Raw genomic sequence first — 288,358 nt, 5'->3', positions numbered from 1 at the left:
ACCCCCCAGCTCGACCCCTTATACGCACACATATTACACACACACCTCCACCCCTTCACCTACCCCGGCCCATTGTCTCTGGGGTTTAATTGGAGCGATGTTCTCCATTGTGAGCAGGCTCAATGGCAGTGGAGGGCTCCATTGTGGGGCTGAATGAGGGCAGGAGTGTTCATTAGGTGAGTCTCTGAATAAGGTCTTCTGGAGGTAGGGTACTGAGAGCCGGGGGCTGCCCGAGACCTCCGGGGTGGGTGAAACTGCATGCTCTTCTCTTCTCTCCTCTCTGTCCTCCCAGCTCCCCTGCTCCTCTCCTGTTGTCTCCTTTCCTCAACAGCCTGACGCTTGGCCCTGAAAGGCAGCGGCTGCGTTTGTTGGAAGGGCAGTCTTTGTCTGCGCCAGGAGGATGAATTCGTAAGAAGAGAAGAGAGACGGGGATCAAAGACGGACTACAGAAAAAGCAAGGACTCTGATGGAGGGAGAAAAAGAACCAATGAGCCTTGGCCTGAGAGAAGTTTCATCATTCCTCGGTCTGCATTTGGACCCCGTCCCTCACTGGTGGACCCAACCACAACACTTGATGAAACACTACTGTAAAAGTGATACTTCCTTGATGCCTGTTGGGAATATACTTTACACTTTACACAAGGTCAGCGCACTGGGCCACCCTGCAAATGCTATAAAAGCAGGCGGCTTGTGCAGAAACCTGGCAGTGAAGAGAAAAGATGACTGTCTGGGCTGTGATGTAAATGACAGGATATAGAACAGGGAGAATTTTTCTTCCCCAAAAATTGATACGGGTGCAAAATGAGCACTCATCACATAAGTGTCTGGTATTAATAAATATTAAAACTGAAGGAAAGGAAACAGGTGGGCATGTCTCACTGCTGAAATTGGCAACATTCACACTTGCCTAGCACACTGCCACATGCATGCTGCTGCTCTACAGACAAAACTATGTTGCAGATTACAGGGATTTACCACTCAGCCATATTTCTGTTTTTCTTATGTTCCCTTTATGGAGTGGGGTTGCTTGAAATGAAATTAAACTCATTCAAAATCTACTTAAAAAAGAACATTCTAATCAACTACATTCTAAGTGACCTTAAAATGTTCAATTTACCATAGAAAAGTACACACCATTTACTTTCGGTATGGCCATGAGGTTGACATGGAAACCTTTTAATGTAGAAATCCAATGCCAACATGTGCTGCGACTGTTACTTTTCTCTTTCCAGACTGCTGCGCTGAAACATTTAAGCTGCCACAGAGCTGACAGGTTTTGGCAGACCACCGTCAGCCAGTCCTCAAACCAGTGCCAGTGGCTGAGTGCTCTGTTGTGAGCGTGGCGTGCAGTCGGACGATGTCTGTGTGACAGACTCGACTTTCACACTGACCAGAGCCACTTCACCCGCTCCCTGCCCAGCCGCTGATGTCATCATGCCTCCGCCACACACACATGCATACACACAAACACATGCACGAAACGTCTCTGCTCTTCCACTCTCCCTTAGCCACTACCTTCCGCTGTTTACATTTCTCTTACTGCCCAAAAAACAATACCAGACATTTTGTTCGCCACATTGAATACACACACATTCACACACATATAAACACAGGCCCGAGCTCACGCTTAATGCTAATCTGACATCATCAGAGAGGTAGGGTTACACAGGCTTATGTGTAGACACAGAGCCAAGTCTTGGAACTGCTGTTATTGCTGCCACACACAAATACATATTTTCTGGTCCTTAACAAGGGTGCGTTCAGGTTTCTGAAACAGGATGGTTCATCTGTCTCTCAGCTCCACTCTGCAGCTCCCTGACTTCAAACAGACGCGCTTTCCTCTCTTCTTCTCCTCTGACAGTATTTATTTTTCTGTCTGACCAGCTCACATAAAGCCCTGCATGGGTAGTGTAGCGTCTGCCTGGGTTGTCACGAGTATCACTACGCTCTAGGTCCAGGCACACATCAACACTCAAACATGAATGCAGGTTCAAACGTACACATACTGCAGGTGTGAACACATATTCATTCACAGCAGCATGCTGGCTTGCACATTTGCCACCCACAGTGCTCTGGCCTATATGTGGTCACTTATAGGTGTTTGGCCTACGGTAATGTTTGTGATATTCATTTAAACTAGCAATGGCAAACTTGATCCACACTGAGAGGGCCTGTTGATGTGGGTCTGAATTTTGAGTCCCCAGTGACGGTCTCCTGTCCCTTCCTGTTTAGCCTGGGCGTCTGCCGCACATAAACACTCTGGGGCCTCCACTGCTCCAGGATATGTGGATGTATTGTGATGGAGGGGGGCAAGAGTCATGGTTTCAATCCCTCTGGAAAGCCACCTCAGAGAAGGCCAGTGTATAGACTGACTGGAGGGGACAACCTAAACTCACCCCAAAACTAAACCCTCCTTTTCCTCTGTGCTTAAAGATACCCTATGGAATTTCCTTATAAACAAACACAGTTACAGTATGTTTACATTCAGTGTTTCTCACCAAACACATTGTGTGCATCCTTGAGACACAAAGGATATTCTATATTTTATAGCTTTACTGCGCCATAGACCTCTATTGTTGACCAACAATGTTCCTTCATTACGATGAACATGGGCACTGTAGTTGATTTTTGAGTAAATCCTAAATTCTGCCATAAATATTCACAAGCTAACCAACTCTGAACCTGAAAATAGTCCCCAACAAATACAAAATGTTTTCCTGTTTGACTGACATTTGCTTAAATCTACAATGCCTAGCTATTTTTATTATTATTAGCTTTTTTATTTAAACAAAAGTATAAATCTGTGACAATGTGTCTTTTGTATATGATTGAATGGACTTGGGGCTAAGAGCCAAAGAGGTTTGGGAAGACATTGGAAATAGATTTTCACAGGATTTGTTAAAAACAATATTTCAAGAAATATATAAAATATTACCAGACATATTATTTAACAAATGTGTTGAATGCATTTTTCTCCTTTTTTGATAATTTTTAAACTTAACAGGTAGCAATTTTGTATGTGCATGTGCATTGTGCGTGCATGAGGGCACCACAGGTTGTCAGTCCCTCCAGGAATTCACGATGTCAAAAATTCACGCAAATTCAACCAATCACTGTGAATTCCGTGCGACTCGCAATTTCAATCACTGCAACTTAACCACAAATTTGACCAATAACCGGAGTTTCCCGTGACAAATCACAGCAGTCCCACGTGCCAGACTTTGCGTCAGTATGTGACTCTGAGAGCCACTGACCAAGCGGGAGTGAGAACGGGTAACACCTGTACATCGCCAAATTCATTTCCTTGTTTCTGATATGAAGACGAGACGTGTGCGACTCGAACATCTAACATTTACCAACAAAATGTACAGCGAAAGACAAAAAACATTTCAGACCGTCTTTACGAACATTTTTACCCTCTAAAGTCGCTGAAAGCTGCTGGTGTTTCAATCCTGTCGGCTCTCTGCAGCGGGCGGGGCCGCTCAGTTCCCCCCCGCGACTGACACGTGCGCGCACACGCGCACGCACACACACACACACACACACACACGGTGGATGCAGGAAAAAACTGGAGATGAGACGTACAGGATGACCTAAATTGAGGACAGCTACGCTCGTTATTGTAAGTGCAATGATAAGTTGCTTGATGGTGTTTTAAGCCCCCAATGTCGACTTCAAGGCAGCGCTGCGACCATCGACTTCAAGGCACCTAACCTTAACCCTAACCATTGCCTAATCCTAGTGCCTTCCAGGCAGCGCTGCCTTGAAGACGACGTTGGGGGCTTAAAACACCAAACACCTGATAAGTTAAATGCCAATAAGTAACGTTACTTTATCAAACCGTATGAATGTGTGTCCCAGGCCAGGATTAACTAACAATGTTAAGATCAACAAGCCACTGACAGATATGTTCAAATTTGATTAATTCAATAAATTATAATTTTTTGTCTTAAATCCACCAGCCATTTTCATATTATACCAACATTTGCAGCATCCTGCAGCATCCACTAACTTTTTAGTAAAGTTACTAGGAAAACTCAGCCCAGAGTAGTTTTATTCTCCCCGAAATGAGTTTCCTTTTTATTTTTAAAGAATTATACCAAAATAAAATTACAAAAAAAATACAAAAGACATTGCAACTTTTATCACAATTTTTTACAAAAGCTCCCGCAAAATCGGGCATTTTGGGACGCAACAATCTCAGAAAAAGTTGTAGTTTTAAAAGACTAGTGCACCTGTTTAAAACATGCCTGTTTAGAATGGGCTGATTGCGTAGCCTCCTGTATTGCTGCTTGTAGCTTTCTCCAGAACCACTGTACTCCGAAATAACTTGGGGGGACCCCAAAGCACTTAATATGCAACTAACTGTATACTACTGCCTTACTGTGTACTTGTAATTTAGAGGAAAACATTGTACTACTACATTTACCTGACAGCGAACATTGCAGATTCTACTCACAAAATATCACATAACAAAATATGATGCATTATTATTTCTTAAATTATCCAGCACGCTGATAAGGCTTCTCTTTTTAAGTAAACATTTGCAGCAAAACTTTTACTCTGTGGTAACAGGCGGTTTACCGTACGGCTAGTGAATGTGTGTGTTTTTTTGTGATTTGTTTCTTATAAAACTCAACCCACATGTTGCAGCGCAGTTCAATCAGGCGCAGTTCGGCTGCGGCTCGTGTAGAGATTCAACGTGTCCCCTAAACGGCCGGAGAGTGAGTCAGTCAGTCAGTCTGTGTCACTCTGTCTGTCCATCTATCTGTCTGTGTGCCTGATCGACCTGTCTCGCTCTAGACAGCTGAGAAGTCAAGACAGCCAAAATCACCATAAACCTGGGTGTTTTATTTTGAAATTTGTTTTATTTTGTAAACCATCCGGCACGACTGTGGCCTTCCTGTATGTGATTACTCCGGAGACGCCGAAACGATCGCTGCAGCGCGCAACGCCGGCACCGGATGGGAGAAAAATGTGCTCTGGTTTATTGGCATTTCTTTAAACCAATCACAATTGTCTTGGACGGTGCTAATCCCCAGACGGCGCCACGGCACCTCTGCAAAATAGCCTCGGGAAGGAACGTGTTTGGGTGGAACATGTGTACGTTCAAAAGTTGTTTTAGTCATGCAACAGAAAACTCAGATTGGACAGATAGTCTAGCTAGCTGTCTGGATTTAACCTGCAGAGATATGAGGAGCAGTTCACCATAGTACCTCATAAATCGACCAGAGTTTAAAATGTCAACACAAAGAAAGCGGAACATCCGGCCGATAAGAGTGAAATTTGGCGGAATTTCCGGCGGCAACGGAGCAATCCTGGGAGTGGAACATGGACATAGACTAGGTAGACAGCAATCAGTTTTAGACGGATGATCCGCTTTTTGGCATGACACCGTTAGCCGGTGAACCGCAATCAATGAGCCTTGTAGCATATAGCAACTCCTTGCCCCAACTGCTGTACTGCGCATGTGTGGGGACACAAAGGCTACGTTCAGACTGCAGGTAAAAGTGGCCTGAATCTGATTTTTTCAAATCAGATTCAGGCCACTTCCGTATGTGGTCCTGAATCAGACCCAGATCTGATCTTTTTCAATGCGGCCGCAGTGTGAACAACCAAGGCGGATTTGATGCAACTTTTACCTCAATAACCCTCTCTCTCCGCGGGGAGGGGCGGGGCTCCCGGTGCAGCTGTCAACTGGGGCGTTCGCGTCGCCAGGGCGGGGATCGGCTCACGTAAAAAAGGCGATGTCTGCAACCCACCTGAGCCGTCTTGAAACATGGACCAAGGAGTTTAACGCACACGCGAGTCAGAGGGTCGCCCCGTGGCACGATGAAAGTGAGGGCCGGCACGCGCCGGCTGGGGTGGGATCCCGGTCCCTTGGGGGCGGGCGCACCACCGGCGGAGGCCCGTAGCGGTCCTGACGTGCAAATCGATTGTCCGGTCACACAGACCTCTATAGTGACTTTGCAGCCATAACCCCACAAAAGGCCAAAATAGCCAATTTGGCTTTCTTTCTCTTCATTCTTCTCCTCCTGAGCAACTGCTCATTAATATTATGGCTGCCATTACACAAACATTTTGAAATAAAAGCGAAAATGCTTACTTCCGCCATAACCTCCCTAACTTCAGTGCAACAGCGTGCTGTGTCTAATGTCATTGTTATTGTTCTTTTGAGCATGCGGGTCATTTCAAAACCGCAAACAGTTCACACTGGAATCTGATATAGGCCATATTTGAAAAGGTAATGTGACCAGCCTAACAAAAAATCGTATCTGAGCAAAAAAATCAGAATTAGGCATTAAGACTTGCGGTGTGAACGTAGCCAAAGAGATTCCTGATTTATAGATAGATGAACAGAAAGAGCGACTTCCCTGTCATGCTCCGCCACCATCCTGACTCCTGCTCTGATCACAGGGACGGATTTGGTCAGAGATAATGAATTCAAGAGCACAAATCCAGTGTCGCCGCACCCAACTCCTTCTCATCTCTGACATGGAGGAGAACCACTCTGACACCATCTGCAGGGGACAGAGAGGGACCACACAGCCAGAGCTCAACCATTCATCAGTGTGAACATCTAGTTATGGTCTGAGAATGATAAGATGTTATGGTAAACTGTGCACTATGGGCTGTCTGTCCGCAGTATGATTGCGATTAAAGTCCCACTCTTACTGGACGTACCGCTGCAAAAGAGGAAGTGTCTTAGAATTTTATTGTTTGCCATTCTGTCAGGGTTTGAATCCAGCCACAAAAATATTATGTCCCAGTCGTCACTGTTCGCTCTTTGTGAAGTTTTAAATATTTACGGTCAGACAATCTATAAAACCAAAAAAGGTTGCCACAGGCACTTTAGTTCTACCACAGTGATTAAGTGATGCATGACAAGAGACTTCTATCATTAACTGCTGTGTATAGCAGTTATGTCACATGTTCTGCAAGGAACACAAGCTATGGTATGTGTGTGTGTGTGTGTGTGTGTGTGTGTGTGTGTGTGTGTGTGTGTGTGTGTGTGTGTGTGTGTGTGTGAATTCATGCACATTTGCTTTCATGTCAGCATGCTTTCATGTGTACGTGCTTGAATTACAGCTGAGGGAACTTGGCAACACTTGTCGCCTGTAGCACTGAGAATGTTTCACAGGCTGTTGCGTACAATTCTCCAGTTTGTTTGTTTGCTCTGCCTTGGTACCATAAAAGCTCAGGGACGGGCAATTGGCACCGCCCTGTTTACATGCCGAGGCTGCAACTCCAGAGAGATGAAGCAGAGTAGGTCTGGGGAACAAATGTTTCCCCACGCTACCTCACCGCAAAGGGGCGGGTCATAGAGAGTCGAGGGATCCCAGGCATCAGTGAGGGTCTGTTGCATGACAACATATCATCATTCATCTTTTCTCCTCCTCCTTAAGTCCATCTTCATTTTTTGGGAAGCTGAATCCTGACTTAAGCCACATCACATGGCCACCATACATTGTGACAAGAGAAGAAGTGAAAAAGACAGGGAGGCAAGGAAGGGGAAAATAAAAAGGAAAAGGATACTAAACACATCCCCCAGCAGTGAATATCCTGCCTGAAGGAGTGCCATCTGGGACTGAATGTTTAAAGGGAGAGAGGAGAACAGAGAGAGGAGAGCTTGGGTTGGGATCCGTAAGAGAGGGAAGGTGGGAGTCCAGCTGGGTCCCATTAGGGCTGGACCACATGTGCCTGCGGGGGGTGGGGGGGGTAGTAGCGGACCGAGGGGGCAGGAGGGAGCAAAGAGGGCAGCGGGGAGGAAGTGCTGAGAGCGATGGGCCTAGACCCTGTGAAGCTTTATTAGGCCTGTCGTCTGCTCTTCTCGACGGGGCTGCCCACACCCCTCTGCAACACCCGCCACCCTACCTTAGCCCCCTCCTCCCCACACTCCCCTGCCCTCGGGCACCGCCAGGGCAGAACAGTATAAAACTATGAGAAGGAGGGAGACAGGACTAGACCACCCAGACACATACACACACACCCATAATGGCTACCAGGAGGAGGCCCCAGCATGAGAGCTGCAGCTGGAAAGGGCGAGGGACATCCACACACATGCACATGCACACAAATAGAGTGACACAAAGTACACACACTGAAGTGGGGTACACGTACAACAGGGACCATTCAATCTTTCATTCAAATGTCAGACACATGTGCGGCAGTTCATTTCCTTAATTTTATCTGTTTTATTAAGACACAACCGTGACATTTGCATCTATATTAATGTTTGTGCACAAATATATTTCTGCCATGACCACCTGTGGCTCTTCCTCCCCTTGCGGTTGAGTTAGGTGTGTCCAAGGCTCCATGTGTGTGAGGGTGAGAGAGAGAAAGAGAAAGAGAGAGAGAGACAGAGAGAGAGAGAGACAGAGAGAGAGAGAGAGTGAGAGAGACAAAGAGAGAAAGAGAGTGAGAGAGCAAGAGAGCGAGAGAAAGAGTGACGAGGACAGTCAAGAGATTGTTCTCATGCATAATCTGTGCATGCCTTTATTTGTGTATGTGCTTACACTTCACAGTGCTGGCATATCTGACATGCCTGCAGGCTCATTTGCCTTTTGCCTTACTACCACCCATCCCTCCATTGCCCCCCGGGGGACGGGTGAGAAAAGCCCGCCTAGAATCTGAGCCCTTCCTGAAATGCTGACCAGCACAGTGAATGGATGTGTCTGCTTTGTTGGAGTAATAATGACCATCCTACATGGTAGCAGACGGATAATGAGCCTTATGACGGAGAGCTGTCGGTCTGGTATGTTAGCATTAGCATACTGAGTTCAAAGTGTCTGAGTGCTGGAGGAAATCTCAGGTTTGACTGTATGTGTATGGGATCAGAGAACCTGATGGTGCCTCATAGTGGCGGTGCTTCACAGCTCCTCTTATTGTTATGAATTACTCATACTTGATACATTAGAACGTTAGAAAGATATATAATTTTTTTCAAATAAAATTAATTACGACTTATAATAGTTACAAAATTGTAACAAAATCCAACAAAAGCTTTTCCAGTGTGCGCTAAATGTAAAAATATATTTAAAAATATATTTCTTCTGTCAGGAAAATGCCAGATTGGCAAGGTATTGAAACTTTTATATTAGATGGATAAAAAGCTAAATAAAAAAGGGTCAAAAGGTGTTTGAAAAAACAAAACCAAAATAAATAGATAGGTGAGCTTTTTTCACCTGAATATAGTTTGTTGTGTTAAAAAAGGATTCCAAAGTTTTCATTCAGAACTAATTATTAAACTGCAATTTCCACTCCAACATAAAGATTTACTGAGGAAACTCCTCTGCCAAGGTAAGTGTAAGAGGTGTGTGTTACTATATTTTACCCTATCAAACTGCTTTGCCAGGACTTGTCTCTCTTCTCTCAACCCCCCTCTCATTCAGGTCAGGACCCCACAGCCAAGGTTTAATACTTCAGCTATTCAATCATTAAGGCGTTTTATACAGCCTGTCCCCGGACTTCTCTCGCTTGTAAAAAAAATAATATTTGTCTTTCCAACTGCACTGTGGGCCACAAAGTCCTCATTCCTTAATACCATATTTCTTGTCTTCTGTTTTCTTCTATTGGTGCATGTTGGTCTACTGTTAGCATGCTCCTTTATACTTTTGTGTTTTTATCATGATCAAAGGGCAGAAAAACTTGTCTTGTAATCCTAACAAAGGCTTTAAATAGAGAACAAGGAGAGTTCTTATGGTCTCCTTTTATGTTGGTCAGTTGCCTTGAAGTAGTGCTTTCAAAAGTTAACCAAAATGATTTGCTTATTTTGTACTTCACATGTCACAAACTCATAAGTTCCTTTTGAACACAGCATAAGGTGTCACATGCACATACAATTAGGTATCTAGTGTTCCTGTCAACTAGAGGTGTGAATCTTCACTGATCTCCCGATTACGATTATCACGTCAGCGATTCGATATCTCGATGCATCACGATGCGTCAAATCCATTTTTACTATTAGAGCCATATAGGATATTTAATTCATAGCTTTTCAAGCTTCAAAAACAAAACATTCTGCAGTGCTCTAATACTAAATAAATTGGATACATAAAACTACAGCACTGAGCACATGGCACTTCCTGAATGTGCAAAACATAACAGAATATGTAAACAGAAAGGTTGTTAGGCATACATTAAATTGTAAACAGAAATAATCGATTATGGCCTGGTCGATTATCGATGCAGCATCGTCCATGTCCACGATTCGATGCATCGATTATTTGATTCATTTCAACACCTCTACTGTCAACCCACAAACTGTGAAATAAGACAACACAGTACATTTTTGTGGGCAGATTAAATCAGAAAACATTGAATCCAACAAGCCATTTAGATTTGGCTCCCCTTCCTATGTCACATGGAGGCTCATTAAAATGCACCGCCCTTCTTCTGAGTATCTCCATCCATGGCTTGAGAACTACCTTTGCAAAGGTGCGCCATATTTTTCTCGCAAGCCAATCAGAGACTGGCCTTTTCAGGTGGTGATGGTGGTGGGAAATTGCTGCGCTAACACGCAGCAATTTCAGACAGAGGGTGAAGACTAGTATATTTAGACAGACCGTATGAGAAAAATAATGTGTTGTTAAACATTAAAGCATGTAAACGTGTTCTAGTAGAAACCCAAAATACAAGTATGAAACTAAAAAAGGGCACGATAAGTCTCCTTTAAGTATACAATAACAGATTCAGAACTAAAGCGAAGATGTGAAAGCCCGGTAAGCGTGAGGTAAGGCAACCCTAAAAAGTTAAGAAGTTAAATTACACTAAGAAGTTAAGTTTAAGTTGTATTATTTAAAGGGGCGCTATGCAGTTTTGGCCATTTCTTTGCTGTTTTCTCGCTTTTTGCTCACAGGTTTCTCTATAGAGCTCCCCCTACAGCTTCGGAATAGATACTTGGCAGCTCCTATGTTTACTTGTGTCTGCCTCCTCACTCGGTCAGTCTGACGTTTCCTCTTTCTCTGTTCCTCCGACAATGCTTTCCTAGCTTTCTGCTTCTTTTTTGCCGGCTCAGCCATGACGATAGTGTGAAAAACTCCATCGCTACCTTGTTAGCCGGTTCCTGAATGGGCGTATGTGTGCTGTGCCGTGAAGCAATTTGTTACATCACGAGACCAGATATCACGTGATCCTTCCTGACGCTGAGGCCGGCCGAAAGTTGTAAGGGTGCTTTATCCGCTCATAGGCGCTAGGGGTGAGAGAGACGACCACCATTCAACCCAAAAAAAGTGATATAACCATTCCAATGACTCCGACGCTGTTCAGTTAAGGTAAATTAAGCTAAACAAACTGCATAGTTCCCCTTTAACATAATTATGGTCACTGATTGACAACTACTCTTCAACAATAAATGCAACTTACATCATAAACCTCTCCTCCAGGTCTGCTCTGCCGCATCTTTAACTAAAGGGAAATGTTTGTTTTTTTTTCCTTGTAGGGATGCACCATATGCTCGGCCACTGAAATTATTCGGTCGAAAATAGCAAAATAAAGTACTTTTGTGTTTGGCCGAATAAGTGAAAGGGCCGAATAAATTTTACCGAACAATTGCGTTTTTAATGACGCGGTTCAAATAGGAACCCGTGTAGAGTGAGAGGCGTGCACGCTTTATAAATGCAGCAAACATGTTGGCAGTGTGGAAGCACTGTCAAAACTGTCCAAAAAAGCGTCAGTATTAACAACAGTTGAAGCCACCGTGCCTTGAGAAGCTTGTCTTATTGTCCACTGTTAACTCACTATACATTTCTTTGCTATCTCTTTTTCCTCTCACTTTTCCCTCACACAGCAGCACTCGTAGCCTACTTTACTCTCAATGCCCGCTCCACACGCTGACATGCGTCACCCAGGCAACGCACCTTGCCATTCTTGCGCTAACTTACTCTACTCTCGTAACGAGGAACGGACTTTCAGGTGAGAAAGCAGAGAAGCTACTTTGTTTATAAAGAAGAACCTGCCACTTTTCCTGAAGTAGGCTTTGTTGCGGCTCCTTCCACTTTGTGCCACTCTTTTCAATGCACTTTTTGTTGTAGGCAGAGAGAGTATCATTCCATTTAAATTTCAGCAGACAGTTATAGCCTGATATAGTCTATTCAAGGAGAGGGGCTCAAAGATGGCCAAACATTTTTATTTTACTTATTTATTTATTTTAAGTTATATTGTGCTTGAATGTTAAAAAATGTTCAGTGTTAAATAAATATTTTTTTAACATATAAATTGTAGTTTTGTAATTGATTTTCTCTTTGAAAAGCAAGACAAAATAGCAAAAAGCAGATTTTGACATAGAATTTATGCAATGATGAAAAATTTGGCAAAATAAATGGAAAAAACGCGTTCGCTTATTCCGTTTTTCATTTTGTGTGTTGGTGTAATAGACAGCATGTCTGTCATTGAAGCAGCAGTGAATGGAGACTCCTGTAGAGACTCCTGTAGTCCCGAGAGTTTGACCTGCCCTAACAGAACCTATAGCTGACATTAACACAGGGATAGAGAGAAAGGGGCCTCCTAGCGCAGATAATCGCTGCTTTGAGCAAGACGCCGCGGAGTAGAACGACCCCACTGCTAAAGCCTTGTTATTTTTTTTGTTACTCACACCTGTGTAAATACAGTGTGTATTCTTTGCAATGTAGTGACGCTTAATATGACAAACTGGTTACAAGCAGTTAAATAAAAGTCACTCACTGTTAAGACATGAGAATTTTTTTTAACTTAAATGTTTTAAGAATGTATTATCATATTAAATTAGGACATTTAGACAATCTTATTTCATTCCAAATGCTTTCATCAATTAATTTTATTTGGTAGGTTTTGTTACTTCCTTGCTTTCTTATGCATGTTCCTAACATACCAGATAATCCCTAAATAAACAGAATTTCCCAAAAAACAAACTAGCTTTTCTTCAGCTGCCTCTGAGTATTTATGCACGACACCAAATCATTAGGCACAAGTGTATGTGTAATGCCGCCTCATTAGCTAATCACAGCAGAGACTCAGACATGTGAGGAGAGACGTCTCATTAGGCAGAGGAGGACATGGTAAGATGAGGGAAGAGCCATCTTGGGGATTATCTTAAACTGGTGTGCAGTTATGTCTCTCTCTCCATGCTGCAATACAAACTCGAGCTCAATGAGTGATCAGGATCCTCATTTATAAAAGTCTCTCGTGCGCAAATTTGCTCAAGGTCAAAGTTCTGATTTATAAGTGATTTACAAAAGCGCTAATGTCTAAATCAGTGGTTTGCATTGATTATTTTTCCAACACTTATACAGAAAGCTGTTGACCTTGCTTTAAATTGATTTACCACAAGTAAAACCAGCTCAAAATCACTGGCAATCACAGCAATGCCACATCATGTTTGTGCGTTTTCATTCATGTGTTAATGAGTTTGAATAGTACTGAAGAATATAGGACACCGTTATGGTTATACAAGTCTGGGAGGACGGAAAAGCAGGGACAGGGTGATGAAGTATGTCAGGGTTCGGCTTTGTTATGGGTATGTATTTGAGAGGGCTAGTGCACATTAGCAACCAATGTTTTATCCACTTGTGTGCCAAAGTATAAAAGTAGTCGCATAATGGAGGGGCTCAAGTGTTTGTATCCGTTTTTTAGATATTACATGAGTCATAACAGTTTTTATAAGAGTTGCTTATTTTTTTATTTTAAATAAAAAAGTTTTTATTTCGGCTCCCATGTTAACAGATTAGAGCTTGCACACTGCCTGCGTGACACGCACGTCTCAGGCGCGTCTTAGGCGCCGAAAACACGTGCATGCTAGGAATAGGACCGACACCTATTTTTCGCGCGACATGCAAGTGTGTTTGAAGCGTTTCCATTCAAAATAGAATAGGAAAAGATGTTTATATGTCATTTTGACACAAATACATTTAATAAATGACATTTTGATGTTTGAAAGTCTCTTGGTTTTGACATAAATGCAGATATAAATGTAATTTAAAAAATAATAATAAATAATTATCGATTTTCAAATATTGCACCCATCAATACAGAATGAAATATTCTGTAGCTTATTTTGCCGTCAATACTGCCGACGTCTTTGCTGTAATGAAATTAGTATATATTTATGTTTAACATGAAGTATACTACTGCTTAAGTGCAGTAAATCAATGGGAAACATACATGTGTAGAGACAAGGCTAGCAGCAGCAGCGCCGCATCAGACACATTTCTGGTGTGCAAAGACAGAAAACGCCACGCAACTGACACGCAACAGAAACGCCACGCTCATGCCACGCAGCCAGTGTGTAGCAGGCATAAGCCTGCATTCACACTGCCGGCGTCGGCCGCCAGACGGTGCAGCAAAAACGCATGTCTGCCTATTCATTTTGAATGGGGGTAGTGCGTTTAGGCTACAGTGCACAGTAAACAACACCTCAACGCTGACGGTTTCCTGCAACAACAAAGCACAGTTGCTCTGTCTCTTTTCTTTATCTCTTTCTCTGTAAAATGAAGCTGCCTTCAAGTGCGGTCGGAAACGTCAAGATCTATAAACGAGCTGACGGAAAAACGTAATTGTGAAATATGAAGTCTACTTGCGCTATATTGGGGGGTTAAAGAACACAACAGGACATCACACAAACCATTTCAGCAACAATCCCAACGCCGCACCACCCTGTGGCAAATCGCCGGATCGCTGTTTCCTGGTCTGAATGTGTACTCAACAGTATTGATCATTTAGACTGGGAGAACAGAGTTACAGCTCATTGCGAGAAATGTAAATGTTATGCAAAATATTTGTGCTGTGTACGGTAGTGTCATCATCTGTGGGTGCTATAATGATGAGGAAATCTATAAGAAACAGCACATCTTGCTATTTTCTATTAAACATTAACTCATGTCCCCAGATCTTTGCTTTTATCACCCAGCTTTGAAAGCACTAAATTCCCTTTGTCTGACTTTTCTCTTCTGTCATTCCCTCTATCCTCCTCCATATACCCACCCTCCCTTCTTCTGACCTCCTCTCGCTATCCCTCTTTTTACCCCCTTTACCTCAACTCATTTATTTCTCACTTTCAACTCCATCCCTGTTACTCTTCTCCTCTGTCCCATTCTCCAACTTCCAGCTGTCTCTTCTCACTCAACTCACATAAGGTCATGTAGAACTCACTGCACACACGTTACACAAACACATCCAACCATGATATAAAGTGTTATATTTCACACCTTATCAGATTTTGATATTGCAAACAACAGTACAGTAATATGCAGCTACTGCAGAAAAAGATGGCTGGCTGCCTCTTATCAGCTATTTACAGTGCCAGTAAACATAAATGATTGACACCATTTCCACCTTCACAACCATCACCATCATCACTATCAGTCATCAAAACCCATCGCTATATCAAACAGTGGGAAGGTGTCAAACAGGGAGGTCCGAGCTGAGTGTCGGTGACAAAACAGCGCCCACTGCAGCTGGTTAGGATGCACTTTCTTCCATTTGAAGGGTACTATTTTGTTCCTCTACTCCATCCTGCTGCCTTTAAATTATACACTTTAAGGTTGTCTGATAGTATGTTCATTATATGAATCTCTGCAGGTGTCATAGCAATGTGCCCACCTGTCTCCATTCCCTCTGAGGGACAATACTTCTGGGTGGAGGACAGGAATGAGGAGTATCTGAGGAGGATCTGTGGCTGTGGAGTCATCTATCCAGTCACCAGGGGCCGAAATTACCTTCACCCTACATTTTCCGTTTTGGCGAGTAAATCTCAGAGGGCTATCCGCCACATGGCGAGTAAATGTTTGTACCAAAATAGTTCTGTTTTTCAGTCTTCATTTTGGCGAAGGTGCAGCTACTTTCTTCTGTTGCTCTGCTGTCTGCATGTCGGAGCTTCGCAGGGGGCGGCCGACACACGCACACACACAAACACTGGCGCACACACCAGACGCCAGCCACCACGTCACTTCTGTTTACTGATAGCTATTGTTTACCTCAGGCTAATTAATTAGCTAGTACATTTTTGGCAGCCAGCCTTCCAAAAGATTGAACAATGAAATGAAATGTTAACCAATCATTAACCATTGACCAACAAGCAGGAAACAGAGTCTCAGTTCCCCCCGTCCGGAAGGCTCTGACACATTTACCCCACTCTGTGTCCGCGGACAGCTGTAGGCTTGTACCGGTTAATGCTCTGTGCCTTGTCTGACACATGCAGCCACTTTCCTGAAACTGCTTGCGAGACTGACAAGTCCACAGCAGCCCGTGGCGTTTATGTCCGAGCCTGTCTCCACCGCCTCCACCGCCTCCACCTGCAGGTTGTCAACTGTGTGTCTGCCTGGTATGATCTCGGCCGGCCGATTTAACTCGCTGGTCCTGATCAATATAGTTTCCTGTGTCACGTAGCTCTAACAAGCAGAAAAAAGAGGAGCTTAAAACGCAACTTACTGATTCAAAGTTAGGACTAGCAAGTGAATTAGCAGTTAAGAAATAGATGGTATAGCCTATTTACATTTTTATCATGCAAAAGACGTGTTTTTAAACTTTATATTTTTTTTATTAATATTAGTTTCTGATAATATTAGGCTAATCGGTCAAAAATCCTATTGTCGGTTAACGGTTAAACGGTTAATCATTAACATCGATCCCTACCAGCAGGACTTGCAACCCCAACCATCAAGTTACAAAAGAAACTGCAATTGAATATTTTGGCCGGTAAAAAATATGCTTGGCCGGTGGATTTTTTTCCTCTACCCGCCAACTCGGCCGGTGAATCTAAAAGTTAATGTCGGACACTGCCAGTCACACCAGAATGTCACATCCATCTGTTTGTCTGTCCGTCCTATATAATGCTTTAGACAAAATGGGCACATTCAACTTAAGAGATCCACAGAAATTTGTCCAAAACTAGCAGCACTTTTTTTCTCAGTTCAAATATTATGCTATGAGTTTTTATGATTCAAGGTTATACAGCATTCATTTTATGATGGCGCTAACTGCTGCGTAAAGCACAGTGACAGCAGACAGTGACAGAGAGAGACCATGACAAAGGAAGCAAAGGTGTAAGAGTAGTCAGGTGAAAAAAACATGCAAGTAAAACAAACTTTTACCCTTTAGACTGAATTTTGGCATTTCTTTTCCTCTAGGTGAACACATCATTATCAATAAAAACTGGAAACCTGAGCCATGAGATGGGCAAATAAAAAGAGAAACAAAAAGACGGACAAAGAGTGAGAGGGGAAGACAGACAGCTACAGAGGGGGTTGATGTTTGTGAAGGGGAACATGAAGTGGCAGACAGAGTATTCAGTGTCAGGGTTGGGTTAGGTTTCCAGCTTCAGCGTTGTCAACACTTTCACTCCTTTCGCTTGGCTCTGCGTTGCTCTGCGCCCCACCACGCATTGGGCAGGATGGGGTTTGCCCTCAGAACAGGAGCTGGCGTCGACCCCTGTGCCAAAACCACTCTGACTTTACAACTCTTGGAACCTGCGAACATGACACCGGCGCTCGGTGGAAAACAGCATGCAGGACCAATTCCGTCACGGCCCAGGCCATCTGAAATGAATGTTCTCGCCCCACATCGCTTGATCTTGTTGATCCATCCCTTTACTCGTGCCAGGTTTAGATTTCCCCCCTCACAAACACATTTTGTCACACATGAGCCCTCTGGATCAAAGCCTAATAAATTTACAATGCTTCTCTTTTGACTGTGTTTAACTTATGTAGTCTGACTTACCATGTGTGCACGTGACAGAAATATCCGCTTGAGAGACAGCACGAGAAGTAAAAGACTCAGAAGATCAAGGATTAAGGGGTGTGGCCAGCATAAGAGAAAGAGCTGGCTGTGAAGATATGAAAGAATATTTCTGAGAGTAATACTGAAGGAGCGAGAACATATGTGCTTGCTAAATGTTGTTGTGGGAAACCAATAGGAGTGAAGTAACAGTGTAAGAAGGGATACGGTCTGTGGCTGCTAGTGTTTAGGTTTAGCAGCATCTGATGACAGCTAGCTGTTCTTGAATGAGGCTTCAAGCTACCCACACTGCTGCTACAGCCTGAATAAGAATTACCAAAGCATCAAATGAACGCTGCAGGAACACTGTATCTTACAGCATGACTGACAACTGACTGGATGGATAATGAAAAATATTTGCCGCCACAGCAAAAGAAAGAAAAAAAATCACAAAGAACATTGGTAGTTACTGGATGTTACTGGACTGAACTTTAGTTCTATGAGTACGAGAACTGCAAGGAGAGGAAGAGGGCCAATGATTTGCAAAGTTTAGAAAAAAATAGTGCAGGACCTGCCGATGCACATTCAACCCGTGTTGGACCAGTTCATATAAGACAGCCGTGACTATGTCACTGTTAGTGGAGTGATTTCCCAAAAAAGCTCTCTGCTTGCTGCGTTTTTCTTAGCAAGAGCCTTTATGAAGTGAAACACTTAAGCTTTCAATGCTTAATGCCTTTTTTATTAAGCCTGGATATTTTATGGTCAAGAGGAATGAGTTATATTGGCTAAATGCAGTCTGTTGTTTTAGGGCCCGTGCGGCTACTCGATTAGAGTAGTCATTTTGGTCTACACCTCATTCTGCAGCCCATAAAGTGCAAAACCTCAGAGAATGTGCATGTGTAAGCTCTGCATGGAATAACAATGACACAAGAATAGAAGCAGTAGTCTGAGGGAAAGAAAACTGATTGAAAAATAAGAATAGAAAAAAAGGATCAAACAGCCTAGAGGGAAATATGAGATGCTTTTGATTGTTCCCACAGTTGGATACTTAGCATACAGAACTCCTTTCTCTTTCTGACTTTCTTACATGCACACAGAGCTATTAACACACACAGTTCGCCGATCATGCTGACCACCCAGCCAGTGCCCCCTGGCCCCCACCTCTCACCTCGCTTAGGGACGCTATAGCTGAGAAAAACTACACCATTCACTTCCTTCCTCCCCTCCCTCCCCTCCTCCGCTTTTCCTACCTCCCTCGCTCAGTACTCCCATTCATGTTGTAACAACTCATAAAGGAAGGAGACTTTGACCCCCTCAATAAAAAGTTCCCAATCTCTTTCGTTCATCTGCTGTGTGTCGGAGGGTTGGGCAAGTTCAGACCAACTCTACTGGAGAGGACGGCTGTGTACTGACTACCTGTTCAAAGTTCCATTATAATTGTCCAAGTTGCTCAAATTGGTTTTAATAAAATAAAATATTGAATTGTATTATAACACTTTGCAAATGCTTGGGACTTATTTTAAATGCCATGGTCTGTCCTTTTCCAGCAAAGAAAACCAATCAAAGTTGGGCTCACGCTAACCTTTTAAAGTGGTTGCCAGCTTGGCAACCAGGCATCAGCTTTTGGTTGCCAAAATTGACAATACGGTTGCCATGTTTTAAACTGCCTATATTTGGAGCAATTTATTTCTTATGTAACTATACTATATAATGAGAGAATGGCTTGTAATATAATTTCCCATCCCTCTCATATAGGGGTGCAACGGATCACAAAACTCACGGATTGGATCACGATTTTGAGTCACAGATCGGATCAGCACAAAAAAGCATTTAAATTTAAATGATTATTAAACATGTAATAATAACTTTTAACAGTAATTACTTTTTTTCACCAGTAAATTGCTGTCAAAAGACAAAAACAGATGAGAAAAGGGTATTTTACAATAACTTTGAATGCACCACGAGGTTTACCAGTTTACCAGTGAGCGCAACATTTAGTCCCGTCTGTTTAGATTTTCCGATAACAGCAGTGACCAGTAGGGGTGCAAGATATATCGACTCAATATCGTTATCGCAGTAACATGTTGCGCAATATTATAACTAGGGGTGCAAGATATATTGACTCAATATCGTTATCGCAATATATCGAAAGTGATAAGTATGCAATATTTTGTTTATTTTGTGGAGCGCTGCGTCTTGTCCATTGGCTGTGTGGCTTAGCGGTGTTCGATTTAGAGCCCGCTTGAAACGCTATAATGATCATGTTTCATTGGCCAGTTACCGTGCCACTTGCACATGTTAGTGCACATCAGTACATGGGTCCACTACGTGGCAAACCCTATGTAGTAGTACTACGTGTGTGCATATTCCGACAGAGTGACAGTGTAAGTGAAGAAAGAGAGACAACAAAACGAAACGAATCAGAGAATAGAATGAAAAGTTGTATCTTGTTCTCTTTATTTTGTACTGTACAACCAGTAAAACATTTCCTGTTCTCTTTATTTATATATTTTGTACTGTACAACCAGTTAAACATTTCCTGTTCTCTTTATTTATATATTTTATACTGTACAACCAGTAAAAACATTCTTTTCTCTTTATTTATATATTTTATACTATACACCCAGTAAAATATGTCCTCCATCCATCCATCCATCCATCTTCATCCGCTTATCCGGGGTCGGGTCGCGGGGGTAGCAGCTCCAGCAGGGGACCCCAAACTTCCCTTTCCGGGCCACATTAACCAGCTCCGACTGGGGGATCCCGAGCGTTCCCAGGCCAGGTTAGAGATATAATCCCTCCACCTAGTCCTGGGTCTCCCCCGAGGCCTCCTCCCAGCTGGGCGTGCCTGGAACACCTCCCTAGGGGAGGCGCCCAGGGGCATCCTTACCAGATGCCCGAACCACCTCAACTGGCTCCTTTCGGCGCAAAGGAGCAGCGGCTCTACTCCGAGCTCCTCACGGATAACTGAGCTTCTCACCCTATCTCTAAGGGAGACGCCAGCTACCCTCCTGAGAAACCCATTTCGGCCGCTTGTACCCTGGATCTTGTTCTTTCGGTCATGACCCAGCCTTCATGACCATAGGTGAGGGTAGGAACAAAAAACTGACCGGTAGATTGAGAGCTTTGCCTTCTGGCTCAGCTCTCTTTTACGTCTAGCGGTGCGATAAATTGAATGTAATACCGCACCTGCTGTGCCGATTCTCTGACCAATCTCCCGCTCCATTGTCCCCTCACTCGCGAACAAGACCCCAAGGTACTTGAACTCCTTCACTTGGGGTAAGGACTCGGTTTCCTGCTGAGAACCATGGCCTCCGATTTAGAGGTGCTGATCCTCATCCCAGCCGCTTCACACTCGGCTGCGAACCGATCCAGTGAGTGCTGAAGGTCTGCAGGCCGATGATGCCATCAGGACCACATCATCTGCAAAAAGCAGCGATGAGATCCCCAGCCCACCGAACTGCAACCCCTCTCCACCCCGACTACGCCTCGATATCCTGTCCATAAATACTACAAACAGGATTGGTGACAAAGCGCAGCCCTGGCAGAGGCCAACTCTCACCTGAAACGAGTCCGACTTACTGCCGAGAACCCGGACACAGCTCTCGCTTTGGTCGTACAGAGATTGGATGGCCCTGAGAAGGGACCCCCTCACCCCGTACTCCCGCAGCACCTCCCACAGTATCTCGCGGGGCACCTGGTCATACGCCTTCTCCAGATCCACAAAACACATGTAGACTGGTTGGGCATACTCCCAGGCTCCCTCCAGGATCCTTGCGAGAGTAAAGATCTGGTCCGTTGTTCCACGACCAGGGCGGAATCCGCATTGTTCCTCTTCAACCTGAGATTCGACTATCGACCGAACCCTCCTTTCCAGCACCTTGGAGTAGACTTTACCGGGAGGCTGAGAAGTGTGATACCCCCTGTAATTGGCACACACCCTCTGGTCCCCCCTTTTTTAAAAGGGAACCACCACCCCGGGTCTGCCACTACTTAGGCACCGTCCCAGACTTCTACGCAATGTTGAAGGCGTGTCAACCAAGACAACCCCTCCACACCCAGAGCTTTAAGCATTTCTGGACGGATCTCATCAATTCCTGGGGCTTTGCCACTGTGGAGTTGTTTAACTACCTCAGCAACCTCCACCAGGGAAATTGATGCCAATCCCCCCCCTCATCCTCCAGCTCTGCCTCTACCATAGAGGCGTATTAGTCGGTTAGGAGTTCCTCAAAGTGCTCCTTCCACCGCCCTATTACCTCCTCAGTTGAGGTCAACAGCGTCCCATCCTTACTGTACACAGCTTGGATGGTTCCCCGCTTCCCCCCTCCTGAGGTGGCGAGCGGTTTTCAGAAGTACCTTGGTGCCGACCGAAAGTCCTTCTCCATGTCTTCTCGAACTTCTCCCACACACGCTGCTTTGCCTCTTTCACGGCAGAGGCTGCAGCCCTTCGAGCCCTCCGGTACCTTGCAACTGCCTCCGGAGTCGTCTGGGATAACATATCCCGGAAAGACGGCTTCCCTGACCACCGGTGTCCACCACGGTGTTCGTGGGTTACCGCCCCTTGAGGCACCTAAGACCCTAAGACCACAGCTCCTCACCGCAGCTTCAGCAATGGAAACTTTGAACATTGTCCACTCGGGTTCAATGCCCCCAGCCTCCACAAGGGATGCACGAAAAGCTCCGCGGAGGTGTGAGTTGAAAGTCTGTCGGACAGGGGCCTCCTCAGGCGTTCCCAATTTACCCGCACTACCCGTTTGGGCTTACCAGGTCTGTCAGAGTCTTCCCCCCACCCCTGACCCAACTCACCACCAGATGGTGATCGGTTGACAGCTCCGCCCCTCTCTTCACCCGAGTGTCCAAAACATACGGCCTCAGATCAGATGAAACGATTATAAAATCGATCATTGACCTTTGGCTCTGGTACCAAGTACACTTATGAGCATCCCTATGTTCGAACATGGTGTTCGTTATAGACAATCCATGACTAGCACAGAAGTACAACAACAAACAACCACTCTGGTTTAGATCAGGGAGGCCGTTCCTCCCAGTCACGCCTCTCCATGTGTCTCCATCATTACCCACGTGCCCGTTGAAGTCCCCCAGCAGAACTATGGAGTCCCCGACTGGCTCCTTCCCCCACAGAGAGGTGACATTCCACGTCCCCAGAGCCAGCCTCTGCTGCCCGGGTCTGGTCCGTCGAGGCCCCTGACCTTCACTGCCACCCATGTGGCAGCGCACCCGACCCCAGCGGTTCCTCCCACAGGTGGTGGGCCCATGGGATGGAGAGATGTCCGCCACGTAGCTTTTGTCGGGCTGTGCCCGGCCGGGCTCCCTGGCAAGCCCGGCCACCAGACGCTCGCTGACGAGCCCTCCATCTGGGCCTGGCTCCAGACGGGGGCCCCGGGCTTCCTCCGGGCAGGGTCACTTCATCCCTTCCTCGATTTTTCATAGGATTTTTGAACCATTCTTTGTCTGGCCCCTCACCTGAGACCACTTTGCCTTGGGAGACCCTACCAGGAGCACAAAGCTCCAGACAACACAGCCCTCAACACTGTTCATAGGGACACACAAACCTCTCCACCACGATAAGGTGATGGTTCCCGGAGAAGTAAAATATGTCCTGTTCTCTTTATTTATTTTATACTATACAACCAGTAAAACATGTCCTGTTCTGTAGACACGTTGTACCAGTCCAATATGATAATATTGAAATAAACCGTGTGTTGTAAGAACACTTGTTTAATTTGTTATGAATGTATTTTGATGTGTTTTCCCGTAACTTTTGTAATTTTACTCATAGCTTTAGCGGCAGACAGTTGTACGTCCTGCTGTTGGAATCGTCTACAGTGAAATACAGCGTCAGCATTTTAACCGCGTTTAATCCAGTTACTACTGTAGCTAATGCTAGGCTAACATTACCTGCTGCCAAGTGTAACGTGTTATTAATGTTTACTAGCGTCACATGCAGCGATGTTTCTGTTGCCTGTAACGTCTGTTTCGGAGCATCCGAGAGCAGCGCAGACATTTAAGTGGCCCCGTAATGAGGCGCCGAAATCCACGTTGCTATTCAGTCCGGTAGATACAGGGCACCAGTGCCATATTAGCACCGGATTTTAACATGCACCGTTAACGTGAACAGAAAATTGCGTTGCCTGTATCTTTTCACAGCAAACGCGCATGTGGAAAGCGGTTGCACAACAGCTGAAATGTTGTGTTGCGCACAAACGTAGTGTTTAAACTTTACAAAGACAACCAATTAAATATTGACTTCTTTTTTGTTTTCATGTTAAAAAAACACAAATATTGAACAGGTGGTTGCCAAAGGGTGCAACCATAGACAGTATATAAAATGGACCAACAGATCCCATTACTCTGGACGGAGACCAGTAAAGGATATTAGAAGCACTTTTCCAGTGAGCGCTGAGCGTTACTGCGTAACCTCCAACTGAGAGAGACGACGTAAATGTGACGTGAGCAACCTATCTGAAAGTTGGAAGTCTTCTGGTAGCTGTGCCAAGAGAAATCTCAATCATTCCCAATCTTGCAGAGACGGAGAGCGTAGGTATATGTAAGGAGATAACATGGACACAGGCTAATTATTGCTAACTAAAATTCTAGTTAACATTAGTAATTAAACTTAAACAGCTAATGTGAGTCGAAACTGCCTGCTAGCTTCTCCTGTACTGTACGGTAACCGTGCGACTGTAAGTCACGTGGTTATGACACAATCGTTAGCCTATTTTTACAAAAACGTCTACTACGGAACCATAACGTGAGATACAAGGTAATGGAGCCTTTTATACATTGTCGTGTTTCTTTAGAAATAAACAATGGACAAATAAAGTCTTTAAACGCTTCAGATGTAAAGTTATTCGCTGTCAAAGTGGCGCCAAAATGAATGGCAGTCAATGGAATGCTAACAGGAGGTGATGGCTTATTAGCATCAAAATGGCGCCATAGGAGCTACGTGTTCCGAGGAGAAGTTTACCCCCTTGGGAGCTACGCGTAGCGGGGAGAGGCTTACCCCCTTGGGTGCAACCAGACGCCACGAAATGGTTGCCAATTGACTCAATCTATTTGCAATCGGGCACCTGTTACTGTCGAGCCATGAAGTAAGGTTAAAAAGGAGGAAAAGATGAAAACACCATAATCCTTACAAACCAAAATTGTCATATGACAATCGTTACTCTTAAATTACTAAGAAAGCAATAAGTCATTTAATGTCATGTGTGTGTCTTATGTGTCAATAAGACACAGTATCTAATTGCTTTGACACAGTAATTGTAAAAGTACAAATATCTTTAATTGCTTGGTAAACAAAATGGGTTATACTTTTCTAATGGACTGTATTAAACACAGAAACATTTATCAACATGCAATAATTATCAATTATTGTGTAAATCCTTACCTGCAATATTACAACACACTAATTTAACCTTAATTATGGCCCGAGCGCAGGCAGCGGCGAAGGCCCTATTGAAACTGAAGGAATTATTATTTTCTGCAAATGAATTGCCTTTTTGAGGGGCTTAACATATTCAAAGACTCACCAAAATTGGCGGTCGCATCAAGTCTGGTGAAAATGTACATATTTTAAGTGTTTCGGGAATCGGCGCCCAAAAATAGCTCGCTAGCGCCCCCTAAAAAAAAAAAAAAAAATTGAGCCCCTGCAGTACGTTTATTATAGACTCACGAAAGTTGGTACACATATGTAACATGTCAAGATGTACAAAAAACGTCATTGGAGCCATACCCTAAACCCAACAGGAAGTCCGCCATTTTGAATTGAAAGTTTGAAATTAGTGCAATTTTGACCATTTCCACATGTCGTACTTTAACAAACGCCTAGAGATTTCATCCGATCAACTTCAAATTCGGTCTGTGCCATCTAAAGACGTTAAAGATGAAAAGTTGAGAGTTCCTTCTTCATTGCTGATGGTTTGGCCCGTCCCCTATGCTTAAGCCACGCCCCCCTTTCATAACTGGTGACCCATTTAAGGTAGAGTCTTGTGTGAGGTATCATTGAACTCAGCAGAGAGTTTGTATTTTAATGGTGACGGTTTGACCCGCCCCCTATGATGTAGCCACGCCCCCTTTTTATGATTTATGACCCATTTGATGTAGAACCTTGTGTGAGGTATCATTGAACTCAGCAGAGACTTCCTTATTCATTGGTGATGGTTTTGCCCGCCCCCCCCTATGCTTAAGCCACGCCCCCTTTCATAATTGGTGACCCGTTTAAGGTAGAGTCTTGTGTGAGGTATCCATGAACTCAGCAGGGAGTTCCCTTTTATTTGGTGACGATTTGCAGTGTCTGAGTGCCACGCAAATGCACGGTCGCAAGGAGCAGCGTCCGCCAGTAACCCCGACGCGCACAGAGGCGCGAGGGCCCGTCCATCGCTGCTTGCAGCTTTAATTTAATTTGGTATTGTCACAATGTTAAAATAATTAGTAACAAAATAAACTTTGGATTCATTTAGTAACAAGGAAATTCTCAAATTGTAGTGCAACATATAAACTTTATCACTAACCATGATAGATTCTGCATCATGCCGTTTAGTCTGTTGATGTACACTTACTCTCAACTCAAAATACCTCTGCTTTGACATTCAAACTGGATGTTTTTCAATTGTGGTATTGGATGAGGCAGTGTGTTTTCAGTTTATGTCATTGTGGTGTGGTGATGAGATTTCATTCTTCAGCCTACAGTAAATGAAGTTCCAAACCCCAAAGTGCCAGCCATCGGCTGCATGTGAACAGAGAAGATTTGATGAAGCACATCCAACTTCAGCCACAACCCTGTTCTAAATTTTCCCTGTACAGTACCATCAGACATGGGGGGGGAGCAACCACACACAACACAATTATTTAAGGGTAATAAACACCCATCTGCACATTAAAATAAAGTACTATAACGGTCAATGTTGCTGATCTGGAAAATGAGGCCTGAGTGCCTGTACTAGCTCCAATTTGTGTCCAAGTGTGCACACACCTGACAGACACTCTATTAGAGATGCACCGATTGACCGGCTGGCGACCTGAAGTGGCCGATTTTCACGTGATCAGCCATGACTGGTGACTGGCCGGTCAGTCTGACATTTGCCGATTTTATGCCGGTCAAATACTGTAAATAAATAACATTGTAAAGGCTACCATACACAGTGCATATGAATTATATATAGGCTAGCAAATAATAACAATAAACCCACTATTAATTACATTATCTTAATGCAGTGTAACTACTGTAGCATGTAAATAATGCACATAAAATACAAATGTGAGCAAGGGCGTTCAACAATCGCCATTATATTGAATCAACAGCCACGTGCAACCTAGCTGGCAGGTGAAGAACACAACAAAATCACCAGCTAACAATGAACTGACAACATAAGTTATACAACTTACAGTTCTCAAGGACGCACACACGCGATGCACTAGCCACTGGCTAGTTATCCCTCGGACAGCGAGTCTCTTTTTCCTTTTTCTCACTTTTCTGCCAGGAGGCGCGCGTGTCCGCTCACGGTGTGATGTTCTACGCAAAATGTAAAATGTTCTATTAAAGGAAAGATAGAAAATAAATATTTGTGTGTGTTGTAAAGTGGTTAGAAAAAAATGAAATCGGAATCGGCTAAAATCGGTATCGGCAGGTCAAACTCAATGAAAAATCGGAATCGGCCTAGAAAATTGGAATCGGTGCATCTCTACACTCAATACATCAGCATGTTTTGTAAAAACTAAATCTTTTTCTGTATTTTCAGTATTAACTCTTTAAAGGTGCTGTAGGTAGGATTGCGAAGATCCAGGACTTAACCAAAAAATTTGAACATCGACAACTTCTCAGTCCCTCCCCCCTTTCTGCTAAAGCCCAAAACAGTATCCTAAGCCCCTCCCCCCACAAGGGAGAATGAATGTGTGTGCATGAGTGATTGACATGCAGTTAGACCCCCCCCTGGCCCTGATTGGTGCATCTGAACAGGGAGCGGTGGACTTTTGCAAATCGCACTACAGGCTGTAGGTGGTGCCAGAGGAGCCGGATTGTTTTTCTTGTTCTACTCAAATATAGGGTCAGTTTCAGCAAATATGACAGAAAGTTAGTTTTATAAGTCTTACCTACAGCACCTTTAACCAGTAGCTACACACACAGAGCTCTGAGGACCACGTGCCACAGACAATGTGCATCCATGTGACCAGCGAGTTTCCACATGATCAACTGTTTGGTTAATGGCAACAAATCAACTTCCCCATTTTAAAAAGGCAAGTAACTGAGTGAAATTCGGATCATCATCCAGGCTGTTAAAAACACCTGACCAACAGCAGTAACACACTAGTTTATATATGTGTATCAGTGATGCTGCTGCGGCCCTCATTTATCAACCTAACGTAGAAACCAGCGCAGATATGAGCGCAGAAATCATCTTACGACAGTCTTCACGTGTGATTCATGAAACGTTCGTATCACATCAATTGGAGCTAAGAATGGTCGTACATTGATAAATGTAGCGGCTGGAAACAGTCGTAATATAAATATCACGTCCCAATATATTCTCGGTTTTGAGGCCTCGCCCCTACAATTTACGACATGGCGAGACGTAATCCGGCTGAGAAGCGGAACTTTTCAGAGGTGGAGCTTGAAACCCTGATATCTCTGGTTCATTTGCGTGCGTCAACGTGTATACTATTTGGCAGCCTGAAAACTGTTATTAAAGGCTGTAGAAAGAATGCGGAATGGAAAGAGATCACTAATGTGGTCAACAGTGTTGCCGTAGTAAATCAGACTCCAGCTAAAGTTTATTTAATTTATACATCCTTGACATATGTATGCTATAGTCCTAATAGTAATATACAGGCTTATATTGCAATCTCTTAGGCCTACACGTAGGTGTACCTATATTTAAATAAACACACAGTAGTGGAGTTTATGCAGTGTTTTTTATTTTACTCGTGTTTTTTTCATGAGTCAGAGCCAGGCAACCGTGAGCTGTGAGGGAGGACACCACGCGCTGTGTCCTCCGCCCCCCATGCTGGACCACCAGCCCGACCCTGTCTCCTGACAGCAGAGGGGCTGGAAAAACAAGCCGAAATATGTCAGTCAATGGCAGAAATAAATCGTTCACTTGTGGCCATTAACGACACTTTAAAGAGAAACGAAAACTTGAAGAATAAATAAAAATGTTGTGCGTCGTCATGTTTCCTGCATTGAATACCATTGCCAAACATAACACTATACCTTTTAAAAGCGAGGAACAATATCCTGTCTCCTTCGTACAGGTGGGTCTGTGCTGGACACTGGTCTCTGGGCACCCTGTTTTCCTCCACGATATTGTGCAGTACCCCACAGGCTAAAACTATGTTGCAGACTTTTTCTGGCGTGTATAGTAGTGTCCCCCCTGCTGATGCAAGACAGAGCCATCTGCCCTTAATCAATCCGATGGAGCGCTCCACCGTGGCCCGTGTGCGTAGTTGTACCGGGGCATAGAGGTCTTCTAAAAGAGCCAGATCAGCCATTGCCGATAAGTGATCAACTGAAGACTTCTCCTTCTCCTGTTAAACTGATTATATGCTGCACCGCAAGTCCACACTGACTCGAAAACTTGCATACACGAGTTTAAACTTGTCGTGAGATTTGATCGTAGCCTCCTCTCACATCCATATTGATAAATGCCGACCTTTGCGTGGAAATGACCGTACGCCGGTTTTACGCTTGTTTTCTATCATACGTTCGTATCGTAAATGAGGGCCACTGTGTTTTACCTGTGAGTGATCAACTTGAATATCAGAGATCTGTGTACAGGTGCGCAAGAATACTAGCGGTGAACGATTAATCGAACTCGCAATTTGAAAGAATTAGCTAATCGTGATACCGCGATTAATCAAATGTGCAATATTTAGTTGAATGTTTGGTTTAAAAAAAATTTTTATTCCTCTTTTTATTATTATATTTACTGTTATTTCATAAGATACATGCTGGAATAACGTTACATATCACAGATTCAATGATCCATGCTTATTAAAAGAAAAACACTTATTGCTTGCAATACTTATCTATGTTTTCATACTTGCATAAGCATATATAGAGCAGTTTTGATGGTGTCTAATGTTATAATGCTCCATGACATGTTTTATCTGTTACACAGTGAATATTGAACTTTAGCTCAACTTATTTAAAGCAATCGCAATATCTGGCAGAAAAATCACGATAAAATGTTGCCCCAAATCGTTCAGCCCTGAAGGATACAGAATCAAAAACTTTGGCGTGCACTAACGAGCCGCTCTCAGCTGTTGTGTTCACTGTTGCTAGGTGAACACAAACACGAAGCAGGAGAAGTTCAGTGAGTATCCAGTGTGTTATGGATACCAAATATTAAGGGAAAAGAATTAGCTTTCTTTTAGCTATTGAAGGCATTTGATGACCAGTCATTATAAATATTGTAATAATATCAAATAGTTTCCATATTTCATATATTGGATGGAAATGGGAGCGTCATTAGTTGAGAACTAATAACTTGAGAACAACTTCAACACTTTAAAAAGCATTTTATTTTGTAATTACCTGTCATTTAAATGGTCCAACAAAGAGTTATCTCTGGCCCAAAAAACATGCATGAACAGAGTCAGCCAGACAGGACAAGTCAGGCAGTGATTTAGTAAAGGCAGCCAGAGCCATATGTGGGAGCAGTAGCAGGGGAACCAAACAGAGGTCAGAGGTCAGATGGGATTTGGGTTTCCGGCTTCTAGACCCCAGTGGAGCTCAAACATATTTCCCTCGCCTCAGAAAACCATCATCTCTGCCTGGATCTGTTCTGCTCTGTGTCCTCTACCACTAACACACCTGTGTTTCTCTGTTTTTATTTAAATATGATCCAGAGCAGCTACTGCACCATTTGTTTCAGTAACACTGCCTAAATGCAGCTCACTGCCCAGCCAGAGGAATTGTTTGTAATAAGGATGAGACGAGGACACATTATTTAGCTGTAGTTGAGGTTATTGTTCCTCTTCTTGTTTTCGCTGCCGTTGTCTCTGCTTGATAATTATATTACAGGGCAACAGTTTACAAAAATGAAATGGTAATTCAATTTCAATTTCGGTCTCTCCACTACTGCCAAACTTCATAAGCATGTAAAATGTGACATTGTGTGCAGTGGCAAAATTGTATTTCTGTGCAAAGACGCTGCCACGAAAATGTGTTTTTCATGTAGGCCTATGTTATTGCATATGTGCGTTTTTCATGCATGTCATTGTTTGCATTACTCATGTCTGTCTGTACACATGTGTTTTTGTGTATCCTATGTGTTGTAAGTGTGTGTGTGTGTGTGTGTGTGTGTGTGTGTGTGTGTGTGTGTGTGTGTGTGTGTGTGTGTGTGCGTGTGTTTATGTGGGGGCAACTCCCACTGCTGCACTCTTTATAAACACATCAGTTGGGCTGACAGTGCACAGCAGGAGGGAGAGAGAGCCTTGAGACAGCCTGGGACAGAGGCCTCATAAAAAATCACTTCTAATTTATTTCCCTGCAAATTGGAAAGTGCACGCTCACACCTGACTAAATCATCACACGTCAACTGGAGACGGCCCCCCACTGCAAGCTGACGAAACCTGATCCCAGTTTTGTAGCGCAGGCCCAAACCACGCCTGGCAGAGAAAACACAGTGTCACACCGCATAAATAGACACTCCTTAATGGCTTTTGCAGATGTGCTGCTCCCGATAGCCTTTCGAAAGCCCTATCCCAAACCCACCCTCCCTCCCTCCCTTCCTCCCTCCCACGCGCTCGATCTGGCCCCAGCTAACCAGCAGAGCATTATCGAATTTTTTATTTCAACCCGTTTTTTGTGGTCTGTGTGGCCTCCACATGCCCTCTTGCTCTTTTCCCATCAACACACCCTCTTCTTTCCACCCCTTTTGCTCTTCTTTCAGTCATTTCCCCAATTTTATTTCCACCCCACTTCTTGATCTGTTTTTCCCCTCTCGTCTCATCCATCAACAAGGCATGAGCTTAGCAAACCTTGGAAACACCACCTTTCCTCACTTTCTTTCCTTCTCTCTCTCTCTCTCGCTGTCCATTTCTCATTATATGCTCCCCAATAGCTCTCTCTCTCTCTATATCATCATCTTATCCAAGGTGGATCACCTTTTTCTGAAGTGAAACACACAGAGCATTAAACATGGCAAGCAGGGGTAGCCAGTTGGACTAAAAGACACCAACAAAAGGCGTGTGTGTGTGTGTGTGTGTGTGTGTGTGTGTGTGTGTGTGTGTGTGTGTGTGTGTAAGACATAACTTTCCGCATGAAGCAAGTGCTACTGAGGCCACCACAACACAACAGAGAGGCAAAGGAGGTCTAAAGAGTAAAGAAAACACTTTCTAGACTACATACAAAAAAAACACACTAACAAGTTGGAAAATCTGACATGCCAAAAAAGAGAAGATGTGATAATTGGGTTTGAATGTTGTGTGGGAATGATGTCATGCTGCCACTTATCGTTAGATGCCTCCAATTAGGGCTAAAACGATTCCTTGCCCGAGTAATTCAATTTCTAAAAATCCTTGATGCAAATTGTTTTTACATCAAGGTTCGGTTTCCTTTCACACAAAGAAAACCAAAAGTGTACCAAAATGCCTCACTACCAGCGCTTATTGGTCAGATGTGTCTGGGGCCGGAGCAAGAAAGTAAATACAGGATGAAGGTCCTGTGTTTTGGACTAGTTTATAGTTCTTGCATCCTGATGGTCAAACCAGCTCATTTCAAATAAATATTATTTCCAGACATTGGCCATTTTCGAAATCATTTACTGCATACTACAGACAAATGCAGTATGCAGTACCTACTAGGCCTGCACGATAAATCGTTATAAAATCGCGATCTCAATTCACCCTGTTCACAATTTAATTTTTAAGTGACTTTGATTTAAAAAAAATCTTTTTTGGGCATTTTCGACCTTTATTTTGGTAGGACAGCTCTCACAAAGTTCAGGGCTTCACCCTCAGCCAATGACAAAGCACCTTTTAGTCACGTGTTTCACTCGTTGAGCGAGCGCAGTAGTTATATATACCAAATGAAATAAACCAAATGGATATTGATGAAAACCCAGGTACTAGTGACGAGAATCAGCCAACCACTCAAACTGAACTTGTTCGAACTGTGGAAGTATTTTGGATTCAAGCAAGACGACGAGAGTCAGTCTGAGGTGATTTGCAAGGCATGTTTTGCCCTTGGTGCAGCACCGCACGGTAACACCACAAATCTTTACAAGCACCTCAAACGTCACCACAATGTGCAATATGATGAAGCCGTACAAGGCAAGAGGTCTGAAAGACGTTTCAATTAGTCTATTTACAGCCATGTTCAGGGCCATATTAAGCGCAGTGCGTTAAACTTCTATTTTTGGTAACCCACTTGAATGGCCAGTTGAACGTTAATTCTATAAAAGGCAAGCAGTTGAAGAGTGTGCTAAGAAACCATTCTGTTTTTGATACTGTACTTAAATTGGCAATTGACAAACTCCATTTCTCTAGAGACTGAAGCTGTAGCTGCAGCATGTTGATTGACATGTTTTAATTATGTAAAGACATGTTCAAGGAGTTCATATAGAGCCTGTATCAGGGCCATATTTAGTTCAATGTGTTATATGTCACTATTTTTGGTAGCCTACAGTACTTAAATGGCCAGTATGTACTTTATTTTCTTCATTCATTGAAGCGCAGTGTGCTATAGGTGCCACAAAAAAAAAATCTATGTTTGGTACTGCCAATTTGTTTTGTTTTGTCATGGTTCATGTGTGCAATAAACATTACACTTCATGAGAAATCGTGGCAGAGAATCGTGATAGCAATTCTAAGCTAAAAAATCGTGATTCATATTTTTCCCCGAATCATGCAGGCCTAGTACCTACTGCATTTAGTTCGGTTGAATCATACTAGAGTTTGTTTGCCCCGCTGGTGTGTAGGGACGGGTCTCGAGACCCGGTTCTATTAGGACCCGGTTCCAAATTTCGCAAAACCCGAAAATTAATAAGGTCCCAGCTTATCGATACTGCTATCAAAACTAGTGGATCATATAGCGTTATGTCTAAAGATAGATAAGTGTGTGAACTGGAAAACTGATTGACGAGCACAGTGTGTGCATAAAGACCATACTGTAGGTAAAGCCTAGCCTCCCCACCGCAAAACATAGTCGGACTGGCTACCGAGAGCAACATTCTTTGGGCCGCATAAAGCCGTTTTACAGTAGCCGCAGCCGAGCTCACGCATGCACGTGTGACGTCAAAAATGACGTAGATCTCGCTGCCGCACCAGGATTCTGAGTGCGTGACCAGAGGGCGCGACAAAGCGGAAACAGGAAGCATGAACGAGCTCGAGAGTAACCGGATGCCAGGACTCTCAGAGTGACTGCAAGTCTCTCTTGTAAACTTACTGGGTTAAGAGGAGTTCTTTTATGGTGAATAAAAGGTTTGATCCGACAAAGTAGGTCATCGAATCAAATCGAAGCATTGATGTCAATGCTGCTGCCAGTTCGGCCATTGTTTACCTTTTTCTTCTTCTTCTAGTCCGTAGAAATAGCAAAGTCGGTAGCCTTTCCTCATTAACGCCACCTCTGTTTAGGAGAAGACTGCAACTAGTGTTGCGACCACCACGCGCGAGTATAAATACTTACGGCGCTCCCATGACGTCACATTTGCACGCGCCAGGTTGGGAACGGCTAGTGTACTGAACGTTTTAATCAGCTTGTTAACCCTATGAGCCCGAGCTTGTCGTATACAACAAAAAACTGCATCTAAGATTGATACACTTTATGTCCATAATTAATTAATTTTCATATGTTTATCGCCGCTAACTTTGATGCCAACCGCCATCTTGTTTCGTTTCCCATGATGCTCTGGGAGACCATTCTGACTAATCAAAAGCTTGTTTACGTTTTGTCAACCAATGGAAGGCTAGAATCACCCGAGGGCAGAATAGTTAGATATGACCATAAGTTCAAAAATACCTCAGAGGGTTAAAACAAAAACAGTCACGGACTCACAGTTTGTGCAATAAAAGCAATAATAGTTCTGTTAAGATTAAGAATTTGTCGTCTCGTCTTTTCACCAAATAACAGAAAAGAATCGATAATGGTATTGATAAAGACTCGCATTTTTAAGTGGTCTCGAAAATGGTATCAATATCAATAAAAATGAATGATCCCCATCCCTACTGCTGTGGTTCATTTGGGCAGGTGAGAACGCTGCAATCGCACTCGGATGCCCACCAAAAGCGGACCAAACAAGCGTACCGAGACCTGCTTGATGACGTGGTCTCAGAACACTTTTAATCGAACTCTGGAGCGGTCCGTTTGTGGTAGGAACGTGATCCGACCTCGAACCGCACCAACTATATAAACTCCACAAGTCTGAGATAATGTCTCCCGTCCGGTGCGCTAAGCAATCTGCGATGCGGCAGAACATGCAAACTGCAGCAGCTTGCAGGGTTTCTCTCACAGAAATAGACAGCAGTAAAGCTCACCATCCGTCACTCACATCTCCATGGTCAAACCAGCCAAATTCAACCGAACTAAATGAGGCAGGTGTGAAAGGCCCCTAAAACGCAGTGGACTGAGTTTAGACTAGAATGCTGGTGGCTTTTGAGTTTGTATCTCAAGGTAGCTACCATGAAAGTTCTCCTCTATAAAGTGAAATTATTACAACCTGCTAACTGAAATTCCCATTCAACTTAAACTCAGGCTTGTTTACCGGTACTTAAAATAACTGACCCTAGACAACATTGTTAAAAGGAAAATATTAACGTTATACATAAAGATAGATAGATATACACACACTATTTCACTGTATTTGAAACTAGAGAATCCTCTTCACTCAAAGCAATGAAAAGGGATGAAATGTTTAACTTACAGTTCTGTTTCTGTCCTGAAGAGACGACTTGTGTAGTAGAGTAGCAGGTGACAGCAGGCTTAAATCTTCGTTAGAGGCACCCAAGGGCTTTTCTGGTCACAAATGGCGCTATCTAACATCTCATCAGTCCAACAGGTGTCTTCATCAGAGGACCAACACAGCTTTCCTGGTCACCGTGGGGCCCATCAGAACTTGAAAACTGTGTTGGGTCCAAGCTCACACTCATTCTTGGGTCACTTTTTTAGTAGCCACACAAGCTAATTTCTAGAAACTATTGTTAGCAGCCTAGCTAAGCGGTTAGCATCGTTACTTTGGCTAACATAGCGGCTAACAGCTAAGCATTTTTTAGTAACTCACAGACTTTAAAAATACGCACAGACGCACTAACATACAGCCTAATTAAGTGAAATTATGTAGGTAAAATAGTGTTGGGGTCTTAACACACTGCCAATAGTTTATCTTGGTTTTTTGACTTCATCCTGTTTTCTCTCACGCTCGCTCCTTCCCTCCGCGCTCTGCGTCTGTGAATGACCAATCCAATGAAAATAGTTGAAACTAAAAGTGAATTCTGTGTTATGTGATATGTGTGTGATATTTTAGTTAAGCCTAACTATTAGCCTTCAATATTATTTTGAACTGAACTATTACTTATTCAATTTTATTCAGGCCTATAGCATAATATCACAAATTTGCCACATGGGGCTTTACAATCCATACAACATACTGTATGACACCCTCTATCTTTAGACCCTTTATGATTAAGTCCCTTTCTTAACTATTCATCTTACTTTATTCTATATAAAATTACTTTTAGTTTTAGTGTCTCACATAGCTATTTTACTTGAATGGAATGCTATGATTTATCTGAGTTATTAGCTTGATTTATTGTGTAATCTTGCAATTTCCCCTTGCATATGTTCACATAAAGACAGTTGATGGAAACATCCAGCTAAATCACACTTTATTTTGCTAAAAATACAGAAATTGCCTCAAAACTTGCAAAACTATTTAATGGAAACATAATAACAGTTTTTTTTTTGGCAGAGCTCAAAGCAAATCTAACATTAACAAAAACAAGCAGAAACTGACATCTAGCTTCTCCTCCAGAAAACATACAGCCACAGTTTTTGCTGACTCATCAGAGTATGCATAGCTCAACAGGACTGACCGATCAGTCATGCGTGTGTATTCCAAACACTGTTTTGACCTTCATTTTCCCACCACAAATACTGTTCCCCTTCATTATCTAATGAAGACTGTGCCTGAGGAGTCACAAACCAAACACAACAACAATTCCCAACATGCCATGTAAAAACAAAGCGTGGAAAGAGCGAGACAGATGAACCGTGTCATGTGCACTCCCACAAAAGTTCACAAGTAAATATGAGCCTGTTAAATGGTGCAAGGACTTACCAATGTGCATATACACACCATGTTCGGACCAACACATAGGTCTCCCCACAACATAAATTCAACATAAAAATGAGGAACTATAAACAGAGGCAGACAAACGAACAGCGGGATAACATACTCTTGTGTTTTGGAAAGAGTTTCTGTCTCTGCTGAAGTGGTTACTGTGAGGCCTGCTTGTTGGTCTTTGCTGATGTGGCTGGCTTGCGTTTGTAGTGCTTCTGTCTGTGTTTTATTGCAGGTATACAGGACAGAGTGGTCAGATGTTCAGGTCACTCAGAAACTGTTTAAAAACTCACCCCAAGGCCTCAAGGTTAGGAGCAGAGGGCAGCATGGGCTAGAAGGACAGGACAGAGGCACGCTTTTGTTTTTACAATGTCGTCCTGCTGTCCTTGTGTTTCGTTTTTTCTGTGTCCCTCCTTTCTCTCTCACCCTCCAATTTTGGGGTCTGTGTCATTTCACATTCTGTGACATGAAGGGCGGGTCTTGGCATGGCCATAGTGGGATTCGTAATATCGCTGCCAGGAATGGCCACTACTGCCAATGGTGATAAATCTTATGAATAATCCTACCGTATGTTGTTTGAAAATGAGTTTCCTTAATGCAGCAATATGTGGTTGTATAATAATTTGTGTTTGTGTAATTGTTGAGTTTAAAATTGCTAATGCGTGTGGGAAAAGATGCCGACCAGTACTGCCATCGGAGCGCCTTATCCATTAGTTGGGTAGGAAACTGTGTTTGATGATGATTTCTAATTTGGTGCTTTGTATTTTTTATTTGTCTAAAGCGTTTAGTCATATTTAGTTTCCTCTGTAAAAATGAAGTAGCTTCTAAGTTCAGTAGGCTTAGGTTAGCAAGTATCGTATAGTGATTTTACAGGGCAGTGTAATGAATGTGTTTTCAGTTTTCTCTTCCCTATAGCTAATAACTGCTGTATTTGTGCTGGAATATTACTGGATTTCTTTTTTAATTGAACAATATCTGATCTGGTAACTATTTCCACCAGTGGAAGCCACACTTTATTTTACTGTTATTCTATAAACTAAAAAAACATAAAACTGATAGATAATAAAGACCCCCCCACCTCCACTAGCATTTGAAGTTGTGTGGGCTTCATTTAGGTTAAGATTTGAGATGGCTGGGGTGAATTAGCCTAAATGTTCAGTTGCATGCACATCTTACAGTAAGGCTGCAGTAACCAATTTTCTAAGTCAAACTTGAACATCCTATTGAATTCCTCTTACCCACCAACTGTCATTTGTAAGTGAAATATTCACTGCCTTTGGTGCTGATTTGGTAGAACAATTCTTCAGAGAAATATATGTTTTTTTGGCTTGCAACATGTTCTGAAGTAGCTGCCCTAGGCCATAGACAGTTTGACATCCTTTTAAACACATGAATAATATGCTAAAAATCTCCATCTGTCTACTCATCTCTCACATGCTCCTCTCTTGCTGTCAGGGATGAGTAACACAATCTCAGCTGTCTTTGTGACCAGATGTTCAACTCTGTATAACCCATGGCTGCATAATCCAGGCAGATCCCAGCCTGAGTCCCTGCTCGGCTCACTCTACATTGGCACTGTCACATCCTCATTCAGGTAAAGTCAATACACTTTTAAATCAAATCTCCTTTTAAATAAAGTTCCAAATAGAGCTTTCATCCAATTGTTTTATCCAATGTTGGATGTTCAGTTTGTGATATAGATCATATTATGCACTGCAGACCCGACCCTGTTAAAGGCCTTCACACCCATGGTGCACCCACACAGGTGTTTTCAATGATTTTGCCCGATTAAACTCTGGGGCCTTAAAAGTAATAATTCATATTTAGTAGAGATTTAAACCCATTATTTCAAATCCCACCTATAGGAGGAGACAATAATAAGTAATAGCAAGTTATGTTGGGAATAGAGCAACACTGATAGTTGTGAATAGGCCTTTTTCATTCTGAACATTTTGACATGTCACAGTAACAAAAGCAGAGCTGTGAATAATCAAATTAATGATGGCTGAATTCCATTTTGCAGCTTCAGTTTTAGGGTCCTGGTATATTGTATTTGGCTCACTGGCATCGCTTCCCGGGACACTTGGATAGAACAGAGCCATGGTTAATGTGCTTTTCTTGTTATGAGAAGTCACAATGTCTGCTGCAAATAATAATAATAATAATAATAATAATACATTTTATTTATATAGTGCTTTTCATGGTACTCAAAGACACTTTACAGTAAAATACAGCACATTTATCACATTAAAAACAGATAAGCAATAAAACCAACACATAAAACAAGCATATTAGATGCAGTTAAAAACAATAGAACCAGTAACTATCAGGTGAGAAATGTAAGACTATTGTATGTGGAAAGCTAATCTGAAGAGGTGTGTTTTGTAGAGCTGCAAAGATTAATCGATTAATCGATTAGTTGTCAACTCTTAAATTAATCGCCAACTATTTTGATCGGTTTTAGTCATTTTTAAAATTCTTTGATTCCAGCTTCTTAAATGTGAATAATTTCTAGTTTCCTCTCTCCTCTGTGACAGTAAACTGAATATCTTTGAGTTGTGGACAAAACATTTGACATTTGAGGACGTCATCTTGGCTTTTGGGAAACACTGATCCACATTTTTCACCATTTTCTGACATTTTATAGACCAAACAACTATTCGAATAATCGAGAAAATAATCAACAGATTAATTGACTATGAAAATAATCATTAGTTGCAGCCCTAGTGTTTCGATTAGTGTTTTGAATGTAAGGCCTTTTTACTGTGATGTGACAATAAAAAAAAGCACAGTAATCAAAATGCCTTTATTGTGTGGAATAGACACTTGCATGGGGAGTTGTGGCTGTAACACACATAGCCACAAATCCCCATGCAAACATTTGCTACATTAAGCCATAGTTATGGTATGCTTATTTGACTAAAACCTTCTGTTGCAAAAGGAACTTTAAGTAAAGATTGCGGTATGAATGAACTGAGGTTTATTTGTGATGGTATTTTAGTAGACATATTCTCATATCTATTTAGCAATACACTGGGTCTTAATCACTGCAGCAACTATAGCAGACAACTGTGCATACATTTGGTGCTAGCATGGCTTTAACATACAACACAGTGTACAGGGTTAGCTGGTTGGCCTATCCAGTGCAGCTGTATTTAATAAAGCACTAATAGAAAGTCCCAAATCTGAGATGTTGCAAGTACATTTTTATTCACAGCAAATGTTTTGTCTCGTTATAGCAGGAAAAGCACAAGTGTAACCAATAACATTGGCTTTGTTCGATTGTGGTGGACCAGTAATCCATTCCAGTAAGCCAGCAGGTACAGTGCTGGGGCCCTGACTGTATATCCCTTGGGATTGATCCAAAATTTCTAAAATGTAGGTTGTTTCACTGGTGTCGCATGTTCAGTTTGCCAAAAAGAAATAGACTTGGCAAAATATTTTAATGGTGACCAGTAACTGTATTAACTGAACATGCCCGATATGACACAATACGCCTTTTTACTGCAGAGGTCATACGCATTGAAAACAAGAAGCATGTGAAGAAACATTAATCTCACTTGTTTTGTACATCAAATAAAATCTGTAGTGATGTACTGTACGTATGGACAGCCCCAAACCCCCTCTCCACTTTTCCCTCAACTGGAATTGATGTAGATCCCCAGAGTAGTGACCCAGCAACTTACAGACCAATTCCCTGTCCTCTCATATCATGATGTGTGCACAGAGGCCACTGGCCCTGCCAGGGCAGGGCAGGTGAAGCCCTGAACTCCCATTACATAATGGCAGAGGAAGTCATCCGTCAGTGTAGTGGAGTGGGGTTGCACTCAACTATGTCCCATTTTTTTCTCAGTGGGAGCTGCAGCTTCCAGCGTGTGAGGGTGACAACACAGTGAGCCTGAAGTGTTTGTGTAAGCCTAAATCAGTTTGAGAGTGGAAACAATCAAGAGAGCTCAGCTGTGTGTGTGTGTGTGTGTGTGTGTGTGTGTGTGTGTGTGTGTGTGTGTGTGTGTGTGTGTGTGTGTCCCTCCCTAATGATTTATTGTGACAAATGATCAGCCATAAACAAACAACAAGCAAGCCACCCGTCTGCCCACACAAACAAACAAACAGAGGAGACAGACAAACAGGCCATCAGGCAGAGTGACGGCCATGTTTATGATAATCAATCACAGTGCATGCTTATTTAGTTGTGATCAACGATCAAGGGTGTAATGTTGTGTGTCTGCATATTAGTGCCTGCACGCATGTCGGCACGTCCACCTGTGTTCACGATTGTGTGTGAACGTGTTTTTGGTATGACTTTGTGTGCATGTGTATGCAGTTGCCTGTGTGTGTGTGCGTGTGTGTGTGTGTGCGTGTGTGTGTGTGTGTGTGTGTGTGTGTGTGTGTGTGTGTGTGTGTGTGTGTGTGTGTGTGTGTATGTGTGTGTGTGTGCATGCGTGATGTAACCCAAGCCAGAGCAGCACAACACAGCAGCATGTTCAAAGGCCCATTTGTATTATTACAGCTTGTCCAGCTGCTCAGGACAGACAAACAATACTTAGAGCTCTGAGCTGCAAAACACAGACCTCCCACCCCATCGCAGAAACCCCTGTGGCCCGGCCCGGCCCAGCATCATGGCTCAGAAATGGACAAACAAACGCCTACAAATAGACAAACTGCCGACATGAGGGGAAGTTTTGTCCTGAAATGATGAATCCAAATTCAAATCATCATCAAAAGGAGCTTGTTTCCTTTTTTTGTTGTTCTTCCACTAACATCTGGGACATTTCTACTGAATCTTGACCAAATTCTGCTCCCTATTTCACAATCAGCCTCCCTAACTCATAAATCATATTTGTTATAGTTGAATGAATAAGGGAGTTTTCATGATGTTTTGTTTTGCAAGTTGATAATGTTCATTTATTTAAAACAGATATGGTATACTTGTGTCAACATTTGTATAGTGAGTGGCAGTAGCCCCCTCCCAGCCCCATTCTCTCCCCATGAACAGTTTGGAAGGTGCCTATACATTTCTACACCACACTGTAATGAGTAACGCTAGCTCCTGTCAAAATATTGAGTCTCCATTCCACATTTGCTTTTCAAATCTCACATACTGCACTGAGCAATGATCCTAAAAACAAAATATTGCTCAATATACACAGCGATCTACTTAGAAAGCTGATGAAAATGAATGCCTGTATTTCCAGTGCAGACTTTTTGCCGGCAATATTTCTTCTTGGTGTGTACTCAGTCTGCACTCTGTTGCCCTCTGAACAGCGCTCTCCTCTGGAGATCTCCCCAAATGGATCTGATCGTGGCGATTAAGATCAGAGTAAGCTAACACTCTCGCTCCCTCACACCTCTTGCTCTCTCACCTCCTCTACCACTCTATATTCTCTCCTTTACATAGAAATTGCTCTTCACCTCAACTTGTGCCATTCGTCCTCCCCTCCATTCTCGTCACTCCTTCTCCATTCCTCATCTATCCTGCTCTCCTCCTCCTCCTCCTCCTCTCTCTCTGTGCTCCTGCTCCCTTCTCCCTCTCTGAATCAGGGTCCCTGTGTGCCTGTATGTAACATCAGTAAAGCTGTCAGGCAGCCCAGCCAAGGTAAACAGCCCAGCACTAGGTTCAGGGGTGATGGGGGCCGAGATGTTTTTCCTCAGGAACCCAGGGACCCCTGGAGGCTTCTGGCTGGGGCCAGGGAGGGGCCGAGGGGGGAAGACGATCCCGTCAGTTGCCCCCCACAAGAACACACACCAGACGGTTTCCATTTTTTTCTCTCTCTATCTCCATCTTCTCCCTTTTGTCTCCTTACTCCTCATCACACTCTCTCTCTTTCTGCATTTGTGTACACAAAGCTCTTCAACAGCATCTCCTTGACACATGTACAATCATTCATCAGCACTCTCACACACTCCTACTCACATACATACACATTTATATATATATATATATATATATAGTATGCAGTATATGGGAGATCATAAATATCATTTTATTTCCTATTTTTGAAGGTAGACTTGGAATGGGATTTTGGCCTGGCGTGCTTCTGAAGCAATTCAGAAAATCAAGTATGTCACTTGAAGCGAAAAGGAAGGAAAAAGAAGAGAAGGAAGGAGGAGGAATGTCTAGAGAAGAGAGCAAGACAAGAAGGGAGAGAAAGAGATATAGAGGAGAGAGGGAGTTAAAAGATGAATAAGGAAAGGAAAGGTAGGAGATAGAGGGAGTAATATCCCTCACCCAGGCGTGACCCCTCTCAGCCCCAGTGAGCTGCTCCCTCTGAGGGAGGCAGACGGCCCGGAGAGGGAGAGCAAGACGGGGTACATCCAGAGGTTGCAAATCAGAGGCAGCACTCAAAACACAGCAACTGGGAGCAAGAGAGACAGAAAGAGGGGAGCAAAAAGAGACAGAGAATGCTGGGAATTGATGAAGGGTGGGAGAAGAGTCTAAAAATGAGGTCTAAAAAAAGAGTGAAGAAGGATTTAATGAAGACAGCAAAGAAGTCAGAGAAGAAATGACGGAGGCAGAGGGAAAAATTGTTGAATGAAGACGGGAGCCAGTCAAGCCAAGAAAAGCATGTAGAATTGAATTAGGGGAGGGAGAGCCACCAAGCAAACCAACAGCAGAGGAAAGCAGGGGTGCAAGGAGGAAGAGGAGGACCATTACCCTTCGTACATCAGCCGTTACATCCCTTGGCGGCTGTCAGGGTGGAAAAAAAGAGAGGAAACATCACAGAGTGGGTGGAAGGATTAGGATAATTGGAGAGGAGTAAGAAAGGGAGAGCAGATTCAGCGGAAAGAGAGGTTAAGACCAGACTTTATTTGCAAATACTGTTTGTTTTAACCTTCTTGGAGTAGCAGGTGGGTGGAGTCGGGAGCACTGCCGGGGGATGAGGGGGACTCAGGGCCCAGAGTCCCTGGAACATGCCAGGGATTAGAGATATTTATTATGTCAGAACTGTTGAGCTATGACAGAGTGCCCACATTTTGTAATGGTGGGTGGTGTTTGTCATGTAATCAATGTTAGAAAGTCACCTCAGTATTCCCTTTCTCAAACATAATAATTCACATGACATCATCAGAGTTGTGTGGTCTAAATATTTTTTAATGGTATGACTTATTTACTCTTTCTTTTTTGGCCCATGACTGATTACCAGCCCGGTATTTCTCTTAGTTGGACCAGATGGGAAGAAAAAACTCTTGTTAAATGGGAACTTTACTTTGAAGGACACTTTGCTAGGAATTTCCTGATCACTCATGAAATAAAGACGAGGGAGTGCGGGAGAGCCTCCATTCAAGAGCACAGCAATTGTATCATTTTATCAATGTCCAGCAGACACTGATACTTAACGAAGTGCTTGAAAGCTAAACTGGTTGACATTCCAGTCTACAGACTGAGCATCAACAATCCGTCCTGTCGTAATTTCCATTTGATGCTCGCAAAGCCTCACAAAACCTCTCTCAGGCAATTTTATTTTCCCTCGCATATCTACCTGCAACTTGAGTTCTCTTCCTCCACGTCTTCGCTTCTTCCTGTTCCTGTTTCCCAGCAGCCATTAGTCATCCTGTTGCTGCTCCTCATCAATCCCACACAGCCACAATGGTCTGTGACAGCAGCACTGGCTGGCCCAGGACAAGCATGCCACCCTGATCCCCTGACTTCACGTATAGGCCATCTGGCCAGAGATGTGTCTAATACTTTGGTTTATTACCAAAAACTTGCAAAATGAATGGCATAACCATCCAGCCTCAGCTGTACTTTGTATTTATTGATAAACAGCTCATGTTAGCATATGCTAAAATGCTAAACTATGACGCCAAATATGGCCACATTACCTCCTAAACGTCAGCATTTTAGCATGGTTATTGTGAGCATGTTAGCAGCCTCACAGAGCCACTAGTGTGGCTAGTGTTGTTATTGTATCATTAGGCGTTATTCACCAAACGTTCTTAAGAACAAATTGGGTCTTAAACCCCACTTATGCAGTTTTCATGAAAATTCTGGCATTCACCAATGTTTTCTTATTTGGGATTTGTTCTTAGGTAAGAACAGAATCTACGCACACTCATGAGCACTCTTACGCACAATTGAGAGCTGACATGTTAGCGCTAAATAAGTAGTTATACCGTTGTCGTCCGTTCTAATTTAAAATGTAATATTTCTCTCTTTCACTAATTATTTTCAATATATGTTTGTTTGTTTTAATAAATACACACTACACTTCATTTGTAAAGCACTTTGGAATTGCCATTGTGTATGAATTGTGCTATGCCTATATAAATAAACTTGTAAAGTAACTTGAACTTGAACTGGTCTTGCTTTGCCTTCTATTCACATCAATTTTCTTAATTATGTTAACGGGGAACCTTGCCATCCAATAATAAGTGATTGATCACGCCATTTATATCCCCAAAGTATGCATATTTCTGCAGACTAGGACTACACCACACAATGGCGTATTTATTTATTTTTGCCTCAGATTTCAGATCAAACCATTTTTTATTTCATCAGTTCTGCGCCCTCCCCGGATACAGCGTTCACTGCATGAGTAATCACATTCCATGCATCGGTTTTATTTGCTGCTTTGTATCCACTGCTGACGCTACTAAATATGATGACTCATTTTTCGCTAACTTCTTCTAGCAGTACCTGCGCTTCAAAATTACTAAAGTTTTTCTTTCTTTTGGAGTCCAGGCCAGCGCCGTCTTTACCACGTCTTTTCAACATTTCTCTAAGTGTGCACACGGCTCTGCTATCTCATGCCCTTTTATGGGAATTAACGGGGCGTTTAACGTATGCTAAATAGGAGCATCGGGCACGAGCTTTCGATTTACAAAGACATTGGGATTCATCATTCTAAGAACACAGCTGCGAACAATTCTGCTGTTTGAGAACACGTCATGAATCAGAGGAAGACTTTTCTGAGGAACTTTCTTAAGAACAAATTTGAGAAAAAAAACGTAGGAAGATATTTGTGAATGAGGCCCATGGTATTTAGTGGCCGCATGAAACTGCAGGTTTTTTGATCACGTTCCCTTATGGATGTTGCCGTTCACAGTATTGCATTGTTTCAACAACCTATATTAGCTCAGCGGCAAGTGCTTATTACCGCTGTTTTCTCTTGTGGTGTTGAATGATATCTAAAACTCCAATAGCTTTGTTTCACAGTTCATACTGTATGTGTACCAAGAGGTTTTCTGCTGTTGGTTAACCTTTCGTTTTTAGTGAAGGTTTTGAATTATTTTGCCAGACCACAAACCAACCATGAAGTTGTCATTCTAAGCATTGCTTTGACCTTGATTCGGAGTTTATGTTAAGTTAAATTATCGCATTTGAAAACATTACAGTGGCATTGCAAAATAGTGGTGTTGGTACAGAAGACTGTTTGTGTTGGCGGAATATAGTGTTCCCATACTTTGTGTCTACTTAAACATGTAATCATTTTTGCGCCATAATATAGTTGATTAAAGATGTATGGGACTGACCCAAATTAGGTTGAAACTCAGCAGAACAAAACTCAACATATTGACTTCAGATTGGTATTGGAAAACTTTGAATAAATATAGCCAATTTCTTTTCCATTTTGTTGCTGCCAGGTAGAATGATCAAACACACACACCAATACATCAACTAGAAAGTGCAGATTGGCGTTTTACAGCTGCAGATGGCCAGTGAACAGGGAAGGGCCTCCTTCACTCACGCTGCCAAACTCGCTTTGGTGAAAATGACAATTTTATCAATTCTAGATTTCAGTGATGTCATATACAGAACTGCCTCAAACTCTCTCCTGAAGAAACTGGATGTAGTCTACCACAGTGCCATACGTTTTGTGACCAGAGCCCCTTATAACACCCACCATTGCAACCTCTATGCTTTAATTGGCTGGCCCTCGTTACACACCCGACGCCTAACTCACTGGTATCAATTCATGTACAAATCCTTGCCAGTGGTCTGGTGCACTGGTCACTATAGCTTTACCCACCTGCAGCCTTCGCTCAAACAGTTACATCTCCTTGGTCACTCCAAAAGCCCACACCTCCTTTGGCTGCCACTCCTTCCAGTTCTCAGCTGCAAATGATTGGAATGAACTACAAAAAACCCTGAAACTCAAAACCCTTATCCCACTAACTGCCTTCAAAGTCTGTCTGTGCTCCTTTCCGATCACTGTACGTGCTAACTGCTCCCCGTCTTTCATCCACTGTTTTTGCACACCCTTACTCCTTTATCTCTGTCGTGCCCAATTGCATAGTTGCACAGATGCACATCTTCACCTGCACTGCACTATCATATCTGTTTACGCTAGTTTGCACTATTCACCTGCCCTTGTATGCTCAACCGTTATTTCTTCCCACCTTTGTTGTCACACAATTTTTGAACATCTATTGACCTACTTCCCTATCTAGACCGCAATCTGCACTAACTGTACATTGACTATACTGACTCTATACTACATTTCAGCATTTATATAGTCTGTCTATTCTTGTATACTGTGTTATCACTGATCTTCATCACCACCTACACCACACTTTGCACTAATTGCATATTGTCTCTTCTCTACATTCAGCATTTATATAGATTGATTACTGCTTACTGTGTTATTACTGATCTACATCACTTAATAGACCGCAACTTGCACTAACTGTAGATTGACTCTTGATTTATCTAGACTGTCTATTCATAAACATTGTGTTATAACTGATCTACCTCACTAACTAGACCACTAGACTAACTGTTTACTGACTCTTTACACCATCAACTCTTTACACCATCTCAGCAGTGATATAGACTCTCTGTTCATGTATATTGCATATCCATCAACTTACTTGCACCTCACTACGTGCCGCCATTTGTAATTGCCCACTTATTCTGCACTTTATGTAGCATATTGTATTCTGTGTTCTTGTACTGTATTGAATGTGAAACAATTTGTTGTCTTGCACACCTACGCTTGTCTTGGCCAGGTCGCCGTTGCAAATGAGAACCTGTTCTCAACGGCCTACCTGGTTAAATAAAGGTTAAATAAAAATAAAATAAAAAATATACAACAAGCTTGCTCATCGTCCACACACTCACTCGCTTCCACTATTATAAATGAGTGGACTTGTAGTGTGAGCTGTCGATCCTGTGGTTCACTGTGCGAACTCATTAGAGGGAGTGACGAGCTAGAGAGCAGCAGCACCATTAAACGCTAATGTCAAATGGAATAAAAAGTGCAGAATCTGTCACAAATACAATATTCACACTACAATTTTCTTGGTGGCACTCCCTGAAATATAGCATATCTGTATAACTCTGCTTTCCTCTCTCTCTCACACACACACAAACACACACACACACACACACACACACACACACACACACTTGATCAGCTTAGATCTGCTACATCTAACTGCCACTTAACCTCACTTTCTCTACTTACCCATCTGCTCGCCCCTTCAGCTTCCAATCCATCATCCAGCCGCGCCTCTAGCCCTTTGAAATGACTCTACTAGTCATGAACAACAATAACCTCCCCCCATCCAAATGCACACGCACACACACACACACACAGACACACACGCATACACATACATACATGATCAGATGCCCCTTTACCTCTACTCAGAGTGCAATCTCAGGCTACTTCACCCCAGCATCAGCCTCTCGCTGTGGAGGCAATTGTTTCTCTGCTCTGCTTTCCTTTCTTTATGTGTGACATTTCTCCTCTATAAGGAGCCTCAGAGTGGCCTTATCATCTTTGGCCTTTTCATTCACCTTGCCTTTGAACCTGGGCGTTATGTGCACTCGCACATAGACACACACACAAATGTAATCACAGATGTAAAAACGTGCATGTTGTATTTTCATTCGAACTCTATTATGTTTTGTCTACCTGCACATTTGCATGGTCACACTTTAACTACATAAAAGCTGAGCAAGTCACACTTGAACTGATATAAAGAAAGTTTCTGATTTAAACCCTCCTGACACATTGACTTTTGTACATCATGTGTGCGCATACTGTATCTATACAATATGAGCGTGTATATGCTCAGACCATCAGCATGGTGCTCTGCATTGTCTTTCATTGCACATGGAGAGAGTAAATGATATGTCTTTTGTGCACCAATATCAGCCATACAGAGAATAAATATAAGAAGATAGTAATACCATAGTATGTCCGTCATCTCTCTTTATCCATCCCTGTTTTTCCATCCGTCCCTTGACTCATCCTGTACACTCTGCCTCTCCAGTGAAGTGGCTGCTTGCAGGATGTGATGCTGCTGACTCTTTAACTGCTGTTGTGGCCCCTCAGGGCTCTTATGTTCTGAAGAATCATATGGGCCTATATTGTGTGCAATTGTACAGGCACTTTTGGTCAATAACTTGCAGAGAAAAAGGCGGCCATCTTGAAGACTGACGATCTTCATATTCCAGCACTAACCAAGTTTGAGAAATGATTATACAATGTCAAGCCAAACAATTGTTTTTGTTTCATGAAGCACCTTATATTTGAATGGACATTTAAAAAAAAAAATGTTGCAGTAACAATTAGAGGATGACATGAAAGTCATTAGCCAATGTTTGTTATCCTTTAACACGTCATTTTAAAGCATAGGACCACATTCACTTGGTCTATATGGAAAATCATGTATACAAGCACCAAAATTATACTTCTCATAAATCTCTCAGAAAATATTCATAAAGAAACAAAGTTGCAGTGTGATTTGCACTATCACTTGACAGAAGGTCCTGAGCCTACATACTTTCCTTTGTGTACACATGTGCTTTCCTCTGGGTATACTGTGTGTGCAGTGCGCATGCCTGTGGTCTGCAGAGCTGCCTGTGTTGCAGCCTAGTCCAGTCTGCAGCTCAGATCAACGTTGGTGGTGGGGTGTCGGCTGCCCCGGAGGAGGAGAAAGTGAGGTGTATGGGGGGTTGAGAGGGGACCCTGCTGAGGGGTTAGAGAGGAGAGATGGTAAAGATAGAAATGGACAGCACGGACACAATGTCTAATGGCAGTTCCAGCTGAGAAAACAAAAATACCCAAAGAACACTAAAACCTGAGGGGTGAAAAGTATGCGGGTCTGGCGAGAGGTCAGATTCCCCACCGTATCTAATTCAATTTTACAAACTGTAAGAAAACACGCTGCTGCTGCTCTCCAGGGACTGGGGACATGTGCTGTAAATATGTCCATTTTTACACTTTATAATGGAACTTTTTCTTTAAATTAATCAAAAAGAAGGTGCCATTGATGTCTGATGTGTTTTGCTTATTTGGCAAGTTTATTAAAGTGCTCATATTATGCTTTTTGGCTTTTTCCCTTTCCTTTATTTTGTTATATATCTTTTTTGTGCATGTAATCAGTTTACAAAGTGAAGAAAGCCCAAAGTCCACCCCAAAGGGAGTTACCATCTTCCAGAGAAAACACTGTTCACAAACTGCTCCAAACAGCTCTATTGTAGTCCAGCCTTTACTTCCCTGACGAACGTGCGTCACTTTGTAACACACGTTATAATGCTCGCGTAGGCTAGCTGCTAGCGTGGCACGCCCTCATACTCTGCTTCTGACTAGCTTGTAGCGCTTACCTAGATACTGCGCATGTGTGTCTCCCAACAAAGATGGAACAGAAGTGAGATGCCTCACTCTGTAGCTAAAACAGAGAGCTCAACACACAGTGAAAAGAGGAGCTGCAGCAATCTACAGTAAAACAAAAATATGGTGTTTTTTGAAAATGAAACCATGTAAACCTGTTCTGATATAACCTCTAAATACAATTATGAACCTGAAAATGAGCATAATATGAGCACTTTAATGCATATTTTTGAATTAAGAAAGATAGAAATATCTTTTTAATGACAATACATAGTAGCTTAGGACTCAAAGATGGAAAATATGGTTTTTAAAGATGATACTATTATTTCAGTAACATACTTCTCTAGGGTAGTACAAAGATTGGATGTTCACACAGGGAGCTCACAGACCAAGCAGATAACCAGAAAGGAAGCTAAATATCATATCAGAAAATAATTTAGCTGCAAGTGGATAAAATAAGTGACATGTTTTTTTTTTGTTTGTTTGTTTGTTTTGTTTTTTCTTACAAAAATCTAAAAAAAAAAATCTAAAACTAAATCTGATCAGGTCAACATTTTACTTTGCATTAGATGTTTTATTAAAAAAGGCAGCTCATCCAGAATGAGGGTAAACTTGCTAATATTCCGCCTGCTTTTAATGGTGGGTTAGCGACACAGTATCTTGCCCTGAATGCAGCCCTGTTTCAAAAGGCCACAACAGGCTCCAGAGAGCTGCATGCAGTCTTGCTGGTGGTCTGCTCGGGCCTGGTAAAGACATTAGTGAAGCATTCTGGGAGAACGGGGAGTCCCATAGACAGCGCTCACTTCTCTAAATAAACATTAGTCTTAAAAAGTTTGGCCCCACGACCTCAGCCTGATCGCATTTCACTCTGGATGGTAAACGTCAATTTTATCGCGAGGTTTTTCCCTATACTTTTCAAAAACACACTTTCACGCTGAAAAGGATTAGATAAACAAAGTTTCATTTTCACCTTGAGGCTGCCGTGTCCTTGGTATTTCTTATATCACACCCTGAGCTAACTTGTTTAACTTTTTTTGATTTACCTCACCTTTTGAAGTAGGCTATAATCATTACACTGTTAAAAACCATTAGGAGGATACCGATGCATATGACAGTTAAGAGAGCAGACACATTGAAATTCGTGTTGTTTCTTAGTGATTGCACTGAAACGCCTTATGTGTGCAACATTTGTGTTTCCAACAAAATTAAGTAAAATGCAACATTTGTCCTCGGATTATTCTTGGTAGGCCTATATTAATTAGACAAATTATGCTCAAATGTCTTAATTAGAAGAAAGTGTGCAATAGCCTATACTGTTTATTTTAAGATTTTTTTTGTAATGATTAGTTGACACAGAAAGCTAATAGCAATACTGAGATTCAATGACTAATCCAAAAAGGCATGTAAACGCCTTTTTTTGTTTGGCCCGTGGGAAGAAAATTTAACAATAGAAGAAAAAGACACGGGAAAGACGTTTAAATCCTAAATCAGTAATCATGGGGTATAATAAATGGGTCGGGCCGCTGCCATCAGTCGCAGTGAGTCCTAGCTGTGAGTTTAATGCAATTGGCATCAAAGGTCAAATGGAAGAAGAAGCCAGTAAAAACGCCCGCATGACACAGCTGATTGTGTGTGCGAGCGACCAGCAGCAGCTGCGCCTCTCTATCAAAGCGATAAAAGTGCTGCACACTCGCCTTTCCTCTCGTGCGACCCAGTAAAGCCCAACCGAGGAGAGGAGTTGATGGAGAAGGCTCATGTTGCCCAAAATGAGGCCCGAGGAACACCAGAGGACGTTGAAAGGCACACAGGGTCCCCATTGAGAGAAAAAAAAAAAGGTTTCATTTAATGCATTAGGCTACATGGTTTCAATAGTCCCTGTTGATTTTACCTCACACCAGTGCTGGAGTTAAGGGGAACAAGAGGGCAGCTCTCCCCCACATGAGACCACCTGAGAGGGAGGGGAGGGTCACAAAAATTGATGATTAACTGTTAATTTTAGCAAAATGTCTACTTCTGCAGTTGATATAGGAGAAGCCCTAAAGCTAGAACAAAAAAAAAAGTGCCATTGTGCCAGGTGATGAACCTGATGGCAGCTGAGATGAAGAAAAAATATATATATATAGTTTCTCATATTCTCTGTACTCCCCTGCTAAGGTCGCACGCTTTATTGTTGTTTCAGGATCTCATCAGTTTGAAACGTCTCTGCACTCCAGTCTGTCTGTTAACTTCCTATCTCCTGGCATTTGTTCACGGTTAATGGATCAAGACATGCCTCGTGTGTGTGTGTGTGTGTGTATACTTTTGTAGCCTATTATGCCTTTTGTTTAATCCTGGCACCTGCGCGTAATTTGCTGTCTCATCTTAATCCTCTCGTGCAATTTGTGTGCACACTCACAGAGTTACAACGTGCATGGTAATGTTGTCATTGTCATGTAAAGCAGATGCAGCTACGACTGTATCCATAGCTATATGGCGGTTGTGTCTCAAGTAAAAACAGGGAGAGTTCTTTGTATTCACTAATAGCCTACATGTCAGCAACGTGTTCCAGCAGCTTTAATTTGAACACTGCCCCAACAGTTTCATAATACATTCATCTAAAATGTTTTAGGGGGGAAATCTGATAAAAAAAAAAAACTTAAAACAACAAATGGGAAACCAAGATTGTAGAAGGCACCAGACTTTACAGTAAACACACACCTCACTCTTCTAAAACAGGCCTGAATGACAGGTATCACCTGCTATCATGTTCTGGTGATCTTTGCAGGCTAATATCTGCAGTCATTAATACCCCTGCCCCGTGTGTGTGTGTATATGTGTGTGTGTGTGTGTGTGTGTGTGTGTGTGTGTGTGTGTGTGTGTGTGTGTGTGTGTGTGTGTGTGTGTCCCTTCCCCTTTTTTCTCCTGCAGCAGGTGTTCGTTTAGTGTGTCAGAGTCGGCGGGGCGAAGATCTTCCAAAGTTAATATTGTGTTTCCAGAGATGATGGCGAGTTCACTGTCCTCGCTTTATTTACACATTCTAAATTAATTAAGCGAAAGATTCCTCTGTCTGTTGCAAAAACAAGGAGGCTGCAGGGAGACTGGGAGCAGTTAGAGGAGGCTGTGATTTATAGCGGCGGTGCAGCTATAGCCGCGGCTCGCCTCTCCTCCAGGCCGGGGAGCCGCGGACCGGGCCAACATTCCTCTGTTGGTGGGGGGGGGGGGGGGCTCGTCTGCCGCGCGCACACATAGTTGGTATAGGGATAAAGTATAGTCCTATTTGTTTAATCGAAAAGTAAGAAAGCTACGCTTAGGCTCGAAAGGTTGCTGGTTTATGAGGGGAGAGCGTACGGGCTGTCCCCAATAACTGTCTCCAAAGTGTGTGTGTGTGTGTGTGTGTGTGTGTGTGTGTGTGTGTGTGTGTGTGTGTGTGTGTGTGTGTGTGTGTGTGTGTGTGTGTGTGTGTGTGTGTGTGTGTGTGTGTGTGTGTGTGGTGTTAAAAAGTAAAATGTGAGTGGTTTGTTTTCATTATTAGTACACTCCTTAATTTGAAGGCCAGCTACAGCAGTATCCAATTGAACAGCGATGCCTGGTGTGTCTCTGTTCTGGGGGTCCTTTATTTTGTGCAGCAAAGTTAGGAGACTCGGATGAAACTAGTCGAATTTCAAAATCTAAAAACTGCTTTTGTCCCTTTTAAGTGATGAACAGAAATATACAAGCAATAACAATGTTGTACAGCTCTTTTGTCAGTAGCACCACCTGCTATTTCCGCGTGTCTTGATTTTCTGGCAACATCTTGTTTTTGCATAATAGAGCAGTCCTTTAAAAGGCAGATTTAATTATTAGGGGGCTACGACTAGTTTCAGGGGGACTAAACCTCCAAAAGATCTTCAATAGGTCTGTGTCCATGTTTATTCCCACTAATGATGCAGACCTTCACACAATACCGTTATAAATTAAATTAAATGAAAGCATAGGCCAGTGTGTATTTTATAGGTAGGCTACATCTAAGCCTTCTTATTATATTTTATTATATTAGCTACAGTTGGCGAAGAATGGCTTTCAACAGTTTCAATTGACGAGCGTAACCTTGAGGACTGACATCTCTATTAAACACACACACACACACACACACACACACACACACACACACACGGTTTCCTCGTGCTGTCAGCACAGCCTGTGTCCTCGTGTCCTTCAAGACGCAGCAATGCAATATGCATCGATCAGGGACATAACATTATTGGCAAGGCTGAGGAAGATTTAAGCAAAACGATTTCATGTAATCCCCTGCTGTCGCGCGCTGTTTAACATGAAACTCTAATGAAAATTTGATGATGATGATGATGATGATGATGATGATGATGATGATGATGATGATGATGATGATGATAATGAAGATAATAGCGTAATAATTCGGTCTGTAGGCATACTAATCATTTCACTTTCCCCGCGTATCCTAGAAGGAGCAAATATTTTGAAGAAGAGATGAATCTAAATTTCTGTTGACATCTAAGTCTATAAATAAATTATAACAGCACGAAATGCTTATACGCACAATAGGGCATATGGGAGCGGTTAGACAAAGATGAGAATTGCCTTGAAATGTATTAAATGTGTTTTGGTGACTGTTGAGTCATTTGGCTGTCACTTCACATATCACTCACCCCTTATTTCGTTTGAGAAAACGTCACGAAAAATGACGGATGTCGTGGTGCCTAAATAAAGACGCACTGAAACTGTGGGTGGTCCTTAAATGACAACCCGCAAGAGAAACGAGGATGTTTCCACGTTTCCTTGCGGGTATTAATGTGTCAATGGCGATGAGATCCAATTAGGACTTACTGTACATGAAAAATGAAAAGGCGCCTGGGCCCATGGATGTCTAATGTGTTCAGTGTTTGTGGTGGTTTGAGGAAGAGCAAGTTCTATTCTGGTCACAGGCCTGTAATCTTAGGAGATGGACAGTGTTGGTGCGCATTCGAGCTGAAATCCGTAGAAATAAAATGAGTTCAGTCTCAAATCGTCCATTTTCAAAGCCTGGGCCTTCTTTATGGCAGATCTAGAGTGCGTGTGTGCGTGTGCGTGCGTGTGTGTGCGCGTGTGTGCGTGCGTGTGTGTGTGTGTGTGTGTGTGTGTGTGTGTGTGTGTGTGTGTGTGTGCGCGCGCGCGTCCCTTACGCTTTGTGTCCCGTGATTTTTATTGGCCTAGTTTTCGTTCCTACCGTTATTTAAATGGTTTTTAACCACCTCTGCAAACGCTTCATGTGGATTTTAATGGACTGATGCGGTGCGTAATGACTCCCTGTCAGAGCGAGTGTGCACAGAAAACTCCAATAGCCTGCTAATGTTTTTTTTTTTCACCTCATTTACTCTGCAAATTATATATGCAGCGATATCAATTAACATCACGGATACACATTAAAAACAAAAAAAAATCCCCAATCCTTCTACGATATATTATCAATTGTCCAATTTGCACCTATAGATGGGGAGAGAGAGAAAAGGGAAGAAAATAAAGGCTGGGTCTGGATAAAGAAAGTATGTGTTGGTTTTTGTTTCAAAGACTTTCAGTGAGCTCTGCTGAGGGAAAACATAGGAGTCAGCCCTCCCACCCTTCATCCTTAATAATCATCTGTCAAAACACCCACAAACTAATTTAACCATTTGCACACAGATTTGGTAAATAAAAGAGGCTTAACACCCCCTTCTGTCTGGAAACATGTGCTCCAACAACTCTGAAAAAGACCAATAGGCCTGTTTTCTGTAGCCGGACGAGTCCCACTGCTTCTTTTCTATGTATTCCGAGACAACACGGATGACATGAAAGCGGAGCAAACCGAGGGCCTTTAGAGAAGATTGCTTTTCATGGGTCTAAATGTGTGTGGCGGGTCTCACAGGGGACCGCTCGCTGGGCGCACATTCACTCCCTTGGGCCAGGGGTCCACACTGACAACATCAACAAACGGCCAAAAAGCCGCATTATGGTGGATTAGCAGCCTGATGAAAAATGCTGCTACAAATTAGCAACGAAAGCCCAAAAGACCGTGGGTATATCCTTGTTCACTTTCAATTACAGACCGCCGAGGCACGCTAACGTCCCCATTCATTTAGGGCCTTTGTAACTTGCTAGAAAATGGTCCTTTACAAGCGAGCAAGAGCCACACAAGAGGAATACTTGCCCACTGTTGCGTGCTATTCACGACTGTTATATACATCAAGTCGCGTTTGAAATATTTTAACTGAAATGTGTGCGTTTGTCACACCTAAAACGAGTCTTAATCAACTGCATTACTAAGAGACTGGTCTATTTAGTCTGATCACCTTGTTGTCATTGGTGAGTGTCTACACATGAATTCATTAGGCTATATTTAGAAACTGAATGAGTAGAACCAGAATACATATTAAAATGTTACCTTGATGAGCAAATAGTTAGGCCTATAGCCTAAAAATGGAATATTAAAATCTTCTTTTGCTGTTTTTAAACACATAATAATAGCCTAATAAAAGTAAACAACTAAATTTAAAACCAGAAGAAAGAAAAACGTTGGACTTTCATTTGTAAGTTACATTTTTGTGTGTGCAAAAGCAGCATGCATACATTTAATTTAATTAAACTCGCTTGCTGCTGTTTAGTTTATTTTATAGACCCTTCTTTTGGGAACTCTGACGCTTCAGCTTTCCATACAATAAAAACATTAACGATTTGTTGATTTTTTTTTTTTTTCAAATTCACAAACATTTATTATTCTTGTCATTACAACAACAAAAAATGACCTATGAACATTTAGGTGTCTCTGGCTATTGGCAACACATGACATACTGTATGTTTTTACAGAGGAAATTGTGAAATAGATAGAACAACAATTAAAAGGTTGAGAGAGGTAATGCGCTCTTTTATACCAAAACCACATAGCATAGCTACGTGTCCACCAAGAACATGAAATGATATTGTCACAATTCACCATGTAGAGGAGCCTCAGGGGAGGAGGGAGTGATAGTGGGAAATAGTTATTTTTGTGTCACAAACCCCCCTTTGTCTCCATGTGCTTTCTAAGTAAAACCTGAGTTTGCCGTCTCTGTCAGCCTATGTCAACAACAACAGTGCCATTTTCTGACGATGCACAAAATAAAAACAATACAAAATCATAATAAAATTTGTAATTTATATTTTAAAAAGTCGGAAAACATCCCCGTAGCCATGGGTGACACATTTTAACTTAAGTAAAGTAAGGATATTTTTCTCCCATTGACAAATGGAGGCCACATGCCAGATTGCAGGCCAGCATTGTTTTTAAAAGATCCTTCTCAGAGTTTCTCTTGCTTTTGTCTCTCAATATTATACACATATTTACAAACCATAAATAAACATTTGTCTCCTCTTACATTGTTAGGGAGTAGGGAGAGCCAAAACACTCTTATTTCACCAAGAATGCACAGCCTACCTTCACATAGGACGACAACGCCACAATTGGCATTTTAATAAAAGATTTTCATTCTTGCCTTCTTTCTTTTCTTTTTTTTTTTTTAGAAAGGACAAGTGTTTATATTCGGGGTTTTGCTGGAAAAAGTCTGTCCCTGTTGCCCGGGTTGTAATATTCTGTCCTGTGATAGGTTCATATGATTGGAAGCAGAGGCCAGTGCTGGGGTCAATATTGCCAGGATCTGAGCCTGGCTGCCCGGCTGCGCGCTGTAGGAAGAAGCGGTTGAGTTGGCCGCACCAATGATATTGTCAATGGAGAACGAAGGCCGACTCGGGGTGCTGGAGTCCGTCTTGAGAGGCGGCAGAGACTGGCTTAGTTGAGGGTAAAAAGGCTTTCTTAAATCGGCCCCTAAAAGGGAGGGAAGGTGGTGCGGCGCAGGGAATATGGAGGCTGATGAGGGCAAGGTGCAGGGGGCGTTAGGGAATGGGAATGAACCACCTGTGTGGTGTGGGTGATACGGGTTGTGGGCTGCGTGGAAGTTCTGTAGCTGAAGTCCATAGTTGTATCCATACGGGCCGTATCCAAACCCGGGTAGAAAGCCACCAGACTCCCTGAGGATTTCATTAGTTTGGTGCCTCTTGAAGCGCTTCCTCCTGCGCAAGAAGCTGCCGTTGTCGAACATGTCTGCGGAATCCGGGTCGAGGGTCCAGTAGTTGCCCTTTCCGGGGTTGCCAGGCTCTCGTGGGATTTTCACGAAGCAGTCGTTTAAGGAAAGATTGTGGCGAATGGAGTTTTGCCACGCGGGGAATTTCTCCCGGTAGTAAGGGAATCTGTTGCTGATGAACTCGCAGATCTCACTGAGAGTGAGACGTTTCTTGGGGCTCTGCAGGATGGACATGGTGATCAGAGCGATGTAAGAGTACGGTGGCTTCACAAGAGCATTTTTTCTGGATTTCTCCCCGATCCCGGTCCCGACCTCTGCGGTGGATCCCATCTGGTCTGACGGGCAGTCGGAGCTGCTGAGCCCGGGAGAGGAAACCCTCTCGGCCGCGTTCTGGGAGTAATTATCGTCCGAGTCATTGTCCAAGTTAAAGTCGTGGTGAATGTACTTCCCATCCTTTCCAACGGCTATGTCACCCCCAACCACATCGATGTCCACATCTTCGGACAATGCAGAGCTGTCGGACATATCCGTCCCTAAAGTCATCCTCGGAGACGCCGCTTCTCTTCCCCCTCTCTCCCAGAGTTCCTCCTCCTCTAGTCCGGTAAGGCTACTGAGCGAGAGCTGGCACACACTCTCCCTCTCCCCCTTACAACCACACCAGACTTTTGCTGCAGCTTTATCTCCAACTACTGAAAGCACACATAGCTAGAATCTATTGAAAAGATAAATAACTATTTGACCTGTGGATTTGGCGAGTCCTGGTCGTCCGAGGCGGGTCAAGCAGGGCCGTGCGAGGTTCTCATCGAGCAGAAAACGTCTGGTTTCCAGGCGTTAAAAAAAACAGTCAAAGATGATCAGATCTTGCACCAGTCTGGACTTGTGTTTTCTTGAGATGCGATTGTTTCTGTCTGTGGTCAGTTTATGCTGTAGCTCATTTAAAAAGCTACTTTTGGCTATCCAAGTATCTTTCCAAAATATCTTTTTACGCTCAGGGTTGGGTAGGTATCCAGCCAGACTGTCACACTATCCTCCTCGGCTCTCAAAAGGTATTTATAGAAGCACGCTGGTCACGTGGTATTTGAGTCACTGTTACCAGGAACTGGACGAAATTGCAAGTCAATTTGGATCTGCTCTTTATTCTTAAAAACATTTCGTTAAAAACAAAAACAAAGAACTAACGACAACGTGTAATAGCTTTTATGAGGGTAATACCAGTTGTTCCTATATACATATCAACTTATTTTAATAATTAAAGATTTTCATTTAGCTATTAGTTGGAGTTCTCCATCATTATATGGTTTATCAATAGGCCTACTATATTTACAATGTATTAGGGAAAAATTAATATGGATTAAAAAATGTTGAAAACTACGAAATGTCTTATTAAATTATTCAATATTGCGATTTAATTTCTGAACGGTTAAATGGAATTAAATGGACAGTGTTTGCAGTGTAAGGCGAGAGGAGTAAGATGTGTTGCGATGATGATTAGAATATTTATAAAATAGTCTACAAACACAAGCAAAGCGCATCTATTAATAATTAGACAATCATCTAAATGCTTTTTTTTAAAACAAAACAAATCTCCCATGTGCTTATAATATGGTTAAAAGTAGCTAAGTTATACAAATGTCTGAAAAATATTAAAGCTCAGAATGGTCATCAAAGAAAAAGATAATGAGTGTGGTGGAAGGGCAAATCTTAAAAGTAAATCGTGTAACGTGCCAATAGGCCTACATGTAAAAGTCCACATGCAAATCGTCAATGGTACATTCGTCTATATTTTATTATTATATATATTATATATATATATATATATATATATATATATATATATATATATATATATATTATGTATTTTTATTATTAGTCAATTGGATTTCCGTTCCTTTTCAAAGGCAATTTGTTAAGAAATGGCAGGCTACATAATAATAATAATAATGCGTCCATAATCTGTCAAATAAAAATACATTTTATAATAAATATTAGGATGTCACTATAGGCCTATTACCACTCTGTTCATTTGACATTCTAATTATTATTTTACATGTTTCGTCTGACCTGAGACTTTTGATCTGTTACATCAGTTTGTATTGACGGTGTTAAATAAACAGCTTATACAAACGGAGCTCTTTATTCTGTCCCCTCATAAATTGGCTGATTTAGGCCGTATTGAATTCCCCCTCAAAGGTTTTGGCCAGTCGCCTAATTCCCTCATCACTTCTCACGGGTTTTGTGTTTTCCTTGTCAAGAAGTCACAACACTACCCATCTGCATTTTCTGCATAATTCACGCAGGAGGTATGCTACACAGTGGCACAGTCAGCTGCAACCTGCTCCAATTCGTCTTCGTCAGGAGTGAAAGGCCAGCAGCAGATGACAATGTGTAATGTGTCTGTAATGTGTGCAGGGCTGACATTCCAGTTTATTACGCTGCAGAAACACCCAGTTCTTGTAATGCATTTATATCAGCACCCCATTCATCTTAGAGGACAAACAACAGATTGTCATATTTTTTTCTTTTTCTTCTTTATCAGGTAACAACTCATCTCGACTACAATATATCTGTATTGTTTGTTTGCTTTTGTAAGTCTGCATTCATGTTCTTTATTGAAAGAAAAGACAGTACCACTGAGGAATCAAGTGCAGGTCAAGCAATACCATCTACAGTTCGCCCTGACCGAGCCGTGGGTCCTCTCGTCTGACCTGCCCGTCACAAGCCTTTTAAAATCTGAAATAGACGCACTGAGACCTGCGTGGCAGCTGCCCACACATTACGTTCTCCACGCCTCATAAGCAGCCCTATATTATATATATATATATATATATATATATATATATATATATATATATATATATATATATATATATATATATATATATATTTATTTTATTTTAATTGGATTCGCCGGTTTTGGAGCCATGGGATGAAAACACTGTCCACATTTTATTTATTTATTTATTTATTTATTTATTTGACCTCTCACACTGTCTTCCACAACCCGTGACTGTCATATGTTTGTGTCTATAGACGTGTTGATTTATAGCTTACTGTATTGGAAAGATCTAATATCAATAAATAAAAGATTACAAAAATATATACACGTTTTGTGTAAGAAAGTGTAAACGTATAGGCCTGTTTTCATCTACAGCTCCTTTTATTATTACATAGCTTCCACAGCGTACCTGCTCATATTTAATTTTGTTATGACATTTGGCTGAAAATGCATTATTTGATCGATTTTATCGAATTAGTTCGGTTACATTTAATACAACACGTGCGCTGTTTATTTCAGGTTCTTCAAGTTCCCAAAGGTTCGGTGGGGTTGTGGTTCTTATGATCCGAATGGAGAGGTTTCTCATCATTACAGTTTGTGGGGTTGAAGCGCCCTCTGCTGTTGCCAAAGTCATACCAATTACATTCTAACACTGTCGGCTGTCGAGAGGACAGTAAACGCCAGTGTTGTGTGCTATAAACATAATACAACTGAAGGCTGTTGAGATCTGAGCCTATTTTGAGAGAGGGGCAACTTAAGTTCAAAGTCACGTCAACTAGCAGTTATTTGTTAATGCATGCAGCAGCCCCATGTGATACGGAAATATTGTCTTATTAAAAAAAAAAAAAAACAGAGTACAAAGTAGGATTAATTGTGTGTATTCATGTAGCCTATATTACAATACTTGAGGATATTTGCATTTGGCTGTCAGACAGATTTTGAGATCAGCATTATTACAACATGAGGTTTAATGAAACACACTGTCCAATAAGGGTCTACTTGACTTCAAGTGGTTGAGGAAGTACTCAGATTCTTTACTTAAGTAAAAGTACTAATACCACACTGTACAAATATACTCTGTTACAAGTAAAAGCCTGTATTCACAATGTTGCTTGAGTAGAAATACGTATATAATCAGGAAAATGTACTTAAAGTATTAAAAGTAAAAGTATCCTCAACACAGACAAATGTCCCCTGTGACTGATATCAGATATATTATATCATTAGAATATTAATACTCATGCATTAATGTAAAAGCAGGATTTTACTGTTTGGTGGAGCTCATTTTGATGTATTTTATATCGGACTGCAGCTAATGATTATTTTCATTATAGCTTCATTTGCTGATTAGTTTCTCCATTAATTGATTGATTGTTCAGTTTGTAATGGTTTCATAATGGTATGTTAAATTATTCAAAGGGAACGCAGCAAATCCTCACATTTTTGCGAAGCAACAATTATCAAAATAGATACATTAAAATAATTGGTTTTCTGTCAATCAACTAATTGATTGTTTCAGCTGTACTTGTATAAACTGTTGGATAGTTTTATTTATTACAAAACATCATATTTTATAAACTCATTATGTGTTTTTTGTGTAAAACTCTTAATTTGTAAGTCTAACTAAACCTGGCAAATATTGTAGTGGAGTATAAAGTACAATATTTCCCTGGGAAATATGTAGTGGAGTAGAAGTAGAAAGTGGCATGAAAAAACAAGACTCAAGTACAAGTAGGCTACCTCAAATTTGTACTGCTTGAGTAAATGTACTTAGTTACATTCCACCACTGAAGGAAGCAGACTGAACTGTGATAATGAATTAACAGTGTCACATTTCAGATCTAGCGACTCATTTACTAGGCTATAGTAAATAACATCATCTGAAACTGAAATCTGAAAGGCAACAAGTGACAACTGGAGCACAATGTTCAAAAACTCCTGATATATGTGAAGCCAAGAATGGATATATAACCTACACAGGAGCTGCTGTATGCATGCTTGGTGTCTTTCAGATATGACATGACAGAGAGATATTTCCAACACAGTGAGTTTTGTTGCATGAACATGTTCAGCTGTTCAGAAATGTAAATACTAATGTACAGTTGTGAAGCCAGCCCCTCATAATTCTTGGCGACTGCATTGTCATTAAAAGACAAAAAGAAATTCTGCATGAGAAAGCTGATGTAGAGCCAACGTTTTATCAGCTTCTTAATGATATCTCAAATACTGTGCAAACTGCCTCTTTGTATCAATGTTGAATAGTCAGAAACGCTTTCATCAGTGCACTTGATTGTAAATAGCATTTGGGACACAGGGAATTATTATCTGCTTACTTTAGCAGTGGTTTCATTGTTGACTGTTGGGCAGATAAATCATAATAAACAAAGAAATCCTTGATGAGGAGGGAGGACGATCCCACAGGCTGAACAGCTGGCTTTTGCTTCCACCTAGTGGTGGAAACGTTGAACCTGTTTGATTCCTTCCGTTCCAACTGTTTGTTCATTCAGAACTGAACAAACAGTTGTTGTGTTACACTCAAGTAATGAGGTTATGAGCAGGCCTGCTCTTTGAATTTTGACTATGCTGACAAAGTGCTTTGAAATATCAGTAATGCTCCCAGGGCATGTAATATGTGGATGTAGATGATCAAAGGTAATGGGGCTTGCTGTTAGGAATTTAAGATGCTGTCCTATTCATCAAACCAATCAATCAGTCTAGTTTGTACTTACAAGTTCTACCTGCTTCATCCCATAATGTTTGATCATGTGCATGGTCAGATTGACCCACCAGGTGGCCCTGAGAACAACTATGTGCTGGGTTTACTGCAACAGGAGGAACAGTATAGCTGCAGACTCTATAGAAGTTTGAATATATTACAATCCTAATATTGGTACTGATTGTAATATGGGCCGCCACAGAAATTGTATACATCCGCCCCTTTGATGCATCAATAGTTTGAGTGCAGTTTAGATGCACTGTCTCATGGCCTCAATATCAGACCAGGAAGTAACACACAGACAAATGAATATAGCCATAATTGATAGCTTTAAGTATCCATACCCTAAGCAAAAACAAACGCAGAGCTTTTTTATTATTATTGATTGAATAAATATATATTGTTTTGTATCTCTATGTTTCCATTCTGAAAATTGTCCCAGTTGACTACAAAAGACTTTTCTGTCACCAACACCAACTATTCCACTTTATTTCTACATTTCTATATGACCTTAGATGATTTTGGAAGCACTTTTTTCCAAATTCTGATAAATTGGTTATATTTTAAAATAATTAAAATGCAAATTAAAATCGGAATAACAACTAGTTGTTGATATTGTTGATGATAAGGAGTGAACAATGATTTGATTTGTTATTTTTCAAATACTGAAAAAGGAATAAAAAAGGGGTATATCGTCCATGTGCATCCACACCCTTGAATCAAAAAAATATTGTTTGTAACATAAAACTGACAGATACAAATCCATTTCACAGCTAACAATAAAGCATTTTCATTAAAATTATCATTATAATTAAATGGTATTAAAGATAAAGGACTTAATTATGAGAAAAAACAACCTGCAAGTGAGATTGTGATAAAGATTATTTCTCTAGAGATGTTGAAGATGCAGAGACTCTTTTCAGTTCTGTTTTGACCATACGGCCTGTATGTAGCTGAATAAATAAGAACATGTGCTTTATTAGCACACTTTGAGTGGTCATGACTAGTTCAGTCAATGCATTTGTTTAATTATTCCTATAAGCGTGCTTTCCTGTGATCTGTATTTCATTTTTTAAACAACTTAATTCATTATGTGATGATGAGGACTAATCTGTTTCTTGTTAATCTAATTGTTTATTTATTCATTGTGTCTAATGTGTAGCCTACTACATTTGTTCTTATTGTTTTTACCATTTAGGCTTTTAAATTAAATAAAATCAATGCTGCAAATTGTATGTTTACTTGGTGGAAGATAAAGAATATTTTCTAAAAAAGGAAATGTAAACATGGCTCAAGTCTTACTTTTTGAAGCATTTTTTAGCCGGTTTTGTATTGAATATAAAAAGTAATAGCGTAACAATAATATATGATACAATATTTTTGTTAATGAAGACACTCATGTTATCCTTTTGACTGTAATTAATAAAAAACGGTGTCACTGATTGATAGATATCATACGTACATGTAACCTGCAGTTACAGTAAAGCCATATAAGGTAAACTCCAATGTTTTTCACTCACAAAGAGAATTATCGAGAATAAAGACCACATTTATTTTTTACTGTAAAAATGAATTTATTTCAGGCGACCTGTCGTCAGCAATGATAACACTTTTTTAATAAAGTTTTTATACATCAACAAACTATTTACATGAAAAACTGCCGACTTTAATTCAAATATACTAACAAACACGTGTAAAAGCTAACTCTAAAACACAGTAAATATGAATTAAATGTGGCACAGTAAAATACATTAAACAGTCGTGGAATGTGTCAAACGGATCTAAATGGCTTTTAAAATAGGAATGTTTTATCATGAGGCTCGGTCATTTTGTGTGTGGCTCATCTTTGTCTGATCCTGGCAAATATAAATCGCCGAAATCCTTACAGGAACTTATAAATTCATCGTTTAATAAGTGACATAATTAGGCCACTTACGACATTTTGAAATAGAGGCCTTATAATCGGCTCTAATATCCCAATAATAGTATTTTATGTTATTATACCAGACCTTCATCTATTATGGACTCATTGAGGGCATATTCATCTAATATGGGACTATTTAGTGGCCTATAATTACTTAGGATATTTTTTTGCAAATAATGCCTCACATATACCGCTCTAATCCTGACGCAAAGTTGGCTTGTCTCATGTAGGTGTTGTTGTAGGAGTTCATTGGACTGGAGAGGCCCAGCAGCTGCTCCGTGTGCTCGGCGCAAGAGCCCGGGCGTAAGGCCGGCAGGGACAACCGGTTGCCAGAGCAGTACACTTGAGAGTTCCCCGGAGAGAAACCGGACTGGGTCATGGTGGGCAGGTTTGGAGGAGAGGCCGAGGAGGAGGAGTACGGGTACCCGGCGGCTAGGTTGGATGAGAGGTTTCCGCTGTTTCTGCTCAGCATGTTCGCCGAGGGGTTGCCAGTCTGGGTCTGGAAGCACGCAGACGGGTCGGTGCCGGTGACCGAGCAGTTGGAGGTCATGGAGCCCAGGTCACCTCCTCCCAGGCCCAGGCCCAAACCAAGCGCCTGGGAGTTGAGGTCTCCCCCCTGGCCGCTCTGCACTGTCTGCTGGTTGATGATGTTGTCGATGCTGAACATGCGCGACTGTCCTTGACCGGCCCCGGCGGAGGTCTGGTAGTGATGCAGCATGGCCGGATGCGGGGATGTGGCAGTCAGCTGGGAGCCATACCCGGACCCTATCCCAGCGTACAGGGTGTTCGGGTACGAGGGCCTGCCCATTGGGGTTGGGGTGAACGCGCTGGAGCTTTGCATGTAGCCGGGGTAGGTGCTCACATCTGTGCGCTTGAATCTTTTCCTCCTCCTCAGAAAGCTCCCGTTGTCAAACATGTCCTCAGCGGCGGGGTCTAAAGTCCAGTAGTTGCCTTTACCCGGTCTGCCGGGCTCCCGGGGGATCTTGACAAAACAGTCGTTGAGGGTGAGGTTGTGGCGGATGGAGTTTTGCCACTTCTTCGAGTTCTCCCTGTAGAAAGGAAAACGCTCCATGATGAACTTATAAATGCCCCCCAGGGTGAGCTTTCTCTCGGGAGAGTTGGCAATGGCCATGGCGATGAGAGCGATGTAGCTGTAGGGAGGTTTCCCCCTCTGGACGGGCCTCTTCCTCCGGCGGCTCCCGGTGGGCAGGTGCTCCTCAGTCTGCCCCAGAGCGGCTCCATCCTCCGTGTTTGGACTTGTTCCCCGGGGCTCAGACTTGATCAAAACATTGTCCTTTGACCGGGCCTGCAGCATCAGAGGCGGCGGAGCCAGCGGCGAGTCCAGGCTCACACTCGGAGACATGACTTGTATAGGACTTGCCTCGGCAGGCGAGTGCTGCGTCTCAGCGGTCATGTTGCACATGCCAGAAAAGTAAGAATAATTTGCCAGATTCATAAAAAAAACTATCTGATGGTCTTCTTTTTGTTGAAATTATCAGCTGCGGAAAATGCCCGTGAAAGAAACAAGTTAGGTGCGTAGTTTAGCCTACTGATCTCCTGCTCTGGCCAAAAATAGCCCCTGTCCTCTCCCTGGTGTTTGGGGTGGTGTGTGTCAGTCCAGGTGAGAGGAAGGCGTTGACAGTTTTATAAAGCGAGGCAGGAATGACGCCACTGGCTCGCCAGTGACGATGGAGGCAGGAGGACAAAACCCAAAAGAACAGTTTAATATTCCTCTGACTCTGATGTAAGATCTCACAGTTATGGAGTTTGAGGTATGTTTTCATGTTACACTGTTAGGATAATTAGTGTTCTAGATGGCAGTTTTCAAAAAAGGATTTTAGGATTTAGTTAAGCTACTAAAAAATACTTTATTTTGAAAAGGCCTTTTGCCAGCTCAATGTCCATGGTAAGATATATGGCCCAGTTAGGTAGCCTAGATCATATAACTTAGTGATATGTCAAACACCACATATTATTAGTGTTTGAGGCACTAACCGAGATTTACTGATGACCCCTTCTATCTCTCTGTGTCCACTGTTCTCTAGCTGCTTTCACTGACAGCTCTGTGTATATCCAGGGCAGAAACAACACTCACAGAGCTGCTCTGTGCTACTCCAAACCCAACAGCCAATCCACCAATTGAAAAATAATAACAAGCCACTGAAAACAAGCAATTGAGCTATCAAAGCTTTTGGGGAAGAAAAGTAAATATCCCCTTATTTCATTTTCATTTTTGGAGAGTGATAATCAAACAGTCCCCCGGCCAGAGAGAAGAAGTGTTATCTTATGGACCTTTAAGTAAAAACACAGTTCATGCACACAACACCCTTTAAACACAAGCATGTGATGGTGCTTCTAATTGATTATTTAGGCAAATAGAGGGTTGACGTTAATTACAAAAGGGAAGATACACAGGGAGGTGACCTGCTGCCATCACTTATAACAGCATAGGGAGAGGTGCTGCAAACTGTTGTGAATGATACCATGTCTGGAATGTGCCCAGCAAAGCAGACAGATCATGTCATCATGCTACATGCATGTTTAATAAACTGGGTGGGGGATGTACAGATGGGAAACAAATTAAAGGTACACCTGAGTGGCATTAGGGGGTCACTGAATTGTTGATAAGTATACAAATTATGTGAATTATATAGCAATGGCCTTCACAATCGCCATATCTCAACTTAATTAAACACTTTTGGGAGAGTTTGGACCAGATAGTTCAACAGTGTTTCCACCACCATCAACAAAACACTGAAAAATCTTTTGGAAGAATGGTTATAATATTAGTCAAACAACTTTATGATGGTTTTTCCTTTAACTTGTAACCCATTTGTACTGATGACCTTTACAATACTTAAGACAACATGGCTAATTGTCCTTCTAACATTCCTGATATAAACAAATATGATGGTGGCAATAATCCCACCAAAGTCATTAATCATAACCACCCACTGCATTACTGGATGCCTGCTTCCTTGTCACCCTAGACCCACCAACACAAAGTAGCTGGCAAACCGTCCCCCCCCCCACAGATGATAGGACCCCTCCCGACCCAGCCGCAGCTCAGACAACACTAAGCCCAGCTAGCTACTCACAGCCAGTGGCTAACAGCTTCAGACAGGCGTGGGAGCGGGGCTGTATCCAAGCAGGATCTGCCCCCAGAGCTGCCAGGTCAGGCAGGACAAACAGGGGCTCAGGCCAGGAAACGGGCCCTCTGCCTCGGGGCCTGCGGCCTCTTGCTAATCCCCTCTCCTCCTAAACCCACTCCACCACCCCACCAGAGCCTCCCTATACCTCTCTGCATCTGTACACTCCCTATACACTTGTCACAGACACTGTACATCCTAGTACCAATATGTTTTTTTTTATACAGTAACACCTTGCTTCAGCTCCACCGTGTATTACAATAATTTCAAAATGGCTGATATTGTCATCATCATTGACCATGATGATGCTGCTGACCTGCGACATTGGCAACAACATTAAGACCTATACATTAAAAGGAAATAGGATTGAAAATGCCATATTTCTGCTATTTCACTGATGGGTCTAGTTTGGTATCCTCTCATGCAACAGCTAAGAGAAAGCCTTACAATGCACTTTCTTTTTAATGGTGGATAAACAACAGCGTGGTTACAGGCAGTCCAGTGATAAGAATTGTATCTTAGAGTATTGTGGTTCCAAACAATTAGGTTTTATTTGCCTATCTTGGAGGCAGTGGTTCCTGTTTTGTAATTGTAGCCCGAATCATACTGTTAACCTGACCATAGAATCCAGAATATCAATATCATTTAAGACAATGCCCAAAACAAGTTAGCCTAAATATGCTGTTTTGGCATATTAGAATGGATAACATTTAACAATTTGTAGATTTTTGTTGTTGTTGCTCTATACACCCAAACACGAATATGCACTGTTTATAAAGATATCCTATAAAGAAATCCTGCTGATACCTTGATTTATATTTTGGAGAAAGAAATTGACATTTACAAGTTATAGTCCTCGTTCTGTCGGCCAAGGACTGAGGCAGCCTTCCATCATTCAGAAAATGCTTTGGTTTTGTAATGCACAAGTTTCTTGCTTCACTCCAAAAAGGCACATTTTGAAACACATCCGATACTTAAACGTCGGTTGGACCAAAGTGGCCCGGCTGTTTGAACTGAATCCATCAAGTATTTGGTGTAATCCAAATGTTATGTATTGGGAGCTCTCCCCTTTTTTGGAGGGATTGGTTGGAAAAGGCAATTGTCACACTGGGGGATCTGTATCTCGGTGGCATACTGAAATCCACTGAGGATGTGGTACAGCAATTTGGAATTCCTAAGTCTCAATTTTTAAGATATTTGCAACTTCGCCATCTGTTAGTGGGGATTTTTGGATCCAGGTTTTCAGCCCGAATGCACCAGAATGTTTAGATAAGGCGTTGTTGAAATATGGAAAATGTCATAAGGCTTCTGGGTATTATTCTATGCTTATGCAGAACCTGGGGGCTGGAGCCTGGTCAGCCCTCAAAAAGACATGGGAAAGGGATCTGAGTATTACACTGGATGATGAGGAGTGGGACAGCATTTGGAGGATTATTAAAACTATGTCACGCGATATGAGTGTGCGCCTCATGCAGTTCATGACTATACATCGCTTCTATTGGATTCCTTCCAGATTGTTTAGACTTGGTTTGAAAGACACACCAAATTGTTGGAAATGTGAGACAGAGGATGGCCAATTACTTCATGTCCTATGGTCCTGTGATAAGGTCCAGGAATTTTGGACTGGGGTACATGATAACCTATGTCAGACTGCAGGGACCCAGGTTTCATTTAGCTCTAGACTATTTGTTCTAAGAGATGGATTAATCTTAAACAGAATAGATAGGCACATAAGAAGCTGGGTCCAAACTAGTTTAATGATAGTCAGACAGATTCTTTTAAAGTGCTCATATTACGCTAATTTTCAGGTTCATAATTGTATTTTCAAAAAACACCATATTTTTGTTGTACTGTACATTGCTGCAGCTCCTCTTTTCACCCTGTGTGTTGAGCTCTCTGTTTTAGCTACCAAGTGAAGGATCTCACTTCTGTTCAATCTTTGTTGGGAGACGCACATGCGCAGTAGCTAGGTAAGGACAACTAGCCATTAGGAAGCAGAGTATGAGGGAGTGCCATGCTAGCAGCTAGGCGAGCATTATAACGTGTGTTACAAAGTGACGAACGTTTGTCACAGAAGTAAAGGCTGGACTACAATAGAGCTGTTTGGAGCAGTTTGTGAACAGTGTTTTCTGTTGTAGATGGTAAGTCCATTTGGGGTGGACTTTGGGCTTTTTCACTTTGTAAAACCTATAACATGCACAAAAAATATATATAACACAATAAAGGAAAGGGAAAAAGCCAAAAGCATAATATGAGCACTTTAAGAGGATAGAGGAATGAATGGGTGCCATCAATTCAAGTGGGCCTGTAAGATGGCTAGGGTGGCGGCGTTTGAAAAGATGTCACACAAACGGTTTGCCAGATTGGATGTCTATATTAGAAAATGGGGAAAGTATTTGAGCTTTCTGGAAGGCTCCTAAGAAGCTTTGTGCTTGGGAGAGACGTGTATGATGGGCTCATGGTGTTGTCACTTATACATATGTAATTTAACATATGTTGTCATTTATACATAAGGTTTATATTATTGTCTATTATTTTGTTATTATTTTGTTGTATGGTTTTGGTTATGGTGTCATTTTGTTTTCTTGGGTTTCTTTGGGTGTGTGGTGATGACGAAGGGTGGGGGGGATATGTTCATATTGCAAATTGTATGTTTTGTGTGTGTTTAAATAAAAATAAAAATTGTTAATCTTAAAAAATAAAAAGGCACATTTTATCCTTATTATACATATTTAAACTTAGCAATTAGCCCAGGCTTGCTTTCACACCAGCCATTTAAAAAAAAGAAATTGGTAACCCAAACAACAAACTTATAGTATTTCTAAGTTATTAGTAAGTTAGAACTGTGTTTTGTAAAGCCAAGGCAGGTTTCCTCTTTCACTTTGAAATAAACATTTTCACTTCTATGAGAGATTTAAACCCATTACTGCAGTGTTGTAAATGTGTATGTGTCAAAATGTCCCTGAAAGCATTAAACAAAGACCAAACAACTGTTGTGTTTGTGACAGAGGCTAATCAAAGAATGTGTGTGTGTTTCCATAATGCAGAATGAGTTGAATACAGGTGTATTTGAAGTCACAATTGTAGGGATGAGCGGTCCCCAATTTCCAGTTAGCTGTACACCAAAAGTTTCTGGTGGTCTCGGATGGTATTTGGTCTGGAGGTTCTCTTCCTCTTTTTGATGAAATCCAGAGAAATATGGAGGGACAGGTCACAGGCAGAGTTGCTGAGTAAACACTTGGTATCCATTCATTCGCAAAGTGGCTCCAGGGGATGGGGAGGAGGGGGGGCATGAGAAAAAGAGGGGGAATAAAAGAGTGAGAGACAAAAAGAGGGAGACAGAAAGAGAGAGTGAGAGAGAGAGAGAGAGAGAGAGAGAGAGAGAGAGAGAGAGAGAGAGAGAGATAAACAGATGAGAGAGTGCAACCTTTTTCTTGCTCAAGCTCATCAAGTACGGGCCAGGGCTCCTGAAAATGCAGGGATTACCAGGGTACTGGGGCTGTACTGGCCTGGGCCGCATCTGCTCACTCCTGCACTGCACGCTACAATGCCCTGCTAAAGCACTGCAAATGGTTCACACACACACACACACACACACACACACACACACACACACACACACACACACACACACACACAGCCAGTCATGCTTGCTGTGTGGTGCTCATCTGTCATTCGCAAAAATTCACATAGATGCTTAACACATGAAAGTTATGAAGTTATATATCAAACACATACAGTATCTTTAATTTAATTGTGTGTGTTAAAAGTGTGTATCTTTGCCTGAGTTTAATAGTAGGCTATCTTTTACATTTAGAGGAACAGGCTCCACAAAATACAATTTCTCCTGTAATTGCACATTTATTGGGGAGCATAGCCTACACCTTTGACCTGTAATGATGTGATTGAAGATACACTGCATTATCTTCAAGTTTCTGCCTGAATAAACACCACACTGCCCCCAAGACACATATAGGAAATCCGCCAGCCTCCAGCACTGCAGCTCAGGGATGCTGCAAGGTTTATTCACAAGAGTAAACACCGAGCTGAGGTCAAATTCTGTGAAGATAAGCACTGCAATTAAACAATTAGGAAGTGAGCGACACATGGATGAGGTGGAAAACTAAGGCTTTGTCATTTGATGGAGTCTGCAGTGTTGCTTTGAGAGCATGCTTTTTATCATTACAAAACTGCAGATTATGGTAAAATCATTTGTCAGTTAAGTTCAAAGATACAGCCAAGAGACTGTTACCTTAGACAGAGAGCAGGGGGAAACAGCTAGCCTGGCTCTGTCCAAAGGATTTAAAAATAAAATCTGCCTACTAGCACCTCTAAATCTCACTAATTTAAAGGTCCCATATTATGCGATGCACATTGTCAGGTTTATACTTGTATTTTGGTTTTCTGCTAGAACATGTTTACATGCTTTAAAGGTCCAATATGTAATATATTTAAGGAAACATGCTAAGTTGAAATACAATCTTTTCTGACAACAATGCTAAAGTCAGTATTTTCTCCTTTTGAAATAATTTCCGTTCCATGACGGAATGTCTGTGTCTGTGTTTTGGCCTGTGCGTTGGTATCAACTGTACAGTTTGACAGCCAGTCCGGGTTGCCAGATATACCTCTGAAAACGTAAACCCAATGTGCTACAGCTATAACGTTAGTACAGCCATGAAAGCAGCAAACAAACAAATGGGATCAACGGAGATAGACTACCGACCTAAAAAACCCTGGCATGTTTCTAACTGTTACGTGACCAGATACGTAACAAACCCCGGGTAAATATTGGAGATGTATTTGAAAGATGGAGAAAGCTTAGAGCCCAAGGACGCAGAGTTGGCTAATTTCCTTCTGAACAGGTAAGCATTAGCTTGAGGCTAATTTATCACAGCTACTAGGGACGAGTATTTTATGTCATTTCAACATTCTTATACTCACATTGAATTATATAGAGTACCCAAGTTAGTTACTCTCAAAAACAATTGAGACACAGCCAGTAAAGTGATCCCAACTGGTCCTGGCTAACACCGCCTAACTGCTAGCTAACATTACCGGAGGACCAGGCAAGTGGGCCACGGCTGTTTACAACGTGTAGCCTGTTCAGCGGCCGTAGCCAACAACTGTGAGTTATTTTAAGTAAAGAAAGGGGCTGTCAATTGGGAAGAGAGGACCGTGAGTTTGCAGTGTGTTAAGCGATTGTTGCCGTAATTCTAAGCCAATAAAGGTGTTCAGTCGGGTGGTGAGGTCAGCAAGGTAGCTAACGTTAGTGTTATTTTTTAGCGGTTCCTACAGTAATTCTAAGGCGAAAAGATGTGTCTGTCAGTTGGGTAACGTACAGAGCTCTGCTTGAGCACAGGCTTTTATGACTGTCAACATAGCCAGCATCTAACGTTAGCTACTCCGCTGTGCTGTGAAGTAAGTGTCTAGCAACATTGCTGTGGATGCTGCGGTCTCAGACTGGCAACCAACGTGAACTTCGAGTCTGGGGAGGAGGGGGATGGGGAGACGACTCTCTCCAGTATTTTGAATTTGTACTGCAGTAACTATTTTAAACACTAGCTGTCAGTATTACATATTGCACCTTTAATGTTAAAAAAAAACATTATTTTTCTCAAACTGTCTGTCTGAATAAACCTGTATTTGTCCTCCTTCTGAAATGTTTTAGCAACTGTTTATTTAAGAAACCCTCTCGAAAAAGCCCAGTCTGCTCTGATTGGTCAGCGTTTCCTGCAGTTTTAGATGTTAACCCCTTTTTCCAATCCTTATGCTTTGATAAGCTAACTATCTCCTTACCCCAGCTTCATATTGAATGGACAGACATGAATGAAGAAAAGTCCATCTTCTCATCTAACTTTGTGTCATTCTTCTATCCAAGCAAATTCAAATATTTTAACTTTTCATCAAACTCACATGGGTATATGTGACGCAAATTTACGCAGCCGGTGTGAACACAATATTACACACTCATTTAACATAATTGATAAGTGTTGATTTCAGTGAGAATAGTTGTTCAGTATAGTTTATTCATGTCAAGCTTCTGTACCTATCATTAAGACATATCCAACGTGATACACCCAAAGTGTTTGATTTGTAGATTTTAAAGGGACAAAATGACCAGCAGAGCCGCCTCAATAGTGTGAAGGTAAGAAGTAAACACTGTCATAATGCTCCACTGCTTACCATGGTTAGCCAACAGAGAGAAGCTTAACTACTTAATACTTGGAGACCCTGGCTGACTGGTTAGGTCCTTCCTTAGCTTCTTTCTACAACAAGGGCCACCAAGGCAAGCGCAAACAGTGGAAATCACACACCCGTCTGCTCAGGAGAGCTGAGGTAGCCAATACTAAGGTTCTTAAATTCAATTCTTGAATGCTGACTAAATTAATACATACAGTATATCCCACAAGCAAAAGCACTATAATCTGATTTAGTGTGTTAGCAGTATGTGACTTCAGATGTCTAACTGAATGCTGCAAATACAGACTTTGGCGAAATTGGTTTTACTGTATGAGGCACTGTGTATTTGAAGCATTCCTGGAAGCCTATGTGGACCAGACTGGCAGACTGAGTAGTGATGAGTAACAGCTTACTGCAAAGGGAAGACGGGCTGGTGTGTGGGCTGCATGGGTGGGTTGTCTCTGTGTGTGTAATCATGTGTACATACATGTGTTAGGAGAGCTGACAACAACTTTCCTTTCACTTCATTCAGAATATGAATTAAGCTGTTTCATCTTGCATTTGTATTGCCCTAAAAATGTCTTCAAGTAGCAAAGCAGAGTATCAGTGAGGTCACAGTGACACACACAAACCCTTCATTAGACGTCAGAGTTTCGGAGCAGAGAGAACGGCAAAAAAGGTGGGCTTAGAAAAGAGACAAGGACTTTCATTCAGTGACTCCATGCGTCCTCATGGTGCTGTCTTTCAACGTGCACTTCTCACTCTTTTAGCTCCTCAGCCTGGATCTTGTCCTTAACTCAGAAGAAAAGTAACAGAAAAAATACTTTACCACTAAAACTTTTATATTATTTAATCACTAGTTTTACTGATTTAATCCAAAAGAGTCCATAGACTGCACTTATCACCATAATCAACACCTCCACCTCAGAAGCAGCTATTGGTCCTGGCATTGCTTGGTGGTGAGAGATGGACAGCCAGCATGCAGACACACAGCCTCAAGGCTTTATTACACTCAGAGAGAGAACGAGAGACACAGAGAGAGAGAGAGAGAGAGAGAGAGAGAGAGAGAGAGAGAGAGAGAGAGAGCAATGATAAGACCCGGCCTTTAAACAGACTGAAAAAGTAGGACAGACACACACACACACACACACACACACACACACACACAAATACAGGCACGTATTTGTGAGGTATTTGTTTTAGTGCCAAGCCCAAATGTTCAACCTTTATCGTTAAAATTAATTAAAGCAGAAAGGTCAGAATAAAACTAGTTTCAATACCTGGATGTAATCCAGAACGCACACTTTATACAAATATAATTCAACTACTGTTTAAAAATAATATCTAAATAATATCTAAAATACTATTATGTAATAGCTACTACTATATGATACAGAGTGAAATTCCCATAAAGCCAATATTTAACTCACTGCAAAATTGCCTACATTTTTTAAGTTTTGGATGACCTCTTACAAGCCAACAGTTTTCTTTCTCTCTCTACCCCTGATGGTTTATCCATCCATGTCTGTGGATGTGAATTAGTACAGAAGTTGCTGGCCAGTGTTTACCGCCCAGTCCCACACCCACTCTCCTCACATTGTCCTTCCTGTTGTCCAAGACCAGCTCAAGACAGGTGGGATCAACACCCATTATGTTCTCTAAGACTTGTGCGCACAAAACAACCAGTAAACTGCAGGTAAGAGAACTTGCTAAGCAGGCAGACACACACACACACACACACACGGGATGAAGAAGCACACATGCAAGCAGATCCACGCGTTATAATCAGCAAATAGCAACAACAAATAAAACAAGATTTAAGTTTGCATGTTCTCTTGTGTGACTATGTGGATTACCTCTGGGTGCTCCAGTGTAATGTGTTTCACAGATAATGCAACTTAGGTGAACTAGATGCATCTCTGTTATCCCTGTGATGGTCTGGTTACATGTTCAGTGTTTACACAGCCGTCCAGTGTTGGCTGGGATTGGCTACACCCACCTAATGACACAGACAAGGGAATAAATGGTAAACAATACAAATAGATAAATATATATATATATATATATATATATATATATATATATATATATATATATATATATATATATATATATATATATAGATTTTCAGTCATTGCACAAAAGGGAGACATAATCTTTGTAATCGGTACAGACTGAAAGTATATTTAACTTGAAAGGATTGTCACTGAATGTGTGTTTACACTGACAGCGAATGCAGACCCTTACACCCATCTAGTGGTTACTAAAACAACTGTAGTTTTTGAAGTCCCCTGCTGCCAATGTCAATGCAGATGCTGCATTCTTTCTCCAGCAGATGATTTACATTGGTGCCCCTGAAGAGTCTGTACACAATAATATGAACACCTGTACAAATTAATGCAATAATCCAGTATACATCAATCAGCCCCTCTCTGTTGTAGTCTCAGCAAAAATGACAATATCTCTAATAAAATCTTTGTCCCTCGTTTACCCTAATGAGAAAAATATTAACGAAGATATTATTTAAAAAAAAATAATTATAAGTGATTAAGTAACATAGTATGGGGTGTATGTAAACACCACTGTTGTTTTTTTTGAAGGAAGCAGGTTAACTGCCAGATCCACATTATAATAGTATAATTTAGTACATTGACTGTACACACTCCACTACAGCCGATGTCACCATACACTTGCTTTGCAATGCGCCACAAATGTACAAAAAAAAGAGGAGGAAGAAGAGCGGGGAAAAAAGAACGATAACGAAAACAGAAAGAGAGGGAGAAAGGATAAGAATCACAAGGACGGCAAAGATACAGGGTTGGTGAGTAGAATCAAAGCCGGTCTACCTTATTAGAAATTCTTTGGTAGAATATATGACTCTATATAACAACTATATATAACTCATGTACAGTAGGTGACGGTATGTACCTAAAGTTGTTTGCAATCCGCTATTAATCAAGAGAAGAAAGAAATATATATAAGAAGCGGAACAAACGTAAATCTTCTTGTTTCTGCCGGTTTACAAAACTGGTGCACAGGCGGTTTACTTCAAAACATCATGGCGTCGAAAAGAACAACAACAGTGCCAAGTAGTTTTAAAACTGCTTCCACCGACGCTAAAAGGTAGTTCTCGTCGTATTGTTTCCTTTCTTTTAAGCGAGTAATTGTCATGTAATTCGCACATGTGTGGCCAGTTAAATTTTAGGAGAATTTAATGTAGAAAAGACCCAGTCAGGCTAAACTGTTTTAGTTAACGCTAACACCCTACAGTTATATTCTTCTATTTACCAGAAACTTCACCTTTTCACACCGCTGGACCAGGCATATGGCTAATAAGTAGGCTATACAAGCTAATAGATGTACACGTCTTTATGTTCTTGTGAATTGTAACAATAAAGTGACATAGCTACTGTAAGCTAACATTATACGTTAGCTTAGCTGGTTTTGCTCGCTTTCTAAATTAAAAGTCAACTTTTATTTTGTAATTTGTGCTCTCATTTTTTTTTTACACTTATTAAATTTGCTACTAAAACTGCTACTTTGTTTTATAGCTCGAAAAGTGGGGGCAATGCTAATAAAGCGACCATCAGTGGAACTGGGAAGAAAAGTGTTAAATGTAAGTATTCGCATATGTTCACCTAAGTTAATAGACCTTTTTCACGGCAGACATGTTGACATGTCATAGTAGGAAAAGCCCAAGTGTATTCAAAACCATTAATGACGGCTGCATTCCACTCAGGAGAGGCCCTGGTATTGTGCATGCTGACTCACTGATAGCTTACTGGGACACTTGATGGAATTGAGCCATCGTTAAGGTTATCAATTTCAAATCAAAATGTCTGCTGAAAAAGGTCCATTAACGTTCAAACAAACGAGTAACGAGTTCATGCTGCCACTTATCAGACAACATGACTTATATAGCTTAGTTGGGCTCATGTCACCAATTCCCATAAAGTCTAAAGTATCTTCAAAAGTTCCTCTACAAGGATTACCTTATAGTGACACTCCAACCTAAAATCAGCTTGAATTATGTTGATTAGAATATCCCATTGATGAGAAGTCACAGCAGAGAACATACAACTTTGAAACCATTTCTGTATCAATCGTTTTCTGTCCACCATATCAATACGTTCCAAAATTGCTTAACTAAGTTCACTAAGCTTAATCAATTTATTCATTTTTCATTGATAATGTCTTTTCATCAATCTTTAGCAAGTGGGACTGTTGTCAAGTCTCGCTATATGCAGTCTGCTGAGAAATCATCTCTTTCAAAGGTAGTGCTATTCTTTTTTTGTTAACGTTTTTATTTCAGTTTTCGTGTAACGTGTGATTGACTCATGGTAATCCAACTGTTAGGTATTTTTACTTAGGATATGGATCTAAACTGCCAATGTTCTGTGGCATTTTTAAATGATTAGTTAAATTCTGCCTCCCTTGTCTCTATGTTGTCTGCCTGTCGTCACACTTTTGATGTTACCCATTTGTATCTCATTGCACCCCTATAACCATTTACAGAGTAACTCACTGACAAATGAGTCTATTGCTGTGCCACTGAGGCCTTCCTCACCTAAACCCAGTGGTGTCAAACCGAGAGTGGGCACTCCACCCAGACGCTCACTGGCCCCACAGGCTCTACCAACATGTAAGTACTTCCTATGGTGATAACTGTCAATGTGTATTCGCACAGTTGTTCACGATAGATAACTACATTTCTCATGTTGTTAACGTGAAATTAAATCAACATTTTGTGGTAAAACATGGCAGTGCATAGACAGTTTTTAATTTATTTCCCCCGAGTTCTGATTGAGTCTGTAACATAATGTTGTCTAAATGAGAACTCCGTATATGTAACTTTTGCATATGTCCATTCATGTCATCTTCCCTACAGCAATGATGTCAAATGAAACTGCACTTGGGAAAAGTATTCTGCAGTCCACTTTCTCAGATGGACACTGCTTTCGACCAAATTTTGATATTTCAGTAATTAAAGGTAAACTGATTTTTAGCGCTTAAAATGCTGAAAGTTATTTACAAATGAGAGTATTGTGTAACTTTTTTTTGTCATTCTATCTCTCCAAGAAAAAACAATAATTGAAAATGCAGTAGAGCCCGAAAGAAATCCAGAGCTTGAGAAGAGGGATATTGAGATGCAAACATTCCTACTGGCCTACCTCACAGCTAAGGTGATTAAGTCTAAACATATATGTGTATCTGATGTGCTGAAAGGTGCTTCCAATGCATCTGCTTTGTTAAATCTGTTTACAATGACATTTTAAATAAAACACTATAATCTTTAGTAGCTTTTTGGGACTTGTCCACTGTATTCTGTGGGGAATGGACATCTTGTCCCGAGTCCCATGCCATGACCGATCTGACTTTATCTCTTTGTTGTTTGACTTAAGATGGAGAGCAATACTGCGAAGCTCAAGGCTGAGGCAGAGGCAAGGATCATGCAGGAGATGGAGGAAGAAGAGGCGTTGCATAATGAGGTCCAGGAGAAGAAACGTCAGTACCTCCTCATGGAGAAGGACAGCCTAGTGAACGAGCTGCTGGATTTACAGGTCAGGAAATCACCTCCCTTTTGTAATTACCTTTTTGATATGTGATTGGTCATAAAAACTATTCATTGCATGTTGAAATAGCCAAGTGAAAGAAGAACATGCTCTTTTTTTTTTTTTTTTTCCTCAGTGTCATTGCTCACGATTGTAGACATGTAAATTTCACCTCCTTGTCAAGCAGCAACAAACGTATAGCTCCAAAATGTTTCTTAACGTGGTATTGTTTAAAATGGCATTCATCACTGGAGACACTTTGCTACTTTTGCGTACTCATACTCCATTGAGGCTTGTTTGATCGCCTCTGTGCTGATTGATATTAAGGTACAATCAAAACAGCTGGTGAATAGCTGGTTAAAATGTTTTTTAGAATTGTATTTTAAAATGTGTGCATTGAGATAAAGATGGTTTGAGTAAACGATTCTCATCCTACTGATGTCATTATTTTCCATCAGATTGCTGCTCTGACTCCCTTGGCAGAAACTGCCAAGCAGTTCACAAAGGACTACAAGTGTTTTGCCACAGCTGTTGACACCACCCGACATGAGCTGCCTGTCAAGAACTTCTACATTGACGGGGACAGAAAGGAATTTCTAGGTTGTTGTCGTTACTATGTTTAAAAGTTATTAAAAATGTTGCACAAGTGGCCGGGTTGGCTCAGTTGGTAGAGCAGGCGCACATCTACATAGAGGCTTATACCTCGACGCAGAGGACCAGGGTTCTAGTCCGACCTGTGGCGATTTCCTGCAGGTCTTACCCCTCTCTCTCCACTTTCTCACTTAGCTGCCCTGTCCATTTAAAGGTAGAAATGCCCCAAAAAATAATCATAAAAAAACATTTGCACAAAACAACCTTGTTAACCATAAATGAATTTGTTTAACACTCAAAAACTCTGCTAATCTGCTTCATCAGGACTGTGTGTATACGTTTTGATCAGATTGTCCCTTACAACATGAGACGTTACCAGATATTGGTGTGCTGTAGGACAGTTTTTTAGGGTATTCACAAAAGAAAATTAATTTTAAACGATGAGTATCTTTGAATCATTTTATGTAACCTTACCTGTGTGTGTGCTCCTGTAAATGCCACATGAAATGGGTTTTATGTATTTTGCAGGAACTTATAAATGTTATAATCAGATCCACCTATATCTGCCCATTTTTAGACAAAGCTGGGACTTGCCTGAAGGAGAGTGAGAAGTTGCTAATGGAGTGCACAGAGGGAGATCATAAGGACAACAGCACTTGTCTAGAGTGCCTTCGCGACATGAAAACAACATCAAAGAACATCAGCCAGGAGCTGTCAGGGTAGGCACATACAGTATATACAGAAGTTGTCTTTTTGAACCTGGTGATGCTGTGAATACATTTTATTCCCCTCTTTTTCCTTCCTGGAGGATTTTGACATTGAGATAGTTACTTTACTTTTAAAGAATTGAAACCTGGCACACATTCAGCAGCGTCTAAAAATGACTTTGACCATGCTGACTTTTACTCAAACATGGGTGTTCTCCATTTTCCTAGTACATTTTCAGAGCTGCTGGAGCTGTCATCATTGGCCTGCCGCCACACAGTCCATGTACAGCAGGCCAAGGAGGAAGACCAGCTTGGCACTGCAAGAATCCACGAGCTCTACTGCCCCAAACAGTGAAGAATACCACACAGCATGGGATATGCAGTATCCCAGTTTCCCCAGTTTACATATCTGCACCGTACTGTCTGATTTCTTTGCAACTGTATTATATCTTGTAAATGTTGAATACTATACTTTCATAGATGAAACATTGGTAATTATTACACAATAAAAATATAAATGCAAAACAACATGCAAGAAATGGGTATTCCAGATGATGTGTTAAATACAGCTGCAAAAGTAATATCTAAACCTGAATAGTGTCTTGCTTCTGGAGGGAAATATGTAAGCAGTTATACAAGTTAGGCTTACAATTGAATCTAACACGAGAGGCACAAACTGAGGCTTGTTTTACACATGCATATTAAAATAGCGAAACAATACTACTGCATGTTTCACCTCAACTGTATATAAGCATAAGCCATCGCGTCCAATTCAGGATGTGACGTTACGTCTACGCAACAATTTCTATTGGCTGATTCTGTAAAGTGACGATCAGTCTTTAAAGCACCAATGAACCGCAGGAGAGCGCCTCGTCGCATGTGAGTACATTGGTTTTATTTCACATAAATGTGAAGCATTTCGTTGAAAATGGCATCCAACGCCAAGTTTTCTATTATGTTGACAGCTTGCTTCGTGTAACTTGCATAATGATCGATAGTAGAAACTCCATTCGCGTCCTATCTGTCGTTAGAAGCTAAATTGGCTAACTGTTGAAGCTAATTGACTAACGTTAACTGGTAGTATAACGTTAGTCCCCAGTAGTAACTACCAGTACGTTATAGTGGTTACCAGCTACTAACTGGTAAAACGTTGCTGTTGTGTCCTTTGTTGTATCATAGCAGCGAACACGAACAAAGATGTCAGACAGAGCTAACGCGACGTTACGATTGGAAAAACAAAATGCAGCTCACTTAACTCAAAGGTTGAAAGGTAGTGGTACACGCATAAGCTGAACTTGAAATAACTTCTTGATGTGCCAATTCATGACATACAAAGTAAAAAAATAGGCGATTAAGAAAAAGTAAGTTAGCATACTGCACTCCCAATACTGTAAGATACAAGTGACTTTTAAATCTGTTTTGTGTTACACAAAGAAATATAAAAAAGGTAGCCATACCCGGTCAGAGCAGAATAATGTGTCAGTGGGTACAGGCTGTCGGTTTAAATTAGGGCCACCACACAAGAGGAGAAGCAGTCTGTGTGTGTATGCATGCTTATTGTATCTGATGGACTAGCTACATTTTCAGCTAACCGGTTTCCCTCAAGCAGCTCTCTCTCTCAGAGGAGGGGTGCACCAGCAGGAGGAGAATGGAGGCAGAGGAAAGAAGAACAGTGGCGAGGCCAAGGTAAAGCACAGGCGAGAGAGGTCGAGGAGGACGAGAGTTGTGAACAGCATGGAAAAGAAGCCGTGCCCAGGGGGACCTGCCAGACCATGTGCCCTGCTCGTGAGCTGCAGGACCGTGAGGTGCAGAACCGCCTTCACCGTTTTGAGATGTTGGCAGGCACAGAAAGAGTTCGACGGCCCAGGGGAGACCCCTTGCGGGCTGTCAAAGAGTATTCCAGACCAGCAGCTGGAAAAGACTCGACAAACCCCACTGACCTCCGTCCACCTGCTGTGCTGCTGAAAACTGTGTGTTACCTTATTGATGACATTGCTGCGTCCCCTCACCTGCACCCATGGACTGAGGCAAGTAGCGTTTCCCCAGTCTCTGTTTTTACTGTTGTCAAATAGACCTTGGTCAAGAAAAACTATTTTATTTTTATATATATAGAATTGATAACATATAATTGGAACTTTTGGCATCATACACACACTTGATGAAGTTTAACTTTACTGTAACACACAGACAGTTAGCCAGCACAGCTTCATGTAAGCATCCTTCAAAACAACATGCATGTCCAGCAACCTATTATTTACACTGTGTTCCAAATTATTATGCAAATGATATTTTACATTGATTTTCCTAAATGCTCATGGTGTGGCCCCCATCCTCCCCTGACCTCAAACCTATTGAGAACCTTTGGAGCATCCTCAAGCAAAAGATCTATGAGGGTGGGAGGCAGTTTGCATCAAAGCAGCAGGTCTGGGAGGCTATTCTGACATCCTGCAAAGAAATTCAAGCAGAAACTTTCCATAAACTCACAAGTTCAATGGATGCAAGAATTGCGAAGGTGATATCAAAGAAGGGGTCCTATATTAACATTAGAGGTGTGAATCGTCACTGATCTCCCGATTACGATTGTCACGTCAGCGATTCGATATCACGATGTGTCAAATCCATTTTTACTGTTAGAGCCATATAGGATAGTTAATTCATAGCTTGTCAAGCTTCAAAAACAAAACATTCTGCAGTGCTCTAATACTAAATCAAATGGATACATAAAACTACAGCACTGAGCACATGGCACTTCCTGAATGTGCAAAACATAACAGAATATGTAAACAGAAATGTTAGGACTAGCATTAAATTGTAAACAGAAATAATCGATTATGGCCCGGCCGATTATCGATGCAGCATCGTCCATGTCCACGATTCGATGCATCGATTATTTGATTAATTTCAACACCTCTAGTTAACATGAAACTTGGCCTGTTAAGATGTGTTTGATTGAAATAGCTTTTGATTTCAGTAAATATGACCTCCTAATGCTGCAAATTCAGCAAATGACCATTTTCAGTTCTTTACAACCTATAAAATGTTTTGAAAGTCTGTTGTGCATAATCATGTGGAACAGTGCATTTTGAGTTTTTTATTTTTGAAAAAATACTGTTTTTCATTGGGTGGTTTGTTCAATGAAGTTCTATTTATACCATAACGGTTGGTGACTTGAAAATTGTACTAACTGTCATTTGCATCGACTATTTAGGAAAATCAGTGTAAAATATCATCTGCATAATAATTTGGAACACAGTGTAGAGTACCAGCAAGGCCCAAAATGACCATATAGCAATGAGTAAATATTTGGCTTTTGCACACACACAGTGTAATGCTTTTTTTACATCGCACAAGCTGTATGTAACGATGCCTACAAACTGACAAATTATTCAGCGACCAGTGGCCCTAGAATTTACGTTGATATCTTTTGCAGAAAAACTAAGGTGAAGCATTAGAGTTTAAGGATCTAGGCTGGTCAATTTGATTGTAATATGGCTAATTTGTTACAAGCCCAGTAAGAACACTTTAACATTGAAGTTGCAATAACGAATACAGAAAAACAAAACTCTTCACAACATATATTAACAGAATGTAACTTATCTTCCAGGTGTACAGCTTTGTCTTTGATCGGCTGCGTGGCGTGAAGCAGGACATGATCATTCAGAGGGTGTCTGGGTTGAACTGCGTGGCCATTTTAGAGCGGACAGTGCGTTTCCTTATCTATGCCTCTTATCGGCTTTGTGGTGAGCCCCTGCGGCTCTACGACCCACGCATTAACGACACACACCTACAGGAGAGTCTGAGCTGGCTGTTGGATTGCTACGCAACTGAAACGGCACCGCATCCCAACCAGGAAGAGTTCCAAGCTCTTGGTCTGCTGTACAACTTGGGTTGGTCACTTTTTTTTCTTTCTTTTTTTATTGTTTAGTACAAGTTTTTGCTTTGGTGTATTTGCATCCATGTTAAAACATCCTATAAATAAGCAGGCTATTGATGCAGAGGTCTGATGAAAAAGTTTGTCTGTTAAGCAGTCCTTCCCTGAATAAGATACCATTGGCAACATAGAGTGTAACCCCAGTCAGTGGTTTTCATACAGAAAGAAGAGATTTTGTAAACGTCCTACTCAACTGCAGGCATACTAGAGTCTGCATGTTATCTGTAGCTCTTTCTGCTCTAAGCAGATTCAAAACTCCTGCTTTTAGAAAGATATTTTAAAAGCTGGTCACCTGAAAGGCGTTCTTCCGACCATGATTAGGATCATTTCTTCATGCATGCTTTCTTTTCCCCCCCTGTCTTCCCCCAGGTTCAGCTCGTGCCACGCAGCACATCATGGAGCTCTCTGAGCGGCTCCGCAGCTCCCCTGCCATCACACTCGCTCTCTCCATCAACCGAGCTTTTCTGGAGCGAAACCCCGTGCGTATGCTCCGATTGGCTCGGAGGTTGAACTTCATACAGTGCTGTGCTCTGCACCGTCACCTGGTGACGTGTCGAAGAGATCTGCTGCTAATATACAGCCACGGATACTGCAGCCGCAACTGTCGCTTTCCTCTTGACAGACTGGCTCAGCTCTTGTCCTTAGACACGTCCCTCGCAGCCCGACTCTGTCAGGCGTACGGAGTGGATGTTAATCAGGGCAACCAATTGGTTTTCTCCAAGGCTGCTTTCACTGAGCCTGAGAAGGGGAAACTGCATTGTAAAATGTATCACAACATAGTGGCAGAGAAACAGAGAGAACTCAGCGTTGGGAACATCATTCACGGCTGCGTTTGACAAATAAATAGAGTAAATCAGTAATACTGATTGGTACCCATAGGGTGTGCTCCTGTTCCTCCACAGGGAGACCAATGCTACTGGCAGGGATTTAAAGCCTAGTTTAATAACACTTCTGCAGGGGTTTCATCTTTCTACTCTTGTTATCTTATTGGATTTGAGCTTTGGGGCATCTTTCTAGGACACATGTTTAACATAAGGATCAGGGATTTAATGGTGTGCCATGCTCCATCTGAGAGAGGCTGAACTCAGAGAAAGGTTCCCTCTTGGTTCTGGAGGTGCTTTTTTTATTTTTTTTTATCCTGATCATGCACTTGGTGCCTGATTTCCATTAAGATGTGAATTTCTTTTAAATTGTTACTGGTCATGTTACTGTTTAAATGTTATGTTAATTTCATACCGTGTGTATTTTTTTTAATTTTTTAAGCATTTCAGAAAACCTGCTGTGTAACAGTGTTATTCTCATTAATGCAGTACCTCAGAAGTATTTAAATAAATGTTTTGTTACCTAAAAGAAATGCCTTGGTCCTTCTTTGAACTCAGAGACTTGATGGCATCTAAGCTCTTTTACCACTTGAGGGCAGCAGATATCTGTAGAGGGTATCAACCTACTTCACTCCACATTTTCATGGAAACACAAATTTTATAATCCAACCATAAATGATTTGCTAGATTACATTACACAGCCGTGATCGGAAAGAAGCTGGATGAAGAGTCTTATTTTACCAGTCCCTTTCTCAGATGAGACAACAAAACCAGTTTTACATAGGGGAAAAAAATAGAGTGAAGTCCAAAAAAAAAGCAAGTACAAAAAGAAGTGATTAAAATGTAGGTGATCCTACAAGTGTTTGTTTGGTGTTATTTCTATTTTTTATTTATTTATTTTTTTAAGTGAGGCAACCTTGTGATGTTTTCCAACGCAAAAGGAACCAGTTGTAGCCGGTCTTCATCTTTTGAGATGTCAACTGAACCGAACCAGTTGTAGCCGGTCTTCATCTTCTGAGATGTAAGCTGGACCAGAAGTATGCGCAATGTGCAGGTAATTTATCGTTTTAAACAGCGGCAGGCTCCGTGCCGCTGCGTACACTGGGGGTAGTCATGCTCTCGCAGCACAGAAGTGAGAGGAGCTATTGAAGTGAATGAAGTGCAGCCTGACGCCGATCGCCTCCTGACTCACTGCTGTAGGAGCAGGGAAACAATAAAAAGATCCACCGACTTAAAAGAGATCACCAGGCACAATCGGGGAAGCAAAAGTTGCACGGATTTTACAAACACTTATTTACAGTGACATTTCTGCTCGCTGGAGTGGGAGGACGCTTACAATTTGTAATGCTGAAATATGAGAGAACGGAACCGGGGCGGGTGAAGGCACATGGGAGAGGACTGTCCGTGTACTCGGGGCTCTAAGAGGAAGACGTGCTTGGAACTGGATTTGGCGAAGTGGGTTGATTACAAAAAGTTGATCTTTGGTTCCGGACGAAGCTTTGCACACCTACCATGCCAACCAACCTCAATGGATAGATCGACTGAGAGAGCTGTAGACACAGACTGTTAGATTTTCATTTAACTTCTCATTAGAGTTGGAAGATCCCAAACTCCTTCAGAGGGGAGAGCCGATATCCAGCAAATCTGGGTTACTGAGGCCAACATGTTGCGGTGGTCTTTGACAGCTTTGAGTCTTTCATGGACTTTGTTCATCTGCAACGTGAGCAGAAGTTCTGCACAAGAAAGACAGTAAGTAGCCTGTGTTGCATGTGTTGTCTTTGAAGTGTGGTGCTTTTGCTTGAAACACACTACAAGCATTTCCGATGCTCTCAATTTAAGTTTTAAACAAAATGGGGAAAGAAAAAAAGTGTGGTCACAGAAACATTGAGCATTTTAATTAAAATATGTGCTGCGAACATCTTTTTCATTGATTTGTAATCGTTACCGCATAATCAATATGTTCTAATCTGTGAGATTGTCATATTGTTTGTAAATATGTAAGGATTAATGTCTTTACCGATTATGACATTATACGATCACAACACCTTGCCATTCATGTTTTTTTTTCTTCAGTTTTTCATATTGGACCTGTGCGCATTCACACAGTGATATTGAGAGATAGTCTCTGCTGAGTTTTATGTTGTGATGCCTGGAATATGCATCTTTCGGAGAGGGTTTCTCATGCTACCTGAGATAAAGACAAATATTTAAGTAGTAGCAGTAGCCTGGTTTATTCAATCTATCCCTCCAGACCCAGAGGCAAAATAGGCCAAATATACTTTTGTCTCTTTGGTGTCATCAGCCAGGCGGCGGTAGCTGCTGGGGATCTTAATCCTGACCTTGAGAGTTGTGTTAATGGTAAAACGTTGTAAACAATTCTTCCAAGGTAGTCCGGGGGGGGGGGCGGAGGGGTTGAGTTCAGCTCTGTGTGGTGAATTAACAACATTTACTGACAAATGCAGGCTTGATTTACAAAAGAGAGCTTATGTCTTTCTCATATTATACAGCTCAGCTGAGGGTGACATTTGAGCAAAAAGGCTTAGAACATAAAACCATGTGACTGAACTGAAAAGAAGTGGCTGTTAAAGACCACGCACAAGAGAGAACACAAATCCTTCTCAGGCACCGACCAGCTCTTAGTTGAGGACAAACGTTGGGCAAAAACAATGAGAACTGAGTACATCAAGCCATGTGATTGAAATAAGCATGGTCTCCACCACCTGATCCGGGCTCATCCAAGACCTGGTTAAACTCACTGTAGATCAAACGCGCAGAGTCAATTTCCTCGTATTATCTTCCTTCTCCAGAAGCCTTATTTTCCAGGGGATTTTCTCATGACTCTCTCTCAGAAACGGCTGCCTCCGGCTGTAATGCTGTAGTGCTGTAATGCCAACCACCTGATCTTTCTCTCAGGCATGCAATTGGGTTTGGGCTCAAGGCTTTGCTCACTCCTAATTTGTGTGATCTTCAGCTAAGTTTTCTGGAGATGAGTTGGCCTATTTGTCTTCAAAATTAGAGTTTGAATGACATGGTCAGGACTGAAACAAACACAGAGATTAATTCAATATATATTGTTTCAAGTACATAGTCTCCCACATGTGGGTGGCATCATTAATTTGGGATTGGGTCTTTTCTTAAATGAAGTAACTTTTTGAAACACAACACATCATTCGGTGGATGCTTTTATCAACTGCTCCACACGTCCTTACATAACCCTGAACAGACCACACTACTAATTTAGTTATACAGGACCACACTTACAAGAGCACCTAAAGCTGGAGCTTTGGGTCTAGAAAGCGCTTTACAAATAAAATGTAATATTATTATGTCTGTGTTACCTGAGAGCTATAGTTCCTCAGCGCCAGATGGCATATTATTTCATCTAAATAAAACTTAAATTGGGCTTTTTTTCTTTCTTCAGACTGTTGATAAGCATCAAAGAATGACCTTTGCTCTGTGGCCTCAGTGACAGGCTTCTTCCGTCAATTAAATGTCAGAGTGACTGTGTGGAATCTCAGTCGTTATTTTATCAAAACACACGCCAAGGTTCTGTCAGAAGTGCCAGACCACCCAAAGAGAACACTAGAGCAGAAAGCTCATTGGCCAACAGGTACTGTGTCCCTGCTAAACATTGCAATTAAACCTGATCTCGCTGCACAAATCCATGTGGAATGTCCCTGTTTGTAATTGTATGCGTGTTTTGTTATGCATGTGGACGTGTGTGTGTGTGCGCGCGCGCGCTCACGGAGAAAGCGAGAAACGGAAACAGAAATGTGAATTTATGCTTAGTTCACCTGTTTGACTTCTTGCAAGATAACACTATAATTACATACACTTAAAGTGGTAAGTGGTATGATAAGAAGTGCAATTCATATTTGTTCATATGCAGCATATATTTAGCTCTGTCCTCCATGTCTTTGTTCTCTGACCTCTACTTTATCTCCTGCCCGCACCTCTCCCTCTGTTTTTCCACTTCTACTTTTTCCTCCTCCTCTGTCTACTCTCATGTCCTCTGCTCTCCTTCCATCTCACCTTCCCCTTGCTTCCCCTTGCTCTTCTCACAGGGGTTATTTGGTCGCTGCACCCTCGGTGTTTCGAGCAGGCGTAGAGGAGAGCGTGAGCGTAACCATCTTTAATGCGAAAGCAGAAACGCGCGTCCAGGTGCAGCTGACAGTGAAGGGACAGACGGTCGCCCACAGCCACGGCTCAGTGCTCGGTGAGAACAACGCTAAGGTTACACTGGCACGATGCATCACTTTTAGAGAGAATTTGCACTAACAAGTTGAGCTATGAGACACCTACTTTGTGTGATTTATTTAAAGGATGTACAGAGCAGACATGCTGGCAAAAACATAGACGTATATTGAAGTGCACACACAACGTGAGCCCGATTGACCTTTGCCCTCACTGTGTGCTCCTGCCCAGCTATGCTTTTCGTAGACATTATCTTCGATTGGAGGCATCAGTTCAGCCCATCCCACCAGCCACTTGGTGTATACAGTGTGTGATTTGTTTGACAGCACTATTAATAGATGGTGCTTGTTATACCTCAGAGTGGCATAGAGACAGGCTGCAGCTGGATTTCCTGCTAACCCAGGGTGAACACCTCCAGGCAAACTCAACCACAGTCTAGTAGCTCTCATAACCACTGGATGTTAATGGTATTATATAGCGATACAAGTATATGAACTGAGATACAAGTATATGAAAATCCCACATTAAAATATCTCGTTGTTTCCATTTTAGACAAAGGCACCATCAAACTAAAGGTGAGTCTGTTCAACTTGGTTCTCATTTGTCTTCCTCAGCAGTGGCCTACAGTAATATGCATGCTGCTTTCCAGAGATGTTTAAAATGCACGGCACTGTTTAGCAGTGACAGCTGCACAGTAGTGAGAGCCCCTTGTCCGTTGTGTGCACATTCCTCAGGCAACATGCAAATCAACACTAACGTTATTTGTAATGCAACATCTGTCTCTGCTCATTCATTGGGAATAAGGTAACAGCCTCAATATAATATGCAACAGCTGTTGACGTGCATGTATGGTCCGCCGCCCCCGAAGGCTGGAATAGATCAATCTAGTATACACAACTTGATTCTTTCCCTCTATCTGTCTCTCTCTCTCTCTCTCTCTCTCTCTCTCTCTCTCTCTCCCTCCTCCCTGTAACCTCCACCCTCATTCTCGTGATATACTGTCATGTGTAGTGTGCTGTGTTATAGCTGGCATCTTCCTCAAATGTAGTTTTTTTTGTTATGCTGTAGCTTTACTTATATAATTTTTTTTATAAATAATGTTAAAACAAGGTCAGTTGTGTATGGCAGCCTAGAGTAAACCTTTGAAATTAACCTAATTTACTTTTTTGTTAAATACTGCCCTGATCCTCTTTGTGTGTGTGTGTGTGTGTGTGTGTGTGTGTGTGTCCAGGTTCCCTCAGGGCTAAGAGGCCAGGCCCATCTGAAGGTGTGGGGGAACCGTCATCTCACAGAGGGAGGCTACATCTTCCACAACTACACCACCGTCACAGTGGAGAGCAAGGGCACAGCTGTCTTCGTCCAGACTGACAAGCCCGTCTACAAACCCAAACATAAAGGTTCCCTCATAGTGCACCTGGTAGTTAATCAGTTAATCACTGCACAGAAATGCAGATAACCAAGGCTCATTTTTTTTAGGGTTTTGTCATAGAATGAAATTTGGTTTAAGAAAATCAGCCAAAAGATGCCGTCATGTTGATGCTGGATTCAAACTGAAGAACAAAGATGAAAATAAGTGCGGCTATTATGTGATCCTGATAGGTGTTATGGTGTATTCTGGTTGGGATATAGCATTTTAATCCATCAAATGAATTCAGATTTTTGAACTCGGTCCATGATGGGCTACATTCATTGATCCGTACAGAAATACTGGTAAATGTTCTTATGCATGAAGGTTTTCATTTTAAGATGATGCAAACCTGCTGCATTTTACAATCTTTTAAAAAAATCTTTTTTCTGCCTTTAGTGTTCATCAATGTCTACACTGTCACCCCCGACCTGAGGCCAGTAAATGACAAGGTAATTTTGCAATTTTACATTATACAATTGACACATTCCCCTTTTTACCATAGGACTTTGGTAATAGAATGACAAAATATATAGCATGAACATACTTTTCCATCTCTAATTGCTGGAATTAAAGAGGAGAAACCTGGTCTGCCGTGAGTGCAGAGAAATGTACAGTTACCTATTTACAGGAACCAAGCTAGAGTCCTTCCTCACTTGGAATGTTAGCAAAGGCTCCAAATATACTGTGCAACTGTGCAGACAGACGGTTTATTGATGTTTGCAGCTATAATGGTCTGCTGCTGGTACAGGGCAATACTCACTTTCACAGATGGATGATTGTTGGATAAGGAACGAGTGGGGAGAAGCGTTGGGAAGAGGCTTAGGATCCTCTCTCGGCTTCACAGGTTGTATCTAATTCATAATGTTTTGCTCTTGTCTTTCTTTTTTTTCCTTTTTTTTTTTTTTTGTTGCAGATTGAGGCGTATGTTTTGGTGAGTGGAGGCTGGCGGGACCACCCAGGGGACAGTGGCAATTTTAGTTCCCAGTCTGGTCGAAGATTACAGAGCAGAAGTCAGGGCAGCTCACCTAGATAACAGGGTGCTCTTTGGAACAGTACAAGGATAAACAACATGAAAGAAACCTCTTCTCTTCTTGGCTCTTGGTTTTGTCTTTATCAGTCGTCTCCCCCCCCACACACACACACACACACACACACACACACACACATCTCCACACACACTGTGTCTCCCTCTCTCATCCTTACTTCCCTTGTTCATTTATTGTCTCTGTCTCTTCCCAGATCTTGAGTTGTTTGTAGGGCAAATAACAAGCCGCTGCTTCATAAGAAGCTTCTGGAAGACCGTGCATGACTTATAGCTAGTGACAAACACATGGTTGTTTTCTTTCACTACTCTCTTACCTTAAAGTACTTTGACAGTGGTCTGACAGGAGCCAGGCCTCTGGGTCAGGTTCAGTACAAGGACTGTTAGACCTGACTCAACAATTGTCACTGTGTAATGACATATGCAAATGAATTACTAACATACACACATGTGTAAGGAGTCATCTTGACCCTGGTTTCTGAATGTCTAATTTAATCTGTCAGGATCCAAGAGGATCCAGGATGGTCCAGTGGAAAAGTCTCAAATCTATCTGCTGTGGTGAGCCACCTCTTCTATAATGTATTTGCACCATCATTGTGCAGCTGATAGATTCAAATTTTATTGCAGTGCTTCTCTAGGTTTAAAATTTTTGCTGAAGTGAATACATTGTCCTACTGTTTTTGTCGTATCAGGATGTATGTATGTGGTGGTACGTATATGGTTACTCACTATCGAGCAGACAAGCATCGAAGGTGTTAACTAGATTTCTCTGTCCTACAGGCGTTGTGAACATGAGTTTCCCTCTGTCTGACCAGCCTGTGTTTGGAGAGTGGTTTATCTTTGTGGAGGTGCAGGGCCACACCTATAACAAGTCGTTTGAAGTGCAGAAATATGGTGAGACCATGCACGTACAAGAGAGTTGCGCACAACAGTTAATCACATTGTTTATCGAGAGTACTTTTATGGAGTAAATTCCCCAGTAGTTCTTTCTTGTGTTTCTATTTCTAGTGGTAATATGCTGATATTCCATGTTTAGTGTATTTTGTTTGTTTGTTTGTGGAGCAAATTAAATCAAATTCATTCATTAATTGTTTCAGAAATGAAAGACATCTTTAGAGACAAGAAGGCACTCCTGAATGAGTGTTGTTGTAGAATGACATTGTTTTATGCAGAAAGCCACAAGACATAATACAGCAACAAACATACACTAAAAAATTGGATTTGTAACTGAAGTAATACTCTTGTCACCTTCCTCCACAGTGATGCCCAAGTTTGAATTGATGATTGATCCACCGCCCTACATCCGTGATCTGAGCTCATGCGAGCAAGCTACTGTCAGGGCCAAGTAAGTCACTTCAAATTCATCATCATAGAATATATCAAACAAAAGTGGCCCTTGTCTTTTTGTGAGGGTGACTTTTATTTGGCTCATTATCCATAAAATGGATCTGTTTTAATACATTTATCATGCTTTTTAATTGTTTCTTGATTCTCTGACCTTGGCTGCCTTGTAGATGTAGTGGTCTCTGACATGTCAATGTTGTACAGGTATACGTTTGGGAAACCAGTGACAGGGAAGTTGACAGTGAATATGACAGTGAATGGCGTGGGCTACTACCATCATGAGATGGGCCATCCCGTGATTAAAACCATGGAGGTCAGTTTCTTTCTTCCCTGGTCAACAGGTCTCCTGATACTGCGTGTTAATGCTCCCGTTTAGGAATTTAACAGCAAATTTAAGGTTGATTGTTGATTGTGTAGTCTGTGTTTTTTGGGGCTGAACTTTGTTCATGCTATTATTATCATACATACATACAGTACATTGTAAATAATTATTATTATGGGTGATCCAAAACCCTGCCACTAGAATTATGTTCCACACATTCACTCCTCTGTTTTTCTTAGATCAAAGGCTCTGCAAACTTCAGCCTGTGTGTCAAAGAAATGATGCCCTTGGATGTAGCCGACCACTTCAGGGGCACTGTGAGCATTTGGGCGTCAGTGACCAGCATAGATGGGAGCAGGCAAACCACATTTGACGATTCAACACCCGTCCATAAACAGCTCATCGACATCAAGTACTCCAAGGACACGCGCAAACAGTTCAAGCCTGGTCTGCCTTACAAAGGGAAGGTGAGACAGCAAAATGATTGTCAGCTGTAACAGCTGACAAATTAGGCTATTATTGGTTAATACCTATCCTGTTTGTATTTTCCCACCTACACTTTGTTAACTCTCTCCCTGTAGATTGAGGTGACCTACCCTGATGGGAGCCCAGCTGATGGGGTGAGGGTCCGTGTCAAGGCAGAGCTGACCCCCAAGGACAACGTCTACACCAGCGAGCTGATCTCCAAAGATGGCCAGGCCACCTTTGAGATCCCCTCCATCCCTACTGCTGCCCAGTATGTCTGGCTAGAGGTCAGTGGCTGTAGTAGCAGCAGTTTCTAGGGTTAGGTGATATAAAAAGGGTGAAGTGAGAAGCTAACTGTCGGGGACCAAACAGTGAGGCAATGAGGAGAACAGGAGTTTTGGTGGAAAAAGAGGTTGTTTTTTTTTTATTCACCCAAAAAATACAAAACAATATAAACCAAGAACTTAATATCTAGGCCTATAAAAGAGGTCAACAAAATATAACTTTACTCAAAAATAGCAACAACGAAACAAGATATGAACTAAACAAACTGACCTAACTGAATGAGACAAAAGGGGACATATACTGTATACTGGCTTGGCCATACCAAATTACAATATATATATATATATATATATATATATATATATATATATATATATATATATATATATATATATACAGATATATATATACAGGTATTGAAACCAAGATAGACATAAACTATGCAAAACTCATTTTTTTATTTGTCATTTGGTATAGACCAAGGTGACTTCCATCGACGGCAAGACAGTTGGAGACCAGTACCTGCCCAGTTACCTGTCTATCAGTAGCTGGTACTCTCCCAGCAGGTGTCACATCCAGATTCAGAGCCCCAGCACCCCACTCAAGGTCCGTGCTGCCATTTCTCAGTCTAAATCCCCTCTGAACGTGGATTGTTGTTGCTTTGGGTTCAAACATCATTATCATCATAATGCTACAGTGTCATCAGTAACATGATGACGTATTTGAATCTTTATGTGTGCAATAGGTCGGCCAAGAAGCAGAAGTTGCTTTTAAATCCACCTGTCCCTGTAACTTCACCCTACACTACGAGGTGGCATCCAGGGGGAACATCATCCTATCAGGCCAACAACCGGCCAACCTGACTGCCTCGCACCGAGGAAAAAGGGCGACAGTCACCTTTGAAAAGAACATTCACACCACCCAGCTGCCTCCCTCCGCCTCTGGTAAGTACGTTTTTATCCCTTGGATTTTAAAAGATTAAGATTTACACATGTTAGGAGGTCTGTTGTGGGTTTTTTTTTACTCAGCGGCATGTGCTAGAAGTCAAAATATCTGACCATTAACCCTAAAGAGGTTTTTTAGTAGTTTCATCGTAGTAGCAGTCAGAAGGCCAGCACTTTATTAAAGCGTCACGCTGTTCTTTTGATTGTGTATGATACAGTGTCCCAGCATCTTTATCACCGATGTCTTTAATGTCAGAATAACAGATAGTCTTTATGAAAACTGTGTCCTTTTTGCGGTCACCCTGCCAGGTGTTGCAGACTCCTCCTCCTCCTCCTCCCAGGCCGAGATGGACAGCTGTGTGTCGTATCTACGTTTCCCTGTTAGCCACAGCATGGCACCACTCAGCCGTCTGCTAGTCTACTATGTGAGGGAAAATGGCGAAGGCGTCACGGACAGTCTGCAAATCCCCATCCAGCCTAACTTTGAGAACCAGGTTTGCATTATTGAAGCATAAGGCTTCAATGTACATGAAAATGGCTTTATTCCCTGCTTCCTCCTGCCCATTGGTACGCCACACAGAGGGCATTCGAGTATATATTATTTATATCGGCATTATTCACCACAACATGTGAATGAATAGACAAAAATCTCTCTTCATAAACTTTCATTTCTCCTGAGCAAAGCACTTAATCTGTAATACCCTTTATTCCCCTATTTATTCACCTGTATTAACACACATTAATATACAAACGTATTAAACCTATGGTAACTGGGGGGGAAGGTCCTTGCCCAAACATTGATGTTGGATAGGAATTAGTTATTATAAAAATAGCTTTATTATGTAATATTTAGTAAAAACCTGGGAAAAGGTCTGTATACATTTTAAAGCTGAGTCCAAGTATCCATGCACCAGCTCTGTCCACAGTGTGATGTCTGTAAACAAACAGCTGTGTTGGCCTGGGAGAGCTCCCCAGTTCCTGCCTGCATTAGGTGGAGTTAACTCCCTGAAGTATTTACAGCTCCCTGGTATGCCATTACAACACTGTGTGTGCGTGTGCGTGTGCGTGTGCGCGTGCGTGTTGGAGGAGGGGGTTGTTGGGCATGATTAGACAGAGGCCATGCAGGCCATATGAGATGAGTGGGGTCATGACAACAGAGGATGACAGGTTACAGAGTGGTGAAAGGAAGGCATCTAATTTGTGACTGAGCGCTGCTGAAAAATAGTTTTTACTTGTGAAAGTTCATGGTTGACTTTCACCATCCCTTCCTCTTTCAAAGCCTGTAGTTTTCCACTCTCTGTCCTTATGTTTCCCATCACATCATATTATTTAACAGTGTAGGATTGATGTTTGTCTACTGTACATGATACAGAAAATTCTACTAAAGAACTATCAGGCAACACTGCCAATTAGTGCGGAAACATTTATCAATTAATTAATTAATCAGAAGATCAACATAAAAGGAATCAACAACAACTTTAATAATTGATTTATCATTTATGTCGTTCATCAGAAAAAAAGTGGGGATTTGTTTTCGAAAATTGGCATTTTTCACTGTTATAAACCCAATGCTTAATGAATCGAGGGAACTAAGAATGTGTCAGCAGATTAATCAATAACTAAACGAATCGTTAGTTTCATCACTACTGCCAACTATTGGTTGAGGTTGAATGCACAATATTGTGGTCTAAACAACTTGTTGTATAAATGCATGCTGGTCCATTGAAATGTTATGGTTAGGGTATCGTCTGTTGAATTGTGTTGCTTGGTTTGCAGGTGTCCGTTTCTCTGTCAAATAATGAGTCCATGCCAGGGGACCCCGTGACCCTGCACGTCCGGGGAGAAAAAGGCTCCTGTGTGTGTGTGGCCACTGTGGATAAGAGCCTTTATCTATTAAAGCCTGACTTCCAGCTCAGTCCAGACAAGGTCGGTCCTAAGTTTAGCGGTATTTCGCTATGACGATATCCACCTTAAAATGTGAATTCATCTTTTATGAAGTCTTAACTGTTGTTTTTCTTAAAACAAGGAAATGAATGTGTTTCCTCTGGGCAGGTGTTTAGAGAGCTAGCAGAATTTGACGTTTCCGATGCCTTCGGCATTCTTAAAGATGACGGACACTTCTGGTGGCCTGGGCTGTCGTCAAAGAGACGCAGGCGCTCCTCTGTGTTCCCATGGCACTGGGACATCACAAAGGACGCACGCTTCGCTTTCTCAGTGAGAACATACACACACATTATTTAAAGAGCCCACAGTGATCGTACAGGTATAAGAAATGGTAATCATTGTGTGTTTTTTTTATTTATTTCTCTGTATGTTTAACACAGGAAACAGGGCTGGTTGTGATGACAGATATGGTGAGTTTAAACCACCGGCAGAGTGGAAGCATGTACACCGATGAGGCCGTTCCCGCCTTCCAACCGCACACCTCCACCTTAGTGGCTGCCATGCACTCTCGACCCACAACCAGGTAAAGGACAAGCTATAGAGAGGTCAGAGGCCGTCTCTGGGCATCAACAAGTGTCGTCCTATTTCCAAAGTTTTCTTAACTCATATAAAAACATAATGACTATTTAATAGATGAAACCCACGTCCTTTCTCAGATTTCTCTGTTAGGATGGTCTCTCTAACCATTAAAGGTCCCTGTATGTGAGTTACTTATTCCACTCTCCTCAATGCCGGATGGTAGAAAACAAGTTATTGATGAAAATCTACTGTGATCTTTGACTAGACCACACACAGTTACTTGGGCATGTATTTTTCTGAAAACAATTAATTTGAAAGCAAACCCATGAGAGCAATAAATACTTAATGCTTCCTAGAATTATATTCTAGTAATCATTACTCAACATTTCAGTATTTATCATGCCTGGGTTGAATAAGGTCTCCAAAACGAATAATAGACCAGAAAGAGTAAAACATGTCAAAAGAAGAGAGTTTTGTTGGTTTGTCCATATTTTAGGTCTGCATTCCTTAATGCCACAAATACTTCTCATTCTAGTGATGAACATTAAACACATGACGTTACTTGACTGATGTCAGTGTAGAATTCAGAACAATGTCATTTTTGCAATTATGGTGTTGTTTTATTGTGAGCAGCTGAAACCTTTTATTGATGTCAGCTTGTGTTTTGGTTGCAGAGCAGAGAAGCGTAGGCGTACATTTTTCCCAGAGACTTGGGTGTGGCACTGCCTCAACGTCAGGTATTTAAATCTTTGTATAAATATTTGTGTGTGTGTGTGTTACATGCCTGAGGCTAGAAATATCAGGTGCATCAGATTGTCTATACTTATATGGGATTTAGTCACAATCTAAAGCATTTAGAAGAGCAGAGAGATGGAGTGGGGAAGAGAAGAGAGTAGCAAACATACAAAACCCTGTAGGGATGAAATAGACAGAAGACAAAAAGAAAGAACCATTCATTAATTATAAGAGGAGACGAGAGTGGGGTAGAACAGGAAGAGGAACGAAACACCAATGTGTGAAGAAGAGAAGACTATAGGCAGTGCCTGAATTGGGCTGACCAACAAAGGTGCTAGTACCCTAATTCAGCAGTTGACATGATCGTTGCATGTGTCTTGGATATATTTATATTCATACAGTACATATATCTTGTAGGGGTGACCCCGAATAGTCGAAACAAAGGATAATTCCATTCGGCTATATGGAGGTGCTGAATGTCTGATTTTACATAGAATTGCTTGGCTTTTCACAATAAATCATGATATATAGCCTATTTTGGTATACATATCAGCTTATTAAGAATACTGTTAATAGCAATTAAAAGTTAGTGTACTCAGTACTGGTGAGTACCGGCCTATTTCAGGCACTGAATATAGGTAAGGAGAAAAAGAAAGGAAAGGTGGAAGAGAAGATGGAAAGTTGGGATAAGAAAGGGGTGCTGGGAAGATGAGAGATGGAGGTGAGAAGAGAGGAATGAGAGAGAAAGGTACGAGTCTAGCCTGGTGTTCCATCACTCCAGCAGCCTCCAGCGTTTTCCCCCTCTGGGTGTGAATGTGCCTCATTTAAATTGGCCGATCTTGGAACGGACTGTCACTTTTTCAACAGCTCCTTCCATTCATTTTCAGCCAATATAAATAAACTGCCCATATATTTCCATATGCTTAATTCCTTTGGATGGGACTTCAGCTCTGCCTAATTTCCTGTGAAGTCTAATGCTCTGATTTCCCCTTAGAAGTCTATTAAAGTGGATTTTGGGCAACTTTGATCAAAAGGAAGGGCGTACATGGAGTTTTTCAAGTTTATTATGCCCTGCAACAGTTTGCCAAGACCAACATTAAATATGCGTTGCCAATAATGAGCTCAGTCAATTTCATCCAAAGAAACGGATCGGGCCAACACCTGACTGTCCCTCACACCTAACCATTTTAGAGTGTTTGCTGTAGTCACATTGGTGCAGGTGTTGGTGTTGACACAGGTGTTGTTAACATAAAAGTGATCTAGAGTGATTCATCAAGCCCGTCCTTGTAGTCTGTGCCTTTTTGTTATTGCTTGTGTTGTATATAACCATGAAAAAAATGCTAAAAACCTTTTAAAGTCACTCTTCAACTAAGTTTGCCACTCAAGTTGCATCTCAACATGTGTCACTTTTACAGCTCTGAAACCGGGGAAGCTGAGCTGCAATTGGATGTGCCCGATTCCATCACCACATGGGTGACAGAAGCTGTTGGCCTGTCAGACGAAAAGGGGCTAGGCTTAGCAAAGAGAGTGGAGCTTCGCACTTTCAAGCCCTTCTTTGTCGACTTCACGTTGCCCTACAGCTTAATCAGAGGGGAGCAGACCAAAGTTCCCCTCACTGTCTACAACTACCTGCCAACCTGCTCTGAGGTAAGATGATGAATGAGAGGGCAAATGGACAGGAAACAAGTGCAGCATTTAAGACTCATCAGCAGTCGCTTAATCTTAAACTATTTCTGAAGATGATAAATTGCCATACTCATGCTTTAGTGTGCATGTTACATTACTGTTTGCCATCTGAAAAAATAGGTTTGAAAATAAAGGTTTTAGGGTATCTGCAGGTGTTGAAAAGTCAAAAAAAGCTACCCCTTCAAAGAACTTTTTTGTCATAGCACCGCGAGCCACCCAACCCTGGTAATATGGCCTTTTTTCTGTTTTGATATGTTTGAAAATACACAAAACATACTTAATGTAAATGTGACTGATTTTTTTAAGGTTGTGAAACATTCAAAACGCACAATAAATTAATAATGGTATGATAAATCTTGCGACACCCTTGGCCCTTTCTCAATGCACCCCAGGGTGCACCAGCCATCTATTTTCTTCCACTTTTTCGGGTCCAGATCCCGTTACTTTGGTTAATTATATCATTAGGAATTATTGTTATATACAGCTGGAAAATTCTACAATATAATACATATAAAAAAATCTAATAAATAATTCTAGGCCATATTCCATCATACTTTCATGCTTAGACAGGTTTGATGGTGAAACTGGTAGTAAATTGCCTTCTATGTGGTATTAAAAAGGTCTTCAAAAGTCTTAAATATAACTTACGTGTGCGGATAACCTGTGCATTAAGATTGTATTTGTGCATTACTGGTCAAGCTCCTCGCTGTCAAAAGAAAAGAAGTCAATGGCGACTTTGTATGTTTCAGAGAAGACACACTGAAAGTCTACACCCTTCCTGGAAGGAAAGCGGGAGATAGCATCAACAAAAAAAAGGGCGTGCAAGTTGATTTTTGCAGTGTAATGGCATGAGTAGATAACATAGGCTGTCTCCAAAGTAGGAAAGTTGTTTTATACAAACCAATATGAGAAACTTGTCTCTGAGGTGTTTACAATCTGAACAATATACCACACACTCTATCCTCAGTTTCAGACAAAGTGAAACAGTGTTTGAAGTGTTCAATGAGTAGACTCTTCCAGGCTTTGGAAACCAACCTAAAAACACATGATGTGCTTCATAGGTGATGGGCTAAAACATGCAAACCACTGTGACACATTAAGCAGAATGTCAAAACAATGTGATGAACCAAACAAGGCTTGTTATGGAATGACTGTAAGTAGGTAGGCCCAGGGGTACTGAGGGACTGGAGATGGTGGCCAAAGGAAGCACAGGTTGTGCTGTGAAATTCTGAGATCAGCCCAGTATGTTTAGCGCTCACTTTGAATAGCCCTCTAAGCTCTGTCTTGGCCTTAAATGGGTCCATCCTGCGCTCCACACAGATGACATCATGATATTTGCAGATGAGCCTGTTAAATGGCCTGTGCGTGTGCTGCCCTGATGTCATGTTAGGTGAATATACAAACCAGAGTAGCCCTTCCTTTGATGTCCAATCCAGCAACATGTGATTCCTATATTTTCTGCTCAGTTATTTACAACTCGTGGCGTGTGGATAAAGAACAGTTAAAAGATCCCTCTGCATTGCTGAGCCCTGTGTGAAAATTGGACGATGAGTGGAACTCAATCCCTCAGGGAGCTTGAGAAGAATGAGTCAGTCAGCATGGAAAATTCACAATGTGATTTAAAAATTCTCCCTCGCTTTCGGAGCTTTGAGGAGAACACGCTATATGAGGGAGAGGCGTGCCGGCAGAAATGATGTAATTGTAGCCTGTCAGAGAAGATCAATTGCCTCTGATTTGTCTCTTCCTCTTCTCTCTGCTCTCCTCTCACAGGTTCATGTTAAAGTCTCTGTTCCGAAAGGCATAAAGTTTGTTGGCCATCCTGGAAAGCACCACCTTACCAGGAAGAAGTGTGTTGCTCCTGGGGAGGCTACACCTACATCCATTGTATTGTCTTTTACTGAACTGGGGTCGGCAAACATCACAGGTAGTCAAGTCAAGTTTATTTATATAGCATATTTCACAATCTTTACAATCTGTACAGCATATGATACTCTCGATTCAGATGAGGGAAAAACTCCTGCCAAAAAAACCTTTTAATGGGAAAAAATGGAAGAAAGCAGTTACCATAGAATAAATCAAACTAATAACAATAACTCAATAAAAAAGGAATGAGGATTCTTGTGTTTCGTTTGTTTGATTGTCAGCAGAATTACGCAAAGACTACTGGCCGGATTTTCATGAAACTTGGTGGAGGGGTGTAGCACGGGCCAAGGAAGAACCCATTAAAGCGGCCCGGATCTGATTCACAGGGGAAAATACACAAATTATTTTTCAATGTCGTTAACATTGTGAGATAGGGCATTTAGCCTTGGCAAAGGTCTGCGCTCTCCAGATGCCCTTCTAGTTTTAAATACTTATAGGCAGGATGGTCGGCTTTTAACATCATCTTGATCCATGTACATTTTCTCCAGGCTTGCATTTTCACTGTTCATCAGTATAAAAGATAAAATGAACAGTTGTATTACTATAAAAAAACAAAGCAACGTTAACTTACTTAAAGACATGATGTAGAGTTAAATTACTGCAACTATTCTTATATCCAACAATCCCTGTCACGTGATCAGAGAGGAGGCAGGCTCAGACGTTGTTTTGAAGGTCTGCTTCTGAGTCTTGATGTTAATACGAACAATACAGATTAGATTGTGCTGTATCATGGAAATAGCGTTACTTGAATTCTTAAGTGGCGCAGCACTTGGAGAAATAGCAGCCTTTCACTAGGACGTCAGTGCTCTCAGTGTGATGCCTCACAAAAAGGCAAGCCTTTGACTTAAGAGAGCTCTGCCGGCCAAGGGGCTGAGCTGTGTGTGATCTGGTCACCCACCCACAGTTACAAACAGTCCCCTCCAGAACGCATGTGAGAACAAAGCAGGCCAGCAGTGGGGGAGCAGCCAGAGCTGTGCTGTGACACTCAGTGGCATGTTGATGAGTTTGCAGGTCACTGGCGGTCAATGGGCCCCCCATGGCCCCACTCCTAGTCCCCTGGCCCCTTGTGTTTCCCTCTCAGTACACACACACAAAGAGACGCCACTGGCACAGGGCCACATTTCCAATGTGCTCCACAGCAAGAGAATTGGAAGTCCTCTTACAGACATGTCTGTCCTGTGTAACGTATGTTGTTGTCCACAAATGACATCAGAGATACGACCATATCCAGGTGTTAGTGACTTTTTGACTTCACAAACACTTTTTTAAGTTTTCCCAATCTTTTGACAATTTGCCAACATTATTATGATATCTATTTTATTATTAAACCCCCCCATAAAGAGTGACTATTAAGTACTTTATATAGGATGAGCCTCAATGTTTAGATTGGCAAAGGTCAAAACAATATCGCCCAGTAGTCGCAAGTACTCTGAGAAGTACTTTGTAATGATAACTACCAAGCAACTCTAGGCAGGCCGATTTAAAGGGCCCCATGGTTTCCCAGCCCTACTGTTAGCATTTTATTTAATAAAACCTACTGCATATAGATGTGGACAATAACTCTTGGCATGTTTTATTAGGGACCTAGGGACCGGCTTGGGGCGACACTCTAAAGACATACTAGACAACCAATGGGGTGATGCTGTGCCATGACATAATTGAAATAAGGAGCGCTAACTCTGTTTTCTGCGATAGCCCGTGCTATTGCTTACAGTGAACCAAGCTGCTGTTCAGATGGATTCCAGACAGGCAAAACGACCAACAACGTGGACGATAGAAGGACCCCAATTGGCCTAGATTATGTCCGCAGGACTGTCCAGGTGGAGGTAAGAGAACTGATATTGATCAGGGTCAGTTGATAGAGAACACTTGCTTTATATATTGTATTTATTCAACATTAGGTTAGAACTGTGTTGAGATAATCTGTCAGACCCTTTTTTTTTTTTACATTCTTGATTTATCCCACTTTTCCTTTTCTTTCTCTTCCCCTCACTCTCCTTGTAGCCAGAAGGCCTTCCCAGGGAATACACCTACAGTGTCTTCTTCTGTCCCAATGGTCGGTGTGGATATATTTTCCTGATGATATATCATTTTTAATTATTTTCTTGAAATTATATATGCAGAATGTCAATACTAGTGTCACTACTGTCAGTTTTACTAAACCTAAGTGTATTTCATATTTCCATTCTCAGAGAGAATCCACATTTCCACCCCCAACAAGTATGAGTATCAGTATGTGAAAAAGCCGGCCAAGATGAACCAGTTCCAAGTGGCAGTGAAGACCCACAACGATGCCCATTTTGCCCTCTCTGCCAGCCCCCATGACAGTGCAGAGATGCTAGAGATCGTACTTGGGGGTAGGCAAAACACTCGATCTTGGATCTCCTTGGGCAAGATGGGCGAGCCCCTGATCAGTGCCGCCACGCCAGGCATTCTCTCTTGGGACGAGTTCCGCAGCTTCTGGATCAGCTGGAAGGGAGGTGTGGTACAGGTAAGGCGATAAAGGAACTGTAAAAGAAGATTCATTAAGAAAAAGTGTAATGCTTTGGATATAAACTTCCATCTCCAGTACTAAGGCTCACGGTAGTCAGGGGTTGGATAAATATATGAATTGGTTTACTGTGATAAATTGGGCAACAAGTGATTAACTGTTGAGTGGATGAACAGATGAGCACTTAGAAATATCCTGCACCAAAAAGTGCAACAGATTTGTGTTCAGATCAGAAGCGATGCTCTGACACAAAGAGAAGAGAGTGAAAACGACTCAGCAGGCCATGGGGTCTGTGTGTTAGGAGGCCTGGCGCCACTTTTACTGGCATCCCTTCCTGTAAGGTCACGCTCAACGGGCTGATGTCACTAAGGACACTCAGCGATCCATGGCCTGGTACTCGCATGGCACTCTCTGGCTGGCACACTGCTCCCCAGTCCCAGCATTAGCCTCGCACCATTCACCAAAGGCAGCAGATAAAAGCCTGCGTATTACAGCCCAATAGGTTTAATTTGTTGTCTTGGGGACGAGGGTATTTTGAGTTGAATGAGCTGTGGGGCTCAGCCTTGCATGCTCTTTGGTTTAATGTGATTATGCAATGAAACTCTAGTACCAGAGAGGAAATGTGCTCTACATGGGTCTGTTTGTATGTTTGTGTTTGTGTGTGGGAGGTGAGTGAATCACACTGGCAACACTTGGCAGAAGGACATTATTAGTGCTCAGTATGAGGGAGTCCAAAAAAAGCACCAATTGCTCTCTGAAGTGGATTTGCTGGTTTGCCATGTTTTCTTGTTTACTATCTATTTGTGTACTATTCTATTTAAAGTATTTGCCTTCAGCCAGTCTGCATTATTCTCTCCAGGTGGGCCATGGTTTACATCCATCCAATGAATCAGTGATCCTCCAGTGGGCAGGCCAATTCCCTGGACAGGTTTGACTCTTTCATGGCATTTATGTACGAGTTGCAGTAATTTATCTTTACAGATCATTTAAAAAATAATTTGTTTGTCCATCCAGGTCCGTCACATAGGTTTCTCAACAGGCTGGGGCTCAGTTGGGGAGTTTAAGATCTGGAGGAAGGAAGACTCTGATGAGAACCACAATGAGGCCTTCACTCTGGGGGTCCCACACAACATGGTGCCTGGATCTGAGAGGGCCACGGCATTTATGATTGGTAAACTTTTTTTTTTATGTGTGCATGCATATACATATTATTGTGTCTAAGAAACATTTACTTATCTATTACTTGCATTATACTACATCCTTAAAACCTTAGCTTAGATCAGTAAAGCTTACACGTGTTATATGTGTGCACCTGTATCAGGGGATGTGATGGGGCCAACTCTTAATAACCTGGACAAGCTGTTGCGGCTGCCCTTTGGATGTGGGGAGCAGAACATGATCCACTTTGCCCCCAACGTCTTTGTTCTCAAGTACCTGCAGAAGACCAGGCAGCTCAGCCCTGAGGTTGAGAATGAAGCAACTGACTACCTGCTGCAAGGTAAAGAAACAGCAACCCAATCACATCCTGGTTCATAACATGTTGCACCCTTAGACCAGACTTTTAATGCAAACTGATCCCAGTGGGTCAAAGATGAGCTCTTCACTAAGCTTAACAAAAAAACTCTCTTTTGCTCTCTTTACCTCTTATCCTAAGGCTTTTCATAAGACGTTTTACATGTATATGTCAGGGAGTTATTGAGTTTTGTACACTTCACTATTAATTTCTTGTCATTTTGATCTGTCTCATATACTCTCCGTAATTTGGTTTGGATAAGATGTCCAGCAAACTGTTTAAAATATAAAGATATGTATTACAAGCTGAGTGTCTGGAATAACAGGAGCTCTTACTTAATAAAAACGTGTTATCTTGTACTACTACTTTTGGACAAACCTGAATCAGTGATCCAATTTTTGACACTGAGATGACTGATTGCCTTTGGTGTCTTTCTCTATCACTCTGGTACTACATAATCCACCTGTCTGGGCCACTGATGACAAGTGTACCCAAAGAAGCGCTGCAATTCTAAAATCCTGCTGACCCACCTCCAATTAGCTAGCAGCTGTTTAAGCAGAGGAAACAAAAGCGTCAATTAAGCTCTCAGAGTTTGCCGTGAATGTCAACAAGTCGAATCCCTTCTGGCCCGACTTTGTCCAAAGTGACCTAATGCTAAGCGGAAGGAATGTTTTCTAATTGTTGGCTTTTCTGGAAACTATTGGAGTGAAGTTTACCTTGGATAATAGATGTTGTTTGTGGAACTGTGGATTTTCTGGACAGAAGAGCCCTGGCCTGGCTGGCACTGAAATACTTTGGATCATGGATCGGAACTTGAGTCTGGATGTTGTTACTCCGAGTTACCTAGACCAATCTTTACTCCACCTCCTCTGTTTCCTCCACACAAAGACTCACTCACCTTTAGTAACCCTTGCTAGACCTTTTCTAGCGTACTATATCAGAGACAGGCCATCCTGCAGATGGATGTAAACGAGTTGTGACTCGGAGGAATTGCCTTAGGATCTGTGTAGAGGTTTTGCATCGAATTCAACTGCTGGGTTGTATAAGTAGAGGAACAAACGTACTATGATTTACTTATTAATCAAATGTTGTTGGATTTGTTTTTGGGCACTGCATAAAAATACCAAATGAATGGCCAAAGACCATTTCAAGGTCAGGAAAATACCACATCCTGAAGTTGTGCTTTTTGCACCACCTGTAAAATATAGCCCAGACTTCAGCCTCACCTCTTCGCTTCTCATTTCCTGCCTGAACTTCAAAGATGACATGATGAAAGAAGAATCGCTACTTAACCTTTTTAACGATAGGCACGGTGTTGGCTGGTGTTGAATCCTATGAAATGCTTAGTAGTAATACTTTTTTTAACAAAGCATCTGCAGTGATTGATAAAGAAACTGTTCAGTTGGAGTTGACAGGCTGATTGGCTCTGCATAACCTGAAAAAGTATGTAAATAAGTTTGGTAAATTATCTGTAATTTTGAGGAACTATCCTTGCTTAAAGTCCTCTCCCATTCTTTATTGTTATCCAGGCTACCAGAGACAACTGACCTACAAACGGCAGGATGGATCCTACAGTGCCTTCGGAGAAAGGGATTCCTCTGGCAGTATGTGGTAAGTCATTGTAGGTGTAGCTGTTGAAATTTACGCAGCTCATACCAGCCAAACTATACTTAGCTGTAGCCACACTTTTCAGCTTTAACTGGGACATAGGTTGCTGGGCAAAGCAATAAAGTTTTTATCAGCATCTCAGTACGCTGTGCTCAAATTAATCTATTCCTGTTGATATGTTTAAATCACTGGTTAGTTTTTCCTCTGAGTGTTTATTTCAGGTTTACACTCCCTGGAGGCGGGCAGGCTGGCAGAACCATCTCATGATATTTATAAAACTGAAATCAATGCTCTTAATGGGAAGCTCCACTGCTTGCATTTTGAGGCCCACGCACAATGTGCATACCTCTGGTTGATTTATGAGCTGAGGTGGGTATTATGATGTTTAATAGAGCTAGCGCTGTGAAACAGCAGGTTACATAAACGACAGAGAATCATAAACAAACTGCATAATTGGATCCCTGAGGTAGGCAAAGCTGTCAAGATTTATTTGCAGTTAATCAGGGTTCATATCCGTGGCACTGAGTGGGCTGAGCGGACCCATGCTGCTTTGGCCCCGCAGACGAGCTCTTAATGCCACTATTGGAGACACTGTTATGAGTTGTCTGGGGCCACTTCATCAAATGGCTCTCTACCTTTTTTTGACCATGGCCAAGGAAATAGAAGCAGAGCATGCCTCTTAATGACTCACTACCTGGGTATAATTGGTAACATTGCATACACTGCTATGGAAACCTTGAACTCTTCCCGTGATGACTGTGAGAGGGTGAGAGGATATGAGGATGTAACAAGCTGCAGATTGGAGTTTTCCTTGGCGTCCAGGGCTACAAGTGTGGGTTGTGGTGGGCACAATTTAGATGGTAAACCTTCAGTAAACCTGCATCAGGCACTTTATGAATCCATCAACAACATGTTTGCATCCAAAACAAGCCCAGCTTTTGTTTTAGTTCCAGAGTTCATGAGTAGAGCAGTGCATTTACTGCCTGCTTAAAAGCACTCGTAATGCAGTGTTAATGTATTCCAGCTTGTAAAAAATGTATCTGAGGGGAAATTGACAGGATCTAATGAAAAGATTGAACATAATGACACAGGCTGGTAGTAATGGTGTAGTGTGCAGCACTGGCTATCTCTGATGCCAAGGCTGTTAACACGCTGAAAGTTCGCTGACTTCATGTATCTCAGAGGCAGGGAGACACTGGCGAGGAATGATGGGGCTGATAGTGTATTTTTTTTAACCCCTGGCTCATTTTCATTGTGAGCTGAAAGACAACAACATGCTTCTTTTGCAAATACAGAAATGCAGACCAACAGATTGTGGTTGGGTGTGGGGTTTTATTGCCATACTTGTGAAGACTTAATCGACTAGATTCATTCCCTAACCACTGACCCCAGCTGTAGCCCTTTTAACGGAACCTTCATTTCAACCTTAACTTTGAGGTATAAAATGTTTGTTTCCATCTTCTACCATTATCACAATACATACAACATCCCAGCACCCATTCTCACTGTATAGCGTCATCCTCAACTCTCTCACAAACCTAAAATGTTCTAATAAAGCAAGCCCTCAAGTATCCATTATGTTCTTCTATTTTAGCTAATAGAGCTGAAGTTGCAGCTAAACATAAAAAAAGGTTTTTAACCAAAGTTTTGTCAAGTGTGCTCTTTCCTTTTTCTTTTCCATAATTATTTAGAAAAGTGGGGCAGTTCTTTTTCTCCTTTTCTTTGACAGCCTCAGTCCTTGGCTCTACATGTTGAGGCTGGCATGGCATTTGTGTCTGCCCAAAGACAGCGTTCATGGTGATGGGGGTCTGAATACCAGAGATTGAAACAACTGATATCAGCAGCAGTATTAACCCTACCTATATAATGGCAAGGCAATGTTTCTTAATTTCTTTAGTTATAGCTTGGCTATAGAGTCATTGTACAGCTCTGTATTTCTAAGAAAAAATAAAGCCATGTACAGTCTTTATGTATGGTCACCAAATATTAAGTCATGTAGGCTAGCAAAGCTAGCATCCACAGACAGTAAAAGTAATTCTTAAAGTCAAAAATAATGGTAATAGAGATTTAATCAGCCACAGGCAGACATTCGCTGACATTTTACTAGTGTCTTGATTTAATTTCCCAGTTTGGTTGCAATAGTAGCAGCAGTAGCACCTAAGGCCTCAAGGCAGCTACTCCTAACCCAAATCCCTAATGGGGTAATCCAGTTTAATCTGAGTTAAAATAATAGACCTCTGAATACTTTCCAAAACAACGCACCAGCAATGTCTCAATAGTTGATGGCAAAGCCCCTAAACAGGAGTAGGGAACACTCTTCCAAGTCCAACTCATAACATACCCTTTTAAGCTTGTCGACCTCAGCATTTTCATGGAGCACACCCATTTATTGTCTCCTCTTGACTTTCAGGTCTACCCTTTGAAGTATGGAGCTGGATAAGGGTAGCTCAGAGAGGGAATTTAAATGTTGGAAAACAGGAAAAAGAAGAAGGAAGAGGGAGAAATTGGGAGAGGGTGACCCCAGCCAAGGGCCGAGTGGTGGAAGTGAGCATGTCTAGTGCTTCCTTCCTTCCTCAAACTAAATCATATTTACACTCTCCAGTACCTTTCCCTGGGGCCCGACATTTAAAGCCAGTGACACAATATTACTTAACATTATAAAAATTCCAATAGGCTTGCGGTTTCATCCCTAGTTTTTTCTCCGGGGAGGAATAACATCCAGGTTCCAGTCAGGGAAGATTTAGTGTTTCGCTTTATGAGAGAAAAGTTCTTTTTTTCCTACTCCTCTCCCCTGGTGCTCTTTCTTGGATTGGGCTCTCACTTATAAGCTGTGAGCAATACCAGAAACTAGAGCATGACCTGTTTGTTTGCTATTTCCATCTTGTTTTTCTTTCATTTTACGACAAGCAGCTTGCCTTATCCTATAAGTCAGTTGTGGTCAAGGTGCTGTAATGGAATGTCTTGCTGTCACTGAGGAGTTGTTGGCCAAAGACTGCAGTTTTCGACCACTACCGGGAGGTCTGTTGTTATTGGATGATTGTGTGTTTATTAGCTCAGCCGTGTCCCCCGGGGCTGACCTTGGCCTTTCTCCGTGGTTCCCCCTGGTCCTTCTCCACCATGGCCCACTAAAACCACGGCTCATAAACTTCCAGTTGCGCTATCAGGCCAGCCAGATACACAACTTTCGTCCCTGTGATCCGTGTTTGTATTAGTTGCGGAATGCTTTTGGGGAAACTTCAACATACATGCAGAAAGATACTTGATTGGCCTGTGTGAGATTTCGCATTCTCAAGAGAGCAGCTGCCGCATCCTGTAGTGGTGATCAAACCCCGCCGCACCCATCTGCTACCCTCCTTGCTTCCTTTCTTTTTTTCCATTTCCACAGATCTGTCTATACATACCAGTCCTTTTTTTCCCATCTATCTTTAACAAAAACATCCCTCCATCTACAGTTTTCTCTATCAGCCCCCCTCCTCCCCTGTTGACAGATTGAAAGAGTGTGACTGGTTGGAAAACTCATCACTGTTGAAAAAGTGATTGCAGTCAAACTCTTGATAGTTTTTTTTTCAGCCATCTCTATCCGTCTCACCCCTCCACCTCCATCTCTTCTTCCTCTAGGTTGACAGCATTTGTGCTGAAGTCCTTTGCTCAGTCTCGGGGTTTCATCTTTATTGACCCCGAGGAGCTTCGTGCAGCTAAGTCCTGGCTCATCAAACATCAGCGGGATGATGGCTCCTTCCCTGCCATGGGACGCATCCTCAACAAAGACCTGCAGGTAGGCTTGTGTCTGGCTGGGGGTGGGGGTGGTGTTAAAAGCAGGAACAGCATGGGGCATTTTCAAACTCCATGCCAACCCCATAGCTGCACCAGAATGTACATGATTTAATGGAATGAATTATTGGATGAAATATTCTTCAGACTAATGTGAGTTTTACGAGATGGAGGTCTGTACGACGTGAAATGAACTAAAAGCTAATGGGTGCTTTTGCCCACAGGGAGGGATCCATGGGAAGATCTCACTTACAGCTTATGTGGTAGCAGCTCTCTTGGAGACAGGCATAACCACAGAGGTAAGCAGCCCAACAAAATAGCATTTTAACTGCAGTCTGTGCCACTCCACTAAGCAGTGGGTGCTGCTCAGTGTTGAGCTAAACAATGTTTAATGTGATGGTACTTTAACAAGCCCAGTAAGTCCACTTTGCCTGATCTGTCACCTACAGCAGATGCAGTGGTGTAAAAATGTATTTATGATGTCAGCGGGTTAAAAGGAGCAAGTATTTTAATCAGTCCCAATTAAACCACTCACTCTTGTAGCCCATCCTACCAGCCTGCTGTGAAGTACAGGTTGTGTGTGGACGAATCGCTGCATTCCTGATAGTTGTGAAGATGGATGTTCTGGCAGTCAGCCTTCTCATATTTGTTATGCCTCAGTGCTGCTAATCTAATATCCAATCATGTTTTGGACTACATCAAAAGATTCAGGCTGACGTGCAGAGACAATTAAGTTCCGTGAAAGACAACTAATTGCATTCCTCCCTGTCTCCCTTCTTTTCTCTCTGTTTTTGGCTTGATTTTTCTTGACTCTCTCACTTATGGTCATCTAACATTGGCAGCATGTGTGCTGCTGTTCAATCACTAAAAGACATGGGAAAAGAAAGAGTTACATAACATATAGAAAAGTAATGCACACCAAGGGGTGTAGTGAGGTGCTGATCACTGGAACTAGACTTGAAAGTAAGAAAAAGGTGTTGCACACTCTAGCTCCATATGCATTTCTCTATTTAATTTAGATGACATTTCAGCCCTCAGGCGTTCTTCAAAATCAACCATCACTCATCAAAAAGAAGAGTTACACGCAATTCTGGTGAAATCCTCCTCAGCACGTACTCTGGCAGTATGAAGTCCTCTAAACCTCTGATTGTTTTTGCCTTTGCTCTCCGTTTGTCCACATAGTTGACTCTTTATTTAGCATTTCCTCTCCCTGGCTTCCCTCCATCCATCTGTCTCTCTCCCATTCCTCTGCTATCTCTCCCAAAGGGCCTTTTCTGAGAGTCTGTCCTTTTACAACTGATAAAAACTGAAAAGGTATCCTTCACATCAAAGCAGAACCTTCAACCCCTTTCCAATTTCACTTAATTAAAAGATGACTGCTGCAATTACAGTGAGTGGCTCTGGAGGCCTATCATCTCAGGGATGAGAGGGATGGTCACATCTGCATGAGATGAAAGTCAACTCAACTTTTTAATGGCTAAAATGAATCTTTATTCAATAACTGCAACTGAGTAGAGGAGGCGGTTGTGAGTTTGGACAGGGCAGCCTCCAAACTACTCTGTTAAACAGAGTGTGTGCGTTTTTTAGGGCTGCACAATATATCGTTTTTCTTTATCGTCACCGCGATATCAACTGCCGCAAATAACACATCGCAAAAGACTGCGACATATCGCGAAAGACATTCAGAGATTTTTTGTTTTAGTTGAACTGCACTTTAAAATGTAACGTCATTGTAATGTCATTGTTTTTGCAGTGGTGCCTTTTCTATTCAATTCAACGTTCAATTTATTCAATAAAAGAATGTTGAAAATGATTTCCTTTCATTTGTTTTACATTCAACAAGCAATTTGTTGTATTTTAGCAGAATATTAAAAGCAGCAGAAATGCAGAACTGAGTACACTTTAATATCCGTTCATTTATCACAAGTAATATCGTTATCGCGATATTCAACAACAGTATTGCATGTTTTCCTCATATCGTGCAGCCCTTCACAACTTCACAAATAGAACAAACTATTTTGGTACAATTTTTGATTTGTATAATGTCCGTGGAGACACAACACCTCTATTCACAATGTCCCGTTTTATCAGCTGGGAGTCACTCTTTTATTTCACTCATGTCTCATATTGCAGGACAGCTTCCATCGACACCACACTCACAATTAATAATTAAATTAATAAAAATGTTATGTACTGTTATTACATATTTATATATTTTGGAACCTCCATAATAAAGCAAACTGTATCTTAAGTATAAAATGGTGCTTTATTATTTTAACAGAAATTTTAACACTTCAAATACAACATTTTGACTGACACATTTACAGCTTTCAACAGCAGGTTATCACCAGTTGGAGAAAAAATTTGCTTGCAGATATGACACTGGTTAGACTAAATTCAGAAAATTCAAACAAAAGTTCCACTGTTAAAAAGTCTGCCATGTCTTTTAAACTATTGACACATGTTCATTTGTGTTTGTCCTGTCTGGCCCAGGAAGAGAAGGTGGCAGTCGCCAAAGCCAAGGATTTCCTCGAGAGCAACACCTATTCTGCAGATGACCCATACACCACGGCCCTGTCTGCATATGCCTTGGCTTTGCTACGCAGTGTTTACGCCCCGCTGGCCCTGCGCCGCCTCAACCACATGGCCATCACACAAGGTACTGCCGCACTCCTCACTGTGAGAAACACAGTCAGCAACAGAGCTTAGCAACCAGCACAACATATGTATTAATAGGTGACAAGCGAAGAACAGATGTTGAATGAAAGGGTTCTGTAATAACAAGACTAATGCACCATAATAAAAAAAAAAATCACAGTGAGAATAGATTGAAATGTAGAAATATTTGGCTTATCTCTTTACAACAGCACTAAACCATTACATGTTTACAGTTGAAGCCTCCTGCGCTGAGGCCGCTGCAGCCTGAGTGGAAGGAACGACTGTAAAAAGAAGCGGCTCTAGTGCTCAGCAGTAGTTCAATCCACTCCTCCCTACCCCCTCTGTTTCTTATCACACTGTTGGTTTCCTTTGGCCATTTCCCTTTCTTCCTCTTGACTAGAACTTTCTGCACGTTTTGGCAGATTTGACAGGGTTTAGCGGAACACAGAAATGTTCTTTCTTTATCACAATAATTGTATTCCCCACATACAATAAAGGCACAGGGCTTGGTTGCAGAGTTGCTGAAAGATTCAGACAATAAGGATATTGATACAGTGAGTCATATGATACAGGATGTCCTCCCTGCGCTCTCACTTTGTCCGTCTTTGTAGACGGACTCACCCACTGGAGTTTGACTGGCAGCACTATGACAGATGAGGACACTTTCATGGGCTTCAGCGATGGCCTCTCTCAGTCAGGTATACTTGTATAACTATATTTAATTCAATATTAGCTTCCTATTGGAAATATAGTAGAAGACAGTGCAGGACTGTGAATTACATTAGCTGCACCTGCTTCCTGCTTATACTATTGACCAACCACACAGATCTGACATTGTCTGATTCCCTAAAATAAAATACGTAACACAAATAAGAGTCTAGTTCTCGTTTGTTCCCAGTGGTGTCAGCAGAGGTGGAGATGACAGCCTACGGTCTTCTGACCTACACCCTCCTTGGGGATGTGGCTTCTGCCCTGCCTGTGGTCAAATGGCTCTCCCAGCAGAGGAATGCCTTGGGTGGCTTCTCCTCCACACAGGTAGCCCTGCTTCTCTGGCTTCTGTTGTCTTTCGGTTCAGCCACTTGTCGCAGCATCACACTGTGATCTAATACAATTAAACAGTTGTTCTATGTGCAGTTTGAAAACAGAATTAATAATCAAAGCAATGGAAAAGTGATAACACAGCAGTGTTTAAATGACAAATGTCTTTAGTAAAACCAATGTCACTGAAAATGAGCTATTGCAACTAAAGATAATATATAATTTATTGATCCCAAAACTCAAGTGTAAAGTAGATGTCTTTAAACCCCCTGTGCAGGACACGTGTGTAGCTCTGCAGGCTCTGTCGGAGTATGCCATCCTGTCCTATGTAGGAGGGGTCAACCTCACAATCTCACTGGCCTCCACCAACCTCGACTTCCAGGAGACCTTTGAACTCAACAGGGACAACCAGAAACTCCTTCAGAGTGCCAAGGTAACCACATCCATGGAAACAGTGAATAATATAAATGATTCCTTTAAGGCAGGCATGCTCCTCAGTGTTTTTGTGTGCAGATCAGGCACAACTTTCAATTTGCTATGCTGCTGCCTTTAGATTGTTTGTCCAGGTCGACGGCGCTTTATCAACATTAGTCGTAAACTCCATTAATGATTGCCAGCACTTCAGAGGTGGCATTTCCCTCAAGAGAAACCCCAGTGCTTTAATGCAATGCAGAAACGTTTCCCTCTTTATTATAGTGATTGATGAGCAATTATACACCAGAGCCCACACTCTAGCATTAAACATTAATCTCTGTTTCTATGTCCGGCTGTTTATTAGCCAGGACCTTTTCACACTGCCAAACCAAACCCGGCTTAACTGGACTGGATTTCCCAGAAGCACCTTGTTGGTCTGTTGATTTTATAACTGTTTTTTTTACTGGCTTGTTTGCCCACACATTACATGCTTGACAGTGTGGGCGTGCACCACCTTGGCCTGGGCACTGTGGCACTGTGGCACTGTGGCACTGTGGCACTGTGGCACTGTGGCACTGTGGCACTGTGGCACTGTGTGTGTGTGTGTGTGTGTGTGTGTGTGTGTGTGTGTGTGTGTGTGTGTGTGTGTGTGTGTGTGTGTGTGTGTGTGTGTGTGTGTGTGTGTGTGTGCGTGCGTGCGCGTGCGCGCGTGCGTGTGTTTCAGGTGAAAGTGCAGTGCATTCTCTCTGCTGGGCATGTTCCTCTGCTGTGATTAGTGGTGTCAGCTTAATTGGGGGCAATTAAGGCCTGCTGGTTAGTAGCCAGGGAACCACTAGTGGCAGAGCAGCAGCCTACAGCATTCATTCACTTGATAAATGACTCATTCACCTCTCCCTGCCCCCTCTGACTCTTTGTTTCTCTTTCTTCTCTCTCTTTTCCAGATTCCCAGTATCCCCACAGGCCTTTTTGTCAGCGCTAAAGGAGAGGGCTGCTGTCTCATGCAGGTATTGTACACATTTGCAGTCTTGAACATTGTCAAAAAGGGAACTTTTATGCAATGCTTGCTTCATCGGCTCACAACAAGAATCTGCCAGTACAGGAGGGTCAGTTGCAGTCGTTCCATAATGCCCAAATTTCTTTTTAAATTGGAGTAATCTGTTAGAGTTTAGCCAGTTGATTCCTGTGGTCCCCTGGACAGGATGCTGTTTACTTCCTACCTTGTTACAGTGAACAAAAACCTCTTTCATAAACAGAAGTCGATCTTCTTTTTGTTGGATGATATTCTGTCCTTTCTTCTTATCGCCCATGCTTAAACGTCTGTTTGCTTTAAAACCAAACAAGGCATAAATGGAAAAGCACAAGTGACACGCACACACACACCACACACATTTTCTTTCTTTGTACCTCTCTACTTTCCCTCCATCCACACCTCTCTATGCATCAACACACCCCTCTGACAGCCCCTCAGGCCAGCAGCACCTGGACTCTAATGAAATACAAGAGCGGGGAAATCAAAGAGACCTGCCTGTGTGTTTGTTTGTAGACATGCTGTATATGATGAGTATGTGTCTTGTGCCTCAGGATTATTATTTAGTAGCTTTGCAAACTGAATGGTTTATTCAGAATGTGTGTACAGTTCTGGGGATAATAATCTTCTGTTAAATTAAAAAGAGCGTCAAAGCAGTGAGTTGTCCTCAGGCTGAAATAGTAGTCTACTGAAAGCATGTCTTGTGTCCAGTGAATATGATTTGTGGTTTATGCTTTAAAGTGCTGCCGACGTCTTTTCAGGGCCAGAGGTCTTAAATATTTGAACTCTTAAGTAGTTTGTTTGCATTTGATGATGCCAAAACGTATTAATTTTGATACTTTATACAAAAATGTTTTTGTTTCCCAAATAGCTGCCTCAAACACATACCAAACAAATGAGAACCTGTTTTGAAAGCAGACATTATGACAAATGATCAGCTGATTTGACATACAGTATGTCTCTATATCTGGACTGCTCAAGGCATCTGCTTGTTATTGGTCATATCCTCATATGAAAAAGTAAAGCTGCACCCAAAATAAGGTCAAGAATTGAGTGTACTAGCTCAAGACGTAATGTCCTAATCACAAAGGGAAATATTAACTTAACAAGACTGAATCTACAGTCATACTAGTGGCTCTGTGAGGCTATATTTAGGGCAGCTGGGTAATCAGCTAGGTTAGTACCCTTCATCCTCTGGGGAAAAGGCGGACATCTTTTTTTTCTCCTTACGATCCAGTCAGTCTGCTCTGTCTGAGCATTTAAAGCTGGGGTCATCAACTACATTTTTCCAAGGGCCAGAATGTTTCTAAGCAGACACTTCGGGGGCCGGAGTAAGTAATGCAATAACGTCTTTAATCAACCTAACCTTAACTATGATATCATTGTGATACTCAAGGTGTAGCCAAGTGACTCTCAATAGTTTTTGGTTTTTTTCAATTCAAAGACCGAACAAGACAGATTTTTCCCTCGTAGATCCTGGTTGAGCTTTGCCAACCACAAGCGCCTCCTTCCCTCTGATAAGTTAAATGTATAAGAATTTGTCCAAATTTCAAGATTCCCAGCAAACCAAGATAAACAGTTAGACTACAAACCGACAGCTTTTGTTTTAGCTTGTTTGTAAAAATTCGCTATTTGCAGAGTAGAGCTGTGTTCGCATAAAACAGTGCGGTGGACAAGAGTGGACTGAGCAGACAGAGCAGATTGAAATATCGCTTTCTACACATTTATGCCTGTCTATACAGGGAAGTGGATTGATAAGTATTGACTTTTTACTCACAAAGGTTTTATTGTAGCCTACCTACAGTAACGAGACTAGCGTGAGTTGATCTGCCCCAGCGGCCGTTGGTAGGCTAATCCTCTTTGTATCGTTCCCAGTCAGGTACTGCGTGTTTTAACGCACACACATCTCGGCTCAGCTGTGTGTGTGGAGCGCGGGCATCGCTGTACAGAATCCCGGCATGTGAATAGAGATGCAAATACAGGGGCTGGGTTTGTGCTCTACCTGTGTAATGTTACCTGCTGTAAATGCTTGAAATGCTAAATAACAGAACGCATTTTTTCCTCTTCACATTTTCTGAATTTATGATTATTCTGCGGGCCAGACTAAACGCTTTGGCGGGCCGGATGTGGCCCGCGGGCCGCCAGTTGACGGTGGCTGATTTTAAAGTCTCATTTTAATGGATGTTCTTAAATACTGCACTCCTACCGCTCTCTGTGTGTCTGTAGATTGATGTGTCTTACAACCTACCTGACCCAGTATCCAAGCCAGCCTTCCAGCTCAAGGTGGACCTGAAAGAGCCTTTTCAGGAGCGACACCTGCAGACCCCCTCCTCCTCCTCCTCCTCCTCATCTTCCCGTCATCCTTCCTCGCGCTCCCGGAGCCGTGCTGACAACCGCTCTGAGCTTAATCGGAAGCGGCGGGCACCCATCGATGATGACGACCCAGCTGCCCACCAGGACAAAATGGACTTCCACATCTCCTTAGAAGTCTGTGCCAGGTAGAACACACACACACACACACACACTACATCGCACATATGCACAGCTCTTCTTCTAACAACCCTCCATTTTCATCCTGCCCCCGACTCTCTGTGCAGGTGGCTCCATTCAGGATCGTCCAACATGGCTGTCATAGAAGTTCCCATGATTTCCGGTTTCCGAGCAGATGTCGAAAGTCTAGAGAGGGTACGTAATCACATTAATACGCATATGAACATACAGAGACCCATAGACACCCAATGGCTAATGTCATAGTGGCTCACAGATTGCTAGACAGGCAGACCAGGTAGTCAGGTTATGTGCCCAAACTGAACCACAGGTGGAAAGAGAGACAGATGTGTCCACATCTGGAGGCCATTTCACAAAAGAAACAGTATGTCATGGAATTCATCAGACTCCTTTGCAAACCCCAGGCTCACGTGTACACATTCACACATTCTCACACACACACACACACACACACACACACACACACACACACACACACACACAGGATGCATCCCTGACTGTAGTTGCATAAACACACACACATATGTGTGGGGTGGTGATGGTGCAGTGGATATGACACATGCCTTTAGTGTGGGGTTTGATTCCCACTGCGATACATCAACCAATGTGTCCCTGAGCAAGACACTTAACCCCTAGTTGCTTTGGATAAAAGCGTCAGCTAAATGACATGTAATGTAACATATACTTTGGATATGTGTGGTTTTATGTAAACATTTGTTGAAGCAGTAAGAAATCAAGTGATTACCTGATCTCCTTTTTTTGTAAGAAGTTGGACAGAACAGCTCCTGAAGACTTCCTTTAAATGGGATAGCCCCTCTAAAGTGCTGTGTCTTCATGTGTTCATATGTGTCATAGGCAAGAGAAAGATCATTAAGTTGAGGGTTGTTTTTATGGTGTTTTTTTAAGGTATGATAAGAGAAAGACCAGCTGGCTCAGATCCCCGTAGAGTTACAATGTCTCAGGTCAGAGGCCATTGGGCCTCTCTTGGCCCACAAGTCCAAACACACACACACACACACACACACACACACCTCTTTGGGCCTTGTGAGGTACAGACTTTATAGTATAGTTTACAAAGAACAGAGGGAAGAGACAGATATGTAATAAACAAGTGATTACTAGATGAATAGTGACTAGATTAAAGAAGTAGAATATGTAGGATGGATGGGTGATTTGAGGAATGGTTCTACTGAGTGAGAGACAGCAATGATTAATTGTAAGGGCTGGATCCAGGTCAGCTCCCCAGGCACCCATCAGAAGCCTGTCCCTCATTAGACAGTTATAGGGCCTTAGTCTGCAGGCTTCCACCTCTAAAAGAGCCACCTCTCTAGCTACCTGGGGAGATGTTAAACACACACATATACTCCTGTGAGTGTGTCAGTTGAGGCTGACCTGAGTTGTAGTGGCTAACAAGCTCAGTTTACACCCCTGCTGGCCTCCCTTGGAGTTTTACTACTGCCTGCCCGACTGCCACTTACATTCCTCAATTTATGGTGGCAAGCTAGGCTTCTACAGTCATGTCTAGTTACTTTCATGGAAGCTGTAGTCATGAATGATTAGTCCGGTGACTGACTCGGAGCTACTGCAGCCATGGCCTCTTATCACCCAATATAATGAGCTTTGTTTAACGACCCAGAACCCACTGTGGATATAACATTTGAGCTATGGGAGTTCATTGGCAATGTTTAGTTGCTAGATACACAAACAATGCTTTTGTAAACAGAGGGACCAATTTTGTGTGTGTGTGTGTGTGTGTGTGTGTGTGTGTGTGTGTGTGTGTGTGTGTGTGTGTGTGTGTGTGTGTGTGTGTGTCGGTGGCGCCAGCTCAGGCTGAGCACCTCATAAACCTCTGCTGTCCAAAGGCTGCCACCTTTGACAGAATGAAAAATCCCTGCTGGCTCTCATGCTCAACATACTCAAATTTGCCATAAACAGCTTCCCCATTACTCATTCATACAATCATATTTACTAGATGTGGTCATACATGCACGTCTGACCCAATTATACAATTGTGCACAAGGTTCGCAAAATACCAGAATCTCTCTAAGCACTGATAGGCGACCCCAGAGAAAAGCTAGCCTTGTTGAACTAAGAAAGGCCTTGTTGAACACACTGATTCTCACCGTCTTCAGTTCAGTAAAGTCAGTAAGTTCACTCTTATGTTTAGTTTAGTACAAAACTAGGCCTATACAAGCGCTCTTTATAAGGTTAATACCTCACCCGTCACCTATTTGCGACATTTAAAACATCATGATTGCTTCTGTGGCTTTCAAACACTACTTTAGTCAATCCAGGGTTTTTGTTACCTGTTTAACATGTAATATTTGACGGAATAATTAACCCTAATTAACATGAGACGGAGCTGTCCAGCCCGCTGTGGTGCTGATTCCTATTTATGCCCATTTACATGTCCATGACTACTAGTTGTCCCTTAATGTTAGAATCAAATGTCCAGCTGGCTTCACTACGAGCCATGTGCTCTTTGTCCATGAATGTGCCTTTTGTACTATTAATCAGTTACATTCTTCATCAGCATCAGCCATAGCTTTGACTTTATCATGATAGATATAATGCATAAGGGAGATATATGTTTGGTTCATTTTCAATATATTATTATGAATTCATGGTGCCTTAAAGAAGATGTTGGCATATTACATGTTAAGCTAGTTTACAGCACTAGGTTTCCACAGGGCAATGCTAGAAACTATTTAACTATTTATTATAGTATTTACTATAGTTCTTCACCAAGGACATACAAAGACACATGCACACATACCCTACAAAATTGTAGGACTAAACCAGGTTTTGCGGCATGATTTTCTTGTGTCTTACTCAACAGCTTCTGATGGACAAGCGCGTGGGTCTAAAGAGATATGAGCTGAATGGGAGAAAAGTGTTGTTCTACTTTGATGAGGTGAGTTTAATCCTTATTCGTCCCTGATGTGTCCATCAGGGCTCATTTCAGGGAACACTGTATCTGTGTGGAGATGGTGGATGAGGAGAGGGTTACTCACCAGTCTTTGCACAGGGTTGTGTGTGTGTGTGTGTGTGTGTGTGTGTGTGTGTGTGTGTGTGTGTGTGTAAAAGTGTTTATATCATATAGTGCATATTTTGTATTATTGTCACTCAAACTCGCTTTTTTAGAACTGCTTTAAATGTTTGATTAATGTGCGTGTATTTTAGTGTGTGGATTTATTTGTCTTTGAGTATTGTAAAAAAAGCTATATATAAAATGCATTGTTATTATTTGCATTGCTCTACATTTGTACGCATTTCTAGGTGTTTTTGTAAATATTTCTTCTGTGTTTGTTTGTCACCCCTTCTTAGATCCCCAGCCAGTGTATGACATGTGTGGCCTTTCAAGCTGTCCGGGAATACATTGTGGGCAAGACAGCACCTGTTTCGGTCAAGATCTATGACTACTACGAACCAGGTGTGCCTCTGATGAATATTTTAAGTACTGCTCTTTAAAGAGTTACAGAGCAAGAAACCTGTCTAACTCACCATGATTTATGAAGTGCCTTCTTTTTTTTTGGTGAAAATTGGATTTTATTTTTTTAGTTTAAGACCCAGTTATGGTGAGCGTCATCATTGTTTTTGTGTGTGTGGATGTGTGAACGTGCTGGTGTGGGTCTGTGCTTGTCATGCAGCCTTTGAGGCCACCCGGTTCTACAACGTTAGCGAGAGCAGTCCGCTAGCACGGGAGCTGTGTGATGGACCCACTTGCAATGAGGTGGAAAGTTCAACCAACCAGTGGATAGGTGAGACTCATAATACGCTCCTAATGATTCACAGACACCACGCTTACGTCAGTCTCTTTAAAACACTTTTTTTTTCTGCAGGTTTTGTGCAGGCGAACCAGTGCAACAATGTGTTTGGCTGTCTGGAGGAGGAGCAGTTTGAACGCTGCACTTGCTACAGGGACTGCGGTTACGACGGGGAGCCAGTTTGTGGGTCAGACGGCCAGCTGTACCAGAACCAGTGTCAGATGGAGGTGTTTGCCTGTCGAAACGGGACACGCATCAAGCAGGTTCCGCTGTCCCAGTGTCCTCACGGTAGGAACTCTCGCATCGCACATCACCTGGCCTCACCTGGACTTTGACCTTACAACTAGTCAGGCTCCATCATTCACTCATGCTGCTGCTTGCACTACTATAACCTGGTTCAAGACCTCTGAATCTCCACCCACATCTCAGATCTGTTCAATGATTTAAACAGGTCTGCCGGTTGGAGAAACAATCGACCAATCAGAACTTAGTAGGCAGGATTAAGAAGTGGGCGTCATCTTCTTACATAGTTAGCTAACTTCTTAGCTACATTTGTGTAAAGTACAGAAACAACTCTTTAATATAAATATCAGGTTTCTTTGATCAATGCGAAAAAACGTTAAATGCTGCTAAGCATCCAATGCAGCAGCTACTGATTAGTTACGGCAAAACAAGAAATTGGCTAACATGAACACAACGTCGGGCCGAATAAATGAAGTGAAACAAAAATGCTACTAGATGCAGAAGGAAATAATACTTAGATTACATTTCACTTTATTTTGAAACAGCCACGTTCTCATACTCCTGCTTATCACATCCTCGAGCAGCCAGTATCAACTACATAGTGTTCATTTATACAATGGGGGGGCTGACAGCCAAACTTTTCCTCCCTTTAGAGGAAATGAGTATGTGTCCGTATGAGTACCCTCAGTCCTCTTGTGAGTTTGTGTATTTAATCAGACACAGTCAGTTGGCTTAGCTGTAACTCGTGTGCGTGTGCCGTGCGTGTGCATGTGTGTCTGCTCAGACGCACGTGCGAGTGTGTCTATGCTCATCTGTGTATGCCATGATCTGAGCTGTAGGAACAGCTGTTCAGGTGTTGAGCTGATTACTGGATGGGTTTTCTAAGGAGAGCTCCCTGTTGATTCCCCCCCACCCCACACACACACCCTATTTCCCTCTCTGCTGTATTACAGGGCTCTCTCCAAATGACAGAGTGCTTTTGTCCAGCCCTTTGAAATCCTTGTCACATTCCTTTCCGACGCACAGCCCAACAACAAAGGAGCCTTCATGTTGTGGAGCAGATTGGGAAAAGGCATAGACAAAACTTTGGTGGGAAAAGACCTCAGTTTGTGCCAAGTGGTTCATGCTGTAGATCATTAAATGAATCATATTTTTGTTTAGAGCTCCCTGACCTTGTTTGTTTGTGTATGGTTGTGTGGGGGAGAGTCATGCCACCATTTCCCTGTTTTTGAAAAGGAATAAGATACAATTTGTTTCCCCACACCATCCCTCTGGTCATGGTTTGGCCCCTGCTATTTTTGAAAAGATTTTAATGCAGGCCTCTGTTGAGACTGAGTGTACATCATTGTTTTGCCAAGAGGTGTTGCTCAGTGGGGTGGATAATGCTTCTGGGCAGTATTTAGATTATGCAACACTGAAACTGTGTTTAATTCATTACTAGGTTTTTTTTTAGTTGTAGAGGCAGCCACATAAATGTGAATAATCTAACGTGTGTGTGTGTTTGAATGTGTTTGTATTTCCAGTGGAGACCACGGTGGAGGACAGGCAACCAATAGCAAACCAGGAAACTGCGCAGCCCTCGGTGCCTGTACACACAGGTAAATTCAGCTTCACCACACCTTTCTCTACTTGTACACCACTTTGCATTACCTTTCATCTCACCTCTCTTGCTCTCCAACCTTCTCTCCATCTACCTGCTTAAGTCCATCTGTACTCAGCGGCAGAGGCTGAGTACTGAGTACAGAGAGGCTTTAGTTAATTGTTTTTAAATGTGGAGAATGAAAGTTACTTAACAAGGGCAGAAAGAAGAAAGAGTGACAAAGAGATGAAAGGGTGTGTGGGAGTGTATAACAGAGAAAAGAAGGGGGGGAAAGATAGTCAAAGAGGGATGAGCGGGAGACAAGATGAAAGAAGAAAGGGGGGGAAAAAAAGAACAGGGTAGAAAGAGAGAAAGGACGAAAAGAAGTAGTAGAGGCAAGAAGATACGTAGTTGAGGTGTGTGGCAGCACATTCCCCTGCTACCACATCATGTCTACAATCGGGTGATAAATAGGTGGATAGGTTTCACACTGCAGGCTTGATTGTTGCTCTGCCATGAGCTTAGATCAGCTGCCACTTCCAGAAAAGGCAGCCAGAGAATTTCTGGTAGGATGTTTGGCTGCATGTGGAGGGAGGATGTAGCTGTGTTACATTTGGCAACAAAAACATAAAAAGGCACTGCAGTCATTCACAAGTTGCAGAAGTGTGCATACTGTACATGCATGCTGTGTGTGCGTGGATTGCATGTAGTGGTATGTGAGCTGTTTCCGATTTTAATTTAAATTTATTTTTTACCTATACATAACATTGTGTGTGTGTGTGTGTGTGTAAAAGATAGTGTGATGTGGCACAGCCTGCACTGACTTGTTTCCTAGCCGGTAGCTGCAGCTCACAGAGCTACTCTCAGTCAAAGGTCTCTGTAGTACAAAAGCGAATGCTTCGCACTCACCACAGGAATGCACTCACACATACATATACAGTATATGTACATGCACGTACACATATTGCATGCTCACACAGGCAAATACGCACACACACACACACCTAGAATATGATAACCCTGTGGTGATTAGATTGAATAAGTACTGTAAAAACGCTGTCATTGTAAACCATTAGAATGTTGACGACATGCCCGCTAAGTGCACTGAGAGTGTAATAGGTGAAGGCAGGCTATGCCAAGGAACTGACAGTTTCCACTGGAACAGCGGAGGAAGCTGAAGCTCTGGAATTAGCTTCCCTGTGCGGACTTGTCTTATTAGTGAACTTGTACCAGAGGACAACATACATTGTACCAGATACACAGACTTGCAGGTTTTATTTGAGATGAAATGTTCCTTCATGTGCATGCACTTTAACCACTTTAAATTTAAATATTTAAGTGTCAAACGTTTACGTATTGTGTGTGTGTGTGTGTGTGTGTGTGTGTGTGTGTGTGTGTGTGTGTGTGCGTGTGTGCGTGCGTGCGTGCTATGTCAGAACACAACATTTTAAGCAGGGAGGGACCCCTACTGTCTGTGCTGGGGTACTGCTGCACATGTACAGGATATAAAAGATTCCCTGTGGAGTTTTCTTGTAAACAGACAAAAGTTATGTTTGCATTTAGTGTTAATCACCAGAATGCATTGTGTGTATCTTTGAGATCTAACAAATGTGTTGAATGTATTTTCTATCTCATAAAACATCTGCACAGGCGTTTTTTTCTTAAAAGTTTGAAACCTTTCTAGTTTACATCCATGTTTACTGCCTTCTTCTTCCCTACCACATTGCTAGGTTTCTTTGAACGTTACTGTTGCTTGCAGATCAGTGGAGTAGTATTAAACCAATGGCAGGAATCTGTACCGGATCACCCGCATGCATGGATATTCTTATGCGCATGTGCGAGAACAGACAACACAGAGACCCATATGTAACAACATTGCTCCATAAGCTTCTAGGGGTCACAAACTCCACAGGGTACCTTTAGGTCTCCATTACACCCAGTTATTTTCTCTTTGGCAACTAAATGCAGTACTTCTTCTATGTATATGAGATATTGTCATCAACCATTTTGTGTCTCCATTTTTCTACCACCCGTGATCTCTCCAGGTGAAGAGGAGCAGGGGTCCATGGCAGAGGTGTCCTACTACTCCTATGAATACGACCCAGATTCTGAGCCTTTCCTTGCTGATGCAGACGGAGGGGACCATTTTGACCTTCCTGAAGGTGGGGAGGATGTAGAACAGAAGGTGCTCATGCCAACAGATACCCAGCTACCCACACTGGACACAAAAAACACCCCTGAGCGATGGTAGGAGCTGCTCCCAATGATTTGTGTTTTTTTTCCCCAGACTTTGGGTTTCTGGATCTCAGGCATTTTAGAGCTTAAAGGATAATGCTGGTGTTATTCTATTTCTGTATGTTTCTTTCTGTCATCAAATCCCGTGAAAGGACCAAAACTAACAATACATCAATGTGTCTCTTAGTACTTGCCGAGTTCCCTACCCTGTCTGTAGCACCCAGCCCCAAGCTCATTCATTCTTACAAAAGCAAATCTTTAAAAGCAGGTTACACATAAACAATATGTTTTGCTAGTTAGTTACTAAAAACCTGGACACTGTAGCAAACGTCACTCAAACAGAAGTAAATCGTGCGTTTGTTGGGGACTACTTTCAGACACAGATGCATACACATTAGGTATTTACAGCCCCAGGTGCTACAGTGCCCATTTAAATTGCTAAATCATTACGTAAGAAGTAGACTGTGATTTAATAGCATTTATGGGTAATTATTTGCAGAAATGAAATTTTGTCACTGGTCACTCATGGTTTGTCACACATTAAAGATTTATATTCAGTGAAATAAGTGTTAACAGGGTCTGAGATGATCTCATAAAGAAAGTTTGTTTTGTTTTCTTGTCGTCCACAGAAACGCTCACAGAGTGAAGCCATACCCACCTCCAAATTGTACATTATTTGTGAATATGCTAGTGAATGGAAAGAGAAGAGAGACTTGGGACATGTTCAGTCTGGAAGGAAGAGATGATGGAGATGGCCTGGTGTGTGTGTGTGTGTGTGTGTGTGTGTGTGTGTGTGTGTGTGTGTGTGTGTGTGTGTGTGTGTGTGTGTGTGTGTGTGTGTGTGTGTGTGTGTGTGTGTGTGTGTGTGTGTGTGTGTGTGTGTGTGTGTGTGTGTGTGTGTGTGTGTGTGTGTGTGTGTGTGTTCATTTTGAATGCAGTCTGCATTTATACATTGGTGTGTGTGGTTGGATGTAACAGTGTATGACACAGCTATTAAAGTAGTGTCCTCCAGACTTTTATTTTTCTTCCTCCAGACTCCTGGTCACCAATAGGCACCATAGCGTCTTTGTTATTCACTGTACTGCCTTTATAATCACTAGAAGAAATAATCAAGTATTTATGTTTGTAATTACACCTGACTTTAAGCAAAATATTTTGTTATATTTTCTATCTGTGGTATTTATTTGTAGCTAGAGGTCATATCATTTTTATTTTATTTTTTTTGTCATTGCCCGGCAATACAGTCAACTTTCTGCCCTTGTGGTTCTTTGAGTTCAAACACAGATATGTTCTGTCAAAGGCTTTTTTTTCTTCTTCTTTCATAGCAAGCTTTAACCCAATTACTGAAATGTTTGATGTAATTCCTGTGCTGGTATCCTGCTGGAAAAAGACATATGCTAACCATATGCTTTACGGAAACATAAGCTCAAATGTTTCTTTGGGCTTTTGCCTTTATTAGACAGCACAGTAGAGGTTGACAGGAAACATAACGACGGAGAAGCGGACTGTCATGTAACAAAGGTCTCTGACCGACTCAAACTGGTCCACCAGGACACACCAGTCGTACCAAGGCACCAACATCATCTACTCTCAAGTCACCTTTCACCTTACCTACCTTAAGATTTGATTGTACAGTTCATAAGCTATTTTTGTTTTTGCTCAATTTTGATTTGTTAAGCAATCAACTTAAAAATTAAGAATGACGTTTTGAATTTCTGTAAATGGACCAAATTTGATTAATTGAGCCCCTACTCATATCAAAATGTGTGCTTTTTAAAACAAACGAGAATAAAATTGTATACAATCCAAGCTTTTGGTTTTGTTGCCTTTTACGCTCTCAGGTTTTGATGTGGTGGTTAACAGGCAGACACTAGACTTGCTCATATGTCCAGTCATTGATATGGTCACGTGGGTTTAAGTCATTAGCTCCTGCACTTTGTTACCACACTCTTCTGTTTAAGCTTGTGCTATTACACTTTGTATAACTGTAGGAAAGAAATCCCTTGACTTTTTAGAACAATACGATCTCTGCAGATGGAGCACAGTGCATGCATATGCTCCACTAGCAGAGGAGCTGCAGTTTATGAAAGCTGTGTTGCTCCATTTCCTTTGAAAGGCTAGTTAAGTCTGGAGATAATTTCCTGTCAGCAGTCAGCTATATTACAACCCTGCTGCTTCAGATTGCCCTCTGCTTTGATAACTGACTCTGTGACCCCTGGCATGCTTCTGTGTTAGAGACAGAAAGCATGCACATGTGTGTGTACTCCCTGTATGAATCTCTAGGTTAGGATGTGCACTGTACTATGTGTTACCAAAACAGCAGCTTGGAGAGAGTAAAAGCCTGTTAAAGTTTAATGTTTGTTTTCTGCAGATCACTTGTTGACCCTCTCAGTTACTGTGGCCTCGGGATCTGGCCTTTAAAGGCAAATCCAAACTACAAATCATCACTGGGATTGGAGGAGATCAAAGAGGGCTAAACCGCATCTGGGTAATCGGTTTGACCTTAAGTTAAAAATGAGAAACCAGAGGGCCTGGTAAATGATGGTACTCGGCCTGTAACTGCTCCAGGTATGCTGTGCTTAACATCTGACCCTGCTGTGTTGGGGCTTTATGTATGTGTGTTTGAGGAAAGAAAACAGTATGCCGTTTCACAGCAGGGAAATAAATAGGAATTCTCTTTGCATTCCTACTTTGATAAATGTAAAGAGGTCATATGGAGAACTGGTACGGTCAACAGTTCATAGTTTAAGGTCAAATTGGAGGCAAACGTTATGGAACTTCACAAACACTAAACTCTGAGCAGATGCAGTAGAATTACCCCGTCAGTCTAAATGGAAAAAAAAAAAAAACTTTGCTCCTGTAGTGACAATAAGCCAGCAGGGCAGGGGACCTGGCTGCAGCAAACTATCCGCAGCAGTCTCCGTGGCAACTGCATGCATGGCTGAAGAGTGATATTGCGTCTCCACACTGCGATGAGCCGAAAGAGTGAAAGGAGGGAGGGGGGGATCTTGGTTTCATGGTTTGCAGGGGGGAGCTAGCATTACATGAGAGTGAATCGGAGTGATGACATTGTTCCTAAGTAGCAGCTGACTGCACCTATACATCGACTTCTGTGGAGGAAGGCCTATTCATCTGTCTGAGCCTACACAGGTGGACAAAGGGACAAACAGGCAGATAGATACAACCCTATCCAGTGTGCTGTTGACACTTTGATATGTATTATACGTCTCAGGTTTCCTGATTGTTTCAGAGGAAATTAGGGATTGATTCTGGATCATCCAGGGCTCTGGGTTTCACTGTCAGCCAGGGTACGGGTGATGCTGGATCCTGGAGAAACAATATTGTGATATCTGAAGAAAGACCACCAAGGTGCTCCTCTTAACGACTGAATTTCCAAGTATGCAGCCTGCCTCCATTCTGGCTGAAAGGGGGAATTACCTTTGGTAAGGTGCAAAAACAAAACAAATAATTGCCTTAAAGGTTTTGATTTTTAGAATTGTCAATCATTTTTTCTTTAGCCAGCTTCTTGTTGTTATGATTGACATGCTTGTATGAATGTTTCTGTAGTATTGATCTCATTGAGGAATTCCTGAAGTATCCGTCACTTCTACAAAGAGCCAAATGGAGAAAAGATACTCAGTAATAGCAGGAAGAGAAAAAGGTGAGTTCATCAATAGAAGCTACTTTTTACTGTGATTATGTAAATCAATGTGTATAAAACTATACATCTTGTGTATAGGCATGCATAGCATTAGCTATGCTCCAGTCGGTTATTTCATAATTTCAAAGGCGGAACATTGAGCAGAGGATTTGTCAGTGTGCAGACCTGCCAGGACTCGCTCTTTTTTTGTGAAAAAAATGCTCCCCACTTGCTCTGCTTGCGCACATGCCACTGAAGACATGTATGGTGCCGTAACACTTTGCTCTGGGTTGTCTTGATGTGTGCTGCATCCTGCTCGCTGGCTGTTTGTCTGACGCAGTGCACTTGATAGACAACGATCAGATGCAGCTCTAGGGCTAATTATAAGTCGTGGTGATGCGGGTCTAATGCAGATCCTTCTTGCCTCTCATATGGGAGTTTATCAGATGGTCAAATAAGTAGTCACAGTTATGTAAAATTCGGTAATTTTGCAAATGTGTGGACATTGCATTCTTCTTGCTCACTGGCTGGTGCTGAAATACAGTATACTAACCTTGTTTTTCTATAACACACAACATTGCAGAAGAAGCCCAGCTGCTTACATTAGTTACAGAAGCCATGATTCACACAGAAACTGTTGCCACTTGCACAACAGTGTCATCTGTGCACGGTAAACATTTTATATAATGAATACGTGTGTGTGTAAAGGCTGTGATATTTCCCCACGTCTCTAGGGCCAGGTCCTGGTCGCTATGGGCTTCCTCCCACCATTGGATTTATGGGCCATGACTTCACCAAGCCAACTAGCCCTGCCTATTCTTTCCATGGCAGGATGAGTGACACCAGTGAGTTCTTTATCTCTTTCTCCAAATTTTAGATTACCATATAGCTCTGCAGCTGCAGAGGAAATATTTGTTAATTGTGTAATTAAATGCTTTGATATCATTTTGGTCAGAACTTTGATTTCAAAGCCATACATCTTATCAAGAACATACAAAAACATTACAATTGTACTATTTTATAAACAATTTATATGACATTTATTGATGTTTATCTTTTCAGAATGATTCAATGTCCTCAAATGCATCACAAGTGTTCACATCCTAATTGGTGTAATGTCAAATTAGAGCCTGTAGTGGGAGACAACGCCTCCTAATTCTGTAGCCAGTCTATTTTAGGACCATTGCATGATCAAACCAAACTGACAGAGGACATATTTTAAATTGATCATAAATATTTACTTTTGCTGCAGTGTATTGTGTTGACTCAAGTCCAGGGCCGCAGTATCACATTGATGCAAAAATCACTCGTTTTGGAAGGGATGGCACACCTGCATACTCAATGTTGGGCAGAGTAAAAGCACAGAGTAAGTTCCTCTTCAATAACTGCTATTTTTAGTGCACATTTTGTTTCAGATTCACGCACATGCTGTAATGATGCATTTTTAACTAAGACCGAACTAACTGCTCCATTATTGTGAAAGGATGAACCCTTGTACAAAAACCATTTGTTTTTGGCATTACCTCTAGAGAGCCAGTGTCAGCTGTTACAACTGAAAATCTAAACCCCACTAAGTAAACACACTCTACCATATGCTGCTGAGATTACGGTTTATATTATTAAACGGTTTTCTGTTCACTAGAGGAGCTATCCCAGACGCCTGGACCAGGTGCGTACAGCCCTGAGAAAACCCCACCATGCAACCTCCAGCACAGACCTCCGTCCTACACAATGGGCTCTCGAACACACTACCGGAGCGTTGACTCAGTGCCTGCTCCCAACAGGTACTGTCTCCCGCCGCTCATGGGCCCTCAAGTTCCAAACAAGCAATCCAGCTCAAGCTACACAATGTCAGGTAGTTACAGCAGAGGGGGACCATCTGTGGACTTCGCCAAGACGCCAGGGCCTTGCAGGTACAACAGTACGGACCCAAGTGTCTATCTACCCAGGCAGCCGGCGTTTTCCATGCTGGGACGTCACGACTTACCAAGAGATGCCACCAAGAAACCTGGTCCTGGAACTTACAATCCAGAGAAAGTGACAGTTCACAAGGCCCGGGCACCAACCTACTCCCTGGGCATTAGACACTCGGAATTTGTTACTCCACTAGTTGTCAATGTTTCTGACTGAACATATTTACACTCCCAAAAATGAGAATTCTGTAATCTGGTAGAAAAAAAAAAGGAAAAGAAAATTCATGAGGAAACGTATGTGAAGAAGTATATTTAATTTTGTTCTTTCAGCAACAAAGGGCATGTTGAATTATCGAAGACTCAATATCAACATTTATAATATCTAGAAATAATAATATGTACACAACACAAACATACATTTAAAGAACAGGAAAACACAGAAAGCTCTTTTGGGAAAATAATGGGCTTAAGAAAAAGAAAAAGAAAAACCTGCCTGTGCGATACTCGGTAAAGAAAATCATAACAAAATGGCATCAAAAGACATTTAAAAAAATGTGTTAAAATGTACAATTGTCAGGCACTTTCACCTTCATATTGTTTTTAAGGTTATCATTCACAGTGGAATCGAGCCGTTTGCCTCTCATTACCTCTAAAAATTGAGGGAATTTTGAAAAGACAAAAAAACACAATGTAACTAAGGGTTTTCTACACAATACATTAGAACATATGTAGATATGTATGTAGAAGAGATGTATGGTTCAAAGACGATACAAATCAGCAAAGATGATACAGGCATTTTACAGATGGGTCCCATTTAATCCTTTGGGAGAGGTCTTCTGAAAAGCAGTATGTGTGGCTCTGGAGAGTAAAGCAAAAAAGAAGTATCTGTCAGCATCATCTACTCACTACAGTACAGTGGTACTGGTTACACCATACAGTGTACCTTCATGCACACAGCTGTGCTCCGTGTGCATATATAACTTTCATTGCAGTCTAATGGCACATGCTCGGAGCTATTTAAACTACATTGTGTCATTTTTTGAGTTGATTCTTAGCAAAAAAAATAATAAAAAACTTTGTTCTTTCACAAATATGTGCTCATTCATGTGTAATTACTTCCACCAACTAATCAAAGTATTCTCGTAGGCATAGAATCTGTCATTTACAATCATTCAGAATACATACGAGCGACTCGCTCGAATGACGGCCGTCATGTCGCGCCTCCATCTTTAAAATAAGTTAGCAAAAGAGGGACATACCTCTGCATTTCGCCCTCTTACACCTATTGGCACCGTGACGAATGCCGGGGGGGGGGGTTACTCGCCAGGGAAGCGAAAAGGGGATTAAAAAACAACAACGTGACAGGCAAAGCAACGAGACCAAAGTTAATATTGGAGTGGCTAGAACAGCTGCGTGTAAACGATGGAGAGAGCTAATTTCCTTCCCGAGGCTATTTTGCAGCGGCACCGTGCGGAGCCGCCCATGACGATTGTATTGGTTTAAAGAAATGCCAATAAAGAGCACATTTTTCTTCTATGACTGAATGCTATGTAGACTAGCCAGACCCCTCCTCCGCAGCGTGTGGAGGATGGTCTGGCAAAGTGAGACTAACCAAGATCTAATAATGCCGGTGATTGTCTAACATTACATGTTGAAGAGGCAGGAAAAACTCCACGTTACGCATAGAAGGGGAAACAAAATAAAAAGATTTGTGCCGTAATGTTCTAGTTTCTTTTTGTTAAAATGGATTTTTATAAAATTGGTATGGAAAAAAAAAAAAAAAGTATTGTATCACAGTATTGGTATCGGGGAAAAAAAAATGGAACAATACCATTTCACTGTAATCATTACAGATCATGAAGAGATCCCTTCGTGGCGAACTACAATGTAAGAATAGACAAAATCCAGTCCTGTGCAAAAAAAAAAAAATGCACTCAACAGCTAAACTAAAGCTAAAATGAAGCTTCAGCAGTCAGAGTCAGACAAAAACAAGAAGGTATTTTCCAAATTTACAGTCTTTTAAATACAAAATCCCATCTTTGCATTTCCCTACAGTGTTTCCTTACTGAGCTGTAGTGAAGTGATAGTAACACATACTATTCCAACGTTAGAAATACCCATTTGATTAGACTATTTTAGACTGCTAAAACCATATATTTGCTTTGGCTGAGCATGACAAAATACAATACATTTTTGCTTTTTCTGTGCAAAAACGTATTGTATTTTGTCCCTCATCTCCTGTAGACACCATGTAAGAAAAGATCTCTCCCCAACCAACATGGACAGAAAAGATGGTTGCAATAAGCAATAGCTCGTTTAATATACACGTGGGCTTGTGAGCACCGTTTCAAGACAAAACTTGAAAATGTGAACCTATTTTTAAGTCCACCGTCATTCACCTGGTTTGTGGATCATGTAGTGAATCCAGCCCTGGCTCTGTTGCACCCCCAGTCCCCTCCACTCATCTTCTGTCATCAGGTGGGAGGAGGGCACCAGTTTAGACAGCTGCTTCGGAAGCACCACATGTCTATGGGAAGATAAATAAAACAATTAAGAACTACCCACATATTTTAAAGGATGGTCAAACAGTATGTTGACTTAAGGATGAAGGCAAGTTTTGGTAACTTTAATATAATAATAATAATAATAATAATAATACACAGCAGTTTGTATTCTATGTTACTTTATTTATGTATGGTGTTTCTGTTGTAACGTTACTGCTGCAACAACCGCTGGGTATCAATAAAGCTGTAATATTATCCTATCTTAAGGATAGCTAACTAACGTTAACGTTGACGCTCGAGGCCTCAATTTACAATTTATTTATTAGGTAATGTAACGTTAAGTTAGGATTTAACGTTAGTTCTTTTTTTTTTTTTTTAAGCTACATTGCAGCGGAAGTAACGCTAGCCTTATTCCCACATCGTTCAAACCAAACCGATTTTAACATTAACTTCACCCTTAACGTTATCGTAACGGTTAGCATAGTGCTTACTGTTACGTGGATCAGGAGTTGTTTTGGTTATGTTAGCTTGGGTTACTTTCGAGGCTTAGGTAGATAGCTAACGTAACGCTAACCTAAATTACACGACGTTACTCAGTAACGTTACCGTATTTCACGAAATTGGCTACCCATTTCAAAAGAAGTTGTCAGGATACGTTACATGATTTTGAGCTGTCTAAAGTTAGCTTACATAACCAGTTTTACCGTGATTTGGCGTTACCGAACACAAGAGAACTGACTTTTGAAAACGTTAGCAAATGCCAAAAACGTTAACATGTTAACCATACCTGTACTCGAAGTCCTCATCGTTATACTTGTCAGAATAGTAAATCTGTTTTTTCGACATTTTCAGTCGATAGCAGTCAAAGCTGAAGTCCGGGAAGTTGTTTTCGGGTGATGTGAAGAAGCTAACTTAGCTCACTAACTTACTAGCAATGTTTGCGAGCGCAACAAGCTGCTGTCATCTGCCGCTGTTTTCAGAGAACAATTCAAACCCCAACGGTTCCCCGCAATCCCCTGATTGGTCAAGACGGCAGCACGTGGAAGCCCCATCTACTTAGATTGTCTATGTTTGGGAAGATAAACCACTTGGCTGTGAAAGCACAACTCTTCATCTAGGAAGCATGGTTTGCAACAACAGGTGTGTTTTCCCCGTAATTCTTTTTAAAAACGTCCATTTCAGCTATTATCTTAACTTTCGGGTTTGTGCCATATGGTTCAAATACGTGTTTGAAAGGGAAGATATTCGATGTATTTGAAAACGTTTTGGTACTTCACCAGGACTTCCTCTGCCACGTTGCGACTCTTCCTGTCCTTGTCTCCTCGCTCCCCGGGTTGCTGGAGCCCGTCCATGGATGTAATAGAGAATCTTTGATGTATTATAATAACTCGACATGGGAGGCAAAATATCACCAGGGGTAAAGTGCAAAAGCGCTTGGTAGAGGTGAATTCAACTACTAATATTGAAATGTTCGGCCAATATCAATCCTACTGGAGTATGTAGGCTATGTTTTTTGCTGATATACTGACAGTTCAGGCATATGTATGGTGTAACCAACATTTCGATATTAAATACGAACCCTAAATACAAAGCTTGAACACAATTATAGGCTAACATTACTCCATACCAGTAATATTATACAGTCCATGCTCCATACATGTATAGCCTACAGTGAGTTTGAAATAGAGTTGAATATAGAATGTAATTGGAGATCAATCTAACCAAAGCCACAATGAAATACGGCTTTTATAAATGGCCTATATAAATCTAGTATTTAAAATGTTTTTTTGTTGTCATCCTTCATGTTATTTTTCTAGCTTATCTTGTTTCTCGTTCTCTTTATTTTGCCTGCCGAAGAGTCATTTTCAACTTTAATTTGTTTGCATTTATGGGATAGCATATGGTGCATTTAATTATATGCAGCACTACATAAACGGTATGCTGTTTTGCCCTTGTCCCTTAAGAGGCCAAAGGATTATGCAGCAAATAATGTAATATAGGCTTTATAATAATTGCGTCTTAGTAGGGCTCTTAAAATAATATATTTATTATTTAACTTGTTGGCTGATTTGAGGCAAAGGGAATAATTAAACCGTGTATTAATTTAAGGTATCTCACAATTATTGTGAGATACCTCATTTGAATGTATTCAAATATAGGCCCACATTTGTCAGATAACCTATGATATTGTTATCTTCAGGATTTCAGTTTGTATCTAGGTGAATTTGTCACTTAATATTTTCTAAACTTATATCACAGGCAGCTCAGGATGGATGGATGGATATATCACAAAATATATTGCTCACCATTTACATGTGACATATTTCCACTAACGTATTAGTTTTTATTCTTTATATTTCAATAATTACTGTTGTGATTTCATAATAAGCTATACACAGAGGAATGGTCATCTATTATATTTTCTCTCTAGGCCTTATACATATATCACTTTTCCCAGTCACTGATTTGTAAGTACATGAAAAATAAACTCTTGCTTTACATTTTAACCAAACAAAGTAGTTTGAGAATTTTGTTGTTGCAAGTATCCTATACCGTTGTCAAGGTGATGGCTGCTAATGAGTGGTGGTGTATTCACAGCATGATTTGTTCCACTTGTATATGCACACTAACAAAGTCACAAGGTACATTATGTTTCCTCTTCACATACAGAAAAAAAATCACAGATAGTTGAGTGTTTGAAACTGCAGTCTATTGTTATTTATGGCAATAAAATCTAGCACCATCTTCAAATGGTTGCTTTTGCATCTATTTGTTAAAGTTCGTTTGAAGTAATAATGGCTCCATATCGGTTTTACTTTTGTGTAGAGTATGTTGTCATAGCAGTTATTTGTTTTTTGACAGAAAAGGGGACAGAATGTACAGAGGAAGGCCAGCTACTTGTGCATCTGTCAACATGCACTGATTCCCGTTGGCTTATCAGTAACTTACTCTGTAGCAAACAAACAAGAGGTGATTGGCTGTTTGGAAGAAGGTGGGATGGCATTGGTGTCATAGCATTTCTGATGGTGATTTGTTTGTGTTAGGGGGTTTCTTAGTGTGCGTGGTTTGTTGCAATGAGGTGTCCTGACTAGGGGAATGACATTACGCATTGCTTTTCTTTGATAAAAGTCATTGGACTGGATCTTCTTTTCATCCTCTTTCTCAGAGCCTGAGATATAGGTAAGCTTCCTGATGCCTTTCTAAATAAATAACTTTTAGTTCACAAATGTTGTGTCACTCAGTAGCATTCAAGGTAGTGAACAATTTGAACATATCTTGATCATTGTAGTTTATTTGTTTACTATATATACTTTGTTTACTCTGTTGTCCCTCACTCAGACTTTATTGGACAGACAACAGGATTATGAGACTCAACAAATTGTAATGACTTGCTTGATTGAATTTAAACAATTAACAGAAACATAATGAGCCTTTCCTTATCCGTGTAGGTGGCGTTGTTTAGTCAGTAGATTGTCCCGCCTTTTTGCATAACAGATGACCCGGACTATTGGGTTATTTCACAATCAGTGCAGACATTGCTCCCACCTGTGTGCATGATGTGACCACCACAAAAAAAAAAAAACTGCTTAACCTACTATTGTGTCAAACTGAGAATCCTGACTGCTACCTTTCATTACATTTGTTTAAGATGGGAAAATACAATTGTATGTGGAAAAAATGTGATTTGACTGGGAAGGAGTAAAATGAATGTGGGAGGGTGCAAGTGAAGAGCTGAAAGGATTGTGCTGAGATGGATGACTGCTCTCTGGGGAGGTGGATGGGAGGGGAGTTGGGATGACAGTTCAGACAGCTGGGGTAGGTTGGATGTTTTTCAGACATGCAGTCCGTTATAAGTGTGGCTTTCTTTGTTAAGTTTTAGTCTATTGCCAGGAGAAATTGATTTACACCCTTAACCCCCACACAAACATCGACTCACACAAAATACACTTTAACTAATTGGATGAGACTCGTGCTGATATTATTTACTCACATTTGCAATCAATTTCTAAGTTAATATTTCTATTTTGTATTTGAATACAGCCCTATCAGTGGGGATTGCTACATTGTGCAATTTGAGCTTTCCTCTCATGAATAACATTCCTTTAATGAGACGGATTATGGAAGATGCTCATTACAAATTAGCAAAGTACACTGACAGATGAAATATACAAAATACAATGATAGTAGGAACCAAGGAATGCTTGCTTATTCTGCATATGTTCTGATATCTAATATTTTTTTGTTTGGCAATTTAATATGTTGACAGTGTTCTTCAGTTTGAGATGTTTGCTGCAGAATCTCTTTTATATAGAAAAAAAATAGGTGCTCTATAGTGTGTGTGTGTGTGTGTGTGTGTGTGTGTGTGTGTGTGTGTGTGTGTGGTTTAGGCAGATGTGTTTTAGCTAATACAGCCTGAGAGCAGCTGGGCAGGGCAGGGCTAATAGACCCAATGACATCATCCAAAGAGAGAGAGCGAGAGAGAGAGACACTGGGAGCATGCGAGCGAGCTTGCCTTAGGCAGTGAAAGGAAGCAGGACAGCTCAGACAGAGAGGAGAGCGGGACAGTGTGTGTGCGTGAACGGGAGAGGACCAGACAGCATTCAGTTGACAAGGATATAGGACTCTACCTGGAAGATTTTCTCTCTAGTTTTCTGCCCTTCTTCCATTACACCTCTCCCCCCCCCCCCCTCCCCCCTTTCCCCTTTCCCCCCCTCATCCTCTGCTCTCTGCTCCTGCTTCAGGCGGCTCCTCCGGGCATGCTCCTTAAGCCAAAGTATGGCCGCTTTCGCAATGAGTCAGTGACCTCCTCCGACGACCTGATGCAGAGCTTAGCAATGAGCGGCAAAGTTGTGGCCACACCGGTGGTCTCCTCCTCCGCCACGAGCCTTCCTCTGCCTCCCTTGCCTCCTCTGCCTCCCCTGGATCACAGTGCCAGATCATCATCCTCTGCTGGGGCTGCAGCCCTGGCTGACTCTCCTTGCCTGGATGGGGAACAGGATGCCACCACAACCTTCTGCATGCTCATCCCTAGGATGCCCCAGTGGAAGTTCTCCAACTCCCTGCTTAGCCGGAGCCCGTCCAACTCCAGCTCCAGCTCCAGCTCCAGCAAGGACTCAGGGAAGGCAGCAGCAGCTCCTTCCCAGGCCTCTGTCTCGCATAGTTCATCACCACACAGGCACAGTGGTGCGACCTCAGCCAGTGGCCCGGTGGCAAGTCTCGCAGCGGTGCTTAACTCCTGTGACCCTGTGTGTGTCACCCCCTGTTCTTTGCAGGCCATTCGAGGGCAGAGAGCAGTTGCAGCGGCAAACTCAGCCAGTCAAGGGGGGCACGGATTTGGGGCCACAGAGGCCATGGCGAGCCCTGGGGGTTCCAGCAGCTCCCGGTCAGGAATGAACCGCAGGACAAGGGTGGAAGGCATGTGGCTGGAAGGAGAGGACTTCACCCAGAAGGGTAGCTTCATCCACAAACCCTCTCAAGGCTGGTTGCACCCTGACAAGAAGATTGCAGGACCAGGGGCTTCTTATATTGTCAGGGTGAGTCAGGGGGCACCTTTTTTTGCTAATGCATACTGTATATCCATTGTAAAAGGTACACCTCTTGAACATCCACTTAATTCAGGATCTGTTTTGAAAGTGTGTACAACCAAAAAAACTAACTTTTCCTCCTCTGGTGCTAACATATCTATTAACAGGAATCAGTGAACCACATCATATTAATGACCCCATTTACAGGTTTCTTTATCTAGGTGGGAAACATAAGGACACCACAGTGCCAGGCAGTTTGTCATGCAGCTCATGTGGCGAGGGCTGGGGAATACATAATCCAGATAGATGGCTTGGTGTGGCTGGTAGAGACTGCGTCACGATAGCACACACAGGCGTCATGGCGGAGAAAGATAAACCATGAAATGATGTGCACAAGCTGTAGTAAGGATCATTATTTGACCGCAGTGTTTACCGAAGGTTATATGCATCATTCCCTTGACATAAAACAATAACCATCTGTATTTAGAGTGCATGTAACCCCTGTCTGATTGTGAGCTTGAGCATTGTGGGAGTGGTGTTCTTTGTGTGCTTTCAGGATTGTTTACATGTGGAGACCATAAGATTGTATCCATTAAATGTGATTTGCAATCCATCAGCATAGTGAATACCAATCTTTATTATAGTTAGTATAATAAGAGCATGCTTGAAAGTTGTTTTTAAATAGTACGCAAACTCTTTGTGTTTTTATTTAAAACAAGATCCGGCAACATACAGAAATGGATGGTTGGTTGTCCCGCCAGAGAGATGAGAATGATTATAAATAAAAAGGTAGAGATATGAAGAAATGTCTTTATCAGTGTGCACTTGACTTACAAAGGTTTATCATCCTAAGCAGTCTGCTTGACGTCAATGTCAATGATGTATCCCCTTAGCGATCCCCCAACGCCTGTTAACCTCCACCCCTCTTGCACTGCTCCACCCCCTCTCCTCAAACTAATGACATGGCTCTTGATTAGCCCAGTCTGGGGCTCAAGCCCACTTTCTAATGGCATTATACAGGCCCCATTCATTCCTATATTCAATTACATTTAATCACAGTCATTTGCATCATGTGATGTGGATGAGGATGGTTGGATCGGTATGGGAGAGGTCCAATGATGAGTTTGTATGAGCTCTCATCACCATGCAGGGCTTTCCTAGATTCATAAGAAGTGCTGCTCTGATGTCTGATTGATATCTCAGTTAATTGCCAGACCAAGCTTTTAGGAGCTTATTGTTGTCATCTGAAGATACAGTGCAATCATTTTAGATGACCCGTGTAAGCTCATGTTTGAGATGCATTTCACAGCAGCTGTACCAGTACTATACGTGCAATTCTGTGGCAAATCTATGCAGGGAGGAGCACTTGCTGCATGTATTAGTGTCAAAGTGACAGTAGATTTCTGCTGCGCCGTGCCATTTTTAATCAGCATAGCTACCATAGTGCATGTCTCTTTCTCTCTCTCTATTTCTGTTTCAGTGCTTCTTTCTCGCACTCACTCACAGTCACTCCTCTGCCGGGAAAGACACAAATATGATTCTTTGTATTGGATTTCCTCCTTTGCACTTTCTCTTTGTCCACACAGCCATGTCAGGCTCTGTGTCTCTGGCCTGCATCTGCCATCTTTGACAGCCAGGACACTGCAGCAGCCATCAAACAAAGCACTGCAGCTGCCAACACAGCTATTATTTAGAGAGCTATATAAAAACCAGACTGCTCCTCATTTTATGCTGTTCTCTTACAATCTTATGCACAGTATTTACTAGTCAAATTATAAATATCTGTAATTTAAGGTGTTGTTGCTATTAGGGCAGTTTCCAGAGTTTTCCTTCCATGGTGCAACGAGTAGGTTTTGTGGTCATACGCTCAAAAATCTGCTGTGAAACGAACAGTGTACGAAAGTATGAAATTAGAAGGAACTTTAATGTCTACAACATTAAAAATGTACTTTGGCAACAAACAAACAAGACAGGAATGCATGTACTGAACTTTTAAAAAAACCTAATCATTCACCATCTACGCTATCCAGATACGTTTTGGTAACATCCGGTTGTCCTCAGTATCTGTCCATCATTCGCCCAGCCATCGTTACACAAAGTATGCTTCTCGATCTTGCCTTAGTGGTAAAATGAAAAGCTATTACATAATAAACTGAGACATTAGGACATTTTTTTACATTAACAAACTATAAAACAGCTATGATTTATCTTATAAGAAACTATTATCTTATAAAAAGGCAGCCATGAAACCACAAAGTTTTGAGCTGTCAATGTTTCTGCATTTTCTGAGGAATACTTTTTGGACAGTCAGTATCCCTGTAGTCGTAGGAATAGTGTGCTGGAGAGACTTGGCCCAAAGGAAGGGAATAGGGGGAAGAAGGGATGTGTTTCATCAGCAGATGAGTGTGTGACAATGGAGGCATTGGCAGAAAGATGAAAATAGAGACAATTTTCCTGATGGATTCGTCTCCAAATCTGGTTGGAAAGCTCATTTAGATCCAGGGCTCAAAGGTTGCTCTCTCTCTCTCTCTCTCTCTCTCTCTCTCTCTCTCTCTCTCTCTCTGCTGTTAGAGAGGATGTAAATTATGTAGCACCAAATTAGTTTCACAAAGACTTTTCTAAATTACACAATTTTATGTAAGATTTGAGACAAGATCTTGTATGAGAAGTATTTTCAAACAGGTGAAACACAGAAGTACGAGTCATTAATGCTGCCTTTCACAATCAGTGGTAACACTAACATTCAGATTTTTTTTTGTTTATGTGTGAGCACTTTTCTCACTCACTCACCCCTCCATCTTTTTTATGTAAACATCACACATATGCAAATAAGTACAGGACATCCTCACATGCATTGATTGTATACACAAACATACTCACACCCTCAGCATCCCCCAGAGGCATAAGACACTGCAGCGTGTCCATAATTTGGAGCTTTTAGTGCTGCTAATCTAGTCAAGGTGCTATTAGCAGCCCAACCTGACAGCCATTAGGAAGCTGCTCAGCTGGCTGCTACTCACTGGAGTACACTTTAATGGCCTTTATGTGGATTTGAGTTAGATTATGATGCATGGTTGGAAAGAGTAATGCATACCAGTAGAGGATTACATATCGTATACTGCGGGAATGTCTTGTAGATCTGTAATGCCACTGAAATACTGTTTTGACAAGTTTTAATCCAAATGCAGCGTTTGCTATACATGTTTATAGTTATGTATTTTAAAAATAGATGCTTATTTATCAGGCAAGTTCTCCGAGAGCTGGTGACTTTTAAGTTCAGCATTTATTTTCAAAGTGATCCCACATCCCAACCATCCCATTTCTTATTTCTCTACAACTGAAACATGAACATGCTGCATTTACAACACGTTACGTGACAAGTTCATAATTATATCAAAAGGAGCATCTAGTCTTTACCAAATATCTGTCCATAGCCATATCAAAACTTTAAACTTGTTAAAAAATTTTCTGTTTGGTTTGTTTCTTTTTGCAGTACATGGGCTGCATTGAAGTATTGAAGTCAATGCGCTCCCTGGACTTCAACACACGGACTCAGGTGACAAGGTAGGCTGGTAACCATCTCTATTGGTAGTGATGAGTCGGGAGAATTTGATCCAAGATGTATTGTATAGGAAGTATCAGCCACTATGACATCAAATTGCTACCAGTGGTGTGTGTCAGTTCTGTTATTTAGAGTAAGTGTGGTTCATTTTATTATTATGTCAACGTGACTTGATGAAGGAATTCTTAATAAATAGGGTCACACCCAGTGGTGTAGTCTAATGTATTGTAGTGGGTATACTATACTGTGTGTGTGTGTGTGTGTGTGTGTGTGTGTGTGTGTGTGTGTATATATATATATATATATATATATATATATATATATATATATATATATATATATTAGGGGTGGTACGGTTCACAAAATCCACGGTTCGGTTCGTATCACGGTTTTAGGGTCACGGTTTTCGGTTCTGTACGGTTCTTGTTATTTTTTCTTTTAATCTTTAACACTCCAGAAATATACTTCAGCATATGATATATAGCTAAAATTAGCATATTGAATGCATGTTGCACAATACATGCACCTATTGTTTTATTTCCGCTGTCATCATAGATAACATGAAATCCAAAATGTTCCCACACACCAGACTATATACGACGCTGGCGCATCCTCCAACTCCGGGCAGCCTTCCTCATCTCTCCCACTTACCATTTCTGCATGTGACGTGACCTGCAGCACTCCACACTCCACCTGAGGAGCGGTCAGCTCGGCGCCTCTCAAAATCTGACGAAAATCTTTTAAACTGACCTTTGTCGATCAAAAAAACAGACAGATTCAGCAACTGTATGGCCTATTTCTCGCTTAAAATGTTTTCAGAAACACTTTTTGGTGAACTATTTTCGTAAAATACGAGATGGTATTCAGAACGAGACGCCATTAGAGTCTGTTTTGAACCGAGCAGTTCGGATGTTTTTTCATGAACCGTACCACCCCTAATATATATAGTATAGTGTGTATGTATATATATATATATATATAGGCCAGAATCTGCCTTTGGGGGAGGGGGGGCCATATCATAGTGGGGGTCTGGGTGTCCTCCCCCAGGGAAGTTCTGAGCATCAAAGACTTAATTTCCTGTATTCGGATACACTTTTATGCACCAATTTACGTGGAAATACCTTTATTTAGCCTACGTGAAGAAGAAAAACACAGATGACAATTCAAAATATATCAAAACTATAATGGAAAGTATGTTGTTGCGTGTCATTGGGCATTTTTAAGAGGGTATATGGAAATCCTGGCGCTTTCTTAGTGGGTATACTGCATATACTTGCGTATCATGTAGACTACACCACTGGTCACACCTGAGCTTTTGGTTTAAAACCTCTAACTTCTTCTAAACGTATTGTTTCATTTAACACAATTCTTTCATTTTACTTAATTTTACCAAACCCTGCTCAACCAGTTGCAGTGGAAAGGAAATGTTAATGCAAGTTAAGAGACAAACTCAGCTAATGTACACACGCTCAGTGACGGTACATATGTGTATGTATCACACTATACCTCAGGGTCTTAGTATGTCTGTGTTGTGTTGTTATGGCCTACATGCAATGTTATTGTTATAAAAGCAGGCTTCTTTGCAATCCTTGGCCCCATGGGAGAAGTGCACTCTCTCTCCTCCACAATCGATCGACAGTAATCGGAGCCCACCGTGCATCCAAGGCTTAAGTGCAGAGGGAGGAGGCTGCAGAAGATGGGGTGATAGAGAGGGAGATCTATTATTGATGATGTTTGCTAATGATTGTGGAAAGCTGCAGTGGTCCCCGTGAATGCACCCTGCTGGATAATGTCTGCGGTTGTAACTTCTTAAGGAGGAGGAGATCAAAAACAAAACAACAACAACCAAACATTAGCAAAGGTAGAAAGCATACCGAGCATCAGATGACTGCACCAGGTTTTGTTGTAGTATGCCATCAGTTTAGTCATGAATGTTTTAGTGATGATGAACATGTTTTGCATTTGCTTCTTGCTGTTGTTGACTATATAGTCGGCCATTGGGCAAGCACACTTAGTAGAATTCACTGCAGCCTTTTCCATTCAGTAACATGTTAAAGGCAGTTTATCAATGACAGCTTTAATTTCACAGTGATGCTAACGGCATGAGGTCTCTAATTCCTTGGGGAACATTGGCCCGACCATCTGTCCCCCAATCAATGATTGATTGTCATAATCAATCTAGTCTATATCCTTGACGATCCACTTCCGGGTATGCTCCTGCCGCAGGAAATTCCGCCGGAGGCAAGTCTTTTCGCCGATGTCCGTTTCCTTCCGTTTTATTTGTGTTGGAATTTTAAACTCCGGTGGATTTCTGAGGACTATGGTTAACTGCTCCTCAGATCTCTGCAGGGTAAATTGAGACAGCTAGCTATACTATCTGTATAAAACAACTTTTGAACGTACACGTTCCACCAAAACAAGTATCTTCCCGAGGCTTTTTTGCATGGCTCTGAGTGGAGTTTAGCACCGCCCATGACGATTCTGATTGGTTTAAAGAAATGCCATTAAACCAGAGCACGTTTTCCTCCCATCCCCGAATGCTGTGTGGAGTAGCCAAACCCTCCTTCAGCTCACTTTGGAGGATGGTCTGGCAAAGCAAGACTATAATCAATCTAACAAACTTTATAGGTTATTTTACTGTATTAATTAATGAGTTAATTGTTGTTAGGTGCAATTCAAAAGCAGCATAATAAAGTCAGAGCCTTTATTGTGCGTATTAGAGCTGGCATTTTTTCAGCTTGCTGACTTGTACAAAAGTTAATTTCATCCTGGAATACCACAACAAAACATTCAGTGCTTGTAAGAATTTCAAAATTGTACTTCAGCTCCTAGAATTGAAGAAGGTGCATTCTCCTAACACTACTCCCTGTGTCACGGTGTTAAACAGCAACACCAGTGATAATGAGGCCCGGCCTTTTATTGCAGGGAAGATATAGAGGCTGCGGACAACAACAACAACAACAGCCCATCTCTGTCCTCCTCCTCCTCCCTCTGCCCTCTCATCAGCATGAGTCACTCGAACAGTGTGGTGTTTTTCAAAAATCCCTGAGAAGACCTTTACCCGAGATGGGGCCCGGGACGCTGCTTTTTAAATATTTACGAGCCACTTGATAGGGGCAGCTGGGTTCTTGACTGCTGTCCCCGCTGTCCCCTGGCAGCGAGAGAGCTCCAGCCTCAAATCCACATTATGCCTCCCTCCCGCCATCAGACACACAGGGGACAGAAGCTGTAAACGTCCATTAGGTGGCCATTCCCAGGAGTTATAGCAGCAGCTTCACTGCAAAGTTGTAACAAATCTGCAGAGAGAGTTGCACTGTGGAAAAAATAAATGTGAGTAATGTTGCCCTAAAGAAGCAGTAGACAACTGTATTTAGGCTCAAATTATAGTGTTTCTTCTTTCCTAATTTGACAGGGAGTTAAACATGAGTTTGACAAACAATCACTGTCGTAACAGTCCTTGCACATCAGTGGTAAAAACTAGTTAGTGCTTGTGAACAGACCTGCTGGAAACCTTTTTCTTGACCTTTGAACTGTAATGGGTCTGTGGCCTATGACCTTAGCCCGAGGGAGGGAACACAAAGCTTCTGTTCATGTTTAACCTCAGGTTTTTCCATCATTGTGATGCAGCAGTTTTTTGTAGCCCTAAACAATGACTCAACATTTCAAACGTTTACTCCTCTGGATTGTTAATATTTGGGTGCACAGTTAACACAAATCCACATGGTTTTTATTCTTGCTGTTCTTGTAGCTATTAGATGAGTGGCCAGTGTGTCCCACTACAGTCTGACCTTTGATCTTTCTTTATTCCCCTAATTAGGGAAGCCATCAACAGGCTGTGTGACACTGTGCCAGGTGGAAAGGGAGCTTGGAGGAAGAAGGTTAATTGTAAACTTTAATCTTACTGTGCATGTTTCATAATACTATTGTTACTAAATACTTTTGAAATTGTCTTATCCCTCCTGGAGAACTAGATGAGTTGAAGTTACCACACAGGTTAGTACAGTGGTTTTAATAAACTTAAAGTGCTCATATTATGCTTTTTGCGTCACTTTGTAACACACGTTATAATGCTCGCCTAGCTGCTAGCATGGCACACCATTATACTCTGGTTCTGATTAGCTAGCAGTGCTTACCTAGCTACTGTGCATGTGTGACTCCCAACAAAGATGGAACAGAAGTGAGATGCCTCACTCTGTAGCTAAAACAGAGAGCTCAACACACAGGGTGACAAGAGGAGCTGCAGCAATGTGCAGTACAACAAAAATATGGTGTTTTTTGAAAATAAACCATGTAAACCTATTCTGATATAAGCTCTAAATACAATTATGAACCTGAAAATGAGCATAATATGAGCACTTTAAGACTGTCTACGAAAGTCACTTTGGTTCACATGACGTCTAATTTGTCCTGATAGACATAAGCAAGTATTTTGTTTGTCATAACAAATACAGTAAATACAGGACGACATTTCTGTTCTCTGAATATTTTAAATATGTGATTGTAATTTCATCTGTATTCTTTTATTTATTCTTCATGTAGGCCCAGAACAAAGCTCTCCAGTCCATTATGGGGAAGAGTAACCTGCGATTTGCAGGCATGAGTATTGCAGTCAATATTTCCACAGATGGCCTTGGTCTGCTTATTCCTACCACACGACAGGTATGATGCTATAACTACCGTAAATGAATCTGTACATGGATTGGACTGATATATTTGCCCAAATACCCTTTAATTAAATGTTATTGTCTATTATTTTTATTATTATATATTGTCCTTTCTGACCACAAGTAAATTAAAACATTTTCAAAATCATTGTTATTTAATTTCAGTAATGATAGGTGTCAATTAATTTCTCCTTTGATCATCAGTTCTTAAGTTTTTTTTTCATTTAATAAATAGTTTTGGTGTTAATTGATTGCTAAGAGACATATACAATAATTTCATTAAATCTGGCATTTAGGGAAGAATTGCACTGCTCCACAATAGGTTAAATGATGTTCAGAGGCATTTCCTCTTTGCTGAAAACAAAAATGTGGGAAATAATGATCATTGTGTAGTTACACTAAACTTCAAAAGTCTAAAAGTGTAAAGCTGAATCTTTTGAGCCCTGGTCTGTACTTCATTGAAACAATTTAGTATTTTGGCATCTTTAGTCTTTGTCCATTTGTGTTGTCTGTATTCACATTAATCAATGATGGCATGTAAAAGTAGAATAATGGCAAACCTCTGCCTCTGTTTTTCCTCTTGTCTCTTTCAGGTGATAGCACACCATCCCATGCAGTCCATCTCATTTGCTTCGGGGGGAGACACCGTGAGTGCAACGTTTCGCTCCCTGCTCTCCTTTACATTGTTGTTGTTGAAATAGACTTTTTTTGGCAGACTGCACATATCTGACAGCATTCCATTTTATTGGTTTCCAATCTCATGACCCGAAGAATCAATAAGGGCTTTAATTTATCTGGTCTAATTGAATTCATCCTCCTTTCTGTTGCAGGACACGCCTGATTATGTTGCGTATGTGGCCAAAGACCCAGTGAATCAGAGAGGTAAACGCTTTTCTTTACCACATATATACAATACGTTTCTTAAAGATGGATCAATCAGAGGAAAGCTCACTTCTACTACATTTATTTATAATACCACAATTAATAAATCATACAAAAAAGTGACATTGTAGCATATCCACCCTTTGGAAACAAACTTATTTGTTATAGTTGTTCCTGACTGCTGTCCTGACTATGACATCTACTACAGTTATATATATATATTTTTTTTAGATAAATTTTTTATTAGCACAATTTATCATTCAGACATACAGAACAAACTCCACACTGTATGACAGTCAGTGTGAAATGATGCATACAACAGAAAAACACAACACACAAACTGTACAAAAACAAAAACCCTTGCCCACCCCCCCCCCTCTGCGATCTCAAGGAAAACAAAGAAGTTACTAATATCTTTAACGAGCTATCAACCCCATTAAATAGAAATTACCATAAAGTGTTTTGGAGACAAACACTTAAAACAGTGGTATTATTACTGAGACAGGATCTTAGTTCTAAAAGTGTGTTGCAGCTGAAAAAACAAAATTATCTCTTGTTTTGTCTCCTTCAGCATGTCACATCCTGGAGTGCTCAGACGGTTTAGCCCAGAGTGTCATCAGTACCATCGGCCAAGCCTTCGAGCTGCAATTCAAACAGTACCTGCACAGTCCTCCCAAAACCATGGCGTCTATGGAGAGGTGACATGCTGCCCAGACACAATGATGACTTCTGTGAAAAGAGGAAAAGCCTTTAAAGTGTTTGTCACAAATCTGTGAAGTGGTGACACAACTGCAAATCATTGATTTCTCAAGATTTTTTTTTTTTCTGGCATTTTAGGCCTTTATTTCCATAGGACAGCTAAAGACATGAAAGGGGAGAGAGAGGGGGAATGACATGCAGCAAAGGGCCGCAGGTCAGAGTCGAACCTGCGGCCGCTGCGTCGAGGAGTAAACCTCTATATATGTGCGCCTGTAGCTAACCCGGCCACACCAAATCTTTGATTTCTAACACATCAGCCACCATGGTGCTAAGAAATAACTGAATATATATATATATATATATACAACAATATAACTTTGCTATATTTTAAAGGTATAAACTTGTTGACACTACAGTGTATGCCAATGGAAAATAAAATGTAATGTTAGTAAGATTGACACCCAGAGACAGCAAAGGTGGTGTTTGGCATAATCAATCATTTTACTTTGACACACATACTGACCAGGCGTCCTGCATAAAAGAGCTAAGTTGCATTTTCCACCACACAAACCTGATCTACTGTCCAACTCTCAGATTTCTTTGTTATTTAGTACAAGGAGACATGATAGTTTGTTCTTATATTACCTCAAAATCCATCTTTTCCATAATATTGATCCTCACAGCTCTTCACACGAAACCTCAGGTGTTCCAGACTGTTCTATTCGGTCTTTTCTATTCTGGTTTATGAATGTCTTTCTGCTGCCAGCAGCTGCAATGATCTATATAAATCTATTGCAGATTTATATACAGTAGATCACTTTCGGATGTGGAGATGTCTTTCGATCGGACTGAATCCATTTGAGAACCCAGATCTTCTTATCATTATTATTACTATTAGATCACTATAAAAAGTAATAATAATAATCAACATAATTATTGTATAACACATTGTCTTCATAACACAAGGTATGGGCTGGGTCCGGATGGACTTTGAGAAGCCCTGGTTTAGATTATAGAAGTTGTGGTATTGATTGTGTAGTAATAATAATAATAAAAAATCTTTTCACTTGCACCAATGTCCTTAGGTCTATCAGGACAGAAGAGCCGATGTGGGGGGACGATGAGGACTTCTCTGAGCATGATTACTACAACAGCATCCCAGGGAAGGAGCCTCCTGTTGGGGGAGTGGTGGACTCCAGGCTCAGGCCCAGCGGAGCCCTGCTGGGTCACATCCACACACAACCACAGAGCAAGACAGCAGCACAGGTGAATCTCCAGGCATGATCCTGGACGGAACCTTACCATCTAATGTTATCACAGATGCAATCGAAGCTACATCTGGTCATCATCAAGTAGTGCATGTCTAACCTTTACCAGACAGTGAGCTAATGTCTTTCTTTGATAGCTTCCTCATAAACTGGTGACTGGTATGTTTTCCTGCTCCTTCCCCCTATTGTTTACATGGAATTAAACAGTAAGAACATGAAAACATACTCCATAACTGTCTTCTTGATGTGCCTGCACCATAATTGCCAAAGATAGATGTGATTACATGAAGAGCCTCGGGTCTTCTGTTGCCTACAGCGTGAGATAAATCATCGCTCTCTCCCCTGCAGCTTGTTAAAAATATGGCAACATGCTGTAGCTAATGTTTCATATAGAGTGCTTCAAAACTACATTATGTGGGGGACAAGAGACGAATGTGTTCCTCTGGTGTGTGTGTGTGTGTGTGTGTGTGTGTGTGTGTGTGTGTGTGTGTGTGTGTGTGTGTGTGTGTGTGTGTGTGTGTGTGTGTGTGTGTGTGTGTGTGTGTGTGTGTTTGCAGATGGGCTCACCAGTGAGGAGGGAGCAAGCGTCTTATCCCCCTGGTCAGCTGTGCTATGAACTTCACTGGGACACTGAGACAACCAGCAGCTCAGGTGAGACACCATGTGGCAGTACACAGGTGTAACATCTGGAAAACAAAATGTGTGATGAAATTGTCTGTACTTTTCTCTCTGAAAATATGTTGACATTTTTGTGACCTATTACGGTACGCGTCCGGTCATCACTGCACTCTTTGCCCTGAATGAAATTTACTGACCTTCTAACACAAAGAGAAGCTCAGTGTTATGACCCTTCTTAATATCACCCTGATAGAATTAGAACTTTTTGGGATCTTTACTCAGGATAGCCTTCCAAATAAGAGACTTGGTTCAAAGGACCTGTGGTTCAAGTCTGTCATTTTTGATAGGAGGGAAGCTTGGAGTGACCTCTGGATTCCCTGAACTAGATTATCACGATACGATAGTTAATCTTAAAATTGAAAAGCATGATTAAAGGGGACATGGCAATACAGTGATAATGAAGTTACAATATAGAAAATCAAGTTTCATTTACTACGACTTTATCGACCAAACCTTTCAATTAATCAAAACCATGTTTTAATAAGAAAATGAAAATTATAATACAGTAGCAACACTATTGACATAATCATTATGGATAAGGTTCAGACAACTTTAGTGGAGAAATCTGCAATAAACACAGCCGTTAAAGGTCCAATGTGTAGGAATTTCTCCCATCTAGCGTTGAGATCATATATCGCAATCAACTCTCTCGCACCACGCAGTACAAAGTACGTATTACAGCTACGGTAGCCTTCACGCTTCAAAAAGCCGGTCTCTTGCTCTTTTCAATATCCTTTTTTTTCCTTCTGGCCGATGAAGAAGACTCCTGTTCCTGAAAATTGGATTTTGAATATGTGTGGTCCTCCATGTTTCCTTCTTCAAACTTGCCGGGGCCGGGAAGCTATGATACCCATTGGCAGCATTAGCAACACCTGTGAGTTTATCATGAGAAAACGCGAAAGGCGGAGCAGTATGTCCTGTATGTCCGTTACCGGCTAACGTATTTCGAGATGGCGCATGAATATGGAGCGTCTACCCCAGTTCATGCGAATGCAAATGTAAAATTTCAAGCCAAAAGGAATACTTGGAATTGATGGTGGTGGTAAATATTCATGAAAAAGGACAAGTTTGTGAACGAGCAAGACAGATTTTGATAATGAACAACTACACACTGGACCTTTAACATTTTATATTTACTATTAATATTGTGAGAAGCTTCTTTCCTTCTTTTATTAGAAAGTCACTAGTGACTCCAGAAGCTGCCTTCTCATTGGTGGCTACATACAATTGGTCTATAATTATGACATTAGCAATGCACACCCACTTTAGTACATACTGCAACTGGTTTAATTGTGGTAGCTTATTTATGGAAATAAACTATTACATATACTGTGGTACCTGATAGCTCTATAGTTTAAGTTGTGATTTCAACCACTAGAGGGAGCCAAGAAACAAAACAATGTTTCACACAAATACACACACACACACACACACACACACACACACACACACACACACCATAAATCAAAAATGTATTGAGGGCACCTGTCTTTCTCAGGTCTGACAGTAGATGGTTACCTGTGTGCTGACGGCCAGCCACCAGGCAGCAGAGATTATGAGGAGCATCAGTACGTTAACACCCAGAGTCTGGAAAACCTGGATTCACTGGCACAGGGGCCTAATGGACGCAAAGGGCCCAGGGCACCCGACAGTCCCAAAAAGGACCTCTTTGACATGAGTAAGTCCTGAGAGTTAGTGTGACACATTCTGACACATATAGTAAAGGTAAACTCACTTTCTTTATTTGAAGAATACTGTGTAGAGTGACCATATTTGTGTTTGTGAAACATCATTGTCCCTGTAGGGCCCTTTGAAGACGCCCTGAAGCTCCACGAGGCCTGTGGAGGAGCTGTTGGGGCTGCAGCTGGAGGGGGAGGTGTCCGGGTCCTGGAGGACCAGTGGCCCAGCCCTCCACGCCGTCGAGCCCCCGTGGCACCAAACGAGGAGCAGCTCCGCAGGGAGACGTGGTACCACAGCCGCATGAGCAGGCGAGACGCAGAGAAAATCCTGGTCAGAGATGGAGATTTCCTGGTCCGGGAGAGCACTACCAACCCAGGACAGTATGTGCTAACCGGCATGCATTGTGGCCTGCCCAAACACCTACTGCTGGTGGACCCAGAGGGAGTGGTGAGTCTGGCAGCAAGCGGAAAACACCTTTTGCTTGTCAAAAGTCATACTATACATACTGCTTAGAAGGTTTCTGCTGTCTATAGTGAACACAATAACTTACATCCTCCCATCTTTTGCTGTCCTACGTACAGGTCCGAACCAAAGACATGTTATTTGAGAGCATAAGCCACCTTATCTCATACCACCTTAAGAATGAGCTGCCTATTGTAGCAGTAGAGAGTGAGCTCCACCTCAAACAGGTGGTCAGGAGGAAACAGTGAGCCACCTGGCCCCACATGGGATGGTAAGCATGCAGTATGCTACGTATCTACGGGATGACTACAATTATTTAATGATTGACAATGCAGATATTAGTGGGACAGTGGATAGTAAACCGTATTAGATAGGTATAAGTCCCATAACAAAATGCACATTTTCAAGAAAATAAAGCTGGTTGTTCACCTTGTGGTGATCAATTGGAATTTAACTTCAGTAAATGTGAGCATTACATTTCTGCATGCAGTAAATGGATGGATTATTTTGTGTCAGTCATGTATCTACAAGTCTAAAACAATGACTGTATTGACCTTCAATCTGTGCCTAAAATGATCATCCTGTTTTGTCTGCTATATTTCACAGCTGGATTCTTGAGTTCCCAATGCAAAAACCACAGAAAATAAACAGACATGGAAATAATTTATCCCGGATGGATATTTATAAGGAACAAAGGTCATCACTGATACTTTCTTTCCATGAACAATTCAGCTAAGGAGAGTGGGGCATCTACTTTCTCTGCCTTTGCCTACCAGGATTAACCAAACTATCCACCACCTATCGTCCGTCATGAACTCCTCAGCATGCAGCTATTAAGCTAACAAATCAACCAGAATACACATTTTGACTCATTTTAGAGCCAAAGGAGTTGTCAAACCAAGGTCAAAAAGAGTCCTACAATGCCTGTAAGAGTGAAGTGCTTCCAGTGTAACATGGCTTGCCTGACCGTCAGTCACAGGTCATCCACCGAAGAAATGGACATGACCAGAACAACACTGTGTTATAATCTGGTACAGACACTGTATAAAGAAAAAGTAAAGATGTCAGGTTACTCAGTAGTTCATTTCTATGTAAATGCAAGAAATGAAAATACTGTGACTTTAGGAGACAACTGAAGAAATGTCTGTTTCATTTGAATGTAAAGTTTGTTGGTACATGTTCACAGGTCTGGAGTACCTGACTCTGAGATGGCACAATGAAAACGCACTGAGCATGATTCAGTGCTGGATTTATGAAATAGCCACAGATACTTCTACATTCTCCATGATAATCGAGGCACCAAATCTCACTTTGAAAAAAGAAAAATGCATCCATACTATCTTCATACAGTATAGACAGCCAAGTGGACCTACAGTACATTGTCTTGAAAGTTTTATCACATGTATCAGTAATATCAGTCATTTGCATTGTGTCTGTAAGGGCTGTTCATAATTTGTTAAAGACATACTGTATGTGTTATATAAGCCTGTGAACATTATTGGTCGGACTCTACGCAAAGTAATACAACATGGGTTTAAAACTCTGCATACAAACTCAGTATATTCATGCCTGTATTTCCACAGCCCCTCCAACTTCAGTGCCTTAATAACTACAGAGACAGGCATTTGTGTCAGAGTGTATATAATGTGCATTTATGCTCCTAAACACTAGTTTTTTTTGCCATGCCAATGAATGACTGAACAAACTTCAGGATGATTAAGCTCTTATACTTGTGAACAGTCATGTAAGCTGCTCTTGTTTTGGGGGTAAATGTTTAATACTGTCTTGTTGTTTAATGACTGTTATTGTCTTTATGTGTCCCTCATAACAGTAACAAACCATAGATGGAACTCCTCTACAGTGATTGATATAAAAGATTGGATTTGGACTTGAAATGAAAATCCTTTATGTGTCAGGGAAATGCATCGCTTTATCGATTGTCCTCATCCCACGTCAGGTCCTCCACTGTTTTTGGATGGAGCCTCATGAATGCACAGAGAGACGAGGCGCGCTACGAGGCTTTTGGTCAGGTCCAAATGATTAATGTGATTATTTCAGATCTCCCCTTTTGCTTTCTCAGGAATTTCTTGGATCTGCTCTTATTTGATTAACTTTAATGGCTCTTTGTCAATAAAACTAATTGAAAAGAGGGTACAATTCAAACAGCGGTTTGTCATTTGTGAGTCTTCATATCTGCCAGCTAATGTAGCAGCTCCACAGTTAAGCCCAGCTGTCCAACTTTCCATGCACGCATTCTACAGCCAAATTAAGACTTCAGATTCCATTCACCCAAAAATAGATGTGAGGAACAGTGTGTAGAAGCTGTTGTTTTGGAAACCTATTGTGTGTTAAATCTATAGTATCTATGCATGAAGTGAGTTACAAAGAACAGGATCAACAGCAGAGCAATTTCTTTTTATTTTTTTATTATAACAATATTGTATAAAATCAATAGGCTTGTCACACAATCAATGTACCTGATGTTATCTGCTTAATAACCACTCTCTATTCACACTCACTGTCTGCTACCATAAACCCCTGACCTATAGGCTGCTGTCATTTAACTTATCCAGCCAAGAAGGCACTCACTTTTTTCACTGTTTGTTTATCAGTCAAGCTACAGCTGTTGTTTAAGTTATTGTATTGTACACATGCAGCTATGTCTGAACACAGATTAGTTTTATTTGGCTTTCTAGAGAAATGGTCTCAATGATGCTTTCCCCACAGGTTGCTGAGCTGGAGCTGCTTCATGCTGACCTGTAAAAGAGCTGGAGGTGGAGAGAGACTTGCAGACATTATAAGATTTCAGCGTCACTGCTGTGACATCCTCAGGATTTGGAGTAGCAGACCCTGCACCTCTTCGTCCATTCGGCCCTGTTGGGCAACACACACACCAGTGTAAGAAAAGGACATTTCTACACTGTATTCTACATTGGTTCCTTGTTATATGAGCACAGGCAGAACCCCCATAACGGGCTCTATAGGTGTACCCACTCATCCTTGCAGATCAGCAGACTGAAATTTGCAGGTTTGGCCAAGGACAGACCCACTAAAGCAGGCCATAAACAACAAAACCTGCTTCTGACCTCAATCAAGAGGGGCCAATGGGGTACTGACACTACCACTGAAACGAGATGCCAACCGAGTATGGCAAGCCATCTCCAAGCTGCCTCTTGCGCTATTTAGGAGGTAGAGGCTTTTGCAGATTATACTGCTTATAAAGATTGCACAGATTGACTGTAACGCTATAGGCCTGTTCCAAAGTTTGAAAACAGACCCAGGAGAGAAGTTCTGTGCCCATGTACACTCTGTACACTGCTCAATGCCAGATGCTGCAGAATGAGAGATTAGGCACACTGGACAGCCTATCCCATATACCCAACCTGCCAAAGAGATAACGCAGCAGTTCTCTTAGAGGTCAACGACACCTGAGCAATCTCTTATTACAACCAACATGACAAAAGAAATAGCTAATGTGTACACCTTAGTTGTGGAATATGATGGTACTGCCGAGAGAGAGAGTGAGTCGAGCTCCTTTTTCCTGCACCTCTTCTGAAATTTCATCCGCAGAGATGGTGGACAGATCATTCCTGCTCTTAATTGTCAGCACAAACTCAAATCCAGCGGTCAGTGCCATTCACAGTCCACACTACAAGTGGCTGTCCAGCAAGTTGAACCTTGACAATTGTATTGATCCATCCTGAGGCAGGCCCCACAAATACACTCACAGGGAAACCTTTTTCACATCTCATAACAAAAAGTTGAAGTCTTAATTTGTGGCGTGTATGTATGCATTCAACTCACCTGTACAGCTGCCAGTAAGTGCGAACGGTACACAGTCACCACCTGTTTGTGCTTTCTTTCCCAATCCTGCAAAAAGGTCACAGAAAATGTTACCATCATGTGAAGATTTAAGTGTATGTTTTCATTTTTATAAATAATGGTTGATATATACTGAAGACAGAAAAAAAGTCTTTTAGAAATCAGATTTTTTTTGCTCTTCACACATCGCTAATTACAATATTCTCCTTACCTGGAGCTGCTGGGTAAGAATGGCGATCCTGTTCTGCAATGCCATTTGCTGCCCAGGGTTACCATGATGGGTAGATGAGGAGGAGGAGGTGATGCCCAGAGGAGGTGACAGAGCTCCCAGGGCCTCCTTTAGCCGAAACATCTCCTTGGACAGCTCTGTTATCTGCACGAAGACAGAGACATCAATTTGGCCACCTTAAAGGTGCTCCAACAGCAGTTGTTTCAACTGGTTATCTAAACTCTTACCTTGCGGTCCTTCTCCTTGACCAGGCCCTGGGATTCCTGGATGCCCTTGTGGAGCTCCTGGATGTGGCTGGATTGGGCCTGTAATTCAGCTAGCTGCTTCTGCACCGTGGCCAGCTGGGACTCCGCGACCTGCCGCTCACTCTTGTTAAAGAGAGCCTCTCGCTGCACCTGGAATACCTAGACCAGAAAAACAACCAGTGGGCCTCTGTCACTTCAGCAAGGCTGTCTATGTTTGGTCACACATTCAGATGCTCTCTGCTTATATAGAAGACGTTGGAGGCTGATCCAGGAGCACTGGAGTTTGATATTTAAAGGGGAATTTCAGTTGCTGCTATAATTGATATTGACAGCTTCATACTGACAAACATCCACGCTTGCCTGGTAGAAAAGCTTCTCAACTACTCTGCTGGTTGTCTTCAACATTTCCATATTAACAACTCATGCTATACTTCACGATTTAGTGAATGAACAAACTCTCTCTCTTCTATATTTCCTGTTTTCACTTCCTGAGTAAAATCTAAAATATTTCTTCAAAATCATTATTTCCAAAACCACTGTTGTCTAAGTTTTTGTTACCATGGGAACATGTCCCAGTTTCCCATGGTATCTATACACATTTGCTTTTGTTGCCATGTTTAACTATTTTTGTTTCAGGTAAGTGTAACTTTATTACTGGCACTAATTTACATACGTGTGTGTGTGTAAGCAACACTAAATTCAAATGTTGGATTTGTGTTCTAAAGGCCATGTTTTTGTAATAAAATACCAAGTACATAAAAGCCATATTAATATCCTACTCTGTATGAAAATGTGCCCCCGTATTAACCTCTGTGTTTGCCAACGTGAGTCAGAGAGGCAATTACCTAGTTTACAAAGTGAGTTTTTATATCTGACTGGAAAAGACTTTAGGAGTGTCATTAGTAGCTTATAGTGCACATACAACACTGAGTCTCAATAAGCACATGTACAGAGGGATCAATGAAACACAGACGGACTGAATAGAGAAAGTAATACACATAATGAATAATGAAGAGGCAGTAAAAAGGCCTTCATGGAACACGGCTCACTTTGTGGCAGACACAATAACATCTGATGTGGTTTCTCTCACACACACACACACACACACACACACACACACACACACACACACACACACACACACACACACACACACCTCAGTGCAAGTCTTCTCATGTTTGCGAGTAAGATCGTTGAAACGGGCTGTGGTGGCGTTGATCTCGGCCTGCAGAGAGAGCCGTAGGGCCTCGTGGTCCTCTTTGGAGATCAGACCCTGTTCTGCAGCCTTCTGAGACTTCAGCTCTCTCAGCTCCATCTCCTTCTCACTCAGAGCCTCCTGAGCCGCTGCTGCACTGCTCTCACTGGCCTGCAGGGAGTGCTGGAGCTCTGCCTAAGAGGCAGGAAGCACATGGATGATAATGATAATGTACACTCTGACCAGTTAGAAGTTACAGCAAAAAAATTATCCTACATCTTAAGTTAAATAAATCATGTAACAACCCATTGGATTATCAGAAATATGCATTGCAACAAAGCTGAAAACTGTGCTGATCTGCAATGCTATGCTCTTAGTCCTGTTAAGATTAGAATTCTTTCTAGTCCTACTAACTAACTTTCACTTTTTCAGTAAAAAAAACACTAGATAATGATCAACAATTAACGTTAACGTACCACCTTGTCAATCAAAACCAGACCACCAACAGCTAAATACAGCTGCTAACTTATTTTGTTCTAAACTAAACTAAATCTCAGCTAAGGACCAGCCCTTTTTGCCTCTTCTGGATTATTAGATGAATGAAGTAAGAGCATGTAGTACAATGAGAAATGGCTTAATATGAAGTAGAAGTCTGAGTCTGGAAGATTTGCTATTGCTGCTGACCGTGACTTTATCATGCTCCTCTTTAGGTACGGCATCCTGCATGGCCTGCAGTTTGGCCTCCAGTCTGGCAGCCTGCTCCTCAGCCCGACCACGAAGGGTCTTCTCCTCCTGGAGCTCCTGCAGCGTCTGAGCTAGCTGCTCTGACACTGCAGACAGCGCCTCCTTATGTTTTGAGAGTGGCACTGCATCTTTCAGCTGCAGGGCGTCCTGTGCGCGGCCCTCCTGCTCAGCACACAGACAGTCCAGAGCCTGGGCAGCTTCCTGCCTCGCCACCTCCAGTTCTTCTCTCACTGCGGCCATGGTGCGTCTGGAGTGCTCTGATTGGGCAGAGGCATGATCATTCACAAAATGGACAGAAACGTCTATAATGTTAAATGACTTTGTTACTTTAAGTAGACAAAAACAACACTGCATACCTGACATGCCTGAGGGCTCTGAGCTCTCTGAATGTTCCTCATCTTCTTCTTCCTCCTCTTCCTCATCTCTGCGTGGAGGAGGCCTGAGTCTCTCTAGATCCAGGAGAGCATTGTTGAGCCTTCGAGCCACGTCCGCCCTCTCCCTGGCCAGCTGCTCACACTGGAGCCCCAGAGTCACCTGCACCTCCTCCAACTCCGAGCGAGGCACACACTTTCTCAGCTCCCCCTCTAGCTCTCCCAAACGCTCCTGGAGACGACGGACCTGATCTCCATCTCCTGCTGCTCCTCCCTCTTTCCCCGACGTCTTGCTCTTTGCCAGGGCTGCCTCCAACTCAGCCACTTTGTCACGGAGGCCCTTCACTGTTTCCGTCTCTTCTCCTTCGACGCCTTTCTCCCCGTCTTCTTTGGTAGACTCTCTCTGGGACAGAGCAGCACGGAGTTCCTCTACTTTCTCTGTCAGCTGTTTGATTGTGTCACTGTCCTGGCTCCTCTGACTGGCTGCCTCACCCTGTGTCTTAGCTAGCTCCTCCTCTAGCTCCGTCACCCTCGTTCTTAGCTGCTGTGCCTCCTGGCTTGGAGACCCCTCTGGAGCCCCAGCCCCAGCACCTGCTGCGGCAGTTTCCCCTTCACCACACTCCACAGAAAACACCCCAAGGCTCATCTGCTCCTTAAGCTCTTCCAGCTCAGACTGGGAGGAGGCCAACTGCTCCTTAAGCCCTTGCAACTTCTCTTTCAGAGCCTTCAAACTCTCTGCATCAGCACATCCTTCCTGAGACTTCTCATCCCCACTGCAGAACAAGACAACGATTAGCAATCTTTCATGCACTAACTCAAACAATAAAAATATCATATCATAACCCCATTCCAGGGGTTATTTCCAGTACTGATCAATATGTAGATAATATCCTGGAATAACAAATTATGATTTAGTCCAAAAGATGTCAGAAAATAGTGAAAAATGACCATCACAGTTTCTTGAAAGAGACTGTGACATTCTCATATTGCTTGAATTGTCCGACAAACAGTCCAAAACCCCAAATATATTCAATTTACAAACACATAAAGAGAGAAAAGTATCAAATGTTCCTATTTGAGAAGGTAAAACAAACAAATATTTGGACTTTTAACACACATTAACCCTATTAGTATTGAAGCATACAACTGCAACCTGTGATAATACAAATACACATATAGTCCTCGGTATAGCAGTTAAGCAACAAAGATTGTAGAAAAACAAGAATGATCATGTAATAGAGGTCAAGACACCATCTCATACATGATGTCATGATGCAAAGGTATGCACATCATCATAAAGGCCTGATCTAATACAGTAGTGTTGTGTGAATGTGATCTGTGATGGCCACTTCAGTTTGTATCAATTGACCAATCTTACCCCTCCTCTGCCACGCTGGAGGCCTCGTCTGAAGCCTGGGCCTGAGAGAAGCGCTCCTGAAGGGCTTCAAACTCCTTCCTCAGGGTCTCATACTGAACTATGGGGACAAAGTCCGAGCTGGAGGTCTGCATGTCTGTGTCATCCTTCTCAAACATCTCCAGCATCTGTGCACAACACGGAGGGAATTAGAGTACCTTATGGAGGTTGTACAACTGTATTCACAGGCTAAACAGTACTATTAAACTGACCCTTATGTGTAAAATTGGTGGAGCTGCCCTTTGATTAACTAAGTTAGTATAGGTTATGGCATCTTCACCTGCCCTCCACCATTTAAATCAAAGCAGGAGGTTTTGGTTCTACTTTACTCTCTCTCTTTGCACTCACACTTTCCTGTCTGGCTCTTTTTCACAAAGCAGGGCAGGACTGAAGTTCTGGCCTAGGTCGATGCTATTCATACAATGGTGAACGAACCATAACCAGAACAGAATTCTAAGCACTTCAACCAGCACGACCCAGTTAGTGAAGAATGTTTACAAAACCCCCATGTCTGCATCTGATGCTGTTCTCTTTTATTTATACGTATATGAATGTAACTGCCTCACTGCATTAGTGTACCAGAGTGCGGCGTCATAAGGTTTAAGTGGTGATGACTAATGTTTGGGTCAGGGACATTCAGCCACTCCTGAACCAGCATCTTTATTTAATAATCACTTCACTATCAATGTATCCTCTTTAAAGAGGCCTGGGACTGTTTGTGTGCGTGTGAGTGAGGGAGTGAGTTAGTAAGTGAGAGAGAGAGAGAGAGATTGTTTGTGTGCTTTGTTAGTTGAATGAGTTTTTTTTTTCAGTTTATATGTGTGATTGGGTTTATATGTGTTCATACATTGGTTGTGTATTTGTGCATTAGTACTCTCCCTGACCTTACCTGCACTTTGAGAGCTAGTTCAGATTTGTGTGAGATAAGTTCCTCTATTTGTTTGCGCAGCTCAGCAACAATTCCTGGGTCTCCGGGGACAGGGGAGGGGTTGGCCGAGTCTGCGTCTCTTTGAGAAGTGGCCTCATCCTGAGCAGGCGAGGCTCTGGAGCGCTTGGAGAGCAGCATCTCTAAAGGGAAAGTTAAAGAGAAACCACAACTAAATCAGTCTGTGTAATAAATCAATTCCTGATGGGATAGAATGTCACACAGGAATGTCCATGTGGAACAGTGTGGTCACATGTATAGAAGTACATACATGCTCTCTGCCAGGGCCTGGGAAGTAGAGAGATTAGATTGCATACCTGGGAAGTCAAACATTTCATCCATGTCCTCAGCGGCCCCAATACCATGGCCTCCCTTCAGCTCCTCAAGCAGCTTGTCTCTCTCTGCCTCTGCCTCCTCTAGACGCTGCTTTAGTTGAGACAACTAGCGTGCGCGCACACACACACACACACACACACACACACACACACAGGTAAAAATGGTGGTTATAACAAGCAAACCTCAGTCTTCACAATTACGTTGGTTTCTTTAATAAAGATGCATACACACAGAGCTCTAGTGAGGCATAGGTTTACATAAAATCATGAAACATTTTGCAGAGACATAAATAACAATGGGTGTTTGCACCGCCTGCAGTGCAGTACCTCCTCCAAGGCAGAGAGGGCGCTCTGTTGCTGCTGCTCAAAGGCTTTGATCTTCTGGAGCAGACGGCCTCTCTCCAGACGCAGCCGTCGGATCTCCTCAAACACCTCCTCATCTTCTGGCTTACACAGACAACCACAAGAAATATGAAACCCTGATAAAGTCTGCATTTCGTGTACTATGAAGGACAAACAGCAACTATAACTAAACAAAAATCAAGCTTTCGAGTGCTAACCTGGGCTGATTGCTGTGTATCTGGAGGCTGGGGAGAGGGAGAAGAAGACTGGGGTTCAGGGGACTGGGCAGGTGGAGCAGAACTCCGGGGATGTGGAGAGGGTGGCAAACCCTGGATCTTTGTGATGGGAAAACAGAATAAAAAATATAAAAAGACAACATTTTCTATTCTCTTTAGTTAATTTATCAAGATGCAATGTTGACGGCCTACTACAGAGATCCTACCAAAGGGAAAATTGTCAAATTAGCATAATTATGGACACTCTTGTTTCGTTTGCTCTCACGTAGTAGTGGTAGTACTAGTAGACAGTGCTTCTTTTTAAAAGGTTGCGAACTGATGATGATAGGTGAATGTACTATACAAGCTAACAATACCATAAGGCTGGCCTCTACTTGTAAGGGGGAAAAAAAGTGTTTTTCAAACACTGAGATGTTTCTCACAGTACCTGCAAAGGAGAGCGGGGCGGTGGAGGAGCTTTCCGTTTTCGGGGGGTAGTGCCCCCTTGCACTGATGAGGCGCCTAAGGGGACTTGGGAGAGCTGCGTAGGGGTGGGAGGGGGATCACAGACAAGCAGAGGTCAAGCTTAAGATAAAACGGGATAATAGAGGAAACTAAGATGAGACAAAGGGTCAGCAACAAAGGGGAATGGAAGACAATGAAAAGAAAGCGGAAAACAAAAACAATGACCTCATATTGGAAAACATGCACAATGTGATCGGCCAAAACGGGCCATGATCTGATTTGATGGAGGGAGTGATCCAACACAGCTATGCAACATTACCTCCTCGTCTGTGCCCTCAGGAGCTACGAATGCAGAGGGAAAGAGACACACAGCAAGACACTTTAACCTCAAAAGCAATAGAGTTCAGCACACAGCTAGAGGCAAATGTGAATATGTGCACATACACAAGTATACATACACAGTACACTTCCTGCCGCTTTTCTAACATGTAGTTTATATTAGTACCATCCATGTATCTTGTAGTAAATCCACCAAAATCTCTAATTATAGAATAAAAACTGATGTGGTCAGGCATCATATGCACACCAAATTCTCTTCTTCATCTCCTTTTCAAACCAGCCACACATCTGTTGTCCATTTGTCAGCAATATCTTCGTTGGGAGATAAAAGTGGAACAAGCCATTCGTATTTTTTTGTTTTTTTAAACCCCACTTTACAATCACACCCAGCTGTCCTCCTGATCCAATTCCTCCTATTACAGTTGTTTCTTAGAGGAGCAGAGACAGAGCCAGGATCCAAAGCAGCACTCATACAGAAGCCATAAACTGAGTCTGATGATGTGTTAGATGTAGTTGCCATGTGTTTCAAATTAACGTGTTAGAATAACTGCTGTCACGACCTGTTTTGTTTATTCTGCTTGAAATTTGATTCATGATGATATGATAATAGAAAGAGTTTATTGTCAAAAGAGCCTTGTGAGATCTTCAATCGCTTCTATCCCTTCAAGTGAAAAAAAACTTCCGGCCTCATACTGTACCTTGAGGTGCTCCATCCTGCAATATTTGCATGATGCGTTGGTTTCCTGTGGTTACACTGTAGTCGGTGGCTTTGTGTCCAAGGGCGTCAACCAGCTGCGTGTTGGCCCCGCCTCTCAGTAGAGCTTCTACGGTGTCAACGCTGTCACTCTCACACGCCAGCATCAATGCAGACCTGCGATTTCAAACAAAATATCATAGTACAACAGGAAAAAACTAGTAGTGCAGTAGAATCACATACATCAATTTCAGATTCATTGGCCATTTCAAATCAATAGATCATCAGCATGTCAATCAGTAGAAACATAGTATGCTTAAACTCTATTTTCACTTTGGTCAAGGATTCCAAAGATACCAATCAGGTTGTGATTCAGGATGAATTGCAGGACAAAACATTGAAATGTTTCCATTTGGCGTAATGATGCGGCCTGAAAAAATGCCTCTAATCATCCCCTCAAGGAGATATCCAAAGCCAAACTGAAAGCTCCTGACCTTCATCCTTTCAAATCTACCCCATAGACTGCAGACTTGCTATGGGAATCCTTCCTGCATCCTGACCCAGACAACCCCACTGCTGTGAGAATAATCCTGCAGAGGTTTTTTGGTTCTATCTTGGCTAAGAAGGCTGTTTCATGCCCCAGTCTGCCCCAGCAGGCCTCCCACTGTCTGTCATTCCATCTGTCAACGCTTCAGCAGCAGCTACAAGAGAAGGATCCAGATCCAGTGGTCCTCATCAAACCCTGACTGCCACGCAGAAGACGAGCATCACAAAAAGTCCAGTACCTTCCCTGGTTGTCCTGTATGTTTGCATTGGCATCTCGACCCAACAGAAAGACACACAGCTCCACTCTACTCATCTGAGCTGCTAAAATCAAAGGGGTGGCCCCGTCCTGACAGAGAGATGCACACGATTATTGAAACATCATGGAGCAATGACACATACATTTGATAGTGTTATCTAAAGTACTAGGAACAGAGGTAAATAAACAATAAATCACTGAATATCATTTATTTGTTCATCTAACATAACAATTCAAAAACAATGTAATCCAAAATGCTGTAAATAAACTTCAATTTACCCCATCCTGGACATCCAGACTGGCTTTAAAATCCCACAGAGTCTCAGAGCAGGATAAGCAGCCACTGACCGCTACAGGAAATAATCAGAATTATGGTTAATATTAAAGGTTTACATACAGTATATACTTACATCATGAAATGCAATTGAAGTCTCTAAGGTGTGCAGTTTAGATGGTAGATCATAGATTTTTTTGTTAGGTAAGCTTCAGTGTTAAGTGTTCCTTTACATCTGTTTACTTTTCATACTTAAAATATGTTGGATGAGATCTATGAGAGGTCTTTGTTGTATGCAACGTTATGTTAAGTGACCAAACTGGTGTCATATTGTAGTTCTGAAATGTTACCTGCGTGATGAAGTGGTGTCCGACCAATGCTGTCGGTGCAATCTACTGCTAATCTCTCCTGTCAGGTCAAAAAGAAATAACGGCAAACAACAGGATAAACCATTTGTAAAACATGCAGTCTTAAAATTCATGCTTGCATTATTCTATTTATATTTTACAGTATTCGTTGGTTAACCTGGCTATGCTGTCATTTTACCTGTAAGAGTCTCTTTAAACACTCTGATTGGCCATTCTTGGCTGTGAGGTGAAGGGCGCTTAAGCCTGCAATCAGTTATAAAACAGACATTTATAAACAATCCATGACACGTGTGAGATTCAACAGCCTTGGCTTATAAGATAAAACTTTTATTTGATAATAAAATACCTTACCAGCGCCATCAGTGACGTTGACGTCTGCTCCGTGAGAGATGATGACCTCCAGACATTCTAGCCGGCCTCGCGATGCACAGAGGTGGAACCTACCAGACGGACGAAGGACAATACATGTCACTAGAGATTCCATTTAAAATGTCTGATTCCAGAGAATTGTTCAACTGCTGATTCCACTTTTAACTTTAGTTTGAGTTCAAGAGAATAAAAGCAATACAACTTTACCATTCACCAAAAAAGGATCAATGAGAAAAAAAAGATAAAGAATTGGATCAATATGCAGAATTCATAGTGGTATTAAGTGGAAATAATACAATCCTTTCAGTGCCAAACACGAATGGGTAGACTGGAAAGGAATATAAACGTAATGCAATTACTTCGAGTAAATGAATTCCTTCTCATGACTAAGAAAAACATTAGGTGCCCAACTTACGCTGACTTGCCTTCGGCATCCAGTTTGGTAGGACAGAGGCCTTTTTTGACGATGAGTGCGGAGACTTTGTCGGGCTCATTCTGTTCCACAGCCTGTAGGAGCCTCTCATCACTCTTACTCCAGTCCTGACTCTGAGGGGGCCAAGTCAAAGAACAGGTCACCACCCTGAACTGCCCCAATGGAAACTGATACCACACTGCATAACAAACAAAACAATGGATGACCGGGCAGCTGAAATAAATATAATGCAATGAGATACCAGTTTTACGAGTTAAAATAAACTACTTTTAAGACATATTATTTAAAAAAGAGGGATATTTCATTTCCTATTCCTGTGATTAGTGGATAGAGAGAGAAGATACCTACTGGTAGCGGCAGCAGGCTGAAACAAGGACAGAACCGCTTCATCAGGCTAAAAACTGGCTGCTGAGGATCCATACCACTAGCAGTGCATCACACACACACACGCGCACATACACACACACACAACTAAATACAGCTACAGAGAACCAAGCCACCGCTGTGTGTCCTGCCTGACAATACACACTGCCGCCTGGCTACATAACAAATACACACATTAACATTAGATACTGTAGAGAACTCTGCTACCCATAACTTTCTACCAGATACCCTTTAGATGTCACAGCAACGTCATAGTAGAGATCTATATACCGGAGAATTTATGCTATCCTAAAAATCACACCCCCAATGAAAATGAATAGCTTGCCACACAAAAACTCACACACACACACACACACAGTAGCACTGCTAAATGCTGTCCTCACAACGTCTCCCTGTGCAGTGCTCCCTGTCCGCATCCAAAACGCTACCCCATCATCCTGCCTCGGCTGCTAGCAGGGACATAGCCAGTCTGCCCACTGCAACTCAAACACTGCCAGCTCCTTCATTTCCTCACTGGCCTCCTTTCTCTAACCTAATTATTTCTCAGCAGCCTTCTTCTCTGTAGCAGGCGTCCTCCTTCTCTACAATAGTTTTTTGTCAGGTCCTGCACGGTACCCCCCCTGCCAGCGTCATACTGTAGATCTGTTTCTCTGCAGTTACAGAGCGGGGCCCGTGTGATGTGTGGACTCAGCAAAAAGGAGAAGAAACAAGCTAGCTCCCTTCTACCAGTTTGAAAGGGGCAGAGGGGACATAATGAAACACACAAACAAGCTGAAATTTAGTCTCTTAGGCAATGGGGAGGTGTATGTGTGTGGGAAACCCTGGGAGATATATGCATGATATTTATTAATCTATCTATCTTATCTGTCCATCTGACGGTTGGACTAACAATAATAATAATATAAGACACAACTTCACTGAGTGGCTATTAAGTTTAACTACTCATCTAAGGGGATCGTCCTTGTCACCATTGTTGTGTAACACTATAAGGGATTTCACTCACAGGCTGTAATGGTGCTAAAAGCATCACCAGGACCCAAATGCTCAGGCCACATTGTAGAGCCAGCGGTTGCTAGTTTATCTGCTTCTACCAGTGCTGCAAGGTCACTGACCCCAGTATGTCGGCCTTCAACAAGCAAGTGGTTACATGGAGCAGGCAAAAAAAGTAGAATCTTAAAAATATAGTACATTAGGAAACACGGTTACAACATTACATTACAACATTACAAAGCCCTTCAGAGTAGCATAGGGATGACAGCATGCACGTGTGAATAATTGAAGGCTACCTGAGATCACTGGTTATAGCAGCAGTCTGGAGACAGCCCTGCTCTCCTGCTGCTGCTCAGTGACACTGAATCCCAGTGCCCCCCAGACACACACACACACACACACACACACACACACACACACACACACACACACACACACACACCTGGGATCTATATAAATGACTACTTAATGTGGAGCAGGTGAACACTGTAATATTAGGTTAAAACACAGCTTGGTATGGCTTATAGCTCTAAATAGTTTGTAGCAAACAGGTGTACTACTTTTAAATGCATTCAATTGTAAAGCTCCACATGCCCTACAACAGATGGCTCTTACCTCATTTTTTTTAAACTTTGCCTTCAGACTCTTCATAATGGTTTGATAGCCTCTGTCTGAACAGGAACACTGCAATAAATAAGGCAAAGAAACAAACTTGAGTGTTATTATAAGTGACCAGGTCACTTATAATAACACACTCAAGTCACTGTGACCCATTATTTAGTCATCAACAGTGGTCCAAGCAACATGGCAACCTGTGGGTGCACCAATATTTTAGGAAATCATAACGAATGTACCAACGCCAGACTAACATAAACCCGAATGCCGTTAATGCAGTCACATGTATAAACTGACATGCAAAAACAGCCTACCTGTGGAGGAAAAGTCCAGCTCCAGGTGAGTGCTTCCTCTGTCCCATCAGCAGCTCACAGCAAAACACTGGAGTCACTGCGCTGCCTGGCGGACAGCACGAATGGATCCCGCCCCAATCGTAAATCAACCAATCAGCAATGCGCAAAAACGCCGGAATAACGTTTGATTGGCGATGATGGATGAAAATCGTTTCTGTCGCGTGCAGCACTGCCAGCACAACAAGCATTTTTAAAGCCGCGTGCTGAAGCGCAGAGCTGTCATTTAGTGTTTAACAAGCGGTTGTTAACTGTAGAGTAGCATTCTGTCATGTAACTTTGTCATTGTGTCGGTATCTCGAGCTCACACTTCAACACTGGACGGTTGTGGGAAAGTTCCTTATTTTGGTGACTTTGAACCAATCACTGAATGGTTAAAGTGAATTTAACCAATGGCAACACTGGAGGAGATGAACCCGGATCTCTAATACGTTTGAATTTTAATGAAACGAGAGGTTAGTGAAAAATAAATAAATAAAATATTAAGGTGCAGGGCTAATCTAAATGTTACTTTACTATGGGTGGTACTGAGCTCATACTTTATTAAATAGATATTTTACTAAAGCAATGGTATTAACGCCTCTGTTTATTTAAATGTTCCATCCACGTTGCCCGGTTATATCGTCGTGAATGGGTACTAGTGTTAATTAAGCTAGGCTGTTTTTTATTTTATTTTCACAAACAATGAAGTTATTTGAGACTTGCCTCTGTTGTCACTGCTAAAGGATGCAATACACACGAGCCACCAAATGAGGGCAGTAAATGCACGGCAGAGGAGACGAAGCCTCTTTTCCAGCCCCTAAATTTAAACGAAAGACCCATGATGCTCATATAAGATTAAATCAGAGATCCTCTATACTAAACCGTCTCTGGTTAAATTCATGGCTTTGAAAGATACCGTTTGTTGGCGTGTGTCAGGTTATTGTACATGCTGCCTATGGCCACGGATGCTCTACAGCATGTTTGTGTATAGGCCTACTATTCAGATTCATGAATGGTGCTGTTAAGCTGTGAAAGAGCAACAACTGAAAACGTGAAGTTGAGAGAAAATGTCACAGCCATATTTAGCCCTTTTTATAATGAGGGAGTCTTATTAATTCTCTGAATTATTCCACAGCGCCTTGTTGTTTCTGTTTGTTCTGATTCAATTAAACCATGGCTCTTATTCAACAGTGTTTATTTTGCATGAAAAACACAATGACTTTATACCTGTCTGTCTGCCTGTTTGTGATTATCTCTCACTGTGAGAAATCCTGATTTTCCATTTCTATTTTCCTCTCCCCCTGTCTTCCTCTTGCGAGTCTGACAGCTCTCTGATTTTCCATCTCTTGCTCAGTTTCAGTCTTTTCTTCCATAGGCTACGGTTCTGGCTCTCACCACAGCCATGATGGAAACAAAAATTAAATGTATGCTCAATATGTTACTGGGTTGTAGGGGGGTTAGAGGAGGTGTTAAGGCTAAGCGGATTGTGCAGATGAAAAACAGGAATGTATACCTGAGGGGAGGCTGAAGAGAAGTAAGATTACTGGTACATTCAAAGATATGACAAGATAAAAATGCTGTTGAATGGCAGATAAAGGGGTAGGCGGGGAGGAAGATGGGGGTGGATACAGGAAAGCTATACTGAGTCCCTAAAAAACCAAAAGATGTTATTTTCTTTAACATCTGAGGAAAGAGATCTTAACTTGTGGGAAGTTATGAGCTTACGGGATGTTGTATCAACTTGTGTTGTATCTTGTCCCAACAAGATCTGTATAAATGTATCGAATGAATGGATCTCACTCCCAGAAGACCTGTAGGACAACTTATTGATCTTGTTCCAACATGATAACTGGTTCTATGAATCTTGGTCCCGCAATATTTTGTTGTTCTCACAGTTTTGTTCTGTTAACGTTTGAAAGTGCAGTAAGAATAAGATATTAAGCATGTAGAGGAGTCGAGGGGTTTTCTTCCCTGGAGAACTTTTCCACAGGAACAAATTTAACGGGCCTTTGTTTTGGCTGATGTCATAAAATCGATCCGGTCTTCAAGTTTCCAGCTTCACCACCACTATAATGATGATTTAAATTGGACTGCAGGGACCTGCAAAGTGTTTGTCACACACCTTTCCCTCAGATACAGATTGGGTCTTGTGTTTGATCCCCATGACCCTCCTTTAGGTCTGAAGCCGGTGCTTGATGAACACCGGAGCAGGTGCACTATAGGAAGGCAGGCAGGCAGGAGGGAGATGTGAAGGTCTTGATGGGATAATGTTGATGGTTGAGATGATAGTGGTGGGGGTGGATTCTAGCTCAATGACCTCATCCAGCCTCCCCGCCCCTGGGAGAAAGTGAGCTCATGAGTGTCGTAAAAGAGGCATTTACGGTCTTTTAACAGACTTAGATGGCCTTACCCACTGTAGCACACAATCCAATTTACCAGCCCGGACTTCGGATAATGGGACATCTGTGAGAGGATGAAACAAAAGGAATGAAACACACACTCGACAAAATGCCTTATTTTTCAATCCGAGTGGACAGGCCTCAGCGCTTTTGTCATTGTCTTTTTTTGTGATAAGCAGTTTCTTGTGTGTCTACACTTTTGTCTAAACCTCACTACAACACTGTTCATGTTGCCCAGGGGATGATGGGATTTCCTTACTCCAGAAAACCCTTTTATGAGGAAGCTGATAACAGTTTTGTTCACCCTTCAGGCTTTTTTTGAAGCTAGACTTACTTTTAGGGGAAAACTGAAGAAAAAGAAAAAAAAAACCTTCAGTGAAGCTAAAACAGGGAAATTCTCCAGTGATGTCGTGCGAATAAATAATGCACACGTTTGGAGCACATTCGTGCAAGCTGTTTTTTTTTCTTCTTTTTCCTCCCCATGCAGTTGCTGTAGGCTACTTCATGTGATTTCCCCGTGCAGTTATAGTGTTTTTGAAAAAGGATGTATCTCTTGTTGCAGACAGTATGATGTGCAGATATTTCAATGAATGAACGGTCGGCTGATTGCAAAAGGGAATAGGAGGATATTCCACTGGGAATGAAGCGCCTCCCCTTTAATCGCTCGGCTGAGTTTCTCTCCGAGCTGTAGTCGCTCTCTTCACTCGCACATTTGCCGTCAGTCGTTAGAGGAACTCCGGCGGATTTTAGTGCTCTCTTGTTTTTGTTTCAGAAAAGCTGCCGTTTTTCTTTTTTTCTCGTGTCCTTTTGTGGAATAAAAAAAAGCGCGAGCAGTGGAAGGTTTTTTCTATCTTCACTTTTCTGTGCCGTTTTATTGTTATCGACATGAAGAAACGCGGAATAAAGCGTTCAAAGTGGCTGAAGGACTGAATAGGATTGGTAAGTGAGTGCGCATTCGTAGCGCAGCGCTCACTGGTATTTAAATCCAGCTTGTTTTGGTGACTGATTTGAGTGGAAGTTTAAGAAGAATCATCTTTTTTTTTTTTTAGCTTTCCTTTCTAAAGAAGCCAAAAGTAAACGTGTTGCATGTTATGTTGGTTAAATCACAAACTGAAAGCAAATAAGATGTTTACATTTAAAACAATTGTGATGTCTTTTAATTCCTCATTGATGTAGGCTAATATTCTCTTTCAGTCCTTCCTTGCCTTCCTTTTTTATCAGCATGTTAACGTCGGACTTTATTGGAGCGGTGTGAAATGTAATTGAAGCCTTTGGGCAAAGTCCAGATGCCAGACGTTATTGCTCCCTGCGTAAAACAAAAGGAGTGTGTGTAAAGCCCAGCTGTTGGTGTAGTTTAATGTCACATGAGTGCATGTAAAGGCACACTGAATGTGGGTCTGTGATCAGGAGAAAGTTGTCCAGCAAAAATAGTATGAGGATCAGGACCTGTGGATTAATCTTGTTTTTGTGATTTAAAAAATAAATAAATAAATCTTTAAATTGTCTTATAACGATCAGGAAAAACACAAAATTGGATCACAAATCCAATCCATAGCTCACACGATCTCATCAGAAATCAGGTCATGCAGTAACCACCATGTCCCTGTCTGCCCCCTGCAGCCTCCTGCTCTCACTCCACCACACACCAGCACGTTTGGAAGCAGAGCTGCAATGGCCAAGTGGCTGAAAGACTACCTGAGCTTTGGCAGCAGGAAGGTGCCTCCACAGCCGCCTACACCAGACTACACAGAGAGCGAGATCCTTAAAGCCTACCGACTCCAGAGGGACCTGGACTTCGAGGATCCCTACGAGGACTTAGAAAACAGGTCCAGGGGCGAGTCTGTGACTTCTGACCCCGCTACACCTGTGTATGGGTCTCCCATGAAGTCCTCCAGTGTGGATGGAAAATCTCCCAAACACAGACTGATCAAAGTGGACTCCCAGGAGCTGGGGCGTACCAAGATCCTCCTCAGTGCCGTCTCTTTAGAGGACCAGCAAGAGCCTGTAAGAGCTTCAGTTTCTAAGCATGTGTTTGTAGGTGTTCAGGGCAAAAAGCAGGTGATAACAAATTAAGTCTCTTGTGTGGAGGTGAGAAGGATGGATAAAGGGAAGGCAAGTAAGTGGTGAAGGCTAAAAAACACTCTCCCACTTCTCTCTCATCCTATTTTCATCCCCGTGACAGCTTTATTGATCAGACTCCATAAGCAAGTGACTAGTAATGTGTGTCTCAAATATACATTGTTTACATAAATCACATTACATCCCATGTGCCACATAAATTCACTAGCCTAGGTGGAAGAAAAAATTATTGATGGCTTGAGCGGACCATTGAGTCGGAGACGGTCACCGTCCCGTTTATGTCCTTCCATAAATAATAAATGGGGTTTAGTTTTGCAAGCTGAGAGAGACCCCCGCATGAGCACATGTTGGGGGCCGTATACAGTACGCCGTATGGTGATATGCCAAGGGCCACAGGGAGGTCTGATTTTTACTGTGGTGCGGTTTTTTTCGTCAGGACTGCAGTGCTTTCCTGGCTATGTACTGTGTGCATGTTGTGCTGTAGAGAACATACACAGCTACTAAGGAGAAGAAAGGCAAAGATGTTGAGGCCGAGTGACTGGAGCCGAAGCAAAGGTTTTACAAGGAAATGGTCTTCACATTAATTCTGCTCACATATGCTGAGTAAGTTAAGGAGTATTTCAGAGTTTTCATCGCTGCAGTTAAATCCATTACTCTGCTCATGGAAAATGCTACAAGTGCGAAAGTCCTGAAGTGGATTGAAGTAATAGTCTTAACTCAAGTCGATCGCGCCCCCCCCTCTACCGCACTCTCCCCCTGCTCTCATCAATTTCCCAGGGTCTGTGGGAATATCCGCACTCTAATTAACATTGCAGATTCCTGTGCATCGATAGATAACCTGTTACAGAGTCAACATGGGATTAGAATGTCATTTTGTGAGGGCGTGTGCAATGTCTAGCAGGAATTTGGGAAGCGAGCCTTGCGACAGCAATTTCCTTTGTCAGAGAGAGATAGGAAAGAGAAGTGTGTGTGTGTGTGTGTGTGTGTGTGTGTGTGTGTGTGTGTGTGTGTGTGTGTGTGTGTGTGTGTCCCCATATGGCTGCCTTTGTAGCTGTCAGTGTGCCAGCTGACCACTGTTTTCCTCCTGTGCTTGCATAAAGGAACAAATGCTCCCAACCAACCAACCCGCTCCTTCATTACTCTCTGTATTCTTTTCCCACAGCCAAAAAATGCATCATCTTTAGACAGGACGGTATCTGTCTTCATTGCTTATAGCTTAAATGTAGCAACAAATATACAATATAGTCCCTTCTTCAAGGGTTTTAGGAAAGAAATATATATATATATACTATGAATAGCGTTGGTGTGGTATTTGTAGTGTTGAACACTAAAGGTGCAAATTAGTGTCTTGATGATACTCCAAAAGCGGTTTGTCTGTAACCAAACATATAGTTAACGTGCCATTCAGTGACGATGTGATTGCTTGTTAAGTCGCGCTGCTCTCTCCGTCTCAGGTCTTGATGAGCTATTGTCTGTGCAACACTCCTTCTTTTCTAGCACTTCTACATGTATTACAGACTGAATTCTCCTTATTACCAGGACATATTTGGATCCTAGGATACTTTAATTCAAGTGTTTAATTAATGTGCAGCTTTTACAAAATGCTGATATGAAAACGCTGGCTGAAAGTCAAACTCATTATAGCCTATGATTGAAATTTTGTGCCTGCAGGCAAAAACACATTTAGATATTGGTTTGTATTTATTATATAACGTCAAAAAATGCTGGTGACAATTTTATCCAATAAGGACAAGTTAATGTTCTGTGACAAAACCCATTATTCTTTATCAGCAAGTGTGTGTTTTGTCCTTTAGGTGGTGCCGTCTGCTCCGTTGGCAGGCGACACAGATTATTCTGACCCATTCGATGCTCGCTTGGACCACAGGCCGGAACCAGATCTCAGACCTGTTCCCTGCGAGAACAATGGCTACATGGAACCGTATGAGGCCCAGAGGGTCATAACAGGTCAGTGGACTTGTATTGCTCATCAGTCAGTATCTTATCAGTATTACAATGCTGAGTCACATTGTTATTATAGAGGCATGGTGTTTTAGTTCCAGTCCCTTTACTATATCCTTTTTTTATTATAGTTATCTCTGGCAGTTATCTCCACGTACAGTAAACACTTTACATGCACACAAATAATGAATCAGAATTGGGGGCAACCTCTAGCTCACCCAGTAAGAGGGTGCGCCCCATGTAGGCTGAGTCCTTTGCAGCAGCCCGGGTTCGAATCTGACCTGCAGCCCTTTGCTGCGTGTCATTCCCCATCTCTTTCCCACCTTTCCTGTCTATACACTGTCACTACAAATAGTAGCCCCAAAAAAAAAAAAATCTAAAAACAAAAAAATTAATCGGAATTGCCTTCATAATATGAGAGTAAGTGAACATCCTAAAGGGTAAATTCAGCCTTCTTACCTGACATATTAATCATTGTCGGTTGCATTTCAGGTGCACCAACTCGTAAATAAAATATGTAACTGTGGCATGAAGTAATATTATCATCGATCTAAAATCTGTCAGCAATTTCTTCGATGAACAAGACTGAGATGATCAATGAAATTATCTTTTTTTTTTTTATCTCTCTTCTCTTTCTTTATAGTAAAGTATTTCTGCCTTTACATAATAATGCATTCTTATTTCCATATTTTCCTTTGTTTTAAAAACCCTATTGTTAAATGCAGTATTGCTCAGTAATTCCAGCCAATCACTCTTTTTGTCAGTAGTTCAGTTCTACACTAGTGTTGAATCTGTCCAAACAGTGCTTTTAGTTTGTAACAGGCTGAGTCGGCAAACATCCTCACAAAATGGCCCTTTAGAGATATCTATCCAGTGTCAGACCATCCCTCCTCCCTTGGGATTTTCTCGCACATCATCTAGCTCACTCTATCGTTTTCCATTTGTTTCTCCTCCTATAACATCTCTGTCTGCCCCTTTCCCCCTGCTATGTCCCAGTCATTTAGTGTAAAAGCCGCCCCCCTCCTCTTTCTCCATCTCTCTTCATCTCGAGGGCTCTCCCCATCCCTGAGGGGAGTCTGGCTGTCTCTCTAATCTGTCCTGTAGCCAATTTTATGTCCTGTCCTCTCTCCGTTGTCACTATCGCTGCCTTTTTGGTGGTCAAATGAAGTACATAACATCAGGCTTGAAGTGAATGGAGCATCCCTTGTGCTGCCCAATTGAGAAACCTTGAAGAAAAATCTTTTCTCGCTGCAGCTTGAGAAATAAGGTTTTTGTGGCGATGGCAGACCGTTTGGCAAAGCATTGTCACGGCTCTTTCATTGACTTTGAATTGAACCTGTCACTCAAAGGCTGTCTGTCTCTCGGTCTGTTGTTGATCATAAAAAAAAGACAGATGTGAGGTCGGAATAGTAATTATCTCTCACAAAGACTGTCCTGAAAAGACACCTGTGTGCTTTTTCGACTGTACTTATAAGGGAAAACATTCAGTGCTTACAGGTTAGTTTGTAAGGATAGAAGGCCGGTCTCTGTTTTCAGCTCTGACATGCATCTGTATGCCTAAACACTCCCTCTCAATCTTCAATCTATCACCTTTTTGTCAAATTGCTATTTTCTCTCCCCCTCACCTGTGTTTTCCAACCATCATGTTTCCTATGAATTTCTCATTTTATTTCCTCCGTGCCTGTTTTTATCTCTCCGCCTTCATCTTCTCCATCTCGAAGGCTGTCGCTGACACCGCGGGTTCCCAGCGCAGGTAGAGCAGCATTCAGCCCTGCTGTGCTTCTGTCTCAATGACTTAACATCAAATGCTGACAGACATTTCCCCCCTTACCTCCCTCCCTTATGTCCTTCTCTCCCATCATCCCCCTTCTCCCCTTGTTTCCTCACTGCTTCCTTTTCCTCTTCCTTCTCCTCTTGCTCCTCGCCCCATCACCTCCTCTTTCCCATCTCCCTCGCCTTGCTTCTCCTGTCTCCATTTCCCCTCCACCCTCTTCTTTATAACCTCAGGGCCTTTCCCCAGGGCCTCCACTTGGTCGCCATGGTGACTACAGGGCCGCCCAATAGCAGTGTCTTGTCGTGTGAAGGTTAAAGTTTTTCTATGCCTTTCACCAGGGAACCCTTCCATTTAGTCCTGTTCCCTTCTCACGTGAGTGCACCTCCTTTGCAAGGCTGCTGGCTGTGTGCACAAAAGATGCCTACTCCTTCATTTCCCCCATTTTCTCCTCTTCTGTACCACCTGTTTTTTTAGTTTTTTTAAAGGGTACATTTTTGAGGTCAACATATCAAAGCACCATTGCTGATTGCTGCTGCTGCTGCAGTTTAGAGGCTCTTATTGGTGCATTTAGAAATCAGATTTCATTCTCTTAAAGCCTTTTATCTCATTGCCATATTTGACTCCACACTACAGTTGCAACTGCTGAGACACATTTTTTGTTTGGAAACCACAGAGAAAGTGATGAAAATGTTAACGAGGGAACATGGATGCTGTTGTGAGCCGTGCTAGATTGCAGCTGGGATTCAGGATGAACGAAAAGGCGGGGTGGGGGGGGGGTCTGTCGTGTTGCAACTCAGCATCTAGCCCAAGGCCTTGTTAAGCCCCCCTATATGAGATTCTGAGCCCACGGCAAGCTGTGCAAACATCATGTCTCTCTCCTCTAATTCTAGTCATGTTAGAGCTCAACAGGCTTTTTGTTTTATTTTGTTGTACAGAATAATATCACTCTGGTCTTTAGAGGAACATCATCACTACTTGCAAATATTTCTTAACGTTGCCTGTTTGCAGACTGGTTACACATCCAAGAAGATTTTTTATATTTGTGCTTGCTTGTGTGTTGGGGTATGAATCTGTATTCTTTTGCATATGCATCTACAGAGCTGCAGCGTGGTCCAGGAGGAGGAGGAGGAGGAGGAAGAGGGCGGTCACGGGGTGGGGTGCAGCTCTACGACACCCCCTATGAAGATGTGCGAGGCCAGCGCCTGGGACTGTTGTACGGAGAACCTCAGGAGGAGGGCAAGGAGAGCAGCAGGCTTCCGCAAGATGATGAGAGACCGGCTGATGAGTATGACCAGCCATGGGAATGGAAAAAGGATCACATCTCCAAAGCTTTTGCAGGTAACTGTAAAGTTTCTGACAATATTCTGACAGTAAAGTCAACACAAATCAAGGCGGAGCGTAGTCTGGCAAAGCCCACCTACAAATAATGTAGGCTGTGTAATAGATAATCGATGTGCTCTAATTCATTTAGGAGTTCCTACACTTGATTGGAGGAATACTCCATGAACTGGTCATTGGTCTTTGCTTGTGATTTTGTGAAATAAGTGAAAATACATAGCAGCCGTTCTGGGAAATGCCAGAACTATACAGGTAATCAATTTATGAATACATTTTGGACAAGATTTAGACCCCCGAGCTGCTGAATCATGCTTCATTGTATATTTAAATCGATATTCAGAGCTTCCTAGAGTAAAAGCTTTTAGCAAAAATTGTTGTGGTTGTGAGATTTAAGATGGCTAAGCAGTGTGCAGGAAAAGCATTTTAAACTGAACACCCAGTTTAATGCCCCCATATTGGCAATCCATTGTATGTAAGTAAGTAAGTGTATTTGAGCAAAACAATGAATCCCTGCCACCTACTGCACAGACTGTACAGCTCCTGGAGCTACTGGAAGTCGAGCACAAACCATAAGGTATCTCACAAAAGTATGCCATTTTTTTTTAAAGGTAATAGTTGAGTAGAATTAGTAAAAATGGTTCAAACCAGGCTCAAAAAAGGAGCACACTGAGAGCTATGCTGCTATGACTTCATACTCCTCTAACTGTCCTGACCTTTAATGTAATGTCTGCCCTCATCACTACATCTCCAACGCCTTTTTGGCAGGAAATAGAGAGCGCTGTGACCTTTACTGTCTCAGCTCAAATGACACATATCTTTCTTTTTCTTTTACCACATTTAAACACCTCCTGGTGACTATTGATTTCTTGCTCTCTCACATATGATGGACCACAGTCGCAGCAACCTCTGAAATGACCAGAATTGACATGTGTGTGTGTGTGTGTGTGTGTGTGTGTGTGTGTGTGTGGGGGCAGTAGGCGTCATAAAGAGGTTAGCCGAGGAACGTACAGAAAGCGAGGTCCATTTTCTTTTAATTCAATTTAAAGCGCTTTATTTGTCATCTTATCTGCAGTACTACTAAAATAATTGGCGCAGTGCATGCTTATTATTTTTATATTGACAGTGCAAGTCCCATCCCATTATGTTCAATGTATTGAATATAGTTGTAGGGAGAAAGTGAAGTAGAGTTAAGAAAGACAGACGGGTAAAGGGAAACAGAAGTGGACTAGGTCATTTAGAAGTGGATCAGTGTAAGGCATGCAAGGCCAAGTCGGCATAATTGAGCTGCATCTCCAAGTCACCAAGGTCAAGGTGATGGGATAATAAATCAACCTTGCCTCAAATGCACTCCCCTCCTCCTGTCCTATGTGTGTCCCCCCCCACCCTCTCTTCTCAGTTAATTACATGCCTACATGTGCATGACTGATCCAGTGCTAATAAGAGAGTCATGGTCAGCACACCATTGTCTAAACACACACGCATACACACACAGAGTAATTCACTCGGATTAAGCTCAAATCACATTAACCGGGGGTGCAGCAAAGAGAAACCGTAACTTATTTGAGAGCGGCGGTGATTTCAAAAGGAGGCGCACGACCGTTCATTTAAAAGCCAATATCACCTTTCACCTATTTAGCTAGCACTAGCACTCATTCCTGCTTTATCTGTGGTTTGTATTCCTCCCCAGCTTTATCCCCCTTTTCTTCTTTGTGCCACATACAGTATGTGCTCCTGCAGAGCAGCGCTTATAGCACCGTTAGAGAGCGCAGTGGAGGAAAACGCTTGTGCAGCGCGAGTTGTCTGACCCTTGTTTTTTCCATTTGGAGTCAGCACTCTGAGCTGGCGTGCTGTCTATCTGAGCAGACCAAAGCACTGAAGTGTAAACACACAAACAGTATTTTCCATTCTCACATCTAATCCATATTCCCAGACCCACTCAGCGTTGCTAGGCACAGCCCACATGTGAGGGAGGGGAGAGATGAGGAGGACGAGGATGGCAGAAAAAGAAAGAGATGAGGAGAAGATGGAAAGAGGGGACAGAAGAGATGAGGAGAGAGAGATGGATGGACAGAGAGAGAAAATGGACAGAGAGGCTGTGGAAAAAGCTAGCTGGAGAGGAATGGAAAGGGACGTCCAAGGTTATGGTATGTTTGGTGGCAGCTCAATGGATGGTTGTGGAGGCCCAGTGCTTCAGAGGGGAGGGGCGTTAAGGAGAATTAATGGTCGGGGGCTGTGGCGAGGTGAGAGAAAGGGGGAATCAGGGCCATTGTGGCAGGGTGCAATCTGTCATCCGCTAACACAGGCACGCTCTCTCACACATATATACACCAACGCTGCAGCGGTGACAGGGCTGTCCCCACAGCCCTCCCTCCCTGTGGTTGTGACACACTCACTCAGATAACCCGCCACAGGGGGTAAAGGGGGGCATCACAATCTACCAGCAGCCCCTCATCATCACCTTCACACAGGCGAATGCACAAACACACACATGTGGATTCTCAACTAGGTTTTCCAGCTCTGATTATCAGGCCCCTAATTCACGGGTGAGAAGAGGTTGTGTGCATGTTGGCACAAATAAGTGTGTGGGGGGATCAGATCCCTGGTGCATATTGTATGTGGATTTGCGCTTCTGAAAAGAATCTCTCTAATTATAATTTTCACAGCTTATGCCTTGCTTAAATGTAATCAGCTGGGTGGATATTGCATTCTGAGGCTATTTTTCAAATTGTATCAGAAATAAGCTTGCCTCCAAAGCATTTATTTATTTTGCCTATGATATGGAGTCCACTTCAGCCAGCTGTGAATCTAACAGTGCCTGAGGGGTCGGATGTGACAGGCCTCTCTCAATTCCGTGGGTTTTAATTGCAGCGTTAGACCATTGCACCATTCACCACCATCCAGCTCAAATTTCAGCAGTCATTAATTCTTGGAAGTCAATAGACAGTCCAGCAGTGAGAGATTGGCCCTGCAACCATCCAGCACTAATAAGTGAGCTAATGAAATACACTATCTCATTATCTCTCTGAACAGATGAATGGGTGTTTTAGGTATTTCATGTTTGTAAGTTTTATAGTCCAGTACATGAGCTTTTAGCTGTTTGATGCAGACGATGGTCATCTAGAGGTAGAGGTGTGTGCGCATGATGAGAGAGCTGCAAATCAGCTGGAAATCTGGATAATAGAAGGGGGTGGAAAAAGTAGGGTTTTTCTTAGCAGCACAAAAAAAAGTTGAAGTGGATATACTTGTGATCGTATAGTTGATTTTCCCTTTCTGTGGCAATTTGTGTGCTATACACTGTAATTGTTTTATTCCAAACCAATGGCTGTTGAGGAAACTGACCATATAGCTTGAATTTTAAGCCATGCCGCTAACATGGCTTAAAACTCAAGTTATATGGTCAGTTTCCACAGCAGCCATTTGTTTGGCTGTTTATGGCTATAGGGATGGCAATGTCGGTCGGTGGGTCAGTCCACCACTTTGGTCCAGAGACTGAAACATCTCAACAATTACTGAATGGATTACCATACAGACATGCCATCTGGGGTTTTGAGTAAAATCTCAAACAACTATTTGGTCATGACATTTTACAGGATGAGGATGTTTAGAGCTAATTGGCAAATGTTAGCATGCTAATCTAAGATGCTAAACATGGTAAACTTTTCATCTACTAAAGATCAGCATGTTGGTATTGTCATTGTGAGTTGTTACATGCTGATATTTAGTTCAACGCATCGCTTTGCTTTTGTAGCCTCAAATAGCCGCTAGCATGGCTGTAGCCTCTTGTCTTGTTTACCAACCAGCAATTGAGAAGTAAAACTGAGGAATTGAGTAACATTTCACAGATTGTTATATTAAGAGAAGAAGTACATAATAAATATATATATATATATATAAAAAAATATAAAATATTCAAATTTATATTGTGAAAGTCATCCAGAGAATTCCTTTATCCATTCTTAAGGTTGGTTTAGGAAAGCTTGCAAAGACACCTTGACAGATGGTATGTGTATAGATTTGTATGTGTTGTGTCTGGTTGTCTAGATACATGTGCTCTAACAGGACAGGGCAAGGTTTCCTTGGCTATTCTGCGTCTGTGTATGTGGAGCCTGAAAATGTATTTGTGTGTGCATGCAGACAAACGTGAGCAGTAAAAAAGAAAATGAGATTTCCATTTCTGGTGTGACGCTGCTCTTTGTTGCTCTAAGCAGGCCCTGGGGGCATCTGACCAGCCTCTTCATCAATTTACTGGCACAGTGGAAGGACTCTTGTCATTCTCTCTCTCGCTCTTTTACTCTTGCTTTCTTTTTCTCTTTGTCACATTTCCTCTCCAGTGTCCTTCCCTTTCCCCATCGCTGCTTTTCTTTCTCGTTCAACGTGACCCTCTACTGACATTAATGAAAAGGCATGTCCTTTGTGAATTCCTCTTGCCGACCAATATGAGAGACGGGTGGAGAGGTGATGGAAGTAGAGTAGGGCAAGAGAGGAGAGGAGCAAGGGAATATGGAAAGATAATGCCCCACTTAGCGGAAGATAGGTGAAAGAGGGGCAATGAAGAAAGAGGGATGTTTGATACAGAGACAAGGATGGTGCGAGCAGCAGGAAGCAGGGGAATAGATATAGTGAGTGTCTGAAAAATGGATACACAGACAAGACTGTCAAGGAATGTGTGATTGCTCAAAATCTAAATTGTGCGGATCCATATTAAGAAAGTGGAACTTGTATGAATTTGTGTTGTCTTCTTCTTCACTGGCATAAGGTGTTAATTGTCTGTCCTTATGTGGGCCATTTTGCCCAGCAAAAGGTCTTTTGTGTGTGGAGAGAAGATGGGATGCCAGGGCTGTTTTGAAAAAACAATGTCTTCATTAATGGACGTAATGAAGCTGTTCTATTGTCTTTGTCTGCTCCTCCTTTATTATGAGGACACAGAAAACAGCTGGTGTGCTTGAAAAGTAAGTTATCCGTCACTCAAGGCGACGTGTCCTGTGTGCAACACAGAAAGGTCTGGTCACACCCTCCCCCTCAGATAATTTTTGGTAATTGTTAGCAGGTAGTTGAGGCAACAGGCACTTGAGGAAATTTTGGCAGGCCACAAATTACTGAATTGCTTTCGCCTGTTTCATAAGTTGGGTATAAATAGGAGACAGAACTGATGAAAAACACATTCCTTTGTTTTAGCATTCATAATGAATAGGGATGGGAATCACCAGAGGCCCCACGATATGATTTTATCACGATACTTCTGTCACGATACAATGTTATTGCAATTTAAAATATATCGCGATATTCTGTGATATTGCAATTTATTGCCTTTTTTTCAACTTCAAATTATGTCCCCAAAGGAAATCTATTTTATCTAAAAAGATAAATGTCTCTGTTTGTTCATCTCACTTCAATTTTATTGTTTCTTTTATTATTCTAGTACCAAAAAGTTAAATTCTCATTAGCAATTTATATAATGTAATGAAATGGATGCCAGAAACTAGTGTATTGTTCAAAATCAGCAATTGGGATACGACAGTGGAAACAATCAGCTCACCACTTACGTTTTGGCAAGGAAAAATACAATTTTAAGATTCAAGAACACCTCACAGAATGAGTTAAGAGGGACAACAGCCACCCAAAAACCAAAGGAGAGGAATCTTTATGGAATTTTGCCCTCCGTCTTAACACCACTACCTGACTTATCTCACACTCAGATGGCTGAGCACATTTCTGATCTGTAATAAATTGTTTTGGCTGTCTCCATTCTCTCTTCTTGTTACCCTTCACTTGCTTTTGTGTGCTTCTCATTTACACCCGTCTCTCTTTCTAATGCATCTCTCTCAGTTTTGCTTTAGAATTAGAGGTGTGAAATGTCATGTGGTGGCAAGCGGACAGTGTGGCAGCACTGGTGTTTCGTGTGTGTGTGTGTGTGTGTGTGTGTGTGTGTGTGGGGGGACCTGCATGTTTGCGTGCATGTCTCCCATTGAGGGGTGCCAGGCCACACTTTAATCCTGGCTATAGCGGAGGTGCGGCCTGCTCCAGATGGGGCCATTGTACTGCGCCATGCATCAATAATTCACAGAGAGCCAGAGAAAGTGGCGGAGTGTGTCTGCCTGCTCAATAATTAACCAGGGAGGGAGAGAGGCATGTATGTACAGCCTGGGTCTCTCTCCAAACGCCCATTCAAATGGCCTTTGATGTCGCAGGCCTGGGGTGTCTTGGATTTGTCGGCTCATTAAGACGTCACCCCTCTTTTCCTTTTATTTGTTTTGTAATCCGTTTTTCGCTTTGAGCAGGAGCTGAATGTACGACAAATGGCATAATGTGTGTGTGTCCGTGTGTGTTTAAGGCTGCAGTAATGACTGTTAAAGTAGATGGTTGCCTGCCATGGTAGATAATGAGCTATTTTCAGTTCTGTGCACCTTCTGCTGCTCTCCTGTAGGTAGGACAGTGAATGGAGCATTATTCTGCCCACACACTCCTCAATTCCTCTGTCACACTGCTCTGTGGGTTGCAGTGCACAGTACACAAGTCACTTTGTTTTCATTGCATGCACTGCTAGTAGACAGTTTCTGAAAGTGGATTCCTTCAAATGACTATAAATAATGCAACCTCTGACTTCACCTGTGTTCTCTGCTTCATCTTCTTTGCTTTCTGTAGTCTTATCACACATGATGAGTGTAAATATAGGGTCTGAAGACATGTTTTTCCACAAGTGTGATGAAGCAAAGACAGTGAAAGTACAGTATATTACTTCTCTTCATGACAGGAGGCATAGTTAATTACATCTCACGACACCACATCTCTGTCAGTGCACATACATGCTGCCTCTCCCACTCTCAACAGGGCTTCCCTTTCTTCCACCTCTTCCTCGTCTCACTCTCGCTGACTTGCTGCTCCTCACATTCAATTCTTGCACCTGATTTCAGTTTTAATCATCGCCTCTCCTCTCACATATCTACCTTTAGTTAACTTTGTTCAAGCCCATCTGCTGTTTTCTCACTCTGTCGCTTTTTTCTCTCGCCTCCTCCCCCCTCCTCTCTATTAGAAATGAGGGAGTTGTCGGAGTTGCCCTGGCCTGCCCCAGTGGGTCAGCTGGAGGAGGAGCCCCCCGTCAGAGAGCAAGGTGACCTCCCACCCTGAACACAACCCTCCCCCCTCCCCTGCTTCCCCTTATCACCGCAAACGCAGTCACACTGACCTTTATGAGCCAAGTCTACATCTGCTCTGTCTCCATCTTAAACCCGCCACAGCCTGCATCTGTACCACCTGCATTTGTCCCTGCCTGTTGTTGGGTTGCCAGGTTTCTTTTGGTTTTAAAGCTGCTCTCCCTTCTTACCACATTCCCCTCTTGCATCAACCACGTATGAAAAGTTCCCTGTAAATTAAGATGTCTGCCTTGTTCATTTCAGGGTACTTAGAAGTACACTTAATGTTTAATTACAAGTTCTGTAGATTGACTTTTGCTCAAATCAGGAACAGAAGGGGTAAGTAACACTTGAGTCTGTACACGTAATTTGCTGCCGAATAGGTATCGTCAACATCAAGTAATCTGCAGTCTACTGGAAGACAAGGACTTACACCAGAGCCAAGCAGGGAAGACGCCAACTTCCTGTCTCTATCTGCCCTCGGTGACTCATAAAAATGTTGATGATGGTAATTGTGATGATGCTGATAGTTTTGCAGTCTGTCAGACCGGGACCCGCTGTCCTCTAGTTCGGCCCATCCATGAGAGGTCTCTCTGCTGCATGCATGGTTTTGCAATAGCTGGATGTCTGATGTTTACCCAAGTCTGGCTGTGAGGTTTAATCCCTTTTGATCATACTACTGTGTAAATACTCTGACTCACTTTTTCTGTCCCCGTCTGCCAACAGTGCAGTTTGATGGCACGGAGTGGGACCGCTCCTCGTCCCCCACTGAGCGGTTGCGTCCTCCGGGGCCCAGGTCCAGCCCGCTGGCAGGAGGGGGAATGAAGTTTCGAATGCCGCAGGAAGGCCTTGCCATGGTGGGGGAGAGAGTGGACCCTACACTGCCTCTGGAGAAGCAGGTGTATGTATGCAGTCTTCTTAAACCCACAGACGTATAGGCCACATTCCATTTAAGGTTTAATCAAATTAAGAGGCTTACATGACTCTTGGTAGTTAATGAGTCTCTTAAAGTTAAAGTATCTGTTGCCATTCATGTAGTTACCTTCAATATCATAAAGGATAAAGAAATTGTCCTGTCTTAGAAGAAAATGGTCATACAGGTCATATTAGCTGCAACTGTTACCACAATGCTGTGCAAGATTGAATCATTACAAATGGGGCAATCCAAGTACAGTAAGGAATAAAATGTTTACATATCACAGAAATAAAGGATTGACCCAGGCATTTTGTCTGGAGCATTATTCGGAGTTACAATGTTTAAATTCATCAAACAAATCTAAACTATGCAATTATTTGTGCAACCAAATGCAATTAGTATAAGACATTAATCTCAGTAGGCTGTACATGTTGTGGCACATACATTTATCATACATTGTTATAAAAGGGATTATGAATATTTGAGGGAGAACGGGGTTGTACATTCCACAAATAAATCCACAAATCTATTTTATTTCACCGCTTTGATCTATTAAGGACGTGGACACATTAAAACGAAACGGTTATGTGTTTCGGCTAAGCAGCACTCATCAGAGCTTACAGAACTGCGAAAAGGTTAGAATGAGAACTAATTAAGTCAGAACATTAAAAACACACATTTACTTTGGTCTTGTAATTTCAGACATCATTGGTGTAATTTATGTGCTGTTTCTGTGAACATAAAAGGCCGTTTTTACTAATGAAATCCAAGCACGACACCCCTTAAGCACACATGCACATGCGCACACATTCACTTAGGGATGGCAAGTTGATTAAAATGCCCCATTACTCCCTGATGATCTCTTAAGGGCTGTTATGAGCTTTGTGTTTCCTTCAGCTCTGCTTTAAACAGAAACAGTATCACTGTTGACCTGTAGCATTTAGTACACCTGACTAAGTCATGTCCAAGAAAATCTCACTATTGGCAGGAAACATATACCGGTAATATTGTTACTTACAGGTTGTGTTGTAACAGTTTTGTAAAAAAAAAGTTTATGTATATATACTGTATATATGCTTTGGTGAAACAATTCCTAAACTTTTAGCCACACTAGTGGCATGGCTCTACTGTATGGATGGCAATGTCGGGCTCTCTGTCAATTGGTTGGTCCACAACTTCAGTCCAGACTGAAATATCGCAACAATTACTGGATGAATGCCATGCCATTTGTACAGACACTCTTGGTCCCAATCCCCTGATGTTTCCCTTTAGCAAAATTTGGTACATATATTAATTTCCTCCTCAGGATGAATTGTAATACCTTTGCTGATCCCTTAACTTTTCCTCTAATGCCGTCAAAATCGGCTAAGATTTTTTATCCAGCCAATACTTTGGTTTATGACCAAATACCTGCAAAACTAATGACATTTCTGCCTCGTCTGTACTTTGTTTTTAGTGTTAATTAGCAAATGTTAGCATGCATACATGCTAAGCTAAGATGGTGAACAAGGTAAACATTAAACCTGCTTAGCATCTGCACGTTAGCATTGTCGTTGTGAGCCTGTTACCATACTGTTGTGAGCATTAGCTCAAAGCACCGCTGTGCCAAAGTGCAGCTTCGCGGAGATGCTAGCATGGTTGTAGACTCTGTGTTGTGTTAGAACTGTTGTTTGAGACCATGTGCCGATGGAAAGACAGCCAGCAGTGTGGGCGAGCGCCAACGCTCTGCCATGTGGTGAAAATAGAGGCCAGAGAGGCAATTTCTTATTTTAGAATTACATGTTGTATTCATTTTTGTATTAATCCTAAATATGAATCTTTAGAAACATTCATACTACTAATAATTACCTCTCTTTAATTATAAACTTGTGAACTCAAATCAGTAACATAACACTACAGAGTGTCTTTACCAATGTCGACATCCAGCAGCAAAAGGTGTAAAAATGATGTGGGCATCAAACTTAACGTTACCATCAGACTTAACGTTACCATCGTCTTATTGTGTGTGTTCTGTCTATCAGATGGTACCACGGTTCACTGTCACGTTCGGAGGCAGAGTCGCTGCTAATGCTGTGTAAAGAGTGTAGCTACCTGGTGAGAAACAGTCAGACCAACCGCTCTGACTACTCCCTGTCCTTACGGTAAGACACACACACACACACTCTGACCTACCACAAAAAGCGAAGCAATCACCTGAGAACCTTCAGTATCGTAAACAGCGTTACAATTTAATTGCACACTTCTAATTTTTTTTCTGCCATGCGACTGAGAAGTGTGTGTGAAGCCACCTGAGCTACCGAACTCATATCGCAGTCTCCACACCTCTCCATCTGTCTCTCCCTCCCTCCCCTCCACCATCAACCCCACTCAAGATCACTGCCACGCTGATTCCTCTCCCGATACTCATTTGCAGGGCACAATACTGCTTATCTGGTCAAATCTCTCCCTTGTAATTACTACCATGATCAATCGTCCCGGCCTCACACCGCCCTCCCATCATCCCTCTGTCCTCACCCCTTCCTTGGCCCCTCTCTCTCTGTGGCCCCAGCGGGCCCTCTAAGTGGTAATCATGCAGGTAGAGCACACTTCAGTGCACACATCATCCTCCCCGTAATCACTAATGAATATGAATTACCTTCTGTGGGCCTCACAAGAAGGGAATCCAGGAGGGATGGAAGGGAGGGGGGTGAGGATGAGGTACAGTGTGTCACTGTGTTGTGCTGACAGATAAAAACAAGCTCATGCATTACTCATTTACATGAGTAGAGTGGCTTTGACACACACACACATTTGCTAAAGCAACAAGGTCACAACTGGCAGTGGTTCCCCGGCTGGTGCATGTGAGGTTTGGAAGGAGTGATATCTCTTAAGAAACTGCTAAAAATAATCAACCTTACATTATTTTGGGTGGTGAGAAGGTGGTACTGTCCTTCACTGAAGTAGACCTTCAGAGTCTTAACAAAACAAAGAACAGCATGGCACAATCTGAAAAGATTTGAAGCCGCTTATATCTTTGATCGGCTTAAAGGGGAACTTCGGTTTAATGCAGCTTTTATTTTCTTAGTTTTGGCCATCATTCTAACCAGTAACAATAACATTAAAGTAATTGCAGAGACTCAGGAACACATCATGAAAGCAGTCTGATGACCACACAGGCTTTAAACAAAGCTCCTGATTAGCTAAACATATTTGGAAGAGAAGACGAAACGGTAAATTATTACCCAAGCTCAAAAACATCCATCACAGTTTGAAGTCTTTGACCTACTTTCACCTTCCTTACGTACTTTCCACAGTTGTGCACACACAGTTATCCTGTGCAACCAGGGATTTTTACCAGCATTTTTGGTGCACTCACTTTGGTTTTAGAAGCATATGAAATTGTCTGCATGTTTTTCAATCCTGGTCTCCCCTTTTTGTGTCTCACACATTCTATTCCTTGTCCTCCACTTTTGTAGTCCACACATGCAAAGGGACTACAATACCCTTGAGTATAATCTTGTGTCAGATGTTTTGCATCAGGGCCATTTACTGGAATGTATACTTACGTGCTCTTGCATTCTGTTTGTCTTGTTTGCCTGGAGAGGGTTTATTACTGAAAGCTTGTGTATGTAATTAAATAGTGTGCAGAAGTTGTTGTTTGTACCAGTCTTTTAGCCAGATGAGTGGTGGACACTATAATCCTTTAGGTTTTACCTAAAAGCACAGTGGTTTATAGAATAATATGGTTATAAACCATTGGCTTGTTTGTTTGATCGTTGGATATCACCAATTACTTAGGTGAGTGCAATGTTATCATGACAGACAGAAATGGCAGCCAAAACTTCAGAAATAAGTTGTAATCTATTGGAATTTTACTTTTGTGTGTCCACAAATATAATTTTCCATCATGTCTGCGTCTAGATTGTAAAAAGCAGAAGTCTTTATTAAGGTGTTGAGACTGGTTTGCTGGTTGCTGTGATGTCAATTTACCCATTTAATAAGGCAGCATCCGTGCGCTTTTGTCATTGTGGTGCTCCTTGGAAAAAGTGAACCATATATACTGTAAGATTACACAGTAATGTGGACAATGGGAGGAATGATGAAGGCTGTCTAATGGAGATAAAATTAAGAACGACTCCAAAGTGAGTCAGCACTGAAACAGACAGACTTGCCAGATTTTAACCAACATGAATATTTATAGAAGTGTGCTTTTATGTTCTAATGTAGCATAAGATACAAAGAGTCCCAAAAACAAACAGGACTGGATGATAGCATGCTGTCAACTGAGCGCTGACGTGATTCATATCTGGCTCGCGGTGCCCTGGAGGCCAGTGGGACGATCAAACTGCCTGTTTGTCTGTTTGTAGTCACAGTGAGGATTTTTTTGGGGCCTCACTGCTCTTCAAAATTTAATTTGGTTTACTAGAACAATGAAAATTATGGTGACCGGTTTCAGCGCTTGTCTTTCCCTCTGCTTCTATAATTAGACAGACATCATGACTGGCTGGCTGGCTCTTAAAGGGGAAGTCATGCCGTGGCTGCCTAGCACTTAAAGGGAAGGAACCAGTGTGGTTCGCTTGGCTAAGCCACTTTCACAGTCCAGTGTTTGTCTTTCTCACTTTCTGGCTTTGTCGTTCCTTCCATGTGCTGTTACACCACTCATTCATCAATCACAATGTCCCGTGCTTTCTAATTTGTGACATGGTGTTAAATCATGTCCTCAAAGTGCAGGAAAGAGAAGTGAACATAAATCCAGGCTATCATTTCCTGTCATTATGTAACAATGTGTGGAAGGCTGCATGATGTTTTATGTGCCCCACATTTCACGTCATCCCTCTTTTCTCTCCTACACTCCTTTCTCACTTTCATATTGGAATCTCTCCTGATTTTTCTTTCTTGTTGTCTCCTTCCTTTATCAATTCATTCTTCCTGTTTTCTCCTCACAGGAGCTGCCAGGGTTTCATGCACATGAAGTTCACCCAGTACAAAGATGGCAAGTACGTGCTGGGACAGAACAGCCCTCCCTTTGACACCATCCCAGAAGTCGTCCACTTCTACACCACACACAAACTCCCGATCCGAGGTGCCGAGCATCTGTCCCTGCTGTTCCCCGTGCTGGTGCAGACACTCTGACACTCCTCCTGGACTTCCAGGACGTCATTGTGATCGGACACGTAAAAACTTGAATGTTTGATGGGATCTTCCCAGCGGAGAGCCAGTTTCTTTTCTTGTTCGACTGGGCTACTTGATGATTCTACACACCAGGGGCTAACGTCCTCACCCACCACTGCTGTTGTACCTGTGCCAAGTGTCTCTAACATCCGGGGGATCAATTCACATGAAATGCAATACCTGAACTTTAGGCTACCTTTGCTGTAACTCCTCTCTCGCTGAACCGAAGGGGCTGACTTCAGGACATGTGAAATTCTTTCTTTATTACATTTCTTACACAGCTGACTGAAATGCAGCAGAGCTGTACCTGGGAGAAAGTCTGTATATTATGAATGTACTGATGCTCCAGGAGACATGCAGGAGATTTAGATTTAATAGACAAAACACCTCATTGACACTGGTAAAAACAATATATATTGCTGTTAGGTGAAAACATCACTAGTCATAATTTTTATGTTTATATAAATCACTAAATTAAATTGTACTGTATAAGATAAACGTTTTTCATCCTTGGGCTTGGGAGACCCTGTTGTAAATGTTGGAAAATTCACATTTTCAATTAAAAACACACAAATAACAATGCTATTTTCAAAGATATAAGGTTTTTACCAACAGCAGTTATATTTCAGATGCTTTTCTACACAAAGCCACACCTGCTCATTTTCGCTCCGTCTGTTCTGCTGCTGTACGTCGAGGACCTGCTTGAAGCATTTCCATGTTACTTGTTGATTGTTCATCAACAGAGAACTTGTGTTGTATTGGTACTTGTGTTGACCTTGCTGACCTGTATCCCTTGTTGGTTGCTTACATTGCATTTGGTAGACAATGCTGGGTTTGTAATAAAAAAATAACCTGTCACTTCCGTGATTGTGTTTTCACGCTTGGAAGCTGAGCTGTAGGCTACATCTGAAGCAAAGAATCAGGAAACACTGAACTCTCTCAAACAAACTCTCAAACTGTTGGCAATTTCTCACACTTCCTACATGAGCGCAGATTTTTAGCAAGCCAAGTCACTACTTGCTGGGTTGGTGAGTTGTATTTGAGTTAAATGCTTGCCATCTGGAATGGGTTCCCATGTCTGCTGCCTGGTTGCAGCATTGTGTGGCAAAAACAGATTTTAGAGAGCCAACATCTATCAAACAAATTTGTGACCATTGGAAATAATTTAAATCATTACTCCTTAATCCGAATTGTGTTGTATTCATTATTATTTTGGGCATTTTCTGTCAAAAATAAAAGATGATGGGATGTTTAATTTACCTGCTGTGTTGAAGCATCTCATCTGTATTCAGAATGATTCTAAAGAGCATTGATTCTACATGTAGATCAGTGGTTCCCAACCTGGGGGCTGGGTCCCCCACAAGGATCTGATTGCGAGTACAGTATAGGTGATCACATTTTATATAACGGACTCATTAAGGAAAAGAGGCACAAAGGACTTGGCAAGATTGCGTGTGCCACACACTCAAATGCACACACATTTGCTTTTCCTCATCCATTGACAGCAGGGTTGGGAGGGAGAGGGTGAGGACCAGGGGTGAGGCAGCCCTCATTATTTGGGCTGTGCCTCATTGAAAAGCCCTGGGATTGCTTTCATTACTGAGCCAAATGAAATAGCAGAGGCTGATTACCCGCGTGACGGAGAGAGGAGACGAGCTGGATCACTGTCTATTGGGGAGAAAGGGGGAAAAAAATAAAGAGAAGGAGCAGGGGGAGGAGGGAAACGCTGCCTGCTGTACTTCCCCAATGAGACACCAAACTGTGTGTGTGTGTGCATTGGTGCGTGGTTGTTTGTAAGAGAGAGAGATGGTGACATGGAGGGGGGGGCTGCAACAGTCCCATTTTTCAAACAAGGCTCCCTGGGGAGGGATATGAATAATAATGACAGTGGCAGTGCAGCATGTAAAAATCAAACAAATATCACAATCTCATTTCTCTGGTTTTTGAATAGCTCTTACCTTGTCTCTGCTATTTTTCAACATTGTTAGCTCATTTCCAGTAGACTGAAGGATACTTAATATAAAGCTCTTTTTTTGTTTAGGTTTGGCAAATGGCAGTGTGTGTGTGTGCGTGCGTGCGCGTGCGTGTGCAGCTGTCAGATCTGGGGGGTGTCACTGATTACACGGTGACGGCAGCTGTTAATCCATCAAACAGGCTTGGAGGAATGAACACCTGTGATCACCCCAGCGCCAGAGAATATGTTAGATGACCACATTACACACACACACACACACACACACACACACACACGAAACAGGCCATGCATGCATCACCATCACCAAGAATTGTGTTCAGTAGTTAGATACCTACTTCACAGAAGACATTTTTGACATGTTGCAGTAATAAAAGCACAGGTGTAAATAATCAAACTAACAATGGCTGAATTACATTTAGCTGCTTCCGTTTCAGCGTCCTGGTGTTCATACTGACTCACTGTCATGACTTCCACTTGAATTGAACAGAACCATCGTTAATGTTATCAGTAACACGTGCTTTTCCTACTATGGCAAGCCCAAATGCTGTATAAAAGGACTAACCATTGTCTTGGAGAAACAAACAAATTAGCGAGTAAAACAACAGAACCAGAAAAAACATTGAAAAAAAAATAACATTTGACATTGAAATGGGACACTTACTGATATTAAATGGTTTCTATGAAACCACATCTACTGTCATTTTTCCCAGGAAAATATAACAAAAAAGAGACCATCTGAGGTTAAAGGTCAGGTAAGACAAAACATTTAAAGGGAGTTCCGTGTAATCCATCAATTTAGCATTCCACCTCCACAAAGTTGGGGGAATTGTAGGAGATCAATTTGTTGCTTATTTATTTGTTGTGAGTAGTTAAGTGAGCAAGATTTGAAACCAAGTTGTCAGAGGCTCTTACATGAGTTGCGCACTTGAAGTCTATCACGGGCGTCCCCACCTCCAGTTACCCTTTAACACAACACACAAACCTCCAGGCTGCCCTGCATGCAGGAAGAATCAGCCAGCTGTGTGCACGCCCTCAATGCCACATGTGAGGGACGGGACACGGATGTAAGACTAGAAGGCTGCCGTCCTGCTTCTCACTTATCCCCTGTCCCAGACACGCTAATCCCAGCAGTTGTGGCGGGCAGGCATGGAAGAGATAGATTGGAGGTCAGTGTGAGCAGGTGTGTGCATGCCGACAGGCCCTGCCAGACGACTGCAATCAGAGAGGGTTTGGAGAGAAAGCAGCTGCTGTTTTGGTGGGATTTGGGGAGAGGGGGTTATTGAGTTTGGAAGAGGTTGCTTATCCACTCCTGCCACCTATCTGTTATGATAGAATGGCATTGCTTCTGCTTCCAGAGATTGGCAAATTCAGTATACACACTTTATTTAATCAGGTATTCAACATATCTTTTGCCAGAGAGTTCAGCAGAAGAAATCGAACAGAGATAAGACACAAGTCACACACAAGCACATACTGTACATCTCTAAAAAGGTCAAACAATTTGTTAACATTTGTGCAATTGAATGAGGAATTCAAGTGGCAAAGGCCATCTTCCCAGGTTCAGTATCCCATATGGTATTATGAGTTAACCAGTCCTAGTCTGATGAGGAGTAGTTTGAAAATAGATGTGACATACTGAGGCAGCTTTAAGATGCACTTACGGTATAAACAAAAATGAATGTGTAGTTATGTTGTTGTTGCTTGTGAGGACTGGCCTGCTTTCTCATATAGTAAACATTTATAAATAAGATATTTATCTCCTGTAATAAAACGCAGGGAGCAGACGAAAGATGCATCAAGTTATTTTAAGGTAGAATGAGTGGCCCGAGAGTACAAGATACATCGCGGTGGTTGATTGCACAATGGTTTCCTTGATAAACATATTTATCTACATGTAGTGAACTGTGATAATTGTCATGCTGTTAAACAGATTAGTTGCTGAATAATGAGTCAATTAATTCATTACTCAATTAAGAGAAAATGAATTGACAACAATTGTATTGAAAACAAAACACGTATGTATGTGCGTAATTTAAAAAGCAGTAATGGTTGCTAGTTTTTGCCTCTCAAATGTGAAGCGTTTTGCTTCAATAGTCATTTTTGAATATCATTATATATTGAATGTGTTTGTATCTTAGACACAAAAGAAGCAATTTGAAAACAGCACCTTGAGGAATTTGAGATTGGCATCTTCCACTATTTCCTGATGTTTTAGAGGCCACCAATTAATCAATTGATTGAAAGAATTGGCAATGGAATAAATGTTAGTTGCAGCCCTACAAGATACACATTAGGCTCAGGACTCCCATATAGATGTAGATATAAGACGTCCTAGAAAAGATGTTGTTGTTGTTGTTGCTTCAGAAGAAAGAAAATAGCTGTCACATTAAAATGTTCTTATTTTTTTTTCTTTAGTAGTCCTACGGCAGCCCAACTGGAGTCTACTTGATCCGAGGAGTGTCCACCAATCCAAGTCTCAGCCAGCTCCTTCAGATATCCTTTGACCTTTGCCTTCACCCCCCCCACCGCTTCATCCCAGCTGCTCCCTGGATAAAGCCCTCTGATCCCGGGGAGCTCATCACCAAGGTCTGCCTGGATCTTCACTCTCTTTGTTGCACAAGTAATTACACTGTGTTGGAGAGCTGTGAAGGTAGGGGAGGAGAATAGTACACACCACATGACTGTGTGTGTGTGTGTGTGTGTGTCTCCTCTGGTGAGAGTGGTACAACTCAGCTATAGAGGAGAGAATGGCTTCAGCTGGTGGCTCCCTGCGTGAGCGGACGCCTCAAATGGGACCCCTCGCCGCTCTCCACCTGGCCTCACTCCACCTCCGAGCTGCTTCAAAAAGGGGACTTGAGGACTGTTTCATACTGGCACATTCAGTGGCTCGGACCAGATGGAGTCTTAGTTCTTTCTCTCAAAAACACACACGGATGCACACGTCTGTCTGGCTGTCTGTCTGTCTGAAACACACACACACACACACACACACACACACACACACACACACACACACATGCACACTTCCTCACCACACAGCAGTTTAAAGCCAGGATCATGATGAGGGGGTGGTGTGATTCCCTTGTCCTCTGTTGTGTTCACATTAGTCATATGCAAATAGGCATTGTGCACAGAGAATGACACAAATCCACCATGTCTAAATCCTCAAAGAAGACTTGGAATGGCTATTTAGTTAACATGATTTATTAAGGTGTTTGACCCAGTTAGCACATGCAGCCATTAAACGGTGTTTGTTTCAGGTGTTTGGACAAAATGGAATCTGTCATAGCTGGAATTTGAGGACATGAAGAAAATTCAAAAGGAAAGTATTAATGTTCACTGAACATGTTTGAGTTTTTTTTTTACAAAGATTGAAGGAAACGATGATGAAACGGAGTCTGATGATGAGAACAGTTGATTTTCTGACAACAACGACATTTGAATCCAACTAAATCTCATGGAGATTTGGCTCAGGATGGTGTTGAAATGGAAGAGGGAAACAAGTTGGGCGAGAATGAGGAAAAAGAGCAGGAGAGAGGGATTTACTGACTACAAATGACGCTACAGCTCAACATTTTTCCAATGTTCCAGAAGGCCACCACTGTCATCCGCGGCTAATTCAGGAAGGAGAGTGTTCAAACATTTCTGACAGGAAGCCATCAGTGACCTTTAAGATGGGAATGCTTGGCTGTTACTGCGTCCTCGCTGTCTTTTTTCATCAGATCTGGAGGTGCGGAGCAGAGACACATCCTTTAGCTCAGGTGAGTATGAAATGCCAGTCTGTCAGCTCGTGTCTGGTATTTGCGTTGCAATGTGGTATGAACAACACACACTGCTGCAATCAGCCCTTCTATCGGTTTAAGTTAAAGTCACCTTCACTGCTGCAGACACTGAATGTCAGCATCTAGAAAACAAACTTATATTCACTTCCAATTACAGTTTATAACACTGATAACTAAAGTCTTTTCACAATGCCACATCAGACACTCTTTGTGTTTAAACACATCCTATAAATGTGTGTGATGTGAAAATCATCATACGCTGTTTAAGTCAAAGATACATTTCACAAAATGTCTCAACAAAACCTCAGCCAAACAGTTTGGTTAATCATTTAAAATACTGCGTTCCAGAGAATTTATACAATGACGGGAGACTTTTTCACAAGAGGAAACTCTTCAAAGTGAAATTCATGCAGTATACCTTTCATGACTAATATATACCTGACCTCACCGAGCTGGAAACCCCCTAGTTAAACTAAATATCAAGAGTTTCTTTGCATTATTCATCAATGGCTGACCCAGGTCTACGCATGAATGGGAATAGGAGAGCATCAATCAGAGTGCAGCAGGTTCAATCAAATTCTCCTCTCCTGTCTGAATAGCAAATGATAAACTGACAAATCACAGAAATTGTGCATTAATATATGTATGGCTTAAGCTTTCATGTGACTACAACAAGCAACCATCTACTTGGTTCGTATGGTTCAGACTAAATCACTCTCTGGTTGTCCTGTATGTGTACCTTGACAATTTATGCAGAGGACCAACACAGACGCCGCGCATGGAAGAGGGGAAGGGGGTTGAAAGCAGGCAAGTCGTTGATTAAATATCAAAACATGACACGTGTGAAAATCTCATAAAAGTGAAAAGGATTTTATTTTATTTGCTATATAATGGTATCAGGCACTACACCACCCTAGACAGAAATGTAATTTACAGTCTACCACCATTAAATAATTCACATCCAACACTCATATTCACTAGTGGTTAGTTGATGTGTGAGTGGTTTCTAGATGGGCTGATGAGAAGCAAAAATGAGTGTAGTTATTATCCACGCTAATTCAGCTGATACTGACGGAGTAGACCAATGAAAGGTGAGACCGTTCTGGTGATGTAGAGCTTAGCCAGAAATGGCCAAAAATGGCCACCGTATACAGAAGTTGAACCCTACTGATTAAATTATACATTTCACATTGCTTTTACTGTAAAACCACTGTCAGGGCATTCTTTCACTCTTGCCCACTAGTGGCACACACTTAATAATAGCAATTCTGTCCCTCCATTTTTAATGATTCCCACACTTTTGTTTTCTGGTGTGTATTGAGCATCACAGCCTCACGAGGCCGCTAGTCTCACAAATGTTTGGTCTGGTTTTCTCTCACAGTGCATCTCAAATCATAACAAAATCAATAATTAAGTCCTAGTACCATCATGGTTTTGTATGCACACAAACTATACCAAACAAGTATACCAATAGTTTTAAGATGGCAAATGTTTTCACAGAAAATAAATAGTTTACCAAGCAAAGTTGTGATGGAAATTGCAGGTGTTTTAAGAGTACTTGCATATAGCACATGCAGTAAAAGTGCCCTAATCTGACCTTTTCTGCTTGTAATGACACAGTAAAATAAACACCTTGACAGACACAAAACTAATAAAGTTAATTATACTCTGTTGTGTTTTAAGAATTACCAAGTCTAGTTTCACAGACATGAATTAAGACAAGAGATTTCATTTGGGCCTCGGTTTAATCCATGTCCGTGAAACTGTCCTTTTGTATTTCATAGTTTTGAAATGTGAAACATTGAACATTAATCATTGTGTAAGACAAACACAAAATATAATTTACTCTGGTCTTGTAATAATATTCAGTTGTTGTAAATAGTGGCTTTAAATGCCTCTGATTGTACTTCAATCTGCATTTATGTGGTTCCAACATTACTAATCCAACGTTTATCCTATCCACAGTGCATAAACAAAAAGTGGCAGATAGCGAGACTGTGTCAGTTCTGTTTACTTCTGTGTCACTGTAAGGCCTCTTTAAGGTGCTTCCATTCAGAACTTGCCGAGGGGCGGCAGCGCTCCAGCCTTCACCAGCACAGCTGAGAGCAGGTCTGCAGGTCCAGAGGGATGGGGCACAGCAGTGGCTGAGGGATCTCCATGCTTGTTGTCAGAGTTGATAGGTGTGGGAACCTTCCCTCTGGTCAGTGTGGACTTGCCAGCCCCACTGCCCACTCCTCCACTGGTTTTGCTGTTCTCCGCTGTGGGGATGACTGTGCCCAGGTGGGGGTTGCCCACCACAGGAGTCCCAGTGTTGTCTATGCTGGTCTGACAGCAGCACAGCAGCCTGAAGAAAGCTGCCCTCATCTCCCTGCTGGACAGAGTGTATATCAGAGGGTTGAGGGCAGAATTAAGCACAGCCAGGGCTATAAACCAGTCCACCTGGTAGAGCACAGGGCACTTATCTGGGCTGCAACCAACATCCAGCAGCAGCAGGAGGAAGAGGGGGGTCCAGCACATGACAAACACTCCAAGAACAATAACCACTGTCCGCAGCAGAGCCAGTGAGCGCTCTGAAGGCCGGCTGCTCACCCTGCGGCCGCTAGAGGTCACCAGGCGGTAGATCCTGATGTAGAGGATGATAATGGCCACCAACAGGGCGCTGAACACACTGATGCAGAAGGCCACATAACTCTTAGCGTAGAGCGGCAGCACTGTGGAGCAGGATGCCATATTGTTCAGGCAGTTCCAGCCCAGGCTGGGCAGGGCACTGAGCAGCACTGACACAAGCCAGCAGGCTGCCAGCAGTCCTAGAAGTCTCCCCCGACCTGCTGTCTCACACGGACGCAAACGCACCATAGTCATGTGCCTCTCAATCCCAATGGCCAGGAGGCTGAACGTGGATGCACTGAGGGCCACAAACATGCTCCCTTCTCTGGCCAGCCACTGCACTGGTGTCAGGAAGTAGGTGTTGTCTCCTGAGGTAAAGATGTTGACCACGTAGGCCACACCAGCCAGCAGGTCTGACAGTGCCAGGTTTCCAATGAGGAAGTACATACGGCTGTGGAAGCGCTTGTTCCTCCAGAGAGCGAGCAGGACCGTAACGTTCTCCAGAACAATCAGCACGCAGATGAAGAGCAGCACGGCCATCTTACAGGCCCCGCTGCTGCGAGGCCGGTCCCACTTCCCTGAGTGGTTGTAGTGGGTGACGATGACAATGTTCATCCCCTCCTCCAGTGTGTTCCCCATACTGCTGGCCCCTTCTGGCCTTCCTTGGTCACACAGCAGAGGGCGCCACAGCACTGGACAGCAGAAGGTTGCGAGGCTGCTCAGCCAGGCAGGGTCACAACTGACATCTTAGAGCCTCCTGAAGGACCTGCCAATCAAATGCAGAAGAGCTCAAACTTATTTTGAAAAGTTATATTCAACACTTCAAAGTCACAAAAGTTACATTCGACATCATTTTGGATAATTGATGTAAGAAAAAGGAGAAAACTGAAGCAAGTGGTAATATCAATAATATCAAATTGGAGGTAATAATAACTTTAAGTCGTCAAAATTCATCAAGATGTATACTTTATTTATATGTACTTGTGTACTTTATCTTCATTCTTTTGATTTATTACAACTGTTGATGAGAAAGGAGACCAATGTATATGCATTTTGGACTATGTCTTGTTTATGGAAAATAATAGTGTTACCCTCAAAATTGAATGAATAATGAAAAACAAATAAAAACGTTGTCACAAAAAATAGCAATACCAAAAAAAGAAAAGTAGATTACTCCATACTTAATCTAACCAGCAAAGTGCATTACTGAGATTCAAAATCTCTTACAGCAGTGTCCTGGTGAAGATAGCAAATGAATAAAGCCTAACACATTAGCCTATATAACATAGATTTTTATATATATAAAAGAAAAAGAAAAAAGAAGAACCTATAGATTAGGACATTGCAACGTCTTTTTTGTCCCGTTAATACTGAACAGCTGTGACAGTTACTGCTGTTCATAAATCATTTGCCATAAATGGTATAATTACTGAATACATTTCTCGTGAGATTACCATGAAACGTAAATAAACGTCGATATAAAAAGGATCCACAATAATCTGATATGATAAAGTGCATGTAATCCTTTGGTTGGATGAGCAGGTTCGTTTCCTAATCAAACTCAATCATGTGTATCCCAAATGAATAAATATTGTCAGAAATGTTCACTTAGACGTATAGGCTATTCTCATTGATCAAAATCAAATTGTTGGCGATGTTTAACACTATTCTAGTTGAAACAAGATGCCTACTCATGAAGATCTGATCAACTTTCCTGTTTTGGAAAAGTTGCTCAAAGTTAAATGGAGTAATAATTTGAAAACTAATATAGACATGCGGTATTAAATACAGTAAATCAAATATCAGTACAGCCACAGTACAGTCTATTCTTCTCTGCTCTTCACCACAGTACAGTAACGTATCGTACCTGGAGTCGATGGAGTTTCGGGACTCATCTACATCCCTGGTGTGGCGAGATTTTCAGTTACTTTGAAGGTATGATTCCCTCCTGCGTAACGATGCGCTCGGGCAAAATATGTGATTGCCAAAAAAATGGATGATCTTCGACGTGAAATCAAAGTCCATACTTTGTCCTCGCCCGTATAAAAGTTTCCAACCGCGGAAGTATTTGCCTCAAAACATCCACTTAGTGTTGCGTCCTGAACTCCATCGGTGTGGCGTCCTCTCCACACTGGGACTTCCTCCAGCTCGGACCGAGCCGCTCTCCCTCCTCCCAGCCGGGGCTAATGGGGCGGGATCTTCCCTATGTACTTCTCCTTTCGTTATTATTACCATTAATTATGAGTCAGAGAGGTCAGAGCCACGCGTGTCATTGTGCCAGACGCGTTGTTGTAGCCTACAGATGTGTCACTTTGTGTTTATAACGCTTTGCCCACCACGTTTGCTTGATATTTTTAAGTGTAGTTTAAAGAGTTTTGTTATGTTTGAGAGCAGCTGACTGTTTCAGACAAGAACACCTAATTTGTTTCAACTGCCATAAAATTGCTGCACTTACATGCACCAACAGGCTTCAATTAAGATTGATTAATTAATTCATCTCAGTCATTTTGTACAGAGAGTACAGAAAGCTAAATCCAGATTCTGTCATCATCATTATCTAAAAAGGAGACCACAGGGTTTTTTTAAAGACCACAAACTGACGTGTTAATTTGACTTTCTAGGAATTCATCCCCTCCATTGTCATGCCAAGAAGTTGCAGCTCCTTTTATATCTTTGATTTAATGACTCGTTATTCAACCATTCCATTTTATTTCTCACATGAGGTACAATTTCAGTGAAATGTAATCCCAGAAGCTTCTTTAACTTGTGCGTTGCATTCGTGTTCAAATAAAAGATGACTGGATCCCTTTGGTCCTTTCGGGGTGTGAGATAGGTCAGACCTCTTCCATTGAAGCCAACTGAAATGGCTGGGAAGGGAAGGGAAGAGTCATGCTTTCCTTTTATGCACTTTCTTAGTGTTATTCTGAAGAAATATGTCACTGATAAGAAAAAGACAAGAGTCTGGGAGGCTGAATGTAGCTATGGAGTTCTGTATGGTTTCATCTGCAATCCATGGGGCTGCATGTCCAGTAGGTCGGGTCATCAGGTAAGACGCAGTCCGGGACACCACACGTGTGATGAGCAGAGAGTTGGCACACCTTCATACCGTATCCCTGTGGATACCAATCAGGCTTTTCCTGCTGCAACTTCCTGCTGTTGTGTGACTTGAGGAAACAACGGACAGGTAAGAACACAATGATGAAACACCAGCTGGATGTGGATGGTATGACACATGCTGAGGACTGTGTCTGACCCGCTAACACCTCCTCTTCAACTCTGCTAATCCAACAGCCCCCCTGCTCCTCTCTGAGGTGGCTCTGCATTGTGTTTAAAAACTGAACACACATTCCCATCAAGCCATTAGCCATTATTCCAACCACTGGATGGTGCAATGGATGGAAACAAAGGCTTAGGGGGCTGTTACTTCTTATTGTTTACGCTATGGACTGCAGTTTTCCCACATGATGGTCACTGACTTTGGGTATCATGATTTCACATTCAGCCTGGGAGTGAGAAAGAGAGAGAGACAGATGATGGGAGAGAGGTCAAAAGACATCTGACCAGGAGTGAAGCAAAAGCAGCTACAGAAAGGCTGAGAGAAAGTTTCAGAGAATAGGAAAAAGTGCAGGGGAGAAATGAGGCTTGAATTGAGAGGGGCAGTTGTAGGTACCCAGACGGGTGTCCCTACATCCGTAGGTTCATTTGCTGTCTGTATTTTTTGTATTCTACTCCACTTCATCTGTTTTTTTTTTTGCAGATTTACAAGAACTATAGATTTTACATATAACATACGATAAATTTCAAAATAATATAAAAGGAATACTCTGGCAGTCTAAGGGTTCAAATGCTGAAAAATATAACTTAAAATAAATTACATAGAAATTGACATACCCAGCCTCCTGTCTCCTGTTTTTATTACCTGTGTTATTTCTTTTGTAAAGCACTTTAAGCTGCATTTTATGGTATGAAAGGTGCTATATAAATAAAGTGTATTATTATTATTATTATTATTTTATTAAAGGTCCCATGGCATGAAAATTTCACTTTATGAGGTTTTAACATTAATATGCGTTCCCCCAGCCTGCCTATGGTCCCCCAGTGGTTAGAAATGGCGATAGGTGTAAACCGAGCCCTGGGTATCCTGCTCTGCCTTTGAGAAAATGAAAGCTCAGATGGGCCGATCTGGAATCTTCCCCTTATGATGTCAAAGGGGGAAAGGTTACCTCCCCTTTCTCTGCTTTGCCCGCCCAGAGAATTTGGCCTGCCCATGAGAGAGAGACATCATTGCTTTCAAACGAGTAAAGTGGCAGTTGGTCAAGGCCACACCCCCACCCTCCACCTTGCCCCCCCCTCTCTCCTCCTCTGATTGTGGGACTGGCTCTAGTGGCTGTAATTCTGCACCAAGGCTGAATTTCGGGAAAGAGAATTTCAGATACAGTATTAGGGGACCACTAAGGCCTATATAAAAGCATCCAAAGAGCACCATGTCATGGGACCTTTAAAATGTTATGTTATAATATAATATAACATAATATAAATGTAATTATCAACATGGCTTAATAAAGAACAAAGAACTGATATAGACTACTTGAGGACATAAAAGACAAAGATTTCCATGCATAAAGTAAGATTTTAGAAAAGAGATATTGGATGTTTGCATTGATTCAGCCCAGTGGTGCTCAATAGAAAGGTGATGCCAAGGCAAAGTGACCATCCATATCTGATAGCATTGTTGGAAAGTGTCTCTAAAATAGCACAGAATCAACTGAGGCTACGACGGGGGCTACTGTGTTTTCTTTTTCTTCTTTTCTCGTTGCTGATGTCTGCTTTGTTATTTTTAAACTGTTCTGTTTTTTGTTTTCAAATTCTTTGTTTTTGCTGGATCTAATGGGTTAAAATAGCATAGAACAGGCCAGAAATTGAGACTGTGATGGATGACGGTGCTAGCTAACAGAGACCGACAGCGTAACAAATGTTGATAAAAAGAAGGCGAGATGGAGAGAGACAAGAGCAGGAGTCTAAGGAGCGGCAGAGCTGACAGCTTTACCTCTCTCTCTCTCTCTCTCTCTCTCTCTCTCTCTCTCTCTCTCGTTCTCTCTCTCGGTCCCACTGGTATCGCTGATTGTGAGAGGTTGCAGGCAGAATGGCTTGCACATGTCAGCCCAGGCATTGCAGATTAATGAATGACCCCCAGAGCTGTTGACTTTACCCTGAGCAGCAAGAGATGTACAGACACCATGACAAGCCATTTATAACCATATGAAAACACACTAAAGGCACTGGCTCTGTGTTGTTGCAAGCTGGATGCAGACTTCCTGGATGTTTGGTGCTGTGGTGGAAAAAGGAAATGTAGCTACAGGTCACCAGATCATAAAAAAAATGGCCTTGTTGCCAAGTCCTGTAAAAGTTTGTTGTTTCTGCATCTTTGTGTGTGTGGCCGGCCGCTGTGTGTACGTGTGCAGCTGCATTGTGAGTTAGGGCATACTGACGTAGGCTCGGTGGTGAGGTAGATGTTCGGGAATGTAAAGTGTAGTGGGAACGAAGGAGAAGCTGCAGCAGTGGAAAATAAAGGCCTCTCGGGCCATCACCCCACCGCCCTCCACTCCTGCAGTTTACCCACACCAACTGACAAAAGTTTCAATGGGAATTATACAAGAATAAGCTCCAACAGCATTTCAATATGACATATACATAGCTGTGCAGTGTGTAGATGTTGTGGAGGTCCACACTTCTTGGCAAGTTGTGAACAGCCAAACAGTTTTTGCACACAGAGAATTCATAGTTTATCACTGTGGCATTATTGGCAATGATGGCATTACAGAAACATTAGAAATGTAGGTTGGTATTACCAACTACAAGTCTACACTTATTTGTTTTGCTTTCTGTTCAGAAAGAGATGATATTTCAGTCCTGCACAAACATGGCATGTGTTTTCAGTCCTACGCAGATGACATACAGCTTTTTATCTCTATCACTTGATGATCTGAGCCCTGTCTGCAATTTTTGCAGATTGCATTTCAGAAATGATTAAAAGTGCTTGAATGGCTCAAAAATGTAATCAGTTGAATAAGGACAAAACACAGATATAGGTTTTGGGTTACAGGCCAAAAGAGAAAATGTAATGTCATATTAATTTGAATATAGAGGCACACATTCTGAACCTTTAAAGTGTCCCTTTACCACTTAAAGAACACTGTCACGGCATTTCTCTCACATAACAACTGTGGAAAAACTGAATTTCAGTTGCTTATCACTTCAGGGCATCACCCCAGACAACATCAGTGAGTTTGTGTTCCTAACAGATCACTGTGCTCTGCTGACTCTCTCACACTAACTGTTCCTTCTGGAACGGTGATGCTGCATTTAGTTCAGACTCTGCATGCAACAGTAGATTTGACAATGTGCACTCGCTTACAACTTATTTTAAAAACTTAAAACTCATCTTTTCAAACTTGTTTTACCTAGACATGTTTACTGAACTTTTACCTCACCACAGTAATAATTGTATGTAATATTTATTTTCTGTTACTCTTATTGTTAATGTTTTTAATGTGCCTACTTCTTGTCTTTTATGTGTACTTTCCATCTTTTGTTAAGCACATTGTATTACATTTTCTGTGAAATGTGCTATATAAATACAGTTGCATTATTGTTAAATTATAATCTTGGCAGAATATTACAACAAAGAAACAACTAAACAAGCTGTTTAATTTAGATAATTGCCACATTATCTCGAGGACCATCACATATGTTCCTGCATGGAGCATAGGGTCGTGAGTGGAGGTCGTGAGTAGAGCTCTGAGGGCTGATAATGTATCTGGAGCAATGCTGCTGCTGGTGGGTTATCAGTGGAGGTCTGAGGTCTTTAAGGGCACAAGATGACTGTTTGTCTGAGAAACAGCCTTGCTGGTTCTTTTAGATAACCTTTTTCTTTTTTTTATCTGCATCCAGCTCAGAATAGCAACATGAAAGGGTGCACAGATTGAAGGATGAATGGATGGAAGACACATGGATGTACAATGTATTTTCATGGTAAGTTGGTCATTTTGTTAAATGTTCTGTGCAGAAAATGTATGCTACTATTTTCCTCTCATACTCTCTTTTTTTCCTTTTTTTTTTTTTTTACAGATAGAAGGCAAAGAGATTAGATTTCATCCTGGTTGTAAGCAGTTGTCAGAAGAGAGGCAAAGAGGGAAATTATCAGCAAGGAAGGGGAAGAAGTTGATATCTTTATTCTGTATCTTTAGCCTCAACACACAATGGAAATGATTGGAAATCAGAGACAGGAGGATCGGATCACTCACGTTACAATATTCATGTTGAGAAGTTGCATGGCTGGTGAATTATAAATACCACAATTTAGAACTTGCAGTAAAACACAGTGTAAAGCTATGGATCTCCAAATGACATTAAGTGCTTATAACCATGGCGCCATATCTGAACTCTTCATCATGGCTCCTTCATCTTTAAAATTTCAGACTGTCTGTTCTCACTGTAACTTCCAAAGTCAACATCTTTATGGCATTATTTATTTTCCTTACAATAGGGGGCCTTAAACACAAAATAGACTTCAAGCCTTTGCTTTGCCAAAATATGTTAAAAATAACTTTGACCTCAGTCGTGTAAACAACAATGCCTGACTTTCTCAGAACTGCTTCTCTGATGTCTGGGAACGCTTGTGTGTGTGTGTGTGTGTGTGTGTGTGTGTGTGTGTGTGTGTGTGTGTGTGTGTGTGTGCAAGACAAATTAATTTATGCAGAAAATAAGTTGCCCGTGTGCATGATGCATGTCTATGCCCATTTACCTATTTGTGTTTGTGTTATGGTCTCTCTTTCACACCACAACCATGGCTTTACATTCACTAAACACAAACATGAAGGGGTTTGAAGGCCACACAGTGCAGAAAACATGCATTCTTTACGTGCAGGAATAATGCATCATATTTCTGGAAGTGTGTGTCTCTTGGCTGGCTGTGGTTTGTCTGTCTGCTGTTTTAAAAGAAAGGGTCAAAGGGTCATTTCCCTTGAGACGAGGACTAATGGCCACGCTGTCCAGTGTGTGGTGCTCCACACATGTTCTACTGAACCCCCAATCATACACCATCTACCACCCCCAACGCCTACCTCACCACCAATCTCTCACAGCCCCAAGACCCCCCTTGCCCCTGCCCTACACCCTCCGCTCTCCAAAGAAATGCAGCCAGAGCCTGAGAAAGAAGTAACCCAGTGACAGAAACAGACCAGACTCCGTCTCCAAATACCATCAGTACAGATTTAGAATTGAAAGACAAGCTCAAGTATTTTTTTCTCCCTTAGTGTGTATGGTACTAAGTCACCGAGTTTTACAGTAAATATTGGCACATGAAGGAAAACAGGAATACATAAATTAGACAAAGACATAAATATACTATACACATATTCAGTTTGACATGCCTTATACCTGCTGTATGCTTAGATACACAAATATACATACTGTATGGGAAATACACTTCTTGGCAAGAGTTAGATGAGTTAACCAACACCACTCTCCTGTCCACATGGTAAATATGACGCTACAGTTAGCAGCTGGATAGCTTAAAGGGTTAGTTGGGGTAGACCAACAACTCCTGTGTTCAACGAGGTAAAATGACTGTTTTTGTCAAAGGAGTCTGGAGGCTTTGAAGAGAGGATAGATGGATATAACAGCTTCAGTTCCTCATCAGAGACAGAAAGGGCTGTCTGCCAGCAAGGTAAACAGTGAAAATATTCTAAATATAGCGTACACTTAAACTGATTTAGATTTTTTTTTAGGTGGGCCTTTTTTTTTAGGTGGCTAAAATATGTTTAGCTGCTGCCCTCTGTGTATGTACTCCTGCCTACTTCTCCAAACTAGGTGTGTACCATGCACCATCTAATGTGGGTAATATACTGACTATGGATAAGTACCTCATACAACCCCACTCTTAAATATCCAAACTATCCCTTAAAGTTACTGTACTGCGCCCAGGCAAAACCAAACCGTGACGTTTCTAAAAATGTGGTTTTGTACGCATTAAACAAACAAGATATCATGAATCAAGCTTTAGAGGTGCTGGTAGGTAGATTTGTTACCTTTGGACAGAGCTTGGCTAGCTAGTTCCCCCCTGTCTACAGTCTTAGTACTAAGCTAAGCTAACCGGCTGCTGGCTGTAGCTTCATATTTACCGTACAAACATGAGAGTGGTGTCGTTCTTCTCATCTAACTCTCAGCAAATAAACGTATTTCCCAAAATGTCAAACAATTTCTTCAATATTAATATAACTGTTTTTACACTGTCAGTGATTCAACGTAACTAGGCCTAGATAGTCAGCTAAATAGATCCTGCAGTTGGATTGTTTCCCTGATACATTTCTTCCCATTGTCATTATGTCATAATGCTCTTTTGTTATGACTGTTTAAGATAAACACAGTGAAACCATTTAATACTCTGTGCTGCGCCATGAGTATGTGGGCATGAGCGTGTGTGTGCATTCGATGTTCAGAGGTATTTCCCAAGCATGTGACCCTGCCATAGTGGCTGTGTGAAATGAATGGTGTGTGTTTGTGAATGAAATACTGTGTGAATGGCAATCAGTCACAGCTGGGCTAACAGCCTCTCACTGACAGTGGGCTCTGTGGCCTGTGTGACACGCTGATGCTCCACAAAAAGAAAGGCTTGATAGAAATCTGCAGAGGTAGTAAAGGGCACCATGGTTACCGCTGAACCAGCAACAACAATAAGACAGGCCGTCCGTCGGACACCGCCATCCTAAAGCTCCCTGGCTCCAGAGACACGCTGGACAAAATAAAGGCTAAAAACACACACTTCACATCTCATTAGACAGGGCCACTGTGACAGCTGACTGAGGGCCCAAAACAGAGCCACTTCATCAAATAAAATCAAACAAAATGTATATAAATGTGCAAAAAAATGGTTGATGTGGTTCATTAGAACAGTCAATGCAGAACTTTTATTCGTAACAGAGCATTTTTTATTATATTTTATATTAAGTACTACTCAAGGGAAGGATCTGAGTCCTTCTTTAAACCCATTACAATATACTCTCTGCCACTGAAGGATGATCTCAGGACAACAAGTGGTCCTCATATGGAATTATCATCAGCACAAGCGCACACAGCAGTAATTAATCCTCTTTTCAACCACTGTACACAGTATTTTAGAGAGGTCCTGGGCATCTGCGGGGCATATGTTGTTGCAGTTTGTCTGTGGGGTCACACACATGCTCACACACATGCTCACACACACACACACACACACACACACACACACACACACACACACACACACACACACACACACACACACACACACACACACACACACACACACTGGAGTTCCTGGCCTGCAGTGCTGCAGTCCACCTGTGATTATAAGTCTAACACATGACGGTACAGCACATTGCTGCAGTCTCCTCCATCTCCTACCGAGCCAAACCTAACCAGTCATCCCACATCTGTCCTCCTGTTCCTGTCAGTGTGCTGTAGGAGCTTTGGAGGTGCAGAGCAGCCGGAGAGGGCCAAACACCAGCATGCTTCAACGGTGGACGAGAAAGGGTGACTGTGGTGGGTATGGGTTGTTTATTGATGGAGTGTGAAGTGAACAAGGGAGAGGAGAGAGGGGTGAAGGAGGTGGACGGGGGGTTTACATGGAGGGAATGTTGTGTGAAAATAAACGAAGATGGCTGCAAACAGTGAAGCCAACAATGGCGTGTCAGATCCAGGTCTGGCTAAGGTTTCTGTGTACTTTGTATAAACACCAATGAATTGTCTGCTTTCTGACATCATCCTTTCCAACAGTTTGACCTTGGGTTGGACCACCACAAACCCAATATCTCCACAACATCTTTCCGGCAGAGTTAAAGTAAATCTAACATATGTAGACGCACGCACGCACGTACGTCACACACACACACACACGCACGCACGCACGCACACACGCACACACGCACACACGCACACACACACACACACACACACACACACACACACACACACACACACACACACACACACACACATAGTGCGTGACACTATCTTTGTGGATACCCGTCATTGACATAATGCATTCCCTAGCCCCTTAACCTAACCTTAACCATCACAACTAAATGCCTAACCTTAACCCTAACCCTAACCATAACCTAATTCTAACTCTAATCCTAAAACCAACTCTTAACCCTCAAACAGTCCTTTAAAGTTGTGGGGTCCAGCATTTTCCCCCCACAAAGCTGTCTGGACCCCACAAGTATACTAGTATAATAGTTAAACAAGAACACACACACACACACACACACACACACACACACACACACACACACACACACACACACACACACACACACACACACAGCTATAACCTTGCTCTTGCCTTGGACCTCTGGAGTGTATTCCCTGGAGTCTAAACCAAAACAATCAAACCACCAACACAGGAAAGTGAACATATGTCTCCAACACATCGATCACCTCCACAAGCCACTACTGATGCCTAAAAACTATTTTGATACACATACAGTACAGACCTTAACCATAGTCCTAGTTCTAGATATTACATTATTTTAAAAATATTTTGAAAAGCAAGAGCTGGCAAACGAGGTGGGCATCTTATCTTGTGAATTAAGCTGTGTTTGGCACATATATTTCAACTTCAGCCTGCTACACTGTGACAATCCCCAGAACTGTTTGGTTCTACAGCTCATCACCAGGCCAAAGTTTTTATCAAGATGGAGTGAACGAAAACATATCGAAACTTGTGTTTCCAAAGAGCTAAGGGCTTGTTGTACTTAATGTTTTCTCTGCAGCTCTCACCCTGGATGGATTGTTTTCCATGGATGCAGACCAAAAGATAAAGATGTGACCTCTCACTGGACTGCTAGCTCTACGAGACCGTCACCACGAAGGCACTCGCACACTTGGCATTCTTGCTGCCTTGGAAAATGTCAGTTCAAATATGGCCATAGAGGGTTGAAAGAGAAACTTTGTGGAAACACTACTATTGTTGAAAATCAGAATTGAGGAAGGCAAGGCACAGGCTACGGAGGTTGATTTTCTTACAATGAGCTTGTGTAAATTAATCTTTATTATTAAAGAATGGCACAGTAATTGTTACAATTCACTTCAAGAACAATTTGGCCTTAGTATATGAGATGAAACAAAAGTTATTTGGAAATCAGGCAGTTGCAAAGCATCTGAACATATACAGCATGTTTCAGCTTGTACTGTAAGTTTACCTGTAAGTGGTAAGATCATATGATTTAATGTGATTCAGAGCGTCAAAAACTAGTGACCGTTGAGTAGTGATGTAATATTTCCAACTGTCCATATCCACAGTGTGTGGTGGTAAAAAGGGGGCTGGTTATGATCTCTGATTAACCGTGCATTCAAACAGTAGAGAGGTTGTGCGCTGTATCTATGGCACATGTGTGTACACACACCAGTGAGTTGTGGGTGTGAAAGGCCCATGTGTCTGGGCGTCACTGACTTAATGACACCACTTACTGGCCTAATTCACACTCAGGTTCTTGTGCATATTTGAAAAAAAACATCATGCAAGGAAATCCTACCAACAGAGAATCGGTTGTGTCATTCATATTGGAGGTGAACGCTTTTAAGGTTTGATGCTTCCTCTGGGTCAAAATAGAATTCTGTCAATCCTTTTATCCGGCAGACATGATTTGGCATGTTTTCACATTGGTAACTTGAAAAGGGACACCTTTCAGAAACTGAATGTTTTTCAACCCAACTTTGTTCTTGAGCTACTTATGAAGTGAATCAGGGTGGTAAATGGAAGGAAAGGAGTGGTTTGACCAGAGAATCACAAAAAGAGAGAGTGAGAGTGGAGGGTGGAGGGTGGAGATTGAGACTAAATCAGGACAGGGCAGAGCCACACACATCTTTCCACTCCTGTGTTTTTTATTTGAGCTTATTGTGTCTCACAGGAAATACCCTCCACTGTTTCCATGAAAACTTGTTCTTCTTCTATGGTAAAAGACAAGTAGACTAAAACAAGAGAACAAAACAGAACATCTTTCCTGCTGTTGCTTGTACTGCTTTTAATTTAGTGGATTATTTGCATAAAAGAGGCGCTGTAGTTGGTGGTTGTCCGTATAATTTATCAAGTTTTTTATGCAATAACAAAGGAAATACTATAAAATGCAAACTTTTGGCCCACCTTTAGTTCTAAGTCCATCTTCTCTTTCTGTGACTGTATAGCACCAAATTGTGCTTAAATAACTCACACTTGTGCAACATTGTTTTGCCATGAAACAACTTGCTCGTGCTCATGATTCAGATCCTGTTCTCCACAAACCACTGCCCAGCCAGGCATCTGATGTTAGCTGTGGTGAGTTCACATGTATTGCAGCACAATACACGGAAACCCAAGTCTCCTGGGTCTCATGATATCACATTTGAATGTAACCATCATTGTAGCCTGAATTATTAGGGACCATAAAGCACAGCACTTGCAGGCTTGGTTCCTCTTGTGTGACAATCCTTGTCAGTGCATTAGCACACAAACATATCATCTAATTGTCTCCTGTAGATGAGAACTGGGACACTCAGAGATCTCTCTGGCCATTTCCTCCGTATTATCATATTCATCACTGCACTGCTTCTCTAGAAAAGACATTTATTATCCTGTGTATGTGTAATACTTGTGAGGCTTAGAAGCAATTTGAAATAAAACATGGGGGGGGGGGGGGCTTCACTGTCAAGGCAACAGCGGTCCAGGGGGAAGCTTGCTGTCGGCTCCATGACCTCCTGTGTTTTGCTGTCTCTTGCGTCGTGTTGGTTTAGTAGGGAATTCGAATGGAAGCTCTAAATCCCAGTTAATCTGTTACAGCACTGGGAGAACTGGGCACTCCACAGCCACACTATCTGGTCATCAGCTTTGTACTGGTCAGCTGGTAGCTGCCCCACTGAGACACAAACATCCTGTTTAGAGGGGCACTGGGAAAAGGGAGAGAAAGAGAAATACCAGTGTAAATGGTCAGTAAGGGAACAAGAAAGGGTACTGATTACAACGTCTGTGAAAATATACTGTTTGTGAAAAACCGGCATGCAGTCAAACTATGTGTTAGCTGCAGTAGTGTGTTTGGTTTCATGGTTGTTTTTTAAAAACTACATTTCTTTCAATGCAGAAAAATGCAAAGTGTAGACAGAGAGATGTGGTGAGTCATATTGGTATGTATGTATATGTAGAAACGCAAGAGCAAACAGAGCTGCCAGTAGACTGAAAATTATCGCAATTATGACTCCACTGCACTCCTAGTATCTCTTATCCCATCTGAGGCAGCCAGGCACAAAACATATACACCAAATATGGAACTAACAGAGGAATGCTCTCAGGATAAACTAACTATGACGTTTAGCTTTACCATTTTCACACTTGATTTCAGTGTGTACCAAAGAGATGTAGGAGAATTGTTTGTTGACATATTCAATGCCTGAATCAACCCATGCACAGGACAGCATTGCCCCCTTGTGGAATGGTAGTTACAGAGTTAGATGATATAATACAGTTATATTTAAATTGGGCATAAAACAGAGGCACACGATAATGTAGAAGACAGACAAATAACAGTGTAACCATAAAAGAGAAACCTCCCAGCAAGAGCAAATATACTCTAGTATGTACAATGTAATGTATGTGGGTTAGGGTTGTTCCTGTATTTCAGTTAATGGCTTGAGGAAAAATAAAACAAGTGATATTAAAATAGTAACTTCATTGTGTCAAATTGTGCTCCTGACAACAAATAAGTTTCATTTAAATAGGTACACAATGCAATTCTTATACATCATGTTTGATTTACAGTGTCTGTGTAATAGACATTTCAAAACACTTCAGACATTGTTTCATCTTAAAGTATTGTGTTCAGTTCTCTTTGTTAATCCATGTTATTTATTTTAAAAATATATTTAGAGGACAAATTAGCAATTAACTTAAATCACAACTTTGGATAAAAGAGAAAGATATGTAACAAAGACTGAAATTATCCCCAAGCTTTACTGCTTCCCAAAATAACAAAGGAAACTCTGTAAACAACAAACGAACAATGCAGAAGCTGAATGATTTTTCTTCCTATAGGTGCATTATGTTATTGCAACAGCATTTCAAAGAATGTGTGCAGTACACACTGACTGATGTACTTTCACAAGGGATTAAAATGTGAATGGTTGTGTTTGTGCCTTTGATCCAGAAACTTTAAATAAATACATATGCATAGTATGTGTTGAAATGATATGAGCTACAGTAGCCTACATAAAGATGGGTGGCTTACAAAAACATGCGCTACAGTATGACATTTGACGCATACATGTAGCCTACTGACTGACTACAGGATGACTTACTAAATGTCCCCTGCTCTCTTGGACCAAAAGTACTTCAGTGTATTTTGATTGTCTTACTTCATTAAAGGTACTATGTGTAATTTTTCAGAATCCTTGTCACCCTTGTTATTCATGACACCGGTGGCCGTTAAGTGTCAGGTAAGCTAACATTACTGCAAAGCATGTAAAATATATTGTGATATTGTGGTTTTGATTTAGCTAGCTAATGTAAGCTAACATTAGCCTGCTTGCTAACACAGACAAATTGCTAGCTAGCTAACATAGCAAAATACTGTCTTGAGTGGATAATGTCAAGCTTACCTGTCCAACAGGAAGAAAGCCAGCTCAGGGTCGTAATTGAATGTCCTACTGTTGTTTAGTTTTCTCCTGACGTCGGTCACATTCTCATTCAGTCCAGCGGGCTTTATGAGAGAAAACCTTTTTTGTTGCTTATGTGGACTTTGTGTTGAACTCTGTGTTGTGGTGGGTGTCGGTCGTTTTTTGTCCTTTTCTAAACTAACATTAGCTAGTGTTATCAGAGATGTTCACAATTGTGAGTGCACGTAGGCATAACGCATGCATTACGTTGCACATTATGGCAAAGGGCAGGGGACATGCAGCTCGTCATACGTTTCCCCAACGTATATGCGCCAATAAAAGAAAATAGAAATACATGAATAAATTTAGATTTAAAAAGCAATAATTGCATGAAAACCGGTTGTTGACGAGTCTCGAAGCTCAAGTCCGAGTCATGTCTGAAGTCTTTTGGGTCAAGTCACAAGTCAAGTCTGAAGTCAGCTGTTTGTGCAACTTAAGTGCGACTCGAGTCCGAGTCTCAGACTCGAGTCATCATCTCTGAGTGTTATATACTGTTGGCGCTGTAGAGGAGCTGAAGAGATGCAAGGCCCATAAACAGTCCTCAGGCTGTTATAGGCACCAAAGAAAGTTGGGAAAGGTCTCAGTTTTTAAGTTACCTTGCAATCCCTTCACACATTGGCAGTACACAGCGATTATTACATTTAAAAAACTCTACATAGTACCTTTAAAAGTACTTGAGCAAGTACATTTATGTCACGATTATGAGTGTCTGTGTAGTGTTTCCTGTTTTATTTTGTAGTATCTGGTTTTCTCCCTAGTTATGTCTTGTTTTACTTCCTGCCTTGTGTTTTCCCTCCTGTCTGATTGTCTGCCCCGCCCTGATGTGTTTCACCTGTTCCTGATTCCTTGTGTCACCTGTGCCTTTTTTAACCTCGTTACCCTGTGTATTTAGTCTCTGTGTTTTCTTTGTGTCTTGTTGGATCATTATCCTCGTTCTCTTCTGTCCTGGCTTGGCTTGTGGTGTCGTGGTTTGTTGTGCCTGTTTGTGTCGTGCTCCTGTGGTCGTTTTTCCTGGCCTGCTTGCTTTTTGGTATTACAATTGGTGACAATTTAAGTAAACAAAAATGTAACAAAATAGTCAACTGCGCCCATATGATGAAACAATTACCTTATTGTCCTCATTAGGAAGACAAAGGCACTTAAAGTTAAAAACATTTTGTATGGTTTATTATTTTGTCATCATGGGTAAGCTGCAGTGGTTAGTCTTGGTTAGTCTGCTGATGACCATGTGCTCTATGACAAAATGAAAGAGAAAGTAGTGTTGACCAGCCAAGCACTGAAAATGCCAATGAAGTAACTTAACAATTGAGAAAATCTCCCTCCTTCCATTCTTTTCTAATTTGTTGCAGTACAGTAGAGTAATTAAAGCAGCATTTAATTACTTAATAACATTGCATAACATGTTTTCCCCCAATTCTGTCCTGGTCACAACAGGGAGGTAGATATATTTGTATGGCTGTCATAAGCACAGAACTATATTCAACATGCATTCTATGACACCAAAGTCAATTTCGTAGTTACATTTCCTATGGTTGAAAAGACTGAATGTACTTTAGCCATAAACAGTGATGTAAAGTGTCACATGATGGCACGTACGATGTCCCATGGCAGCACACTTGTGAATAAAATATGGATGACATTTTGTGGAAGGCTCTTGTGACAGCTCAGTGGTTACCGTGATGACTCAGAAATTCTGAAAATCAGTCATGGATGGATCCAGGAAAAGGTCAACTGGAGTCTTTAGAAACTCAACATTGTTACTGGCAATAATATCAGCAAATTTCAAACTGCATTTATTTTCTTATTTGCATACGGGAAAACTAATCACCACACACACACACACACACACACACACACACTCAGCTAGTCATCCTAATGCCGCATGCATGCATCACCACCATCATCCCACACAAACACTAATATCTTACAGCAGAGGAGTGCACATGTTCTGGAACAAACCCTGATGTGGGCTGAGGAATGTCTGATTGCTTCCCTGAAGCATCTGGCTGGGGCATCTGGGCATAGCAGGTTAGCAAAGCTCTCAGCACTTCTACATTTTACTCTTAAGCGTACCTGCACTTTTTCTTGTGTACCGCTACTTCTTGCATGTAGCCGGCAGGGGGCCATATAGGGGGGAAAAGTTAGGACAATTCCAAGGGCCCATGACTGACAGGGCCCCCCCTAAAATAGGTAAAAACTAATATAAAATTATTAAACCATAAAATTAATGATCTCTTTGTTTTTACTTGATTTTGGCAGTAAAAGTTAAATATCCCCGTTGACCGAAAAGTAAACATCCATATTGACCGGCAAACACCCCCCTGTATCTGCATGAAATGGTTTGGTCCTGCCTTAGCGCTCAGTGAGGGTGTTTAGTTGCAGTCAGTAGATGCTCCAGAACTACAGTGACTATAGTGTCACCAAGTAACGTTAAATCAAAATCTGGTTTTCAAAAAAGGAAAGAGAGAAAAGAGAGAGACGAAAGACAAAGGAAAGGGTGTCAAACTGTAACCCAGTTTTTCTCCAAGAAAGGTGGGTAGCCTATAGTCTGTGAGTGGTATTAACCTGTTGGCTTAATGTCCATAGTGAAATAAGCTAGCTAGCTACAGACTAGTGTTAGCCTACATTTAATCACCATTTAATCAGTGCAGGGAAACGTTTAGCAAGATACTCATATTAAATCATTGTCCCTGCCCCTTTTAGCAGACTTAACAACAGATGAGTCAGCAGCACCCCAGTCTCCCCCTAACTGTGCCCCTCCCTGTCCCAGTGAAGAAGGTGAGCAACATTGTGGTCAATGACATGCCAGTTAGCATCATAGCAGGGAGTCTGTGGGGATTTCTCTGTCTCTCTTGCTCTTTTTACCATTACAAAAAAGAAAAGGAAATATTTATTAATGACAGAAATTCAAACACATTAATAACAATTATTTTCTCACATAATGATCATTATGAAATAAAATAAATAAAAAAAACAACCTACTGTCTGTACTGGATGCTGGACAGTCGGAAACAGTGAGTAGCTTACCTGAGCCTGCATGTAAGATACAGACAATATTAACTGTATTGAACTACAAGAAGCAACACAGTTGCAAGCCTTTAATTAGAGTTATGTAAAGCTTTTGATGGGACAGTTAGGTCCTAGAGATGTGGTGACAACAGCTGCGCAGAGGGGGCTAAATTAGATTTTTTGCTGGTAGCCGGTACTCTACCACTGACAGAGAAAGCGTCAGTGTCAGAGAGATTGACCCTAACGTTACATAAACTGAGCTTCAAACTAACGTTAACGTTGATGTGAGCGGAACAGCTAGCGTTAATGAGGAGTCTGCAGCTACCAACCTTAACGTTACCTTAGTCAATGACACCGACGTCAACAATAATGTGAGTAACGAAACACATGGATGGCCTGACTGCTGGTCAAGGGACGAAATTATGTATTTTTGCTCCATGAACAGCTGGCTCGTTTTTAAAGATAACAAACTGGGCTGCAAAACATGTAGCGGCATCCCGTCATTTGCTGGCCAGACAGAGAGGGGACTAAAGCTGTCAAGAGAATCACACACACACACACACACACACACACACACACACACACACATTTAAATAAATGCATACATTTATGTTGTTAATAAATAACAATAAATTGTTGTTGTACCAGCAATATCTCCAAGTTTTGTTTTTCACTGTAGAAATCTCAAATGTCATAATGATTTGCCGATGCAAGAGAGTACCAGCACCTTTTTTTCCACTTCACTTTCACACTTCAAGCACTGGAGAGAAAGCACAGACATTACTACAGAATGAAGAGGGATACAAGCAAACAAAAAACATGCTCATTAAAGGGTAAGAAAACAGGAGGAACCTCTGCACACTGAATGTTTACAGGACTCAGTTTTATTGTCTTCAGTGTGTCCTCTGTGTATTTGCATTCCTCAGACTTTCTGCTCTCTTAAGTAAAGAAAGTCCATGAGACACTGGAATGTACTATCACAGGGTCTAAGTCATAAACGACAGGCTGAATAATGAAGACAATCATGATGGAATGTGCTATTTATGGGTTCTCAAATAGCACTTTACAGTAAAAGGACAACAGACCATACCACAGAACATACAGTAAATTACAGTAAATATGACACAAAGACAGAGAAAGAAAGAGAGAGAGAGAGACAAAACTACCATTGTCATGGTTCAATGCCCACTTCCCCATGATACACTGCAAATGATTTGCTATTATCACCACATTCAGAACATGTCTATAGTGCACAGTCACATTAGGATTTGTTTTGGAATTCACTGGCATAATTTACACAACATACTAAGCAAAATGTTCACTTAAAGGTGCTTGAATAAACTCAACAAGTTTGTGTCATTATTCCAGTCTCCTGAGCAGCCTTTTCTGCTTACCTCTGAGTCTGTGCCTTCTCCTCAATATTCTGTCTTTTGACATACTGCAGAAGGACTGTCTGTCTGAAAAACTCCACAATCAGACCGCTTAACGTAAGGCCTAACCGTGTAACAGACACCATCCCCCAGGATTTTTTTGTGTGCGCTTTAAAACATCATTTCCTGCATTCTGGCAAGTATTTATGCTAACATTTATGGTGGAATTGTCTTTATTTATGTAAAGGAAAACACTAACTAATGCAGCAGAGGCCTGTACTACGAAGCAAGATTTGGCGTTAACGAGCTAACTTCAGGTTCAACCCAGGGTTTCTGTACTACGAAGGTGGATCACTTGTGATCGGGTTCAATCGCCGTGGTAACTTATGCTGAACGCCTAACCTGGTCGGGAGCAGGTTATGTTGGAGATTAGAGATCAACCGGTGTAAAAGCACCGCCTACTGACCAATCAATACTCGATTGATAACGGCGTCACCGTTCTTAGAAGACCAGGTGGAGCTCGGTGGGTGGAGAGAGAGAGAGAGGGAGAGAGGGAGAAAGGGGTGCGCACATAAAAGTTAAAACATTTAGAGACCGACAACCCCGTTAGCATTCACTGATGTGTATATTTATGAAATATATAGATTGTAATGGGAGGGAATTACATATCGGCTCGGCTTCTTGAGCCGTGTGTTGCCAATGTGCACATCAGTTTGAATTTAGTTTTTATATATTTTATTTGCTCTCATGATGGCTTCCCACTGCCAGGGCTGCAACTGAAATACTAGGCTAAAGCAACAACGGTTTATGGAAAGTGCACAAGTGTAATTATGGTCAGATCTTGGTCCTGACTGATGGGGAAGTGATATTAATAAGCGTTATGATTTACGCATCTACAGCGTCGTCTATTTTTTTGCCAGCTTTCCTTCCTGTTTTAGGAAGCAGCGACTGTATTGTGTTTTCCTGCAAAACCGTGTCTGTGTTATTCATATTTATGTAGAATTATAATTTCCTCTTCTTATGTAAAATATGCGGCTCTGGTAGATGTTTGCGATTGGTCGTGCTGTGCAAACACCGCCTCTTTTATGTGAACGCGCGCGCCGCTGGATTGGGAAACCCTGGGTTGACTGAACTAGTTGATAACCAGCGTCGTGATACAGCTTATGCGGACCGCGGGTGTTAGGTTAGGTGAAGCCGGGTAACTGAAAGAAATCCAGGACATGTTGATCTCGCTTCGTAGTACAGGCCTCTGGTGACAATTGAAGATATAAAAACGTTATGAAATAGAATTCAGTAAGGCTCTCAGGCATTCAGTGTCAACTGTTCTCATTTAATGTTATCCCTGCTGAGTTAACACACACATGTAGTTTTTATGTAAATTTGCATGTTTGGTATTTTTATGTATATGTTGTGATTGTTGTATGTGGACCCCAGGAAGAGTAGCTGCTAAATTGTTAGCAGCTAATGGGGATCTGAATAAAGGAATAAAGTAATGTAGGCATAATTTACTTTGCCCTCTTTCTTTAAGTCTTTTGTTTGTGGAAGTAACCTATTTAAATGTGCATGTTCACGGCATTTTAATTCATTTAAAAACTCTGGGACTTTAATAGCTCAGATGTGTTTTAGCAAGATTTCTCGCATTTTCGAAACTGTTTTGCACATTCAAAACATATCCCACATATATGTGTTTTCTGTGTTCTATTTTTCAGATTATTTTTCCAACAATTTTGCTTTTCAAAAAGTGATGGGGACAAAAGCGACCATTTCAAGTGGTGGGGACATGTCAAAGCCTTACAAAAACATCCAATTGGTCTTTTTGTGAACAGCTTTTCTCATTCACACAAAACACACAGACAGAGTTAAAGACCCTGAAGAAACAGGGGACACAACAAAGTGTCCTTACTTGTAAATCCCCACTAAAGCCCTTTTACTGAGAGTCATTAAAGAGAGGAGAGGTCTCTCAGTGAGGGAGGAGCTGCCTGTTGATGAACACCTTATATACCGTCCTGATCCAGCCAGGTTCACCCAAACCTCTCACATGTTCTCTGGGACTCAAGTGGAAATAATAAAATAACCAGTTGTCTGATACACCAGTGTTATGAAATACAAAATATTAGATATGCAGATTAATTAAGAAGCATAAATGTTGTATCTATATGTGCTAGGTGGCTCTCATGCTACACGACTGACAGTTTTGTTATTTAAAAAGACAGTTTTTCTCGCCATGTCTACATACAGTAGGTCAGCAAATTTTTGTTATCCTGTCGGCTACGCACTGTGACAATTGTGTGACTTTTAATTGATTTTGAATAGTTTTACATTTATTATTCTCTACAGTATATCCTGTTTGTACTCTATTGTTGAAATCCGTTTTGTGCAATACTCTAAATGGGTAAACCAACTGGCTGCAGTTCTTTAAACACCCATTGCATTAAAGAATGCAAGCAGACTAGTTCACTTCTACATTGACCCATTACCGCCTTACAGACACACTCAATGATACACACCCAAAATACATTCTTAGGCAGCAAAGACCTTATCAGGACATTTGTTCATACAAAATGCCTATATACTAAAAGTACACCAAGCCCGACACGTTAGAAAACCCACATCATGCACTCATACGCTCCCTAACAAATGTGCTTTGTTCTGTTTTCTCTGTGTGGTTTAGCCTTTTGTTGAACACAAACCCAGTTCTTTTCTCTGCAGTACCTTTTGACACGTGACTGACTGAGGTGATGTTGACAGCTGGAAAGTTGAAAAACATGGCGTTACAGTATAACTGATCGGATTTTCTTTAGAGTACATTTCAGACTTAGCAAGCCCATTTTTTTAACTGTTTTAAACAGGTTGATAAACACTTGAATACATTAAACACAAGAATATGCCACAACAACAAGCCACCATACTCTTAATGAGACATGGGTGGGTGTTTTTAAACTTATTTTGTAAAGTGCACAAAGGCCTTGTAAAGTTTATGCATTAGAACGTCTTTAGTGAACCACTATTGATTTACTTAAATGTCCAGACACACGCTTTGAATTCAGTAACATCAAGTTGACGTAGAGAAGTACATCTACATGAATAATTCAACCCATTTTACATATAGAGAAGGAGAGTGCTCAGACCGGTAGCTATGGACAAAACTTCGGTATCTCTAAACTAAGATCCCGATGCACTGATGTCTTTTCTTGGCTTCTCTACATCTTTCATTAAATGCAAATATCAGTTAAAGTTCCCCTCCACTCAAAATATGTTTTTCTTCTTTTTCCCTACAGTTGAATGTTTGAGTTTCACTGTACAGAATTGTGAATGTGCAGAGTTTGACACTAGACGGATGTTTTCATGTTCAGCTGCTTAAAGTTATATGTGCTTATTGAAAATCCCATTTTCAGGGCTTGGCCTACAAGCATGATTTGTGACATCACAAATAGTTTGAAACCAATCCTCGTCCAATATTCAACTTGGAAAAGTCTGATGTGATAACTTGAAGCCTCTTTACAGTGTAGTAGGAAACACCTGTTGTCAAGAAACTGTCCTCCCCAGAAAGAATGCCCCATGAGTCTTCTTTTTAAGCAGCATTTAGAGTCATTTACATTTATAGTGGTGGCGTCCTCTGGTGACTGTAGTACTTTTGAAATACCTACCTATTTAATTACGATTATTTGTACTTTTTTCACATTGTGTTTTTTCTTTATTTATGTGGCTTTATCACTTGAAGAGCGTGATTGATATCAAAACTCAGTTGTATTGTAGGCTACATGGGACAGATTAACTGAATCGTCATTATCATATGATCTATTTTGTTTGTTGTGGTTGAATAAAGTCACGTGTGGTCAACATATAGGCCTACAATAACTCTGCCTCTCATATCTCTTGAGAGCTGTGTAAGCAGGCATTGGCTAAAAAAAGAACATTATATCATTATCTGCTTTGACCATGTCCTGTCCCCTCCCTCATTCACATGGTGACTATATGCTCGTGCTGAATATATTCAGCACGAGCATATAGTCACCATGTGGACTATGTTGCTGGTTGAGAGGTGACATTTAAATTTAACTTCACTATGTGGCAACCTGTTGTTTAAACATGCAAAGGGGAAACACGGGGCATAATATTTATAGCATATGAAATAGGGAATGAACATTAGGCTATAGAGCCTATATTTGAGATGAGTTTTTGTTTTAAGTTACTGTTTGAAGCAATTGTTTAGAAGACTTTTTAGAACCTATAATTTATAAATTGATACCGAAAGTGGGATTTTTAAAAAACATTTTTTTAACTAAAATGGAAATGATCATATGCCAGCTGTCAAGCGAGAGAAAAATAGCCGAATTTCTTGGAAATTGTCAATATAACTCTGCACCTAACTAACTGTAGCACAGCCTGTATGTAGCTGAATCGTTGCGGCAATAAACGGAGCTGTACAGAGAAGAGCAGACCTACAACATCCGGGCAATAGTCAGCTTGCGCAGAAACGGAATGGCGGAGGTAAGTGAGCGAAAACGAGGAATGTAATGACTCAAATGATAGAAAAACTGGACCGAATTTAAGTATTGTGTCACGCTGTACGGTATACAAGAGTGTCGACGCTTTCACCGGCCGGTGAACGCCGGCTGAAAGAGAGTTACGAAGACATTTTAACTGGGGAGCGGGGAAAGAAATGGAGAACCTCTCCAGCGTATCGCCTCTCTCCGCGTTCTTAGCTTTAAAGAGCCATTCCCTCCGCCTTCATAGTAAGTCAGTAGAAAACAATAGGGAGCCTGGCGGGGTCGGTGCTGAACTATTTCAGGTGCGCCCCGGCGGGCGACGAAGTGGATTGAGTGAAAAAGTTGGGAGAGATGTCATGACTTGGTGGCGGTAAACTCCGACTCTCTCTTTCGGAAATATTGAGAACTAGTTATTTCCTTCTTGTGCTACTGGTAGTGAGCCGGGGAGAGGAAGAGACGTTCAGCACCAAGTCACAGGAAAGCGCCCCTGGTCAGACAGACAGCACTCGATGGGTTGGGAGAGGCACACAGCATTAATATTTAGGTTTTCACTGTAGTTTTAAAACTTATTTGCCGAGGAATGATGTCTTTTAGAAGTATGATCTAATTAAATGAGTAGTGGCACTCAATGGGAACTAGGTGGGATTGTTTTCATCCTCTTACACCCTGTCCTGTAGCCTACTAACCGAATTTTTCACTCCTGTATTAAACTCTTATGTGGCCTCAAGTTGCATGTCTTCATCAAAGACATATGTTCCATTTTGACTTAATTCTTTTAGCCCAAAGCCTGTAGGCCTATTGGAAAACAAGTTGACACACTTTCAGAAAATGCTGTCACCCCATATTGAATACTATTAGCTGTTATGTGTTGGTTTTAAGAGGAATATGGCATTATATAACACCAAAACCAAATCTGTAGAGGGTTGTCTGATTATTCTGTTGGCGATTTAGAGAGATTATATAAAAGTTATAGATGAGTGCCACACATCGATTCAGTAGGATTTTTTAAATGATACTTGTAGCCCTACAGCAGGTCTCATTTGTTTAAAAAGGGTGGTTTAAAAGTCAGGAGTCAGCTGATCTGTAATAGGATGAGCCAGGATCAGCCATGTTTGTGTATACATGTGTGCCATGGACACACAGAGGAATGTGCTGCCATAATGCATCCCCGTGCTGTTTTACATGGCTTAGAATGTCCGTACAAGTAACATTGTGTTTGTGTGTTTCTGCAGGTGGATTAAAAGCCCCTGCAGAAAAGTGTGGAGGTTGTGGCCTAGTGGAGAGTGGAGGAGGTACAGTGATGAAGGCCCTCAGCAGGAGAACCAGCAGCAAGAAGTCTTAACAGGCCTTAGAAGACTTGGAAGAGAACGTTTCGCCCCATGAAGATGGCAGCGCAGTCCCACACTGTAAGGTCAAGTTTAACTTTGTCGGTATACGTTAAAGTTAGCAACTTATTTTTCTGCAGACCTTACTACATCTTACTGCACTTACATACCAATTGTCACAGTATTCTTACTATTGAAATGTATGCTTTGATTTAAATTACTAAACTAATGCACTTATAACACTTGAGTGTTATTGAAGTTCTTTTTTAATTAATTTAAAGTTAGGTTTACAAGATATTTATACATTATTTGCGAAAGAAATGATGTAAACAACACAGTTCTGAATCTATCAATCACAGGACCAAAGTCATTCATCACATTATGTAACTGAATGCAGAGACTTAATAAACAGAAAATAATTTGGATACAAACAGATAAAGCCCTCTGAAGAAACACAAATGGCATCGTTTTCACGCAACCCTCAGACTAAAGTTGCACTACTGCCATTTACAGTATATATTTTAAAACCACCTGACGGTACATCTACTCCATAACCGTAACAAAGCTCTATCGGAGCCCATATTCACCTGTTGACAGGAGCTGCACTTACACACACACACAGAAACAGCTCCATGCTTCACATAGTGTCACTGTCTTTCCCTTTGGCCATTAAGGCTAAGGTGGAGTAGTACAAACAAAACATGGTCTAATCAGCAGCAGCAGTTAACAGATAATAGATTTGCTTTACAGACCTTCCTAAAGCGCCCAACCGTGTGGTTTTGGAAGTAAAAATCCAATTCATTTTCTACATAAGGATTTTGATTATTAACCATAATGTCTAAACCATCCAAGGTGGACTTATCACGAGCTATAAGATTGTGAAATTAAGTTTTTTTTTTTGCCCCCGTAGAAGCCAGAAGGCCAATGATATCAACCTTGTTTTAAGAAAAACAATTTTTATTCGCAATGTCATGGAGAAGTGCCACACAATACACAACCCCACATCCTAAGCTTAACGGCGACGGCTCTGATTGGTGGAGCTCGCTGTTACCATGGAAATGTTTACCCCACCTGCGAGCTACTATAAATGATAAGTTTCTCTTGTACCTTTGCTTTTTTTTGTCGTTTTCAAAATGTTTTTTTTTTTTTTGCGCCAATCATCACGATTTATCTCGTAGCTGGTTGGCTCTATGCCCATGGCCACAAAATGCAAAGCAAAGAAAGATAGCATCCTTTTTTTTTCTTGTCAAACTTGGCTAAATATCACATTTAAGAGTTGCATTTATTAGAACAAACTTCCTTTTGAAAACCAAGCTCAGGAAATGATATAAAACAGCTGTTGATTATTGCATCTGCTTCAACGCCTCAAATCTTGACTGATAGGAAAAGAGCTGTTCTGGGTTTCACTCTGCGAAGGTATTGTTTGAAATGTTGTGGCTGTTTAAGAGTGAGTCTGCAAACTATGTGAGAGCTTTGGAGATATTTGGACAAAAGAGGAAAAAATACCAAGAGTGTCAATGAGATCATTGAGGCGACAGATGTCTGAAGGAGGTTATTTTTCATGAAATGTGAAAGTAACCCACTCATCTCCTCCACCTGTCGCTGTCTCCTTCTGTAACTCCCTGTATGTAGGCCGGTGAGCTTCCTTTGGAGGAGCTGCTGGCTCTGTATGGTTACACAGTGTCCGATCCAGAGAAGGAGACCTGTCGCATCGCTGCCAGACTGCCAGACATGACACTGGACAAGGTGAGATACAACGCCAAGAACGCAGAGAACCGTTAATTCCTGAAGTATTTATGAGTGTATTCTGTGTTATTGTGTTCTTTGCTGTGCTTTGCTATAATGCGCTGTTGCATTGCTCTTCATTTGTATTGTACAGGATCAGATAACTGAGGATCTCTTTCCTGGGGAGGAGGACGAAGAATCGTCAGCTGATGATCTCACCCCCTCAGTCACCTCAAACACCTCAGATCTGCTCCGCCGCCTCCAAGGTAACCCACACATAGACGTACATTTACACACCACTATATGCCTTTTTAAGTTATCTCAGCAAAAGAAAAGTTAGAAAATGGGGGGGGGGTAGCTTCATAAATTCAAGACCCACATGCACATTCAGGGCCTTTTTCTGATGAAACTATGTTTAGCTGTCCTGAAAGAAAGGAGCATCCCTGGAGCCTTTGTTTTTGGTGGAATATTTTCTCATCGTTCAATTTAAAATCCGTGCTTTGCTGAGACTGCAGCGTGTTACTTACAGCCAGGCGGCACATTGCAATAACATGACATGCCAGAGTTTATGATGTCAAGAAATTACATGAAAGCTTTGATTTGTTTATTTCTGTATAATGTGATATGGGAACTTCCTGGTATGGCAGCATGTACTGCTGTATGTGTTCTCTCTCCATATGACTAAATGATGTCAAGACACTCAAAAATTTCTAAACGGAGGAAGTTTAAACATATTCAAACAGCCTTCCCCTGGTGGTGACAGTATTGGTGCTGAGTCCACAAAATATCCTGAAAACCAAATATATGACTGCTTTTGCCTCCTTTATGTATCCAGGAGAGATTACCTGAGCACTCAGTTTCTCTAAAGGTAAACGAGAGGAGGTGCCTTGTTCGTCTTTGATTCTTACTGGTCACTGCTTTATCTGCTGAGTAATATATATAGCATTTTATCATGTCCACACTGTCTATACATTTCAGTGCTACCCACTGCTGTCTTGGGTGGGTTTCACTTGAGAGATTTGTGTCTCAATAGAAATGTACTAATGTGATCTACTTGTCGAAAGGTTAATAAAAAAAATGGAACATATATGAAGTTTCCGATATACTATTTGAAGGTACTGTGATTTGTCAGCATCAAGAGGATTGACAAAATCTTCTGACGGGCAGTATGTGTACAGTTTTTAAAATGATCGCCTGATCCTCCTCTCTGATGGTTTGTCTCTCAGGTAGAGACAAAGACACATTAGTCAGCTCATCAGATGAGGACTCCGACGATGCCTCTATTCCCTCCAATGAAGAGCACAAGGTAGGCCACCGATGGCTCCAGCACACTTGATCTTATGATCAGTGGGTCTTTCTGAAACATGCACACGATTCTGATTCAGTTTAACTAAGAGGTATTAAGCATAATGTACAGCATGTTGCAGTTTACATGTATTTATGGGAGAAAAAAAATTAGATCTTTTATTAGAGTTTTTTTGGGGGGTTGTCAATAGTGACAGTGGAAAGAAAGGAAAGGGGGCGGGGGGGGATGAGGATGACACGCAGCAAAGGCCCGCAGGTCGGATTTGAACCCGGGCCGCTGCAAAGGACTCAGCCTACATGGGGCGCATGCTGTACTGGGTAAACTAGAGGCCGCCCCGGCAGTGGAGGTTTTGACAGCTTCAAAAGCTGTACACATCTTGTACCATAGACTGTATAAAAGTGAAGCCAATGTGCAAGTGCCTTTTAAACCTGCATTCTATCTAATTTTCAGCAGGGGGCGACTCCACTGGTTACAAAAAGATGTCAGATTGTATAAAAGTGAGAAAATCTTTTCACTTGATTTATTACCTTAGTAAACCTTTTTATAATGGGTTCATGGTCTCAATTGCTAGCTTCAAGTCTTCTTCAATACAGCATGATGATCATTTTGTCAATTATGGTCCCATTTATTTTAAAATAGAAAATAAAGCAGGGCATGCTTTAAGGCGTGGCAAGTTTGTGATTGACAAGTTGCTACCATGGCGAACTGTCAATCAGGATAGAGGCTTAGCAATGCATAGCCATGGCACTGTTCACATTTAAATAGGCGTAATCTTGTTTTTGGGTGTCCCTGTTTTTGTCTCTGTAGCTTTGATCCTTTTTACTGTGTGTTTTCAGTTCATGAAAGTTAATTGTAACATTTGGTCGCCTAAAAACGTCTTGTTCATGTCCTTGTATTTTCAAGTGGGCAGGTCTGCCTAAAGAACCCTATCACACAGCACAGACTTCAACAAATTGTCAGCCTTTATTATATGACCCATTTCCAAGCTATGACTGTCTTTGATTTCATTCTCAGGAGATCATGGTTGGCTCTATGTACCAGGCAAAAATCCCTCCACTCCGTTCATATTCCTACCAGGAGAGAGGTAAGCAACTGAAAAGATCTTTTGTTGCTGGGTTAGCTCCCACTGGAGGTATCAAACAAGACACTGCCAAACACATCTCCATCTACCTTCGCTGTCTTTTTCTGTCTCTCAATCATTTTTTTTTTTCTATGTCTTCCCCTTCCCAAATCCTCATCTTCTTTCTCTGTCTCTTCCACTGCATTTGCCCTCATAACCTAAACCTTTCGTTGTTGCTCTAGACTGCAGCAGTGAGGACCAGTTGTTGTGGAGGCCGGGTGTTCTGCCAGTGCAGGAAGTAGAAGAGTTTTTGTTGAATGCACAGAGCCCACATGGCCAGCAGAGGCCATCATGCACACAAACACGAGGAGACACTGTCAGAGACAACCAACAGGTTTAGTAACTTTAAATTGCATTCCAGAAGACACTGTTAAGTAGTGTATTCCAGCTGTCCGGCTGATTGTAGTAACATGTGCTGTAAGTACTGCTCACTATCTTTGCTTTCTTAATATTTTAGTTGTACCGCTTTTGTCACAAAACGTGTCCCTATGTCTCAAGGCTTGAAAAACTGGTCTTATTTCACCACATCTTGACTAATCTACCTCAACTTAATGCAGTTGATAGTGGATGATGGTTTGGTCAGTCTTTGTCAGTGGTCAATCTGGAGTTCTTCCACTCAGTGTAAAAATAGAGATCATATTTTGCAGCCATTACGTCTCTTTGTAACAGTCTAACCCCTTTGTCTCATGTATTCTCTTGATTCTCAGGCACTGTATGAACTAGTAAAATGCAACTTTAATGCAGAAGAGGCACTGAGACGACTACGCTTCAATGTGAAAGTGTTCAGTGGTAAGAACCTTTCTTCCTGTTGTCCTACAGTACTTTTTCCAACCTGCTATTATACTTATTTATAATCCACTCAATGACCGTGATAATGACTAATGAAACTATGTATAATTCACAACATTATTTGGAGTAACCTCTCACAGCTGTAGAACAAACGTATCCTTCCTTGACTCCATGAGCGGGGGGGGGGCAGGATCTTTGGTACTGAAGACAGATTGTATTGCATTGAAACCACCAAATCTGAAAGAAAACCACAAAACTTTTGTTTGGTTTTATTTGTTAAACTCCTTCCCACAAAGGAGCCTACCAAGTTGTGTAGACTAAAAAGCAACACACAACAGAAGTGGAGTCCTACCTTCCTCCAGCTATTGATATGGTCTCAAACTGAAAGCTATCCCTCAGTCAAACAACAGCTTTGAATATTTTATGCAAACATGGCAAGGATCAGCATATCAACAATATCAGAAACAGACCTTTTGCTCTGCAGATGGATAAAGTAACTGACAGGAATAAAGGCTGTTTTTCGATACCATTGTCAGATTTGTTGATGCAGATGATGTGAAGGAGAATTACAGTGGGTTTTAATTTCTTTCACTTCTTTTGAAAGATGATCTGAAATTGGGCAATAGCTAGTAAATTACAGGGACTCCCAAATGCTCATCAAGTGCAATTTTGCCAAGGTGCAGTCAGTCGACGTACTGTATGACATAAAGAGAGGAACTTGCATCCAAGTGCTGTCCCTATCAGAGTCCTGAGCTGAGCTACGTAGGTAATGACAAACTGTAGGATGAGATTATAATCTTGGGAAATTAAAAGAATTCACTAGCCCACAAGTTTTAAATATAACAACTTCCTCATGAAGTGACATGTTTTAGAAACTCCATGAACTACATTTGCTGTTGCAGGGCACCAACACATGCCTTCCACAGCTTGTAGAAGCTTGTACAAGGCAACTGGAAATGTGGGGCACTGAGTAAAATAAAGGAATGTTGTAGACCCATTTGGGAGCCTGAAGTCAAGCACTGAGTTCTAGAAACTGCAGATCTCATAGAGCAGTGGTTCCCAACCTGGGGTCCGGGGACCCCTCAGGGGGGCGGCAAAGATCACAGGGGGTGCGCAAGTCTTTATCTGGTTTGAGGTTGAGGTAAAAACAAATTATGATAATACACTAGAATATATAATGTATACAAAAGTCTGAATAAAAACTATATATATTTTTGTTCTCGCATAAAATTGTAGGCAGGCTACTTAGTAGGCCAAACCTCCGGGACCTCTTAACCTGTGGCCCTTGCTGTCATCAGGTCAGCTGCTAGCTGCTATCATCCTCGTTTGTCCTGCTGCCACGGCATCACTATTTTATGAATGAAACATGGCGGAGAAATGTAAAAGTGCTGCAAACTCCTCTGTATCAAAAAAGAAAGTAAGGCTCTATCTCGAGAGTTACCTCAACTTTGGTTTCAGAGGGGGGGCTCAGCTTTTCTTAGACATAAGTAGGGGGGGGGCGCCAAGGAAAAAAGGTTGGGAACCACTGCTATAGAGTGTTTGAGACCTACGAAAGCATTTCCGCTGGAGGATACTGCAAAGTATGACTGCATCTAATGCCCTGTCAATGTCCAAGTCCTTCACTGTAGTTTGAAATGGAATGGGGGGGGGGGGAAACTACAACCCACCTACCAGTTTTCCTGCAGCTGGCTCTATCAAGTAAAAACTGGACATTGAGAGGCGACATCAAAACCCTGCTTTGTGATCATCTACAGCAGGGGTCTTCAACGTTTTTTAAGCCAAGTACCCCTGAACTGAAAGGGAGACGGAGCAGGGACCCCCCACTACATACAGTATATTGTATAAAATGAAGTTGCATGCAACTGGGCCTACAATAACATTTAGGGCGGCCTAAAGCCTTTATGCATTGTCTTTTTGCATAGAATACTAAGCTATTAATTAATTAATAATCCACTGTGCTACATGTATGTTTTAATGTTAAAACATACATGTGGCACAGTGGATTATTAATTAATTAACTCTTTGTGGATGGCTATCTTAGTGACTACCTTACCAATAGGCCAGAACGCCTATCATCAGTGGGGATTTATATTTGCTAATAATATGTTGGATTTTTGAAAAAACTTTCAAAAATTAACAAGGCCCCCCTGCTGAAGATCACTGATCTACAGCACAAAGCTGTGATTGCATTGCATTCATTTAAAAAAAGAAAAGAAAATGATGCTAACAATGAATTAAAATGAATGTGTTAGTGCTAAAATATCTTTGGTGCTTTTCCCCCTCTTTAGAAGAGCTCTGTGCCTGGAGTGAGGAGGAGTGCAGGAGTTTTGAGCATGGCTTTCGGGTTTATGGGAAAAACTTCCACCTCATTCATGCTAATAAGGTGAGTGCACAATCGAGTCTTTCCTGACTGATGATGAGCGCTTTTTCTCAAAGCAAAAACGTTTTCCTCCTCCTCAGGTACGAACACGCTCCGTTGGGGAGTGTGTGGAGTATTACTACATGTGGAAGAAGTCTGACCGTCACGAGTACTTTACCCAGCAGGCCACCAGGCTCAGTCGCAAGAAGTTCAGCCTCCAATCAGAGAGCGTGTGAGTACTGCTGGAACCCAAATGACAAGATTGATGGCCGCCTGAGCCCAAGCATACGTGAATTGTAAACAGGAACGTGAGACCTTGCTATTTCTGCTATTCGGTATGCTGAAATACTAGAATATATAATCATGGAAATTTAGAACTTTTAGGCTGTGAGTCATCTTAAATGTATTAAAGACATGTTCATATTATCTACTCTATGTCTCAGCATATGATTGTATTCCATTTGCCCCTCCAGTGATGATTTCCTGCTTGTTCTCATGTGAACTTCCCATTAAATCCATAACAGTCCTATTCCGAGAACCTCTTTCAGTAACACCTGATCTCTTTTAAAGCTGTTTATTTATTCATTCCCATTAGTTATAGCTTTGTCAACGCTATTTATAGTGTACCTCTGCTACTGATCTAATCCCAAATTACAAAACAACATGTACACTATGTATCTTGTTTACTGGAAAATAGCCCTTATGAATATTGAATATCCAGAGTAGCAGGGCCACTGTTTCTGGAAAAACAATTTTTTTATGCAATTTTTTTAATTCTTTGAGCACCAAAACAAGTTTCCATGCACCTCCATGGTATTGGGAGAGCATCAAAGGGTGTGTGCCTTACTCTGATTCTCTACTGGGCGCGTCTGTGCTGCATTCCGGCTGCGCCGCTGTTTTGTGGTATTACTGTATGTTTTTCCACCTCCAAGATGAATCTCTTGTTGTCCGTGGTGTTGTAAAGGAGACATATTTGCAGCGATGTTTGGGGGGGGTGTTTTGGTAACTTGACTGGATAGTCTTGCTGTTTCACTGCCTGCCTGGCTTGCCTGAACGGCCCGCGTGAAAATAGACCTGGCGCGTATATTTAGCGGAGCGGAGAGCCGCTTCACGCACGCTTCTGGGACGCGCCGTGAGGTAGGGAAGTTCGGTCTGGACTTGATCCGTTGTGGAGCAGCTATGCTCGAACCAGAGCTGTTCGGACCAATCAATTGTCAGGGCGGGCTTTATACGATGATGGACAGATGATCAACAGTAACGTAATCAACCACGTCACCAAAGAGCGCTTGGGTTGAATTCGTTTACAACAAAGGTGGCTGCCAGTGGAGAAGTGAGATGTGTAGATTCCGCCATCGCGTCTGTTATGGAAGATATCGACAGCGCATTCATTTTAAAAGGGGAACAGTGTGCGTGCAGTTGAGTTCTGTTGACAACTATGTGTCGCTCAACATGCGTCACATACTTGATTGGTTGTAGGTCTATGCAATTGAGTGCAGAGGCATTTTCTTTCCTGGTTCGGTTGAAACGCGCCCCATAATCACAGCCCAGTGGAGCAGTATCGGACTCATGTTCTGACTAGAATCTGAGTATGACGACGTCAGGCTATCATTCTCCTGCTCTTTGTCTGAAATTGTGTCTTGATAACTTTTCACTGTTGATGCACACTATGTTACGCTAACAGTGGCTGTGTTGTGTGCTACAGGGAAGATGGAGACCAGGACGGGGAGGTTGGGGAGCTGGAGGGAAGCAACAATTCCTCAGGCTTGTTGTCTCACAGCTCCATGGCCACTGGGCAGCTGGAGTCCCCGTTACCTCTCCAGTCGAGCCTGGACCAGGACAAACGAGGTAATCAAACACCTGATGTGGTGGCTCATCTTCTGAAAACTGTTGCCACAGTAGAGTAAATTTGCTCTCTTATAGATGACCAACACAAATAATAGTGAAGCATGGGTTACAGCCATAATACCCGGACATATTATTCCCATTATCTCATGTTTACAGCAAGACAGAATAGCTTGGACAACAAGCACATGAAAACGTTAGAGCACATAAACCTTAGAAGATTTCTACTCTTTAAGTTTCATTTGAAGTGGAAGCTGGGTTGTGAGTAGAGCACATAGTAAAACAATCCCAGTGTGCCTTTTAGGATTTAGTTTGGTTTCCCTTAACGCTGGAATCCGAGCTGTGCATCTTTCTGTATTTAACCGTTTACTGTACATACCATGTCAGACACATATTTCAAATCCCATAATTTTCTTCTATTCATTGTGTTTTAACATGCAATTCTATGGATTTCATTTATATCTATTGATTGTCTTATTTTGAAAACATGGTTTGCCTTTTATCCTGACATCGCATATTCATTATCTTCTGTTATGAATCATTTTTATGTCTCACCTCTTTTGTTTTCCCCACTCTTTTCTTGCCTCTTGTGTGTCCTGTGTTGTTGTTGTTGTTGTTGTTGTTGTTTGTGCGTGCACGTATGCATGTCTGTATCTGTATGTGTGTGCATGCACACCTGTTGACATGGTGCTCCAGAGGAGGAGAGCCGTCCCCGCCGCAGGCGAACTCCCCGCTTTCTCTTAAAGCCATGAACTCGGTCCAGACAGGCCAGAGAAAGCAGGCTGGGCCTGCAGGTAAAGAAGGCAAGACGAGAGAATTAGAGAGAGAGATGAATGCTGTGGTGATTGGGAACAAATCTTAACTTGCCTGTGGTAGATAATCTAATCAGAGCCAAAAGGCACAGGGCTATTGTATACCATAAAGTAGGCCATAAAGCCTCCTCTGGCTATTCAATAAATGCCACTAATTATCTAACAGATAATTTTAGGATGAATTCAACCTTTGCCCTCTTGACTTTTGTATATTTGATATTTACCATTTGATATTTACCATCTCATATGTTCAAAGTGTAACATTTAACCGTAACCCTAGGTTAAAATTAAAATCAATTGTATTTACTAAGAATACGTTTACAGTTTGTTGTTACGGCTGCAGTGCATATCGGCTTACAACTTACACACACACGTATAAGGAATTCACAATGCAAATCAACAAAACAAAATGAAATAATCATACATATTGCTCTCGTACAGAAGCAGATCAATTGTTCCCATGCATTTGGCAAGAGAGGGCAACTCATAGGTCCTTATGCAAATGAAATGATTGTGTGTTAATTTAAGAGCCACTTTGATGCACGTTTCTGTCAATTACTTCCATAGCTAAAGAGAAACTCACTGATGCCATAATTTACAGTTTCATAAATGTGGAATAAATACTTTTGTAAGCAGCTGTATTTACTGTGTACACAAGTTTTAGTTAACTGAAAATGTTTTGGATAAAGCTAATTTAACTGAAAACATCCAGTATGTGAACATTTCTGGAACATATAAAGCAAGATTACATGACTGACTTGCATTTTGTTGATCTGTCCAGATGGTGAGCTGGTGATGGGGCTGTCAGACTTGTGTGGTGACGGATGTCCTCAGCAGCTCTTTGGCTGTCCCTTCTCTCTCCCGCCCATGGACGGCCTGCGGGATCCTGACTCAGGCAGTTGTTGTCCCTCAGCTCTAGTTCAGCTCCAGTCCCCGCCCTCCCTCCAGAGCTCCCAGTGGGCTGGCGGGAGCCCTCCGTCCTGCCATGACGACTATCGCCTCCCAGGCTCCTGTTTTTACCATCTGCACATGCGTAGTGGACCTTTTGTTTCCGAGGGCCCTGACTGTGACACAGCAGGCGGTGGGACTGGCTCCCCCCACGGGCTGCAGGTAGAGTTTAGCCTCCCGTCTGCCTCACCTCCCTCATCTTCTGTCCTCCCGTCACACTTCCAAGCATTTGGCAGCCTGCTGCGCTCCTCTCCCGTCCAGCATCCCCGCTCTCTCACACAGTGAAGAGACATGGGGAATTCAAAACTGAGTGGTACTCTTCATGGTTTGCCCTGTGTCGAGATCTTTGATCGGTGTTGGTATTTACACAGGGCTTGAAACAAAAAAACAGGACAAAAAGTGCATTTACCTTACTTGGTGAAAAAGAAAGGACCTACTACCTGTGTTAGGGGGTTACTCGCCTGTTTGAACCCGCTTTTTAAACTGAGACACTTTAACCCTCTGTCCATTGTGGAATGACGAGTGTTAATTACTACTTTCAGGGCAGAGCTATTGATTGGCTATGATTAATACATACTTGTGAAAAGTGCAGTGCAGATGATGAGAGCTGCAGTGGCCATGCAAACAAACCAGAAGCAAGTGGCTAGCAGTCTTTTTATATATAAAATGGAACAATGATTGCCAATGTTAACCACTGTTTCTTTGTTTTCTTATTTATCAGGATGGAAAAGTTTAACTGCAGCTCAGATTTCATCCAGACTTCTTCCTTCAAGAGCCAATCCCATTTAGTTTTAGGTACGTTCTACATATTGATCAGCACTTTTGCCGCTGCAGCCATTTCAGATCTGTCTCTGGAGAGTGTCACGTTGACATGGTTGCTGCCATGCTGACCACAGAGTAAAATCTGTCCCTTCAAAGTATATATAGAATACTTTATTTAAACTTAAGTTTAAATGTCCTCAATTAAGTCCGTTATTTGCTTTCCCTTTTTCGCTTCCTCATGTCGGTTTAGTTTCCACTCCACTTGTCTGAAGAGTGGCGGAAGAGTCAGAATTTTGTTTACATATAAAGAGCTGAAACTAAATAACATTTTCTGAGGTTGAGATTTGATCATGGTCGGGGGAAAAAAAGAGCTCAATATTTTTTGCAGGTTTTAGTTTTTGCTTTTGTGGAAGTTTTCATGCTTGTTCTTAATTTGAAGATTTACGTAGAGATTTACAAAGGTGCAGTGCTTGGTCATCATTTCTGGTCAACGTTTCCATCATGTTGAATATGTAAGAGTAAAAACTAATGTAATAACAGATGTCGGGGTCCAAATATCATGCTGATATGGAATTTATCAGATCTTATGCTTGCCATTTTACATCCAGGTAACGTCCAATCAGTGTACAAAGTGTGAACAAAGGTACATTAGTGATATTTTTAGTGGGACAGATCCAAACTGTGTTGTGGATTTAACAAACACAGAAAATCTGTCTTTTTTCCTCTGAAAAGTTTCCTTCACCGACCCCTGCCGCCAGACATAATGAAATACACTGACAAATGTCACAAATGTAGTTGCATTAACATTTGTAATAATATATTTTATAGTGCAAATCTCTAACAGTTTCTCAAATTTTTTTTCCCCCTCATGTTAGTTGTCAAACTGTCATGAATTTTGAGGAAGACAAACTTCTCTATTCTCAGTGCACTTTTATCATCGCACAGACAGTATTTAAATGAACTGGCACAGATATTATTCTAAAGTTTAAACCTACAGTTTAATATCTCAAAAGAATATGCCAGTTCCAGGATGAGAATCATATAGACTTAACCCCGATGTGAAGTCCTAGATATGATAAATACATATATGGACAAAGCTTATACTAAAGATTACAGTGAATATTAGTTGATTATTTGATTGATTGAGCTTTAAGATACCTACTTATTAAGAATAATTAAATACATTTGTTTTTGTCACTTCACATAATCTTTGTGTATCCATCCATACACAACGTACATGTGGAATTTTCTCCTGCACGTTAGTCAAACTCTCTAAAGAGGTAAAGGCAAAGTTACAGGGAACGAATGAAAGGATTAAGCCCGAAGTTCTTTCTTCCATCGGTCCTATTTATTCCTTGTTTCGGTCTATAAATGTGGAAGCTCTTTCTGTAATTCCTGTTAAAGCCAAGCCAGTTTCAGATCAATATTTGTTTGGTCTTTGTTTACATGAGAGGGGGGGGGGGGGGGGGAGGTCACGACGAGACCACGAAGGCAGGAAACGGCGCCGAATCACTCCCTTTAATTCTTTTATTTTTAGCAATTGTACTGCTTCTGTTATGTTTGTTTATAATTATTATATTTTGTAAAAAATAAACAATTAAAATGAACATGAGTGAAACATGTATGAGTTACTTTTTAAAAGCTGATACAGCACCTGTACTTGTTTGTGAGACTAGCAGTGGCTCACACACTACTAAATCTTTCACCAGGACGAAAGCCCGAGCCTACTCTCCAAACTATGTTTTTGTCACGAAAACACGCAAGAAGTGACACGGGACATGACGTAATATCATATGCAACACAGGATTTTTGGATGCCCCCCCAGAAACAAGCTGTTTGAGAAGTTTCTTTGGATGTTTAGACACTTCTTTCACTGCTTTTTTTTTTGTTACCCATTGTTCCTGATAGGAATGCATGCTGACCACTGAAGGAAACTTGTTACAGCAGTATTTCAAGGTGGGAATTTGATACTCAAAAGATACTAGAATCACTTAGTTTTGCCAAATTGTTAAATTGAATACAAAAGATTTGCTCCACCTTCATCAGAGAGCAAGGGACAATACAAAATAAAGCAATGATCATCTCTTAACTACATTTTTGGATAAACGACTAGCCAAAGAGAAATATAACAAAGCATGGATACAAAATCCAGTTCCGTTGACAATAATCTGACTCGGGTTAGTTCATTTGTTGCAGCACATTTATCTCTCCTCTCCCTCCTGCCAACTCCACCACCTTATCCCACCCTGTCCTTTGCTTTCTCCCCTTTACTCCCCCCCCCCCCCCCCCTCTGGTGCCCTCTGCTGGTCCCAGGCAGCAGGTGAAGGAACAGAGCAACGCTGCAGTCATGGCTTCATCACCCGATACAGCATCTACTGTTACATGGAGAGCGAAGCAACAAGTAAGGTTCAAACACAGACGATTGGCTGATATAAAAACAATATTTATAAAGATTTATAAAAAAAAGTATACAGAAACTACTGTTATTTGCTTGACAAGAATGTTCAAAAGTATTTGAGAGCCTTGCAGTGACATGAAAATATAATAAGCATATTTGTTGTGTTTCAATGACATGGGAAAATAATACATTTATGTCTCTTCACTACGATGGCTGAGAATCATCCGCCAATCAAAACATAAAACCTTACATTTATTAAGCCTTCCCTGTCGCAGAAGCCTCCCGCCTGTGTTCATCGTAGTGTTTCTCCCTCCTCGTCATTGCTGCATGTAGACATGGTGAGATGATCTACCAGTTCAGTTCTATACAACTGAACTGGTAGAACTGGTAGGTGCAAAAATAAAAAGTTGTTTAAGCTATGGCTTTCAAAACAAGACAGAATAAAGCAGCTAAAAGTTTATAGCAAGAAAAAACAATTCCAAAGGTAACAAGTGAAATAATCTCCAGGTATAAAAATATTAGTCTTATTACAAGATGTCCAGGATCTCCATATCATACAGTAATAAGGCATTACAACCATAAGTTACTTTGAACCACAAGAAATGTAAATATTTTTGTCTTTAAGCAATATGGAATATTGTGTATTATGGACTGAGACTTATTTGAGTAACTTTCAATGAATCTTGGCGGTTTTATCAAACGTGTACAGTATATTATTTTCACCATGCATATCCGTACAGTTGTACATACTCGACTGCTGTCCAGTATTGGCGAACACCAAAGAGCTCTAATGTAGCAGTTAGGTGTTAAGTTACTTAATGTTTGTATGAAGTATAAAATGAAATGACTGTGGTAGTTCAGTGCTACCTTTAGATGTTACCAGACCAGCAGATGTTCCCTGCTGGTCCAAGGAATAAAAATGAGAGTCGGTACATTTTGTTTAGTTGTAGTTGTGTCTGGAGGGTTGTTTCAGCTACATGTTTTAATATGTAAGCATGATATTAAGAATAAGAAGTGCATGTGGAGAGCAGTATACCAGCAGGAAAAGCCCTCATGTGACGCAACTCTCCCTCTATCTCATTACAAGGCTTCTTGTAAGTTCTTACAAGGCAGAATAACTAAATGACAAAGTGTTTTTTTCCCCCAATTTATTTTGATAAAAGTGCAATTTACAAGCAGAAAATAGATGGTTTGTTTTCTGTGCTTAACCCTCGTGTTGTCTTCCCGTCCACCAGGAATTTGTTGTCCTTCCAGGTCAAAATTTGAAAATGAATTGTTTTTGGCACTTTTTCCAATGTATTTGACACTTTAAAAAAAGTTTTTTGACACTTTTCTCAAAGCTTTTTTAAATTCATGGTCAATAAACCTAATTTATATGACATTCTACATAATTTCTGAGTAAAAAAAAAAAGAAAAGCAGGAATTATGAATAAAAACCAATAGTTGAGATCAGAGGATGTTGAGTGAATCACATACTGGTATCTGTCAAAGTTTAGTCAGGATATGTTTTGAACCCATTTCAACATGTTTTTGAAATGCTATAAAATTGAATAAAACACCCAAAATTCAATTAAAGTAATCATCAATTGTACCTGCGAAGAATGTTGTATGGGTTCCATACAACGTGCATGCATCCATGTTATTTTGGGGCAATTTGGTTGTAAGAAACCCCTATTTCAATATAAAAAACTTTAAAAACGGGTCAAATTTGACCCGAGGACAACACAAGGGTGAGATTGAGAATGTAAATCTTATAGTCTCTTGTCAGAAGAAATGTTCTTTATTTCCATTTCAGTTGACAATAAAACAACACAGGGCCATCAGTGTGACTGGTAGCTATCACTAGTTAAACACAGAACATTAACAACACAAGTGTAGGCTACTTCAGGTTAAAAACATCTGCATCCAGCTAGCAAAGGCAATTTGTTTTCCAAAGATTAAGACAACTTTTTTGTCACAAAGGGCATAATGACCCTCTGAACAAAACTTTAACTGTCCAGACTACCCTTTGCAGTGTCAGTGTCTGTGTCTTGTTGCCAGGATAAAACAGATCATCTGGCCTCCAGTTCCTGACCCTGCATTCAGCAGTCTGACCGCCTGGATCTCCAACTCTCAACGCACAATGGAAAACGTCTACTCCCAGGGAGTGGCTCACACTTCTAAAGTAACTGTATGAAGAAGTCTGTGGCTGAAGAGCATGTGGGGAAGCTTGGTGGACCTTTAATCATTTTCTTATACTGTAGCCCAAACATCAGTAATAGCTTCAGTGTACATTTTGAATTTCTGTGCAGTTGTCACACACACAAGGACAATTTGGTAGTAAATATGTTTTTCCAACCCCATATTTTCTTTGACAGAGTTGTCCCTTTTTATGTTTTCATTCTGGCCAAAACATCCTTAAAGGAACATATTATTTTCATTTAATTATTTGATTATTCTTTTGTAAAGAAATTGTTCTTTTAAGGGCAGTAATACATTATAGGGAGTTTCCTGACATTGAACAGGTGGAGGAGATCATGCTGCTGGAAGAGCTACTACTAAAATTCTGGAGGACACAGATTGTTCTAATGTTTGGGGGGGGGAAATGGTCAAACTCACAGATATTGAGAATTGATGCATATCAATGGGAATATCGGCATTGGTTTATGGTTATACCACCAGTGCAAAATCAAGATTAGAGATGGTCCGATACCATTTTTTGCTTCCCGATTCCGATACCGAGTACCGATCCGATACCAGTGTGTCATATATTTTATTATGTTTTAACAGCTGTATATTACTATCCCTGTATGGATGTGATATGATTTCTATCTTTGTTGTCGGTCTGGCTCAGGTTAAACTCTTTGTGAAACATGAACAAACACAAACAATGAACACCCCAGAACTTTCTTTTATTATCCAGTTTGACAGTTATAACGGAAAAAGAACATAAATAAACTGCTTTAACGTAGATTTTCTTTAGGGCTTTATTACGTGGTATCGGAGCGGTGCATAAACTCCAGTACTTCCTGATACCGATACCAGCGTTTTAGGCAGTATCATTTCTAATCAAGAGCAAGAACCATTTTCTTATTACATTCAGAACTACTGTAGTCAACACCCATTCTCATCTTTTCCACCACCGCATGGACCAGATAATTAATTCTCCTCTTGTCTGTGAGCATATTAAGGACAGATAGTGTAATTGTAGTTTTTTTTTTATTGTTTGCTGTTATGTTCGCAAGCATTGTTTTTAAATCTTGACACCGTTGTAGTCGAGGATACGTCCTAAATGTTTTTTCGAGGTAAGAAATGAAGGTCGATTGTGTACTCACTGAAGCAGACTGACCTGACTTAGGGCATATGCTTAACCTCACCTCCACAAGCCATCAACGAAAAGATTGCTTCATTTTATTTCGAAAAAGCAAAATGTGGTGGCTAAAATAACAAATATAAAATTTGGAGGCATTCCTTTATGGCTTAGGACCATATTTGTGAATCTATTTCCTGCAGAATATCTGAATGAATCTGGGAATGTCATCCCAAGTATTTATTTTTTACATTTCAATCCTTTTTACTAGAGTTTCAGTCTGTTGAAATTAGCCTTTTCTTGTTAGAAACCACCAGAAGGGGGCAGAAAAAGCTCAGTTGTCCTTTGTACTGACAGCTGTTCCCTTTTCCCCTGCTCCCCCCCCACCACCACCATATATTCTGCTGCATATTATTGATGTTTCATTTGCATACTATCAAGTTGTAGTCGGCAGCTGTACAATGCTAAATATAATCTCATTTTAGTGCCTTTAATTCTATTGTTTGCAGATGTGCAGAAAGTCAAATAAAGATGCAATTCAGAGTTTGTGCACGCAAGATTAGCTACTTATCAACTCAAGGGTGCTGAACTAATAGACTTAGGGGTAAACGTGGTGTTTGACATGCAAACAGAGTTAACTGTTAATACACACAAATTACTCTAAAGTGCTATACACATGGGTGGATGTTGCCAGCGAGCGGTGGCCTGATATTGACAGCTGGTGGGGAAACATCCTGACTGCCTGGAGCAAAGGAAAAACACACAAAAAAATGGTTAAATCATGCTAATGTTGCTACAGTCCCAGCAGGGCATGTTAAAGTCTCCCTGCTTTGTTAAGATGGAAGTTGTGTCCTCTATATTTTTTTGAATCACCCACCAAGTGTGCACAGTGTGAGGCCACCTCCCAGGGAAGAGAAGGTGTTGACTAATATGTGTGCACTTTATTTAGAACTTGTTTGCTTTTTAGTCAGATTCAATATTAACCTCTCTCACAACTGGGAGGAGAGTGCACTGAGGGAAAATGTGAAGTTCTCAACCAAACTGAGCAGCTCAAGTGTTGGTCCTGTGGGGCTTTTATGGGGAAACTGGAGTGCATGATGGGATGAGATCATTTAGGGCTCTCATCTATGTGAGGATTTCAGAAATGGGGGCAGAGCTGAGTCCTCAATTAAAGCCACAGCCTCAGTGTAGTGCTTTTTAAATCCCATGAGTGTATGTTCTTGATTAAGTCCAGATAATGAGGTCAGGTGTAACGACAGTCAATTGTTTCAGGATATCACTTTATCCCCCCTTCTCCGCAGGAGTATTTTTGACCTGACAGCGCACTTTGTGTCAGATTTACTGCTGTTCTGATCCATACATTGTTACTGAAAAGACATAAAAAGTTGGCTTGCAAGGCATGGAGAGAAAACCCAAGCAAACCCGCTGATAGGTTTTCTCACTTGCTCTTTGCGCGAGGATCAGATAGCCAGAGAGGAGCCAGACGAGGAAGTAAAGGAGGAGGGACCAGTGCGGTGGTGTGTGTGTGTGTGTGTGTGTGTGTGTGTGTGTGTGTGTGTGTGTGAGAGAGTGAGCGAGAGATCACGCGCGCGCGTGCGCGTGTGTGTGGACGAAATAGTTTATACTGGATTCTCCGGACGCCTCCAGCGCTGTGAAATCGGAGGATCTCTCCAGTTCTGCTTTTGTACCCAAAGCAGTAGGTCTAATGCGCGCAAAAGGACGCAACACTCCAGTGCTACTGCGTATCTGCTCAGTTTTTTAACACGCTGTCGTTTTAAAAAAAAAAAAAAAAAGAAAGAAAAGGTTAGGCTACACACCTTTGCTGTCAATGGTAGCAGCACAGGTAGGGAAGAGGATCCCGGAAGAACCCGTAGTGCAGGTTGCCAGATTGTTTGCATAGCCTTTTATTCCAAAGCTAGCGAGCGTCGATGGACTTCTTTGCCTCATTACAAAACGTAGGCTAGTTATTCTCTCTTAAAGTTACTGATTTGAACGTGAATGAACGAAAAGAAGAAGATGAAGGAGCTGAGGAAGAAAAAGCTGTTCGTGGTGGTGGACGTGCTGTGCGTTGCAATTGGTAAGTTATGGACACCAAGTACAAAACTATACGTCAGCATTATCCGCATTTTTTCTAGGAGTCGCACTCCAGTGTTGTCAGCAAGAATTCTGATAGCATGAATATCATATCTTTGTGGGGACAGCGGGTTATTGTGTGTTTTGCACTCATGACAGCAACTCGGGAAGCCTTCCTTTATTCTCACGTTAAAGGGACACGACGAGGACATGTTTTTTAATGAGAGGGAAGATCTTCATGACAACACAGAAGCTATTGTATTCCAGCATCTCTTTAAAAGGCAAGATAAACAACTGTGGTTCCTTGCCTGAGTCCAGTAAGAGCAGCCTGCCATCCCGCTTGTTTATGCAGATCTCATCTGCAACATTGTCCAGGCTGAAATGTGACATTAAGTAGCACCATGCGTAAAACACAGGAGGAAATCTCATTCTCCTCACAGGCCTGCTGCTGCATGCTTCAAATATACTCGCCAAAAACTTTGCAGGACTTTACAGAGCCTCAGGAAGCTCAATGTTTGTTTATGGAAATGTAATATGCGTGCGTGCCCCGAATATTCCTCATTTTCTTCAATAGTTTGTCTGCCAGGAAGCTTCTCAAGAATTCCCCCACTTCTCACATACTGTGCCCTTCTCAAGATGTTGCTTCCACATGGCTCCACAAACCATTGTTTTGCATTTAGCTTCAGTTTTACATATATTTAGGTTTGTTTTCCATTGCTTTAGTAACGAGATCACATCATTCCTGTACAGGTTTTTGTCTCCTCGTCTCTGGCTAATGAACAATAAATGCGATGGTATGGTTATAGTTGTCAACATTTGTCTTTTGCTATCAATCTTTAATGAATGGAACTGAATAGGATATGATATACAGAGGACAGCATGTGTCATTTCAATAATTATAAAGCCTTCCATTAGCTGTTATGATTAGGTTAATGGGTTGTTTGGTGCAAAATGTTTTTTTTTTGTGTGTATATATTTGTTATCTTGCTTAACAAAATATATACTGTATACAGGAACTATTTACAGTTGAATGAGGGTTGGGAAAAATAACAAGCTTCGGCTTCATCCGGCTCCTTTTCGGACCGAGAGAACATATTATTTGTAACACTTTATAGATATTGTTTTTTTTCCTTTTGGTGTGTCGCTATGCACTCATTGTGTTTTTATATTTTATTTTATTATTTTTTTCTTTTCAAAATGAAATTGAAGATGAAAGATGATCTAATTGGACAATGAAACATGAATACATAAAACATTTTACAAATGGGATTATTGAACCCATAGATATAGAGATGAACTGTACACTACACACTATATTTTGTGTATATTACAAATAAATCTATTAATCATCAATAAATATGTCAAATAAAAAAGGTGTATAGAAAAACATCAAACAATCAACAAAAGTGTGTGTGTGTGTGTGTGTGAGACCACTGTGGTGGGACTTTGGTTTTCAAGCCCTTGACTGACAGGTGTTGCATAATGGTCTGGTGTTTTGTCGGCGTGTTCGTCCCCTGTTGTGTCTGCGCTGGTGATAGTGGTAGAAGTTCGATGGAGAATTCAGAACAGGATGTGCAGATCTGCTCTGCTCGGCAGTTTCAGTCCCCCTCTGGCTTTTCCGAGAGCTTAGGGGTGTTTTTCCGTCTGTGGGAACATCCCCAGACTGCTGAACTTGATAAGCCTCACCATTTCGCTGTCACAAGTCTGGGATTAACATCTGGGTTGGGTTTGATCGGTCAGGTCTGGATAGCTGCATCCAACCCTTTTGCCTTTGCCACCCACGTCAGCCACCCAAATAATTGTCAAGTCAACTCCAAGCTTATATATGAGGTTGCCCCAGCCATGTAATAATAACAACATGGTAGAGCTTGTAATTATTCCATTAGCCTATACGGAAACAGAGTTTTGAGTTGGGTTTTGTCTACATTTGGAACTATTTACATTTCATATTGTAAAAATTCCCATGTGAATCTACCAACACTGACCGTTAATCCAGTCTGATTGACAACTGCTTTTATCTTCTTTTTTTTCTTCCACGGAAGCGATTTCTTTATTCCCCTCTGACTCTGAATATGAATCTCCTGTAATGCAGCATACATATATTTCTTTTTGGTTATGTAATTTAAAGGCCAAATAAAAGCAGCAGATGCAATCACAGAGGCGTTTCTTTGGCATGCTCTCTGTCCCGTATACCCTGCCCAGGTCAAACTAACAACTGTTGTTGTGGATGAGCCTCCGTCTATGTTCAAACCATGTCAAACACTATCTCTGAACCTCTTACAGAAGATATATCTGATACAAAATGGCTGCTTAGAGCCAAGGAGTGGTTTTCTGATTCTTTAGACCCAAGGTTTGTTGTAATAAGAAACCTGTCTGATGCATGAAGGACATTAAGTTGTTTTTGCTTTTCAAACATCTGCCCTGGTCTTGAGTTTGTTGTTCATTTTAATCTCTTGACCTTCTCCATTCTTTCCTCAGTGTATCCTCCAGTCCTCCTCTCGTCTGTGTAAATCTACACTTGGCACAAGTAGACGGTGGGTTTTGGCTGAGAGCAGAGACCGGAAAGGTCGGGGGTTTAACCCCTCCCTGCCCACAGCTCATAGTCGTAGGTGCAGTGCAGCAGGTTGTTCAGGAGTCAGGGGGGGGATCGCACCGCTCACATTGCTGCATGACCCGTGCCTGCTGCAGGCGATGTGAATGGCAATGAGCTTGTGTGTGTTATGAGTAATGTGCTAAATAAGCAGTTAGCAATGTGTCTGTGAATAAACGGCCCCAAGGCAAGGCATTTCTGCAAGATGCACTCACGCCATCTGTGTTTTCCATGTGTAGGTTTTGTGATGTAAGGTAAGTTGTGACAAACCAGTTCATCTTGAAGTCTACTATGCATCCCATTACACTCAAATGTGACAAAAGGATTAACTGAAGTTTCATTTTCCCATCACGTGATTCTCTTTTTAGAAAGATGACACTGGGTTATAGTATTTCATTATTAGTTTTGTGTATCCTAATCCTGTGGATTTGGGCTCACATCCGGTGGCGTTATTTCATTTTGTATTAGCATCTTGTTATTGACTGATTCATTACCTGATAGAATAGAGTTTGCTCCCAAAGCCCCCACAGCTGTGAAAGTATCAAAGAGTTGCTACGTATTTCCTCGCATTATGTTCATCTTCTTAGACCGTGATTGCATGTAAATATCCCCATGCTCTGTTCTCTGACCTCGCTGGATGTCGGTTAGAGTTTGCTGGTGAAGCCGTGCTGTAGCGTCTCCAGGGAGCTGGGCCTCTCATGCCGTTGTGTTGGGAAGACTGATCGTCCGGAGTTCTCAGTGTAAGCCTTGATGGGAATTGTTTTCCTCAGGAGAGCTCTGTCATGGAAACTGAAGCCCTTTTAACATGGAACGTCCCTCTGAGAAATGCCAAGCCAAATTTGTTTTTTTTCTTCTCTTGTTCTCCTTATTGGGTTTAAAAAAAAAAAAAAAAAAATGTATTGATCTTAATTGCACAATGATTTCTGGTAAACTTGTAAGTCTTTTATCGGTCATACTCTAAAGTGGATGAGGATCTTTTGTGGTGGTCGTTTTTTGAAAAAACCCTAACCACATTAATTGTGAGACATCAAAGCCACATTCCCCAAAAGTTAAGTCAAGTTAAGTCGCGTACACAGATGAGGTCAAAAGGTTTAGTGGTGAGCTGGTAGAACATTTAGGAACTTTAGGGAGATGTAAGGCACTATTGTGAGTGTATCTTTGATGTGAGTGTATCTTTGATGTAATTACCTCCTTGGGGGAGGTGTTTTCAGCTCGGTTTGTCTGTTGGTTTGTTTGTCAGCAGGATTACAGAAACTCCTGGTTTCATGAAAGATGGGGGAAGGGTGTAGCATGGGCCAAGGAAAACCATAGACTGTACAGAGCATGTGTGACGTCACCAATTTGTTTGTGGAGCTCCGCTATGAGTCGTCGAGTTTGCTGTTACGGCGCAGTCATCCTGGTTGCGGATGTGATGATTTTAGACGAGAGGGAGGAGTGAGGGAGGAGCCTCGTTGCGTTTACACACTTTCACTAGCAATCACATCATAGCCACGCCCTAAAACACCCCCTGCTTTATCGCCGATTTTAAAATCAACGAGACCATAATTCAGAAAATCAATATCATTCTGTGTTGCAGAAGACTTAAAACTAGCGATTGAGACCATAAACTCATTATGAAAATGTTTACTGAGGTAATAAATCAAGTGAGAAGTGGGTCACTTTCTCATAGACTTCTACAGAAACCGACCTTTTTGCAACCGCACGTGTCGCCCCCTGCTGGAATTCAGATAGAATGCAGGTTTAAGGCACTTCTGCGTTTGCGGCACTTCGCCGAACCGGATGCTTTGTCCATTTAATATTATACAGTCTATGGGAAGAACCCATGACGTTTTGGAGCGGATCCGAATCACGGGGCGGAAAAACAAATAATTTTTCACTTTCGTTAACATTGTGAGATAGGGGCATTTGTGCTGCATTCATGTGATGTCGGAATAATCCGAAAAATGTGTTCTGACTGGGAAAGTTCACGCTGCGTGAGATAGGGCATGCCTTGGTGGAGGTGTGCACTCTCCGAGTGCCCTTCTAGTTCTAATAGTTATTGTTTTTAAGACATGAGGAGGAAATTGCATTGTTTAGGATTTCATGTTCCCTAATTGCTTTGCAAGTTAAAACAGTTAGCGCCTGCTGTTCTAATGCAGCTTTCCAGTGTTAAATGGTGATGATTAAAATGCTTCAGAAGTCTGCCAACATGTTTATTCTTTCCAGTAAAGTTTGACAGAAAACATATGCATAGAGAGGGAAGTGGAGTGAGCGAAGATTACTTTTTGACAGTGACTAGGATTTTGGGAAATGTGGCTCCTAATTTGGAGAAACGCAAACAATATCACCGGTGTTAGACAACAGCTAAACAAAGTGCCATTTGCATATAGTAATTATACAGAAGAATCACAACAAATTCAGCAATGTCACGCAGACGACACAGAAACACATTTTGACCTTTCAGAGAAGTTCAACACTATTCATGATAGTTAGTCTACTCTTTAACTCGCCCTGCAGATCTTTATGGTTTAGGTTTAAACCTGTGTGGCCTACATCTGTGATCTCCTCCAAACCCAGACTCTTTGATTGCCAGATTTAGCTGCCCTTCCACCACTCCTACAACCTCGCCTGCCACCCTGTCTCCTTCTGCACTGCTTGGACCTAAGCATGCATAAATGATGGACTGAGCGAAACAGCAGGATTAAAAATAAAGAATGGGCAGGAGCAGGATTTGGTGCGACTGGTGAAGTTGGGCGTTGCTCATGTGAATTAGAATTCCAGAGGCCAACGCCGGCAGAGGTTGTAGGCTCAGCACATACCTTCCACATTAGTCAGTCCAGCTTGAGGTGAGACAGTCAGAAAAGAGGGAGCATTTAGTTGTTTTATCGCGAGTCATCTTGTAAAGGTTTGTAACATCAACTGTGCTGATACAGAGCTCTGGTGCCACTGATGTCCCTTCGGTCATTTTAACAGTGCGTGTCTGAATTGGAGGAAGGAAACAAAAAGAGTAGGAAACGAAAAAAAAGTGGAAACGTTGACTGCAGCTAAAGGAAAAAGCCTTCTTCTGTCCTCGTCCACAGTGGGAGGGGATGAGAGTTGGAGGCACAGTCAGAGTAAATGACTAAAGAGTGACACAAGGGTGAAAAATAAAGAAGAATAGTGTTAATGCGAGTGGAAACGAGTGCTATCAACAGAAGGAAAAGATGGATTGGAAAGGGGGGGGAGAAATACAGAAAGAACTGGAGAGACGAGAAATGAGGGTGGAATAAATTAGAGCAAATGTTCCAGCTGTGACCCTGAAGAGAAGTTTCAGACCAAACGGGGCAGCCGAGGGGCATGAGAACACCCCCCTCTCACACACACACACACACACACACACACACACACACACACACACAGGCACACAGGCTTTACACGCCTTGAAAATATGCATAATGAAAACCCAGACTGTATGTTTTTCAAATGGAGGAGATAATTATCCACATGGTTTTGCAGGTGTAGCAGGTTATGTCAGAGAAACAAGGGCAAGTAGGTGTGAGGTACTCTCAAACCACTGGGGAGGGGGACTTCCAGATGATTGAGGTGTCAACTTTCCTTTTAGAAGGAAATGTGTGAGAGAGAGAGAGAGGACAAAGACAGAAAAACTGAGATGGGGAAAAAAAAACCAAGACAGAGAGAGAGGCTGAGAGAGGACGTGACAAGCCTCGAATCTCAGCCTCAGAGTGCGACTGTGGTCTAAATGGCTCTACGTAATTGCACATCTGCCAGCTAAATAAAGCACCATCCCATTGAGGCCTCTATATTTACAACAGAGGGAGAAGTGTGTGGGAGGATGCTGTGATCAAGAGAATGACAGACAGAAAGATGGAGCTCCAGAAAGAAGAATGAATGACTTTGAATAAGAGAGAAAAAAAAACAGCATGGGGGAAGGAGTGGTGGAAGGAATGAAGGAAAGAGTGCAAATTGCTTCTCACACTGACATCTTTGTTTGTCCCTAGTATCAGTTGATGCTTACATTTTCCGTTACGCTTCTCTGACTGATGCTTTTCAGACCCTCCTTTGAGATGCAGTCATCACTAATTACTCTGCTCTCTGTTGCACTAATGCCCATTTCAGCAGGGGGAGACACCGAGGTGCCACTGTGGATGAATGCTAGATTGCGGCCAGGTAAATGAGACGCCTTAAACTTCCCCGAATGGAACCAAAACCTCTAAAATGGGCCTTTCTTAATGTGAGACAGGAAAGCTCGAGCCCTGCATCCTGCAACTTCAAACAGGCTCCCATTAGGGGCTAAGGCAGGAGATTTCTGACTGGCAGGTTAGCTTCCTGGCTACATTCCAAACTGGCAGCATTTCCCTTCATCCGTATAAGCAGGTGTCTAGAAAGAAGGTTCTCATGTATCCTGAATAAGTACATCCACCCCTCCTTGTACCTTTCCTTCACATGTATATGTTCGTTTGTGTTTTCTAAACATAAAAAGTCAGAAGCCTTTAAGTGGAGGCAGCTATGGAGCAGTGTCAGTTTAGGTTGTCTCGTGGTATCCCAGAGACTTACTTTATCTGCCAATGGGTCTATTTTTGCTGTGTTTGTGTATGTGTGTCTGCTTTTCAAGAGAGTGGCTGGTTTGTTTCTCACAGATATGATCCATAAGACACATTCACACACCTCAGGATGTACCATTCATTCTGCCCATGACGGCAGTCCAGACTCTTTACATCATTTTATATGAGCACTTTTATTTTCATCCAAACTTGTAACTTACGACTAACAAGTTAAAGTCATGTGTCAGCTGAATTAGTGCTTCGTTTATGAACACAGAAATGAAAAATTCATATATATATTACAAGCCAAGGGAGGGTTGTTTAAGGCCAGCTGCCCTGACTTCACTCAGTACATGAAATGTGTGGCAAGCTGGCTAAATCTATTAAGAAGATTTAGTAAGTGCAAAAAAACACTCCTTAAAACCTTTAGTATGTAGCGAAACATATCAATACAAATGATACTCACAAATGTAATGGCGTTGATGTACATGCAAAAGCTATTAAGCCTTTTGTGAACTTGTTAGGAGGAAGGTTGTATATTTCATTAGCTGCTGGCACTTCTCTTTGAAGCTTTTCACTAAATTTTTCTCGCACTTTGCCGTGATTAATGGCTCCGCTCTGGCTAGTGTTAAAAGTTTTCAAGAAACAGTTACTATACCACTATTGTGACTGCAATAGAGAAATAATTATGTCCTTCTGCCATTTTAAAGTGACATTTACCATGCTGTATTAAGTAAACAAACATTCCCCGTGACGTTGTCCAGGCACAATCTTACACAAACCTTTTTAAAAATTGCTGGTATACAGTTATGATAGTCAAACAAGTCTTTACTTTTGTTTGCAGTTCCTGCATAAAAAAAGTTGCTATTGGCTGAAATAATATGTGGAGTGGAAACAGATTTCATGACACAATGTCATTCCCCCCCCCGAAGTCTCCCTCAGCTGTAATGCCAGCTGGCTATGGATCCCAAAGGACAATGTTTGTTTTAATGTCTGGTAATGCAAACACACTGATAATATTAAGTTATCAAATAACATATTTGACATGCTGTGTAAATTTCAATCGTGTCCATACTAGATATATGAGGAGCCTGGAAAGGTTTAAGATAATATTTTGAGTTTCCTGGCATTGTCTTTCTTTGTTTTCTTTTTTCACAGAGATTAAATATATTTTTTTAAACAAAGCATCAGAGCCTTGGAGTAGTAGTCACAATAATAACTCTTGTAATTAATTAAGTTTGATTTAAGTCCAACCGTTTGTCAGCGATGGTGATATGGAAAGGTACACCAGAGATGGTTGTTTCTTACCAGGTTGGAAGCAGGATGCAGGATACAGATGCAGAAGCTGCCACCCAAAAGCCACATCAATAAATCCATCTCAGGGCGCTCCCCTGAGGCGCCAGAGACAGGATGTCAGTTAAATACAAGAGAACGTATACTGTGGTTGTCACAAACAGGATTTTGGTGGCGTGAAGAGGAAAATATGTGGAATAAGACTTTATACACCAGGTTTACCACCCTGTCCTGACACGGCTGGTAGATGTGGAAACGGTGATCCAGGAAGAGTCTGGTGCTTGGTAGCCAGTGGGAAGTTGCCGTGCGGGGACAGGTGTCATCCAGCTGCTGCGGCTCACAAATAGGCCAGGGTGTAGACAAAGTGGGGAAGGTGGAATAGATGCATTGGACAGGTGTCGGCTGGTAAAAATATTGTTGGTTAAAGCAATAGTTCTGCATTTTAGGGAAGTACGCTTATTCACTGAGAGTTAGATGAGAGTGATACCGCTCTCATGTCTGTACTCTAAATATGAAGCTACAGCTAGCAGCTGGTTAGCTTAGCCTAGCATAAGGAAAAACGGCTAGCCTGGCTCTGTTGGAATGTAGCAGGTAGATTTTTATTTTGCATTTCACTCATAATAAACCTGCCAAGAAAATATTTGTTTGACGATCACTTGTCAAAACTGAAGGCCATTTTTGCTGATAAGTGTACTTTCACTTAAACATCTTGTGTTTGAAATATTGAAGATGGGAGTTGAGGGGGGGATTCCTCCTTTTTTTTTATTTTTTTTTATTTTTAATTTTTAAATGTCCTAAGAAGATTAGAGCTTTTCGTGTTGAAATCAATTGGTATCTCTATTTGTGTGTTTTCCTTCCCTGTTTGTCTCGTCTAAACCCTCCGAGGTCAGGAGTCCATGTGCAATCGTGGGTTTATCCTTTAGAGCACTATTGTTTATTCTCCTCAACACAAAGCTTCTATTTTGCCACTGGCCTTCCGTACTGAGCCAATAAGACTCTTTGTCTATATGGTGTCTGTGAGGAACATGTGTGCAGTTAGCATGCCACTAAACAATGACCGTACTCATCTCATGTCACCTTGGATATATGCGATGTCAGACACGAGTGAGACCCACTGCGGGCCATTGTACAGGTGTCCTTGTGTACTGTTGTTTATTGTGAATTACTGCATTTACTAGAGGAATATCTCTACTTCATTAGTTAATTAGTGGTTTACTTTTAGTCGTAATGTTTTTTTTTCTCAGAATGAGCTCAGGTTTTAATGTAACATGTTATCCATCCTTCTTCACATCTGCTCAGCCCACAGCCCCAGCATTTAAGGAAAAACCTACCAGAAGGTTTTTTTTGTCAATATTCATACATTTAACAGTAGGCTGTCGTTTCATGTTCGTTTCAGGGTGGATGTTAAACCCGGTGTTGCCATCAATCCAGTTGTATATTTTGCTTTAGTCTCAGTCTTCAGCATGTGGACCGTTTGTTTTCTCATCAGTCAGTCTCGCTGGAAGTCCTCCTAGAATTATGTCAGCTGCAGACATTTCTTTTGAAATAATGGGAGGGGTGCACTGCTCATTTACACAGAAATGTAATACTATTGGTAAAAGCACTTTTCAAGTACAACTTTCACAGCTGTTTTTCTTGCGTTTAGTATGTGGCTGTACCGTACAGCATTCCCACAGTGGCCCTGTGTCAGTGTCTGTCTGCCTGTTAGTGGTAGTGGATATCCGGGTGGAGAGTACATTCCTCAGTAGGGCTGCAACAAAGAGAGAGAGAGAGAGAGAGAGAGAGAGAGAGAGAGAGAGAGAGAGAGAGAGAGAGAGAGAGAGAGAGAGAGAGAGAGAGAGAGAGAGAGAGAGAGAGAGAGAGAGAGAGAGAGAGAGAGAGAGAGAGAGAGAGAGAGAGAGAGAGAGAGAGAGAGAGAGAGAGAGAGAGAGAGAGAGAGAGAGAGAGAGAGAGAGAGAGAGAGAGAGAGAGAGAGAGAGAGAGAGAGAGAGTAGAGAGAGAGAGAGTGATCGAGAGAGAGACAGAGAGAGTGCTCGAGAGAGAGACAGAGTACATCGATCATGTGCACTCAGGAGCCTTGAGCAGCTATATTTGGTCTTATATTTGCACACAGCCACATCATTCTAAAGAGCTGCAGTTGTGTCTGCGCTGATTTGTGTACTCTCTTGTGTCTGTGAGTATGTATGTGATTTTTACATAAGCACACATGCCTGTGTATATAAATACTATTTTGCAATGTTTATTTTTGTAATTCCTTGCTGCGCATTTCTACCCTGACATTTACCGACTGTTTTTTTTTTCTCCTTGTGGGTTGTTTTCATCATTATGGTTTTAGACCTTGAGGTCCGAGAGGGAAAGGGAAAACAATTTCACTATCCTTAGAGAAACATTTTCACGTCCCGGCTTTTAGAAAATGATGTCATTTCTGTCTTATGTTATTCCACCAAAACATGTTTTCTCAAATAGTGATGTCCATTAACTTGGATCAACCTTGTTCCTGGTCTGTAAGCCCAGTTATAATCTTGGCAGTGACTAATGCATTCATCTCATTTCCCCTAAAGCACAATCTCTCCAAATATGGTGAATAAATCCAACCCATCTCATCAGACTGTTGTTCTTCTGCTTTGTTTTGGCTACAGCGGCACTGCCCTTCATCATAATGTCCATTGTGTTCAAGCCATATCAGAGAGGGCTTTACTGTGACGACGAGAGCATCATGTACCCCCTAAAACCAGACACCATCACTCATGGCATGCTGGCGGCTGTCACCATCTCCTGCACTGTCATCATTGTAAGTTTTACTTCTATCTGTCTCCCACCCTCTCTTCTCACAGGGAGCTTTATTACATCTCACTAAAGCCACAATCTTGGAAAGTTTACAGGACTTCACTCATTTAACAACATTCTGGGCTGTTTGCTCCATAACTAACTTTAGGAATTGGGTTTGAATTGTTGATGTATAAGGATAAGAAGGGAAAGTAATTTAATTCTAATCATGCAAAAAATGGTGAAAAAAACATTGGATCAAAGCCTAAAAATAAAACTCTTTTGACTGTTGGCCCTCTTCCCTCAGATCTCCACTGGAGAGGCTTATCTGGTCTACAGCAAGAGGGTTTACTCAAATTCTGACTTCAACCAGTATGTAGCTGCACTCTACAAGGTGGTGGGCACCTTCTTGTTTGGTGCATCTGTTAGCCAGTCGCTCACCGACCTTGCCAAGTTCACCATCGGCCGCCCGAGACCGAACTTCATGGCCGTATGTGTCCCTAAGGTCTGCACGGGATACATGCAGGTGATCAACTGCACAGGCAAGCCTCAGGACGTCACCGAGTCCAGGTAGGACGGGGAGATCTCAGTGTTATAGTAGTATACTTGTACCATTATGCTTTAACACTAATGATCACATACTGGTGTTTGTCTGTGGAGTGACATTCTAACACATTTAACATGATAATGATGCTAACAGGGTTCTACAGTTTAAATGTCCTGTGTGACGCATTTTGATTTGTTTTCTTCTCCAGATTGTCCTTCTACTCGGGTCACTCCTCTTTTGGAATGTACTGCATGCTCTTCCTCGCGGTAAGTACAGCACATGAGCCTAAATCCATGGTTAAAAGTCCTAACACACAGTGTCAACACGCATCTCCATGTACAGTAAACACGGAAATCACTCCATGTGATCTCCATGCAGATATCTCGGTGTGATATCTCAGCTGAGAACAGGCTTATGCATTTGGATCCGTACTCGAGGGCTAATTGTTGAGGAGAAAAGGCTCATAGAGGCGGTTTCTGTCTGTGGACATAAAAGGACAAGGCAAGAGTTTAGAGGAAGAATGTGGGTACTAGGAAAAATGATCTGGAGGCCTCTGCTGCCTTTTTCCCAGCAATGATGACAGCAAAGCATGTGCTGTGTTCTGTCCTCCCAGGCCTATCCGGTTCATTACCCTTGGCCCCATCCCTTTTGTATAAAAAGCCAGGCACCAGTGCTTGACAGCAAGCGTCAAGAGGCCAAGCAAAGCAACATTGTTCAGTTTAAAGACAGAATATCTCAAGCGAGTGTCCATTCCTGTCAGTGGCTCTCAGGTTTCCAGGCAAATGCTACAAACAAATTGGGCAGAGCTGTGATATCCAGTAGCCTGCGTCCCTCAGTGTTCAGTACAGAGTGTGGCTGTGTGACAGGAGGGACTGTAGTGTGATGCCAATTTTTGCACCTTCAACAGCAGTCCAGAAGAAGCCCAGAGAAGTACTGTACTGTTGCCAGGTTCATAATTGTTTTGCTGTTTTCCAGTAAAAAGGGGTTTCAGTCCATAGTGAACATAAATTAGTTTCGTACTCAACACCTTTTTTACAGTTAAATCCAATTTGGGGCTTACCAGCAACCTTTTTTGCATTAGCGCGACAAACTCGAAATAAATGGACTTTTTTTGTTTTTGGTGTTTGGAGTGAGGTACTATTTAAACTTTGAAACCTTACAGTACAGCAAATGCAGAGATGTGGAGATTGCTCCATTACTTTACTGCTTTGTCAGCATACTGCATGACATTTATATAACATTGTGTCTTTGCAACTACTGTAGATGTTGGTCCAGACAGCATTTGCATTATCCTAACCCTTTTTTATGGTGTGATAGCCAGACCAAAACCACTTCACATCTTTTTCTCAGTGTAATAGCAAGTTGACAGCAAGGTTATAATAGTTTTAAATTTTCAATGAGTTTTTATTTTAGTTTTGACTTTTGGATTTCATTTTCAGTTTAGTTTTAGTTAGTTTACAGTGTGTTTGCTACTTTTAGTTAAGTTTCTGGTTTTGTTAGGGTCAGGTCAAGTATGTAGCTAAATACATTACAAAATACATGGTTGGAGAATAGCCATGATGTTTAATGTTAAATCTTTGTGCTTCTTTAGTGTCCGAAGTGAAGCAATTACGGCATAGCACCGTATCTCGTCCATTCAATGTCTGTGGTTCGTCACGAGAGTTGACGAGAATTCATGCTGTCTGCTTTTTTTTAACAGTGACATGTTTTTGATGTAGTTTTAATTAACTTTGTTTTATTCGAGTTATTTATGTATCTATATTTCATGTTTTAACAATTTGCAGTTTATGTACTTATTATCCATTGTTCGGAGCTTTTATTTGTTTATATATTTATGTATATTTTGTGTGTTTGTGTCTTGCCTCTGGTGTTTGCTCACATATGATAGCGTTTCCCCAGTTTGGTTCAGCTTGTTCCTGTTTTAAATGACATCATTTCTGTCAATGGACCTTTTTCACAGCAGACATTTTGACTTGTCATAGTAGGAAAAGCACAGCTGAAACTGATAACCTTAACGATGGCTCAATTCCATCAAGTGTCCCAGTAAGCTATCAGTGAGTCAGCATGCACAATACCAGGGCCTCTCCTAAGTGGAATGCAGCCGTCATTAATGGTTTTGAATACACTTGGGCTTTTCCTACTATGACATGCCAACATGTCTGCCGTGGAAAAGGTCTATTTAGGGGTGGTTAGGTAGATGGGTGTGGGGGTGTATGAAGCACTTTGTGCTACATTTTTATGTATGAAAAGTGCCATATAAATAAAGTCTGATTTGATATTATAGCTAAAAAAAAAAACTAAAACTGAAATGGTTTACACTGGTTTACATTTTTATTAGTTTATTAACCTGGCAATATACTGTAGTTTCACATTAGTTTTTCTTGAAGGGTTTAGTTTTGATTTAGTTTCAGTTTACTAAAAAATATTTTTCGTTTAGTTAACAGTAATAACACTGGTTGACAGCCCTGGTTGACAGTCTCTCCCCTCTGATCTCTCTCTCTCTCTCTCTCTCTTTTCTGTCTCTTCTCCACCCGTGGTCTACCACCCTCTGTTCCTTTTCCACTTCCTCCAGCTTTACGTGCAGGCGAGACTGGTGGCTAAGTGGGCCCGACTTCTCCGGCCCACCATCCAGTTCTTCCTGGTGGCCTTTGCGGTGTATGTGGGTTACACCCGAGTCTCTGATTACAAGCACCACTGGAGCGACGTGCTGGTGGGGCTGCTGCAGGGAGCGCTTGTTGCTGTACTTAATGTGAGTCTCCACGACAACTTCTCTCAAGGGCAAACATTGCAAAATGTGGAATTCCTACATGACATAACATGGTCTGGTATCATGATGCTGAGAACTTCATGCAGTGATGGAAGCCAATCATCAAGCCATTCACAGAAAGTGTGAAATTTTATACTGAAAAATTGTATGATGTCATCAGCTTAGAGAAAAAAATATAACAAAATATATGTTTTGACATTAACTTTTCTGTGAAGTGGCTCTAGCTTCAAATCTGGTGACATCTGTACTTTGAGTCTTACTCCTGTGTTTTCTGGCTTAAGGAAAAGCAAACATGGATGGTGCTCCAGGTCATAAAAATGACATTTAATAGAAATCTTTTTGTTCATGATACTCCCTTTCAAAGCAGAACAGCCACTTAAGAATGGTCCATATTCCAGCTTTATTTCAGTCTGGCAGTAAAAATCTGTATAGCTGACAGAAAGCATGAGGGGAATGAAGTGTGACAGCAGCAAAGTGTGATTTGATACAAACCCACACACTTACACTGGCAGGTTCTCAGGCAATAAGTCCATTCAGGACACTTTATCCAGCTGGGCTTCTTTATTGTTGGGCCATTTTGTGTGTGTGTGTGTGTTGTACTTTTGGCCTTCACAGTGTTGTGTGCAATTAAAGACTCCTGGGCATAGTATTTTATGGCCTTCAGGGGATGTGCCTGCTCCCTGTGTGTTCCTCTCAGATGTGTGTGTGTATGTCACTTAACAGCTGTGCACAGACCTGTCCAGACATATGCAATCATAGTTTCCAGCCCTGCCCTTACTTCCTCTATATCCCTTACATGCTTATACTCCAATCTCTGTGGAAAAAGTATTCCATAAGTGACCAAAGTCTAACATCCTCTCATTTTTCTTCCTCGGCAGGTGCACTTTGTGTCAGACTTCTTTAAGAAGCGTCCTCCTCGTTGCACTAGGCCAGACACAGCTGATAGCGAAGAACCAGAGAGGAAACCCAGCGTGCAGATTGTAGACTCCGAACACAGCAACCATTTCAACTATCACCGCAATCCAGGCCCTGTGTGATAGGGGCTGAGGCTAGGGAACAGAGGCTGCAGCCTGCAGACCCAAAACCTGTGTGATAGGGTCCAACTCTAGGGCTTCAACCTTGATTGTGCAGTCAACAGCATTTAGTTCAGGGAATTACCTGGGTCTTGACTCTATCAGTTGCCCGCTGCAGACTCCTGATGCTATGTGAGGAGTCCTATGAGTGTGAGATGTTACGTTTTAAAGTGTCTACATGAATTCTGCAGCCAGCCCTTTGTATGTCTTTTTGAAAGAAGTAAAAGGTAGAGATCAGGTCTATAGCTTGCAGCCTCCAAGCCCCATGCTCCCTGCCTCTGTGTCAACCACTCACACCCCACCTACTCCCCAACCACTGGACTGACTGAGGGGGCTGCATTCCATCGCCAGGTGCCTGAGCCCCCTCTCAAAGACACCATGATGATCTCCTATCTCTCTCAACACAGAGAGGAGCATGTTGTTTTTAAGACATCATTGTTGATGTTGAAGTGTATGTGCTTAAAGCTGCATTAAGTGAAAGACTCCATACCCACAGCAACAAAGCTCTAATATACTAATGCCTTCTTAAGTGCCTGTGGCTTACGTCTCAGCAGATGTGAACAGCAGAAATGCAGGAACATGGGCATCCAAATCAGAGTCCTATCCTTCCAACTGACAAATGTAAGTCTGATATCCATTCACTTTTATGCCACCACTTCCTGAGAAAAAGATGGATATCTTTGGCTTGATACATGCTCCACTTACTTTACTTATTACTTGCTTATCAGGTGCAATAAACATTTCTCAGGCCGTGTTTGAAGGAAACAGCTGCCCACAGATTTATATAATGGATCAGTGAGAGTAGTTTCACTTATATGGATTGATGAGCTAAAACGGCCTGAAAACTGCAGAGATATGGGAAGGGAAGATCTAGTTGTTGATTCTCAGTGGAAGTCATAGTACAATAGCAACTATTCTACTTACCAGGAGTTCTTTGATTTTATGTTAATATCAAATATATCGCTTAATGTAGCTTTAACAATTTTTTTATGTTTTTGATTTCTGTATGTAAGGAGCCAAATGTGTAGGCAGCGATGAAAGAAATGTAAGAACGAGAGGAAGAAAGACAAGAATGTTTATAAATGTATGTAAAGGCACAGTTTGTTGTAAGTGCACCTTAAAGAAGAGGCTCCACACTAGAAGAGCATTGCAAATCATAACAAATTATTTTAACGGTAAGGCCACTTACCATTTTCTCCATGTTTCATGTCATCCTGTTGGCAAAAAGGCTCACAAATGAATGTCAGCTGCAGGCCACCACAAAGCTGCTTTGAAAGGCGATCTATATTGAAAATCTTAGGTCAGATGTAATTCTAAGATCTGACTTTAGTTGACGATGCGTTTCTGCCAGCTCCCCTAACTGCCTCATAAACGGGTCTGGGTGTCTACTCCGACAAACAATGTATTTCTTTTAAAAGTGACTATACAGGCTTGTTGTCCCTGATGACTCACACTACATTGATCAACTCTGCTTCACTAGTATGAGTGGATTTCTACTCCCAGAAATTATTCTTAGTATCATGTTGTATCATTGCCCAAGTGTGTCCAGATAAGTGCCTGACTTGTCGCATTGTCTCTTCATTGCCAATTAGTCTGAATCTGAACTACGGAGCGGAGATCACATACTGAGTCTTAAGGCCCTGACACACCAAGGAGATCGTCGATCCAAGTTGGGCCGACGGTGAGCATCACTCGCCCCTAGTTTTTGCGTTAGGTCATGCACCGTGGCCATGTGTCGGCCTTCGTCTGCCTTTTTTTGGCCAATCAGCACCCGTTCCGGCGTTGGCGCAAGAAATTCATCTGGTTGGCTATTCAGCTCAAGTGAATTAGTACACGAGAAGAAAAATTATAGTGAGGAAAGCAAACCAATGACTGAGAGTGCACACAGAAGGCTCTTCTAATTTGTCATCTTCATCTCATCTGATCAGTCCAATACACATAGAGTTGTCAAAACTGGCCAAAAAGTATGTTTGAATGGTCCTTTTTTTTTAAACTCATAGGTTTGAACTATTGGAATGCACATTATGTCCATAAGATGGCGGTTTCTCTTTTTGAATGACGAATAGATTACTGCCACCTGCTGGCATGGAGAGTTATTTCCTCTCACGCAGGCGCAGAACGTACGTGGCATTTGGCTGTCAGCTGTAGTCTTTGCGGTGTGTTCAAGTGCAATTCCTTTGGCCAAGAATAGGCGACGTGAGGCAACACCACAGTTGGCCTTCATCGCCACTAGTTCTTGGCCATCTGCTTGCCGTGTGTCAGGGCCTTAAAGGTTAAGGGCAGATTTTATGTCCAGACTGAGTCAGATTCACCTTTAATCAGTGGTGATGCTTTTCTAAAAATGTATACATTTAATTGTGGAGTTTGTGAATGAAATATGTTTCCCCTGTGTGAAATGGACTGCAGAGGTTGAAACCATTGATACAGATAGCTTTCATTTCTGTTGGACTTATGTGCTATACCACTACTTTATTGCCAATCAAATATTAAGCAATTTGCCCTCTATCTTGTCTTCTTTTTTCTGTTTTATTGTTTTATTTCTCAAATAATAATAATAATAATAATAATAATTAAAGAAGGATGAGACAACCATTTTGAAAATGGTGTTTAATTTATTATAAATAAAAGAAGTTCTTTATTTACTCTTACAAGGCTGGAAATGTCAGCGCTGTTTTTGTGCAATCACCCCTGCTTGCCACTATGAGCCACAAATACTGTATATACTAATGCTATGAGACATGTTTCATGTTGCGTTTATATATGCTTGTATGTTTTTATTTCACATGTAGTTGCGTTTTTAATTTCACCTGTACAGTGTGCTTTGGCCCATGCCTTCTCAGACTGGTGGCTGGAGAAGTTTGCCACATAAACGGATCCAATTCCAGGTCCAAACATAAGCCAGATGCCTTGGCAGGGCTTTTAAAGGGCTGTTGTAATGATAAAGGGTTACATACCCAACTGTGTTTTTGAAGCTAGTAACACTGCTCCGTTCCCACTTCAAAGATTCATCTGTGTTCCTCTTCCCATTCCTGTGTTGATAAATGAGGTTAATTTGGGAATAAGGTCTCCTGTACAGTTTGTGTACAGCATGCAGACCCCTGGAGGACTGACAGCAGATCTGAGAGACCACAAAGCTGATAAGGGGGGGGGGGACAGGAAGACGGTGAGAATCTCACCTGGTAGTGATTGTAAGGCCCCAAAGCTGAGCTGAAACTAGAGAAAGGCAGGGTACTTTAGGGGGTGGGGGTGGGGTATCCCATGGGGAACCTTGGTCCCTGAGGACTTCTACACATTCAAAACAGATTTACAACAAGAAACAGCTGGAACTGGTTGCAATGAAGTGCTGTGCGAGCCCCCACCCCTGCTCCCCTAAATCTAAATCCTCAAGAGTGTATTACTGCAGCCAGACTAATAGCCCAAATGAAGATGAGGATGTAGAAACGGCATGGTGTATGATGCCTCTCCAGCTTCATGAAAAACCAAGGTTCTCAGCTGTTCATGTGGCTCCATGTGTTATTATGCTTTATTGGATCAGTGCCTTAAAGTAGGTACTGGTTGGCCAATCTCCTGTTTATATGTCCATTTGTAGGTATGATTCACATTGTTTGCTTTTTATGTAAAGATCTATAGGCTTTAAACCAGAGAATTTTAAATAAAGGTATAATCCACATTCAGTTATATTGTTTTGTTTATACATTTAATGTCACTGATGTTTTCATGGAATTACACCGGGCTTCCTTAATTGTTGATACAGAGATTTGAGGTATGATGTATTTCATGTCTACAGTACTTGATAGATGGTAATGGTAAACGTGTGTCCTGCAGAAAGGAACTTTTGTCCTTTTTAAGAAATTAAATATGATAAACCACGTTGTTGCAGCATCAAGATTTCAAGATGTTCTTGGCGAGTTCACTGTAATCTTGATTGCAAGCAATATTTCATTTCAATGATGCAAAATAACAACCCTTCACAAGCCAAAAAGTCAACACACTCGAAATGGGTGTTGCAACAAGGCGTGGAGGGCATTCGTTATCTAAAGATTGTTTGTTTGTTTGTTTGTTTCATAGTTTATCCACCAGGATGATGTATAGCATCTGCAACAGATTAGTTTGTCCAAAATACAGAAACAAAACCTATTTTCTCACTGACCTCGTGAGCTTTTTTTGCCATGCAAAGACTTTTGGTTTTATCAGCCCAGGTTTTTAGATATCCATCTTTATGATTATGGCATCCACCCAATTACAATGAAGGTAAAATAAATGTAGTTTGCGGTGCTAAAAGTTTTAAAAATAACATTTTGAAAATTGCAGTCAGAAACCTTCAGAAACGATGTTTGTGTTACTCTGGTTGATTCACAGAGCACATGTTTTTCTGTAATTTGGGTAAACTGACCCTTTAACATCATGAATTTTGAAAATGAAATTCATTCACTCATTAGGTTTGAGGTTTATCTCTTATTTAGAAGAGGTGATATTGTATGGGAAATCAAGATCCATCACATAAAGCTAATAAAACAGAATCAGGGAATGTAAATAAAGGTTCAGATTTACATGTATTATGGTTTGAGCACTCGTGCACTGCAATGCCTAAAGATTTAACGTTCTACCTCTGGAGATGTGCTGTCAAAGGACTGAGTCATGACATGACTTTTTTTTTGTGCATTGGACATTTTTCTGCAACAAAAATTAGTGCTGAGGATTTAGGAGGAACATATATTTATAATGAAAAAAACACTGGACCCATGGGGACATTTGTGGCAGTTTTGTTTGCAGCAGTATTGAAAACCGCCGTCATCCCTCATTTAAAACAATATTACTCACTTGCACAGGGACATTTTTTACTTTGGTGTCAAAACAACTGGCAATGGAAAACATAAAGGTATTTTATTTACATGACTACCCATTTAGCTTCTTCTTCTTCTTCAGGGTGATTTACAGTATGTTAGTTCATAGTTTTCTCATCAATTTCTCCAGAGATGCATAATATACCCTTGCTGAATATATTACCCCTAAGGCCTAATAGTAAATTGACCTTGTTACATTATGAAGAATTGCCTCTAAGGTAACCAGGGCATTTCTGAGCTTGCTATACAGCATACCCGCCTGTGGTTGTAAATAGTAAGACACTATCTATCTAAAAGGCATTACCTACACGTACATCAGATCTACTATCTGCCTTAGGGGTTAATGAAATAGAAGAAATGGATACTCTACCTGGAGTGGACAGATAGATTCCTCTGGCTTTGGCTACCAAACCATCAGCGGGCTGTGAAAAACCTTGGAAATTTGGAATAACTAGCACATTCTATCATAAAATATTGTTCAGCACACTTGATAAGCTTCCATGAAAGGCTAAATGTAGTGCAAGAACTTGTTTTAAGCCAGCATGCAAATAGATTTATATCAAAATAATGTATGTCTGATCTGCTGACAAAAGTGTCGACACAAACACAGCAAATAGATAATTCCTTAGAAACCATCACAAATCATGAATGGTTTGGTCCACAGGGAGCGAATTCTGTGAATGACCCAGAGCCTGGTGAGAAGTGGCTCTCGAGATGAACGGTTTCGGGAAAACCTCAGCACTGGAACCAGAAAAGCATGACAGAAAAGACTCGGCTGCCAGTATTTTGATGCTGCGGTAGACGGCGGTGAATGTTATATATTCGACCGTTCAGCCAACTTTGGTCAGTGTCCCTGTGGGCGACTACCATATGGTTTCAGGCTGGAATTTCACGACCAGAAACAGGAGAGAAGAATGAATGTGGGACAGGGAAGCAGCTAGAAAATCCGGGATCCTGATTCCTGAAATAATGAATATTTGTAATCTCTGGCATTTTCTAACTTTTTGCTCCCAATTGAGGATCCCTTAGGTGTAGATGACTCTCCCATTTCCTCTCGGCCTTGTTAACTGTTCAAGAGCGTGTATCAGATAGGAAATTGCTTAATAATTTAATGACATTAAATTGAAGTTGGAGAAAAGTGGGATCATCAAATGGATGGAAATTAGTGGGCGTAACAGTGTCAAAGGGAATCCGGGGGAGGGGGGGCATAAAACTGAAACAGATATGGAGGAGAGCTGAACTGGTTTACGTGATTAGACGTGGATAAATGAAAAGCACAGGCCTGGTCTTGTTCTTCAGCCTGTGTTGAATTTAACTTTATTAACTTGCGGTTTCCATCGTGCTGGAACTGTTTACATCCCGTTTCAGCACTCAAAGGGGGGAAACTGCCTCAGAGAAAGTCACTTATGCAGTGTTTCCACTACATGGCATGGCACTGCTCGCCTCGGCTGACTTTTTTGGTACCAGTACTTTTCTCTTTGTTTTCCCCTGCGGATGGTACCCCATCAGTGTAGGAGGAATTCTCAGCTGATCGCCATAGTGACGCCGAATGAACCTTGGAACCTAGGAACCTTGACAGAGGTAATACTAACAAAAGTACCAGGTACCTGGTACAATCCACAACTTTTGCTAATGCAAAACCAAAAAAGAGTGAGTCTTGTTGAGCCGTACCATGAAATGGAAAGCGCCATTATACTCACACACTCACAGTGACACAGACAGTTAATACTGCAGCCTCAGGAACTACTGGTGCTTCTCACCCTTTGGGCATACTTTCATTGATTGAAAAAAAGTCAAAGGGGCAGGAGAATGTCAGTGGAGTCACAGCTTAGTGATTTTACATGAGTGCCTTTGGCTGAGCTGAGCAGTCTGAAACCCACAGTGTTGTCATTTCTTCGGTTTTCATGTGATGAACTGAGTGAGTGAAAGAAGAACTTGTAGATTAGACTCAGATGTCCACAGTATCCTACAACAGTAGTTTATATGACAGTAGAAGTTACAAGAAAATCTAGTTTTATTAAGTGCACCCTATGTAAGTACTTCATATTTCAAAGGATTTTGGCAGTTACATTATTCTGCAGCATTGATTCAGAGGTGTCACAGAGAGCAGCTTCTGTTACTTTCTCATGCTGGAGGCCAGTGGAGACATTTTTAGCTTGGCGCTGTATTCTAGCAATTAAAATGCCTCCAGAAATGAGCAGCTAGTCTCTGTTGTTTTTCTCTTCCTATTATAGACAGTAGCTAGTCTACATATAGCCAAAATTATTGCCTCTACAAGGAGGCACACTAATTACCCCCTTTTCTATTCCACACACAAACATTCACACACACTCATACATACCAACATTATTAATGCAGGTTTGTCAGCCAGTGTCATGGCCTAGTGTAAGTTGAAATAACAGTATGAATATGTTATTTTGTAATTAAGCCCACGAGACTTAAACCTGATGAATAGTCTGCTCTAACCATTATGTGCTGAGGGAATTATTTCATGATCAGAGTTCTGCTATTGAAAACCTACTGAGGTTCAGTGTGTTGGTCACACAGATCGCTTTTCAATAACGCAGCTTCTACTGACCTTACATATTTAAACAATCGTTTTTTATGAGCTTTCCACATACAATACATTTGTGCCTGAATTAATATCAACAGGAAACCATCACTGCAGCAGTTATTTCCGAAGGTGTACATGTTTATGGTGAGGGAGCATCATTCTTTAAAATACCAAGCTCATATTTCCACATCTTATTTTCCTTTTCATTAACAATTAACCCACTGAGAGCATTTTCTTTTACTTTAATTTTTTTTTTCAGCCCACTAACCTGCAGCTGTTTGCCTTTGGAACTGATCCATGGATTTATTCAAATTGATGTTATGATATTTCTTTTTTTTGCTTCTATAATCAATGATGACAGACCACAGTGACCACAAACCTGTGATTAATTTGAAAACATCTCATCTCCATAACAGTGATTGAGTGGGTAACCGCAAAATATAATTACACCACTCAGCTATGGGGGAGTGAGATTGAGACAGAGGAAGATGAGGGTGAGGTATCTGGCAGTGGTGATGATGATCAGAATCAGAATCAGAAGATTTATTGTCATTGTACAAAATGACAAAACGATATTTCTAAATTTCATGATGATGATGATACTGACCTTTGACTTTGACAAACCAGACTGAGTTGGTGGAAGCAGAGACCCTCCACTGTGGCAGACAACTGCAGCCAGAGGTTCAGCATGAATACAGTCCCACCACGCTGTGCAACACACTGTAGGCTGGAGGCTGGAGTCTGCCTCCTGGGCATATTGTTGAGTTGCCTACCTGATTGGTCAGTTTCTTTGAGACAGCCCTGTGCAAACTGCTGCAGTGGTGATCTCACAAAGGGAACCATCAGATGACATGGACCCAGCGGATTAAGGTCAGACAGTGTCCAACAACCACTAATCAGTTTGTTTTCTCTTTCACAGGATTACTGAAGCAACCCCATTGCACATTGAAGATCTCCACTGGCTGATATGAATGCATTGATATCCTGTTATTAAGGAGTTTTATCTGGTTATAATAACCTATCCTTTATTGTACTTGCAAATGTTGGTCTTGTCCTGATAAGAACTAATCAGGGGTCAAAGGTAGCTTGTTCCCAGGGCCCAAAAGCTCTCCGTGGGGTTGTTATCCAGTGATGATAAAACAAGAGATTAGCCACATTCTAATCTCTAAATCTCTACTTCCAATATGCAGCTGCAGTTTCCCTGCACATTACTGAGACAGATATTCAGCATTCTGATTTCATACAATTACTTTATTGTGATATTTGTATTGTTCACAAAAATGTGTGATCCATGGGGGGGGGGGGAAAGCACAGTTCTCTCTCCATCAAATATTTAATTTGCTTTGCACTTGTTGAGCCAATAAGTAATTGTCCCATGTTGAGCTTTGGCCAGCTCCTTGGGCAACCAAGCACTACTCTGCAGACACCACTCCTGGTTCCATTAGTGGGCCCTGGTGTTTCGGTTTTAAACCCAGCTCTCTCTAAGTGTTTGGGGACCAACGATAACAGCCTTTATGAAGTCCCCAGAACAGACTCTGCACACGATAGAGTGATTACATCTCCCTGCTGCTGCCTTGGGGCCACTTGGGCATCCCCAGGGATGTGGAGGAAAGATATTTTTCTTTGATCTGCTCATGCACTTTACCAACTGAGCTCTGACCGGGATAACTGACTCAAAACAAATTAAGAAATAAGTGAGGAAATATTGTGACCAGTGACTGATAAAAAAAAAAAAAAAAAGAAAATCCTATTCTAGGCTTTATGATAATGTCAGGATATATGTGACTTATTATCCGAGTCAGATCGTAGTTTGGCATTTGGCTTTCAGCTATAATGCTCATGTCTAGAGCATCTCAAGTAATACTTCATTGTCTGAAGAACAGTGAGCCAGGATAAATGGTTGCAGATTTTTAGGCCACATTATCCGTCATTAATGTAATGCCAGGCATCATATTATTCATGTCTCTTGCAATGTTGTATCTCAGAGAGGGGGTTCGAATTGAGCTGCAGTCTGAACTGCTGGAGGAGACTGCACGTGCACATGCACTCTCAAAACGTATTTCATTTTCTACAGATCCAGTCCAGTTTGGACTCAGGAATGCCTACACAGCCGGTGTGTTTTGCAGATGTTTCACTCTCACAGGCAATGACCTATTGGAAAGAAAGGAGTAGTGAGGAAAAGGTAGTGGGGCAGGAGCAGCTTTTGGCCTTAGTAGAGGTGGTCGTAAACAGTCTGAGGAGGTATCTGAAGCTCTCTCGTCTCCAGCATCCAGTCTCCAGTCTCTTGGCCTTTGCATGTTGTCTTGGACAGCAGTTCTGTGCTCGGGGGCCCGGCTGTAAGGGCCTTGCTGGATAATGGCACATTTCTTTCAGGCAGCCTCGGGAGAGAGAGCCAGAGCAGAAGTACCTTATCTGGCTGCTAGCCATCTTCACCACTACCACCAGTGACCCCCATGAGGGATTTATATATTTACACACACACACCATTCCTCTTGCCTCGCAGGAGGTTCACGTCGTTCGCCCTCGACCACGCAAGTCATGCAAGACTTTATAGATTTATGGTCAAGGGGAAAACGTGTCCCGCTGTGGAATAGTAGTGACACGGAGAGGTAAACAAACCTTGGGCATGTCGCTGGAGGCCGTGCATGACAGGGCCTCTGTTGGGAAACAGCCCAAGGTCCTGTTTCAGGCTGGAATGATGTCATTCCAAAAGGGAACAGCACAGTGTAGTTCAGGCCACGTGGATGAATATAGGCTGCAGTTATTAATGCACAAGAACGATAACAAGGAAAGGTGGAGTTTTGTTTCTGTCCTATGTTTACACTAAAAAAATGACTACTAATATACAGTGACATACTGTGAAGCACTCATGCATGGGCTCATGCAGAGACCACCCATCTCATCAGCCATGGAAGATATGTGTCTCTCACACCGCTACGTTACAGTATTTAACCCAAGACATTTTTATAATGCTGTTATGTTATGTTTAGGTTTCGAGATTTAGATTGCAGAGAGTTATGTATTATCTTATGGGGCCAGAGAGGAGATACAGGTCTAGCATAACATGTATGTGTGGATTTAACCCATCAGCAAGCTCAACACACACAATGCAAACCCCCTAACTCAGCATTTTCACACTTTAGAGATGGTAATTCACAAACACCAACATATTTTCCTAAGTGACACTTTAACTACATTTTTGTGGAACCCAAACTAAACGGTCTGACTAGTTACTAAATCAGCTACGTCGAGTAGTCACCCCCAGTGGGGTACTAGTGTGTTGTATAAATTATTCTGAACTTGTCATTTAACACTCCTGTTTACATAGTTACTCAAAATGTGGTCTGTCTTTGTGATAACACATTTTCCTGCTAATAATTAATCCCATGGCTGTGCTGGAAATTGCTTTAGGCCTCTAACGTTTCTTGCTACATGTGAGTTGGACTCAAAATGACAAAATCTATTAACACAAAAGCGCCAGGAGAACACTGACATCTGACTCTTGAAACGGATCACATTCTTGCTAGAAAATCACACTGCATTAGATATTTTCCCTTTTCTCTTTAGACGGTCAGTAATTGAGCTTTAATTGTAACCACAATGGTTTTAAAATTGGCTTTCCCCCTCTGTAGCTGTTGTCCATGTAGCTGCAGCAGAGAGAGAGAAGGACCACAAGGGGAAGTCGGAGGCTTGGGTCTACTCGACAGCCAGCTGGTCTCCCCTGGAAAATACAAGATGCCTTCCCGTGCCAGGAATCTGCAGTGAGAGGGAATAGTGAATGAAAGCAGGGAAAATGTTAGTGTGCATGCTGACCGGCCAAGAAGGAGAAGGAGAAGATGGTTCATATTCCTAAAATTCAACAATCTTCTGAAGAGGGGAAAGTGCAAGCAAAAAAGAACTGGAGGAGGAAAATAAAGAAAAAAGAACTGGCATTTAACCTCAGTAATAAGAAGGTAAAGTGGTTAAAGAAAGACAAACAAAAGACCGTGGCTGAGTTTTCTGATTACATTGTGAAAAACTGTGTCGATGGAGCATTAAATATTGAATTTCTTGGACCACCATGAGGTAAACATTATGGCTTCAAAAGTCCTTGATTTGACCTCATGATACAGCACTTAGGAAGGTAAAAAACAGGTTATAATATATTACAGATTCCGGGGAACCAGATCTGTCACCAACTAGATCATAGTGATCAAATTCCTTTACTCAAGTACTGTAAAGTACAAATTTTAGGAGTTTTTAGGTTTATGCTACTTAGCAGAAGAAGAAGAATGTTCCAGTTGATGCTGTGACCGGTCTAACCTAGATGCCAATACATCTTTGGACCTGAATAATCACCAATTCAAAACCTGCTGGAATAGTACCTATGTATTAGCATGAACCACAAACCTGACCGCCTACTGTCCTAGTATTATTTTTAGAATTGACATTCACAGCAGTCAGAGCACTGCATCTACCAACTGATATGATGCTGTATGATGAACATAATCACATCATCACCCATAGTCACAGGCAGGGCTGGAATGTAACTAAGTACATTTACTTAAGGATTGTACTTAAGTACAATTTTGAGGTTACTTGTGTATTTCAATTTTATGCAACTTTATACTTCTACTCCACTACATTTCAGAGGGAATTGTTGTACTTTTTACTTCACTACATTTATTTGACAATCAGTTACTTTTTAAATATAAAAACATATGATATCATGCAGTACTAAACTACTAATCTATTTAGTAGTATACAAAGTATCTAAAATTAGCTCCACATTGAGGAACAGCAACATTTAAATGCTCTTACATCGTATTTGTAAGTGATAAAAACAGGATAATATAGCCCAATATTCTATAATAATATAATACTTTTAAAAGAGCCATTCTGCATAAAGAGTACAATGCTACTTTAAGTACATTTTGCTGATAATAGTTCTGTAGTTTTACTTAAGTAACATTTTGAACTCAGGACTTTTACTTATAATGGAGTATTTTTGGACGATAGTATTTCTACTTTATAGCTCTGTCCACAGACACTATATGGGTGAAGGGCATCGGTGAAGGTGTGAGCCAAGATTTAATTCTATTTTGACTGCCATAATTGCTTAATTATAATTAGTTTAGAGTAAACCTATTTAAGATGATGTGGCTACCAAAATTCTTATTTAAATTTCAAACTATTCCTATAACGCCTCCTAAAACCTTTTTTAAAGAGGTAAACTCAATAATGTATTCGTTCATTTGGTCAAATAAAGCATGTAGATTGAAAAGGAAACTTTTGTATCACTCAAGAGCAGAAGGGGGTCTAAATCTCCCTAACTTAGAGTTCTATCACGTAGCAGCTCAGTGATTTTATATTGAACGCATAATAAATAAAACAAACGAAGATCCATGGATAGACATAGAAAACAATCAATTACAGTGCAACAGTTTAATGTTAGCACTCTTTTGTAATGACAACGTCAAATCAACAAATGTTGTTATTAATAGTACATTAAAGGCCAGGAATAAAATAAATAAAAATTCTCCATCAAGAAATAGGGCTTTCCAGGCATATACCAATTTGGAGCAATCCATCAATAAATATACAGAGCACGCAGCTTTACTGGGAAACATGGATAAAAGGTGGAATCACTTAGACACTGTTGCACCATTCAGTGAATTAAAAAGCAAATATAACCTAAAAGATACAGATTTAGGTATATGCAACTGAAAAACTTGATTACCTGCAATTTTGACTTGGAAAAGAACATCAGCCCTGAAATGTCTAACATTTTAAGCCAAAGCAACAAAAAAAGGAGGCTGATCGGCTCTATGTACAATTTACTGATAAGCATGGAAAGCAGTGATGCATTATTACAAAGTATATACAATAAATGGACGGAAGACCTAGGGGTTGATATTAAAGAAAAATGGAAAGAAAGCTTGTCACTAACATACAAATTAACTACTAACGACTAATACAGTTTAAGACAATGACAAGAATATATTACACTAGAGATAAAATAAACAAGTTTGATAACGCATCATCAGATATATGTTTAAAATGTAATCTATATGGTGACTCCCTTATGCATGCCTTTTGGTACTGCAAAGGAATTAAGAAGACTTGGGAGAGTATAGAGATTTGGTTATCTAAGTATACTAACAGAAAAATCATATTCTCTCCAAAAATGTGTATTTTTCAAGATATAGAGGGAATAAGATATCCAGCTAGTTGGCAGATATTTTTTTCCTCTCTTATCTTTAACAAATTGATATTGCAAAACTGGAAAAATAAAGAAGCACCTTCAATAGAGAATTGGAAGGCCCTAATGAAGTATTATTTGTGTATTGAAAGATCAATGTCAGAGGACAAAAATAAAAATAAACAATTTGATAGCCAATGGAGCCAAATTTATAATGTCCTCTAGAGCATGCCTTTACAACCCCCTTTATTTTATTATTTTATTTTATTTCACTTATTTGTTGTTGTTGTCGTGTGTGTGTGTGTGTGTGTGTGTGTGTGTGTGTGTGTGTGTGTGTGTGTAAGTGTGATCTGTCCTCAAAATGTGCAGTAGGCGGGTAAATGGGGATGGGGTGGGAGAGGGGGGCAGATGGTAGGGTGGGTTGGGGGAAGGGAAGTGGGTTGGTAGAGGTGGGTGGATATAATCAATAATAAGTATTGAGGGAAGTATAGTATATAAAAATAGAGATGAAATTCTGACGAAACTCAGATTTTGATGATATTTTGAAATTTGTCTTTATTCTTTCTCTGTTGTTTCGCCTTTATATGATGTAATTCATGGTATCTAATTATGATGACCCACAGAAATTAATAAAAATAAATTCTAAAAAAATATATATATATATATATATATAAATATAATTAGTTTAGTAAATCCCCCCATGACCCTCAGTAGACTTCTTGTTTGTGAAAGTGGCTGTGATTATCATCTTCCTGGATTGAATTGCTTGTGAGTGTGAGGATAAGTCTCTGTGGAAAATTTGCACTACCCTATCCCACCCATACTGTTCTATTTATTTATTTACAAATGTACATACTTTAATTACACCTATACATAGCCATATTCTACTGCTCTTCATACTATTCATCCTGCACATGCACTTTTTCTTACTACTCTTATAATGTTACCACACGGTACATAGCTGTACTATACTGTACATATCTGCCTATATGGTTCATACAGAATATCCGTATTTACTCTGTTTTTCTTATTATATATTCTGCTAATACACTGCATATATCTATATTATTCTTTCTATTATTATAATGTCACTGCTACTACATTGCACATATCTGTACATGTTGTTCATACATTGTTCATATTACATAGCCATATTTATTCTGCTCTTATAACACTGCAATCTATTTCTTGTCCTGCCTATGCACCACCTGTCTATACTTGTATTTCACATTGCACTTTTCTGCTTTTTTTTTTTTGCACTTCTGGTTAGATGCAAATTGCATTTCGTTGTCTTTGTACTTGTACTCTGCACAATGACAATAAAGTTTAATCTAATCTAATCTAAAAAAAATAATGCAATGCACTGAGGGCTGACTAAGCATACCTATATATTCACACGCACACACACACACACACACACACACACACACACACACACACACACACACACACACACACACACACACACACACACACACACACACACACACACACACACACACACAAAGATTTCTGATGTTTGAATACTAAATTGACTTTTGGACAGCTCAGCATTTACAGTGTAATGGCGACACCGTGTGGTACACAGTTATAATTGCAGCCTGCTGCCGGAAAATGGTGTCTTTAGGTCTCTATACAGTTTGGCATTTAGCTACTACCTCGCTCACTGCTTTCCCCTCACTGTAGAAACCATTTTATTAAGACCCGGACAAGTAGTAAATATTTTAATTATCTGCAGGTACAATGAAGAGCTGTTTGATGTCTGTTGCCAAGTAAGAGAGTAAGCTAGCAAGTAAATTAACTTTGAACTTCCGGAGGTTGTACCGACATCGAAGTCAGATTATCACTGGTTTAAAAATCCAAATTGCTGCCATTACAAAACCAGTTATTCTCCACCATTGAACATATACAACTTTAACAAGTGTATTAGCATACAGTATTGACAATAACTTATTCATTAAGTTACAGTATTGCGCCCTGGTCCTTAGCCTACTGTATACACACCTTGCCAACTTTATTCATCTGTCTGCAGTACTTCTGTTGGACAACAGGTGGCAATATAATGCAGTGTTAGCTAGCTTGTTGCCTGTATGTGTACCATAGGCTGTACAGTCTATGATGTGTACAGGTAAAACACCGTCTATGGTAAAAAAATAAAAAATAAATTAAAATAAACCACAAGAGGCTCTGCAACAACACAGTATTTGAGTTTTGATATGAAAGTTTGTCTGGGAGGCAGATATCATTATATTGACCCATTTCATGTACCTGTTTACTGCCTCTATCCAACAACAATGCAGTTATCCCATTAGCCTATTTAACATCTCACTCTTCACAAGTGTGGCTAATTAGTGCAGTTTAGGGAAAGGGCAGCATCTCTAGTGTCATTTTGTCAACCATAAACTAGAGGCTACTATCGTTTGTTAATTGCTACTTACCTGATTTTTGACATGTTTTTTTATGCATTATGTATATTTTGAATTTTGTGGATTTGGGATATCTGTTTATCGATTATTTATACTACATATTTTGTATTCACACTCATTGTATTTGCATTCTTTTCCTACTTAAAGTTCTATCTTATCTAATTTTGGAGCAAACTCTGTAAACATCCAACAGATCATTTAATTCTCTACTAGCCTTCATTCCTTGTCTTCCTTTGCATGCATAATGAATTTATGTATTATCCAGTCCTTACTATTTTAACACACAAATTAACATCTGACACCTCTCAGCTTGCCAGCACTCCTGTACAGTGGAAACCTGTGGCAGTAATGGCATACCTTTTGCAGGAGAGGATCACTTGGGTGTAAGATGAGTGACAGCACACAGCAGAGTGCTGTCAGTGGCATTTGCAAGTCAATGCTTAGAGTTAACCTCTTCACTCTCCCTTCAGTGCGGATCGACCACCTAAATTCAAAATCAACCTCGGAAAAGTAGCTCTTTTTGCCGCGTATAGGAATTCCACTGAAACATATGAAATGATCTTTATGCGACAAGACACCATGAGGAAACTGTCAGCATGCAGTGCAATTTTGGTAGTTCATGGCCGAAATTGTGCAAGTTGATGCATTCACAGATACTTAGAAAGTCAAAATGAGGTCTTAGTCCACTTCACTACAGAGAGACACAAATCATCACATTGTTCTGTTTTATAAAGAAAGAAATGCCAGTGAAAAGAAGAGGTTTACATTCCCTGTTCCAGAGGTTAAGCTGGTCTGGGTTATGATGAAAATGTCCTATTTCCAAAAAACTACTATTAAGCAAATACCACAGAAGTAGATGATTGAGTATTGATCTCCTCAGTGGAGGAGACTTTTGAGCAACAACATTACAGCACTGAAATTCCTGAGTTCCCACATACACATGCCTGTGGGCGTAAATGTGTCAGCGTCTGTTTTATGTGTGCATACGTGTACGTATGTGTGTCACAGAGAGTATTTATTTGTATATGCCTGCAAGGTGGAGAGGAGGGTTGTGTGTGTGTGTGTGTGTGTGTGTGTGTGTGTGTGTGTGTGTGTGTGTGTGTGTGTGTGTGTGTGTGTGTGTGTGTGTGCGTGCATGTGAGCATAGCTGCTGCTGATGTGGGTCATTACCCTTTCTTTCCCCCAGGGGCCATGCAGCAGGAGAGGGCAGAAGGGGAGGGGATGTGTGGGTGGGTGGGTGGATGGGGGGGACTGAGGACAGAGGGGGGGGATGGGAAAATGGAGGGTGGTGGAGGGAGGGGTTGAGATTGTGTGCGTGGATGTGTGTGTGTTAGCGGGGTGGGGGAGTCCCAGAGGAGTAGAGACCAATAAATCACAGTGCCGTCTCTGCGCTGACACCCAGCTTGTCTGATGAGGGACAGGGAAGGGGGGCAAAGTGAGGTGGCGGTGAGGAGGGCTGTGGGGGTGGAGGGGGGCACCACCATGACAACACTATGGCCTTATCTTCCTGTCACTCAAGCCCACGCTGGGCAGGAGCCATTCTCGACCCCATCCCATGGCACTAGAGAAATTGAGGAGAAGTGGTGGGGCGGGGAGCAAATAGGGATACCACAAAACCAAAAGTTTATGACTGGAACCAAAGCACCTTCCTCCAATATCATCCTTTTTCCAATGGGATGCCTTTTTTCTTTCCTTTTTTTAAAGATAAACTCGGTCTGCTGCTGAGTTGAACAAAGTTAAACTAAAGGAAAATTCTGCTCTTTAAATGGCTTCCATGGTGAGAGGTCATTGATTTGGGTTCTAGGGCTTATTTGGAAATGAAATGTAATTTTTAAGTAAGTTGATTTTGACTGCTTAAAGAGTGGTTAGTGGTTTTCTTTATTTTCCAAAAAGGGAAATTAACTCCCGAGCCTACTATGTGCGTGAAGAAAATGATAGAGAATAGAATAAAAACATGAGAACGTGGCCTTTCTATGTCAGGAAAAAAATGTAGTTGCAGCCCTCAAAATGCAGCATATCTTGCAGTCCCAATATATTTTGGTCTGTAGAGGCCATACTGCTATTGGAGAAAATGGTTTCCCTGCTGTGTCTACGATGGTCTCCTACCGGTATGATTGTTGCACAATTGTAGGTCTGGAAAGAAGGCCTTGCTCTTTGAATCTGATGTTAACAATTTATGTGATTGAACATATTTTCATAAGCTCTAGTGGATATATACTGAAGTGGTCATCTAGATTTGGCCATTCATCACTGGTATTAAAAAAAAAACACTCGACCAAACAATAAGAAGGGGCAAAGAAATGCACAGTACATCAGCAATACTGACAATATTTGAGTGGATTTTTCTTGTGATTTTCACTTTCTGTACCTCGAAGTTTATGGATGGTTATTTAGTATACAAGCCTGTATCTGCCAGTCTCTATGGAGAGATCACCAGACAAGTAAAGCCTATTGATCCAAAACATTGTAATGTTGCCTTCTAATGAACAAAAGAAAAGATTATTCATCTTCTTGACCGGATATCTGTCCAGTAGACCTTGTCCGTTGTTATTAGGGAATCATTTAGTGCTAATATCATCGTCACAGTTTGATACTGATGTTGCTGTTAGCAACCACAGAGGAATTAAGTTGTCTCTGAGGTTTCGTGGGAAGTGAGCTTGTTTTCCTCACCTCATTTGAAAATCTCCCTCCTGATGTTTCGCTGCTTGGTGATTATTTGCCCACTGTATGGATAACGGGTGGTTTGGCTCCCACTGCCGTTTCTTTTCCTCGCCTTAAGTTGTGATAATAAAGGGATGCTGCTGCTCCCTCAGGCACTTTCCACTGTTTTGCCCTTTGAGACAGGTGTGTGTAGGTGAGCATGTGTTTAGTGGCAGTCCGCATACATTTGTTTGACAGAATTGTCACTTTACAACTTCACACCACCGAGCCAAAACCAAAAGGTCCTATAGCATCACGGCCATTGTGTCCTGACCCATTGTGGGGCCACTTTGATGTCCCGTTGCTCTGAGCCTCTGTGGAGGAGAGAAGGGCACTGTGGACTTGGTGTATTTAATCACTGGAGCTCAGCCAACACACACACACACACACACACACACACACACACACACACACACACACACACACACACACACACACACACACACACACACACACAAACACACCTAGCACACTCCTTCCATCTGACCTGCCAATAATAATAATATGTGTCCTTCACTTATCATTTTCTATCATCTATTATATTATGCCTCCCCCCAGCAAAACGTAACGCAGCCTCATACATCCTGTGCACCCCCACCCTGCTGCCCAGCCCAGCCACACACGCACGCACACACGCACACACACACACACACACACACACACACACACACACACACACACACACACACACCAACATGAAACATCTCCCCGTGCAGCAGCAGACTGCAAAGCACTGCATTCCTCATGACTTTTTTTCTAATAAATGTGATCCCAGAATCCGGGAGGGAGACCAGCACTGTGCATTAAAATTCATGGGAAAAAAATGGCAATAAAATCTTTCTCTCTCACTCTTCCCCTCTTTCTCTCCTTCTCTCTCCTGACTTGCTCCCCTCACCCTTCCCTCTTTTTCATTCCCTCACTTGTCTGCTCAACACACATGCACCCGGCGCGCACACACATACACACTTTTTTTTCATCAACCGTGTGCACTCTCCTTCTCGTTCAATCTCTAACCCTCCTACTGGCTCGTCTTTCTCAGAACCCCCCTGCTGTCCTTCATCCTTTATTCTCTTCCTCCTCCCTCCCTCCCTTCTTCCCTCCCTCCCTGTCTCCCCCTCTGCGTTTCCTCTCTCTGTCTTTTTCTCACACACACACACACACACACACACACACACACACACACACACACACACACATCTATATTTTCCAACTCCACCTCTGGCAGGTTGTGATTTCCACTGTCAGAAATTGCTTTTTCAATATCTCTCTCTCTAATTATGAGCCCCGCCAAAGGGGTCGTGCCACCAGAATACCAATTTTTTCCACCATTTCTCCTTTCTTACCCAGAATAATTCTCATTTTCCAGGTAACAACAATGCGCATATCCAATGTATGCCTATGCAAGCGTTGCAGCATTATCACTATTGTATTTCTGTGGGTTCTGCTGCCTTCTTGGGGTGTGATTTAGATGTATTTGGTCTTTTCATGTTTGATCAGTTCCCTGTGGTCATGATTAATTTTTGACATTTAGAAATGAGCAGGGTGATGCAGAAGTTAGAGCAAAGTCTATCTATTTCCACATCAACAAGGACGAATTGGGGGAAATGTAAGATTTTTCAATGCATTGATGGTTTATGGGGAGAAAAAAAGAAAACCACTGAATCTTGATACAGCAACCACACAACTTCTCATTCTCAAGCACTCCCTGTACCAGGAAAGGGTTAACCACACAGAGCAGTTGTAGCCTGCTTGATTGACGTGCAGAGCATTGTGCTACCTAAACCCTCCAATGAGCAAACGGTCAGCACGCCCCACGTGGGTGTTCTCAATACTCATTGGCTTATTTTACCAGTGTTTACCGTGCCGAGGCTGAGCCCCACGTGGAGATTTCATTCAATCACTGAACAATTCCTCTGAACCTCTTCTTTTTAAAGAAAATGTTGCACTTTTTATAAAATTAAAATTTGATAATTGTGTGGATAGATTTTCAATTAGCCTACTATATGAGGGTGAATAATTACAATACAACCCTAACAGAAAAAAGGTATCTTCAGGCTTTGAAGAACAGCATTGTGTGAATGCTCGATGCTCTCATTTGCCCAGTATTTAGGCTATAACTTTAAATGGTAGATTGGATTGGATTAAATAAATTTTTCTGCAAGAAAAAAACATCACCAAAACTATCATAAGGTTATTAATTCAAACTGTGGGGGGGAAACAGTGTCTTTAGCCCACCCCTTCCTTAAAGAAAGCTACTCATATGTTATGTCCCATTGAGGATCAGAGAAGGGGGGAGTGAGAGTGAGGGACTGGGAGTGTTGTGTGAAAAGAGTGCAGGCCAACGAGCGAGACAAAAGAGGCTGCGGCTGCATTGAATGTGCCGGTGGTGTGTCCGTCTCTGAAGCCACAAGCAAACCACATTCCACCCCCCCCCCCCCCCACCCCCCTGGTCTTTATGCTACAGACGGCGAAGACATATCGAAGAGAGAACCCAATTCAGATATTGCAATTGGCGGAAGCGCGAAGTTGAGGACTTGGAAGAAGGCTTCCTTGGACCGGGTGTTTCTCCTCTCCTCTCCCCGTCCTCACTACACGTCGAGTGCGGTGCGGTGTGCGGTTGGAGATATAACCCAGAACAAAGGAGTCTTGAAGCAAGGAATGAGCGAGCCGAGACTAGCTTTGCCATTACCTTTGAAACCGGGCCAAATGCCTCTCTGAGACCAACAATAGTACATCGGCTGCTCGTATTTCTCGACAAAGCTTTCCGCCCCAAAAGCGAGAAAGAAGAAGGACAAAAAACGCACACGGAGGCACACAAGTCGGCAGCTACAATGTTTCCTCAAAACCGACCACCGGTAAGTAGGCTACGCTACTATGTAACCGTCTACACGCGTTTAACGAGGTTATTGTCTTATATCCGGAAGCTCTATTAAAAACGTGTGTGTTATAAACGCCAGGTTGTTTTTAAAACCGTATTGAGCATCAATACGAAAGTACAAGCCAAAATTGTTTCTTTGTCATCCTTACTGTGTATTTCCGGGGACTCCTTTGTGGGAGAATTATGATACTATAGGCTGTTACATAGCTACAACATATTCTCTTGTTTGTCTTTATATTAACGCCCTGTGTAATCTTTGCATTTATGAAGTTCAGGCAAATTGCTGTCAGTAGGGGTTTAGTCCAACGTCCAACTTTGCTGCGTGTCTTTGTGTGTGAATTTCATGTCCTTGTTGGCCACCACCAGTTTAGAAACACGGAGCCTCCTTCTATTCCCATACTCCCATGGAGTTGACCCAGATGATGAAGTGTGTGTTTGTTTGTCCCTTCCTCACAGGTTGTGAGGAGGAGGGGAGTGAGTCAGCTTGGCTTGTTGACACCTTCACTCAATGGTCTGCACCCTCTCAAGTGCCACTCATTGTTTAAAAAAAAGAAAGAAATCTGCATTTCTTTTTAATTTCTTTTCATTCATATCAAGTGAGACTCATACCCCACTGATTTACTGATTTGATGGATGGAAAACTAGAAGCTGCCCCTTTTCAAGAAGCTAACTGCGATTACCAAAAGTCCTCTACAAGGGCTAATAATGTGGCTGTGAAAATGAGAAAGAAATTGGCACGCTGCCTGTGTTTTGAGATGGATCTCTGCAAGGTTAGGATCGAAATTCATGCTGCATGGCTTTAATTTGTTTTAGTCGAGTTAGGTGGAGAGCTTTTGAGCAGACTGAAATACATAAACACTGGTCCTCCAGCTGTGTGAAGTATCAATTAAGACCTGCTCATTTGCCTAACCCTCATCTACATCCCTCAGCCATGCCACCCTGCACCCCGCCCCTGACAGTGTGTTGACATGCGTTGAAACCAGATTAACAAACTGTGAAATATAACTTCATGTGAATGTGTGTATGCCACTTTAATTAAATCTTCTCACAAATTCATGATGGCAGGTAAAGACCCCAAACAACATTGTTTTAATTTTTGTAGCTTTTATGTGTTTGCATGAGACTTAAATTGCAACTAGCATTGTAACTTGAATCATTTCAGCCTGTACTTCCTTAGAGTGATAACGGGATCTTGTGAGTCCCCTCTTTTGAAACACACACACACACACACACACACACACACCAACAGCTGTGTATGTAGTATAGCTGAATGCAGGAAGGCAGGGCAGGAGGCAGACTGTGGGTCTGTGGTTTGCACTGTAAACCCAATCCCTCTCATCTAGCCTCTCCTCACTGTGTTCCTGTGAGAGCTCCAAACCACATCTTAATGTATGGGCATGTGTCCCAGGGTGAGAGGAGCAGCCTGTGGCGGGTCTGGGTGGAATGTTTAGGCCAGCGGTCCTGCTTCATTTCAAACCTCCGCAGAACTCAACAGTACCACGTGAGACACCTGTCCTCAGAAAGTCTCCAGCCATCAGCAGCTCTTGTTTGCACCTCGGAGCGAAGGGCCACTCAACCCAGCAAACTGTTTAATCTCTGAGATGCTAGGCCAGCAGTAACCTGTCATCAACCTGGTCTGCTGCTTAAGGATGTGACCCATATATAAACATGACATGACCCATATTAGCAAATGTAAATATATATTTTTTATCAAATAATAATAAAGAATTGTGCTACATTAATTTCACACTTGGGTGCATTTTTAGATCCGAAACAAGAGACTTTGTTGCTGGTATTTGCCAGGTAGCCTGTTGTTAAACATACATGTTTATAGCTTGCTAGTGTACTGACCAAATGCAGTGCATACCTAAACTGAACCTCTCCTCACCAGAGATTAAAAATCCAATTGTGTGCACCACTGTAATGAAGCGGTGGTGCCCACATTACAAAAACACAGCATAGAAACATTCTTGAACATGCTTCTGGCCCTTCTATGTGTTCAGATGATTTTTGGGATTTTGCCCATTTGTGTGTGTGTGTCTGTGTGTGTATATCTATCTATCTATCTATCTATCAGAAGTGTATAGGACATGGCACGATGGCTGGTGGTCGTTAATCATTAATGTTTTTTTGTTTTTTTGTAGATCTGCCACAGTAACCGAAACATTCACGGCTATGCTGTACTAGACACAGACAGAAATGGATAAAAAGAAGAAAGGAAAAATATCAGAGCAGAGTATAAAATTATGTTAAAATCCGAAACTCCCAAATTTGTTTTGTTGGCTTGTAATGATGACACATTTGACCCACTTGAAATAACACAACTAAGACATAAAATACATTTTAGACCAAATGGTGGCATTATCAGGTTTGCTATAACTCACTTTAAAGGTGTCCAATGTCCATCTGTTTGCTTTGGGAGAAAGTAGATTTAAGGATCTTTCTGTTGCCAAAGTCGACCTGTTTGGGCACATTATCCAAACCACTAATTTGGTTGCTACCCAAACTGTCCATTTTGAGCATTTATTAGAGCTCTCTCCTGGTTCTTAGTTTGAGCTTCTCTATATATGCTGTAGTTGTTGGTTCTAGGCCTGTAACAATTATTACGGCTTTTTTTTTTTACATAATTGCCGTTTCTTTGTTTAACCACAATGAATTGCTAACATTAGCTAAGGTCCTAAGGGGTATGACTGTTTATGGTAATTGTCAGTTTTATGGTCATTTAAGAAAAAATAGTGTATTATGATAATAAAGAGGCGTGGTTTACTTTATACC

At 41.7% G+C, this 288,358-nt stretch overlaps 14 protein-coding genes across 23 annotated transcripts in view; 9 read left to right on the top strand and 5 right to left on the bottom strand.

Annotated features, from left to right (window-relative positions):
- Nucleotides 1-57,249: 57,249 nt before the first annotated feature.
- Nucleotides 57,250-59,621, bottom strand: foxd2 (forkhead box D2). The gene has a single exon (XM_078259083.1). The coding sequence runs from the start codon at nucleotides 59,149-59,151 to the stop codon at nucleotides 58,048-58,050; it is 1,104 nt and encodes a 367-aa protein (XP_078115209.1). The 5' UTR covers nucleotides 59,152-59,621; the 3' UTR covers nucleotides 57,250-58,047.
- A 6,584-nt stretch (nucleotides 59,622-66,205) lies between these two features.
- On the bottom strand, nucleotides 66,206-67,480 carry foxe3 (forkhead box E3). The gene has a single exon (XM_078258167.1). It carries the CDS (start codon nucleotides 67,478-67,480, stop codon nucleotides 66,206-66,208), a length of 1,275 nt encoding a protein of 424 aa, XP_078114293.1.
- A 10,902-nt stretch (nucleotides 67,481-78,382) lies between these two features.
- haus8 (HAUS augmin like complex subunit 8) lies at nucleotides 78,383-82,897 on the top strand. The gene is made up of 10 exons (XM_078258166.1): nucleotides 78,383-78,476; nucleotides 78,905-78,969; nucleotides 79,566-79,627; nucleotides 79,869-79,995; nucleotides 80,242-80,343; nucleotides 80,433-80,536; nucleotides 80,756-80,914; nucleotides 81,364-81,505; nucleotides 82,074-82,215; nucleotides 82,432-82,897. The coding sequence occupies exons 1-10, from the start codon at nucleotides 78,412-78,414 to the stop codon at nucleotides 82,556-82,558; spliced, it is 1,095 nt and encodes a 364-aa protein (XP_078114292.1). The 5' UTR covers nucleotides 78,383-78,411; the 3' UTR covers nucleotides 82,559-82,897.
- Nucleotides 82,898-83,034: 137 nt separating this feature from the next.
- Nucleotides 83,035-87,478, top strand: sac3d1 (SAC3 domain containing 1). Of its 2 annotated transcripts, XM_078259082.1 has the most exons (4): nucleotides 83,035-83,082; nucleotides 83,813-84,230; nucleotides 85,808-86,090; nucleotides 86,504-87,478. In XM_078259082.1, exons 1-4 carry the CDS (start codon nucleotides 83,054-83,056, stop codon nucleotides 86,968-86,970), a joined length of 1,197 nt encoding a protein of 398 aa, XP_078115208.1. In that variant the 5' UTR covers nucleotides 83,035-83,053; the 3' UTR covers nucleotides 86,971-87,478. The 2 variants fall into 2 exon arrangements, with proteins under 2 accessions (XP_078115208.1, XP_078115207.1); XM_078259081.1 differs by lacking the exon at nucleotides 83,035-83,082 and having other exon boundaries at nucleotides 83,089-84,230.
- A 909-nt stretch (nucleotides 87,479-88,387) lies between these two features.
- On the top strand, nucleotides 88,388-129,366 carry cpamd8 (C3 and PZP like alpha-2-macroglobulin domain containing 8). Its single transcript, XM_078259080.1, has 44 exons — nucleotides 88,388-88,704; nucleotides 91,020-91,171; nucleotides 91,702-91,724; nucleotides 92,381-92,546; nucleotides 92,954-93,006; nucleotides 93,471-93,488; nucleotides 94,103-94,157; nucleotides 94,380-94,493; nucleotides 94,860-94,944; nucleotides 95,148-95,256; nucleotides 95,505-95,732; nucleotides 95,847-96,017; nucleotides 96,493-96,621; nucleotides 96,761-96,959; nucleotides 97,269-97,453; nucleotides 98,736-98,885; nucleotides 99,012-99,173; nucleotides 99,284-99,426; nucleotides 100,097-100,159; nucleotides 101,573-101,804; nucleotides 103,614-103,767; nucleotides 105,462-105,592; nucleotides 105,771-105,822; nucleotides 105,959-106,257; nucleotides 107,117-107,185; nucleotides 107,272-107,428; nucleotides 107,579-107,755; nucleotides 109,300-109,381; nucleotides 112,997-113,153; nucleotides 113,374-113,448; nucleotides 115,643-115,808; nucleotides 116,419-116,505; nucleotides 116,706-116,842; nucleotides 117,123-117,278; nucleotides 118,201-118,263; nucleotides 120,513-120,784; nucleotides 120,884-120,971; nucleotides 123,634-123,708; nucleotides 124,122-124,227; nucleotides 124,445-124,555; nucleotides 124,637-124,849; nucleotides 126,328-126,402; nucleotides 128,429-128,630; nucleotides 129,248-129,366. Coding segments are annotated over exons 1-44 (5,628 nt in total). The 5' UTR covers nucleotides 88,388-88,618; the 3' UTR covers nucleotides 129,249-129,366.
- A 2,873-nt stretch (nucleotides 129,367-132,239) lies between these two features.
- cimap1d (CIMAP1 family member D) lies at nucleotides 132,240-134,633 on the top strand. Its single transcript, XM_078259925.1, has 4 exons — nucleotides 132,240-132,279; nucleotides 132,993-133,103; nucleotides 133,511-133,624; nucleotides 133,901-134,633. Exons 1-4 carry the CDS (start codon nucleotides 132,240-132,242, stop codon nucleotides 134,386-134,388), a joined length of 753 nt encoding a protein of 250 aa, XP_078116051.1. The 3' UTR covers nucleotides 134,389-134,633.
- Nucleotides 134,471-137,667, bottom strand: cks2 (CDC28 protein kinase regulatory subunit 2). The gene is made up of 3 exons (XM_078259079.1): nucleotides 137,463-137,667; nucleotides 136,571-136,698; nucleotides 134,471-135,029 (listed from the first exon to the last, which is right to left on the bottom strand). Exons 1-3 carry the CDS (start codon nucleotides 137,519-137,521, stop codon nucleotides 134,986-134,988), a joined length of 231 nt encoding a protein of 76 aa, XP_078115205.1. The 5' UTR covers nucleotides 137,522-137,667; the 3' UTR covers nucleotides 134,471-134,985.
- A 3,765-nt stretch (nucleotides 137,668-141,432) lies between these two features.
- On the top strand, nucleotides 141,433-158,235 carry shc2 (SHC (Src homology 2 domain containing) transforming protein 2). Its single transcript, XM_078258165.1, has 13 exons — nucleotides 141,433-142,209; nucleotides 145,694-145,764; nucleotides 149,580-149,640; nucleotides 150,302-150,421; nucleotides 151,020-151,073; nucleotides 151,257-151,308; nucleotides 151,880-152,006; nucleotides 153,093-153,273; nucleotides 153,833-153,926; nucleotides 155,452-155,631; nucleotides 155,758-156,080; nucleotides 156,215-156,366; nucleotides 156,702-158,235. The coding sequence occupies exons 1-12, from the start codon at nucleotides 141,433-141,435 to the stop codon at nucleotides 156,341-156,343; spliced, it is 2,169 nt and encodes a 722-aa protein (XP_078114291.1). The 3' UTR covers nucleotides 156,344-156,366; nucleotides 156,702-158,235.
- Nucleotides 158,236-158,555: 320 nt separating this feature from the next.
- On the bottom strand, nucleotides 158,556-171,701 carry ankrd24 (ankyrin repeat domain 24). Its single transcript, XM_078258164.1, has 22 exons — nucleotides 171,666-171,701; nucleotides 169,659-169,789; nucleotides 169,226-169,314; nucleotides 169,053-169,117; nucleotides 168,857-168,914; nucleotides 168,512-168,582; nucleotides 168,216-168,322; nucleotides 167,435-167,607; nucleotides 166,717-166,739; nucleotides 166,381-166,473; nucleotides 165,936-166,046; nucleotides 165,703-165,822; nucleotides 165,358-165,481; nucleotides 165,005-165,183; nucleotides 164,080-164,243; nucleotides 162,687-163,474; nucleotides 162,277-162,587; nucleotides 161,548-161,775; nucleotides 160,374-160,550; nucleotides 160,129-160,290; nucleotides 159,900-159,965; nucleotides 158,556-158,969 (listed from the first exon to the last, which is right to left on the bottom strand). Exons 1-22 carry the CDS (start codon nucleotides 171,699-171,701, stop codon nucleotides 158,907-158,909), a joined length of 3,339 nt encoding a protein of 1,112 aa, XP_078114290.1. The 3' UTR covers nucleotides 158,556-158,906.
- A 3,410-nt stretch (nucleotides 171,702-175,111) lies between these two features.
- Nucleotides 175,112-194,954, top strand: shdb (Src homology 2 domain containing transforming protein D, b). Its single transcript, XM_078258163.1, has 7 exons — nucleotides 175,112-175,335; nucleotides 176,017-176,400; nucleotides 178,290-178,440; nucleotides 181,307-181,546; nucleotides 189,403-189,577; nucleotides 191,614-191,733; nucleotides 194,518-194,954. The coding sequence occupies exons 2-7, from the start codon at nucleotides 176,068-176,070 to the stop codon at nucleotides 194,702-194,704; spliced, it is 1,206 nt and encodes a 401-aa protein (XP_078114289.1). The 5' UTR covers nucleotides 175,112-175,335; nucleotides 176,017-176,067; the 3' UTR covers nucleotides 194,705-194,954.
- A 6,400-nt stretch (nucleotides 194,955-201,354) lies between these two features.
- s1pr3a (sphingosine-1-phosphate receptor 3a) lies at nucleotides 201,355-205,270 on the bottom strand. The gene is made up of 2 exons (XM_078259078.1): nucleotides 204,975-205,270; nucleotides 201,355-203,873 (listed from the first exon to the last, which is right to left on the bottom strand). The coding sequence occupies exon 2, from the start codon at nucleotides 203,744-203,746 to the stop codon at nucleotides 202,553-202,555; it is 1,194 nt and encodes a 397-aa protein (XP_078115204.1). The 5' UTR covers nucleotides 203,747-203,873; nucleotides 204,975-205,270; the 3' UTR covers nucleotides 201,355-202,552.
- Nucleotides 205,271-227,605: 22,335 nt separating this feature from the next.
- On the top strand, nucleotides 227,606-242,302 carry mier2 (mesoderm induction early response 1, family member 2). 3 transcript variants are annotated; one of them, XM_078259077.1, is made up of 14 exons: nucleotides 227,606-227,697; nucleotides 228,929-229,102; nucleotides 230,654-230,767; nucleotides 230,901-231,012; nucleotides 231,973-232,052; nucleotides 233,067-233,136; nucleotides 233,355-233,506; nucleotides 233,880-233,961; nucleotides 236,250-236,344; nucleotides 236,422-236,552; nucleotides 238,023-238,165; nucleotides 238,861-238,965; nucleotides 239,756-240,084; nucleotides 240,644-242,302. In XM_078259077.1, exons 2-14 carry the CDS (start codon nucleotides 229,076-229,078, stop codon nucleotides 240,656-240,658), a joined length of 1,455 nt encoding a protein of 484 aa, XP_078115203.1. In that variant the 5' UTR covers nucleotides 227,606-227,697; nucleotides 228,929-229,075; the 3' UTR covers nucleotides 240,659-242,302. The 3 variants fall into 3 exon arrangements, with proteins under 3 accessions (XP_078115203.1, XP_078115202.1, XP_078115201.1); XM_078259076.1 differs by lacking the exon at nucleotides 240,644-242,302 and having other exon boundaries at nucleotides 238,861-238,956; nucleotides 239,756-240,573; XM_078259075.1 differs by lacking the exon at nucleotides 240,644-242,302 and having other exon boundaries at nucleotides 239,756-240,573.
- Nucleotides 242,303-247,902: 5,600 nt separating this feature from the next.
- Nucleotides 247,903-266,645, top strand: plpp2b (phospholipid phosphatase 2b). Its single transcript, XM_078259074.1, has 6 exons — nucleotides 247,903-248,448; nucleotides 259,487-259,638; nucleotides 259,921-260,183; nucleotides 260,369-260,426; nucleotides 262,733-262,909; nucleotides 263,806-266,645. The coding sequence occupies exons 1-6, from the start codon at nucleotides 248,370-248,372 to the stop codon at nucleotides 263,962-263,964; spliced, it is 888 nt and encodes a 295-aa protein (XP_078115200.1). The 5' UTR covers nucleotides 247,903-248,369; the 3' UTR covers nucleotides 263,965-266,645.
- Nucleotides 266,646-285,020: 18,375 nt separating this feature from the next.
- The window catches only part of tle2a (TLE family member 2, transcriptional corepressor a), a 41,541-nt gene continuing 38,203 nt past the window's right edge, over nucleotides 285,021-288,358 (top strand). For 5 of the 7 annotated variants that reach the window (XM_078259068.1, XM_078259072.1, XM_078259071.1 and 2 more), the window contains exon 1: nucleotides 285,021-285,560. In XM_078259068.1, the coding sequence (XP_078115194.1) occupies nucleotides 285,537-285,560 (24 nt within the window). In that variant the 5' untranslated portion in view covers nucleotides 285,021-285,536. The remainder of the gene's footprint in view (nucleotides 285,561-288,358) is intronic. The other 2 variants (XM_078259073.1, XM_078259070.1) reach the window with 1 other exon arrangement.

Source organism: Sander vitreus, chromosome 9 (genome assembly GCF_031162955.1).
Source record: "Sander vitreus isolate 19-12246 chromosome 9, sanVit1, whole genome shotgun sequence".
NCBI classification, from domain to species: Eukaryota; Metazoa; Chordata; class Actinopteri; order Perciformes; family Percidae; genus Sander; species Sander vitreus.
This window is presented reverse-complemented; position numbering and strand designations above follow the sequence as displayed.

Excerpts from the sequence above, each read along its gene's own strand:
- foxd2 (XM_078259083.1), bottom strand. The coding sequence starts at position 59,151 with ATGACTTTAGGGACGGATATGTCCGACAGCTCTGCATTGTCCGAAGAT.
- foxe3 (XM_078258167.1), bottom strand. The coding sequence starts at position 67,480 with ATGAATCTGGCAAATTATTCTTACTTTTCTGGCATGTGCAACATGACC.
- haus8 (XM_078258166.1), top strand. The coding sequence starts at position 78,412 with ATGGCGTCGAAAAGAACAACAACAGTGCCAAGTAGTTTTAAAACTGCT. Across the intron at positions 78,477-78,904 it reads GCTTCCACCGACGCTAAAAG|CTCGAAAAGTGGGGGCAATG; the intron begins GTAGTTCTCGTC and ends TTTGTTTTATAG. Across the intron at positions 78,970-79,565 it reads TGGGAAGAAAAGTGTTAAAT|CAAGTGGGACTGTTGTCAAG; the intron begins GTAAGTATTCGC and ends ATCAATCTTTAG.
- sac3d1 (XM_078259081.1), top strand. The coding sequence starts at position 83,754 with ATGCTTATTGTATCTGATGGACTAGCTACATTTTCAGCTAACCGGTTT. Across the intron at positions 84,231-85,807 it reads ACCTGCACCCATGGACTGAG|GTGTACAGCTTTGTCTTTGA; the intron begins GCAAGTAGCGTT and ends CTTATCTTCCAG. Across the intron at positions 86,091-86,503 it reads TGGTCTGCTGTACAACTTGG|GTTCAGCTCGTGCCACGCAG; the intron begins GTTGGTCACTTT and ends GTCTTCCCCCAG.
- cpamd8 (XM_078259080.1), top strand. The coding sequence starts at position 88,619 with ATGTTGCGGTGGTCTTTGACAGCTTTGAGTCTTTCATGGACTTTGTTC. Across the intron at positions 88,705-91,019 it reads AGTTCTGCACAAGAAAGACA|GGGTTATTTGGTCGCTGCAC; the intron begins GTAAGTAGCCTG and ends CTCTTCTCACAG. Across the intron at positions 113,154-113,373 it reads TCCTCAACAAAGACCTGCAG|GGAGGGATCCATGGGAAGAT; the intron begins GTAGGCTTGTGT and ends TTTTGCCCACAG.
- cimap1d (XM_078259925.1), top strand. The coding sequence starts at position 132,240 with ATGGAGAAAAGATACTCAGTAATAGCAGGAAGAGAAAAAG. Across the intron at positions 132,280-132,992 it reads AATAGCAGGAAGAGAAAAAG|GGCCAGGTCCTGGTCGCTAT; the intron begins GTGAGTTCATCA and ends CCACGTCTCTAG. Across the intron at positions 133,625-133,900 it reads GGGCAGAGTAAAAGCACAGA|AGGAGCTATCCCAGACGCCT; the intron begins GTAAGTTCCTCT and ends TCTGTTCACTAG.
- cks2 (XM_078259079.1), bottom strand. The coding sequence starts at position 137,521 with ATGTCGAAAAAACAGATTTACTATTCTGACAAGTATAACGATGAGGAC. Across the intron at positions 136,699-137,462 it reads GATGAGGACTTCGAGTACAG|ACATGTGGTGCTTCCGAAGC; the intron begins GTATGGTTAACA and ends ATCTTCCCATAG. Across the intron at positions 135,030-136,570 it reads CTACATGATCCACAAACCAG|AGCCACACATACTGCTTTTC; the intron begins GTGAATGACGGT and ends TTTACTCTCCAG.
- shc2 (XM_078258165.1), top strand. The coding sequence starts at position 141,433 with ATGCTCCTTAAGCCAAAGTATGGCCGCTTTCGCAATGAGTCAGTGACC. Across the intron at positions 150,422-151,019 it reads TTATTCCTACCACACGACAG|GTGATAGCACACCATCCCAT; the intron begins GTATGATGCTAT and ends TGTCTCTTTCAG. Across the intron at positions 152,007-153,092 it reads ACCATGGCGTCTATGGAGAG|GTCTATCAGGACAGAAGAGC; the intron begins GTGACATGCTGC and ends CAATGTCCTTAG.
- ankrd24 (XM_078258164.1), bottom strand. The coding sequence starts at position 171,701 with ATGAAGAGTCTGAAGGCAAAGTTTAAAAAAAATGAG. Across the intron at positions 162,588-162,686 it reads AGAGCCCTCAGGCATGTCAG|AGCACTCCAGACGCACCATG; the intron begins GTATGCAGTGTT and ends CTGCCCAATCAG. Across the intron at positions 161,776-162,276 it reads CTAAAGAGGAGCATGATAAA|CTCCAGCACTCCCTGCAGGC; the intron begins GTCACGGTCAGC and ends TCTTAGGCAGAG.
- shdb (XM_078258163.1), top strand. The coding sequence starts at position 176,068 with ATGGCCAAGTGGCTGAAAGACTACCTGAGCTTTGGCAGCAGGAAGGTG. Across the intron at positions 189,578-191,613 it reads CTGCCTCTGGAGAAGCAGGT|ATGGTACCACGGTTCACTGT; the intron begins GTATGTATGCAG and ends TCTGTCTATCAG. Across the intron at positions 191,734-194,517 it reads GACTACTCCCTGTCCTTACG|GAGCTGCCAGGGTTTCATGC; the intron begins GTAAGACACACA and ends TTCTCCTCACAG.
- s1pr3a (XM_078259078.1), bottom strand. The coding sequence starts at position 203,746 with ATGGGGAACACACTGGAGGAGGGGATGAACATTGTCATCGTCACCCAC.
- mier2 (XM_078259075.1), top strand. The coding sequence starts at position 229,076 with ATGAAGATGGCAGCGCAGTCCCACACT. Across the intron at positions 233,507-233,879 it reads CTGTCAGAGACAACCAACAG|GCACTGTATGAACTAGTAAA; the intron begins GTTTAGTAACTT and ends CTTGATTCTCAG. Across the intron at positions 236,345-236,421 it reads ACCTCATTCATGCTAATAAG|GTACGAACACGCTCCGTTGG; the intron begins GTGAGTGCACAA and ends CCTCCTCCTCAG.
- plpp2b (XM_078259074.1), top strand. The coding sequence starts at position 248,370 with ATGAACGAAAAGAAGAAGATGAAGGAGCTGAGGAAGAAAAAGCTGTTC. Across the intron at positions 259,639-259,920 it reads TCTCCTGCACTGTCATCATT|ATCTCCACTGGAGAGGCTTA; the intron begins GTAAGTTTTACT and ends CTCTTCCCTCAG. Across the intron at positions 260,427-262,732 it reads ACTGCATGCTCTTCCTCGCG|CTTTACGTGCAGGCGAGACT; the intron begins GTAAGTACAGCA and ends CACTTCCTCCAG.